This window comes from Maylandia zebra, unplaced genomic scaffold (assembly GCF_041146795.1).
Source record: "Maylandia zebra isolate NMK-2024a unplaced genomic scaffold, Mzebra_GT3a scaffold11, whole genome shotgun sequence".
Classification (NCBI taxonomy): domain Eukaryota; kingdom Metazoa; phylum Chordata; class Actinopteri; order Cichliformes; family Cichlidae; genus Maylandia; species Maylandia zebra.
In genome coordinates, this window is record NW_027490041.1 from 136,151 (window position 1) to 424,508 (window position 288,358).

Genomic DNA, 288,358 nt, shown 5'->3' on the forward strand with positions numbered 1-288,358 from the left:
TGAGGATGTTTCAGGTCATATTTATCCAGGAAGCACAAACATGTAAAGGAGTCATCACAGCTCTCTGACCTCGTTGCTCCAGGTTCACCACTGAAGGCTGGATTTCCACCTTTGGACCGGTCACTCCTCACAGACGGACAGCTGGACCCTGCAGACTGTGACCTCTGACCTCTGCAGACACAAACATGATTGAAGCAGCTGTGATCACACAGACTGCAGATAATGCAGCTGTTTCCTGTCAGTAACATCCTCTTAGATTAGAGTTCAGCTTTTTACAGGAAAACTGGACAAAACTGATTTTTGTTACAAACTCATTTTCATTTCCTCTCAGCTCACAAACACAGTCAGACAATCAACCAGAGTCAACACTGATTATAATGTCAGTGCAGAATTATTTCTGTTACTCAGTGAGTTCAGCTCTCTGACCTCGTTGCTCCAGGTTCACCACTGAAGTCTGGAGGTCGTTCTTTGGACCGGTCACTCCTCACAGACGGACAGCTGGACCCTGCAGACTCTGCTCTGTCCTCCTCTTCCTCCATCATCATCTTCAGTCAGTCTGAGAGGTAAACCACAAACACTCAGTGAGTTCACATTAACAGGAGGAACTGAGTTACAGTCGCTGACCTCTGACCTGTCATGTGACCTAGAAACCAGGTCAATATGTCTGTAGGTTCAGTCATCCAGGTCATGTGATCTAAGGAGCTTGGAGAGAAAAGAGACGTCTTTAAGTTTCTGGAAGACGTTTCATCAGAGAAGCTTCTTCAGCTCTAAAACCAAACGGTGGAGAGTCCCAGATATTTAAACCTGAGAGGGAAAGAAAGCATGTCGCTGACCCACCACTGATGTTATTTCAAGGAGGAAACTGAGAGCCTTTGCACCAGGAGCACAAACATCAGCTCCAGCAATGATCCACTGATGTGTTTTTATTCCATGTATGAATGTTGTTATTGACAGAGATGACGTTTGTGTGTCAGTGATGCAGTGACTGTTGTTGTTACCTGTACAGGCTGGTTAGACTCTATGAAACAGATCATACAGATCTCTGCATGTTAGAAGAGACTATTAAAGGTCATGAATGAGACAAAGGCAGGGAGGCGTCCTTTACAGCTAAACAGCAGAGTGAGAGAACAGCCAGCACCTCTACATTTATCACATTATACAGCACATGTATGATACTGACAGGGATGAGAAGAATTTAGTGATTCTCAGAATCAGAATCAGAATCAGAATCAGAAAGGGTTTTATTGCCAAATGTTGAGCAGGTTTACAACATTAGGAAATTGCTGCGGTGCTTCAGTGCAAACATAGTGTCATAAATTGCGCTTAAATAGACATGAAAAAATAAAAGTAAGAATAAGAATTAAAAGTGCTACGTAGAAAGATATGTGCATGAGATATACATGAGATATATACATGAGAATAAGAATTAAAGTGCTACGTAGAAAGATATATACATGAGTGCAGGTGGTGATCAGTGCCAAACATGGAATGATGCAGTGAACACAGCGTAGGGTCATGTGTTAGTGGTGGGAACAGTCATACGGTTATTGTTCATGTGTCCAACAGCAGAGGGGAAGAAACTGTTCTTATGGCGAGAGGTTCTGGTGCGAATGGACCGGAGCCTCCTGCCTGAGGGGAGCAGGTCAAACAGACTGTGTCCAGGGTGAGAAGGGTCAGCTGAGATCCGAGCTGCACGCCCCAGTGTCCTGGAGGTGTACAGGTCCTGCAGAGATGGGAGTCTGCAGCCAATCACCTTCTCAGCAGAGCGCACAACACGCTGCAGTCTCTGTTTGTCCCTGATAGTGGCTCCAGCGTACCACACGGTGATGGAGGAGGTGAGGATGGACTCGATGATTGCAGTGTAGAACTGCATCATCGTCCGTGTTGGCAGGTTGAATTTCTTCAGCTGCCTCAGGAAGTACATCCTCTGCTGGGCTTTCTTGATGACGGAGGTGATGGTGGGCTCCCACTTCAGGTCCTGGGTGATGGTGGTACCCAGTGTGGGGATGAACAAAAAGTATTTTACCAGCATAATATAATCTGCAGTATGATCATTGCTTTAACAAGGTAATAGATAGCTTTAAGATGGCCTTAAGATGTTTATGATGATGCTAACTTTGTATTTCAGGTGCAGTTATAACTATTTTATACATATTGCATATCTGTGCTTATTTGAGTTGATGTTCAGGTTCTTTAAAGGTCGTAAGCCTCACTGACGTGACTGTTCAGGTGATACATGCTGAGGGAAAACTAGAACATAGAAGGAATTGCAATACATGCTTACAAAACACTTATATCAGTTTATTTTATTATCTTTTATATGTTCATATTCTTGTATTAAGGTTTTAGTAGAGGTTCTTGGTTAAAACATTTATTTAGTAGAAGACATACACATAGTCTCAGTGAGCTTCTGGTCTGGTAAAAGGTCAGAAGTGCAACAGGTGAATTGAGAAAGAGCATTTGAGGACGAGACACAGACAGTAGGTGAAGAGGTGACACAAAGAGCATGTGAGGTCAACACACACACACACACACACACTTTAAATTAGATTTATTTAGAGGAGAGGTTAGTTATGTTTGGCTGTAACTGTAAAATTGTCTTGGTAAAAGAGGAACCGTTTCTTGGTGTCTCGGCAAGAAAGAGGAACAAGACAAGAACTGAAAGGTAGACAGGAAGGGCTAGCCATGAAAATAGAAGATGATTTTCTAGGTGAAAAGTCATGATGATGTTGATCTGATCTATGTATAAAATGTATCTGTGACGCATGAAGGGGCGTCAGTAAACAAACCCTGATGTTATAAAATAATTGTTTGTGCTTTAGTAAGTTGAAGATCAATTGCTGTGTTCAGTGATCTTCCCACATGTGAATTAAAATCTTCGTTTGACTTCACCCGGCCGGACCAGTGTGGTTATTTTTCGATCACCTCTTGTACCCTTTCTCAATTCTTGAATCTTAACATTTGGGGGCTTCGTCCGGTGGTTGAGTAAGGGAAAAAAGTGGAGGTGTGAGCGGTGGTCCGAGGTGGTCAGACGGGCAGACATGAATTCCAGTGGTTGAAGTGAGTGGGCATAAGCCGGCTTATCCAAAAGGTAAGGCACTACCTGTTGAATTATTTCCAAAGTGTGCCAAATTGGACATGATAAAATTTAAGTCTACTCACTGAAGTTACTGGTGCATGTCTGTTTTGATTTTGATAAGAATCTGAGGATTTAAAGCAGTTGGACTGCTGGTAATGATTGAATGCGGTTGGACCGTTTAGTAGGTTAGGGAATTTGGTTATTTTTTGATTATAAGGTTGGACCTGCCTCAGTCTTACACTTGGTTGGGTGTTTTACTGTTGTTCCAAAGTATTATAAATTACTCAAGAACGCCAGTTGGACTGGTAGGAAGCGCAGTGCTCAGAGGTAACGCTTGCCAATGCAAAGGACGCTTATGCATTGTCCTCGAAGAGGGATAGTCAGTTGGTCACTGTGGAGCTTGGGGCACTCCAGAATAACTAGGAGTTAGAATCTCCTTACCGTTTGGAACGGTATCTGCGCTTTTTTGGGCAGCAAAGGTTGGACCTTGGGTGTTGGACACTTTTAAATTGAGTTAGGGAGTTTAGAGATGAGGCCAGAAACTGTTGGACAGATACTGGTTAATTGATCGCAAAAAACTCAGGGAGTTTATCGGTTAAACTGTTATGTTAAATTTGTCGAAATTCGATAGGTGTTAAAAGGTTTAAAATCTGTGCAGTTGTAAATATAAGACGTCTCTGTAATAAAAAAGATCTCTGTGGGTCGAGTCAGCAATGCACTGACTGCCTGCTGCTATTCTTAGATGAAGAGTGTGTGCATGCAAATGAGGCAGCAGATGCAGAGCGCATGAGAGGACTATGCTTTCGGTTTTGTGTGTCATTCAGCTCTATAACTATTGTTTGCAAATGTGGATAAATGTCTGCGATTAAAATGCTGGCTTAGTAAATAATAACATTGTAAATATATGAATGGTGACAACGTTTCAAAATAGAATATAAGAATTGTTTGTGTTTAAAACCAACGTTTAGGTAAGAAGATTTAAGGTGGATTTGAAGGCATAAACAAAAAAAAATAAAAGGGTTACAGTCTGCAAGGGTTGTTAATGCATGAGCTGACTGGATGCAGAGTAAGTGGAGTGGTCATCCTGGGAGGATTGAATGATGCTCTAACTCTGTGGTCAAGTCAGACATAGGCTTTAAGCAACCATGAGCCACTAATAAGCGTGACAAATTAATGAGTATGTGTAAATTGAACTTGTTAAATAGTTTTGATAGGAGTAACTCAATGAGCACGCAATAAAGTGGACTTTTTAGGGGCAGTTTATCACTGACACCATAAAAAGCAACTTAATTAGTAGTTCAATAACAAATTGTAAAGATAACCTTTGTTATTTGATAAGAGAGAGAAAATTCAGGTTACATATAGTGAATAAATAAGGAAATGTTAATCTCTGCGTCATTCCACACTGAAATTTCAATTGTAGGGGATCATTTGGAGGTGAATTGTGTAGGACACGGGGAGACAGAAGAATCTCCCCATGAGTTTTCAGTGTGCATAGAAATTGAGGAGGCTGAACTGGAAGCCTGCCTGGGTCGTTGTTTTTGTTTATTTGAGGGTCTGCTGGAAGTTTGTGAAAACGACCACCTTGATATGTGGGAGCCTTCTCGGGCAGCGATTTTTTTGTTAAACCTGTGGCAGGCTGTGCAACATGGAGAAAGCTTTGACATAATGTCATAAAGGTGATTTCTTGGTTTTAGACTTATTAGTACGGGACAAGTTGAGGGACCCTTGAGGGTGTGTTGCTGTAAAGTATATAAGGGACGCGCAGCGCCGCTAATGGGTTTAAAATAAATGAAAAAACACTAATCCGAGGAACTATTGGAGAGGTAAGTATACGGAGGTGAGCGCGTCGCGCATAAGGGTTGCTGGTGTCATATATTAACACTTTGAGGGCGAATAATTTTGATTGAGTGTCAACGCTTGAGAACGCGAGGACAGCGTTTAAAGTGCTGGGTTAAACTTTGTGTGTCACCGAGCAGGGGAAGAGGAGCCAGTGGTTGCGAGAACAGCGAGACGAAGACTGAAACCGAAAGTTAAGCGTGTCTGGGTGACCGAGACCTAGAAGGTGGAGTCGACCAACGCCATTGGAAGAGGTAAGTCTGTGTTTCAGAGAATGGCTGACAGCTCGGGTGCGACACCTAGTGGGAAAAGGGGATGCAAACCTCTGAAGGATCAGCTTGAACAGCTTAAGAAAGCTATTCGTTTGGCTTCCCCTGGAGCATTAAAAGCAGCAGAGAAAGAGTGCCAAGCGATGGAGGTTGAGGTAAGTAAACTTATTACATCCCAACAGAAAGGGCTGGGTGATAAAATACCTCTGAGCTTGGTGTTAAAAACTGAAGGAGAAGTGTATGGACAAATGCATGAGGCCCTACGTGCGTCCATAGAGGCATTAACGGCATTGGAGGTTATAAAGCAGAGAGTAATGCAGGGAGGGCCAGAAGAGGAGAATGAAGACCGTGCAACGTCATCAGAAGAAGAGGATGATAAGGAGGACGAAGATGGAGGACCTGAGCCCCAACCAAGTACAAGCCTAATTTTGAGGAAAAGAAGTGTGAAGAGAGACCAAGCACAGAGACAGCCCATATTTAGGAGCTCAAAGGGAAAAGGAAAGTCGAGGAAGAGTAGAAAAGTGAGTTTTGAACAAGGAGCTCCTGACCCTGGTTTAAATCTGCCTCTAATAGCAGGTCCAAAGAACGAACCAGTTTATCGCGCCTATAAGGTGAGAGATTTGGAAGCATTGGTTAAACAACTTCCACCAATAACCAAGGGAGAACATTGGGAAGGAGAAGAATTAGCGCTGGGCGATTTTCGCGCTTTGGCCGGACGTTGTATGCTGGGTGGTGGGTTAGCAGATGTAGAGCAGATAGCTCAAACAACCAGATATGCAAATGACCTGAAATATCATGAGGTGCAGAATGACTTAGCAGATGCAGTCCGGGAGAAGGACCCAACTCCTAACTCTGGAGCCATTCCAAAAATTATTTGGGATCCCAAAAACACACCCAGAGAGTGTTTAGCTAAAGCAAAGGAACAATGGTTGTTAGGAACAGGAATACATCCGGGGAAGGAGGGTGAAAGTAGAGCGTGCTTTCGTTCGGCAGTGCTGGCAGGGCTGCCCAACCAGGTTGCAGTTGACTTGGAAAAGAACCCAGATTTTGCCGTTGCAGACTCGGTGCAGTGGGACAGACATGTGACCCACAGACTTCAGCAGGAACAGGATTTGACGAACAAACAAAAGAAAGAGTTAGATGAAGTACAGGCGCAGCTGCTTAGGCTGCAGCTGGGTGAGGCTCGCGAAAAATATAATGCGAAGAAAAAAGAACTAAATAAGACTATAATGGTGGCAAGGCCTCAGCCCGATCCTGTGCCTGACTGGCCAGATCAGGATCCGGGTCTCTACCCTGATGACCGTTGGCCCGCCAATGCACCAAGGCAGCGTCAACCCGTAGGGAATTGGGGGACCGGTGGACCGCAGAGAGGGCGTGGTGGATCCGTGAGGGGAGGACAAAGGGCTCGGAATCCGGGGAATCCTGGCAGAGTGTCTTGGACTGCGTGTCTGAGATGTGGAGCAGAAGGACACTGGTCCCGAGAATGCCCTGAATCGCAGCGAAATTATCAGAGGCGAGGCTATCAGCCCCAGGCACAAGGAGCCCCAAGACAAAGAGTTGCTTACAGGGGAGCACATCAAGCTCCAAACCCGAATGCAGCACCAGCCCCCCAGTACCCAGTAGCCGACTGGGGCTGGGAGGGGGAGCAATACTGACGGAGCCCGGAGAAACTGAACAGAGTGGGGGGCGGCAGAACCCATGCTGTCAATGACCGTGGAAGGCACTGAATTGCCCTTCCTGGTGGATACTGGAGCAACATACTCAACATTGAAAGACACACCAGACAGTGCAACACTCTCCTGTCACACAGTTAATGTGGTAGGCTTTTCCGGGATTTCAATGACACTGCCATTGACAGATCCAGCATTGACACAGCTGGGAAAACAGACTTTGAAGCACCAATATGTGGTGTCCTCACAGGTGCCTGGAAAATCTCATGGGCAGGGACCTGCTTGTGAAACTGGGATCACCTTCAAAGACTCAATATCTAGTCCAGAACTCTGAACAACCCACTGCCGAAATCTACTGGGGGAGGCTAGTGGAAGAAGGCATTTTGAGACATTATCAGCTATGGAAACCCTGGATAATGAGCCTGGCCGTCTATTCCCCTCCGCGAGATCCTTTCCACGTTACACTCTTTTATGATAGGGAAGATAACGATATCTATCGGGAACAGTTCCAGTCTGATCTTGAGGGACAGACGTGGAATGTGCAAACACATAACATTTATGTTGGACCAGAAGGTGTGGCCGCGGCTGTGAAATTTACTGATGAACAACTGCCTTGGTACAATGTGGGAGAGGATTCAGCCCCTCACATTACATTGGCGGTCCACGAGGGTCATGGGCCAAGAGATCTGGGACCAATGGTCAAGCGGGCGCTGGACAACGCATGTTGGCAAAGCACCCAAATTCCAAATGTCTGGTATGCACCAAAATGTAAAATATATCGCATAACTTGTTTGTCCAACGATGCAGTGATCTTAGAACATAAAGAAATCTCCAGAATACATGGCAGGGAAAGAATGGATCATCCTGATGCAGTAGCTGAGCTCTCAAAATTGCCTGGTACTTTGTGGTCCGCAGGGCCCACAGATGTAGGTCTAGCTAATTGTTCGCCTGTCCTGTTCCAGCTGAAGTCTGACATACCATTTAACAGACCATAATAGAAGCACAAAACTGAAGACCAAGAGTGGTTCACATGTATTGACCTAGCGAATGCATTCTTTTGTCTCCCACTGCACGAGTCACTCAGAGACATTTTCTCATTCACATACAGAGGCCGCAAATTTAGGTACACACGCCTACCACAAGGCTTTGCACTCTCACCAGGAATTTTTAATCAGGTGTTGAAAGAGGCATTGTCCCCATGTCAACTGCCAGGGGGCTGTACATTAATACAGTATGTTGATGATCTTCTTATTGCAGCCCCGTCAGCAGCGGCCTGTATGGCAGCATCGCTCGTGGTGTTGAACAGATTGGCGGAGTGTGGCTTCAAAGTGAGCAAAGAAAAACTGCAGTTGGTCCGGCCAGAGGTAACATTCCTGGGCCGGGTGATCGCACACAGATCAGTGGGGTTAATGAACACACACAGAGACCAAATTCTGACACATCCAAAACCAAGAACTGTGAAGGAGTTGCTTTCCTTTCTTGGCTTGACAGGTTACAGCAGGCAGTTCATTCCGAACTATGCGGGTAAAACGGCCCCTTTAAGGGACCTGATCAAGAAAGTTGGTGTTCGAAATCTGAAGGCTGAATTGCCTTGGACGCCGGACACAGAGACAGCGTTCATTTCGCTAAAACAGGATTTGTCAAGAGCCACAGATCTGGCCACACCTAACTATGATGAGGCATTTTATCTTGATGTTTCAGAAACAAAGGGAGTTGTGAATGGTGTGTTGTTTCAGAAAAAAGGGGGAGGTAGGGATGTACTTATGTATGTCAGCATAAGATTAAATTCAACAGAAGCAAGGCATCCCACATGCACACAACACGCAGCAGGAGTAGCAAAGATAATTCAGAAAACAGCACATATAGTGAGGGAACACCCACTGAAAGTGCTCACCACACACAGTGTAGTGGCCTATGTGAACTCACAGGTATTCACAATGACTCCACTGACGCAACAAAGGTTGAGCAAAATTTTAGAGGCGCCAAATTTGATATTCACACATGAAGGAATAAATATGGCAGACCTAATGGGGTCAGGAGAACCACATGACTGTATTAAGAAAGCCCAGGTTGAAGGAAAAATCAGGGAAGACCTGAAGGCAGAGCCCATATACGGAGCTGAGGATTGGTTCACAGATGGATGCTGCCACAGAGATGAAGAAGGATTGAAAGCGGGCTATGCAGTAGTCTGTAGAGTAGGAACTGAGTTTCAGGTCAAAGAAGCAGGAAAAATTGAGGGACAACAGTCGGCCCAGAGAGCTGAAGTGATAGCCCTAACTCGAGCCCTGAGGCTGGCTAAAAACATGAGAGTGAACATCTACACTGACTCAGCATATGCGTTTGGAGCAGCTCATGTGGAACTGGTTCAGTGGAAGAGAGCCGGGTTCAGAACGGCCACTAATGCACCCATCTGTCACAAAAAGGAAATGGAGGAACTGGAAAAGGCCCTGGAGGACCCAGACGAGGTAAGTATTATAAAATGCAAAGGCCACTCACAAGCAGACAGTATGGTGGCAAGAGGAAATCAGAAAGCTGACGAAGCCGCAAAGGAAGCAGCGGGCTACAAAGGACAGAGACAACTGGTGCAGGTAACCCCAGAAGAGGAGGTTAGCACTAACAGCATGGAAGAAGTTAGACAGGCTCAGGAGGAGACATCCCCAGAGGAAAAGGGGGTGTGGGAAAACAAAGGAGCCTGGCAAGATGGCGGTTTGTGGAGGGGGCCAGATGGGCGTCCCGCTTTAACGGCCAAAATGACGGAACAAAAGGTGAATGAGGCTCACGGGCTTGGTCACGTGGGAGTGAAACAGATGGAGAGAAATTTGTGCCGATGGTGGCATCCTGATTTGAGAAGGATGATACTGGAAAAGGCCAGAACGTGCCTAATTTGTGGGGCACACAACCCAAAGCCAGCAGTAAAACCTGAAGCTGGTAAGTTTCTCATGCCAGAAAGGCCAGGAGAAGAGGTCGTGATTGATTATACCGACATGATTGATACAGGCCCAGGTGGGGTGAGGTATTTGTTGGTGTGTGTGGATGTTCTGACTGGATGGCCCGAAGCATGGGCGACCAAATGTGAAGATGCGAAAAGTGTGATTAAGTGCTTAATCAATCATTACATTCCAAGGCATGGGTTTCCCAAGAGAATTAGATCAGACAATGGTACTCACTTCAAGAATAAAGATTTGCAAGAGGTAGAGAGGATGTTGGGAGTGCAACATAAGTTCGGGACGGTCTATCATCCTCAATCTCAAGGAAAGGTAGAGAGGATGAACCTAAATTTGAAAAACAAGTTGGCTAAAATTTGTGCGCAGACAGGGCTAAATTGGGTCGCAGCCCTGCCCATTGCTTTGATGACCATAAGATGTTCTGTTAACCAATCCACAGGTTTCACCCCTTATGAGCTGCTGACTGGGAGACAGTTTCCAGCACCCTGGACAGTGGTCCCGGTGGAGCAGCCCAGGACAAGCAACAGGTCTCATGCAGAATGTTTTAATGAGTTGAAGGCTCTTGTGTCCAGCTTTACAAAACAGGTCACTTGTGAGAGACCCACGGGGAACGGAGAGGTCCCGGACGCAAAGGCAGTGTGGCTGAAGGTCATTAAGCGAAAGAGGAAGGAGCCCCGCTGGACTGGTCCGTATGAGGTGACCGCCCGGACGGCTACAGCAGTCCAGCTGAAAGGGAAAGGCGACACCTGGTACCACTGGTCGCAGTGTGCACCCGCACACGAGAGCTTGGTGGAGGAAAATTCGTCTTCAAGGAACGCAGGTGTCAAGGAACAGAGGCAGAATAAACCTCTTCACCTGTGTAACGGGCCGACCAGTAGTCTACCTGGAAGGCCGAAGAAAGAAGAGCAGCCTAGGAGGAGATCGCCGCGCCTACAGAAAGGAGTGGTAACAAATTGAGAGTTTGAAAAGGGGTGGTTCAAATAAAAAGAGTAAAAAAGGGAAAGTGGAAGGGGCTTGTTCTGTCAATTATGTTGTCTCTATCTGTATTGGTGGGTATTTTGGTGACCTGTGGTTGTTGTCTCATTCCTTGTGCCCGAAGGTTGGTAGAGAAAGTGATTGTAAAGGCAGTGGACCCTGGGGCGGTGGCCCCTATGTCCATGATGCCGATGATGGATCTGGAGGTAGCCGAGTGGACTGAGGAGTGAACAACAACCTATGTATCGACCTCTGGTGTGCCAGAGGTCGTAAGGGGGAATTGTGGGGATGAACAAAAAGTATTTTACCAGCATAATATAATCTGCAGTATGATCATTGCTTTAACAAGGTAATAGATAGCTTTAAGATGGCCTTAAGATGTTTATGATGATGCTAACTTTGTATTTCAGGTGCAGTTATAACTATTTTATACATATTGCATATCTGTGCTTATTTGAGTTGATGTTCAGGTTCTTTAAAGGTCGTAAGCCTCACTGACGTGACTGTTCAGGTGATACATGCTGAGGGAAAACTAGAACATAGAAGGAATTGCAATACATGCTTACAAAACACTTATATCAGTTTATTTTATTATCTTTTATATGTTCATATTCTTGTATTAAGGTTTTAGTAGAGGTTCTTGGTTAAAACATTTATTTAGTAGAAGACATACACATAGTCTCAGTGAGCTTCTGGTCTGGTAAAAGGTCAGAAGTGCAACAGGTGAATTGAGAAAGAGCATTTGAGGACGAGACACAGACAGTAGGTGAAGAGGTGACACAAAGAGCATGTGAGGTCAACACACACACACACACACACACTTTAAATTAGATTTATTTAGAGGAGAGGTTAGTTATGTTTGGCTGTAACTGTAAAATTGTCTTGGTAAAAGAGGAACCGTTTCTTGGTGTCTCGGCAAGAAAGAGGAACAAGACAAGAACTGAAAGGTAGACAGGAAGGGCTAGCCATGAAAATAGAAGATGATTTTCTAGGTGAAAAGTCATGATGATGTTGATCTGATCTATGTATAAAATGTATCTGTGACGCATGAAGGGGCGTCAGTAAACAAACCCTGATGTTATAAAATAATTGTTTGTGCTTTAGTAAGTTGAAGATCAATTGCTGTGTTCAGTGATCTTCCCACATGTGAATTAAAATCTTCGTTTGACTTCACCCGGCCGGACCAGTGTGGTTATTTTTCGATCACCTCTTGTACCCTTTCTCAATTCTTGAATCTTAACACCAGGAAGCGGAATGAGTCCACAGAGGTGATGGGGGTGTCAGTCAGGATGATGGGGGGGAGTGGGGCTGTGTGCTTCCTGAAGTCCACAATAATCTCCACTGTCTTCTGGGCATTCAGCACCAGGTTGTTGTGGCTGCACCAGGACACCAGACGTTCAACCTCCCTCCTGTAGGCAGACTCGTCCCCGTCCGAGATGAGCCCAATGACGGTGGTGTCATCTGCGAACTTGATTAGCTTGACAGACTGGTGGGTGGAGGTGCAGCAGTTGGTGTACAGGGAGAAGAGCAGAGGAGAAAGAACACAGCCCTGAGGGGAGCCGGTGCTGATGGTCCGGGAGTCCGAGACATTCTTTCCCAGCCTCACGTGCTGCTTCCTGTCCGTCAGGAAGTCAGTGATCCACCGGCAGATGGGATCAGGCACATTCATCTGGGAAAGCTTGCCTCGGAGATGGTCTGGAAGGATGGTGTTGAAGGCAGAGCTGAAGTCCACAAACAGGATCCTGGCGTAGGTTCCTGGGGAGTCCAGATGCTCCAGGATGAAGTGTAGGGCCATGTTGATGGCGTCATCTACAGACCTGTTGGCTCTGTATGCAAACTGCAGGGGATCCAGGAGGGGGGCCGTGAGGGTCTTGAGATAGGAGAGAACCAGGCGCTCAAATGACTTCATGACCACAGATGTCAGAGCCACGGGTCTGTAGTCATTTAGTCCAGTGATCCTAGGTTTCTTGGGGACAGGGATTATGGTAGAGGACTTGAAGCAGGCAGGCACATGACATGCCTGCAGTGAGGAGTTAAAAATGCCAGAAAACACTGGGGCCAGCTCGTTTGCACAGTGTCTGAGGGTGGCAGGAGACACACCGTCTGGGCCGGGAGCTTTTCGAGCATTCAGACTCTTAAACTGCTTCCTCACATCTGCTTCATGAATATGAAGAGTTGTGGTCGGAGGAGGTGGTGTGAAATCCTCTTTTGTGTGGGGTGAGGAGGGGGGTGTTGTAGGTGAAGTGTTTGAAGGTGGTGATGGCTCTATGGAGGGGGGAGAGGTGGGGGAATGAGTGTCCAAAGTGTCTCTATTGTTGGGGCCGTTGGAGGTGTGAAGGCTGCCTGATGGCTCGTCAAAACGGCAGTAGAAGTTGTTGAGGGTGTTGGCCAAGTGCAAGTCATCAGTGGAGTGGGGGGTTTTAGGCTTGTAGTTGGTGATATTCCTAAAACCTTTCCACACCTGTTCTTGGCTAGCTTAGCATTAGCTTAGCATTAGCTTAGTGTTAGCATGCTGTGTGCTAGCTTAGCGTCAGAGCTCTGCAGGTGTCTCGTGTGTAAATATTAATCACAGTGACAGTAAAGGAGGTAAAGGGCTGTGACGTCATCACGTACGCTGCGTCCTCTGTGGGCTCTGAGTGAACTCAAAGTACAAACTACAAGTACACAAACACGAACGTAGCTCAGAGTGGCGGACACACTCGGCCTCGTTGGTCCAGCTGTGAGTCCGTTACCGTGAACTATGGAGCGGCAGATTTGTGCTGAACTAAGCTGCACACAGCTGATGTTAGCCAGGAAACATTACACACTGACTTTAATGGAGAGACCGGAAATACAAACACACACAGTTTGTTGTGTGAAGAAATCAAACACGAGCTGAACAAACAGTAAAGTTCCTAAAGATAAACTGTTAAAGGAGGAAACAAAGCAAACTTACAGTTTCTTCACACACCAACAACAAGCTCCACTCCACACCTGGACACTAAACACGGACACACAGGTGAGCTGCTTCCTGGAAGGAGGCGGGACTCCACCTGAAACTCAGCACAGGTGGGAGGGGCTCAGCTCTGTGTGTGCTGATGTGTTAACTTTAAAAATATGCCGTCTGACTGCTCAGACTGAGTCAGAGTAAAGTTCACATGCTGACGTGTGGAGACATGAAACCTTGTTGTAGCTGCAGGTGTGAACACACTGATCCCAGATCAGCTCTGCTGTATTTGTAACATGAACATTTCTGCTGCAAAGCTTCAAATGTTCAGCATGTTTCTCTGTTTCCAGTCTATAGATCCAGTCACACTTTCTACCTTCACCTGTGCAGTAAAGACTGAGAGCAGAGCTGAAACCAAGCGTCCAATCAGTGAGCAGCATCAACACCTGAGCTTCATTCAGACTCTGTTATTGAATGGTAAATGACCTTTATGTGTATAGCGCTTTACTAGTCCAGTCATCCACCCATTCACACACACATTCACACACTGGTGATGGCAGCTACGTTGTAACCACAGCCACCCTGGGGCGCACTGGCAGAGGCGAGGCTGCCGGACACTGGCGCCACCGGGCCCTCTGACCACCACCAGTAGGCAAACGGTGAAGTGTCTTACCCAAGGACACAACGACCGAGACTGTCCAAGCCGGGGCTCAAACCGGCAACCTTCCGAGTACAAGGCGAACGCTCAACTCTTGAGCCACGATTGCCAAAGAAGTACTTTTCTTTCTTATTCTCATTTAAAATGTCTCGCTTTTAATAAATAATTATCTGAATCTTACAACAAACGTTTTCATCTGATGTAAAATGTATAGAAATCCATTATTGTATAATTTTTTTAGGGTCCCATCATAATTTATTCAGAAGTAGCTAAGTACTGTATATGATGCCAGCATTTTCCCACATTTTCTAGATACTGCACCAGTATCCATCCATCCATCCATCTTCATCCGCTTTATCCGAGGCCGGGTCGCGGGGGCAGCAGCCTAAGCAAAGAGGCTCAGACCTCCCTCTCCCCAGCCACCTCCTCCAGCTTATCCGGGGGAACACCAAGGCGTTCCCAGGCCAGCCGAGAGATATAATCTCTCCAGCGTGTCCTGGATCTGCCCCGGGGCCTCCTCCCGGTGGGACATGCCTGGAACACCTCACCCAGGAGGCGCCCAGGGGGCATCCTTGTCAGATGCCCGAACCACCTCAGCTGGCTCCTTTCGATGTGGAGCAGCAGCTGCTCTACTCTGAGCCCCTCCCGGATGGCCGAACTTCTCACCCTATCTCTAAGGGAGAGGCCAGCCACCCTTCGGAGGAAGCTCATTTCTGCCGCTTGTATCCGCGATCTCGTTCTTTCGGTCACTACCCACAGCTCGTGGCCATAGGTGAGGGTAGGGACGTAGATCGACCGGTAAATTGAGAGCTTCGCTTTTACACTCAGCTCCCTCTTCACCACGACGGACCGGTGCAGCGTCCGCATTACTGCAGCCGCAGCCCCAATCCGTCTGTCGATCTCCGGCTCCCTTCTCCCATCACTCGCGAACAAGACCCTGAGATACTTGAACTCCTCCACTTGGGGCAGGAACTCATCCCCGACCCGCAGTGGGCACTCCACCCTTTTCCGGCTGAGAACCATGGCCTCAGATTTAGAGGTGCTGATCCTCATTCCCGCTGCTTCACACTCGGCTGCGAACCGTTCCAGTGCGAACCGTACTGCACCAGTACTGTGTGTAAAATGCCATCAAAAAGTCAGTTTTATTCTTTCTCACCTGTCTTTCTGTCTCATTTCACTTTTTAAAGGTTTCCATGGTAGAAAAAATATTTTGCCCTGCCGTGCTCTTTATTGATGTGGCAAATGAATGGTTTATGAAAATTTATCTAAATCTGTCATCAGTAATGACCATGTCTCACCTCTAGTCTCCTCTGTCTTAATTTCAAAGGTTTATCTCCACCCTTTGGCGTGATGGCATATAACTGTGGTGAGGAGTGCTCAATCTCCTCAGTCACGTTAAGACCACCACCTTTTCTTACAGGCGTGCTCATTACTGAGCGCGCAATATCCACAGTCACATTTAGGTTAGCAGCAGTCTGTGGTTTAGCAGCCTCTTGAGCAGCAGCGTCCCTCTGCTTAGCATGGTGAACAAATACAGGAAGTGAACCATATATTGGGTGTGGGGGAGATTACCATTTTATGTTGTTAGAAACAGTGGGAAGTCATGCACACAGAGAGACACACATTCTCCTCACACACTCACTCACTCAAACACACACACACACACACACACACACACACACACACACACACACACACACACACACACACACACACATTCTCACATGCCCTATATGTTATGAGAGTGTGAGTAATGTGGATGTCTAAGTTGTGGGTGTGTTGGAGCGGGAAGAGGGAGGCAGCCGGGGATGGGGAGGAAAAGAAGGGGTTCCTACCGTCGTTCAGTATCCACCAAGGCAAGGGAGCCCAGGCCCATCCAGACCGGGGCCTACAGGGCAGCCCACCTGACCCCACCGCCGAGGAAACTGTACTCACCCTAACATTCAATCATCTCCGAGACTGCACAAGACAGTAGACACCCAGGTTAAGTTTATTCTCCACCTCTCTTATGACTCTATGACTCTTGTGGCTCCATCTTGCTGCGGACTGCGGCAATTTCCTCCGGCGAGAGGGTTAATTCGGGTGATACCCGCGACAGGTAGGGACAGTCATTAATAGTCAGTGGTCAAGCACCACTTTTCTTGCACCATTTGACCGATGGGGTTGGACTCGGGTGGTCCCGTTTAAACGTGATTGACAGGTAAACCTTTGCGCTTCAGGCGCAGACGGGATTCGAAAGCGCCTAGGAGTGGGGTTTCCGGGCAAGCCGTGGGGACCACTTTTAAATTATTATAGGGCTTAGAGATTTGACCGCCATCGGTGAGGGCGTTCCCGAAGCAGGTTGATTGACCAGCAAGGTTAGACCTGGGCTTAGAGGCGTTTAAATTAGTCGAAAAGTTAGGCGTACCGGTACTAAAGTTTTGAAGATGAAATGAAGATGTGATATGGTAATGGAATCATTTATAAGGGTGACAAGTTGCCCTGGCAACAGACTTTAGAAAGGAGAAGTAAAGAAAAGAGCAAGTATAGTGCAAAGCTGCACCGGAAATTTGACACAAAGAAAAGGGGAACTGAGTAAACGGAGTGTGTGTATGTGACGTGTTGCAAAAATATATAACGAGAATGGCTGCTGCTGCCTCAGACTTGAGCTGGCGTTTCTGTGTCTGCTCAGACTCCATTTATAGCTAGTTATAGGCCAATCTCCAACCTCACTCAAAACTGAGTGAGCTGCATTGGAAGCATGGAAGTGTCAGCTTTTGATCCACAGCCATTTGCTGATGAGAGCCAGTGTTGGCTTAATTCACTTTGTCCTGTTGGAGCATTACGCATGTATCTAGACAGGACTAAGGTGTTTAGGAAAGCAACCAGCTCTTTGTGTCCTCGCTCTCATAGAGGGAAGCCTCTGTCACACTAGCAGAGAGCACTAGAACTGAGAGCAGATATAACACCCCAACACAAAACAGATTGGAATCTCTAGCAATGGATATGACATGAGTCACACATGGCATGTAATGAAGGAACCATAGTGAAGGTGGGTCACAAAGCAACTTGGAGAACCAAAGCTCTGACAAAATGTTTTAGTCTGCGGCTGAACGTTGTTCCGGGATTTATCACTGCTCATTCTTTTTGTTCCCCAAGTGTCCTCGATGTCTAAACCTTTGTTATGGTCAAACCATCAGGCCAGATGAAACCATGCCTCTCACTAGAGCAGGGCCAAAAATATTTAGCACGATATACATTTGAAAATTTGCGATAACGATATAACTGACGATATAATTGACACTAGACAAAATACTTTACCACAACTTTATTAGTGCAAAAAACCCCATCAATGTATTTTCACTTAAACAAGCAGCTTTTTTATGTGCTTAAAGTTATATATAAACGTAACAGTGCAAATTCCTCGCTGACAGTTTAACCAAAAGGCATTTCCAGTGGAAACTGGCCGACATATCCTCAGCATAACCATGTATAATATCCACTAAACTTAAAAAGAGGTTATACACATACAATACGGTAACATTATGTTGAAGCACAGTACGTATCACTCCGCGAGGCTCCGCCTACGATAGCCGTAATGCTCCGACAATCCATCAAGGCTTCGTAGCTTAGCAAAGTCGTACTGAAACATTTGACAGATTTTCGAGCGCCGTGCACATAAAATCATTTCCAGATCAGTAAACACAACCAGAGGTCATACATAAGGCACACGGGATTATAAGGGGCTCTGTCGACTTTCAGAAAAATCAAAGGATTGATTTTAAGTGCACCGTATTTTCCAAACAACACGGTAATAACGACGGCCCGCTAGCATGCGCTACCAAAAATAGTGCTTTGTTGTGTATCTGACGGACGAAAGCTAAACCAGTTCCACACCACTGAAGTTGCAGCATTTTTACAAACCAGTTCTGGTTCATCTGTTTCATTCAAAGATCCGCTTTCGCTCTTCTCATTCTGCATCGCCACCGTGCTTTTTCACCATGTGTGTATGAAAACAAAGGCAATGCGCATGGGCGTTTTACCCATATTCTATCACGATATTTCATTTTCTTATCGTTGCCCAACATTATACCGGTATTACCGTGAACTGTATGATATGGCCCAACCCTACCTCACTTATCATCAGACCAGCAAACAGGGAGAAAAGCTAAGCTGGCAGCCAGCAGCTCCTTAAACATCATCTTTAAACATGCTTGACAGCTTGCTCCGTCTATAGTTATTTAGTCAGACAGGCAGCATGAACTAGTACAAACAATTACAGCAACAAATGCCGGATCATTGTTCAGGCGTGTGCATGACTGAGGTTTCATAACAGTTTTTATTAATCCTTTATTTATCCAGGTAAAAAATCTCATTGAGATTAAAAATCTCATTTCCAAGAGAGACCTGGCATCATAGCAACAAAAGTCACATACCACATAGGTATATAACATTTAAAACAAATACAATATCCCATACAAACATGTGTAAAATATACAATAACAGACCAAATTAAGAGTACATTTAAAAACAATCACACTGAGTAAAAGAGCTGTTCTCTCGTTCCTTTAAAACAGACTTAAACTTTCCCAAGGTAACCAATTCTGATAATTTCAGTTCCTTCTGCAGATTATTCCAGGAAGCAGGGGCAGCATATTTAAAAGCCCTTTTCCCCAATTCTGTTCTAATTTTTGGGACAATCAATTGTATGATTTTGTTCGAACGAAGGTTGTATTGGTTGTGATTTTTACACATATAAACACATAAATAAGATGGAACCAGCCCAAGGAGAGATTTATAGATAAAAATCAACCAATGGGAGAGTCTACGAATATGCAAAGATGGACATTTAGCAGCAGCATACAAAGAACAATGATGTACACGACTTTCATAGCCAGTAATAAAACGTAAAGCACAATGGTACACAGTATCCAACCTCTTTAGGTAGTGGGCAGGTGCATTCATAAAAAGCAGGTCACCATAATCCAATAAAGGTAAAAAGGTTGCACGAATCAAATGTTTTCTCACTTGGAGGGAGAAACAGGATTGGTTTCTAAAAAAGTAACCTAGTTTTAGTTTTAACTTCAACACAAGCCTTTGAATGTGAGTCTTAAATGACAAATTCTGATCTATAATGATCCCTAGATACTTGTAGGATGTGACCATTTCAATTTCAGATCCTTGAATTGTTTTAATCTTAGGAGACGTAGCTAACAACTCTTTGCCATTTGAGAATAGCATGAACTTGGATTTCTCTGGATTTAACACCAACTTAAGTTGAGTTAAATGGGACTGAACGACATCAAAGGCAGACTGCAGAAATTGCAGGGTTTGTGCTACTGAAGGGGATGAACAATAAATAATTGTATCATCTGCATAAAGATGAAATGCTGCATTTGACAAATTATCACAAAGGTTGTTTATGTAAAGAGAAAATAGCAATGGTCCTAATATGGAACCCTGCGGAACTCCTTTGGATACTGGGAGAAAAGAGGAAGAAGACCCAGCAGCACGGACACACTGTTTTCTTGCTGACAAGTAATTTGAAAACCAACTTACAGCATTTACAGATATACCAATATTGTTTAGTCTATTTAATAAAATAGCATGGTCAAATGTGTCAACAATGTCATTAACCACTTTAATAGCAGCAGTTATTGTGCTGTGTTGTTTTCTGAATCCTGACTGATGTTGGGAAAGAACTGAATTTTTGTCCAAAAAGTCTTTCAGTTGTTCACTAATGAACTTTTCTAGAACTTTTGCTAGAACACACAATTTAGATATGGGCCTGTAACAACAGTTATGAAGAAACACATCAGCAGAAACTAAATGGCTGATCAGATTACTATGTGATGCATCATGATGGTGGTGGGAATATTCAAGTCTGTGGGGGTTTTAATCTTCTCAATCTAAACACTTGCACTGAACTGACTCCACCCTACACAAGAAGAAGTAGCACTCTAATCTTGAGAGACATGATCCACTCTCTGGTTTCAGTTTTCTGATGTTTGGTAGGATTTTAAATGCAGAACATGTATTTATGTAGTAGTATTTGTGCATTTGTTACATTTGTTGCACATTAAAAAAGGCACCTGTAACATTCTGTCCAACTTTAAGCAAAACACATATTTCTAAAATAACTTAAAATATAATAATGAAACAATACTGCCCCCTGTTGCTTGAAATATGGAATTTTATTTGATAGCACTTCTTATAGAAAGAGACAACAAACCAAAGATAAAACCCCTCGAAAAACAAAAGCAAGAAAAATTAGAAGACATTGTCAGAAAAATCTATTTTAAAATATCAGAAGAAAGATTCTTCTTCTTACACTTGTGACACTGGACTATATCTACACACTATATCTTGTTGATACATGTTGGTCATGTATAAGACAACAGTCATGATCATTCCATGAAAGACTTGACTTTTTGTTTTGTTCACATATTTTTTCACTTTGCTGTTTTGCCAAACAAAAAGTTTTGAGACATGTCGCAGTCGCAAGGTTTGGTTCTATGTCTGCATCATTTACAGTTACAAAGTTAATTATCAAACTGCACAGATTGAGAAATCCATTAATGATAGTTTATAGTCTAACAAAAGGGGAGAAAACCTCAACAGAAAGCGAGTTAACACCATCACCCTCTGGTATATAAGCCTGCCGTTTAGCTCGTAAAACAAAGACCCAGAACTTCAACTCTCTAAATGTGATATTTGCAGCACATTTTATGTTTCTTTTATCATTTTTAAGTATAGTGGATCCAATCCCTTGGTGTAATGCTGGTGTTTGGGCATCTGAAGAGTCTGGATGCAAAGTTGAAGGTTCTTGCTGAATTTCTGGTTAGGAAAAAAAATCAACTCCGATCAGTACTTGCTTCGAACAAAAAGATACCAAATTTCTTTTTTGTGGGTGTGTCTTAATACTCACAGCATCCATAAAGCCTGTTTACACGGGCGATGTCATTGGCACTCATTCGGAAAGCATTTCCAAAATTAAGATTAGGATTGGACCTGGCAACAATGGTTGGCTGCCCATTCTTGGAGAAGGCGAGTCTAAAAGAACAAACAACAGCACACAAACACACATACGCGGTTATATTAGGAAAACAGAGGAGAAAATGGGCCCATAAAGTATTTAACATTAAAAATCCATTCCCCACTGAGTGTGTGCATGTTTTTGTTAGTCTGGATTACATTTTCTTGCAGAAAATGCAAAACATTTTTGTTTGCTCAGTAACTTTAGGGTGGCGACGGCGTGAGCGCCGTTTACTCCTGGGAACTGTGCCGTGAGTTCCCGAGGCTGTAGACGCGGGCACCTCAGGGAAGTCAGCTGACTGAGCCGATGACGGGCCGGGCTGCGCCGAAGGGAGGGACAGGGAGCTTGTGCAGCTCCGAGCGTGGAAGTCCCAGGAAGAGCGCAAAGGACTGCAGCGGAGAAAGGCTGCTTGTCGGAGGCACGAAATCTCTCCTCGGCCGCCGAGTAACCCTCTTCTTTGCGCGGGACGTGGGCGGCGACAGGGGAGGTGAACCGGAAGTTGAAAAGGCCGGAGGAGTTGTGGCAGGCGATAGGCTGAATCCTCCAACTCTTATCACCGTGGGACGATGTGGGGAAAAGGCAGCAGCGTTTGCAGTTTGGAGGCTGCGCGGCCCACCTAGAGCCAATCGAGTCCCATAGAAGGCAGACTCGCGCTCCCGGGCATGCCGAGCCTCCTGCCTTCTCCTCTCGTTAGGGAAGGCGGGGTCTGCACGCTGCCGGTTCCGTAGGGAGTTTGCTGGGTCCATTACTGGTCGCGTTCTTCTGTCATGGATCGCTGTGTGGCAGGCAGGATGAGGACCCAATCGCAAAACTCACAGACACGGGGGATGAACTCCTGAAGTGGGAGCACGCGGGGAACACAGGTGACACTGATAATCATAACAAGACACGGCAGGCGTGAACACAACACTAACGGGAGACGGGCAAAGTAAAACAGGAAGTACAGAGGTTCAGACAGGAGGAGAGAGAGCACGGGGAGAACACAGACCTAACGGGCTGGGGAAAACATAGAATGAAACACAAGGAGGGGAGACGAGGGCTCACAGATACATAGAGGGGCACACAGGGAATAAAAGTCACAAGGGGAAAACACATAAGGAACAAAATACAAAAATACATGGAAACTAAGAATACTGGGCCAACATGGCCCAGGACCATGACACCCATTATTGCATAATGTGGTAATATACTCCAGACTGTGGTGTATAAAGATGGACAGTGTTGATATGGGTAGCACTGTGGCCCCACAGCACTTCAAACCCTTGACGTGTCAGGTCAGGCATCCATAGAATAAAACCTGCACACATGCAGCTATGGCACATTCCTAAGTTAAACTGTGCTGAAAGATCTGATGAGTTCTTTAAGTCCCTATCTCAAAGCCAGCATGACTGCGATGGTGCCCTAAAACTTCCAGTAAACACTCCTATTTAGATCACACTTCCCAAACTGAAAGTTCATGTTGATGAACCAGTAAGACTAGCAGGTACAGTAACTTGTCCCTTTCCTTCTTTCCTTTCCCAGACACTAGCAGGAATTCAAAAAAACCTCTGTTTCCACATGAAAAGAATCTTCTAAGTGGATCAATTGTGGTTACAAGCGTGGCTGTAGCTCAGGTGGTAGAGCAGATCAGCTATTGATTGGAAGGTTGGTGGTTCGATCCTTGGTTTCCCAAGGATGAACTGCAGTGCAAATATTGTTGGGCCAAACACTAACCCCAAGTTGCCCTACGATGCGTTCATCGGAGTGTAAATGTGTGTGAATATTATTTGTTTACACTTGAGTTTAGAAGTTCTTGTGTGAGTGGGTGAATGTGGCATGTTGTATACAGCGCTTTGAGTACACCAGGAGAGTAGAAAAGCGTTATATAAAAATTAGTCCATCAACCAAAGTGATACAGAGAAATAAAAAGTTTTTTAATAAATAAAATGAACATTTAAACATTCTTTCTCCATTTATTGATTTATATCTTTTATGAAATTGTTTTAAGCACAGCCTTTTTCAGGTTGCACACAAGGAAGCTGCATTTACAAGAACTAATCTTAAAAACCTGTTTCCTGGTTTCCATCCCAGCCCTTTGTCTCACGTAGCACTGAGTCTTTTGTCACTTGAAATTTCTCATCAATTCATACATAATCTTCTTTCATGTGTGTCTTGCTTACTGAGAATTGATAGAGACAGTTCTCCTTACTCAGGAGCCGAGGTATTAAAAATAGCCAAAAAGCTATTTTTAATACCTCGATCTGCACAAAATATTAAACTCTAACTATTATATAAGACATCGCAGCAAGCCACAACAAATCACTCATAGTTTGCCATTTGTCTAATGTTACAGGATTTTAAAATGATTATTAATTAATTTATGGCACATTTATCCCAGAAGGTCTGATGAATTGTTTGGTTTTCCTTCTCTAGCGCCTTACTTCATATCTTTGTTCATTCAGACCACATATTCAGTGTTTGCATTTTATGTGAGTATTTCCTTAATGTGATGCTTGACTGAATTTCAGAAGGAAGAACTTTATTTTGTAAGCTAGCAATGAAATGTTTTACAAACTGAGGCAAAGGTGCAAATTGAGTACATATGAGGAAAATGTTGTTGTTATTGACTATTTTGCCCAAAGGTAATTATGTTGTTAAAAGAATTTCATTCCAGTCTGATTGAAATTAAATTTCTATCAGCATTTTTTTGGGCTTTGCAACTTTTAATTGCAATTATTTAATGCTCTGAATGTTTACGTCAGCCTCAAAAAATGTTTGCAATGTCCTTGATTGAAGTTTCCTTCCTGGAAATTTGTTGCTGCTTTAGTGTTTTGGCATCAGCAAAAAGAAACTAATGGATTGATAACTAAAAAGACAGCCCTGAAACCTCAGCCACACCCTGTGTGAGCTATCTATAAAGATGGAGCAGCCGAACACCTGCTGCATCCAGCAAACACCTGGTACAACAGGTAAGCCTCCTCATATCATCTCCCTGCATGCTGAATCCTCTACGTAGGGAAATCCCAGATATCTGATTCTCTTCATGTGGATGTTGTCTGCTCAGCATTTTCATTGGGAGAAAAGTTAACATCCAGATGAACAGAATCAGCTGTTGGGTTGCCCGTATCCCACTTATTTGCCTTTCTATTCCAGCAGATACATTCATTGAAGTTCTTTTTAAACAGTGCTGTTCAGATTGTGACTGTAGGTTAACTGCAGAGGACCAACATCATGACTCCAGCCTTTTTCTTCTCCATCTGCCTGTCAATGACAGCCGTTTGTCTGGTAAGCTTGACTCTTCCAGCAAAGCCATTAAATGTTGTTCAACACTGCCGGCTGTTCTGTGAAAGTAATTCTAACTGTGTCTGCTTAACAGACATGGCTGCTTGTTATGAGCGTTTAAGCGTGACGCAGTTGAAGTATTTTCACATAATAGTTTTTGTTTGCCAACAATAACATTTGTCAGTGTGATTTCAAATGTGATTAATAGTAAGTTGAAAATGTCTTGTTTTTTATTGCAGAGGGCTGCTGTCATTAGAAATATAACTGGTACGTTCAGTGATGAAATACTTCCAACATATTGAGGTGTTTTTAATATAAGAGATTAAAGTTAATCTGCTGGTTTCCTCTTGTATCCACAGATGAGTCTCTGGGTGCCTCAGCGATCATTGAAAAAGTCAATGCTAACTCAAGTAAGTGAAGATTTACAAAATAAAACTCTTTTTTGTTAACATATAAATTCTGGATGAAAATGAAAGATCCCTGAGAACTCACATGTTAACATACAGTAAACTCCCAACAGACACAATGATCAATCAGCCTTTTGGTCATTTACTGGCTTGTCTTAGTCAGCTGTTTTATTTGTGTTATTATCAAACATTGTAATTGTGCGATCAATAAAGTAAATGCTGTAAGCATTTACCTCTTTGTTTTGACATAACTGAGCAAATGGCAGCCCAAGTATCGAGCATTTAACCACTCTCTGTTTGTTGTTCTGCAGCAAAAGTGTTGGTTCATGGTGACATTGTGCCCACTGCTACCAGGAATGCTGTTCCATGCACAGCCACTGGCTGCAAGTGGCCTAAAACGGGACGCTTTGTCTATGTACCTGTCTCCATTGGCACTGAATACAGTAAGCAGTACAAACTTTAACCATTAAACACAGACTTTATGAAAAGGAGAGATGGATAAAAATAGTTAAATAAAACCCATTATTATATAAATATATATATATTATATATTTCAAGTGGTTTCCAAAAATACTGCTTTGTTAACTATGCTGTTTTATTGTGGGATTAACTAAAAAGCATTTAAACTGAAAAGTCATATTTGTATAAGTATGCTGAATTGATATCATACACAGATGCACACAATTTTCAAATTATGTTTTCATTTAATGTCACTTTCTCAATTTTTCTATTTCAAGACAGACAGACAGACAGACAGACAGACAGACAGACAGACAGACAGACAGACAGACAGACAGATAGATAGATAGATAGATAGATAGATAGATAGATAGATAGATAGATAGATAGATAGATAGATAGATAGATAGATAGATAGATAGATAGATAGATTGATTTTGGCGGCCCTGTCATTCCGATGGGAACTCAGAGATCCTCGAAGCAGCACAGATTGTAAATACTGTTTATGCTGCCAAGTTGAAATGGCTGAAACATATTGAAGATCCTGAATACTGAAGAAGCTCCTCATCAGACTCATATTTGAATCTGCAGGCAGCCAAGAGCGCAACGTCATCATCAATGCCCTAGTCACCTTCCACGCTTCCACCTGCATCCGGTTTGTCTGGCGTACAAGCCACAGAGATTTCCTTCACTTCTTCTCTGGACAAGGGTGAGAATGCACTTGCTGTACTTAGACTGTACTTGTATCTATATGGCAGGACAGGACTGATACACCCACACCCTCTAAACCCTTCAAAAATGCAATTCTGAAAATGATTGCATTACAAATATTCTGTATGTGTCATCAAAACAGGTTCTTGAAGGACCATTCTGCATTGACCTTGTACTGTAAAATGTCCAGTTTTATTTTTGTTTGCTACTAGATGAAATGTATACTGTTGCATAGGAGTGTAAAGAGCATTTTATTCATCTGCTCTTAATTATTTCACATACTATTTGGTCCACTAGTTCCAAAACTAGAGACTGGCACCTTGTAAGGCGAGAAGATGAATCTGGTGGGTTATTAGATGATTAAGGGACGACAGATGTTTAAAAAGCTTCTGAGATTGATTGACCGCTATCTGTTTATTTACTTTAGTTGATAATGGATATGTGTGTTTTTTATTTTAAAATATTATTTAAGATATTAAAGTACAAAAGCTAAAGTGTGGTTCGAGCAGTGTCTATAGAGCCACAGTGTCAAAGTCGGTCACATGATTACTGTCATTGCTTTTCTTGGTACTTTAGCCTTAGCATGACTAGCTGAAGGAGGAGGATGCACAGTGCTAGGCTATAGAACAGTCCATCTATTTTTTAAGTGATGTCATTGTGTCTATCAGGTGTTATTCATACCTGGGCCGTCAGAATGGAGGACAGCTAGTCTCCCTGCAGAGAAATGGTTGCTTGTTTCAGTCGACGGTGCAACATGAGGTTCTTCATGCTCTGGGCTTCCACCACGAGCAGGTCCGCTCTGACAGAGATCGGCATGTGAGGATCCTTACCGGGAACATCATCACAGGTCAGCTGAACTACCCAAAACGTTGGTTACAGTTAACTTAGTACACAATGGGACATCCTCCTGTTTCACAGCAGTGTACATATTACAAGTAATCTGTGCTTTTCCAAACTCAGCACATAAAACACTGCAGTTCAAGCGAGCACTGCATAGAAGATTTTGTTTGTATTTCTTTAGTCCCAAGACTATCAAACAAATGACCACAGGAGAGATTAGCTAGCATTTCGATCTATACATCGTCAAAGAGCTGAGACTGAAGACGGATTTTGAAGTGGAAGCATATAAAAACATGTAATATTTTCTGGAAATCTTTGTTTAGGACAAGAGCGCAACTTTGTGAAAGTGCAGACCAACAATTTGGGGACTCCCTATGACTTCAACTCTGTCATGCACTATGGCAGGTGAGTTGCTGTGTGAGATGGACTTTGTAAGGTTTTATATTTCCTTACATGTTTTGCATTTTCTGCAAGAAAATGTAATCCAGACTAACAAAAACATGCACACACTCAGTGGGGAATGGATTTTTAATGTTAAATACTTTATGGGCCCATTTTCTCCTCTGTTTTCCTAATATAACCGCGTATGTGTGTTTGTGTGCTGTTGTTTGTTCTTTTAGACTCGCCTTCTCCAAGAATGGGCAGCCAACCATTGTTGCCAGGTCCAATCCTAATCTTAATTTTGGAAATGCTTTCCGAATGAGTCCCAATGACATCGCCCGTGTAAACAGGCTTTATGGATGCTGTGAGTAATTAAGACACACCCACAAAAAAGAAATTTGGTATCTTTTTGTTTGAAGCAAGTACTGATCGGAGTTGATTTTTTTTCCTAACCAGAAATTCAGCAAGAACCTTCAACTTTGCATCCAGACTCTTCAGATGCCCAAACACCAGCATTACACCAAGGGATTGGATCCACTATACTTAAAAATGATAAAAGAAACATAAAATGTGCTGCAAATATCACATTTAGAGAGTTGAAATTCTGGGTCTTTGTTTTACGAGCTAAACGGCAGGCTTATATACCAGAGGGTGATGGTGTTAACTCGCTTTCTGTTGAGGTTTTCTCCCCTTTTGTTAGACTATAAACTATCATTAATGGATTTCTCAATCTGTGCATTTGATAATTAACTTTGTAACTGTAAATGATGCAGACATAGAACCAAACCTTGCGACTGCGACATGTCTCAAAACTTTTTGTTTGGCAAAACAGCAAAGTGAAAAAATATGTGAACAAAACAAAAAGTCAAGTCTTTCATGGAATGATCATGACTGTTGTCCTATACATGACCAACATGTATCAACAAGATATAGTGTGTAGATATAGTCCAGTGTCACAAGTGTAAGAAGAAGAATCTTTCTTCTGATATTTTAAAAATCGATTTTTCTGACAATGTCTTCTAATTTTTCTTGCTTTTGTTTTTCGAGGGGTTTTATCTTTGGTTTGTTGTCTCTTTCTGTAAGAAGTGCTATCAAATAAAATTCCATATTTCAAGCAACAGGGGGCAGTATTGTTTCATTATTATATTTTAAGTTATTTTAGAAATATGTGTTTTGCTTAAAGTTGGACAGAATGTTACAGGTGCCTTTTTTAATGTGCAACAAATGTAACAAATGCACAAATACTACTACATAAATACATGTTCTGCATTTAAAATCCTACCAAACATCAGAAAACTGAAACCAGAGAGTGGGTCATGTCTCTCAAGATTAGAGTGCTACTTCTTCTTGTGTAGGGTGGAGTCAGTTCAGTGCAAGTGTTTAGATTGAGAAGATTAAAACCCCCACAGACTTGAATATTCCCACCACCATCATGATGCATCACATAGTAATCTGATCAGCCATTTAGTTTCTGCTGATGTGTTTCTTCATAACTGTTGTTAAAAACTGTTATGAAACCTCAGTCATGCACACGCCTGAACAATGATCCGGCATTTGTTGCTGTAATTGTTTGTACTATCATGCTGCCTGTCTGACTAAATAACTATAGACGGAGCAAGCTGTCAAGCATGTTTAAAGGTGATGTTTAAGGAGCTGCTGGCTGCCAGCTTAGCTTTTCTCCCTGTTTGCTGGTCTGATGATAAGTGAGGTAGGGTTGGGTCATATCATACAGTTCACGGTAATACCGGTATAATGTTGGGCAACGATAAGAAAATGAAATATCGTGATAGAATATGGGTCGGAGCATTTCGACTATCGTAGGCGGAGCCTCGCGGAGTGATACGTACTGTGCTTCAACATAATGTTACCGTATTGTATGTGTATAACCTCTTTTTAAGTTTAGTGGATATTATACATGGTTATGCTGAGGATATGTCGGCCAGTTTCCACTGGAAATGCCTTTTGGTTAAACTGTCAGCGAGGAATTTGCACTGTTACGTTTATATATAACTTTAAGCACATAAAAAAGCTGCTTGTTTAAGTGAAAATACATTGATGGGGTTTTTTGCACTAATAAAGTTGTGGAGTTGTAAAGTATTTTGTCTAGTGTCATTTATATCGTCGGTTATATCGTTATTGCAAATTTTCAAATGTATATCGTGCTAAATATTTTTGGCCCTGCTCTAGTGAGAGGCATGGTTTCATCTGGCCTGATGGTTTGACCATAACAAAGGTTTAGACATCGAGGACACTTGGGGAACAAAAAGAATGAGCAGTGATAAATCCCGGAACAACGTTCAGCCGCAGTCTAAAAACATATTGCCAGAGCTTTGGTTCTCCAAGTTGCTTTGTGACCCACCTTCACTATGGTTCCTTCATTACATGCCATGTGTGACTCATGTCATATCCATTGCTAGAGATGCCAATCTGTTTTGTGTTGGGGTGTTATATCTGCTCTCAGTTCTAGTGCTCTCTGCTAGTGTGACAGAGGCTTCCCTCTATGAGAGCGAGGACACAAAGAGCTGGTTGCTTTCCTAAACACCTTAGTCCTGTCTGGATACATGCGTAATGCTCCAACAGGACAAAGTGAATTAAGCCAACACTGGCTCTTATCAGCAAATGGCTGTGGATCAAAAGCTGACACTTCCATGCTTCCAATGCAGCTCACTCAGTTTTGAGTGACAGAGTCTTTAAGTCAATACACTAAGGTCTCAAAAGGCACCTCTGAGAGCCCCTTATAACCTGTGGGAAAATCCCAGGAGGAATCAGCAGGCTAAGAGAAGGCCTCAGTGTGCAAGTCCCTTTCATTAACCTACTAATAAGAGAATGCTGGCAAGTTGGTGGGATGGCAGTCATGTCTTGTTTGATGGTAAATGGTAAATGGACTGGTTCTTATATAGTGTTTTTCTACTCTTCTGAGAACTCAAGCGCTTTATACAACAAAAAAACAAACTAAAAACCAGCAAAACAATGACTTACATATAAAAAATCACAAAGAAAGAACAATACAGTTTCCACATCTGAACCAAAGAGTAAAACAGTGAAATGTGGATTATTATTTTTTTTGTGTGTCCCGTTTGGATCTTTAGCCATCAGAATTGTTGTCTTAAGGCCAAGAAAGATGCCAAGCGGATTTATTTTACCAAGTGGATCATCATGGCCTTGCCATATTGGTCCATTTCATTGACCTTTATTATAATTATGAATTTATTTTATTTTCAGTTGCTACAAACGGGACAGACATGACTGGGGGATAGGACAGGGAGAAAGAATGAAATGTGGATTATTAAATATTAGGTCTCTCTCCTCCAAGTCTCTGTTAGCTCATGACTTAATGATTGATCAACAAATTAATTTACTCTGCCTTATAGAAAAAAAGGCCCTCAGATCAGAAGTACCTGACTCCGTGGTATAATTCTCAAACACGTACCCTAAAGCAGATGACTCGTAAGCTGGAGAGGAAATGGCGTGTCACAAATTTAGAGGATCATCATTTAGCCTGGAGAAATAGTTTGCTGCTTTATAAGAAAGCCCTCCGCAAAGCCAGAACATCTTACTATTCATCACTGATTGAAGAAAATAAGAACAACCCCAGGTTTCTCTTCAGCTCTGTAGCCAGGCTGACAAACAGTCAGAGCTCTGTTGAGCCAACCATCCCTTTAACGTTAACTAGTAATGACTTCATGAGCTTCTTCACAAATAAAATTTTTATCATTAGAGAAAAAATTACAAATAATCATCCCACAGATGTAATATTATCTACAGCTACTCTTAGTACCATTGATGTTAAGTTAGACTCTTTTTCTCCAATTGATCTTTCTGAGTTAGCTTCAATAATTACTTCCTCCAAACCATCAACGTGTCTTTTAGACCCCATTCCTACAAAACTGCTCAAAGAAGTCCTGCCATTAATTAATTCTTCGATCTTAAATATGATCAACCTATCTCTAATGATCGGCTATGTACCACAGGCCTTCAAGCTGGCTGTAGTTAAACCTTTACTCAAAAAGCATCTCTAGACCCAGCAGTCTTAGCTAATTATAGGCCAATCTCCAACCTTCCTTTCATATCAAAAATCCTTGAAAGAGTAGTTGTCAAACAGCTAACAGATCATCTGCAGAGGTTTATTTGAAGAGTTTCAGTCAGGTTTCAGAGCTCATCACAGCACAGAAACAGCTTTAGTGAAGGTTACAAATGATCTTCTTATGGCCTCTGACAGTGGACTCATCTCTGTGCTTGTCCTGCTAGACCTCAGTGCAGCGTTCGATACTGTCGACCATAATATCCTATTAGAGCGATTAGAACATGCTGTAGGTATTACAGGTACTGCGCTGCAGTGGTTTGTATCATATCTACCGTATTTTCACGACCATAAGGCGCACTGTGCTAAAAGGCGCAGTCTCAGTTATGTGTGCCCTTACTGTATTTAACACACACATAAGGCGCACTGGATCATAGGGCGCATACAAGTACCGTATGCGTATTTAAAAATAAAGCGGGAGCAAACCTGAATTCGGTACCTTACTCACATTTTTATTACCAGTAATCGTCATCATCAACAACACACAAGCATACAAGTGTGCATATTTAAAAATAAAGCAGGAGCAAAACAAAGTTTGGTACTCACATTTTTATCATCAATCAAACCCATCGAAGTCCTCATCCTCTGTGTCTGAATTGAACAGCTGCGCTAAATCTCCATCAAACATGCCAGGTTCACTGTCTTCACCGTCAGAGTCACTTTTCGTGCCGTGCGGCTCCTCGGAAACGATGCCGGCTTTTGCGAAAGCTCGAACAACAGTGCCAGCAGACATGTTAGCCCAAGCATCTACAATCCATTGGCAAATTGTGGCGTAACTCGCCCGGCGCTGCCTTCCACTCTTAGTGAAACTGTGGTCTCCACCGGTCATCCATCGCTCCCAGGCCGCTCGCAGCCTTACTTTGAACGGGCGGTTCACACCGATGTCCAGCGGTTGGAGTTCCTTTGTCAGGCCTCCCGGAATGACAGCAAGCTCACAGTTCATTTGCTTCACAAGTTTTTTCACATCGGCTGTGAGATGGGCACGCATAGAGTCACAGATCAACAGCGATGGTGATGCGTGGAAAAAACCACCTGGTCTCCTTACATACACCTCCCTCAGCCAGTCTTTCATCATTTCTTCATCCATCCAGCCCTTTTCATTTGCCTTAATGATGATTCCTGCTGGAAACTTCTCTTTAGGCAAAGTCTTTCGCTTAAAAATCACCATAGGCGGCAGTTTCTGTCCATTAGCATGGCAGCCAAGCACAACAGTAAAAGAAGACTTTTCGTGCCCCGTTGTGCGTATCGCTACCGTGCTGGTCCCCTTCTTCTCCACAGTGTGACTCACCGGGATGTCAAAAGTGAGCGGGACCTCGTCCATGTTTGTGATGTGGCTGGGCTGGATGTTTTTCTCGCCGATGTGTTTGCTGCAGTAGGAGAAGATGGCCAGCTTTTCCTTATAATCTGCTGGAAGTTGCTGCGCTACCGTAGTCCTGGTCCGGATGGAAAAATGGCACCGTTTCATAAAACGAAAGCACCAAGACGGACCTCCTTGGAAATGTTCAATGTTCATCTCTTCAGCTAGTGAAACCGCTTTTAGCCGAATGGTGACCGTCGAAACGCTTCTCCCGCTCGCTCTTTGCTCGATGATCCACCGCTCGAGTCTTTCCTCCAACTCGAGCCACCTCGCCTTATGTCCGCGGAAACTCAGCTGCGTTTTCTTGACCTGCCGGAGCTTGTTTTCCAGCTTCCTCCATTTGCAAACCATCGATTCGTTAATCTTAAATTCTCTCGCCGCTGCTCGATTTCCATGTTCCTCCGCGTAGCTGATGGCCTTCAGTTTAAACTGTGCTTCGTAAGCGTGTCTCTTTGCCATTTTCAGGGTTGTTAAAACAACGATGTCCTGCATAATGCACATACCTGTTCTTTTATACAGGTATGTGCGATTGTCCCGGTATATACGATCAACGCCCACACTTCACCCTTTAACGATCTCATGGTGTTCTCTACTACGTCTTCCTTACAACACATAGGGCGCACCGCGCTATAGGGCGCGCCGCACTTTTTGAAGAAAATCTAAGACTTTTAAGTGCGCCTTATGGTCGTGAAAATACGGTATCTAATAGACTCCAATTTGTGCATGTAAATGGAGAGTCCTCTTCACACACTGAGGTTAATTATGGAGTTCCACAGGGTTCAGTGCTAGGACCAATTCTGTTTACACTATACATGCTTCCCTTAGGCAGCATCATTAGAAGACATAGCATACATTTACACTGCTATGCTGATGACAAAGACCTGGATGGCCGCTAACTTTCTGCTTCTTAATTCAGATCAAACTGAGGTTATTGTACTCGGCCCTGAAAATCTTAGAAATATGGTATCTAACCAGATTCTTACTCTGGATGGCATTACCTTGGCCTCCAGTAACACTGTGAGGAACCTTGGAGTCATTTTTGACCAGGACATGTCCTTCAAAGCACATATTAAACAAATATGTAAGACTGCTTTCTTCCATTTGTGCAACATCTCTAAAGTTAGAAATATCCTGTCTCAGAGTGACGCTGAAAAACTAGTTCATGCATTTATTACTTCCAGGCTGGACGACTGTAATTCATTATTATCAGGATGTCCAAAAAACTCACTGAAAAGCCTTCAGCTAATCCAAAATGCTGCAGCAAGAGTCCTGACAGGGACTAGAAAGAGAGAGCAGATTTCTCCTGTTTTGGCTTCCCTTCATTGGCTTCCTGTTAAATCCAGAATTCAAAATCCTGCTCCTCACATACAAGGTCTTAAATAATCAGGCCCCATCTTATCTTAATGACCTTGTAGTACCATATCACCCTATTAGAGCACTTCGCTCTCGCTCTGCAGGCCTACTTGTTGTTCCTAGAGTATTTAAAAGTAGAATGGGAGGCAGAGCCTTCAGTTTTCAGGCCCCTCTTCTGTGGAACCAGCTTCCAGTTTGGATTCAGGAGACAGACACTATCTCTACTTTCAAGATTAGGCTTAAAACTTTCCTTTTTGCTAAAGCATATAGTTAGGGCTGGACCAGGTGACCCTGAATCCTCCCGTAGTTATGCTGCAATAGACATAGGCTGCCGGGGATTCCCATGATGCATTGAGTTTTTCCTTTCCAGTCACCTTTCTCACTCACTATGTGTTAACAGACCTCTCTGCATTGAATCATATCTGTTATTAATCTCTGTCTCTCTTCCACAGCATGTCTTTATCCTGTCTTCCTTCTCTCACCCCAATCGGTCGCAGCAGATGGCCCCGCCCCTCCCTGAGCCTGGTTCTGCTAGAGGTTTCTTCCTGTTAAAAGGGAGTTTTTCCTTCCCACTGTTGCCAAAGTGCTTGCTCATAGGGGGTCATATGATTGCTGGGTTTTTCTCTGTATCTATGAAGCGCCTTGAGGGGACTTTTGTTGTGATTTGGTGCTATATAAATAAAATTGAATTGAATTTCATCTGAAAATGTTGAATTTTAGTAAAAACAATGCTCTGTAGTTTGATGCTGTCGTTACAGACAAAGTGGATGTTTAAAGCATTTGAAATGCTGTAAGTCTCCTTATCAGCTGGAAATATTAAAGCCATAAAATGACATAAAATGGATAAAAACGGATAAAAACTATTGAACAACATCAATGTTGAGCTTGTTCCAAAATTTGAATGTACATGTGTTGAAGGTGCTGCTCTTGTTGAATTGTTAAACATATTTTTCTTTCATCTGTAGAGCAACAAAACAAAAGTTTCATTTTCTTCAGCTTGAATATCGGCAGGTTCAGCAGGTCCTGAGGAAACTGTTTTCAGGATGTTGTATCCTATCCAAAAGCTTTTTGCAATTTTATATTGAGAAACATTATCCTTAACATATTTGACCGCATAAAGTATCATGGCCGTCACACTGTCATTTATATTTTTTTTAATAACTCGTGTCTTAAGTCATCCCATCATACAGGAAATAAAAAAGCCTGTGGTTCACTTTTACATCACAAAATGTTAGAAATATAAACCGTTCATAACAACCTGATAGGCTGGGAGTTTAAAATGCAAACCAATGGATGCAGAAGACGATAATGTCACAGAGCACACGGTGCCTATTATTGTGTAGACATTTAGAAATAAGAAGTCACATCTGTGGCTAAACCATTGTACACCACAACTTTAAAAATCTATAGTGTGTGAGGCTGTGTAGGTAAACGGGGACTTGCCGTTCTTGAACCTGCTGTTGTGTTGATTTTTGAGTGTTTGAACCCAGCGTGTGTCAAACCATCTGTTGGGGTTGTGGATTTGACACCTCAGCATCGTGAAAGTGGGGAAACATGTTTCTGGCTGAGCGTAAGATTTCTGCTTACAACTTGTAATCTCAGTTCTAAATTAAATTCAAAATGTTCTTTGTAAGTGTGGCTAATGTGTACTTTGACTTCTAAGGCGCACACACACACACACACACAAGAACAACAACACAGAGAAGAAGAAGAGGGGGTAGTTTTACTACGCATCATAAAAAACGCAATCACTCATCTTCCAGCTGTATCTTTGTGTTCTGACTTCAGAGTCCTTGTTACTGAGCCGTACTTTGGGGGTCAGACTGTTGTGATTCTGGGAGGAAAGGGTGAGGTGTGAGAGTTTAAACCATTACACACAAAACTTCAAAGACCTAAAGAGTGTGTGAGACTGCTAGCTGTGTCATTCAGCAATAAACCTATCTACAATGTATTAGTGTAACCCCCCTCAGTCTCTATGTCCGGTGCTGTATGAGTAAAACTCAGGACTCGAGATGGGTAGAGCTCAGGTGTGGTTTATTCCCCTTTTGTGGGTCTCTGCAATAACATGGGACATGAGTAACCATGGGTTTCCAGCAACAGGATTCCACCCAACACAGCAAAAGCTTCATTGCTACTAATGTATAAACAAATGATCGTATAGTGGAACTCTCAGTTTTCTCAAAATAAATAAAAAACAAATATTGATTGAAAAATAAAATGGCAACAAAATGTATCACGGAAAATAAAATAAAAACATTACTGCATTGTGGTTTAGGTAACGAAAGAGAAATTAATTCACTTAAATGCACATTCATGTGAATATAAATAAACTTCCAGACCAAAGCCAAAATTTCCTTTCATGTACAATAGTAAATGGAACAATGCTGCCATCTACTGGGCAAAACTTAATAAGCAGTATTACAGAATTAGCCTGCAGCTCAACCAAATACATGTTTCAAATACACATACCTGCAATAACATGGGACATGAATAACCATGGGTTTCCAGCAACAGGATCCCGCCCAACTATCAAGAGAAGTTTCAAATTATTAGACTCGACAGTCTCCTCTAGCTGTTAGCCGCTAGCTCAGCGTGTCCATTTTTCCTACCGTCTAACCCATTAATTGCAAAACAAGGTCATAGAACTGAATCTACTCTGATGCTACTGTATGGGCAGTTCATGCTGTTAATGCACTGTCATGTTAACTTCAATGAGGATTTTCAAATATGTTTTAAACTCATATTCAGTCAGGGCGGACTGAGGAAGAACTTACCACAGCAAAAGCTTCATTGCTACTAACGGATAAGCTTAGGGAAAGCCCGTTTACCAGTAGCAGACTTCCGCTGCGGATTTTCAAAATAAAGGTTTCTAAATAAACCCATGGTTGAGATCCCAAGGTTGACAGGAATTTAACAACAACAAAACCATATTCATTCTTTTACATCGTTACATTAGTAAAGAGCAACTTGGACTTCTGTCCCAATAAGCAACGGTTTAACAAATTTCACTGCAAACTATAAAAGGAATCTGGATTTAAATAGAACATAGTAGTGTTGGATTAAGTGCAGGAAACACTAGTATAAGGTGGAACAAATCTCCTTCAACATTCACAATGACCAAAGTGAGGACTACAGGCGTTTCTCTCAGTCAGCTGATTGTGTTCAGGGTAAATGCAGCTAAACACACTGAGACTGCTCTGTGATGTTCGTGAGCTGTGGCCTTTGTCGAACTCGGAGTGAACAAAAGCAGAAAAACAGTAAAACATGCAGTCATTGCAATTCTGGTTTATTTCATGAATACAACGAAACCTTTTAGTCCACAGAGCAAAGGAGCGTACATGATAAATGGATACACATAACACGGACAGTGTTATTAAAAACACGAGTCAACACTTCTTTCTCCCTGCAGCGTTACTGTAGTGACACTTTAACGATGCTTCATGGTGACTTCATGATGATAAAACATGTTCTCTCGTTAGCACATGTCTGCGCTGTCACTTGTCATGAAAATGTCCAGAGCCTGGGTTCAAGCTTCCTCTTCAATCACCACTCATCATTATTAGGGCGCACAATAGATTTGGACCACATCTTAACACTAGAGGGCAGCACGGAGCAGGAGATCGCTGCTTTGGAGTCAGTCCTAAAAATAACCCATCGTCATGGTGATGCAAATAGACAGCTTGTGTGTGTGTGTGTGCGTGTGCGTGCGTGCGTGCGTGTGTGTGTGTGTGTGTGTGTGTGTGTGTGTGTGTGTGTGTGTGTGTGTGTGTGTGTGTGTGTGTGTGCATGTCTGACAACATGTAGCCGTGCAGTTGTTCCTCAATGAAAAGGTCTATTCTTAGAAACGAGAGGAGATAATCAGCCCAGTCAGCAAGTCAGGCAGCCAACTGATGATGACGATGCTTTCTGTACAGATAGAGTTGGTTCACACCTGTAAATATCTGGGACTCTTAATTGACGACTCACCTTCAAACCACATGTAGAGAACCTTGTGAAAAACCTGAAGTTGAGTTTATTTTCAAAAGAAGTTGTGTTTCTCCTTTAATACAAAGAAGCAGCTGGTTGCTGCAGCATGTTTGCCTGTGCTGGATTATGGAGATATTCTATATATGAATGCTTCTGCTCAGTGTCTTTGAATGGTTCATACTGTGTATCCTTCTCTGAGGTTCATCACTAACCGTGAATCTCAGTATCTCGTATACTCTCAGGTAGGACGGCCTGCTTTGGTAAGTCGGAGGAACTCAGTTTATATCTAAGGCGATTCTTGGGTTGCTGCCTTCTTATCTATGTTCCCTGCTTGCAATGAAACATGCTGGTCGGTATTCTCTTCGTCCTGAATTCATTTCAATAAGTGCTTTTAAATCTAAACTACGAATCCTTGAGGCCCATAACATGCAACTGTTTCAGTTAGACTGATTTATTTTAACTGATTTTTTATTTTTATTTGAACTTTATTGAATTTTACTGAATTTTATTTAATTTTTTCATTTATGTTTGCATGTGTGTTGTTGCTGCCTGTGTTTAATTGAGTCATTTCTGAGACAGCTGCTGCTGCCTATCTTGGCCAGAGGTTTTTAGTCTCAATGGCTCTTCCTGGTTAAATAAGGGTTAATGAATCTGTCTGTCTGTCCACATATATGACAGAGAAAAACTGAGAAAGTGACATTAAATGAAAACATAGTTTGACAATTGTATGCATCTGTGTATGATATCAGTTCAGCATAGGAATGCAAATATGACTCTATCTATGGGCAAAAACATTTATCAGGATATATCTTTGATAGCCACCATCATACCTGTGCCAAAGAAACCATCCCCAGCCTGTTTCAATGACTACCGCCCCGTGGCACTGACACCCATTATTATGAAGTGCTTTGAACGACTAGTCATGTCACACATCAAATCCACCCTACCTCCCACCCTGGACCCACACCAGTTCGCATACAGAGCGAAACGATCCACAGAGGATGCAATCTGCTCTGCCCTCCACCCAGCCCTAACTCATCTGGACAAGAAAGACTCATATGTGAGAATGCTGTTCATAGACTTTAGCTCAGCATTCAACACCATAATACCACAACAACTCATCTGTAAACTGGACAGACTGGGCCTCAGCACCTCCCTCTGCAACTGGCTGCTGGATTTCCTCAGCCAGAGGCCTCAAGCGGTGCGTGTGGGCAACAAGGTCTCAAACAGCATCACCCTGAGCACGGGGGCTCCACAAGGCTGTGTGCTCAGTCCTCTGCTCTTCACCCTGTTGACACATGACTGCACACCAACCTACAGCTCCAACCACCTTGTGAAGTTTGCGGACGACACAACGCTGGTGGGGCTCATCACCAAGGGCGATGAGACCCACTACAGGAAAGAGGTTGAGCTCCTGACCACGTGGTGCAGAGACAACAACCTCCTGCTAAATGTCAGTAAGACCAAGGAGATTATTGTCAACTTCCAGAGAGGCCACACCTGTCACCCCCCATTGACCATCGACGGCGCTGCGGTGGAGAGGGTGAGCAGCACCAAGTTCCTGGGGGTGCACATCAGTGAGGACCTCTCTTGGACCACCAGCACAGCATCACTGGCCAAGAAAGCACAACAGCGCCTCTACTTCCTGCGCAAACTCAAGCGGGCAAGTGCTCCACCACCCATCCTGACTACATTCTACAGAGGAACTATTGAAAGTATCCTCTCCAGCTGCATCACTGTGTGGGGCGGTAGCTGCACTGACTATAACAGAAAAGCTCTACAACGCATTGTGAGAACAGCTGAGAGGATAGTTGGTGTACCACTCCCCTCCCTGCAAGACATTTACACCACTCGCCTCACCCGCAAAGCCATCACAATTGTCAACGATGCAACCCACCCCGCGCACTGTCTGTTCAGCCTCCTGCCCTCTGGAAAGAGATACAGAAGTCTCCACTCCCGCACTACCAGGCTCACCAACAGCTTCATCCACCAGGCTGTGAGACTGCTGAACTCTCTTCCCTCCCGACTCCCAGCCAGCAGAATCACCAGATTGGCAGAAGTATAGGAAGACAGATTGGACTCTACTCCTCCTCTCTCTCTCCCCCTCACCCACGCACACTCTCCAGCAAGGAAACACTCTCTGAACCGGGAACTGAAAACATTCCTGACTTGCATTGCAATTGCACACACCTGCAGCTATATATATATTTTTGGTATTTCTTTTGGCACTGTTTATATTATTATATTACTATTTATTACTTTATTGTTAGGGCTGTTTTTTTGTTGTGCATCTGCACCTTATTGTTGTCAATGTCTACGCATGGGACAGTGTGAAACGTAATTTCAATTCCTTTGTATGGCAAGTACATTTGAAGAAATTGACAAATAAAAGTATTCTATTCTATTCTATTCTATTCTATATCGACATGACTGATGACATGCTCCGACAATCAAGCGGCTTCATAGCTTACCGAAGTCCTACTAAAACATTTTATGGCAGATTTTCGAGCGCCTGTTCCACATAAAATCCGTTCGAGGTCAGTAAACACAACCAGAATTCATACATAAGGCGCACTGTCGATATTGGGGGAAATGAAAGGCTTGAGAGCGCCTTATAGTCTGAAAAACACGGTAATAACGACGGCCCGCTTGCATGTTCTGCAAAAAATGTTCTTTGTTGTGTATCTGACGGTCGAAAGCCAAACCAGTTCCACACCACTGAAGCTGCAGCATTTTTACAAACCAGTTCAGGTTCATCTGTTTCATTCAAAGATCCGCTTTCGCTCTTCTCGTCCTCCGTCGCCGCCGTGCTTTTTCCACCATGTGCGTATGAAACAAAGGCACTGCGCGTTTTACCCGTATTCAATCGCGACATTTCATTTTCTTATCTTATATTAGTTTATATTTCTTTTATATACATAAGATGCATGTGTATCCCCTGAACTTGAGTCATTTTGAATATATTTGGTTGCTTTTATTTGTAGCCTGAACTCAGTGACTTTTGCACACAAGAGATAAAATCAGTGTCTGAAAACAGGAAGCTGGTTCTAACAGCAGGCTGACCTTCTGGGCCCCACAGGGCTCTTCAGTCTCCTGTACGTGGCTCCATGTCCCTTCAGTTGGGCTTTCCAAGGCTCTTTGTGGTATCAAAAAGAACTTCAAAGGTGGTGACTTATTGATCCTGTTGACTGTGAGTCATGGCAGTGTTGACCTGAAACACTCTGCTGCTGCAGATAAAGCAAATAACAGAACGAGGGCTTTTCCTTTTGTGTACACGTAACAGTGCAAACCTTGACAAGTCTTAAATAAAAATGTCTCGAGAAAGCGGTGTCCACACAGCCATTCAGCTGTAACACAACAGAAACATTTACATCAGTCTTTCTAACGGCCTCCTGATTTCAGATTAGACTGGAGATGGTGCCAGTTCAGCTCTTTAAGATCTTACTGCAGCACTTGATTTAAAAGTGTCTTTTAAAGTACCTCAAGGATCAATTTGCCAAAGTACAGACCTTATCCTCAGAGTCCTTTCTGTACAGATAGGAAGCTTCTTTTCCTGTACTAGGTGGCCACTGATTTATCTCAGTTTTGCTTAAATCTTCTGTAAGCATAAAGTCTGCTAACACTTCCAAACTGACAACAGACAAATGTACCATTCTTTTCATGTGCTTACTGTAACTCTGTAGTCTTGGCTGGCCTGTGGAAGTGGAACTCTGTGACTGTTTCAAAGTAAAGACAGATTCCTTTTGGTCCTTACAAACCACAGTGAGTAGAAGTATCATTTCAAGCCCGTGGATTGAATCTTGGTATCATTTCTACTCAGCTTGGACATGTTACATGTGTTGAACTGGTTTTTAAAGGTTAAGAACATTAATGAACTCCATCCTTTCCCTCAGTGACACAAAGACTGTTAGCACCACAACAATCTCCTCATGATTAGATTGCTGTAACTCGCTGTACTTGGAAATCCTTCACTCACGTTGTCTCGTCTGCATCTGGTGCAGAAGGTTGCTGCAAGAAAGTGATGGGAGTGCAGACTGTGTGTTTTGGATCAAGCTGTGTTTTAGCACATCACTCTATATTTTGTATTTTATTTCATACCTTTGTCCAGTTTTCATGTGGAAACACAGCTCCTCCACCCTATCAAATATCTCCCATTTATCTTAAGTTAATTCCTGCCTTCAGAACCAGTTGTTGGGACCTTTTCAGTGGAAATAAGGGTGAATTAACCAACCTATAAGCGATAGATATGATTTTTGTGACTTTTATTTACCATCAGAAATAGTTGTTTTGTTCTGTTAAACGAAAGAGAACCGTGTGTTTTGCGGACCAACAGCCTGGATTTCAGCAGGGCAGACTTGCTGCCTGTAGAGGGAGCCCTTGTGCAGGATTCCCAATAAGGAAGCGCTGAGGTGAAATTGTGCTTCATCAGGCCCGCGGAAAAAAGCGGAAGTTGTGCTAGTTTCCTACAAAATAAAACAAAGCAAAAGAAGTAAAACGGTGGTGCTCAAACGTGACGTGAAATAGGTGGAATAATTGAAATATTGAAAAAACATCAAATTTATTTTATCAAATATGTATCATGAACCGCGTGAACCTTAGTTTAAGAGTCACAAAATGTAAAAAGAGGAAAAATCACGTTGAGATTAGGATTAGTTGGTGTGACATAAATATCAGATAAACCTCAAATTAAATATTTGCTGTTAATTTTGCCAAAAATATTCACGTCACACGAGGACGTGAGAGCGCGGGTCCGAAGTTGGCTTTATTGTGGTTTCACCACCGGAAGTGTGTCCGTGTGTGTGGCCTCGTCTTGACCGTGGTAACTAATCCAAGCGGCAGAGACGAGCGCAGCAGTAGGTCGCGACGTCCAGGACTGAGCCGAGGTTTGCGAGCGGGACCGGGACAGACACGCGGAGGCTGCGCTGCTTGCAGGACTTCCGCCCACAGGACCTCCCGGCTGCGCTTTCATTTCTTTCCCCGGCGCGACAAGTGGCTCTTTGGGACTCGGAGGGATTCGTGGAGACTGTTTACCGAGCGATCACCTCGGCATGGCTTCAACGACCTGCACCAGGTTTACCGACGAGTACCAGCTGTACGAGGAGCTGGGGAAGTGAGTTCGTGACTCTTTGTGTCTCTGAAGTTACTGCTGCTTTCAGTTGCTGCCGTGGAGTCACGGAGCCACCTCCGCCTGCCTGACCCCACCTTGAAGGTGCAGTCGGCGCTGTGGGCACTTCACTGTACCTGTAGTCTTACTGTCAGATACTGTAGGATCCGTGTTTGACTCCACGTCTGTAATACTTCGTGGCTGTTTCGGGACTTTATGAACCCCGCCCGTCAGTACCGAGCGCGTTAAAGGGTCCGAGGGACCGACTGAAATAGCTCCGTGTTTTAAGTGTGGCCTCTAAATGCTGCGTGCTGAGGAGAAAACACGGCTGAGGACAACTTCTGTCAAAAACCAGTCAGTGTGTCATAAATGCAGGAAGTTGGTTTCGTTGGGGTCAGTGGGGTCACTCGTAAACAACGACGTGTTTCTGTCCACAGTCCCGCCCCTCTGTGCAGACGCCAACGACGTGTTTCTGTCCACAGTCCCGCCCCTCTGTGCATTCGCTTCATCACGCATGCACCTGAACCCGAGCTGGCTTTGGGGAGCTGTGGTTGATCTCGGCCTGATCTGGGGTCAGCCTGAACGGTCATCACGTCACTATGGTTCATTCAAATGATTGCTTCACTTTGTTATTCTGACCTGAACAAAGACTTGAGTTATTGCGGGCCTTCACTGAAGAACCACTGGATGCAAAGTTGTGTGAATGATGTAAACTGGATGCTTTGCCGCTGCTACGACGAGGCGCTTCTTAGAAAGGCCTGTTTGAAGCCTTCTCCAGTTTACATGAGCAGGAAGCAGGTGTGGCTGCTGATCAGGGATCTGCTGATGCTTCCACGTGTGCTTCAGCTGATGACCTCTGACCCGACCTTTAGTCTGAGCTCCGAGAGGATGTGCATATACTTGCCTGACATCCACCTGATGCTCACCTGTGTGTGGTTTAGTTTGCAACCCGCAGCCACTGAAAGTTCTTCTGGTTAACCTGTATGTTCAGCTGTCATTAGTGTGTCTGTCTGTGCCGACAGCCGTGCAGCACTGAGCTGTGGGTGACGCACAGTAACAGCAGAAGACGTGCTGATAAGAGCCACATGGAAAACTGGGTTACTCTGCAGCATGTGTGCAGGATGCTGGTTCAAACACGGTCGGAGCAGCGTGCTCCGTCCTGCCTGATGCTGTTTTCAGCCTCCTTCATCTCCTCTTACGCAGAGAAACTGGTTCTCTGTGTCGATGAGCAGAGTGAAACATCGTGTATCTGCGCAGACACGCTCGCGTACAGGCCTCCCAAATACACTATGTGTAGCTAGAGCAGCGATTGGTTGAAAAGAGCAACAGTGAACGTCAGCACAGAGAGGAGAAGAAGAAGCGCGAGAAGGCAAACGAAACAAAGACAAATGATTCAAAAGTTTTTAAAAAGCAGACCCTTTTTCCACTTTGCTACAACAAAGTTCATGGATGAGGACTTTGCATAGTTTCATATGCAAAGTCATCAGTTTTACTACGAATGATGTTCAGCACAGTCGAGCTTTGTTTGTGGCGTTTGGCTCAGTGAAGCCCGTCACAGCGCCGGGTGCTAACCCGGGCTTTCTCCTGTAGGGTCACAGAAAAAGGAGCGCTGCCTCGCTCGATCGTGTTAAACGTGATTAAAGTGCACCAACGATGTCGTCAGGCTGCGCTCACGTAAAGAGGAGCGCTGCCTCGCTCGCTCGTGTTGAAGCGTGATTAAAGTGCACCAGCGATGTCGAGGCGGCGACTTCAGGCAGATGCCAGAGAAGTCCAGCTGTCTGTGTCTGCAGCAGAGTATGAAGCCTGCTTACACGTGGCTGTGGACACGGGCAGCTGCACAGCTGCTCATTCGTTGCATGTTTCACTCACTTTACTTCACTTGCTGCTGGTTTAGGAACAGAAACAAGAAGCTGAAAATAAGCTGCTTCACAACGATCACTCTGCACGCTGAAAAGGGACAAGTGGGGAGTTAGACAGCCTCTGACTTGTTGCAGTATCACCGTCGAATGGTGCGTGTTGTACAATGGCTCTTGAAACTTTGGACTCGTGACACCGAGACTCGACCGGGACTTTCAGATGTAACAGTGCAACAGAAAACACTTTAAATGTCATTTTCACAGCTGTCTTTGCACATTATGAGGAGTCTGGTTGTGCAGAGGCTGATCCCTGCTTCATTGTGTCCTGTAGGGGGGCCTTCTCTGTGGTGAGGCGGTGCATGAAGATCTCCACGGGGCAGGAGTATGCTGCAAAGATAATCAACACCAAGAAGTTGTCTGCTAGAGGTGAGTACATGCTGCTTCAGGCTCTCACTGCAAACATGCAGCGGTGGCTCACTCAGAGGGAATAGCTTCTTTTTAGCCCCGTCACGCCTCAAACCAGCTTCCTCTTTCTTTTTGGCTCTATGGTTTTCATGCCTCTGCCATTGCTGCCCGTGTCATCTCAGTAGCAGCCAGATGTGGTCGGGTTTCACTGCCTGCAGCTTCAAATTCACTTTTATTTTCCGTGTTTGTTATTGCATCGTCACAGTGGCACCGACAGGAAGAACGGCCTTTTCACGACTCGTTCTGCTGTGTGCGCCGGTGATTTGTGATGAGGTCTTCACATTAAAACATGATTATAGAGCGTTGCCTCGTGAACTTCATGTGATGGTGTCTGTCCAACCCAGAAGCTTCTCTTTTGTCTTTAAAGTTTTCATCTTCTTACTAACAGAACAAAAACAACTTCATCAGTGTCCGTGCAGCAGGAGCCCAGGCGTCCGCTGCTGTCCAAGTGCTGATCGGCAGAAGCACGGCGCACAAACGGAAGGAGACGGGCTTGAATAGATGGGCCGTGGTGATGGAGAGTGACTGCAGTGCAGCCTCTCAGGAGGGGAGCAGGGGGTTTCCCTGCAGCTAGCAGCTGTGTGGAAAGCAAAGGGTTTGCAAATGTGGTTTTAAAAAGGGAGACGTGCAACAATGAAACAAAAAGAAAAAGACGCATTTAGCTGCTGAGAGATTAGGAACTCATTTTAACCTTGTAGCCTTGGAGGACATCATAACCAATGAGAAGGGAGAGCAGGCACGGTAGATGGTTTGTCCCAGGGCTGAGCGACGATGATCTCACATCCCTGATATCAGACGTTTGTCGTGCTGACAACGATATTCATCACAAAACTTTTGTTTTCTGTAACTTCTGTGAGTCTCGGGCAGCTCGACCTGCATGAAGTGTTTTCAGCTGGGCGTCGTGTAGCTGCAGTCGAGTGGTAGATGAGTTGGAACGGCCGCGATTTTCTTTGTATGCATTACACGGCGTGCTGCGGGGCGGCGTGCTGCGGGGCGGCGTGCTGACGGCTCTTTTTAGCATCTCGTCCGTAAATACTATTTCACCTGATTCCGTTTATTTTGAAAAATCTCAACAGGATCTTCAGCTTTATTGTGAAAGGTTTATGTGGAAATAAACTAGCGGAGCCGCGCGATGCTCGTCGTTGCCCTCGCTGTTGCTAACGACAACGCATAACAACAGTCGCTTGTCCGTAGTGTGGTCATTTTAAATATAAGAGGAGAGAGAAGGCTAAGAAATTCTACATGAAAACGATGTAAATATCAGCGTGAACGGTTTATTTTGAGACACACAGACATGAATATGAAAGATGGACGTTTCACATTCATGTCGCTTATATTGAGCTAGTTTGTCATAAGTCCACGCCGGGCTTATTTAGGCTGAATGAGGAGAAGAAGGTCAGTTGGACAGAGGAGTGTTTATAAAAGAATTGCATATAAATCTAATGGGGCTGTTCACCAGGAGAAAAACATCCGTCCTGCTTTTCCATCACTCAGCGTCATGAGGTGAAAATAATCCTAGCTCTTGAGGCAGAGATGCAGATGAGCCCTTTGGGTTGCGCCTTCAGAATAAGTGAAATCCCAAAGAAAGCCGATATGATGCTGCTGTCTTTTGGCCACATCACCACATTGCTCAAACACAGCTCGCTTACGCGTAAACACCGCGTTCTGGTTTACAGGTTTATGGGTTGGTTACCTTCTGATAAATCACAACATTCACAGTGACATCTCTTCATTCAAATTGTGAAATCCCTTTAATCTGGCCTGCAGCACTTTAGGATGTCAGCACACAGCCGGAGGACAGACGCTCTGAAAGTCAAACACATGCAGATACGGTGGCGTGCTGATCCGAACTGACGGTCTCGTTCAGGGAGAGGCCAGAGTGCCACCAATGCCACGGCTGCTTTGTGAGGAGAAGTCCTAAACAGAAGCTCCACCTGAAAGTTCTTCTGTGTCTGCAAACATCACATCAGCAGTAGTTCTAGTGAAGGAACACGTGGTTGCAGAGTGCTGCAGCTGAGCTTGGAAGGCTTTCTGATAGATCTCACTGAGAATCTACACGTCTGTGATGGGGACTGTTCTGCATGTTAATCTGCTGTCACAGTGTGGACACTTCATTTACATCATAATGAACAGTAATTATGAAATAGTGTTAAACTAATAGACAATGCTGGGAACACACTGGCAGCAGTGTCGGCCCTGAGCTGCCAGCACCATCACGTCAGCAGGGTGAAGCAGCCAAGGCAGGAGGACAGTTTTCAATTAATGGATTTTAATTTTGATGTTCACACTGGAGATTGTGCAGCTTTGAGTTGCCACCAGACCTGGAGACCCCCCCGGCCTAAACAAGCTGGCACTTGTGAGGCTCAGAGTGCATCGGTTAATTTGAAAAGTCATTACCAGGTTTTGCTAACACGTTAGCAGGTAGCTATTACCAGTAAATGTGTTTGTAGTCTCTAATGACGATCGTGAGTAGTGCAATGATAACAATGCATGTAACCTTTGTGCGGTACTGTCAGATGTTGATGCAACATGCAGTCCCCTCTGGAAATCGTTGGTTCATGTGTCACACTGCCAGCGTAGCAGACACACATGTGGACAGAAAAACACTGACCTCAACATCACTGAAGCAGTGCATGGACTTTCCTTTCAGGCTCACTGGGGCTTCAGAAACGGTGATCTTACCTGTTACACCGCACCTAGAAAACGAGGTGGTTGGACAGTGCTGGGTCAGGTGCCACTTTTACTGTGCACACAAGCATTGTGTGAGTTATGAAGTAAACTTGCATATGGAACGTTAAAGCGAGGAGTCATTTGTGCTCTGCTGTCGAGCGCTCCTCCCAGGCTTCCTCGTGTCCGCTGTGAAGCAGGTTTGTCGAACTTGGATGAGCTGTGGGCCCTGCTGGCGCCGTCGTCTCTTTGGACACGTTAGTGTTCAAGTGGTACAAAAAACAAAACACCCACAAATGTTTCCTAAAATTTAATTTCAAGTATCGTAGAACAAGACAAGCTGCAAACGTGACCACAGATCTTTCATTGAACCACCAAATAAACACAGCGGTCCTCTGTGTGCACGCGTGGCAGCACGAACTGTGATTGTATTTAACAAAATAAAAGCGCAGTACTGCACTAACACAGCCGATCCCTCAGCATCTTTGCACTCTGCTGTTTCCTCGGTCAGGACCATGATGAAGGTTGCTCTGGCTAATCCGTCGGGCTCCGTGTTGGGCCCGTAGCCGGTAACTGTCAGAGAGGCGTGGAAAGGCTCCAGCAGAGCTTTAGAGTGTCGGAGGGAAACACGGCGCACAGTCTGGACGGCTTGCTTACAGCCGGGCTCGTCAGGCTGCAGCTGTTGTTGTTGTTATATTTACATGCTTTCATCTTCCGTTTCTTGTCGGTAGAAACTCGTACTTTCTCTCTGCCTCGCGCTCAAACACACACAGTGGGAGGGGCAGTCCCACGCTCTCTGCAGCACAGACTACACTACCCATGAGGCTACATGCCTCAATCAATGCAGTCAACAACAAACAAATCCTCCCTTCACAGGTCAATTCACAGGTTATAGTTCGTCACGTCAGTGTAAGGGGTCCCCGGGCCGCCAGTTTGACACCCCTGGTTTAAAGTGCATCTGCATTCTAACCGGCTCTTCAAAATAAAAGCATAATACTGGAAGAATCCCGAACATAACTACAACACCCAGATGTAGTGAAGTGGAAGTCTTCACTGACGGCAGTCTTGTATGAAGGACAAAGTCAGACCCAGTGATGCTTGGACTCACCGGAGTGGAAGTGATCACTTGAAGACCCACCGGCTGTGGGAAAGCTCTGGTTCAGGAGCCCTTTGTTGTTGCTTCTGGAAAATACCCGAGGCCCAGCCGCTCGATGTGAACTCTTCATCCCCATGGAAACACAACGAGATGGGAAGCTAAATATAGTCTGCGGGGTCATGTAGGTGTTGAAGTATATTAGAGTGTTTGTGCTGTTGATTGTGATCAGCGCTCAGACACAGCGTAACACAAGCACTCCTAACACACCGAAACCCACGAGCCGTGACCCCTGACCCCTCAGTCCTGGTTTTATAGGGTCGCATCAGTAAAGTGCTCCATCAAAGGTGTGTGTGTGTGCATTCAATGTCACAGGCTTAACACAGCAGTTACACAGCAGCCTTCCTAAGGCCACACATGAAAGAGGTGGATAAAGAGAGACGTTGTGCGTTACAAAAGGAAGATGCTGTAACACAAAGCAGAGCCTCGTGCAGCGTGTACAGCTCTACATGACGTGGTCTCATTGTGTCCACGGCTCATCCTTCAGGTCTCGACTGACCCACATGGTCTAGGACTTGAATGACCAGTGAGCTGTTCGTGTGACAGAAGTGATGACTCAGTATCCCTAAGTGCACGTCCTTGTGTGTCTGCCATCACTTAGACAGCTTCTCATGCCGAGGGCGCCCGCCGCCTGCAGACTGCAAGCTGCACTTCATACATCCTACAAACAGGCAACGAGAGACCAGGTTCAGGAGGTTCTGTGTTTACTTGTGAATCTGTGCAGAGCTCAGGCTGCTGGTCTCAGAATCCTGTGTGTGTGTCCATGTATTTAACAGGCGGTGTAGTTGGACTCTGCATGCCCACCAAGCTTTATGGAAGCAAGAACAATCAGATATATGAAGCTGAACATTTGTAAAGTAGGGTCATGTTCACACATTAGTTTATGATGCTTTGCACGTGGATGGAAATGGTCCTGGTATGAGTCGTCCACCAGAACTTAAGTCACATTTTGTAGAAGAACGTTAAACAGTTGAAACCTCGACAAACAATAAAAGGTGAAACGCATAGAAAGCTGTCAACATTCATGTAGGGGTGGGGATTCCATATGCAGGCACTAAAGTTCACTAATCTGATTTTATTTAATGTTTTTATTATGTTATTGATGCATCTGCACATGGACAGCTGTGTTTAACCCAGGATGGCCTCTAACTCCAGTCTGATCTATCAGTGAGGGAGCCACAGTTTGTGTATCACTGCGAGTGCTGCAGATCAGCTCAAGTGTTTGTGTATATATTAGAATATTGGTGATTTCACCCCAGACTTTCTCTTAAGTGAAGCACAGCTGTGTGCAGCAGGCTAAAAATATCTCATCAGACCTACTCAGGGGAGCATGAAAAACAGAAAGTAGGCTGCCGTGTAACAGAGCAACTGTCAGCGGGCGTGAGGACTCCCCAGTCCGAGGCAAAAGGCTGCCTCAGTTCTCATCCGATCAAACGATGGGGAAGCTAGGCTTTTGTTTGGGTTTTCTTCAGCTAAATGTCATTAATGATATTCCTGTTTTAGCTCTGACTAGCTGCACATAAAACGTGAAAGAAGGGTGTAGCAGAGCAGGCCATCTCCTGGTTGGATAGTTGGTGGTTCGATCCCTCGAATCCTTGGGCAAGATACTAACCACAAGTTCCTGGAGTATGAGTGCAGGTTAATGATGAATACAAAGGAAAAAGTGCTTCTACGAGTGGGTGAGGCGTGCACTTTACACTTGTTTTTCCCAGTAGAAAAGCGCTGTATCAGAACCAGGCCATGTACCATTTACCATTTGGAGAGAAGATAAGAAATCAGAACATCATGAGACGTGGAAGAGATCAACAAGAAAGATGCACAAGCAGTAGAACAACTTCGGTCCGACAGCAAGACGCATTAACAGAGTCCAGGAAACGAGGCCTCAGCTGTTCAGCTGTAGAATATCAGTTTGCATAAGTTACTCTGGTTTCAATTCAATTTTATTTATATAGCGCCAAATCACAACAAAGCCGCCTCAAGGCGCCTCATAGATACAGAGAAAACCCAACAATCATATGACCCCCTGTGAGCAGCACTTTGGCGACAGTGGGAAGGAAAAACTCCCTTTTAACAGGAAGAAACCTCCGGCAGAACCAGGCTCAGTTTTTAAGTGGAGTGGATAAATTCTGCAGGTCGTTCCTGTGTTCGTCTCGCCTCCCTCCGCAAGCCCCGTCATGCCCCTCCCTCCCTGGGACTGCTACAGGTTTCCTCTTGCTTAAAATGCACCTTTAACTTCCCACGGTGACCAAGTGCTTCTGCAGCTTTGTTAGTGTAACAGTCATTTTCACGTTTAAGTTCAGTTGGTTCCTCTTGGGCGTCCGGGTGCCTCAGCCACATACTGAGGGTGAATCCACGTGGAAGGAAGTCCCTCAGACGTCTCAATGTCATGGCTCATGTCTGTGACCTGGTTCATTGCCAAAGGTTGGATTTAAAGCTGTGATTCAGACTGAGGAATTGGAGGCTCAGTTGCCAGTGGTACAGTCATGCATGTGTCCATAAGTTGAGTGACTTCTTGGTGAAAGTTTGGCTGCACCAGCTTTTCCATCATTAAGATGCACATGAGCTTTGCCTCCAAACCTCGAGGCAGGATTACGAGTAATCCTTGAGCTACTCTGCCAGAAGATGATACTTTGGTCTTTTTAGCTTCAAGTTACCCTGGAAAGTGTGCAGCGTTTTCTTTCATTGGTCGTAGCTTTGTTAAGTCGCGAGAACCCTCTTGACCCACAAACACAAACTGGAGTAATTCCTTTGGGCTTCACTCTAAATCCTGATTTAGCCAAGTAGGGCAGCCAGCTGAGGGACAGGTGCCTGTTTTAATTAGGCTTCTTTGTCTGTCAGACTGGGTGCTCCTGTGGAGGGACACCGTCTTCCAGTGGTGCGCTCCTGCACCTTAATAAACTGCTGGTTGGCTCAGTGAGCGGAGGGTCGTACTCTGTCCTCTCAGTCATGTCCTTATCTTGGTTTACTTTAGATTTCCTGCAAAGGGAAAGAGGGAGGGCATTGTTGCTCATGACCTCTGATGGTTCAGTCCGTTGTCCATTGGTTGGTTGTGTTCATTGGTTAATGTGTCCGTGACCCATGAAGGACTCCCCCCGTCCACCTACCAAACACCTCCCTGCTTTGTATCGTGTACTCGTGTAATGGCCTACAAGTGCGCCGGTTGTGGGAGGTTCCTCGAGCTCCTTAAAAGGAAAACTGGTTTTCTTGAAGTCGGTGGTTTTGAGGAGTGACAGGAAACAAAACTATAAAGGAAGAGGTAGGGCTGCTCAATTAATCGAATTTTAATCACGATTACGATCTGGGCTTTCAACGATCATTAAAAATGACTGAGCCGATTATTAGCCCCTCCCTCGTTTATCCGCGACACCTTAAAGGCCGGTCAGTGAAAATATTGTCGGGCATAAACCGGTCCGTGGCGCAAAAAAGGTTGGAGACCGCTGATTAAGAGGACCCGAGGGAAGCTCGGAAAGCTAAGCAGAAGTTATTTGGAGAGTGACTGCCGCTGGTTGAAAAGAGAGTTTAAAAAAAAAAACTTCAGTGGTGTTGCACACTATGTTATATTATTTTTTAAAGTCATTGTTAACCCTTTAAAGCCGGTCAGAGCAGCACGCTCCGTGTTGTGTAACTATTTTTAAATCCCTGTAGAACCTGAACCGTGTAAGCTAGCGCAATAATTTGTTTTGCATATGAAACCGGAGGAGTTGTACTTACATCTGATGCCATCAGCTTGTCCTCGGTCACGGTTTCCTTCCACATACAGCTTTGCAAAAACTGCATAAAAAGCTCTTGCAGGAACAAAAACATAATATTCCAGAAACACGCTTTGCCGATCCGATCAGCTGTTCATAACACTTCCCACAGTGAAACAGGCGTCAGCGCGAACTGTCGCATGTCCGCCATTTCCTGGCCGAAACCGGAAGTGACGTCATTTTCGCGGAAATGTAGTTTTTTTTACTTGTAGGCCTTAAAAGCCTATACTGGTCATGTTTGACTTTTCTGAATAGTTGCTGGGATGCTTAGAACTCGAATTGCACTGCTGGAAATAGTTTATTTTGATGCACCTGCTGTTTTCTTTGCAAATTTGCATCATGGGATTGTTTTTTGTTTTTCCTGCAGTATATAAAAATTGCTGTATCTCCAAAATAAAACTATGAAGACACTCAAAATAAGTTTCCTGTTGTTGTAAACTATTTTTTGCAACTTTTTTGTATTTAAAGTTTTGAGGGATAAGCCTCTTAAATTTCTCCAAGTAGAAATATATGTAAAAAAACAAACAAAAATGATTTTCAATTTTTTTTTTGTAGTTTATTGCACTTTTTTGCAATTAATGTAGTTACTATGGACTTAATGCATACATATTATTAAAATATGGGCTATAACAGTTGTATAGCAACTTGAAATGCTCCCATAAATGGCTCTACAACATGTAAAAAAATAATATAAGCTCTGTTGGACTTGGTTCTATAGTAGGTCTTAAAGGGTTAAATAAATATCGTCAAATAATCGCGATCTCAATTTCAGTGAAAATAATCGTGATTATCATTTTTGCCATAATCGAGCAGCCCTAGGAAGAGGTGCGCCCGCTGAATACAAGGCTCAGATTTTGAAAGGTGCAAACTGCAACAAGCAATGAAAACATAAAAACTGCAAACAGCTTTGGAGTTCTAACTCTGTCACTTTATACCTTTCAGATGCAAAGAGCTGTAACCTCCTGCTTTACGTTGGGTTTGATGAGTATGTCCCTGCTAAATAGGTTTGCTCCCTGGTGGGGGTAAATCCTAGTCCGGGAATCAAAGAATAATTGTTTCAGCTCATCCTTCATCATTCGTGCAATAGAAATGATTCTCTGATAGCTTATAGATGTGCTGCTCAAACTCACCTTCATATATCAAATTGCATCCTTGGTGCCTGAAATACTGAAACACACAACACCAGCATTTAATGATGTCTGACGTGTGTTATCTTCTCCATCACTAACCATGGGGATTGATTAGAGCATCAATAATGAATATTAACAGCGGAGCACACGGTGTGCACAAACAGGCCGACGTAAGAAGCTGTGGCCACGGTAAGAGCTCTTCTTCTGACTCAGAAAGAAGCACTGAGAAGAAGCTGCTTCAGACAGATTCTGCTGCGTTTGTCCTTGCTACCTGTTACTCAGGTGGGATCCTCGTGCTGAGATCATTTTTGCTCTGTTAAGGATAATCTCAGAGACAAACCGTCTGTATGATGGGATCCAAATGATCCGCCCAGTGGGCTGAGTAAAAAACACTCAATGCAGTCGGAGCTCATGCACGGCTTGTTCAGTGAGTTCTGGATGGAGGTGGACGTAGCAGCGACCTTCTTTATTCTCCTTGCTTTACATGCACAGAAGAATCGAGCCTCAAGCGTACAGGGAGTGCAGTTCAGGGACGACCGTGTTTCATACATGAGTCATTGCTTGTAGCTTTGCTTCCATGAGTTTGAGAAATAACATGAAGTGAAGTAAAGAAGGTTCAGTATGCAAAGGCAAACTCGGCGTGCACGAGTGGGCAGAGTAACACTTTGTTTCCCACAATGCAACTGTTCATTTCAGATTGGTAGTGAGGGACCACATGTGGTTTCTAAGAGCTCTAACTTTACAGATGGCTCAGTTTTGACTGACAGCAAAAGAGACGGACCTGTTGCCATGTTTGTACAAGCTGACCAGATCGGACCTTAATCCACATCTTCTCCTCACTACTAACTATTTTGTTGCTGCATGACGTTTCCATGACAATGTGATCATGCAGACTGGGATCATCACTGAAGTGTTGTCGGCTAGAAGAGCAGCAGAGTTTCAGTTGTTTCTGGGCAGCGTTGTGAGCGTCTCTTTAAGACCTTTGAATGCTCAGCTACAGGACAACAGTCCTTTGTTGTACTTTTACAATTTATAGTTGAACAGTCACGACTAATAAATAAGTTAGTTGGATAAACATAATTAAATAAATAAATAAAAACGAGCTGTGAGTCTGTGATCCAAACAAACAGGCTTCCAAACCTGTTTGGTTACTTTTTAGTAACAATCGTTAAAACTGAGGAGTTGCTCTTCGGTTGAAACAAACGCTGTCTTGAAGGAGAATAAAGTAAAAGAATGAGAGGTGATAAAGGAAGGAAGAGCCTCGTAGGCAGGTTAGTGGTGTGATTTCCTTAAGAGCAGTGAGGCTATGACACAGGCTGAGCAGATCTAGAGTGACTGGGAGATTATGGTGTGAAGCTACAGAGCACTTGTGTGCAGAGAAGCAGGGATGTCAGCCAGGAAGCAAAGTGTGTGGGTTCACTTGATGGAAGTAGCACTGATTGAGCTGCGTAGGTGACGTCGCTGTGAGGGGTGACGTCTCTGGTCCACCAAAGATATAATGTTTACTACAGATACCCGAGCAACACACACTTCATCGTTTCTAAGCCAGGTGGGCGTGGCTCTCTGAAGATGGTAATGCCAGTCAGCCACCACTTTATTGCTAAACAGGCAGCCGGTCCCTCACCTGTAACAGTGAGTCACGGCCTCTCCATTGGTCGACCTGGGACCAAGTCATCAGGTCATCATTGATGGTGGATGCGGGGAGTGCATGATCCTGCTGCAGGTTCACCAACGCTGCTTCTTCAGACTGCTTTTGATAACTAACAAATGCAGACCAGGAACAGCCCCAAGAGCTGCGGGTGCTCCAACCCGTTCATCTATCGCCACGATGCGGCCCTCGTCATTGCTCCAGTCCTTTTGCTCTTTTCCCTGCTTGGAACACATTAAAAAGACTTTGAAGTTTCTCAAAGCCCTGAATCAAAGCTAACGGTCTGCATGAATCCCACCGTGACTGCTCTAAAACCCACTGTGCTGATGGACAGAGGCAAAAACCTGTTTGTAACCGTGACAGCATTTTTCTGCAGCACCGCATCAAATGATCGCATGTGATTGTGAGACAAACCTGTTGCCGTGGGAACTCTGTTTGAACGCGTGGCGGCGTCGGCTAGATAACAGCGGTACCTTTCCAGAGGACCTGAATGTCTTTGTACTTCACTTTAAACGCTGTGAGTGGGCTGTGCTTGAAGGCCTGTGGGAGTCTCCCCAAACAGACGACGACCCGGGCATAGAAACGCTTCCAGTGAGATCGGGAGTGTTAGGAGTTCCCGATATGATGACTTTGCTCTGGTGGATTAAGTATTTTTATTAAACTGAATGTGTTTTTATGGCAGAACTAGTCAGCTGCTGCACTTGAATGAACTGCTTCAGAGACGACTGCGTTCGATGTATTTGCTGTTTTTATTTCCCGTGATGTCCACTAGATATTAGTTTGCCTCAGTAAAAGCACTCTTCAGAGAAACGTCACAAACAGTTATGGAGCTTTTTCTCTTTCAAAGACTTGTTTGTATTTGTTAAATGAAGGACGCTCTGGAGAGAAGCAGCATCTCAGCGTCTCTACCTCACAGTTGTCCTTTCTGAGAGAACAACCCAGCCGTGATGCTGCTGAAGTGCCAGCAGTCAAAGTGTAGCAAGCTCTGATTCAGCTGAATATTTGGTTCGTTTTTAGTGCATACACAATGACTCACTTCACATTTCTGTGGTTGATTCCAGTTTATTTTCCATCTTTCAGGGAAACGTCAGATTTCTGGAGCAGAGCTAAACAGCCAGTGGTTGTAGCGCCTGGCACGTTTCAGCTGCAGCCTCTCTGAGCGTGCAGCTGCCTCTGAACAAGTCTCTCCCCATCATAGCGCCTCTCTCCAGCTCCCCTCAGGGAAACGGTCTCCGTTCGTCGATGCATTTGTACATGTGTCAGTCTGTGGCGATACTAAACGTATTGTACAGTTGCTAATTGTGAATAATCTTTGAATTCTATCAGGATCTGAAAGGATGAGTCTGAGAAAAAGCACTGAAACAAAATGCCTAATGAGTTAGTCTGTCCTGTAAATCCCTGCTCTGCTGTAAGGCTGCGATATGTAAAGCCTTTCCCCCGGCATTCGTCCGTCCGGTAACTGATGCAGACTCTTCCATGGGTGGAGCGATGTGCTCATGCACCGACTGATTTGTGCATTTAGAATTTCTACGTTTTGTCTGTTTCAGTGTTAATAGTTTTTAGATTATTCATTTGAGACGTGCCAGTCGCACAAAAGACGCTTACAGTGGAAAAAGAAGCCACTGTCTCGTTTTCCCACCGTTGACTTAAAAATAAAGTATTTAGTTTTTTCTGAACATGGGCCACGGCCTGTTGTCCTTCTGTTATGAGTAAATGGACCGACTCTTACGTAGCACTTTTCTGCTGTCCCGCTCCACACAACATTCATGCACTTCTAAAATCAAACTGAGCAACGCTGAGGCCACACTCGGGGTCAGGATCTTGCCCGAGCATATTTGGCAGACTGGGGAAGCCAGGAATCGAACCACCGACCTTCCCGTCGGTAGCTGACCTGCTCTCCCTGCGCCACAGCCAGCCCCTGTATAAGACAATGAGTTTGTGTATCCATTTGTCATGTATGCCACTTTGCTCTGTGGTGTTAAAACATTGCCTGCTTCTCTCAGCTTCAGCCAGCATGTTACAAACTCTTGGGCACATAAATCGGGCGCTCTTATAAAAACGATCGGTGAAAGGCTCGGCCTGTCGTCGGTGGTCAGTGTAATCGCCCAACCCTACTCCGCTGTAAGCACAAAGAACAGCACGACCTCTGCATGAACTTTCCAGACCAGGCTAGCCCCGTTAATCTTTCATGTTGGAGACGACTTTCAGGCAGCGCAGACTGCCAGTGTTTCAGTTCGTTCAGCTGCCCCGTTGACCCCGTGCGCTGTGACAGTAATTTAGATCGTTTGGATCCTCTCCCAGCTGTGGCTCGCTTTGGCGTGGACCGCCGTCCACAAAGAAACGTCTGATTAAATGGAGGGAAATTATGCGTTTGATTGATTTTCCTTTTAAATCAGCGCTGAACAAACCTGTAAAGCTTGTCTGCTGTAACAGCGCTTCAGTGCTGGGACTGTTGGTCATCACCTCGTGTGGGCCTGCAGGTTCAATCAAAGGCTGAACTCATTATCAGTTTCTTTACCCGTTTGGATTTAGTGTGGGAGCCGTCACGGCAGCTGCAGCCTGAGATACTCGAGGTTGTCACACCGCTGTTGAGATTAAACGCCTCCACTCGAGGGTGACTCACTTCTGCAAACTGCCTCCGTGAGCTACAGGAGACGCCCGTGTGTGTTTCAGAGGTTTGGTGTGTGAGAAGCTGCAGTCCAATGCAAATCGATGCACAGACGACTCCCTGCTAAACAAATGAGCTGTTGTGGACGATTCAAGCGTCTGTGTTATTGAGACGTTCTGAAATGAGACTGTCAGGATTAAAGAGAATATTTCTGATCCTGTACGGCACATCCAAACGCACATGTTGTTCCGGCGCTGACTTTTCTCATTGTCGTCATTTTGAGAAACGACAGTGAGACCTGCCACCGGTTTCCTCCCACTCAAGCCTGAGATCCAGCAGCCTGAACAGGCTCTGATGTCACACTTCTCCTCTCATTATGACCGTGAGAGAGTGACGGCCTCATCGCCACGCCGTGGATACGACTGCTCGACGCTGTCTGATATAAAAGCTTGGCCATCTCAGACTCGAGTGATGGTCGTCACAGCTAATCAGCGCTCTGCGCTGTAATTAAAGCAACTGTTTGACCTCAAATAGCCTGTGTGGCTCAGTATAGCCTCATTCCAGATCGTGTGTCAAAAGCAGAACCTGGGCCTGTGGTGGATTTGTGTCTTTGTGTGTAATCCAGGGTTTATAATCCCACTCTCGTGCTGTCGTCACTGCGGCCGGACACACCTCCCCGCTCGCTCCCTTACTTGGGATTATGTCCTCCTGATTGTTTCCTCAGACGGTCCCTGAATCTGCAGGACCGGTTTCAACATGACATCTGTGAGGAGGACGTGGCAGTAGCAACAGCTGTGTCCTATAACGGTCCTGTGCAGGCCGACTACTTTCTACATGACCTTTAGTCCAACCGTGACCATCAGCAGGAGTCTGGAGAACAACGCGGTGACGCTTTAGGATTATATGATGGATTTCTAGGACTTTCCTCACACACGTCTGTAACACACGTGTGCTGCGGGCTATCAGTAGGACCGGTTTCTTCTTTAATCGCAGGAGATTAGAGTCCTGATCTAATGCGAGTTTGGCGTCAGGCCATGTTTCCTGCAGGAGCCGTGTTTACGTGGACACAAGTAACCGGATTAAAAGCCTAACCAGAATAAAAGTGCTTCATGTAAACACTGACCTCACCCGATCCCTCACATCAAACTCTCCCGGGTTCTGCCGATCGTCCTTACAGCACGTGTCTCCTACGTCAGATATGTCGCTGTGCTGTCCGTGTAGACGTAGCAGGACTGAGCTACGTCTGGAAGATGACAAATATTCACAGACAGAGAGGTGAGGAGGAGAAATCTGTGACGAGCAGTGAGGTCGCAGTAAAGTCCAGATCCAGACACAGTGTTATCACAGGTCGTCACGTGGGATTAAAGTTATACGTCCCATTTTTACCGTCACAGCATTTACGTTGTTATTGCAACGAGTGTAAGTATGTCATCAAAACAATGTGAGTAAAGATGCACTCATGGGAAACACCAGGAGAGCCTGTCACAGCCAACAACCATGAAGGAGGATCATGAACACCGACTCAAACGCAGCTCTTTAAGGTTTCAGCGGCTTCAGGCAAACTGTGAGGAGGCCCATTTGCTCTGCAGGAAGTCTTTGTCACTTTACCTTGATTGTGATTAACGGCGTGGCAAAGTAAAGAGGAGTCTTTCAGTCAGTGGTTAGTGGCGCTGTAACAAAACGGAAATGACAGCAGCTCCTCAGTTATGAAAGGGGCGTGGGGTCAGTGGACCCTGAGGCGTGTGGTTCAGTTGGGTTTATGTCGGGCCAGACGCCTCAGTGCGCAGAGGTCACCGCAGAGGTCACCGCAGAGGTCACCGCAGAGGTGCAGACTTTCAAACTGCACGTGGCCTCCAGATGAGCTGATGTGGAGACTCCGCTCAAAGTAACAGGAAACAACTTTATTAAGTGACCAATGTGTTTCGGCTCGTGGCTTCATCAGGGTCGTTAAAAAATGTCATCACTTTTTTTTTATTTAAAAAAAATACTCAATAAATTGAAATGGACCAATCGCACCTTCACAAATAAACCAGCTGACCAGAGCTTTCCAAGACCTTAGCTCTAATTTTTTTACCCCTCTTATCAGGTATCGTTGGTGGTTCTTTAACCCTTTAAGACCTACCATAAAACCAAGTCCGCCAGAGCTTATATTATATGTTTACATGCTGTGGAGCCATTTTTGGGAGCATTTCAAGTTGCTATACATCAATACAACCATTATAGCCCAGATTTTAATAATATGTATTCATTAAGTGCTTAGTAATTACATAAATTGCAAAAAAGTGCAATAAACTACAAAAAAATTGAAAATCGTTTTTGCTTTTTTAACATATATTTGTAGTTAGAGAAATTTAAGAGGCTTATCCCTCAAAACTGTAAATACAAAAAAGTTGCACAAAATAGTTTCCCACCACAGGAAATTTATTTTGAGTGTCTTCATAGTTTTATTTTTGAAATACACCAATTTTTATACACTGCAGGAAAAACGAAAATAAATATTATGATGCAAATTTGCAAAAAAGCAGCATGTGCATCAAAATAAACTATTTCCAGCAGTGCAATATGAGTCCTCAGCATCCCAGAAACCACACAGAAAGTCACAAAGTCAAAGATAACTTTTAAAAAGACCAGTATAGGCCCTGAGGCCCTGATAGTAAAAAAAGACTACATTTCTGCGAAAATGACGTCACTTCCGGTTTCGGGCAGGTAATGGCGGACATGCAAAAGTTCGCGCTGACGTCTATTCCAACGTAGGAAGTGTTACGAACAGCTGATCGGATCGGCAAAGCGTGTTTCTGGAATATTATGTTTTTGTTCCTGCAAGTGCTTTTTATGCAGTTTTTGCAAAGCTTTATGTGGAAGGAAACCGTGACCTAGGACAAGATGATGGCATAAGATGTAAGTACAACTCCTCCGGTTTCATATGCAAAAAAAATTATTGCGCTAGCTTACGCGGTTGCAGTGCTACTGGGATTTAAAAATAGTTACGCAAAACAGAGCGTGTCCGCTCCGACCGGCTGTAAAGGGTTAAAGGTCCCTGATACATGTGGATCACTGTGAGGTGGCTTGGGTGGAAACTTCCAGCATGTAGTAATGTATTCAGATCAGTAGGTCTGGAGTGCAGCGAGGGGGCGGAGATTTGTCTTTTTGTTGGTACTTTGGTGTCAAGGGTTAAACTTCCTTCGTCCTTCGCTCCCTTCCAGAGTAAAAGTGCTGCTCCAAAGACACAAGTGGTAGAAAAGGGTCAGTTTGGTGGTTATATCGAATTGCTTCTTCCAGGTGACCAACAAATAGTCAGGCAAAACTGGGCGCCATTTTTGTTGCCATTGCCGTGTCAGATTCGCACAAGAACAGTGTGTAGAGAGCTTCATGGGTTTCCATGGCTGAGCAACTGCATCCAAGCCTCACGTCCCCCTGCACAATGCAAAGCGTTGCATGCACGTAGTTGTGGAAACACGCCACCACTGGACTGTCGAGCCGTGCAGGAGTGACCAGTCACACTTCTCCGTGTGGCAACCCGATGGATGAGTCTGGCTTTGGCTGCGGTTGCCAGGAATACAGTCCTTTGCACGTTTGGTGGACGGGGGATGACGGGGGATGACGGGGGGAGGTTCGTTCTCAGGAGTTGGGCTTACTGCTCGTAGTAAGCCCAACTTTTGTGCAGTCATGTTGGAACATGACTGCACAAAAAAGTGATGAGAATTAGCTCCTCCAAATTTGAGACCGTGCTGCTCAGCTGGAAAAAGTTGACGGAGTGCTGACTGGGCGAGGCACGAGTTGAAACATCTGGGGATCTTGTTCACGAGTGAGCGGAAAGGCAAGAGATTGATAAAGGTATCGGTGTGGAATCATTGATGCGAACACTGTGACGGTCCATCGTGGTAAAGGGAGAGTTGAGCACAAAAGCGAAGCAGTCGATTTACACCCTCACGATGGTCAGGAGCTGTGGGTCAAGAACAAGGTTGTGGACGCAGCAGAAGTGAGCAATAGTGGCTGGCCTCTCCTTTATTGGAGCGGAGCTCAGTGGAGAGCCTCTGTGTCAGATACAGCCAGTCGAGGTGCTTCGGCATCTGTTTAAGATGCTGGAGAGATTATATTTCTCAGCAGACCTGGGAATGCCTCAGTGTTCCCCCAGAGAAGCTGGAGGAGGTGGCTATGAAGAGGGTGGTGCTTGGGTTGCTCCCACAACCCTGGATAAGTGGAAGAAGATGGATGGATGGAGTCCACAGCCTTCAGTGAAGTTCACCTTCAAGCAGAGAGAGGACACAGAGACGGCTAGCAGCACATCTGCTGTTGGACGTCTGTTAAAAACCAGATTGATGTCACTGTGCATGCTAGTGAAGCTTTTTGTCTGTGCAGCCTCCACTGCGTGGCATCAGCATGAGGCCAGGCAGGTGGCATCATCAGTGGACGCTGCTGTGGGCACACGGTCCGCTGTTATCAACAGCATCCACCCTAACCCCAGCTCAGGGCGTAGAGTGCCGACACGCTTCAGTGGCTGAGCGGAGGAGGATGTGCTTCAAATGAAAACGCAGAATTTGGCAGTGAATAAAAATAAAAGTGGAGAAAGATGATCCCTGCAGAGTCACTGTTCATGTGGTTCATTCAGCGTCTGTAAGCTGCAAACATTTACACGCTCGTGGCTCCGCCTCTTTATGTGAGGGAGGTGCTGTAAACAGGAAGAGGACAGACCCAGCTGTTAGAGAGGGGGGCTGCACCGACCAGCTGGGTTTCACTGCTGCCCCCCACCCCCTCCCCCCCGGGGCAGCGAACTACACAGAGCTGCTCTTTTTATTTATTTCACTATTTTTAGCCCACGCGGTTCAGTAGGTTTATGTGTTTAAAACATGACGGAGTTTAGATTCTAGCAAAGTGTTTGTCTCCATCCTCAGCTACCCACAGCACTCAAGCTGGGTTTCATGCTTCCACAGCGTGTCAGTGCGTCCTCTTTGCTCATGTTTACTTGCATTTACTGTTGTTGGTGTTCAAACATGGGACAGAAGGCTAACCACATCTACACGCGACCACGGTTCCACACTTTGCAGCAGGACTGCAGGAGGGTCGCTTTGAGGCCAGTGACCGGCCCGTGACCGGCCCGTGACCTCCCGGTAACCTCTGGTTGCTAGGCAAATATGTGTATCCCCGAATGATTGGTCGGCAGTTGTGGCAGGATGCCAATAAGATAAGATAAGCTTTATTGTGGCATTAGGCACAAAGAAGTTGCTCTAAAACTCTGTCAGTGTGTGTTCTTCCCTGTAATAGATGCATGGCCCTGCAGCCTCCTGCACCCCTGACTGCCTCTAACCTCAGTGGGCTGATTGAAACCAGGTGTCACTGTTTCAGCAGCTTTTACCTCACATCCTCAGTCCTCTCTGTACCCACGGTTCGAGCCTTACACAGACAGGGTGAGGAGTACACTCTCTGAACGGTGCATCTCAAAATTGACTCCCGGCAACATTTAGCAGGACACCCATTGGACTGTTGGGGTCTTTATGTAACCAGCAACACTTCAGTTGTTGTTAGCAGCATACGGATGATTGTAGCCACATACTTTCATTCAACTACAGGTGGATGCAGAGCCTATGTTCAAAGTCAGTGAACAGTTTACCCATCAGTTCTCTGCAGCTTCACAGAGTTGCTTTGTTGTTGACATCAGCTGTGACTTGTTGTTTACTTTGTTTTTTCTAACATAAGTTTAAAGTGTTTTGCAGCACCAGGCTCCCCGTCTGTCATTGGGACAAAGAATAGTATCCGGTCTATGCAGCCGTCTCCTCAGTGAGTGAGGAACTGCGTTCTTTGGTTGAATGATCAGAATAAGTCTGCGTTTCGTCTGCGTCACACAGCTACCACCAGGTGAGAGGAGTCGATGTGTAGCTGAGCTTTGATAGAGCTTGTTAGCCCCACACTCAGCTGCGACTCTGGAAAGACTCTGAGTGAGCTGAAGGTTCAACTCCAGCGTGTCTCTGTGAGGAGCTGCATGTCACCGTGAGCAGCACCGATGCAGCCATCACTCACAGGAACAGCAACGTTTCCACTCAGAGGGCCTCAATCAGCTGCACCAGGGCAGCGGTGTGATTGAAATTCACCCCACGAGGCCCAGGCTGCATCACTTAATGACATCGATTTTCTGGACAATATACAAACGTGAGAGGATTGGAGGCTTAAGAGGTCCTTTATTTATCTAACTAAATGCTGTTTCTATTATTTTATTGATGCCATTTTAAGTGTGATCCAACTGATTTAGCCTCCATCCACCATAAATGCTTATCCAGCTTGGGTTGATCCGCAGATTACCACAACACGCTTTGAAGCACTGACAGATAACCATTTGTCCACTACTCTGGATGACTGTGGGACATGAATTGGTAATCAGCCTAGCAGGCGTGTCCTTGGGTCAAAGAAACCCACAGAGACACAGGAGGACATAGAAGCTCCTCACAGCGAGAAGCTGCAGTTTCCAAACCAAACAGCCTCCTGAGATGTTGCTTCCTCTGTTCAGAGGCTGCAGTTCTTCCACTACAAGCTTGTACTTGTGACAGTCTTTCAGCTCGTCCACACTCATTACTTTCACTTTGTGTGGAAAAAGGTGAGCAGGCTGAAAGCTGCAGGGCAAGTTGAGCTGGATGCTGCCTGGCAGCTAAACGTAACAACAGTCGACTGCATGAAAGGAACGACGACATTTTCAGCACTTGATTTCATTCAGACCGTCCTCTGGCTGCATGCCAACCTTTTAAAGTTGCATTTTCACTGAGCACGTGGCAGCAGACTACGAAGGTCCGCTCAGCAGTGCAATCCAGCAGCCTTTGAACCTCCTGAACACAAGCAGGAGGAAAGTGCTCGTCTCCTCCTGCACAAATGCAGTTTCCCTCAGTAGTAGATGATCAAAGATGTGAGAGGGCAGCAGAAAAGATTTAGATTTGTATTTCAGAGGGAGCTGGTGGATAGATCAAGCTGAGAGCAAGCAAAGCAATGCAGCACTTTTTCTTTTTTTCCCCTTGTTGCAATTAGGGCTGCCACGATTAGTCGACTAGTCACGATTACGTCGACTATCAAAACCGTCGACGACTGATTTAATAGTCGACGCGTCGTTTGAAGCTTTGTAAGATCCTGAAAGACGCAGGAATAAGTAGCAGGATTTAAGAGTGTAATAACGGACTGAAACAGAAGATGGCAGCACTGCATGTACAAGGATGCCAGCTGCCGTTAAACCCCGAAGAAGAAGAAGCAGCTCTGTCCCAGAATTCATAGCGCGGCCCAGCTCAGTTTCCAACAATGGCGACAGCTAGTTAGTTTTAATATTACTCTTATTATTCTTTCTGGGTCACAAAATAAACGTTTAACATATTTTCAGGGAGAATGTAGCTGTGTAAACCTCAAATATCTGCTCAGTTTATCAAGACATCACATGTTTGCAAAAGCGCTCCGACGTTTTCGGAGACGTCTGTTACCCACTAGCTCGATAGCTAGCCGGGGGCTAGGCTAACTAGAGCCGTGAGAACACCGGACTCCCCGCAAATCGTTTTCAAACCCACCGCTGTCTTTCATTACTCAGGTTAAACATGATATATGAGTCACTTAGATAACTTAAAATGTTATCGTTTGGCTTTTTGTAGTATTTTATTTGTTCCTGAGTAAATCGGTTTGGCTGAGATTAAAGTTATAGTTTTTACACAGCTGAATAAACGTCAGTGTGAGATGCTGGAGAATTTACTCCGGTGTCCTGTTATATTTTAGATAGCAAGGAGTTTATTAAACTTCACCGAAACAATCTGCAAATTTCATTAAAATTTAATAAACTATCATCTTGTCTTTATTGTTAGTTAGCACCTTAAACACTTAAAGCTGTAAGCTAATGATAGTTATATAAGAGCAGATGCTGCTGGTGCAATAAGCTGTACGTCTAATGGATCTGATTAGTCGACTAATCGCAGAAATAATCGGTGACTAGTCGACTATCAGAATAATCATTTGTGGCAGCCCTTGTTGCAATGAAGAGAACATCTATATGTGCAAGTCTACCCACTGCAGCCACGTCTGATTGGTTGTCCAGCGTGTCTCAGTGTAGAGTCTGCAAAGGACCCTGGCTCTTACTAGGGCTGGGAGATATATCGAGTTTTTTAAAAATATCGAGATATTTTCATATGAGATATAAGATGTGACCATATCCTTTATATCGATATAGTCTATGTTACGTTATAATTATAGTTGTGGAGCCACAGGTTTGCCTCTCTTTCGTCCACTTTTGTCTCTACGCAACGTTACTCCGCCTCTCCTTCACTGAACACAACTCCCCCTCCTCCCCCATCGCTTCACCTGCAGGCAGCGACCAGATGGACACGGCAAATCTCCGTTAGCGAGTTGTGGGGCTTGACGGCGTCAACGCGCTAACGAGCTAACCACGCTAACGCCATGCAGCCCACAGGGGCTGCACGGCCTAAAATCCTTTCATTTTCTCAAACGTTGACAGCGCGCCTTATGTATGTTCTGGTTGTGCTTGATGGCCGCGAACCGATCTTAGGTGGAACACGGCGCTCAGCAATCTGTCAAAAATGTTTTACAACTTTGCTAAGCTACGGAGCTGCACCGCTTGATGGGTTGTCGGAGCATTACGGCTGAGCCTCGCGGAGTGATACGTACTGTGCTTCGACGTAATATTACCGTACTGTGTATAAGGACCATAAATGGCAGCTGTTCAGAGACGTGGTTATGAAGCGGGAACAGAGCAGCTGTGAAATCTTTGTTATTGTGCTCAGCGTCTGTTAGTTTACATTCTGACTGCACAGTTGTGAGCTCTTTGTTATGCACAAAAACAACATTGTTTTCTTTTATTTATGGAGCATTATTTTTAATAAATGCTGATAATTTATTTTTGAGTAATTTCTTCATGTACATCTGTGCTGTATGTTAATAAAAGTGCCTGTGTGACATCTGGGACACAGTGTGACTAGAACTCTCTTTTTGTTCTTAACTTATGGCTTTAAAAAAATATCGAGATATGAATCTTGGGTCATATCGCCGAGTCCTGGCTCTTACTAGTGAAATGTTTCTGCCGCTAAATTGTTCCTGCTGAGATTCAAACTTTTTCCTGAACCGTACGATGTATTTTCATGTATTTTCATTCTTTCCATTGGTATCCATGGTGTCATCATTATTATTAGAGATGATAGTGATGTGAAAAATACATGCGAGTCATTAAACCATCATGTCCAACCAGCCTGTGAAGTCACAACAACAAACCTGACCTGCTTCAGTTGGATCGCTCCAACATAGTTATTCACACGACAAAGAGCCTCGGTTCAAATATGGAGGAGATGCAAATCCGTGGGTTGCATCACGACGGGCATCCAAATCTAATACGTGGGATTTGATTTTATAGACTTTGTGTGAAGGAACCAAACTATTCATGTCGTTAATGGTTGTTGTAGCCAACCGATGACAGGAAGAGAGGATGTCGGGCATTTTTTAAACGTATCGTATAAATAAAGAGATAACTGCAGGATTAGCTCAGAGCTGACTGGCGCCTGGTAAAAGTCTAAATGCACTTTGAGACTTAACATGAATGGCTTCAGCAGAAAGATATTAGTCTCTAAATGTAGAGCTCAACAGAGAAACCAGAGTAATAACAGCTGCTCGTTTAGGTCAAAATGTCCAACCCAGTTATGCCTGTAGCCATGGAAACATCGTGGTACCGTAACAGAGGACTGGACGAGCTACATGTTTACATGTACACAGTCTACACGGTTACATTTGGCCTCATGTGATTGTCACAGCTCATCAAAGGCACAAATGCACAGCTAGTCTTCATTATACATCAAACTTTATTTGCAGCAGTTCATTCTGGACACAAAGTTAAACAGCTTGTTTTTCCTGTACTGGCTTTTAAACAACTCGTGTAACGAACGTGTGAAAGGATACAGAGCTTTGCTTTATAGTAGCATCTATTTTTAGCCGTCTCCTCCTCTGCTGCTCATGCAAATGTGTCCAGATTATGCCCGGCTCATTCAAATAGGAGCCTGTCTATTGCAGCAGCAGCATTAGGTGGTGGTCAGGGAGACGCGTACTTCTGTTCCACTGCAGAAATAAATGTTTGTATTAATCAAAACATGTTTTTAAAAGATGAATGAGATTTCAAAGGAGGGATGTGGACGTGTCAGAGACATGTTTGTGTGGTTGGATCCCAATATCACAGTCACATGCAGGACTGTGGCAGCAGCATATTACTGGACACAGTTTCAGATGAATCGAAGGCAAACGTGTGAACTGAGCACAGAAAGATGGAAAAAATGAAATTGAACGGGAACATTCGACTTTAAAAATGACCATCAAGTGTATTTAGTGTGCTTCTGGCCTCCTGTCACATAATGCTTGAACAGTGACAGACTTCAGTAGTTTTCACTGCACGACTCACAGGTTTGATGCATAAGAAATCAACGTGGACACATCCTCTACTGTCTGCTCCCAGCCTCTAACAGCAGCTGTACCAGTAGTGCGGTTGTTGCATTATTGCTGTGTTTTCGTAGAAACGCTTTCATTGATTCTCAAAAACTCAAACACAACATTTCTTCTCAGTGTCCTGTTGCTTGGAAAGAAGAGAAGTTATTGAACGGTGACTAAGTACCATGTTGTAAGGTACTGGTTGGCCACAAGCCACCATCAGACTCTGTGTTCAGCTCAGAGCAATCAGCTGTCAGTGTGTTCGTGTTAGCACCACCAGGACTCGCCATGGCAACAGGCAGATAAGTGCAGGGCCTCCTTTTTAATGTTAAAGTTTTAATTCAGTCTGGAGGAATATCTGCGTCTGTCACTGCTGACTGTGATACTGAAAGAAGCGTCGTTTTTTAGCATGAGATCTCTGATGCTCGGCAGTGTAAGCGTTTCTCCTGGGATCTGACATCGGTCTTCACTGATTGGGTGGTTGCTCTTTCACTCAGTTACTGTTAACAGGAAGACTGGCCAATAAAAAATGTCACCTTCAAAGTCTGTGATAAAGATAAGGTTTGTATCAGGCAAACGTGCTATGAGAGATTGCAGAGATGTTGAACATTTTGGTGTCACTTTGGGAGGATGAGCGTGTTTAAAAGTAACTCTGATCAAGTCGGGACAAAGCAAACCCCTATAAATGGATCTGAAACAGACCGAACTGGACCGTGACTGGAGCGCAGCTAGATCCAGTCTGAATCCGTGACCCTTATCTGGCGTGGTGGTTTGTCCTGCTTGCCTCCGTAGCCTGGTTACGCTGTGTTTTTGGCCCAAGTGCTGAAAGGTTTTCTTGCATTTTGTGCGTAGCAGTGTGTGTATAGCATGTGTTAGAAAAGCTCAGTTTTTGTGACTAAGTTGTCGTTTGACACGGACAGACTGCATTTGCTCTCTGCTTGTGCAGTAGACATGGTGCACAGACTTGCTGTCGTTGTACACAACAGGTCGTGACAGGAACGTTTGTAATGTGACAGCAACCTCCACGAAAAGCTGGGTGGAACAGCTGCCAGCTAGTCGCTGAGCAGCACATTCCTGCACGCTCTGGGAGCCGTGCAAGCCCGTACCTGCTTGGGCACATGTGCAGTAGCTCTAATTGCTCCAGAAAATGCAAACAACTGGGTGTGATGCCAAACCCTTAGAAACTCTTGCAAAACAGAAGGAAAGAAAAGCTGTATGCACACCACACTGTCTCTGCAAATATGAACCTGCAGAGAGATGAAAGCTTGTCACCCTGCGATGAGTGCTTACATCAGCCAGGGTAGAAGACCAGCAGAAGGCTCGAACTAACCGAACCCTGGCCTTTGAAGGTTCGACCCATCATTTTCACGTCTGCATGTGTAACATTGTAAATGCACACGATTCTATTTCGTACTTAATCCTAGTGTAGACAAAAACAAATCAACGCTCCAAGGAATCTCCTGCCTTCTCTGCTGTACGCCGGTCTCTGCAGCCATCCAACACATGCATAACTCGGCACACAGCGTAATGTCAGGCAAGCTGGAACAGATCTGTCAAAACGACAAAGTGTATACCAGCGGGGGCATTGAGGGTGGTCGCAGAGCCGTCGCGGGGGGGCCAGCAAAGGAAGTGTGGGAACCACTGCTGTACACCAACATGAGCACACACTTCACTACTGTACTTGAAGCCTTCATGGCAGTAAGCAGGGCAGCATTCCCCAGAGGGGGACGATCCAAACCCTCAGTATGTGACCCTGCGACCAGAGTACCTTTGATAAGCAGGAGCCTGAAACAGAAGGATTCCTGCCGAGCGTCAAACCTGCGCTGGATCCTCAGCTGTAATTATGCAACAGAGCTGCTTTGTGACCTCCGCAGTGAGAAGCCCCTGAATGGTGTCTAAAGACATATTACCTGCATCATCTGCTGGCTTTGAGAGCGATTGTGCAGCTGCTGTGATGAAGCAGCCAAACTGCTGAATAACAAGACTAACAGGCCTCAGGACTGCAGTGGAAGCGGCACCAGGTGGGACTTTAGAGCTTTTGTCGACTGTAGTTTAGGACTGAAGGTAATTTGGGACCTTGTGACAATTATCTCTTCACTTTTACAGACACAAGTGCTGCTTTCTCTGCTGGGGACGTGTTAGCTGTGGAAACAGGTTTGAAATATCCATACAGAGCATTTAGTTCGTCCAGCCTGTACAGCACACTGAAGGCTGTCTATCAGTCCTGCATCGAGTCAGCGGATCTAAGGCAGACTCTATTATTACTGTCAGTTTATCCTCTTTTCATTGTTTTGGTGTGGCGTCACACACAGGATCAGTTTCCCTGGATAGATCTGTTAGTTGGTAGACCATGCTCAGGCACACTTCCCTCTGTCCTGGTCTTTGCTGCTGTAGCTCCCCGACAGGTGGGAAATGTAAAAATATCATTTTTATTGAAAGGTGATTGGAAAGAAATTGAATTCTCAGCTGAAACTGTGTCGAAGCTTCTGACTCTTCCCCCTCGTTAGTGAGACTGAACAGTCACTGTGAATGGCCGAGTGCAGACGAGTGCATTCTGCTGATGGAAACTGACCCTGGATCAGAACAGTGATGTGGTGTATATTGTGTTGGATGTTTCTGTCGTACTTGAAACTCTGAGCCTTTGGTCGCACGGTTCTTATTCGTCTCTGATTCCTGACTGATGTTGTTTATCAGTCATTCATGGTCACATGGTCAGAGCTGACTGATGACCAGGTTCACCTGTTTGCAGTCAGACAGACGCAGTGATTGTTCATTCTTCTTCTGTGGTGGATGACCAGCAGCAGTGATGTTTCATCAGAAGATGGGGTCACCGTTATCCGTCCCACGCGTTGTCTGAGGCCTCTGGTGGTGGTTTCCTCTTCTCTTCCCTGAGGCCGAGCTTCCTTTGACCCTCTGGCAGCACTCACCACCTGCTTTGGGCTTTTTGTTGTTGCTGTGCGACCGTAGACAGGATGCTGTTCGTAGTCTACACTTTTTAAAGAAAATTAGACTCGCAGGACGACGCGTAAATGTTTACCTCAGAAATATGTGCTCTCCAGTGGACCTGCGACCTTCTTCCACCCTCTCACACTCACCCGACAGTGACTCACTCAAATGTGCGTCACTGTTGGCACAGTAAACAGTTTTTATGAGTCAGCGTGGCGGCTCGTAGAAAGCTGCACAGCGACTCTGTTACAAGCTTCCATTAAGTTAACACGCCCGAGGTGTCCGAGGCTCAGTTGTTCCTGAAAACAGACGCCAGCGCTTTCCTTACCTGGTGCCAGGGGCGCTTCTAGGATCAGAGCTTTGGGGTGCCGAGCACCCAGAGAGCTGCCCAGCCAGGCAAGGTAACCTTTACTCGTCACGATGAGACGTCTTCCCCGTCTTCCCCGTCTCTGTCAGTCCCTGCATCCCTACATGTCTCCAGGTGTCCCGAGTTCCCTCTGACTGTGTCCTCGGTGCATTTAAACCTGTTCCTCTCTGTCCTCGTCTCCGCTATCAGGCATCATTATTTTACCATCTCTGTGCAAGTCTGCAAATTTCTTTATTAAATCATGAGATTCCTAAATTCATCAAGTCTCTCTGTGCCTGGGTCACAGAACATGACATCACTGTTTTCTACATTTGAACAATTTAATCCCACATGTGTGAAAGAAAAACACTTTTTTAAAGTCTGTAACAAAACCATCAAATCTGATCAAGGTTATTTAAACGCTGCTAAAGAAGAATGGACTGGAATAAAAATGCATATCCTGACCTTCATTACTAGTTTATTAATAATGAATGATGCTCACAGTGGGGAAGGAGTAAACTGAGTGCAGTTTATGGACAGATTCACTTTTAATGTGTGTGTTTAATATAATACAGACACATAAAAATGATCCTGATGGCTGCAAATCAAAGGTCCCCCTGATTTAAGTGTAGATGTGTGGAGTTCACAGCAGCACGTGTGGGGTGATACTGACACACTGGGGACAGACTGCAGCTGTGGTTGGATGGAAACCTGCAGGTCAGAGGTCACTGTACATGGTCTCGGATTACCTTTCTAAGAACTACAGCTGATTACATCAACTAGCAAAAATCTGCTTTTCCTCAAAATATTTTCACAATAAAAGAAAACAGTAAAGTTTCCCTGAAGTGCTGTAAGTTACAGGATCTCCTGTCAGATAACTGGAGAAGCCCTCTGTGCCAGGAGGGGCTGGATGGCCTCGACCCTCCATGCAGTAATGTGCTGGGTCACTGGGGACCAGTATGGTGACCGGTACTGGCAATGCTGTGTTAGGAACGTCTGAAAGGTTGCATTGTACGTTGAGAAAAGTCATTTTTGCAACCCATAAATATACATATAAGACTTCTAAGAGCTGACTGTGGGAAACATCAGCCTAAATCTGGCTCTTTAAGGGAAATCCAAACGCTTCATCCCCTCAGCTCGAGCAGGCTCTGTGCAGCACACGGTCTCACTTAGCTAGCTGCATTGTGACAGGTCATGTATTAAACTGCTTCCAATCACACCTGCACACGAGAGCCTGGCAGCGTCTGCAGCTCCACCACGACATGAAGCCACGGTCATCATGAGCGCTGCTAAAGGATCTGCCACTGGAGCAGACTGAGACAGCCGCACGATCGGCTCACTGACGGCGACTGTTTGTATCGCTCACGTTCTCATGGCGAGCCTGTGCGGGCTCCTCGCCGTGCACGCAGGAAATGTGCTGGAAATGCTTTGTGAAGAATGCTTTCCTTAGAGGAAGCCTTGTCTTTGTCCCCAAGCCTTCTTTCATTTGCAGCTCCCTCCCCCAGGCTGCTGGGCTCCTCGGGGGTTACTCTCTGTGATACCAGCATGGGGCCTGTTGCTGTTTTGTTCTTTGCTAAATGCATGGGGCAAAGATAAATAATCACGTCTTTTGACGAGATTTAATGAACCACAGGTGTTTCTCTGTGGAGGAAAGGTCAGAGGTCATGGACTGCAACCCGCTCTCTCACTGCAGCGATGCTGCTGTGGCCGGATCGTCTGTTTGGGGACCAGATGTGCTTCACAGAGCTGTGGAGGCGGCTCCTTCCATCCAGTGGACACGTTGAAAATAGCTGTCGGCCTCATTCTGGCGCCTGATGACGCTGTTCAGAGGCTCATCGGGGGTTTGTAAATGGGCCAGTGTCACAGCGCGGCCTCACAACTTTGTTCGTTTCATGAAAAGTGTCACTGTTACAGGACTCCAGGGCTTTATTCTTACAGCTCGTGTGGTCTCTTATAACACAGGTACAGAGACAGACAGAGCTGAGGACTGACGTACAGGACGTCCATCTTCATGCTTTGTCACATGTGATTTTGAATGGATGAGTTTGTCTTTGATGGTGGAAGCAGCCGGCAGCTCTTAGAGGAAGCGTGCACCGATGAGGCTTTGGGGTCGGCGTTGCCTCCATGAGCAGCTCCAGCATATCGCTGAGGTTGATGGTGCAACCAGGAGAAAAATGTAAACATGAAGACGCACAAACCTGTTTGTGTCGCCGTGTTTGATTACAGACCCGCAAATACAACTGTTATTTACTCAACACGCGGTGCACTGTTAGCACTGGACATGCCAAGGCATCCTTTTACACTCGTGTGTGTTACGGAGCTGAACTGAGCAGAGTCAGTCTGCTCGTCCAAGCAAACGTGGACGGTGGATGAGGACAAGACAACAACCGTCCCTGTTCTGAGTTTGTTGCTGCTGAGGCTGCTGTGACATCAGTGTCTGCTTCACACTGTGCGTTGTGTTTGTGTGTTTTTAGCTTCACATTTCTTACACGTGGTTCAGCTCGTCGTCACATTTTGATCTCAGACGAACCTGATTGGATCCAAAATGTTCAAATGCTGATTTCATGTATCCAGAGGAGGAGCTGTCCAACCCTGTGTCAACAACATCCTCGCCCCTAAACTGACACCCGGCTGGAGACGGTCACGTCTTAATTCAGTCAGTGTTTCTGAGGATGATGGGCACAAGTCTGATATCTCTGTGATTTTACAGGAAACCTGTCAAATCTCTAAAACCCTGAGAAATGAGGAAGCTGAAGATGCTGTCACAGCACCGTAAGACCTCACATTGTGCTAAATTAATGTTGAACCATTGCACGTTAAACACTTTCAGTCGACTTGGATGTTTTTCTTACTCCAACCTCTCCACGTTGGCTTTGGCGTGACTCAGTGAGGTTGTCCGTCTCTTGGTCATGTGACGGCCTGACCACGGCCGTGTGGCAGCTGGACTCGGTGGCATTGATGGATCGGTGCTAATATTAAAGAGCTGTTTCATATTGGTCCACATAAAAAGAACAGGACTGAGCCTCCAGTGTTCGGAGGTGCTGATGCTCAGCGCAGCACTCATGCTGCTAATCCTGTTACGTCACAGATTAGCGGCGTGCAGCCACACGGAGAGAGTGGGTGATGTCGGGACAAGAACATCCCCCAGTGAGCACCGGTCCCTGCAAAAGCACGGCCCATTGGTCCGATTAGGAGCTGAGGAGACGAGGTGTGATTGGAACATACAACAGCTGCTACACAACATCTGCACTAGTCTGTGGTCTCTCTAGATTAGGATCAGTGTGCAGTATAGACGACAGCATGTGGTTGCATGTGCAGTTTGCTGCTGGGATGTAGCAGTTACCTCCTCCAGCTGCTCTTTCTTCATTTTTCCATCACAAATACAGCACGATGTGTGTGCAGTGTTTACTCACAGTGACCTCCAAAGGTCACAGTGAGAGACTAAACATGCTGTATGCGAGTCAAAGCTTATGGCCTAATGGGGCCTTTCCACAGTTTAATGGTTTCATCAGAGTAACAATGGCTCATCAGCACAAAGTAAAGATGGTGTCAGACCTGCCAGCGCCCTGCAGACATGTTGCAGCTGAGCCTGATTCCCACTGCCAGTCCAACTTCTTTTTCCATATTTGCACGTGAGGATGATGAGAAGCAAACCAGGTGAGGAGCAGAGAAGGAGATGCATATTCAACAGGATGTGTCATGTCACATGGTTTCATGCTGAGTACAGAGTTTAATCTCAATCAGAATACTTTATTAATCCCAAAGGAAATTACAGCAGGCAGCACGCTGATGCTGCATGTGCACTTACAAAGGAAGCCTCTGACCAACTTTACACAAACATCGACCTGCCTTCTGCATGGAGGGCGTTGGCTGATGATGGCGCTTTGCTCAGGCCTTCATCACACTTAGGACTTAAACTGCTACTGTACCAACTAGGGCTGGGCCATATTATACCGTTCACGGTAATACCGGTATAATGTTAGGCAACGATAGGAAAATGAAATATCGCGATAGAATATGAGTAAAACGCGCATGCGCAGTGTCTTTGTTTTCATACGCACATGGCCGATTGTTGAGTGAAACAGATGAACCAGAATTAGTTTGTACAAATGGTGCAACTTCCGTGATGTGGAACTGGTTTGGTGTTTGTCCGTCAGATACATGACAAAGCACATTTTTTTGCAGAACATGCAAGCGGCCGTCGTTATTGTCGGACTAAGATGCTCTTAAATCTGGGAGTAATCTGGGTCCTAAACTCCGTATGTTCAGGTCAAACAACACTGCAGCATCACTTAGAGTTAAAAACTGTCTAAATTCTTTCATCTTTAATAAAACGATCAGCATTGCTGCTTTACCAGGTGTAACTATAAAGTTTAACTTCCAGGCATCCATGAAAACAAAAGTTATTACATTTAACGGAGTTAGAAGTTAGCAGGAAGCTAGCGGAAGTTAGCTCGCTAGTTTCGCTAGTTACCTAAGCATGATATAGCATGTTCTGACTGAGAGATTTCTGAAAAAATTCAAACGTACAGCTCTGCTATCACTTCCAACATAAATGAAGACAGGAAACTAAACAGCAGTGACGTTTGTAGGGTTACTGAAGTTGGGCTAGCTGGTATATAATGATGTGCTACGTGATCGCTAGCGACACAGCTATGTTAGCATAACATAAACAGTGAAGCTGGAGGACGAACACTAACACTTTTCCACTTATAAAAGTTAACGTGAAGGTTCCTCATGGTTAGAGACAAATGCAATCGCATGGCAGGATGCTGTAAACAGACCAAACTTCAGTCAGGAGAACAACTGAGATAATCCATCCACAATACGAGGTTAATCATTAATATACTGCAACAACATGGGAATAGAGCAGCTGCCAGAGAATTCAACATTAATGAATCAATGGTACAGAAGTGGAGGAAGCAAGAAGAATGAGTTTAATAAAGTTTGATTTATCTGACTGCTTTGTTTCGCTTAATGTGCCTTATAATCCCGTGCACCTTATGGTCCGAAAAATGCGTACTGCACACTGCAGTTTAATGTTGCAAAGCACCTCTTTTTAACTTCAGTGGATATTATACATGGTTATGCTCAGGATATGTCAGCCCATTTCTACTGGAAATGCCTTTTGGTTAAACTTTCAGCAAGGAATTTGCATTTGCACAGTTACATTTTTATAAAGCTTTAATGTACATAAAAACCAGCTTCTTGTTTAAGTGAAAATAAATGGAAGGTTGTCTTTTTGCGCTAGTAATGTTGTGGAGTTGTATTTTGTCTCGCATCAATTATATCGTCAGTTATATCGTTATCGCAAATTTTCAAATATATATCGTGATAAATATTTTTGGCCACATCGCCCTGCTCTAGTACCAACAACATCTGGACCATTAGAAATGCAATAGGGATGCGTAACATCCTGCATGTGGTGCATGTTTCTGTGTGTTATCACACTGATCAGCCTGTGAACCATAAGTGCTTCTAAATTATGACCCGAACTCTAAAACTGCACGTTCTTACAGAAAGCACGGACACGTTAATGTTTCTTTCTGGATTTTCTGCCACAGTCAGAACTGTTGTCTGAAGGTAAGACACGAATGCAATCAGGTAACGTGCTTACACGAAGCTTGTCTTATACAAAAGGCTTCTGGTGTCTAACAGGAAGCAGCTTTGTTGATGCTCCTTCCTGTTGCGCTGTCAGACTGACCCAGTGAAAACATTGAGTCGTGTGGCAGCCTGTGACAGGCTGGTGATCTTTTGGGATGGACCACGGCAACGAGAAGCTTCTGTGCCTAATATTATGGCTGTGATTGACAGCCTTCAAGAAGACGACTGGAATGAAGAACAGGGTAAAAGTGTGAGCGTGGTGGTAAGTTGTCTGGTCCTGAGAACATCTGTAATAACCTTCTTTTCCAGCTGTTTCTGTCAGATGATGCACGTCCGCCTCGTTTAGCGCTGTGAAAGGCGAAGAATAGACTCGCCGCACACGCTCTGCACCAACGGCTGCGTCACGCTTGTGTTTGACGTGCCAGAGCTCACATTTCCTCGTTTCCCAGGAGGGAGGTGCTGTTTGTGTAAACGCCGGTCTGAAAAAGGCTCACACAAATATGGTCTCTCTTTGTTTTTCAGATCACCAGAAGTTGGAGCGCGAGGCCAGGATCTGCCGCCTGCTGAAGCACTCCAACATCGGTAACTAGAGCTCCTGCTTCACTGAGGACATTACAGTTTTATTTATTTCTGTCGACAGTGAACATGAAAGGTCAGCCTTTAAAGGCTGCCCGTGACGTCACATAGCGGCTCTGCCAGGATATTCGCCCGTGCAGCAGCTCTCCTCAATAACTTCATTACTTCAGTCAAATCAGAAGAGCTGAGTCTTAATCTTAGGGTTAGGGCTGCCACAGCTCTCCTGGCTTCTTTGCTCTGTTGAGTCCTCAGAACGAGTGCAAGAGCACACCCCCACTGCCTCATTCCCCAAACTACCCACTGCAGACTCACCCGTCCCTTATTGCAGCACAAGCACAAGGATACTTTCCCTCTGAGCCACAAAGACCTGCAATTATCACCTCAGCAATGACTTTGTGGAAACTGTCATTTGTTTTTCAGTCCTTCTAGTGAAAAAAGAAAGGGACGGGGGAAGTGACAAATGAGGGGATGATGGGGGTTATTTGGTTTGCTGGTCTATTGTGAGCTTGTCTGAATCGGACTAAGCAACACGTGAAATTGGAGGGTTTAGTGTGAAAGTGATGGGGTTTGTGTCCCTGCTCACAGCACGAAACCAAGGCTGACTTCATTCTGCTTTAACGTGGTTTAGTGTCGCACAGACGTGCTGGCTGAACTTACAGGTTACAGAAGAATGCTGCTGTATCTATGTAATGTGCTCTGTTGTGTCAATAACATGAGCTCAGCTCTTAGTCATTTATACGATGTCTAAATCGTGTCTGGACACTAAATATATGTAAACACAGATGAACGGGAATAAAAAGACTAATTTATCTATGAGCAGTTATTTTAGAGATCGTGCTGTTAGATTTACAATGTGTCCATATTTGTTTGATCTTTAGCAAACAAAAGGCAGCTGATTAAGATCAAGTTTGAACAGGTAACCGTACACTTGGCACGCCTCTTACCAGTATCGTCCCAGCAGCATCCAGCTCCACTGCAAGCTCATTGCAGTGACGGATCTCTGATGTCGGCCATGAGAGGAGCTGATGGAAATGCCAAAGATCCCCACAGCGAGAGCGTTCCCTTTGGTCTCTTCATCCACTCGTATGTTGGACTGTCTGAGCTTTCGTGAGCGCTGCTGTTAGAGGAGTCTTTGATAAAGTCCATTATTGGTCACAGCAAACGTGTCTTACATGTGGAGCATGAAACCAGCATGTGACCTGTTGTTTGCCGAGTTCAAGCCCAACATCAATCATTAGACGTGAAGAGTTCTCGATGTGTTTTCAGAGTAATGAATAAATCGTCTGCAGTTACTTGTAAAGTCTGTTTCCACAGGTCCACAGGTAAAATGAACTGTGTTTAAATTGCTGCTGCAGATCTCTGCACACGTGCAGATCTGAAGTAGAAAAACGCCGTCCTCATCAGCTGCTGGTCACGTGGTGCCGGGGCAACAATGAAAACGTAATTTTCCCCTCCTTCTCCCACAGTGCGGCTGCACGACAGCATATCAGAGGAAGGATTCCACTATCTGGTCTTTGACTTGTAAGTGCTGCCTTTGATTGTTACATGTTCCACTAATGCACCACGAAACACGTGTGACTGCGCAGACCACACCCACATCTCACACAAGACGGGTAACCTCGCCGCTGTCCCATGCACCGCCGCCGAGGCATCTGGGGAGCATAAATGCAGCGTGTTGCTTTACTCTAGGGCTGGGCGATATGACCCACAATTCATATCTCGATATCTTTTAGCTGGATGGCGATATACGATATATATCTCGATATTTTTTAAAGCCATAAAGTAAGAACGAACAGAGAGTTCTTAGTCACACTGTGTCCCAGATGTCACACGGGCACTTTTATTAACATACAGCACAGATGTACATGAAGAAATTACTCAAAAATAAATTATCAGCATTTATTAAATAATAATGCTCCATAAATAAAAGAAAACAATGTTGTTTTTGTGCATAACAAAGAGCTCACAACTGTGCAGTCAAAATGTAAACTAACAGACGCTGAGCACAATAACAAAGATTTCACAGCTGCTCTGTTCCCAACTTCTACTGCGTGACTGAGCCTGGAGTTTGAAATCCACTTCAGGTGCCATTTATGGTCCTTATACACAGTACGGTAATATTACGTCGAAGCACAGTACGTATCACTCCGCGAGGCTCAGCCGTAATGCTCCGACAACCCATCAAGCGGTGCAGCTCCGTAGCTTACCAAAGTTGTAAAACATTTTTGACAGATTGCTGAGCGCCGTGTTCCACCTAAGATCGGTTCGCGGCCATCAAGCACAACCAGAATTCATACATAAGGCGCGCTGTCAACGTTTGAGAAAATGAAAGGATTTTAGGCCGTGCACCACCTCTGGGCTGCATGGCGTTAGCGTGGTTAGCTCGTTAGCGTGGTTAGCTCGTTAGCGTGGTTAGCTCGTTAACACGTTGACGCCGTCCAGCCCCACGCACGGGGCGATCCACACAGTAACTCGTTAACGGAGATTTGCCGTGTCCATCTTGTCGCTGCCTGCAGGTGAAGCGATGGGGGAGAAGGGGGAGTTGTGTTCAGTGAAGGAGAGGCGGAGTAACATTGCGTAGAGACAAAATTGGACGAAAGAGAGGCAAACCTGCGGCTCCACAACTATAATTATAACGTAACATAGACTATATCGATATAAAGGATATGGTCACATCTTATATCTCGTATGAAAATATATCGATATTTTTAAAAAACTCGATATATCGCCCAGCCCTACTTTACTCCATCTGCTCAGGCACATCCTATACTCCTGCATCCATATAAACATATAAACACGCTGAGATTACTGCTGGCTCACACAGATGGCAGGTATCTGTTCCAGAGTGTTAGGGAAAATATTCTAAAACACTTCTTCAGTAAAGACTCAGAGAAGAGAAACACACAGAGTTCTTGCTAGCAAGGGCAGCTCCCTACTGAGAGACTCCGGTGAGGAACTGCCCTGGTCTTTATTTATACTCCATTGAACGTGTGTGTGTGTGTGTGCGTGTGTGTGCGTGTGTGTGTGTGTGTGTGTGTGTGCGTGTGTGTGCGTGTGTGTGTGTGTGTGTGTGCGTGCGTGTGTGTGTGTGTGCGTGTGTGTGCGCGTGCGTGTGTGTGCGCGTGCGTGTGTGCGTGCGTGTGTGTGTGCGTGTGTGTGTGTGTGCGTGTGTGCGTGTGCGTGCGTGTGTGCGTGCGTGTGCGTGCGTGTGTGTGCGTGTGTGTGTGTGTGTGCGTGTGTGTGTGTGTGTGTGTGTGTGTGCGTGTGTGTGTGTGTGTGCGTGTGTGTGTGTGTGTGTGTGCGTGCGTGTGTGTGCGTGTGTGTGTGTGTGTGTGTGTGCGTGTGTGTGTGTGTGTGCGTGTGTGTGTGTGATCAAAGGGTCATAAAAGGCACATCCTTGGTCAGGAAGAGGGTAGACCTCCCTCACCCTAGATAACATTGGTGAGGAAGTCAAGCAGTTAAAGCACTTAGACTAAAACAGACGTAACTACGTTAATCCTACCATAAAACAATAAGAGAAGGTACGACCTCTCTCGTGCTCCCAGGATGTGGGGGTGCATTCTAGTGTGGAATACACACCAAGCCTTTGCAGCCTGTTAAAGATCACACACAATTAATTATATGCCTCTAAGTATACATGCTTGAATATTTCCTAATACAAATAACTACATGGAGTATTCTACCATATGCAAACTTATATCACTAAAAGATTATACTGACTACTAAATACAATTTTCCATTAACACAGAGCCATCTGCTGAATGTCTTTTTTACCATGTAAGAATCCCAGTTTCCCTGAGTATCCGGCCTGAGTCGCATGGGTTAAAGCTGCTTTTCTTTCTTATGCTGACAGCTCATATTCAGTGTGTGATATATGAGCGATACGGGTGCTATTGCTTCATATATCTCTTTAAAAACGTATCATTTATAAAGATGCTACGTTGCTCCTTCACTGGGAGGAGAGGTTGTACCAATCCAGTATGAGTCTACAAAATACTTATTGTAGAGCAGCTCTGGTGTGAAAATCCTGTGAGGTTCTGGAGTCATCGTGTTCACGTAGTTGGCTGTCACTCCAGAAGGAGGCAACGTGGGTCTTCAGATTGATGCCACAGACAAACTTGTTGAGGGTCAAGGTTTCTGAAAGAGCGTGAGAGCCCTGCAGAGCTGCCACCTTCATCCATAGGTGCTGCCAGCATTTTGCACCAGAGTCACGCTAACGACCGCACCTCCAGTTTTAACAGACATCGCAGAGATCTGTGGGTGTAGCTTTTAAAGCCAGATGCTTTCTGGCTGTATATATGATTTCAGCTGCTCAGTAATGCTGTTGGGCTGTTGTCTTGGTGAAGTAAGCTTCCCAGGAAATAAGCCGTCTGGCAGCAGGCTGTTCTCCGTTTCACAGTTTGGACTCAGTAAGGCACCAAGAGGTCAAATGAAGCAATCGATGTGCAGAAAGTCCGTTTTAATTCTGCAACAATCTTGAATTCTCCCAACCAATCACAGCAGATGGCCCCGCCCCTCCCTGAGGTCTCTTCCTGTTAGAAGGGAGTTTCTCCTTCCCACTGTCACCAAAGTTGTGCGTCCACATTGAAACGGCCGTAAACGCTGACGGCCTGCCTCATTTCTGTCTGCTGCTTGTTTACTCTCCGGCTCTTTGAAGCGTGGCGGCAGAATGACGAGGAAAAGCAGCGAGTTTTTCAAATGGACTCACAATGAGGAGGAGTTGCTGCTGCGAGTAACACAAAAGTACAAAAGCGAGTGAGAGTTAAAGATGTGAAGCACAGCTCTCTGCAGCTTTAACAGAACAATGCTGTGTAACGCCCTCTGCTATCTTTGGTTAATTGGTCACATGACTGCACCACATGACTGACGTGCGTCATCTTTTTCGAAAAGGCTCCGGGTTCGATGTCCACGCTGTGACGCAAAGATGACGTTTTCTAATGTTTCCGCTTTGGAGAAAACGCTGAGTTTTCCTTGACCGGAAACGGCGTCTCAGTGTGGACGGACGCCAAACGGAGAGAAAAAACCTTCGTAGGAGTCAGGATCCTTCCTCCAACGCTGCTCAGTGACTGCCTCCTCCCTGCTGGGTGTCATCAGCTGTTGTTTGCAGTCATATCTGGCAGCCAGAAAGGAAATGGCTTTCTAAACTCGACGAGCAATAATAAGATCAGAGGTGTGTCTCCTTCCTGGCCACGAGCATCTCCTCTTTTCCCTTCATTGAATCATTGCCAGTATGGATGCCGGGAGACTCTCGCAGTGGGTTAAACCACAAACCCTGGATGAGAGAGGGCATGGCTGCAGCACCATCAAGTTGTTAAAGGGCATTTAGCTGATTTACTTGGCTTAACATCGTCTTTGAACATCTCCAGACTCAGCTGCAACCTGATTCAGTTGTTAGTGCCACTTGATTTGATCTGTGTTACTTGGAAAATCTATCTGACTTGAGTCATGGAAATGTTTTCAGCTGGAAGGAATTCCCCTCCAGCTGAAACGGTAATATTGTTGCCTGGCTGCATCTGCTGGGATCAGGGTTTTCCTCCTCGTGTTCCCAGCTGGGCCCAGTCCCTACAGAGGGATGGAGTTTCTGCTCTAACGTGTGAGACACATGTAGCTGTAGCCACTTTAAAGAGCTGACGTCTCTGTGACCAGCAGTAACTTCAACAAACCAGTCTGAATGGGACCAGTGCTGTACGTGTGCTGGAGCCACACATTCCCCCTGCAAATGAAGTGAAACCAGCTTGTTTCTGCTTTTTGTTTCGCTGTGTTCGTTCCCAGAGTCACTGGTGGCGAGCTGTTCGAGGACATCGTTGCCAGGGAGTACTACAGTGAAGCTGATGCCAGGTCAGTGTGAGCTCTTTCCTTTCTGCGTTACTGTAGACGTGTCATGTGACTCGCTCTCCCTCGGCAGCAAAGGCGTATTCATGCAGCCACAGTGAACTAGAGCAGACACACAATGACAGCTGATCACAGTGGATGTTTGCAAAGCTCATCATGCCTCACGTATGCATCTATGCCTTTTGTGCCCCAAACCCTCTGTACCTTTTCTCTCTGTCCCTTTATGAGGAGGCTCCTTCCTCAGCTTCTGTTCTGCTTATTAAAAATCACCCATAAAGCAAATAATCCAGAGTAGGGATGGGTATCGTTTAGGTTAGGTTAGCAGTGCTTAAACAATGGAAAAAACACAAACTTTGTCCAAAACCTCTCATGTTTAACTGTTTTTTGTAAAAAGATAACAATGTTAGCCTTTTCTGCAGCTATGGGGCATATATGGTATCACTCTTGTCAGGAAGCAGTGCTTAAACAATGGAAAAAACACAAACTTTGTCCAAAAACCTCTCATGTTTAACTGTTTTTTGTAAAAAGATAACAATGTTAGCCTTTTCTGCAGCTATGGGGCATATATGGTATCACTCTTGGCTGGAAGCAGTGCTTAAACAATGAAAAAACACAAACTTTGTCCAAAACCTCTCATGTTTAACTGTTTTTTTGTAAAAAGATAACAGTGTTAGCCTTTTCTGCAGCTATGGGGCATATATGGTATCACTCTTGGCTGGAAGCAGTGCTTAAACAATGGAAAAAACACAAACTTTGTCCAAAAACCTCTCATGTTCAGCTGTTTTCCACTTTTTCTTTGGTCATTTTAGCCTTTTTGTCCAGGGTGAAGGGAGTATCTGCCATCAAACAAGAAGACAGCCGCATGTAGCTATGATGATGTTTGCTAGTTCACCTTACATGCATTAATGTAATAACGTGGTTAGCCTACTCAACGTAAATTACACACAAACAAGATTAAGCTACTCACGCAGAGAAGAACTGCTGCTGCTGCATCATCATCCTCATCATTTCTGCTACACTGGCAGGGCTAGGGGCCAGGACTCTCCTCTTCGGGTTTTTGGGGGATGTTGCTAACTCCGGGTCCGACAGTATCAGCTTAAAGCACTTGTTGCAGGCTGCTGAGTTTGCATCTTTTGCCATCATGGCACCGGACACCGGCACCCATCCCTGATCCAGAGTGACTTTTGTGTAACATGTTAAAGGTTTCCATTGCAGGTTTTATTCCTTCCTGCAGGAGTTATGGACAGTTTCACCTAATTGATGCTGTTTGTGGTGGAGTTTGTGTTTTATATGAAGCAAACTTTGTATTTTCTCTTAACAACTTGAAGGAACAGTTCAGCAGTTCATACGCGTGACTTTATTGAGTGGGTGATGTATTTAGCACACAGATTGGGAGCAGAGGGAAACCCCAGAGTCAAAGAGTACAGCTGCCACCTCAGGCTGAGTGCACGATGGCTGTATGTGATTTTCAGCTTCAGCACTTGTCTGTGGAAGCTTGATGCTTTGGCAGGACTTTACGGTCTGTGCTTGATGTTCTTCAGCCGAGCTCTACGAACGCTTTGGTTAAGCCTCAAACGCTGGTGCAGGTACCTGTGCAGAAATAATTACTGAGGATGCCAAACGTGCAGCAAAAGGTGAGGAACAATGCTGCACGCAGAGAGTGTTAATCGTTTATTCTCAGCAGGCAACAAGACGCAGTGAACAAAATCACATCAGTTTGGTGGCGCCTTCGCCTTCTTCTACGTCCACTTCCACACAGTTTTTGAAGGAAGTCAGCTGGCAAACATCTGGGAGAACTACGCACAGATGTTCTGTGGATGTGGGCGTCCTCAGGTCTCTGATCGCAGACACACTCGATGATGTTGAGATCAGGGGGGCGTCACTTCAGTGCTGCTTGTTCCTCTTTACAGTAACGAGTTCCTGATGAGTTCGGCTGTGTTTGGGCTCCTTAAACAGTCATTCATATTTCTGAAAGCTCTCTTTCTTTACAGCATTTTCCTCATCTGCCTAAGATGTTTGCACAGTGCTGTCCACAGTTTGTCAGACCTGCACAAACGCAGGCTGGTTGTCTAACGGGGCCGAGATAGAGATGGCTCCATGAGCTTGGACAGCAGCAGAAACCTTCGTCAAACACTGTCCCTGGTTCCTGCACCGTAGCTGCTGACAGCTCTGAGTGGCTCTCTCACTGACTTCATACAGCTGGACGCACACGTTTGAATTTATTTAGGATTTTCTCCAATCCTCACAAAGCCAAGAGTCTACATGAAGGCTTAGTTATGTATATACGCCCACAGGAAGTGCTGCAGGAGGCTCTACAGTGACATGCTAATGTGTTGTAGTCATCATGATTGACTACAGCTGGTAGCTTGTCTTTGGATTTGTTTGACAAACTTCAGTGGAGCCTCGCCGTCACCCTCAGAGGAGAGGAAGTTAGGAAGTCCAGGATCAACCTGGGAACCATTAAGACTGTGGTGAAGCGAGTTTTCCACCACCGTGGTTGGAGAGGTTGCCGACCACACAGTGTCCGTATGGATAAATCTTCAAAATGAAGTTTGACGGTGGGACAGGACAAAGAGCTGTTTGGCCCCGATGACAAGAGGCTTATGTTGAGGAGTAAAGCTGAGGTTCCTAAACCTGAGAGCACCGTGCGGACTGTAGGAGCTGTTCTGCTGACAGCGGTGCAGGTAAGAAACACAGCTGGGTTCTCCAGCAGGACAGGACAACATGCTGCTCCGAGCTCCGCCTCCGCTTCAGGGCCCGGACCACGAGCCAACATGTTCAGATCGGTGACGGTGGTCAAATATACCGACAGAATCATCCCCGAATCCTGTTGATGGCTAAAAGCATCATTTTAAGCTGTGTGACTGTAGAGAAATGCCAAATAAATCCAAGCTCGTGCACCGTTGCTTTCAAAGTCCTGCAGGAGAAGAAAACGTGCACTCACATTAGAAATGCAAAGCCCCGTAAAGATGCCCAGGACGAGTGGATGGAAACAGCTGAGCTGTTTACCGTCACCGAGCTTGTGCAGCCATCATGTCCATGCTGCAGTGTATTCATCGCTCATGGTCACCGCTGCGCCTGTGTAGTCTTTGCTCGTGTTTCTAGTCGTGTCTTTGAATGCATCCCTCGTCTCTCCGTTAAACTTCCTGTAGGTTAGTTTAGCGTCCTCGTGTCTCTCGTGCGTCTCACCTGTGTGCTTCTCCTCCTCTGTTATCTGTTCCTGTGTTTATAGTGCGGCCGTAGGATCCAGAATATTTAAAGTTTACCTTTTTAGGTCCTGACAGTGAGCAAAGTTTGTTACCAAGCAGCTGTATTCCTGACACTTTAGCTGTTTCCTGCTTCCGTCTATAGCAAAGACAGACCTGCCTCTGCAGCAGCTCGCACTGCAGAAAGTCTTCACGCCATCGAACACTGAACTGTTCCTTTTCGATGTTCACCTGTCACTGCAGTGCTGCTCCAGGTGTCTGACACTGACCCGTCCTCCCTCTCCTCTCTGCTTCTGGCCTGGTCTGCCTCCACAGTCACTGCATACAGCAGAGTGTAGAAAGTGTAAATCATTGTCACACAAATGGCTTAGTGCACAGAGACCTGAAGGTTAGTAAGGGCCAACCGTTAAGAGACTCGGCCGTGCTGCATCCACTGCCTGATCAGTGCCACGCCCCCTCCACCAGTCACCCTCGCACATCGCCACAGCGGGGCGTTGTGGGCAGGCTGGCTGGAGACGAGGCGGCGGGATGTGTCGTGCAGGCGGGGGCAGGCAGACGCCATCACAGCCTGCCTCTACTGTACGCCACCAAGTGCATGTAGCATCTTTGCTAAGTGGTGCGCTGACACAGCCGCTGTCAGGCTTCGTCAGAGAGAGGAGAAAGATGGTGTGGTTTCATTATGATCATTGTTATGATTCTAAAGGTGGAGCATCATTAGGTTCAATTCAAATTCATTCAGTGTGTTTACACATAAATATAGCAGAGAAAGTTTGAAGCAACGAATTTGCTTTTTAACACTTTTGAATCTATAAAAATGTGTTTAAGAGATGAAAGCAGGAGCAGACCTGAAGCATCCTCACAAACAGGATGTGCTGCACGAGTAACACTTTCAGCACGACACAGTCAGAATACTCTTAGTTATGCAAGCCTGCATCCAGATGTGGCACGCTTGTGTTACATTTCCACAACTGTCTGTCTCTAAGCACCTCCTAGCGTTTGCACACTCCTTCATTGTGTTGGGAGCAACTAAGGGCTGCAGTGTGTTTCTGAAGGATCGATCCACTGTGCAGGCACACACGGACCCGGGCCCTATTTCAGGAAGCCGGTTTAGAAAACTCAGTGTGAAAAACGATACTCACGGTTGAGTAACCCCGAACTGTCCAACTCGGAATATTCGGTTTCAGAAAGGCTGATAACAATTAGTTCAGTCAACGCGGAGTTGCTTTAACCCCAAGTTAAGCGCGCGCACGAGGATACATAAAGCCCTGATTAGTGGAGCACAGATTAAGCGAGTCACCATGGAGACGGAGGGAAAGAAGGCGCGGTCAATGTATTTTACAGCGCTTGAGGCCGAAATTCTGATGGCAGCATATGCCGATAACATGCAAATTCTGCAGAAAAAAAGTAACACAGCCTCAGCTGCAAAAGAAAGGGAGCATGCATGGCAAAACATAGCCGACAGAGTCAATGCGTGAGTGTTAATATAAACATTGATCTAGGGATTTCCACCCATTCAACACGTTATTTTATTATATGTTATTTTATTTGTTATTTTATACATTTTATTTTGTGATGTGATGTGAGCGCAGGTGCAACCCAACAGGCCCCAAACGTTCCTGGCAGCAAGTAAAAATGAAATATAAAAATATAGTCCAAACAGGTAAGGTGTAATTGTATTATGAGCCATAGTGCTTGGTCTGTTTGTCCCATGTAAATCAATTGCAGTTAGAGGCTACATTAATTTCCCCTCTGTAAGCACTTATTGAAATTATCTGAGCACATTACAAGTACATATTTGCTTACTCTGTATGCTCAAATGTGACCCGTTATAGCCAACAGAAAAAAAGCGGAGGCTAGAGCTGGGCGATAGAACGATAACGATATGTATCGCGATATAACTTTTACTCGATAGAGAAATTAAGCTATCGTGATAGACCTCGCCGCTCTTGTCCTCTTTAAAAAAAAAAAAAAAAAAAAAAAAAAAAAAGGTCAGCCAATCCAAATTAAGTAGCGCAGAGCCGAACCAATCACAGCCGCAGCATCACGTCGCGTGACTTGTTACGTACAGCACAAGTGCCAAGCCACACGTGTGTTTGTTTGGGAAGCAGCCAGCGCATAATGAAGGAAATGAGTGTGCCGACTAGAAAAATCAACCGAGCGTGACCGAAGAGAAAACAGATGATGGTTCCAACGCCGGAGAGATTGTCGAACGGAAGAGCCATAGATGTTCCGTAGTGTGAAGGTATTTCGGCTATTTCAAGTCTGACAAAAACAGAGTAGCGTGCACTGTAAATGTGCCGAAAGCAAGTCTGGAAATACAATAAACTGGTGCATGCGTCACACTGTGCGCCACGTTATTGTTTCGGTGCAATGAATTTCTACAATACTGTTAATTCTACTCTCTGCAGTGTTTAAATGCTTACATATACACACAGTTACTGTCCCTCCACACATACGACTCGGTTCTGCTTCTATGCCCCAGCTTTGTTTACTTTTTCCCACCGAGGCTTCTAGACTTCTGATTGGCCAACATTTCTGCACGGTTAGGAATCTAGCTCCACCTGCTGCTTTGGCATGTTCATAGCAGCGTTTTCCTTCATTTCTGCCTTTATGTGTGGACGGGATTATTTTTTAAAACGAAAACGGAAAATCTCAGTTTTCAAAAATACCCGTGTACGTGTGGACGTAGCCTCAGTCTCTGACTGGAAGCGCTAATTCGTCATTCGGCTTTTGTCAGACTAAAGTAACTGTTAAAACTGTTTGAAAAGCTCAGCTATACAACAAGGAGAGATTGAGAATTTCCTTTTAGTTCTCAGTTTATTTGATATTGACAAAAGTTAGTCAGTTTTGTCTGTTCTTCTGTAAAACAAACTAAGATTTATTTTTAGAATTAATATTTTGTTTCTAAGTGGAATTGACAATTTAGTCTGTTTCGTTTGTTCTATTTTGAAACTTAAACGCTTTAGCGGCTGCCTTTTGTGTAGTTTGCAATATTTGCCTTTATTTATCTGAAAAAGTCTCATGTTCCTTAAGTACATCTACCCTGTTGAACTTATTATGGGAAATAAATATTTAAATAAAAACAAGCTGCTGATTATTTCACATTTTACTTGTGAGCAACGGCACATTTAAATCTTACAAATATAGTTATTTGGCTTATATCGTGATAGATATCGTTATCGCCTGAAATGAAAAAAACATATCGTGATATGAAAAAATCTCATATCGCCCAGGTCTAGCGGAGGCCCGAAAAACAGGTGGGGGTCCTCCACCACCACCACCACTCACAGAGGCTGAGCAGTTGGCTTCCACATTTGTGATAATGTTGGCAGCATCACATATGATCTTCACAGTGCAGAGAACACAAATTAGCATCCATTACTATAATGAAATGATTTGTTAGTTTGAAATGCTACAGGGAACTATGTACCTGTACATTAATGCTGTGGAAAGACTTCCTGTTCACATAGTCTCCTTCATTTACTGAAGGAGCAATGATTGGAATGTGAGTGCCATCTGTACAGCCAATCACGCCTGGGAACCGTGAATATAAATGTAAGATTTAAGTAGTAGTTCAAATATCACCACATCATGAATTAAGTTTTGTTCATCCTGATACCTGCAATTTTGTGGAATCCCTCTTTGATAAATCTTGTGGGTCTATGACCGGGGAACACCACAAACGAGTACAGGAGACGTTTCAGTGCAACTGTAACAACCTGACTGCCAGACAGACGGTAGCCTTGGAAACGTGCTCAGCGTCACCAATATTATACAGAAAGCTCCCGTTTGCAAAAAACCGAAGTGCAATACAAATAATATGCAATGAACTGAGAGCATGTCCGCGATGTGTCACATGAGCAATATTAGGCCTGAGGATGTTATCCAAATAAATTATAGATTGTGCTGAGAAACGGTAATGTTCACACAGGAAATCATCAGGAAATGATAAAATGTCCAAACGCGCTCTAATCACTCTCCCGGCGGAGAGCTCTGCGGAGAATTTGGGCTTCAACATCTACTGGCTCTTCGAGGAAGGAGCACGCCATGTCTGACACTTCCTACAGTCAGGTTTCCGACAAAGAGGCGGAGACAGTCAGGGTTAGTAGAAGTAAACCTGCTAGGGGGCAGGTTAGCTTCACGGAGTGTGTCGTCATAGTAACTCACTCAGAATTAATCTAAACCCGCTTTGTGAAACTGAAAAACCAGAGTTTTCGTTAACTCAGGGTATACTTACTCAGAGTTTGCACTAAACCGGCTTCCTGAAACAGGGCCCTGAGCTGGTCACCTGATGTCAAACGCACACGGGTCAACCAGCTCTTCTTCAGCGTTGGTGCGTCTGGACCGTGTAGCTTCAGCCCGAGCGTGTCATTAGACGCTACATGTCTGTAATGCTGCATCCATGTTCCATGTTTAGGAGGAACCATGTAACCTACACAAACATGTAGTGAACCTGCAGCACTATATTTGGTTTGTCAGTCACAGGTTGCTTCAAACTTTAACTGCTTCATTCACATGTTGTCTTCAGTAAAGTTTGTAACATTATCCTGTAAAGGGACACACTGTGTCAGCTCCTGTAATAAACCACACTATTCTGTAGCTCCGCCTCTCTGCCCCGCCTCCAGATCTAACCTCTGCTCTGAGGCTCGGGCAGAGAGCTGTGTGTGAGGATGATGATGAAGTTCCAGGATGTGTTTTAACTGTGGCAGCACAGAAAAAGCCCCGTTGAGTGAACGGCCCGTTTTCAGCCAAATTACCTCAAGTTGCTGCTAATTTTAGCTTCTGGGCGGCGAGTTGCCACATTACTGAGCTCCGCCCACTAACACGCCAGCTCCCCGAGGCTCAAAGCAAGCTCACAGCTACAAATATGAGTGTTAGCTCGTCACTAACCCATGCCCCCTGGTGTTTGCATGCAGTCACTGCATTCAGCAGATCCTAGAGGCTGTGCTGCACTGCCACCAGATGGGTGTGGTCCACCGCGACCTCAAGGTGAGTCGATACAAACGGTCTCTCTCTGTCCTTTTGTCCTGATGCTTTCCAGTTATGCTCTTTCCTTTTCCCTGTCAGTATTCTGAAGTTCTCATCAAAACACTTGGTCTTCACCAGCAAAAGTTGGAACATTTCTCTAAAATACAAGGAACCAACAATGGCTGCGCGCCTGTTTCTTTAAAGAGCAGCGTCTGCTTAGTGTCAAAAGTGTTGTTGGGTAATGATTGTTGTGCTAAGTTCAACTGTTGAGGAAATTCAGTGTGAGGCTATAATTTGAATGGTCCTTCCAGGAACGACGCCCTCACGGAGCCATCAGCTCTGCATCTGTAACCAGGTCAAATGCTTTACGTGGAGCCGCTGAGCACATTGTGGTGTCTCATCGTGGGTAATTGCACTAATGCCTCCGCAGCGGTCTCTCTAATGCTGCTCTCCTCCTGTGGTTCGCTCCCGAAGCTCTAATTTGTCAATCAAATGAAGCGGGCGTGTCTGAGGTTTGCTTACCTGCAGCAGTAAGCTGACGTTTTGCATCTGTCGGCTGCCCTCGCCCCGCACTCTGATTGGCTGTTGCCAGGCAGCTGCCACAGTTGACTGCAGAAACACAAAGAAAAGCAAATGCAGCCGAAACAAACGAGCGAGCGGGAGCTGTAGAAACAGCCACGTTTTTGTGTGTGTGCACTCGTGTGATTCGATTCCTGCACATGATGGTCTGTGCAAACACACACATGCTGTGGAGGTCGATGTGTAGGAAAGAGTCCTGGGTTACACATGCCTGCACAGTGACGATGTTTTCTGTTCACATAAATCCAGCGCAGTCATCTTACACTGTGGAGGCTTTCTGTCAGTGTAAAGATTTAACATCCTGAGATGCTTGAATGTAAGAAAAAGGAGTGTGATGATGAAGCAGCGCTGCTGTGGTCAGTGAGAGGCTTAAACTGTGAGAAATAACAGGAAAAGTTCTTTGTGCAGACAGAGTCTGTCCTGTTTGTGTTTCACTGTAAACCCACAGTTAAAACCAAATGTGCACATTTATAAAGCAGGAACTATTACTGCTTTCCTTTGGTGCTGTGTGGTTGGTCACAGGGAGTCATTGCCAGTAGAAGCTGAAGTCTCACATTTCTGCCCGTCTCCACGAGGACCAGCTGGACGTTCTTTGGTGGGTTGGCTCTGGGGCGCTGGCCTTATGTTGACACCCCGCTCTAAGACTTGATCTCTGTTGTTTCCGATTATCAGCCTTTGTAATATCCACATTATCCTCCCACATATTCTTCAGAGACACAAGAATAGAAGCCACTCGAACAGCTCCGACAGAGTGTTGGTGATCAGCCAATGTCAGCGCAGCCAATGAGGAAGCGCGGTGTTCAGAGTCACAGGCGGAGAGGATTTTGATGGCTTTCTGGATCTAATCTCGTTTATTTGTCACCTTTCTGAAAGTTTTGTTCTGCGTCTCCCAGAAAATCTCAGTAATTTGTTGCATTTGTGATAAAGCTGTAAAAGATCGCAGCTTTATTTCTAAAGCACTGCAACATAAAGTGCTGCACAGAGTCCAGACTGAGCAGGCTCTGATCCATCAGCTCATTGGATCTGCTCTTTGACTCACTGTGTCAGACACAATCCAATCTATCACAAGAAGGGAGCACAAACCCTGATGTGAACTGTGCACAAATGCAGGACGTGCTGGTGCATTGGTGCATGCTAAAGGCACAAACCTGCATCCTGCACGGCTCCATCACTGTTTGTGTTCTTCGCCCTGCGTTTGACTATCTTTGCATGCGTCTCATCCAGGCCTGAGAGCTGCAGTAGGTCAGTTAGAGACTGTGGCGGCGCTTCAAGGGTTCAGTGACTGGATTCATTATTAGCAGCCCTTAAAGCACACTGGGGGCCTTCCATCCATATGGCCCCATCTGAGAGATCATAAATAGATTATCAAGCACAGTCAGGGTGTGCGACACAATATCCACTAGAAGTGAGTGTCAGAGTTGTCTGTGGACCGAGGAGAAGCTTCTTTTTCCTGTGGGAGATCCTCAGCTCTGAGCATACAGAATCAATAAGGATCCAGTGCAGTCAGATATCAAAGGAGGCACTGGTGTGCTCTAGGTGTGTTTCCTCTGGTAGTGAGATGAAGGTGGAAAGCAGCCCTCATCCTTCTCCACAGGGCGGAGGTTTACGTTTCAGCTAACCAAGAGAAGGAGCTCTCAGTGGCTGAGCGTTAGCCTCCGCGGGCAAGGATGACTGTGAGTACAGAAAAGCAGTGTGCTACAGTTAGTATATACCAGTGGGCACGAGGATGGAGAGAGCTCATGGCTCTGGCATCACAGTGACTCTTATCTCGTGGTTCCAGGATTTGTCCCTCAGAGAGATTTATTGTCATTGCACAGTCGTACAGTGAACCTGGAGACCTGTCCCACGTCGGCACTACGTACAGCAGGACAGGACAACTTAAGTACTAAAAAAGTGCATGTTTATTGCACCTTGTTATAAATATTGTTGTTGTTACCCCCAGAAAGGTCCAGGGAGGCATCCACTCAGGTCAGCTGTTAGCACTGATTAGGGCCTCAGCAGCCCCAATCTCCTGCCCGACGGCAGCAGCTTAAACACCCGGTGAAAGAGGAGGCCCGCTGACTCTGTACACGGTCCGACAGGAAGTCTCAGGTGGCAGCAGGAAGTCCAGCAGTTTCTATTAGTCTGCCTGTTAGTGGCGTTTTGAAAGCAGAGCTAAGTCAGCGAACAGCAGCCTGGCGTAACGGCCTGTTGTTCCGGTGGGAGATGGCAGCGTTGTAACAACTGACAGCTGATCCGTTACCTCTGGATGGGACCTGGAGCGAGTGTGGGCTTGAAATACTGCAGGTTAGAATATCAGTGATGCACTGATGGCAAATATGTTGACCTGATGTTGCTAAAACCATCTAGTCGACACGTGCAAAGGAAACTGTAGATGCAATCCCACCATTTACTTCCAATCAGCTGGTCCCAACTCCGGCCTGTTAAAAGGTGTCTCATTGCCAAGGTGTCACGTATATAACCAAAACCAGTGAGCTGTCAACACCTTCACCAGTTTCTTACTGGTTGGTTACAGAAGAATTTCCAAACGACTGACGGTTGCAGTCAGCATCCAGAGGTGGAAAGACCAGGGCCAGGCTGACCCGGTGTTTGGAGGTCAAAGACACATCAGCCAACATTAAAGGGGGCGGGGACATCAGGGGGCGGGGCTCAGATACCTGAGAGGAGGATGAACGGGAAAATGAACCTAGAATGTGTGAATGCAGCTGTTGAAGGATGAACCTGTGGCAGACTGATGTCGTCAGCCGGGTGGAGATGAGCATGTTCATGACACAGTGATTGTGATCAGAGTGCAGGTGTTGCTGTCATGTTTCAGCTCAGTGTGGGCGTCGTCCACAAACTCCGTCTGATGAGTGATTGGCTCTCACTGACGCTGAGGTGTGGTTGGACAACAAGCTTGTGTTGTGATCAACAGCAGCTTGTGTTGTTGTTGTGTGCGTCTGTCGTGTTGACATCGAGGAAACTGCTTTGAATATGTTGACGAGCGCTTCACGTGTCCTCCGCGGCCGCTCTCACGCCCCGCCTGGCTCACTCGTATTGAAAGAGTCGTGCAGCCGGGCTGAAGCGACCTCAGACTGGGGCTGATTATGATCGGGCTCAGCATGAGTCAGTGCTGAGTTTGTGTGCAGAGGCCTCCAGCCCAGCCATTAGTCTGTCCCGGACGCTCTCTGACATCAGTCCTTGATGATGCTGTGATAGCCCCTCCTACTAGCTGCTAGCAACCAAAGTCTTGATTCATGTTGAGCCTCATTGTAAAGTCCTGTCTTGAGCCGCTGCAGGATGCTGATGTTTCCTGTTCTTCACTCCAAGCCAGAGAATCTGCTTCTAGCCAGCAAGCTGAAGGGCGCTGCAGTCAAGCTGGCAGACTTCGGCCTGGCCATCGAGGTTCAAGGAGATCAGCAGGCGTGGTTCGGTGAGTGACCTCAGTTTGGTCCGTGTTAGCGTGACTTACCTGTGTCAGCGCTGCGACCTTCATGTATCAGCTGACTGTTTTAAAGCCCAACACTGTGTTTTAACATGAATGTCAAGAAAGATGTCAGTGTGCACTCATCCCATCAAAGTGAATCTGTGATTGTGGGATGTGTCTAAATACTGGTGATAAAACTAATGACATAACACACAGGTTAGCTGTTTTGCACAGGTGCAGTCTATCAATATGTTGTGTAACTACACACGAGCCGGTACATCTGTCAGGCGTTTGCTCTCCAACGATGTCACTGTGTCAGCACACCCTAATACCCCACAGAGACGAGGTGCTCCACTGCTGCCGGCTTGCATCAGGGTGGAGGTCTGGCCTACTTGTCTCCATCTAGTCTCTGTGGAGCTCTGAGATAATTAGTCTGTTCCCCCAGCACCAGCTTCCATCTGGAACCAGTTCATTTTATGCCCTAACTTAAGTACCAGTTGGACGTCCCCCATGAGCGTGTGTGAGCCAAAGCACACGCCTGGTGCAGAGTGCTTTGATTGCAGCTCTTAAACCTTGCTTTACGAGGCCTCTGGTCCTACCTGCTTAGGTAACGAGCTGTGGGTCGTCTGTACAAGCTTCACTTGTGTGTCTGTGTTTCAGGTTTCGCTGGGACACCAGGATACCTGTCTCCAGAGGTGCTGAGGAAAGATCCCTATGGCAAGCCAGTGGACATGTGGGCCTGCGGTAAGAGACGAGCAGCGTGTCATTCTGTCCTGTGTGCTGCTCTGTGGCAGCCTCTTGGATTAATCACTGCTCTCACTAGTGAAAGCAGCACATCTGGCTGCAGCTGTGGGAAACACATGCGTGCAGCACACCTGTCCTGACTCAGACCACAGCAACAAAGGGCGGTGTTGTTTGTGGTCGTAGCGGCAGATACGGGTCCTTTTCATCTTTTGCAGGCAGACGGCCAATTAAAAAGCCCGTCCCTGGTAACACCAGCAAACAGAAGCGCTCAGTGTGTCTGCATTTACACAAACAGCAGCTGTTTGACTTTGTCTGCTGCTCATTTAGAAACAGCTGAATGCAAACAGGTTGTCCTGGTGTGACGTTAGTGAACACAAGCCGGCCTTTTTCCTGAGGCTCGGTTTGCTTTAGTAAAGACGTGAGCTCTCGGTTAACTGTGGTTTCCGCTGCTCGTAGGAGTGATCCTCTACATCTTACTCGTGGGCTATCCTCCCTTCTGGGACGAGGACCAGCACAGGCTGTACCAGCAGATCAAAGCTGGGGCGTATGATGTGAGTTACACCGTGCAGCCACGCACACGTGCAGAGAAATGTGTTCCTTTTAACAATAACGGTTAGCTAAACTCCAAATGGTTTTCACGATGTCGTTGAACAGTTTCCCTCCCCAGAGTGGGACACGGTGACCCCCGAGGCCAAAGACCTGATCAATAAGATGCTGACCATTAACCCAGCCAAGAGAGTGACGGCCACCGACGCACTCAAACACCCCTGGATCTGCGTAGGTGTCGCGCTCCCTAACCCGGGCAGGTTGTGTAGTAGCGTTTAAGCTTGTGACACTGCCTGTGTGTTTCCACAGCAACGCTCCACTGTAGCATCCATGATGCACAGACAGGAGACTGTGGAGTGCCTCAAGAAATTCAACGCCAGGAGGAAACTCAAGGTAGGCGGCGGCAGTGAGCGGTGCACATCTAAAACCCTGAAAACCAGAGCATGCTCATCCTGCTGTGACGCTCCCCTGTCCATCTCTCTCCTCAGGGTGCCATCCTGACAACGATGCTCGCCACTCGAAACTTCTCAGGTACGACCTGGAGTAAAGGCTGACAGCCAGTCATGGCCCGTGTTGTAGCGACTCCCTATAATGCCGTTCACATGTTGAGGTGCTGCCTCGGAGTCCTGCTGTGTCCTGATGTTCTGGCCTTTAGAGCCCATTAAGCTCGGTGCTCCCCTTTAAGCTGCCGTTAACAAAAACTGGAGTGAGCGTGCAGATCGATGCCGTCCACGGGTGCCTTTAAAGGGCGAACCATTTCAACTGAACCAGTATTGATTTGTGTTTATGACTAATGACAGGAAAGCTGCTCATTCCACTTCTGTCTCAGCTGTGAGTGCGATCCCTCTGTTTACCTTTGTTTTTCTTTCTTCCTCCTCATGTGGTAACTCGTGTGTAAGGTAAGAGTCCTCGCTGTAGCTAGCACGTCTCTGCAGCGCTGAGCTACACTGCCAGGTTTGAGTCCGGGCATGTGTGTCTACCAAAACTCCACTGTGGGTCAGTTTGTGCATTAGCGGTCATTGTAGAGGAATCAAAGCTGGTTTACGAGGCCTTTGCCATCCTGCAGACTAAGTGTGAGAAACGGCCTCAGTATTGACTGCAGAGGGGAGCAGACGTCTCTCGCTTCCAGTCAGATGTTGTATCGTTAAATATACATATAAAATATATTAGACCCACTGACAGAGCGGAACTATCACATGTTGGAGTTAATCCTTTCAATGTGTGTAAATATGATGTAATTTCAATAGAAAAACATCACAGGGATATAAAAACAGTTAAGTTTGATGTGTTTTAATTGATCAGAAGGGAAAAGTTTGCTGTGTGCAGACAGAAAGCATTGATTATGTGATGGAGCTGTTCCATGTGTATCTCACAGCAGCAAAGAAAGGATCTGCTGTTGATATAAAGTTCGACACGTATCGATGCAAAGTCATTAAAAACGTATTAAAGTTCCTGCTTTTAAAGCTCAGCTGCTCCTAAATAGACTCGTAATTATATCATCTCCTTTAAATACTGGCCCAGACAGACGTTTCTCTTCAATGGCCGCCAAAAGACAGCTTTGGTCACTGCAAAGCTTCGATCAGTCACTCTACGTGCTGTGATTTAGTCTCACCCTGACAGACGATGCACCAAACTGCTTACCTCTGCCGCTACAATCACCTGCTTCATGTCTCACAGCGTCCTTGCATGTCGACTGTAAAGTTCATTAACCGGCCACAAATACGTGAGGGAAGCTCAGAGTTGCTGCTCGGTGTTCTTGCTGAAAGAGCAGAGTTTCCTCTAAATGTGCTCCGTGTCTCCTGAGGTTTTACCAGCTGAATCTAACCGCATGCTCCCGTCTCCGTTACTGCTTTCTTTGGGCTTTTTTTGTCTCCTGACTTTGCTTTTTCCTCTTCTGCTTCCGATGGTAGGGCCACTCTGAGGCTGCTAGTCATTGGCCGCCTTGAATGGACCTGCTGCATGTGCCTGTGTAGTTGTTCAGCTGGCGTCTGATTTCCTCCCATTGTTGTCTTTGTTTCCACAGCAGCCAAGAGCCTGCTGAATAAAAAACCGGATGGTGTCAAAGTAAGTACCGTCACACTCCAGGTTACAGATGTACCTTATTGTTGACAGCAGGTCGTACTGCACACCCCACTGGACCCCCGTGGGTTTGCTCTCATGTTTGAATACTGTCAACAAAATGGACATTAATGAAGCTTGTCTTCAGACATGCATCCGTCCTACCAGGTGTCACAGGTAGTTCGTCATTTTTCACTGTGTTGACTCAACATGAAGATAAACTCTTCAATTCACGTTTATGACTCTTTTAGGAACATGTGCATCTGAAACAGCACGGTGGCACAGCGGTTAGCGCTGTTGCCTCACAGCTAGAAGGTTCTGAGTTCAACTCCACCATCAGGCTGGTGGAGTTTGCATGTTCTCCGTGTTTGTGTGGGTGCTTTCCGGGTACTCCGGCTTCCTCCAACAGTCCACAGGCAGCGGGGTTAACTGGAAACTCTAACTTGGCGTGCGTGTGAATGTGTGAGTATGTGTTAGCAGTTAGCTGTCCAGGTGTGCCTTGCACCTCTTGCCCTAAGACAGCTGGGATTGGCTCCAGCTCCTGAGACTCCAGCATTGATGGAGGTCAGTAGTACTTATGTCATCGTACGTATATGGACAGTTGACCGTTTGAGAGTCATCCTCCTTGGTTGCTGCTGGTATGCTAGGCTATGCTGCTTTACCCAGTATCTCAATTAGAGTTTCTATTACATTAGCAGGTTCTGTAGGTGTTGGGGACTGTGGATACGGTTTATAGTAGGGCAAAACAGCATGTTTACAAATCCCAGACACAACGATGTTGTCGGTGTGCTCAATAGTGAGAAAGAAAGAGGAAGCAGAGCTCTGCAGAGCTCCGCAGCATTGCTGTTGTTTGATTTGACAGTTCTGTGAAATGTGCTGCATCATCTCTGAGGCTCATTAAATAGCTCTGGTTTCCCTTTAAGCACAGTCCAGCCTGTCAGAGGGACTCGTGTTCCTGCCTGTGGTAGTCCGCTTGTCTTCATGACCTGTTAAAAACGTGTTGCTGGTTTCATGAATTTGACTTGTTGCATTATGTGAAAGGAAGTGCTTTTTGCTAAGTATGCATTTTAATCACCATCGTGTGGTTTCATTTACTACTTTGGACACAAATGAATATGCAGTGGATTGATGTGAGTTACGTTTCACAATGAGACAAAGACGACGTTTCCTGTGTTCACGCAGAAAAGGAAGACGGACAGTGCAGAGCACGTGGGGGTACGTCTGCTGCTTTGGTAGCCAGACCAGCTTTTCAAGTAGTTGGCAATAGAGACCTCGTTGTGTTTCCACCACAATCACAGTGCTGCTTGAGGCTGGGGAGGCACTGCATGACTCACGACACAGAAACACTATAGTTTGGGCTGAATGTGTCAAAGCAGCTTTATCATTGTTATTATTAAAGTCAGAGATGCCTTTGAATCCGTGTTCAACATTTTATTCAGAAAATGTAGGATTTAGGTTTGAAACCTCTGAAATACTAAAAATTAGTGTTTTTATGTAAAACAAAAATAACGTTTTAAAGTTTTCTGTGTGAGGTCCACCTGTTCTGGTGTGCAGGGCTGACCTGAGCTCATAACCACTGCTTGCTGACCAAATAGCCACTTATGTACACAATCTGTAGCTTTCTTCTTCTCCTGCATACAGCAGTGTTGAATAGATTAATGCTTATAGTGATGCTAGTTTCACGCTGAACTCTTTTGTTTGCTTTGTTGCACAGATGGGAACAGATTCCCATTCCTGACCCACGTGGACGTTAAAACCAGGAGTTCCACTGTCAGCATTAAATAAAGTCATGTAGTGTGTCCCCAGCCGAGACTAAACCGCAGACACTGGCACAGTAGATGACACAGCTTAAACCATAGATTCTGAATGTGTGCATAGTTGTGGTTTAGATTCGTTGAATTTTCACGTCGACGTGGAGTTGATGTGATCTGATTGTTTCGTTGTCGGGGTTTCTTAACGTCGGCGTCTCCATGGTGTGTAAATGTGACGCATGTTCCACATTTCTGAAACAAAAGCACGCACAAGGAAAACAACTTTCCACAGTGACCGTGTGCTGTCAGGCACAACTAATGCCGTTTAAAATTAAATTACCATATTTCGCTCATTTGACTCCACTGACGGGTGAAGGCAATAATGCTAAATATCTGAATCATGCTACACTAAATCAATAACTCTGTTATCTCTTCATCACTCCTGTTAGTAGGCGGGGCGTAGTAGGCCGTGACTGAACTGCAAAAAGTGTAACGTTGGACAGAGTATCTCAGAACTGCAGCTCTGGAGTGTTCCCAGTATACAGTGGTCAGTATCTACTAAAAACCAGTGGTGAACAGGGTCAGTGATGCATGTGAGGAGCAAGGCCAGTGTGGTCCAGGGGCTCGGTCATCCATGATAGTTCCTCTTCCTGTTCCTTATCCCATCTGTCTTGGTGTTCTTGGAGCAGCACATGTGTACCCTTGTGTAGATCCTTCACAATCAGCCCCCTGTTTGTCCTGTCAGGTGATCAAGCAGTGCTGTTAGCTTCTTCAGGCTGCAGACGGGGCTCACGTCGGGTCCTGGGGCCGTCCGGCTCTTCGTTCCAGACACTTGTTGTTGGATGTCTGCCTTTGTGATGCTGACTGGCTCTTGTTCTCTGGTCTTATGTCCACCAGCCACTCTGCGTTTGTATTTTTCTCTTTTCTTTTTCTCCCAGATGTTCTTCGAGTGTTCGAGCTCTGGTCTGTCTGCCTCTGATATGATTGCCTTGTAGCCAAGAGTACAATCTGGATATATCTTCAGGCTTCATGACCAAACCTGTGAGCCTCTGGCAGTTTCTACAGCCTCAGTTATTGTTGTATTTCTTCTTCGTCTGATTGTTTTGTGAGAGCCTTCACACCAGCGGCCTGTTGCGGTTGTGCTGTAGGGCGCTGGCAGTGCTCATTCTGTTCCTGCTTGCACAAAGGAGCAGATATTGGTCCAGCTCTGCTAGAGTAACTGCCGTCTCCTGGACTCTCCTACAAGTCTGAGACTGTGATACAAGATACAGCAAACTGTCTGGCACTGGGAGTTGTGCGTTTGTGAAACACCTGTGCAACCTTTGTATGGCCCCGGTATCAGACCACACTGCTGCACTAACTTCAGCCAAACTCCAGCAGGTGAAACTAGCAGCCCACACTGTTACCCACCTGATCAGATCAGGAAGTCTGATTTAAAAAGTTCCTTTGATTCTTTTTAGCTGTGTGTGTGCGTGTAAAATAATTCACACAGTGATGTCTGGTAAAGTCCCCTAACCTGCTGTAGCTTAATCAAAGTAGTCACAGCGCCTGAGAATCTTTCTTTAGGATGAACGATGCATTTTATCAGCTTTGTGTCTGACTGTCTCTGCTGCTGTCTCTGCTTTCGTCTGTGCTGTTGTCTCTGCTGCTGTCTCTGCTTTCATCTGTGCTGCTGTCTGTGCTGCTGTCTGTGCTGCTGTCTGTGCTGCTGTCTCTGCTGTCGTCTGTACTGTTGTCTGTGCTGTTGTCTCTGCTCTTGTCTGTGCTGTCGTCTCTGCTGTCGTCTCTGCTCTTGTCTGTGCTGTTGTCTGTGCTGTTGTCTCTGCTGTCGTCTCTGCTGTTGTCTGTGCTGTTGTCTCTGCTCTTGTCTGTGCTGCTGTCTCTGCTGTCGTCTTTGCTGTTGTCTACTGTTGTCTGTGCTGTTGTCTGTGCTGTTGTCTCTGCTGTTGTCTGGGCTGTTGTCTCTACTGTTGTCTGTGCTGTTGTCTGTGCTGTTGTCTGTGCTGTCGTCTCTGCTGTTGTCTTTGCTGTTGTCTACTGTTGTCTGTGCTGTTGTCTGTGCTGTTGTCTCTGCTGTCGTCTGTGCTGTTGTCTACTGTTGTCTGTGCTGTTGTCTACTGTTGTCTGTGCTGTTGTCTACTGTTGTCTGTGCTGTTGTCTGTGCTGTTGTCTCTGCTGTTGTCTGTGCTGCTGTCTGTGCTGTCGTCTCTGCTGTCGTCTCTGCTTTCGTCTGTGCTCATGTCTGTGCTCTTGTCTGTGCTGTCGTCTCTGCTCTTGTCTGTGCTGTTTTCTGTGCTGTTTTCTGTGCTGTCGTCTCTGCTGTCGTCTCTGCTCTTGTCTGTGCTGTTGTCTGTGCTGTTGTCTGTGCTGTTGTCTGTGCTGTTGTCTGTGCTGTTTTCTGTGCTGTTTTCTGTGCTGTCGTCTCTGCTCTTGTCTGTGCTGTTGTCTGTGCTGTTGTCTGTGCTGTTTTCTGTGCTGTTTTCTGTGCTGTCGTCTCTGCTGTCATCTCTGCTCTTGTCTGTGCTGTTGTCTGTGCTGTCGTCTCTGCTCTTGTCTGTGCTGTTGTCTGTGCTGTTTTCTGTGCTGTTGTCTGTGCTGTCGTCTCTGCTGTCGTCTCTGCTGTCGTCTGTGCTGTTGTCTGTGCTGTTGTCTGTGCTGTTGTCTGTGCTGTCGTCTGTGCTCTTGTCTGTGCTGTTGTCTGTGCTGTTGTCTGTGCTGTTTTCTGTGCTGTTGTCTGTGCTGTCGTCTCTGCTGTCGTCTGTGCTCTTGTCTGTGCTGTTGTCTGTGCTGTTGTCTGTGCTGTTTTCTGTGCTGTTTTCTGTGCTGTCGTCTCTGCTGTCATCTCTGCTCTTGTCTGTGCTGTTGTCTGTGCTGTCGTCTCTGCTCTTGTCTGTGCTGTTGTCTGTGCTGTTTTCTGTGCTGTTGTCTGTGCTGTCGTCTCTGCTGTCGTCTCTGCTGTCATCTCTGCTCTTGTCTGTGCTGTTGTCTGTGCTGTCGTCTCTGCTCTTGTCTGTGCTGTTGTCTGTGCTGTTGTCTGTGCTGTTTTCTGTGCTGTTGTCTGTGCTGTTGTCTGTGCTGTCGTCTCTGCTCTTGTCTGTGCTGTTGTCTGTGCTGTTTTCTGTGCTGTTGTCTGTGCTGTCGTCTCTGCTGTCGTCTGTGCTGTTGTCTGTGCTGTTTTCTGTGCTGTTGTCTGTGCTGTCAGCCCAGCCAGTGAAGCAAACACACACATTTTAATAATCAGTATCTTGCAGTAGACAAAGAGAAGAAGTATCAACCTGTTGTTGTACCCTGGTGCATGCTGGAATCAGCACACAGACAACTAGTAGAACAAGTGTCATTTACCTTATTAAATTCATGACAGCAACTGGGTCATTTTTTCCTCTCCACTCTCTGTTCGCTGTCTAACTTTGAACTCTGGGGATCTAATACTGTTTGAATATTCCACGGTCTATTAACTCATGTCCTAATAACATTTCTTGATCGGAGGTTTGATCAGAGGAAGTTAATTTGATGAGCCTCTTCGACGGCTGAACTGATGCTGAAACGTTCCCGGTGGGGTGGCACACGTGACAGCGACTCCTGAGCACAATGTCCCACTTTTGCTTCCACAGCAGCTGCTTGAGGAGTGACTGTTTGGACACTAAGCCTTGTCACTTCTGCCCTGTTCCATCTACCTGCCTGTCTGTCCACTCTGTCTCTCCAGATCAACAACAAGGCCAATGTGGTCACCAGTCCTAAAGAGCCTGTCCCCACTCCTTCTCTGGTACACTGTCTGCCTGCCTTGCTGCCTGTGTTTGCATGACTCTGTCTCTAACTGTAGATCTTTCATTACTTCTGCTCTGTGTGATATTTTACTTTCTGTTGTCGATGGTCACTGTTGTTTTCTTGTTCTTTCCATTTGAAACGTCTTTGTTGTGACATGAGGGTTACTTTGTACATTGCTCCATTGCTACACATGGGCTACATTCTCCTTTGTTGTTGATGCCAGCTGTAATGGTACTGGGACCATTGCAAGCCAGCTGTGGCTAATACACTGTTGGTTGTTATTGCATTGAGACAATTAAGGTATGAAGATGGAGGAGTTCCTCGATGTTAGAGGCCGGCAGGTACAAAGGTCGCTGTTAGCAAAGCAGAAGGGAAACAGATCCGACTCATAAAACCAGATTTATGAAACACGCCAAAGTCAAATCACAAGCTGTAGTTTTCTTACACCCCCAGCTGGATGCCAGTATTCACACTAAAGTTCACCTCCTTCATGACCCTAATATATCCTCACCAGAGTGTCTGCTAGGTGCACCTCTGTACAACTGCTCATCAACACAAGTATCCAATCAGCAAGCTACACAGGAGAAACTCAGTGGGTGGGGTCAAGACGGGCTGCTGAAGTTCAGAGCATCAGAACATCGAAGAAAGACAGTTTTAAAAAGCGTGGGTAGAAAAGCTGGATGGGCTGCAGTGTGTATTTTGGAAACTGCTGATCCACTACGGTTTCCCACCCAACAATCTCCTGGCTTCACAGACAATAGTACCAAAAAGAGAAAATATCCGGTGGGCGGTAGTTCTTTGGGCCAACAATGTCAGAGCAGGATGGCCAAACTGCTTCGAGTTGATAAGAAAGCAACAGTGAGTCAAATAACCACTGATTATGCCCAAAGTATGCAGAAGAACATGAAATGGGGGCTGTTTTCTTTGAGCACTATTTCAACAGCACAGCCGCCCTGAGTGTCCACCCATCTTATGACAGCTGGTTCCAACTGGTTAATGTCTCGTACTGGGATCAGTCCAGACCAGAGCACCACTGGGATGTGTCTCCTCTGCATTTAACCCACCCACACAGTGAGTGGGCAGCACCCACACAGAGTGGGCAGCACCCACACACTGAGTGGGCAGCACACAGTGAGTGGGCAGCGCCCGGGGAGCAATGTGTAGGGACAGTACCTCAGGGTAGCTGTTCAGTGGATTCAAACCCCCAGCCTTCTGTCCGTATCTGATTGCAATGATCAGTTCATGAGTTGACAAACCCGTCACATGTGCTGGAATCACAGACGTGATTGGTGATTAAAGCTTGTCTTTAAATGGATATCAGAGCTTCTTGTGTTTTCAACCCCAGGTTCATAAATGAGACAGACGTCAGTCCACTCAACAAATCTGCATCCTTCTCTAAATGTCCCTCACTAAGTCTGATAATGCAAACATGCAGTTCAGATTAATACTTCCAGGTTCCTGCACCAATATAAGAGTGGGGCTCGTGTAGCACAGTGGCAGAGCTCACTCACAGCTTCACCCTGTTGACAGGAGTTGGTCTGCCTCAGGTTCGCAGCTGCTGAGTTTGGAGTTGACATGCAGGGAAACCGTCCTGATCACGTGTCTCTTTATAGAAGTACTTTGATGCTTCAGTGAGCGTTCAGCTCTTTACAAACATTACACCACCATGTGTGTTCCTGTCGTTGTCATCCTGGCACTAAGCAGAACCATCTGTGGGTGTCGTCGCAGCTTTCAGTGCCAAATCATCTCGTGTCTGCAGTCGTAGTCATTGCTGTAGTTGCAGTTTTGTTTGTAGTGATGACCTGTTTTCCCTAAATAGCAGCTGTTAAACTTCCCTTCACTGCTTTCACTTGAGTCCATTTTGCTGAACGCCTGCGTGCCAGTCTTACTAATCGACTTTCACTCAACGTCTCCTCCTCCTCTCAAATCAGGAGCCTCAAACCACTGTTATCCACAACCCAGCTGATGGAAATAAGGTACACGGCTGATCGCCTGCTGATCTGAAGCTGCTGCTGCTGTTCGTCACCATTTAGACTAGAAGTTTAATGCTGCTTCTGATGATGGTGTTTGTGTGCCGTTGCTCTAATTCAACGTCATGCAAGAAAACAGCCGAGAGATCTGTGAAATACTGCACGTTATAAACTGTTGCATGTAATCATTTGGACGTAATCTTGGTCATCTGCTTACTGTGACGAATATCATGTTTAATGTTTAAATTGTGCATCGTGCTGAGGTTGTTTCTTTGGAGAAGCATCATCATGTGCTGTGACCAAGCAGCTGTGCATGTTGTTGGACACAGCAAAGAGACAGCACATGGATACCAGAGCCATCCTCAGTGCTTCTCACAGTGTTGTGCAAACGTATGGATCTACATCAGCGCGTAAATCCATAAGACATAGACAGAAATGCATGCTTGTGTTATTGCTTTGTGGAGTGAGGATATTGTGATAGCTCATATGTTATATGTGCGTAGTCTGCTGTGTAGATGCATATGCAAGCTGGTAGGGCTGCACGATTTTGCATAAAATGAGAATCACGATTTTTTTGGCTTAGAATTGAGATCACGATTCTCTCACGCTTCTCTTTTCCAGTATAAATATTTATTGCACTTATTAACTGCACATCAACTTCGTAACAGTTGAGACTGAACATAAAAACAATAAATAAACATAAAACAACAAATGTCTCACGTTTTGTTGTTGCAGCAAAATGTTGTCCTGCTTGAAATTCCGTCTCCACCGTTGCTCGACGCTGCGTGTACAGAGCAGGTAGTGCAACAATAGAAAAATAGTTGCGGGACGGCACTGTGTAGCGTTTGTCTAGGGTGTTGATCGTTTTCCTAAATCCCTCGTTTTGCACAGTGTTGATGGAGCCATATCTTTGGTCAGGTGATAAGTGATAGCCTCCGTAATGTCTTTGTGCCTGCGGGAGTTCGACGGGTATAGGGATGCACTGTATAAGGTTCCCGTTATTGATGTTTGGGTGGTTGACCGGGACGGATTTTCTCCTGTCACTTTCTCGTCATCCCTGACGTGCTCTCCGTTGTTGTTTCCCTGCTAATTTTAGCATCACACGGCACAGCTTCTGTATCACGTGGTATAAGGCTCCGCCCTTGTCATTTGTTGAGCAGGAAGAGTGAGCGCTTGTTTTCATGCAGAGTACGTCCCGGATCAAAATGCGGTACAATCGTCGTCTTTTTTAAAAAAAAAATTTTAATCGTTGTCATTTGGAAATGAGATCGCACATAAGTATGAATCGAGATCGCGATTTTCTAACGATTAATCGTGCAGCCCTACAAGCAGTTGTTTCATGTGAACAAGGATACAACATATTAAAGGGTTGAGGATGCTGCTAAAGATAAAACTGCCTTAATGAGACAAAGTATTTCAAACATGTCCACTTTAATCACATTTTGATGCCAAGTCCACTGTTAAGCTTCAAATGATAACACAAAACAACATTTTGGTCCCTGAAAGAAGAAATTATTGAATATATGAAGCTTTGAAAGTAAGAGATTTCACCTTTCGTAAGACTTCAAAAAGGCAAAAAGGGGGAAAACCAACGTTGGTAATGAGTAACAAGTCCTGACAAGGTCATTTTTGTCTCATCTGATTTTAAACTATCGTTTTGAGCTACACAACACTGAGACATGATTTCTGAGAAAGCCAAACAAATGTCTTCAGCATTGGCTTTGGCCATCTGCTCAATCTGCTGATTTAACTCCAAGTTGTAACAGGTGTTCAAGTAGGTGATGGTGAAATGCCTGAACATGGAGCAAACTGATGTCAGTGAAACTGTTATACTCAGGCTTCCTCTGGTTTGTCCTTCTGCAGGAGTCCAGCGAGAGCGCCAACACGACCATCGAGGATGAGGACGTGAGAGGTAGGGCGGTCCAGATGTAAACTACACCTTGTTCACAGGATGACACTGCTTTGTTGTCTGTTTTTACACTAGTTAGTCAGTGAGTTCAATATATGTCTGAGTACTGACAAACACACAATGTGCCATCATCTGAAGAAACACAGGAACAGATGAAAAGCAAAATCTTTATTTATCAGGAAGCATGTATAATGTAAACAGAATTGGTCCTAGCACTGAACCCTGTGGAACTCCATAATTAACCTCAGTGTGTGAAGAGGACTCTCCATTTACATGCACAAACTGGAGTCTATTAGATAGATATGATACAAACCACTGCAGTGCAGTACCTGTAATACCTACAGCATGTTCTAATCGCTCTAATAGGATATTATGGTCAACAGTATCGAACGCTGCACTGAGGTCTAGCAGGACAAGCACAGAGATGAGTCCACTGTCAGAGGCCATAAGAAGATCATTTGTAACCTTCACTAAAGCTGTTTCTGTGCTGTGATGAGCTCTGAAACCTGACTGAAACTCTTCAAATAAACCTCTGCAGATGATCTGTTAGCTGTTTGACAACTACTCTTTCAAGGATGCTTGATATGAAGGATTGATGACAGCTGGCTCACAGATGGCTTTTTCAGTAGCTGTGGTTCAGTGAATTTAATGTCAAATCCAGTGCCGTTAATTTCTCTCCCAGTCTCTTGCATCTCGTGTTTAAAGGAGCTGATGTGTGTCTGTTGTGTGTTCGCTACAATTGTGACCTTTTGATAGAGCAGATTCTCAATCATTCACATAATTCAGATGTATTAATGTGCATGCCAGCCTATACACGAGACCTTTGCTTTACAATGGCCTCCATTGTTGCTCGTCCCTGTTTCTCTGTTGCATAACTGACATTAGTGCGTGATGCTAACCTTTTGCGCCCAGAAGAAGTTGTAACGATTGACGTCCTGTAGCCTCCACGGACCGTGATCTTCACAGATGACGTTATGATTTGTAGAGAAGAGAAAAGGGAGCCTGGAGAAGTGAAGTTATGCTCTGCAGATGAGAGGAAGTCATTAAAAACACGCGTGTAAATGAAATCAGATGAAGATGCACTTAAATGCCAACACACGGTGAACAAGAAGAACAGGCGGGCTGGAGTGGGCAAAGCTGAGTGTCAGGGATGACTGGTGATCTCAAGAGTGAAAGGGAAGGTGGTGCAGGAGCTGGAGGTGGCAGAGATCACTGGGGGTGACCAGGACGAAGAAGGTCAGAAATGAGCCAATCAGAGCGATGGCTGAGAGTGAGGGTATGCAGATAGAGAGCTGAGGGGGACAAAAGAGGGTGAATATGCAGTTGGCAGGCAAAAGGAGAAGAGGAGGAGCACAGATGAGATTCAGGGATGTGGTACAGCGTGGGCACCGGGGTCACCTTACATCACTGCATCGTTCCTCCATGAACATCGCTGTGCATGCTGTCATTTCCTGCACGCCTTTCATGTTCAGTGTTCTTCATCTTCTGTTTTCTCCATCTCACTCTCCTCTTCATTCCTCCTTCATCTCATTCTCCTCTTCGTTCCTCCTCCATCTCCATCTCATTCTCCTCTTCATTCCTCCTTCATCTCATTCTCCTCTTCGTTCCTCCTCCATCTCCATCTCACTCTCCTCTTCATTCCTCCTCCATCTCCATCTCATTCTCCTCTTTGTTCCTCCTCCATCTCCATCTCACTCTCCTCTTCATTCCTCCTCCATCTCCATCTCATTCTCCTCTTCATTCCTCCTTCATCTCATTCTCCTCTTTGTTCCTCCTCCATCTCCATCTCACTCTCCTCTTCGTTCCTCCTCCATCTCCATCTCATTCTCCTCTTCATTCCTCCTCCATCTCCATCTCATTCTCCTCTTCATTCCTCCTCCATCTCCATCTCATTCTCCTCTTTGTTCCTCCTCCATCTCATCTCACTCTCCTCTTCATTCCTCCTCCATCTCCATCTCATTCTCCTCTTTGTTCCTCCTCCATCTCCATCTCACTCTCCTCTTCATTCCTCCTTCATCTCATTCTCCTCTTCATTCCTCCTCCATCTCCATCTCATTCTCCTCTTTGTTCCTCCTCCATCTCCATCTCACTCTCCTCTTCATTCCTCCTCCATCTCCATCTCACTCTCCTCTTCATTCCTCCTTCATCTCCATCTCATTCTCCTCTTTGTTCCTCCTCCATCTCCATCTCATTCTCCTCTTCATTCCTCCTCCATCTCCATCTCATTCTCCTCTTCATTCCTCCTCCATCTCCATCTCATTCTCCTCTTCATTCCTCCTCCATCTCCATCTCATTCTCCTCTTCATTCCTCCTCCATCTCCATCTCACTCTCCTCTTCGTTCCTCCTCCATCTCCATCTCACTCTCCTCTTCATTCCTCCTCCATCTCCATCTCATTCTCCTCTTCATTCCTCCTCCATCTCCATCTCATTCTCCTCTTCATTCCTCCTCCATCTCCATCTCATTCTCCTCTTCATTCCTCCTCCATCTCCATCTCACTCTCCTCTTCATTCCTCCTTCATCTCATTCTCCTCTTCGTTCCTCCTCCATCTCCATCTCACTCTCCTCTTCATTCCTCCTCCATCTCCATCTCACTCTCCTCTTCATTCCTCCTCCATCTCCATCTCATTCTCCTCTTCATTCCTCCTCCATCTCCATCTCATTCTCCTCTTCATTCCTCCTCCATCTCCATCTCACTCTCCTCTTCATTCCTCCTTCATCTCACTCTCCTCTTCATTCCTCCTCCATCTCCATCTCACTCTCCTCTTCATTCCTCCTCCATCTCCATCTCATTCTCCTCTTCATTCCTCCTCCATCTCCATCTCATTCTCCTCTTCATTCCTCCTCCATCTCCATCTCACTCTCCTCTTCATTCCTCCTTCATCTCATTCTCCTCTTCGTTCCTCCTCCATCTCCATCTCACTCTCCTCTTCATTCCTCCTCCATCTCCATCTCATTCTCCTCTTTGTTCCTCCTCCATCTCCATCTCACTCTCCTCTTCATTCCTCCTTCATCTCATTCTCCTCTTTGTTCCTCCTCCATCTCCATCTCACTCTCCTCTTCATTCCTCCTCCATCTCCATCTCACTCTCCTCTTCATTCCTCCTCCATCTCCATCTCATTCTCCTCTTCATTCCTCCTCCATCTCCATCTCACTCTCCTCTTCATTCCTCCTTCATCTCATTCTCCTCTTCGTTCCTCCTCCATCTCCATCTCACTCTCCTCTTCATTCCTCCTCCATCTCCATCTCATTCTCCTCTTTGTTCCTCCTCCATCTCCATCTCACTCTCCTCTTCATTCCTCCTCCATCTCCATCTCACTCTCCTCTTCATTCCTCCTTCATCTCCATCTCATTCTCCTCTTCATTCCTCCTCCATCTCCATCTCATTCTCCTCTTCGTTCCATCTCCATCTCCATCTCACTCTCCTCTTCATTCCTCCTTCATCTCCATCTCATTCTCCTCTTCGTTCCTCCTCCATCTCCATCTCATTCTCCTCTTCATTCCTCCTCCATCTCCATCTCACTCTCCTCTTCATTCCTCCTCCATCTCCATCTCATTCTCCTCTTCGTTCCTCCTCCATCTCATTCTCCTCTTCGTTCCTCCTCCATCTCATTCTCCTCTTCGTTCCTACTTCATCTCAATCTCATTCTCCTCTTCATTCCTCCTCCATCTTCATCTCATTCTCCTCTTCATTCCATCTCCATCTCATTCTCCTCTTCGTTCCTACTTCATCTCAATCTCATTCTCCTCTTCATTCCATCTTAATCTCATTCTCCTCTTCATTCCATCTTCATCTCATTCTCCTCTTCGTTCCTCCTCCATCTCCACCCATCCTCTGATTTCTCCATCTCAGCACCGTCCCCCTGCCCCAGTCTGCAGATCTACCACCTTAAGCACTTGGACCCCTTCACTTCTCACCTGCCTTCATCCAGCTGCCTCTTACCCACCCCTTGCCTTTCGTGCTCTTTGTCTTCATCGTCTTCTGCTTCGTCCTCCTCTTCTTCCGTCTCCTCCTGCTGGTTCTCTCCCAGTGTTTGGCCCAGTGGTGAGGAGTGCTGCCAGTATATCCTGCGGGCACTGGCGGCCGCCTTCGTGCTCCTCTTCTTCACGTCGTCCTTTATGATCCTTTTCACTGACCATCACACCATGTGTCACTGCGGCCCCCAAACATGCTCACAAGACCCCGGCCCCCAGAGTGGCGTGCCCCTCAGTGACTCCATCGACTCCCAGTGTAAGTCGCCCTCCTTAATGCCTGAAGCTGTGCGCGTCACCTAATTGTTGATAATATCTGAAAATGTCTCTGAGCAGGGATGAAGAACATAATGACTGATGTGATCCAGATCAGGACCTTTGTCTCACGCTCTGTTAGAAAGCTTCCTCACAGCAGTGTGTGCCGTTAGCTCTGCTTCTTTAGACGCCAACTTAGAATCAGCTCCAACAGGTGAAGAGCGAGCGATGGATGTTTGCTGACCAGACTGTTTATGCATTCAACCAAACCAGTTTCCCTGCTGCTGTGGGACAGCGCCACTCACTGGTCACTGTCACCACTACACTTTGTCCTTTTTGCTTTGGCAGCTTTAGGGTTGGAGGTTTTGACTCATCCTGCTCATAAAATGAGTTGTTTCGTTTTCTTTAGAAAGCCTCTGATTAGAGTTTAGATCCTTATTGTCCCTGTGAACATAATGACTGCTGATTGTCTTTGTGCTTTATTACAGACTGTTTTTGTCCTGACTAAATCTGTCATAGGGAAAATGTGACTGATTACCTGTAAACCAACTTTGGATTTATTATTTTGCAAGATTCCAGAAAGAAAAAGCAGAAAAGGAGCATTTAGGTGATCGTGTTCATAAATGATGTTAAAGACGCTGAGGGTGTGTAGTTCTGTGTCGTTCCTGTGTAGGGCCGCATTAAACATTTGCTTCATTTGTTCATAAAGTTAATAATGATGGTGAGAAACCACAGCAGCCCCTGAGCTGTTGTTTCTTTTTGTGTTGTTGTTAATAATAAGTATTAAATTAGACTTTATCAGTCACAAGCCTTTAAAGTAAACGGGAGTGACTCAGCATTCTGACTCCTGCTTCACCTCTAGCCGTGTCCAAGTACTTGCCAAATGTTGCCTTTAATTTTCCTGTTATTCAATGAAACCATTTCCTTCATACTATTCTGACTGAGTCATCTCACCCGTCCTACCCGAGTCTCGCCAACACTCGGCGTGTTCTCCGTGACCACATCCTGAATCTCCTCCGTGGTGTGCCTCTGTTCCTCCTGCCTCCATATTCACCATCTGATGTTCACATTTCTAATCGTGTCCATGCCACAGTCACAGCATCTCCAGTTCTGCTCCAGCTTCGTCTCCTTTCTTTGGTGATGTGATCTCCAAAGCGTACATGATAGCAGGTCTCACTTGCATCTTGTAAATCTCGCCTTTTCCTGCTCTCCTTCTGTCATAAGTAGCCCCTGATATCACTGCCTCGCCCTGCCTGCACTCTACCTGCTCCTCCACCTGCTCCACCCCACCCTTTGCAGCTTCAGCCTCATGGCACCTTAAACCCATCTGCCACCCCTGACTTCCTCATGCTCATGTGCTTTCTATAGATGTGCAGAGACACATTGCAGCTCCTTTGATCATCACAATCAGTGTTTTCAAATCAAACAGCACATCTGTAGCGCACAAGAAGCCATACTGCTGCTCGCTGATCATCACCTCTCCTCCATGGTTATCTCCCGTACTGACGAACTTACGAGTGATCAGAAACATTGGAAATAATCAACACCAAATTGAACCCAACCCTGTGTGCTTCTTCTTTGCATGATGGTGAAATATAGTTTCATTGCACGTTGCATGGATGGTTTTAATATCCATGCCATTTTATTAGGGAAGTGTTAGGTACCTTAATACCTAATAGGGTACTTAATAATAGGTACCATAACCTTAATAAGGTAGCAACAAGTGAAGCAACACTGTTGCTCCACATGTGGGAATATCTCATGGTACTTGCACTAGCAACAGAGGGTACAGAAAGAGGTTCCTCAAACACAGTGAGCACCCAGACATGAGGTGTTTCTGTGGAAGACTGTGGGAACGACACAGGAGTGACCAAACAGCCGGTCCATAGCACAAAGTAAGGAAACCATCTCTTCACGGCACGACGGACGGGCGGTTTGAGGGAGGAGCGACACATGTCGAACTGGAACATCACCAGAGGTGCTTACAGCACCAACTGTCAGCCATCTATCACACAGTCCTGAAATCCCTGCTTTGATGGATGAATGGAGCAAACATGAAAACGTCCCGACACATAAACCTGCGCTGACACGATCGCCTCAGAGATGAAGTATCTGGACTCCCATCAGCATGTAGAACTTGGTGCTTCTGGACTGGAGGTGCAAATAGTTCACACAACAGTAGCGTGTTATTAGTCGTGGTCTGGTGTTTGATGGCTATTCAGCCACTCAGTGACCTACACGCTGAGCTCCAAGTAAAGTTCTGGTTGTCGTTTAGGAGCAACGTCGTTGGCAGATCTTAGTCTGACCAGAATGAACCTTGTTATAAAACTCTCATTAGTAAGAAGAAAACCGTCTGTGAACTGGTCACCCTGGAGTTCAACTGCCAGCCTTTCACAGAAGCAGCCAATGACCCGGTGCAGTTGTTGAAGATGCTGTCTTTGGGTTATGTTGTGCAGTAAGATTCTTGTTACGTCTGCACTGTTTGACTTGATCATGTTGTGTGACTCTCTTTCACTAGTGCTTGCATGCAAAGCCACATCAGTACTTATTGTGTCCATTCATTGTTTCCTAGCTAACCTTCTTAGCACGAAAGGTAATGTTATCGAACCAAGCTGACCACACTGACCTCCCAGCTTTTCCTCCATCTCCATGTAACATTGTGCTATTTAAGGTGGAGCCCACGCTCATGCTGTGACGATGAACTCATGCTGTCTTTGTGTTCCTGTTTTTAACCTTTAACTGTGTTTTCATTATGTCAAAGCTGTCCAGATATCCCAAACTAAAGCGATGTGTCTCTGTCCCTCAGCTCGAAAGCAGGAGATCATCAAGGCCACTGAGCAGCTGATTGAGGCCATTAACAATGGAGACTTTGAAGCCTACACGTTAGTCATTAAAGTACTTGTCAGTAAACTCTCACACGTTCATATGTTTCCATAAAGCTAATGAATGTGTTGCCTGTGTTCTTTCAGGAAGATATGTGATCCTGGTCTCACATCCTTTGAACCTGAAGCCTTGGGTAACCTGGTGGAGGGCACAGACTTCCACCGCTTCTACTTTGAGAACGGTACAGTGTTCCTGCGGGACATGGTCTGATGAAGCATCGTAGCTGTCCCAGTTTAGGCTCACATTTCCTGTAAGAAGTGCATCGCGTGCAGAAGCCACTGTGGAGAGTGACTGCATCCCTTTGTGTTGCACTGCCTCATTCACCACCTGTTGCAGCTCTGACTCATCTATTGTCTTTATTACGTTGGTGTTACATTGGTGTTATGTTGGTATCACGTTGGTATCACGTTGGTGTTACGTTGGTATCACTTTGGTGTTACGTTGGTATCACGTTGGTGTTACGTTGGTGTTACGTTGGTGTCACGTTGGTGTCACGTTGGTGTTACGTTGGTATCACTTTGGTATCACTTTGGTGTTACGTTGGTATCACGTTGGTGTCACGTTGGTGTCACGTTGGTGTTACGTTGGTGTTACGTTGGTATCACGTTGGTGTCACGTTGGTATCACGTTGGTGTTACGTTGGTATCACGTTGGTGTCACGTTGGTGTTACGTTGGTGTCACGTTGGTGTCACGTTGGTATCACGTTGGTGTTACGTTGGTGTCACGTTGGTGTCACGTTGGTGTTACGTTGGTATCACGTTGGTGTTACGTTGGTATCACTTTGGTGTTACGTTGGTATCACGTTGGTGTTACGTTGGTATCACGTTGGTGTTACGTTGGTGTCACGTTGGTGTCACGTTGGTGTCACGTTGGTGTCACGTTGGTGTCACGTTGGTATCACGTTGGTGTTACGTTGGTGTCACGTTGGTGTTACGTTGGTATCACGTTGGTGTTACGTTGGTATCACGTTGGTGTTACGTTGGTGTTACGTTGGTGTTACGTTGGTGTTACGTTGGTATCACGTTGGTGTTACGTTGGTGTCACGTTGGTGTTACGTTGGTATTACGTTGGTATCACGTTGGTGTTACGTTGGTATCACGTTGGTATCACGTTGGTGTTACGTTGGTATCACGTTGGTGTTACGTTGGTATCACGTTGGTATCACGTTGGTGTTACGTTGGTATCACGTTGGTGTCACGTTGGTGTTACGTTGGTATCACGTTGGTGTTACGTTGGTGTTACGTTGGTGTCACGTTGGTGTCACGTTGGTGTCACGTTGGTGTCACGTTGGTATCACGCTGGTGTCACGTTGGTGTTACGTTGGTATCACGTTGGTGTTACGTTGGTGTCACGTTGGTGTCACGTTGGTGTCACGTTGGTGTCACGTTGGTATCACGCTGGTGTCACGTTGGTGTTACGTTGGTATCACGTTGGTGTTACGTTGGTGTCACGTTGGTGTCACGTTGGTGTCACGTTGGTGTCACGTTGGTATCACGTTGGTGTTACGTTGGTATCACGTTGGTATCACGTTGGTATCACGTTGGTGTTACGTTGGTATCACGTTGGTGTTACGTTGGTGTCACGTTGGTGTCACGTTGGTGTCACGTTGGTGTTACGTTGGTATTACGTTGGTATTACATTGTCTCGTGAAACAACGTGGAGCGTTGTGGACTTCTCTGCTGTAGCGATGAATCTCCTGAGTCCAAGCCATGAAAATGGTAAAGGGCACACTGGCTTGTGCAGCATGTTTGGACATGAAATGCTGGTTGGGCAGCAAAACCAACATTTACCACAACAGAAAGCAGTTGTTAATCAAGAGCAACAAATTCAACCAGTTCACCTGGTTGCTCTCTGGAGCGGGTTTCCTCGTGCGTCCCAGTGTTTTCCAGCACTGTTGGTTGATGCAGGTCATTTTCTTAGTATCTGAGGCCTGGATATATTCAGTGTATTTCCATGTTTCCGCAAAAGTTCAGCCGTGTTTGTGGTGTTACTTTCCAACACGCTAACACCCTGTCTAAAAAACCAAACTTGTCTTGCATAAATTACTCTGTACAGTCTTGGGTTTTGTCTTCGTTTAAGTCTGAGAAGCAGCTGCATGCTGCTGCCACACCAGCAGGTCGACACCAGAGCTCAGTCAGCTGATGCATCAGCGTTTTATACGTTTTGTTAAGACTTTAAGCCAGATTTGTCGCTCACTTCAGTCATTTAGATGTGACTGATGCTGGATATTGGCTTGGTGCATAGCTAATACCTTCTATGAAATGTAAATGTAATTTAAGAAACTAACTATTAACAGAGTTAATAGTTAGTTTCTTAAAAAAAATAGAGCCACTGAAGCCTCTTTCAGTTGTTATATGCCGAGCAATTTCACATATTTGTAATTATTAATAATGCATCGGATGCTTTAAAGCTAATATGTGGTCCCTGTCGAGTGTTTGGTTGTGTCACAGTGTTGTTGTCCTCTGCAGCTCTGTCTAAGGGGAAGCAGCCCATCCACACCATCCTGCTCAACCCTCACGTCCACCTCATAGGCGATGACGCCGCCTGCATTGCCTACATTCGCCTCACCCAGTACATCGATAGCAGCGGCATGCCTCGCACCATGCAGTCAGAGGAGACTCGCATCTGGCACCGCCGTGACAGCAAGTGGCAGAATATCCACTTCCACCGCTCCGGCTCTCCCACCGTTCCCACCAAGTAAGATCGCCACCAGATTGCTTATAATGTTTAGACACGTAGGAACAGTTTTAATGAGTGTGTAGCATCAAGTCAGTTAAACCCCAGGGATATTGATCTGATCAGTGTAGTGGGAGAGAGTGGGCTGATGGATCAGGTACAGCTCCTTAACCATAGGTAGGCCAGAGAGCCAGCAGTGAGACAACCCCCCAACAGGAAAGGTTTTAATGGTGACGGCCATTGACGTGTTTCCCTCGTCATCTTTTCTCACTGTTTATTCCCCAGTTTTGCATTTGGCTCGGGTCAGTGTCGCTGCTGTTAGCATGAAACAATATCTAGACCAGGGTCGGCACCTCCGGGCCTCGAGGGCCTGCAGGTTTGAGATGTGTCCTTGATCCAACACAGCTGATTTAAGTTCTCCAGAGGCCTGGTGATGAACTAATCATCTGATCCAGGTGTGTTGACCCAGGGAATTACAGAGGTTGCACAAATAGTCCAGAACATCAACATATGCTGGGAGACACAGAAACCCTCTCAGGTGTTTTAAGCAACCGGCCGACGAGTAAACATGCTCTTCTAACACTCTCGAGACACAAAGCGTTCCAAGTTTTGGTGTCGTAACCAGTAATGTTGGTGCTTTTGTGTAGAGATCATTCTGCATGTGCTGGTGTTGGTTGATCGGACGAACATGTTTGTTTAAATCACCACCCTGCTCGATTTCCAGAATAAAACAGCAGGCTGCTCCTCCGTCACATGGACATCTGACCACAGTCTGGACAAAGTATTCGAGAACAGCGTTAAACATTCAAACGAGACAAAGTTTCCCTTTAACAGCTTGACACGTATTCCACGTCTAACGAGCCGTAATGCCCAGTAACTAGATCAGAGCAGTGGGTGAAGCTGACTGTGTGGGTTTGTGTCTGACTGTGCTCCACTTTCAGCTGAGATGACCTCCACCACCTTCCAGCCTACAGCAGTCAGCTGACTGACTTCTGCCGTCTTTCCATCGGATGCCCAAGCCACGCCTCCCCCTCGTTTGCTAGCGCTCTGCCCTCTCAGTGTGTTGTTTACATTGTCGCTGCTGAACTGAAGTTTATTCTAAATGTAAAGGAGTTCACACTTTGACAACATCACTTTGTAGAGAGAGTGCAGGGTGTTCAACATATCTCTGTTTGCAGCATTTTTATTACTGGTTTCTTGATATATTCTTTTTTAAATAGAAGTGGACTCTAATGGTGCCACTGGTTCCACTTGATTTTAATGGGCTAGTCTGTGAAGCTCCCAGTCAGGATTACACATGTTGTGCTATTGTGATATTTTTACCTTTTGGCACAATGACCGATATCAAACTTTTTAATCACGTTTCTGTTTCCAGACACAAGCCTGCTTTGTTTGGCTGATCCATAGATTTTGGTAATCATGTAATTTGCTCTTTGCTTGATCCATATGAGTTGACTTATCTTACTGATGTATGTTTACTAGGAACTGTAACTACATGTTTAAAAGGGAAACCGTTTGTTTTAGTGAGTTCGGTCATCACGGAGCATCGTGGGAGGAAGTGTAGACATAGATTCTTAAAGCCATTCTGACTCCTGCCAGTCACATTTTCATACAATAATAAGTTAATTATGTGAATCTGTTTGTTTACATTTTACAGTGTGATATTGATGCCTGTCCTTCTCCTCACTTACCTTTAAGAACATCCTCCGTATTTCATCCTCTGCTTAAAGTCGAACCCTGTTTAACCGTGTAAATCAGTTTGCTAAGTTTCATCACTGACCGGGTTACTCATGCTCAACACTCATTATGTTACGCTATAGTTATTTTAGTGCCACCATCTGACTGAAAGGGAAACGGTTGTTGTGGAGATCACAGGGAACAAACTTTAATTCCAGATTGAATTGAGTGCAGAGGAAGCCGTTAAAGACAGTCACAGGTGTGTTTTTCTGTATTAAATAATCACTGAAATATTTAGAGAACTGCTTCGTATTGATTTCTTTGATCACATTTGTCCATTTCAAAGGACACTTTGGGTTTATCTTTGTGATTGAACTGTATGATGGGCTGCTGGTATTTAATGTTGCCATGATGGGCCAAGCCTGATGTTTAAGAAATCTCAAATAAAATGTGATTTATGCCAATGAGCGATTTGTTTTTTCATTCCTTATGTGAACTCTGCATCAGTGATATTTCTGAAGTTTTGCTGCTGATGTTTAGCTTTGATATTTCTTGTTGTGCTTTGATGCTGATTGTGAAAAATCCTGCTGAACCTGCCCGCCCCCGCCCCTTCATCCTCACTCGGTTTCAGCAGATGCCGCCCCTCCCTGACTTATTCCTGTTAAAAAGGGGTTTTTCCTTCCTCCTCCTGTCACCAAGCTCTTGCTCGTTGGGGTTTTCTCTGTTATTGTGGGGTCTTTACAGTATAAAGCAGTAATTTTGTTGTGATTTGGAGCTGTAGAAATAAAACTGAACTAAAACAAAATGTTGAAATAATTTGATGTAAAAATGACCAAGCGCTCCGATTACCACTGTTACCTTCACATCTTTTAGAGTTTTTCACTCAACTCTTGGTACCCCTACAGCTTCTCGTGTTCCTTCTTCCTGATATTGCTGTCATTTGAACCGCTACATCGATCACTATGGCCGTCTTCTTCTGTTTGTCTACCACCACTATGTCCGGTTGGTTAGCCACCACCATTTTGTCCGTCTGTATCTGGAAGTCCCACAGGATCTTAGCTCGGTCATTCTCCACCACCCTTGGGGGCATCTCCCATTTTGACCTCGGGACTTCCAGGTTATACTCGGCACAGATGTTCCTGTACACTATGCCGGCCACTTGGTTATGGCGTTCCATGTATGCCTTGCCTGCTAGCATCTTGCACCCTGCTGTTATGTGCTGGATTGTCTCTGGGGCATCTTTACACAGTCTGCACCTGGGGTCTTGCCTGGTGTGATAGACCCCAGCCTCTATGGATCTTGTGCTCAGAGCTTGTTCTTGTGCTGCCATGATTAGTGCCTCTGTGCTGTCTTTCAGTCCAGCTTTGTCCAGCCACTGGTAGGATTTCTGGATATCAGCCACCTCCTCTATCTGCCGGTGGTACATACCGTGCAGGGGCCTGTCCTTCCATGATGGTTCCTCGTCTCCCTCCTCTTTCTTGGGTTTCTGCTGCCTGAGGTATTCACTGAGCACTCGGTCAGTTGGGGCCATCTTCCCAATGTATTCTTGGATGTTCGTTGTCTCATCCTGGACTGTGGTGCTGACACTCACCAGTCCTTCCTTCTGCTTAGCGTACAGCCTCAGGGTGCTGGACTTGGGGTGAATGCATGCATCAAGACCATGCATGGTCAGTGGCTTCTATCTCCTCCTTTGGCCAGGTTATTACCCCAGCAGGGTACCTGATCACGGGCAGGGCGTACGTGTTGATGGCCCGGATCTTGTTCTTACCGTTCAGCTGACTCCTCAGGACTTGCCTGACCCTCTGCAGGTACTTGGTGGTTGCAGCTTTCCTAGCGGCCTCTTCATGGTTTCCACATATAAGTAAATAAAAACATCTATATATAAACATAAACATAGTGACTACAACCCAAGACTAAAATCTATCCTGTGTATTTGTGTGCGAGTTAGCCAGATTACACAACCAAAGCTTGTGAAGAAGAGTTTACAAAGAGTTCTCAGGCTGTGTCAAAGGAAACACCTACTAACATCACGCACTAACACATACTACCACACAATCCCAATTCAAGAGAGTGGAGACGTGTAAATAAAAGCAGAACTTAATAAGAGAAAATATATCAGGTGTGCAACAGCAGCAACATGTCTCAAACAACGTTGGTCAGCAAGCAGCGTCTTAGAGGTTCACCGATGTGCAAAAGCACTGCTTAGAGTATCTATAATTTCACATTATTACACAGAATTATGTTTATGTCCCTACTTATGTTTGTTGCTCGTTGTGTTTTGCACCTACAAAACCTCGTAGACATCGAATTGACCACAAACTCCTCGAGTTCAATGTTATTACATAGCACCGAATCACAACAGTCTAAAAATGCTTTATATTGTCAGGTAATACAATACCTCATAAACCAAGCTGTTAATGTAAAACCTCTGTGCTAGCTGAGGTCCAACAGCTAAAGCAGGAAGGGGAACTCCAGGCCTCCAGTGTCCTGCAGGTTTTAGACGTGTCAGCTGATTCAGACTGCTGAAGGACCTCCTCTACATGTCTGGAGGTTCTCCAGAGGTAATGAACTGGTGTGTTGCAGGACTGCAGGACACCGGCCCTCGAGGCCCTCCCCACCCCCGAGCTTAAGCCTGGCCAAAATCCCAAACACGTGAGCAGTAATCGAGCTTTTCACATATTTATGACCTCATGTTGTAAAGAACAGAGGACCAAAATACCTCCACAAACTCTGAGACTGATAAATGTGCATTCAAAGCAGCATATCTGACCCTCCTCTGTGTATCTCTGTAACATTCGTAGTATAAAGATTCAGGTTTTATCAGATACACTAAAATTAGCATAAGATAATACGAGTAAGTCTTCCCAAAGCTACAATCATAAAACCGTGTGTACAGTTGGCACTTTCTTCAGCATTAACCGATTTACAGAAAACTCACCTGCTGCAGGCTCAGTTCAGCTTTGACCAGTGTTCTCCCAGAACTCCCAGTGGACAGAAATATCCTTCGTCTTTGCCACAAACTCTTTGAAGTTATATGTGGTGAAAAAATGACAACGGGCATCATTCGAGACATGTACAGTTTTATTGTTGTGCCACAAACACACTGCAGCTCTTTTACCTCATTAGCATTTTTATTTTGATCATCTGATAAAGTCATACATGCCCGCATAAATATTTGCACTGTTAATATGTATATATTGTCATCACCATGGAATTAAGATGCTCCGTTATGAGATTGGTTTTATCTTTTTGACCTTTATTCTTCCAGTGGATCAAAGTAAATGGCAACATTGTTACATGGAAAATATGTAGATGAACAGCAAACACACGTAATCATGTCTGAATGCGTCGCAGCCGCCTTATAGCAACACAACTGTTTGTCTGCGATGGCAAAGGAACAAACAAAGGTTTACCTGTAGCTTCAAAATACATCCAAACTCTCTCACACACACACACACACAGCAATAAATAAAGAAACACAGGTGTCACAAATGAAGCGGGTAAAAGCCTCGGCCTGGGTTTAAAGTGGCTTTAACAGTGATGACAGGAAACAAGCAAATCCACGACTACATTATTTATGTGTTGAAAAACAAAACTAAAGGACAAGTCTGCTGTTACGTGTCTACAAATCTGACGAGAAGCCCAAAACCAACAGAGTGTTACTGGGACCATAACCAGACTCTAAAAGGACCCACTGGTTTCTGTTGGAGCGATCAGTTGATCTAATTAGAGCCTGTGGGCTGTTCATTTTCTCTTTAATCGCTACCAGAGGTCTCTTCCTGTTGATAGTTCTTCCTTCCGACTGTTACCAACTCATATGGTTTTTGCTCCAATGTCTATTTTCCGTCCATAATTTGCTAAACGAGCTTGAAGAACACTGAGACCATGAAACCTGTGATGCCATTTTTCCTAATAAATCAAAGGCAAACTGTCCATTTTCTCACAGACTCAACACTTCATTTTATATTAAAGTCAGTGTTGCAGGCTGGAGGAAATGTTGCTGCATGCATGGCCAATGACAGCTGTGTGCAGCAGAGGAGCAAAAGCAGAGCTGGCGTTGGGTTTTCCTGTAGATTTGTTGACAGTAACAGTCAAAGCTGCGCTTTAAAAGGTGTGGAAACGCTACGAGTAGCTGCAGGTAAGGAAAAGCACCAACATGAAGCACGAGGACATGAGTGCTGCACCGAAACATTCATCATCACTACTTTCTTTCTCCGTAGACACGGCACACACAGGTGACAGAAACAATGCTCCACACGTGCAGGAAGGACAGACGTGGATAAAGTAAGGGCAGATGACTAAAGGTGTGAGCACACAGCCTTTGTGAACAGATGGGCGGGTTGATGTCGGCTGAGTTTCTGATGATACGCATTCACACTTTATCTGGCATTAATCTCATGTGTACTGTGGCCGTTCTGCAGCTGGTGCATGTACAGCAGGTTCAGGTGGGCTAACGTGGTAAATGCTTTGAATTATTTCAGCTTCTTTCCAGTCCCAGCTTGACTTTTTGTCATCAACTCCCCTATGTACAAATGTTTACACGAGTTCTTCAAGAAGAGGCCGGTGCGTGAGGCGAAACATCCGAGACGCGCCTTTTCTTTCTAATCCGCCTTTGGTGCATCGTACCTACATCACATCAAAGCAGCCGCAGGAAGCGAAACACGAACAAAAATCATCAGGACGGTGAGGGGTGGCTATCTTTGGTCACAATCAGAGCGAACATCTATCGTTAAAGCACAAAAATACGGTTCCAATATCTGACAAACCAAAGAAGAAGAAAGAAAAACTCCAGTGATGAGCAGGGACAGAGGGCGGTTCGATCTGAGGAAGTGTACGTCACCAAAAGCTTCAGTGGAAAATGTAGATCAGTGGAAGCAGCTGCTCAGCTAAGGTTTTCATCCTCCTCCTCATCCTCGGTGTCCTCACAGTAGCGCTGGAGCAGTCGGTGCAGGTGCTGCTGCAGCGCATCAGGCTGCAGGGCATCTGCGGTGTTGTCCAGGCGCTCTAGGTGCACATGCTTCCCCTGAGCATCCCTCACCACGGTCCTCTTCTGGCTGCGTGAATTACGCATCTGGCTTCTGCAGGAACAGGAAACAGTAGTAGTTCATCCAGGATCACAGTAAGTGGCTGCAGACTGCCAGGCTCCACGTTTGTTTCATAAAGAACAATAAATGCATCACCTTCATTTCCATGTTAATGAATCATATCGCACCACATGATGCATCATGCTTTAACTGTTGTTTAAATATTTGCATCAGGATTTGAAATGTTTTTCAGATATTTCAGATTTCTAGAACCATCTAAACAAACTCAGAATCATTGTGTTGTTTCCTAAATCCCTAATAATTTTAACTGTATTGCATCTATACTCGTGTGGTTACATGGTGTTGTCACATCTAAAAGGATGCTGGTTTGAGTCCAGCTGGAGGCTTTGTTGTTGGATCAAATCAAATGTGGCGACGCCCTTTTAAAAGAATGATGTCACACATCATGTGGACTGAAATGAAAAACAAGTTCACAGCCTGTTCTCTCTCTAGCCCGCTGGAACAAAACGTGGCTGAAACAAGCATCAGAAACCAGCAGAGCATAAGCAAACATTAGCATATGCTGCTGTCACTTTGCTTTATTACTCACTGGTTGTACCAGTAATGGCACCATTGTTTCATACCAGGAATGCCAGTAATGTGAAATATGTGTGTCTGCATCTATTATTGCTACACTGCACATCTCAGGATCTGATGAAAACAACAGAAGTTGTATAAATAATGTGCGCACGTGTCTCTTTTCTCCCTCACAGACAGTAAAGGTTAGGACAGTCACAGTGTGGTCACACAGCACACTCATGCAGTCCAACCTTTTAACCACAGAACCGTCATCCTGTACAATCTCTTTCTCTACTATATGCGGCATTAGCACTTTTCCAAATCCTCCAGCGTAACTCATTGCCTGGAGGGGAAGAATGAGGAAAGACAGATCAAATGCTAGAAAGCTCTCAGGTTTTCTCAGCGCAGTGATAAAATGCCTGCATTACACCACGAGTGTCCTTTCATCCTCGAGGCGTCTAAAAACAAATATTATTCCCGAGCTGAAATCTTACTCACCTTCTCAAAGTCCTCTCTGGCTGAAGGCAGGTCTGCAGCCAGCGACGGGTCTCCTGTGTGCTTCTCCATCCTCTCGCCTCTCACCACAGTTGTCTTGACAACCTTGCTGACCTTTCTGCCCTGCACTGGCTCCACTTCAAACTCTGACGCTGTGGCAGCGCTCAGAGCTGGGGACTCTGAAAAGGTCAGCTGGGAAGGAAATACGATGTCACGGTTACTTTGAATAACAGTGGACTGAAGTACAGCAAAGACGTGCCTGCAGTTAACTGGATTTACAGTTAACTGGCTCACCCAAACACATCGGAGAGAAAGCGAGTCCATCAGAGACGTTAACTTGGGGTGAATTTCTTCCCCGAGGACATCAGGCATGCAGACTGATCTACCTGAGCTGCAGCCAGACCCTCCACTGGAGCCAGCATCCAGTTGGATTCAGGCTTAAAACCGTCACAGCTGCATCAGGAGGCCCTGAATGATCCCTTGGTTGAGTTTGTTAGACTAAGCAGTTTGTCTTCGCTCAGTCTCACAGTGTGTATATGCAGCACTTCTGTATTTAATATTAGCAGCACTCTCTCCCTGCACTTCACCTCTCTGCTCGCTTCTCTTTCCCCTCACCTGCAACAGGTTGCAGCACTTTGAGGCAAAAAATAAATTGACTCTCGACTGCAGCAAAATAACTCTCCTCATTACCGGATATAAAACACAAAGCAACAGTAGGATTAGCAGACGTCAGAGGCTCTCACCTCCTTCTGATCGCCTCCACTATGAAGCACAGTTCTCTTCACCACCTTTGAAACAGCATCTCCCTCCTCTATCTGGACCGACTCCTGGTGAGAGCCTTCGATGGTCACTTCCTGTGTCTCCATGCCGTCTGGAGACACATATTTACGAATGACCTTCCGCGTGACCTGTTGGAGAGGAAAGTCACTGTAAAGGTTTTCTGTATGAAGGACCAGGTTTTAAGTGTAATACAGATTTCAGTGTTGAATCTTCCTCACTTTCTTGACCACCATGTTGCCATCTTCATCGATGTACTTCTCTTCTGTCAGGGTCTGCAGGGGGATGTCTGGCAGGTTATCGGCCTGCAAAAGACACAAAACGCTTGCTGTGGGTTCACACCTTCACTCACATTACGCACAATCTACAGACGTCAAAGAACATTTTGCAATCAATCCAACGGTAATTAATAATAGTCAGCTCCAACAGATCTCTGTATTTCAAGTCCGTCTGAAAACAGTGTTGACGATTGCTGAATACCAGCGTCATTATGGGTCCATTCAGGTTATACACAGTGCAGCTTTCCTGTTTCAATGCACAAGTATCACTTCCAGTAACAAAAGAAAAAAAACCCTAATGGTGACACGACAACATGTGTAGAACAAAGTGTAGAAATACAAATTTATCTTAAAAAACAAGCAAAAAAACCAAAAATGTGAATCTAAAGTCAATGAAATTGTAAAGGACCAAAGTTTCTAGCTGACTCTCTGAAATATGACGTTCTGCATTAGAGGAAAATGAATTTGAGCCGAGTGTATTATACAGGATTAATCTGAAAAGCTCAGGCTGAAAAAGGAGCAGCAAAACTATCCACTAAACCTTCAACAGGCCACAGGCGCACTGCACTGCACGCAGTCATGCTCGTTTACCTGAATGATTACTCTGCGTCGGACCACCCTGGTGGTCAGTACATCCTCCTCTGAGCTATCAGAGGACAGCATCCCTAGCTCCTCAGCTATCTCCTGCACATAACCAGCATGGGTCAACATAGCATGGGTCTAAACAGTGTCTACAGTTAACTTCTGCAGCCACAGGTCTCTGTGCAATGCTGTGAAAAACTGAGTACACTGTTACTGCTTCCACAGGAATCAAGAGGGTAAGTAGCAGTAGCAGGTTCTGCTAATCAAATGCATGTGAGCAGAAGTCTACAGCATTCAGGTGAGCATCAACACAAGCAATGAACTCAGCAATGAACTGCCCAGATTGTTGGCCAGAAGTTGTTGCTGTCCATCAATCTGACGTCCAAACAAGTCAAAGTGGAAACATTGTTAGCAGGAGTTAGAGGCGATGAGCTGCACTTGGCCTGGGTACGTGCAGTCAGTGTAGGGAAGTCCTGAATCCCAGAGTCAAATGAAAGGCCACCTGTACCGAAGACGCTACTACTACTGAAGAACAAAGGGGGGTCTGAAGTACTCCCACAAATCTGCAACAGAACGGCTAAAAAATAAAAGACTCGAGCTGGGGTAGTAGTCCAAAGACCAGAACTCAACTCTTTACCTTAAGAGAGCTGTGCATAAACAAAAGCATAACTGCACTGCCCCATATGACTGTATCCTTCATAGCTAAAGGAAATTCTTTTTGCATATATTTAAGGGGGGGATTATCTGTACATGTGAGTGGGATGAACTGCAACAGGCAGAAATCAAAGCAAACAGGTGCAAATGTCTCTGTTAAAGACTCCTTACAGCAGCTCATGCATTTCAGCAACAGTTTGAGATACTGCAAACAAACAAACCCCAAACAGCACACTGGTGTGAGGAAGAAGTGTTTGTGTTATGACATTTGCAATATTTCTAATATTTATGCACACAAAAGCATTTCAGTGTCTTTTAGTCTCCAAAGTACCGACTGCTTGTTTGTCTCTTGATTTAGGAATGCAGATCCACAGCACTGTGCTCATGCTCAACCTCTTACCCGTCCCAGGAAGTCATCATCGTCATAGTATTCTGCCTGATCTCTGGAAGGGAGCTCCTCCAGTACAGGGAGCCCACTGTCTGTCTGATACGCCTCTACATCATAAGCAAATTCAGGAAGACTTTCGCTGCTGGTAGAGAAGAGATTTCTATCTTCTGCCCGCAAGAAGAGCTGGTTTGCTTGAGTAGCACGCTGAAGGCCAGTATCAAGACTACTCCCAGGTACTGGTGAAGGGGGTTCAGAGATATGATAGGTAATCACATCTTCTGGTTCCGAAAAGTCAGAGAAGGCTTGTCTGCAGTCAAAGAACTCCATATCTGAATCAGAGTGCTGTGGAGATTCAGAGCCCTTGAAGTGCTGCTTTACTGGGACATTTGGTTTACCTAATTCAGATTCGGACGCTTGTTTCTCTCTAGTTCCTGTGAGGACCTTCTTAAAGTCTGGTGAAAAGTCTTCGGTGTCTCCAAGGGTTTCAGACTCTTTCTTAGTCAGAGCTTGGCTCTCAAGCTTAGCTGACATAGAGTCGCTGAACACTGACAACAGGAGGCTCCTGTCATTCAAGGACACTTGGCTACAGTCAGGAGCTCTCAGATGTTCTGGAAGCATTGCCTGGTAATCTCGATCAGGAGTTGGCGAGGGTGAAAAGTGCTCACTAGATTGTGCTTCCTTCAGGGACAGCTCCCACTCAGAGCACCTGTGGGATGCAAATGAAGCCTTCTCACGTGAAGGCAGAATTGGAGTAACAGCTCTGTGAGTTGTGTATGTGCTGTGTTCAGGTAGCTGTAGAGGGACTGATGCCATCAGCTTGTCTTCACCAAAGAGCACACCTATGTTACTGCTCTGCTGTGTTATTGTTGTAGCAGACTGAAGCTGTGTGTCATCGTCTGTTTGAAACCGTGTTTCCTTTGGTGTCTCAGGAGCCTGGAAGTGAAATTTCAACATTATCTCAGTAGCTAACTAAGAATACCAGAGGGTGAGCTTTAACCATGCAGACAAAGCCTTTTTTAATCCAGAAAAACAAAGCAAGTTTAGTCTGAGTTTAGGGAAATAGGTTTACTGCTTAGAAACGTGCAACAGACTGCAAAAAGTGCCCCTCAATAAACAACCGTCTGTCGTCAGACAAATGAACTGAAGGGAATAATTAGTAGCTCACGACACATCCCCAGCATTAATGCACTCCATGTTGTTGTTAGTTCAGCAATGTATTTTCCTTTTTTTGTCACACAGTTACACTTTTTTATGTCCAAGTGACATAAAAGGTTACGTTAATGAAAACTAGTTACTCTCTGCTGGATTTCATGCTTTCAGTCTTACCCTTTGAGAGGCTAGCTTGGTCTTTAGATCATCAACACTAACAGGCTGGGTCTTCTTCTGCTTTCCTTCACCATCATTAACATGTGAGTCTTCCTCACAGACGGTGGTTTGTAAAGTTGAGAAGCTTCCAACCTGGGATCCGGGCTCCATCCATTCTTTGTATGACTGAAATTCTGGTTGTAATTCTTTCATTTCTTGCCACTTAGGATGTTCTTCACCAGACTTATCCCCAATTTGAATTACTAACGGTGACATCGCTATTGGGCTTTTGATAAGTAACGATGAAGATGGACCAGAGTCTAATTCCTCCTCTGATTCTGCAGTTTCAGGGCTCAAAGGTCGCGAAATATCATTAATCCAACAATCAACAGGCAAGGCCACAAACTCAGAGTCTGATGCAAAAGAAACCGGAGAAGATGATCTATCTACTGGAGTAGCATTCATAAAATAAGATGACAATATTCTCATAAATTCAGGTACCGGTGAGTCAGGTAACAGTTGTTCAAACTCACCGAGAGACGACACAGATTCAGGTGAGGATGGTCTGTCACTACCAGCAACTTTTGATGATTTGACAATCAACTCGTACTCTGAGTCTGAACTCTGTGATTCAGTTGACGATGACTCACAAATAGTGCTGTAAGCCTCCAACGACTCTGTAAACTGAGGGATGGGAGAGTCTGGAGACAGCGGCCTGTTCTCATTGAACTCTGGCATTGATTCTGGAGATGATGCTCTTTTGTCAGCCATGTGTACGGCAGATTCAAATGACACAGGTATGTATTCAGAGGACTCGGAGGATAGTGGCCTGTCTGTCTCGTTTTGATCATCAAACAGTGGAACTTCCACAGATGATGGTCTGCATTCTACAAAGTCAAAGTCTAAATTCAGTGGCATATGATCTGAACCCAATGCTAAAGGTGACGATGATGATCTGGGAAACATTACACATTCTGACAATGCCACTGTAAATTCTGGTACTGGAGAATCTGGTGAAAGTGGTCTGAACTGACTGACTGATGTCACAGGTCCTGGTGATCGTGCTCTTGCATCTAACACCATGACTGCATTGGGGGACATGGAGGATTCTGGTGAACCTTCATCCTGTGTTTCTGCCTCAGGCAATTCAAATATAGACTTTCCCTGTCTGTATGGAAGTGCTCGTGAAGAGAAAATGTGTTCAGTCATAGGTGGAAGTGACTCTGCCTCCTCTGAATTTTTATCCTTTTCTGTCCGATTTTCGTCATCTGTTTCACTTCTCTCGTAGTCCATTGTGCTGTCAACAAACTGTGTAAACCTTTTTTTACTATGCAAAGTTTCTCTGGCACACTGAAGATGACTTGCTTGAGAACTTGGACTCCATCGCTCAGCATCATCAGCGAGATTATACTCAGTTACCATAATTAGTGATTCTTTAGGGTCAGGTGGGTCTTTTGATTCATTTAAAGATGATCTGGATGCAAGTATTTCCTCCATATCTAATACTAAAGATTCAGGTGATGTTGTTCTTTCTCCCGTACAGAATGGAGCTGAAGCCTGGGATAAACTGTCAGAATCTGAAAAGTCTAATGGTGACATGTTTCTCACACACGTGAAAGTTTCCACAAAACTCTTTGTGAAATCGGGCACTGGTGATTCAGACCCCAGGAGTTCGTCATATGATCTTTCGGACTGCGCTGACAATGCTCTCTTGGTAGTGACTCTTGCGTTAAATGGAGAATATGTCAGATCACAGTCCAGATCTGAAAACAATGATGATAATGATTCAGAGGATGAGCTGCCATAAAGTGTTCCTGCTGCTGGAGCCTCAAAAACATTTTGTGCAAACCAAGGGAGAGGTGAGTCTGGAGAAAGCTTCTTGTGTTCATCAAATGACTGAGTAGATTCTGGAGATGCTGATCTAATGTTTCCAAGTAGCACTAATGTCCCAGGAGACATGGGCCTGTATTCTGGTATAGATTCAACAGAGAGCGGCCTTTCTTCTGTTTCTGATTCTACTGATTCAGGAGAATCTGGTCTGTTCTCAACACAGAAAATTGTGGACATCAAAAAGTCCCTCACAGCGTACTCGACATCTGATTCGATGGATTCAGGAGAGGATGAGCGATACCCAACATTTACAATGACGTGTTCTGGCATTCCTGGTGTGTAATCGGGTATTGGCGAGTCTGGTGACTGCACTTGGTACTCATCTCCAGATGCTACCGAGCCAGGTGAAGAGCATCTCATGTCATGAACTAGTGAGCTTAAACTTATAAAAATATATTCATCGTCCGAACATGTTGACTCATGAGATGCCGATCTTTGTACAAAGACATTTTTGGGTACTCTAAACAGTGTTTTCACAAAGTCAGGTACAGGTGAATCAGGTGAAAGTTTATCTGATGATAGAGATTCAGGAGAAAGTGGTTTACCAAGTGTTGGGAGGTCTATTTTTAGGTCTGAAAGCACTGACTCAGGGGACATGGACCTTAAAGCACTGTGAGACTCACGAGGTAACTGAATGGGTGAGGCAGGTGAAAGGGGTTTACAATGATCTTCTGACTGAGTTGAATCAGGAGATTCTGCCCTGTCCTCAAACATCTGTAAAATCAGAGGAGCATATTCTGTTTCTGAAGCCACTGATTCAAGTGACGATGACCCGTGAGCTTTGAACTCAACATTAGTTTCTGGCAAACCCTGTCTGAAGTCAGGTACAGGGGAATCAGGAGAAAGACTTGTGTATTTGCTCACAGATGGTAAGGATTCTGGAGATGAATGCTGGCCTTCTGGGACCGTAAGAGAATATAACTCTGTTTCAAAATCAGATAACACAGATTGAGGTGAACAAGACCTGAAGTCTGTATATGATATTGATGATTCTAGATCTGGTCTAAATTCAGGAATTGGTGAGTCTAGTAAAAGTTTAAACTCTGATGCAGCTGATTCAGAAGATTCGGCTCTGTCCTTAAAAAGCCCTGTGGCACACAAATCTCTCTCTGAATCTTCATCTGAATATACTGATATGGGTGATAAGGGCCAGTGTTTGACTTCTAACATAGTGGTGTACTGGGGTAGTGGAGAGTCAGGAGACAAACATCTGAGGTCAGACACATCTGACTCTGGTCTGTCCTTAACATCAGACATCTGTGAAATCAAAGGAGCATATTCTATTTCTGAAGTTACCGATTCAGGTGATGACAACCTGTGACCACTGGCATCAACACAAGAAAGAGTGGAATTTGGTAAATGACCTGATTTGTTTAGAGAGCCACTTGATTCAGGAGAAGATGATGTGACATTTGCCATTAGTGATACAGGTGAGGAAATTCTATACTCTGATATAGAGTCAAAGGTCAAAGGTTTCTCTTCAGTTTCTGATTCTAATGATTCTACAACAACTGGCCTATCTTCAGTATCAAGTAAGCGGTTAGCTAAAGATGAATACTTAACATCAGACATAACTGTTGATCTAAACTCAACAAACGATGGGTAACGTTCAGCTACTCCTGACATCACCTGAGGTTCAGATGAATCTGGTGATTGAGTTTGACTTTCGTCTCTAGATACGCCTGAATCAGGCGATGGAAGTCGGCGTTCATCTGTCATTGATAAAAATCTACCCTCTTCAAATTCTAAATCAGAAAAACAAACAGATTCAGTTGAACTGGACCTGCATTCAGCATTCGAAACACTTGGGGGCTGAAATATAAAATGTTTGAATTCAGGTATAGGTGAATCAGGGGAAAGTGTCCTAAATTCATTTTCAGAATCTGGTGTAAGTGATCCCCCCTTCACCTCAAAAAATTGCATGTCCAAAACTTCTAAGTCATTGTCCAGCATGAAAAATGTAGGTGATGATGACCTACTTCCAAAAACTAACACACCTTCTTCTATATCTGGGTTAAATGGTGGTGGTAGAGGAGAGTCTGGAGATAGAGGCCTAAACTCATTAATGGATGCCCTTGAGTCAGGAGACCATCTTCTTATTTCGGTCACTAAGTCTTCAGGTGACATGGGCCTATATTCCATGACTGACTCTGGTGAAAGTGGCCGCAATTCAGTTTCTGAATTGAAAGACCCTGGACTGCCAAGGATGCAGGACTCAGCAGGACTAAATTCTGATGAAACTGAAGGTTCAAAAAATAAAGCAGAAAATTCCTTCTCTTCCACATCTGAATCGAGTTGAATACATTCTACATTGGTCCCAGTATCATCAACTATTTCAGCTCTGTTTACAAAACTTTCTCCTACATAATGAGGATCATACAGCTGACATATCATCTGGTGTGCCCTAAATGTTTCATCAGCTGCTGACATCTTGTCTTCAAGATTGGAAGCTGATTGAGGTGAGTCTGTTCTCTCATTTGTAAAGACCACTGAAGTTGAGAAGCCATAATCAGTATGTGAAAGCAATGACTCTGGTTTGGAGGACCTATATCCAAAGGCAGCTGTGTGCAATTCAGGTACAACAGGTCTGAGGTCTTGTAAGGGGGAATCAGGTAAAAATGGAACGCTTCCATCTGCAGATATTACAGAAACATGTGATAAAGGCCTCCTTTTGTTGTGGTCTAATCCATCAGTTGACACAGCTGATTCTGGTAAAGATGAGTGACACTCTGAAATGTTAGAAAAGTAAGGGAAAATCGGAGGAACTGGGGAATCCGAGCACATGCCTTTCAAAGAATCTGGAGAATCTGTAATTTCCTCCAGCAACAAAGACCTGTTTTCTGACTTAGAATCAGGTGACAATGGTCTGTCCTCTGAATCCTCCAGAACATACTCAGTTTTTGTTCCAGCATACTCAAAAAACCCAGTTTTACTTGTCTCTCCGACATAGTGATGATCATGTATTTGAGAACTTAGCTTCCAAAATTCAGCACCATAAACAAGTTTATCGATGGGCACTTTAACCTTCTTTAAGGACTTACCACTACCAGCAGTCTCTGTAAACTCTGTGATTCCTGATTCAGGAGATTTGGGTGTCTGTTCAGTACAAGTTATGTCTACACTTGATTGTTGAAGTAGTGACTTAGAAAGTAGTAATTTATGATCACTAATTGAAATTGATTCAGTAAGGCCTGTTTCAAATGTCGGCATTGGAAAGTAACCACTGTCTTCTCCAGAAATTTCAGAATAAAGAGATGAAGGTCGAACTGCAGAGCAAAATGATAGAGCTGAGTACTCATTCCTTGACGAAAGCAAAACGGGTGATAAGGGTTTTCCAGGAGTAGCTGTAATGGCACATAGCGGCATGTCTTCATCAACAGAATCTGGAGATGAAGCTCTGTTTTCAGAGAATAATGGTTCCAGAGAATCAGACCCATACTCTAGATCAGAGCAGAGTGAATCAGGTGATGAGGACCTTTCCATTGTAGCTGTAACATAACCTTCTGGCAAAGCTACTTTAAACTCTAGGATGGGTGACTCAGGTGAATGCGGCCTGTCATCATCAACAGAATCTGGAGATGAAGCTCTGTTTTCAGAGAATAATGATTCCAGGGACACAGACCCGTATTCTAGATCAGAGCAGAGTGAATCAGGTGATGAGGACCTTTCCATTGTAGCCGTAACATAACCTTCTGACAAAGCTAGTTTAAACTCTGGGATGGGTGATTCAGGTGAATGCGGCCTGTCACCATCAACAGAATCTGGAGATGAAGCTCTGTTTTCAGAGAATAATGATTCCAGGGACACAGACCCGTATTCTAGATCAGAGCAGAGTGAATCAGGTGATGAGGACCTTTCCATTGTAGCCGTAACATAACCTTCTGACAAAGCTACTTTAAACTCTGGGATGGGTGACTCAGATGTAAGAGCCATGTCTTCATCAACAGAATCTGGAGATGAAGCTCTGTTTTCAGAGAATAATGATTCCAGGGACACAGACCCGTATTCTAGATCAGAGCAGAGAGAATCAGGTGATGAGGACCTTTCCATTGTAGCCGTAACATAACCTTCTGACAAAGCTACTTTAAACTCTGGGATGGGTGACTCAGATGTAAGAGCCATGTCTTCATCAACAGAATCTGGAGATGAAGCTCTGTTTTCAGAGAATAATGATTCCAGGGACACAGACCCGTATTCTAGATCAGAGCAGAGAGAATCAGGTGATGAGGACCTTTCCATTGTAGCCGTAACATAACCTTCTGACAAAGCTACTTTAAACTCTGGGATGGGTGACTCAGGTGAATGCGGCCTGTCATCATCAACAGAATTTGGAGATGAAGCTCTGTTTTCAGAGAATAATGATTCCAGGGACACAGACCCGTATTCTAGATCAGAGCAGAGTGAATCAGGTGATGAGGACCTTTCCATTGTAGCTGTAACATAACCTTCTGACAAAGCTAGTTTAAACTCTGGGATAGGTGACTCAGATGTAAGAGCCATGTCTTCATCAACAGAATTTGGAGATGAAGCTCTGTTTTCAGAGAATAATGATTCCAGGGACACAGACCCGTATTCTAGATCAGAGCAGAGTGAATCAGGTGATGAGGACCTTTCCATTGTAGCCGTAACATAACCTTCTGACAAAGCTACTTTAAACTCTGGGATGGGTGACTCAGATGTAAGAGCCATGTCTTCATCAACAGAATTTGGAGATGAAGCTCTGTTTTCAGAGAATAATGATTCCAGGGACACAGACCCGTATTCTAGATCAGAGCAGAGTGAATCAGGTGATGAGGACCTTTCCATTGTAGCCGTAACATAACCTTCTGACAAAGCTACTTTAAATTCTGGGATGGGTGACTCAGATGTAAGAGCCATGTCTTCATCAACAGAATTTGGAGATGAAGCTCTGTTTTCAGAGAATAATGATTCCAGGGACACAGACCCGTATTCTAGATCAGAGCAGAGTGAATCAGGTGATGAGGACCTTTCCATTGTAGCCGTAACATAACCTTCTGACAAAGCTACTTTAAATTCTGGGATGGGTGACTCAGATGTAAGAGCCATGTCTTCATCAACAGAATTTGGAGATGAAGCTCTGTTTTCAGAGAATAATGATTCCAGGGACACAGACCCGTATTCTAGATCAGAGCAGAGTGAATCAGGTGATGAGGATCTTTCCATTGTAGCCGTAACATAACCTTCTGACAAAGCTACTTTAAACTCTGGGATGGGTGACTCAGGTGAATGCGGCCTGTCATCATCAACAGAATTTGGAGATGAAGCTCTGTTTTCAGAGAATAATGATTCCAGGGACACAGACCCGTATTCTAGATCAGAGCAGAGTGAATCAGGTGATGAGGACCTTTCCATTGTAGCTGTAACATAACCTTCTGACAAAGCTAGTTTAAACTCTGGGATAGGTGACTCAGATGTAAGAGCCATGTCTTCATCAACAGAATTTGGAGATGAAGCTCTGTTTTCAGAGAATAATGATTCCAGGGACACAGACCCGTATTCTAGATCAGAGCAGAGTGAATCAGGTGATGAGGACCTTTCCATTGTAGCTATAACATAACCTTCTGACAAAGCTAGTTTAAACTCTGGGATAGGTGACTCAGATGTAAGAGCCATGTCTTCATCAACAGAATTTGGAGATGAAGCTCTGTTTTCAGAGAATAATGATTCCAGGGACACAGACCCGTATTCTAGATCAGAGCAGAGTGAATCAGGTGATGAGGACCTTTCCATTGTAGCCGTAACATAACCTTCTGACAAAGCTACTTTAAACTCTGGGATGGGTGACTCAGATGTAAGAGCCATGTCTTCATCAACAGAATCTGGAGATGAAGCTCTGTTTTCAGAGAATAATGATTCCAGGGACACAGACCCGTATTCTAGATCAGAGCAGAGAGAATCAGGTGATGAGGACCTTTCCATTGTAGCTGTAACATAACCTTCTGGCAAAGCTACTTTAAACTCTGGGATGGGTGATTCAGGTGAATGCGGCCTGTCACCATCAACAGAATTTGGAGATGAAGCTCTGTTTTCAGAGAATAATGATTCCAGGGACACAGACCCGTATTCTAGATCAGAGCAGAGTGAATCAGGTGATGAGGATCTTTCCATTGTAGCTGTAACATAACCTTCTGACAAAGCTAGTTTAAACTCTGGGATGGGTGACTCAGATGTAAGAGCCATGTCTTCATCAACAGAATCTGGAGATGAAGCTCTGTTTTCAGAGAATAATGATTCCAGGGACACAGACCCGTATTCTAGATCAGAGCAGAGTGAATCAGGTGATGAGGACCTTTCCATTGTAGCCGTAACATAACCTTCTGGCAAAGCTACTTTAAACTCTGGGATGGGTGACTCAGATGTAAGAGCCATGTCTTCATCAACAGAATCTGGAGATGAAGCTCTGTTTTCAGAGAATAATGATTCCAGAAACACAGACCCGTATTCTAGATCAGAGCAGATTGAATCAGGTGATGAGGACCTTTCCATTGTAGCTGTAACAGAACTAGCCTGAAAGATCCTCAGTGAGTGGGAGGAATCCGATCTAAACATGTTGCAAAAATCTGATGGTAAATCAGCAGCTTTATCTTCAACAGGGTCTTCTGAATCAGCTAGAGAAGATTGCGGCCTGGTTCTATAAGAGTGGCAGTTTGCCACCCCTACATACTGTGGGTCACAGATTTGAGACATGAGCTTGCAGTGGTCTGCATCAAAAGCTAAACCACAGACTGGTATAGAATGTTGTGTTAAAGATGAAGATTTGTCCTGACGTGGTGAAAATACCAAAAACTCGTTCTCTACATCAGCACTTTCATAAGCTGCTGTTTCAGGCATTTCAACATTTCCCTCTTCTACACTAACTGCTGTTTGAATCACCAACAGCTGCTCATTATCACTTACAGAGCCAAGAGAATCAGGAGATACTGTTCTTTTCTCAAAAAGCAATGGCATAGCCTCATACTCGGTATCTGACAGCATAGATTCTGATGATGATGATGATGATGAGTGGTAATGAATGGTAACAGGATGATTCACACATGATACATATTGTGGTATGGGAGAGTCTATGGACAAGTCTTCATTTAATGTCACAGACTCAGGGGAGTACGATCTAATATCTAACATTGCTGAGTCTGGAGACATTGGCCTGTATTCGGTTAGTGACTCTGGAGAAAGCGGTCTTTCCTCAGTACCAGAAAGTGAAATGATAACCCAGTTGCCAACATATTCAGATACTAACTCCATTGGTGTTGCTGGTTTGTTCTCATTTTCAGGTACATTCTGTCCGAGTGACAGCATGTTTTCAAAATTATCCTCATCATCAAGATGACCAGTCTGATTTGTATTTTGGGTTTCATTCATGCTACTCGTGAATTTCACATCAAGACTGCCTGTATAAGGAGTGTGGTGCACATCACTCTGAACCACAAACTCTGAAATGTCTTTATCAGCCTTTGTTTGCCTGTCACCTGCATGAACCTCATTGTTCCTGACTTCTTGCTTTGTGTAATCAGGGGAGTAAGCTGTAGGTAATAAAGACACATCCTCACTATCTGAATCCACAGTCTCAACATTGCCTCCATACAGGACCTTATAAAGTCGGCATGAAACTTCATCCATGTGTTTTGGGGCCATTTGTTTTGCTTGTGTGCTTTCTGTCATCAAATTGAGGGGATAAGAAGGGAGTACAGTAGTAGGTTGAGTGGGAAGCATTTTTTCACCAGCATGTTGTTGTGTAAGGCGTAGTTCTTCATCAGTTTCTGTAAGTTCCATCAACAGTTTCTGAAAGTCTTGCTCCACTTGCTCACACTCGATCAAACTGTCTCCAAAATCAGTCATTGACAACGGTCGACTTTTGCATACACCTGTCTGAGAACTGTCGGATGTCTCTGCCCAAGGCAATGGTGACAAATGATGAGCTTTGTCTCCAGAGTGGGGTCTTTGCAGACACTCTAAGCTCCAATCCTCTCCTCCCTCTGCCCCCTCATCTTCAGCAGCCCCTTCATGGTCACATCGTTCAAAAGTGGGGAAGGTGGACGTTGGGGTAACTTGGGCACATAACTTGGGTGCCCCTTTGTACATGGGGTGTAGCACATGGGATCGGAGATTATAGGGAGAGGTGCAGTACAATGTGAAGAAAGGACTTACTTGTTTAAAACTGCCAGTTTGTACCAAGTCTGTCATTTCCTCATATGTTCTTTGTGATAAGCTGCAAAGAAAAGAAAATGTAGAAATGCAGTGCTGAGACAAATGACCAAAATAACCCAGTATCGGCCTAATCGCTCATATTACTGTAAAAGAATATATTTCACAAGTTTAAGGAAATTAAACCGACAATATTTAATGCATAGTAGTAAAAACCGTATTAAGTTTGCAAATCTGTGTCAAAACGATCACTAAAAAGAAGTAATAAAGGAAGCATCTTAGCAAACTGCTTTTAACCTTAGCAATGTGTTCCTTGTTTCTCTCTGTTGATGTGCAGAACAGTTGCAGAACATGTGCACGGCTGTCAATAAACAACTAGATAATGTGGATGGGGTGACATTAAACGAAGCATTCAGAGTAACTCACTGTGTTGTTTCCATCTCTTTTTGTGGCTTGTCTTTGTGAACAGTTCTAAGAAGGCCTGCTGCTGTGGAGTCTGTCACCGGTCGTCCTGTTGTCTCGTGAAGTGATGACAAACTGGATGAAAGGTCTTCTGCTGAAACTATGGGAACCTGTTGTCCTGAGCGTGGACTCTTTTTTGCAGCCTCTGTACGCTTGCTGATCCTGGGGCTGTCAATGTCTTCATGAAGAGCAGCGAAACCTGATCGGGCACACAGGACAGGAAGGGAAATTTTAACCTCTCAACAGCCAACAGCTCACGGTCATATCACATTGAACAGAAGTTAAATGTATTTTAGCAAGTTTACTAGATTCTAGTAAACGTCTAGTAACTAGAAGACATCACCTAATCTCGTGCATGAATCTTACAGTTTTCCTGTTTTAGTATTGTATACTCAAAGTATTTGGTTAGCTTGTGCACCTTCACTATGGTCCTGTGCTATGGTCCACTCGATTTCTGCATACGTATGTGAGGTTTCTTCTTCAGACGTCCTGCTTTCAATAAGGTGAACAATATCCATTCGATTGATCTTTGTCAGTCTTTTGATAAGTGTTGCTTCTGTTGAAACAGAATAAAAGTTTCACTTCAAAGCTGACAACAAGATTTCTTTACTTATTAAGTAAAAAGCAATAATTCTGAGAAATGTGTACCAACTACAGGAACTAAACACTGGCCTGTGGCAAGATTTCCCTCCCTCTCTGTCCAGACTTTCAGAAGAGCATGGCTTTGGTCTTGAAGTGAGTTGGGGTTTCCAGTTCTTATCTCATTGATCCTCTCCTCACTGAAGTCAAGCTCCTGTGCTAACTCTGTTGGCGAGAAGATGATACAGTAACAATCGTGAATATTTGAAGATACATTTGAATGTCTGGTGTATCTTGAGGGCCTGCCAACTATGCATTGAGCTTGAGCGCTTCATCGCCGTGATGAGGTGTCACTCACCCGTCCAGCTGAAGCCAAGGTGGTCAGCTATAATGGCCAACCGTTGCTCTTTTCTCTCTGCTTCATCCTGTGGATCTACTGCAAATACCACCAGACAGCCATGAGCGGTCAGAACCGCAATGTGTTCCAAATGATATGTTCACAAATATTAAAAAATAAAACACCTTCACTGGCTTTCTTTTTTGTGTTCTACTAACGATGTCTTTACATAGGATTAATTAAGGATCCAGACCTATACCCTAGAGCATGATGTGTCATTTCAATCAATTGTTGCCATTACACTTAATTGTTCTGGATATTATTAGTCACATTTTAATCTTTAAAGTTATTTTCACAATAAAGCCTTTAAGTCAATCTTGAGATTTTCAGCACACATACAAGGAAAGTGAGACATCATTACAAACAAAAACACAGCTCAAGCAACATGTTTTCCTTTTTACTTCAAGAAGACATAATCACAAGAGACAGAGAGGCAGCACCTTTAGCTATCGTACTAATGAGGCACAAGAGATAGAGAATAGCCCCTTAAACTGGGGGGATACCTTGACTTTGGACTTTATCGTCTGGGATTCGCTGCATCTGTGTCTCAACAGGTTCGTCCCACAGTGGTCTAATGGGAAAGATGTCTCCTGAGGGAGGGAAATGTTCTCTTTCTATGACTAAAGGATCAATGAGACTGCTCTCGTCATCTGAGATGGTGGCCGCAACCTCTTGCTCTCTGTCTGCCTCTGCCAACCTAGCCACCAGTTTTGCTGCTTCATCACTTATCTCTTCAAAGAACTCAACGGGCTCTTTATAGGGCTCCCTTTTTTCTTTAGTGGGTGTTGTTGAATGTGACGACTGACCGCTTTTGCCTCGGACTGGCAATCTGGACTGAAAACCCTTAGATTTTGCCGCCTCAGCACTCAAAGGACGACCCTGTTCTTTTTTAGATGACCTGGGAGACTCCCCCTCACAGAAACTCTTGGCTTTGGAAGATGGAGTCTTGGTTTTGACATCCACAGAGGGACCTGCATCTGTCTCAGATTTTCTCCTTGTATCCTTTTTCACAGGGACCTTAAGTTTTTTGTCTTGGTTATTTTCAGCACGTTTGACAGTAGAGTCAGGCTTCATCGTGCTAGCTTTAACTGGAATTCTAGATTTAGATTCAGAAGTAGAGATGGCCTCTTTTTTAGGAGTGCTGGAAGGGGAATGAATTGTTGATTTACCGCGGCCTTGAGAAGAAGTAGGCTTAGCTGGTGCTTTGACTGGAGTCTTTTTAACACTACTGGAAGCGCTTTGTTTGGATTTTCCTGTTGTTTTGGGGGCTTCTATTACTGACTGTGGTTCCTCTGGAGAAGAGTCAGAAGACTCTTCCCCTTGCTCAGAGTAAACTGATCTAGTGATAGTAGTATCTGCTGTCTGTACATTTGTTATCATTTGACCAAGGGAACTTGTGTCTAAATCTAAGGATCTTTCAGTTATCTCTGCTTTCATCTCTAGAAGTTCTGGGGATGTCCGATCTTTCTTTGTAGGTTTAGCTGAAGCTGAAATGCCCATTTTGGGGATTTTAGATTTGGAGGCATCAGCTTTGCAGCTTGGCTGTTCATCTTCAGGCGAGGACCGAAGCTGTGAATCAGCTGTTTCTTCGGATTGCTCACTGTTATCAGTCTTAACCTCTAGTGTTAAATTGAGACCAACTTCCGGTTCTGTAGCAGATCTTTGACTCTCTTGTCTGGGCTCTTCTAAGATAGGCTCCTCTAAAGGCTGTTCTCCTATCTGGAAAAAGGCAAAGCCAACAGCCTCTTCCTCGTAGCTTCTCTTTGTCATGTCAATAGCACCACTGCGGGTCATCTCAAAGAGCTTCCCTTCTTGGAAAAGAAAAGGATTGGGCTCACTGGTGGGAGTGCTCTCTTCTGTTGGTGTCCTACCAGGTGTGGTGTCTGGAGACTGACGGTCAACAACCAGATTCAGTATCTTCTGTTCCTCCTCTTTTACGCGAGCTTCAAAAGTGGCATCATCCTCCCGCATTGCAGACCAAGACTCGGTATCTACCCTTGCAGTGACACCTTTGGACTCGGTCCTGGGAGGTTCCAGTGTCTCGTCATCCTCCTCTGTGTCATCGTAGATACAGACCTCTGGTTTAAACGTTTCCTGTGTCTTACTTGTAATAACAGTTTCACAGAGTCCGGCCTGATCTCCTTTAACTTCATCTGTGACATTACTACATCTTTTCAGCACACCTGTCTGTGGCTCACTAATCTCTAACTCTTCACCATGCGTATCATCTCCTCTACTTTCCCTTGATTTCCTTAAGCTTTCTTCCTTTTGCTCATCAGTCCTATTTTTAGTATTTGATGTTGATGCCTTTGTGTTGCTATTGGCTTTATTGGCTTTTCCAGATAATGGGCAACTTTCTTCTTTTTTCATTTGGGATTTTGAATGATGCTGGTCTGAGACAGAGTGAGGTCCCTCTGAGGTGACACTGGTTGATGATGTGCTCTTGGCCTCTTTGCTGTGGCATCCATCATTCAAACCTGCTGAAAAAGGAGAGGGAGGTTGTACTTTAATAAGGGGATCAACAAAAAGAGCTAATTTTGAATCCTCTGTGGGTGTACTGAACCCACATTCACTTTGCGATAGCTTCTCACTTTCACAGCTGTCATCCCCTATTTTGGCATCTGCTGGAGAAAACAAATCTTTTCTAGACTTCGTTTTGCTCTTCACGTCTTGTTCCATTTCATTAAATGTTTTTATTTTGGCTGCCATCTTAAACATCTCTTCCTCAGGAGTGATCTTTCTCCTAGCTTCGTGGCTGTCTGATGCATTATCTTCTTCTGGGTCTTCAGGGATGACAGCCGGTTTTGATAGAGCAAAGAGGAATGAATGATCAGGGGGTTTGGGGTTTACCTCATAACTTACCTCTTCAGAACTAGGGGTGTCAGGGGAGAGGGGGCTCTTACCAGAACTTGTCATCTGAGACGTCTGCTCACAACTGTCATCATCAGCACTAGCCTCATGGTCTCGAAGAAGCCTACTGGGCACAGTTTCCTTGGGGAATTCTGCATCTTTGGGAGGCTCTGGATGGCTATAGGATTTGCTAGGTGGACCTAGTGGGAAGAATGGGCAGCTTTTTAGCTCTACAGGACTGCTCTCTAAGGAGTCATGAGGAGGTGATTCCTTAGTTGGGCTGGGTTCAATAGAGTCTGGGGATTTGTGGGAGGAATTTTCTTCCATGAGAGGACTACCCTCTAACGAGTCTCTGTGGCTTATTGTTAAAGAGTCATCAGCTAACGGACTGAGAGCATCTGGGTCTTGTTTTAAAAGTAAGTCTAAGCTTTCGTGATGCTGAGACGGGGATCTAGGAGCTGACGACCCAACTAAAGACAATACTAGCTGATGATCGGGGCTTTCGTCATCGCTAAGAAAAGTTTCTATAGTCTCTGAAATTCTTTTTGTAAGCTTTTGTGGTTTTGACTCACTCCTCTTAACAGATATAGACTCACTTGTAGTGTGGTCATCTGTAGCCTTGCTGGAAGAGACAAGGAGGGTCAATTCTGTAGAGAGTTGGTCACCAGTGGTCCCTATACCAGAATCCCCACACATCTCTGTGTCTTTACTCTCTTTCTTTACTGTTGTGGCAGCTGGTGCCAAAGTTGTAGAGGTTTGCTTTACAGTTTTGGGAGAAAGCCCTAGACTTTCAGGGCTTGTGCCCGGAGTGGCTAGACCCTCATGTTTGTAACTGTCCTCAGAGCTCAAATGAGAGGATCCATTTCCAGAACTTAGGGAGTCTGCCACACCCTCATGTTTAAAGCTGCCAGAGCTATCATCAAGGCCACCGTTTCCAAAGTCTACAGTGTCAGTTAGCTCTGAATCAGCAGAGGGTTTTGTGTCTTTGTCTTGCTGACTGATCAGTTTCTTTTGGGGTTTGGAATCCAATGACACTTCTCGCTCTTGAGGGACGTGTGAAGCTGCTGCTTTTGTCGTGGATTTTGTGTGGATAGTTTCAGATTTAGTGCTTTTTTCTGATTTGGATGAAGAGGATGTTTTGAGCTGAAATAACCCCGACTTTCTCTTTGAGGGGTCTTGACCCGTTTGGAATGCTTGCATCAGCTCTTTAACTGACATGGTCTCTTCAAGTTTTTCAGAATCAGCTTTAGGGGATTTATGCGGGGCCTGCTTTGACTTAGTGGTTTCTTTGGCTTTTGGGGAGGATTTGCTCATAACAGGCAAATGCGTAGGTTTGCTTCCAGTGACCTTTTTGCTCTTTTGCTCTGCCTCCACTTTCTGTTGTAAGGCTTTGACTTTGTCCTTGATTGATCCGATGGGAGTTTCTTCAATCACTGGGGATACAGGGGATGCTGGGGCCTTGGCTGTGGGCACGCTTAGACGACTCCCTGTTTCTGTCGATTCCTCTGTCTTCCCCTGGTCTTTTCCCTTCCGTCTCACTGGCTTTTTAACATCACCAGTGGTGGGTTTGTCATGTACTTTGGTTGGAGTGGTTGGTTTTGTACTTTTGCGTAGCACAACATCAGTGAATCTTTCCTGGAAACTTGTCTCTTTTTTGGCTTTAACTTTAGAGCTTATTGGTACATCCAGCAGGTATTCTTTAAGGTCACCACTGTCCTTGATGGCTTTAGGTCTGGGAGTCCCTCTGTTACCTCTACTTTCCCGTAAGACGAGCTCTTGATTTTCTAAAGCTGCCATCTTTTTGGCTTCTTCTATCTCACTGTCTGAGAGGAGAACCCATTCCTCAGCCATTCTAGCTGCTTTCGCTGCCTCCTCTGCCACCTCACCCTCATACGTTCCACCCCTCAGTATTTCACTGACTTTCTCTAGGTCCTCTTTGACTTTCTCTAAGTCTTTTTCCATTGTTTCTAACGCTTCTCCAGAAACTTCCTCGGTCCCTTTCTCTAGACCACACCCTCCTAAGGAAGGGGATTTCTCAGCGGAGTCTGCAGTCAAGATGACAGTCATTTTGATCAAATCTTGTTTCATCTCTGACACGTCGGATAGAAGATCTGGTTCTCGAATCAGCTCTGATTTCAGGACTGACGTCTCCGTCTCTTCATCTTCCATACGGAAGAAGAACAAGTAAGGAGTAAAGAAAATTAAAAATTTAAATGAAAGGAGACAGACATTGGAGAATGTGGTCAGGACAAGATTGGAGCACACCGCAGGGATCATAGGACAACAAACTCACAATGGTTTCTACTGTACACCAGGGAATCAAAGGAATTAGGCTTGTAGTTTCATATGTCTGTGCTGTGATAAAGCAAATGCTAAACACATACCAATGGGAAAGGATATGAGCAGGAAATAACTTGCTTTTCCACTTGCATCCACACTCACAAGACAAAAATACAGATCAAAACTGGAACTGATAAAAAAACTAGCATGTGACAGAGAAACCTACAAAACAATGAAAACCAAAACAAAACATATGAAACAGAAACAACATCAAAACATCTCAAGATTGCTCAGATGTATGGGAAATGTCACTAACTCTATGAAAGAAAGCCAGTGATAATGTAAATGGCGTATGAGGATTTGCCATGTTTAGCTCTATTGCAAAACTAATATATTTTATTTCAATTCAAGCAGGAATGAAGGAATTCTATTTCACTCCATTCTGCTTTTGACTAAATCAGCATTTGGAAGACAACCGTAATGAAAACTCACAAAAAAAGAAACAGAAGCAAAAAACGGTGACATACAGAGCAAACAAGATGAACTCTCACTAAGAAGACGGTACGTATAATCACACAGACACACAGCACACACATTCATTTGTAAGTATGGCAAGTTATTTCCATGCAAAGTAAAGGGAAATGATGATGGAGAGGTCATAGAGAAGAGTGATGAGAAAGTTGGTACTTAGTTGCTTGTCTTCTTTCAGTAATGTGGTGAGTTCTGGGCCCGTTCATTTAGCAATTCCAGTTTTTAAAATGTCAGTGACACTGATACTGTGTGAAAGTTGAAAATACAGACGGTCCATAGAGTTTTACTCAATAACACGTCCTTTAGAAACGTAACGCTAACAAATATGGGTTGATTTGTTAAATGTATCTAATTAACATGTTTTGTGACTTTTTCCTGAATGTTCACATTACCACGAGACAAGCCATGGTGGAGGGGAGAGGGGGAGGAGCCTGACTACACTAGTAGCCAACTTCAGGAACTTAGAGCATATGATACCAGCACAACATGGCACAAACTGCACCACAAAAACAATACTGGGAAGAAAAAGGAAGTTCAGAATTAGGAAGGTGGAGTCTGGATGTGCTTCACTCATGGCGAATCACATTTTGTCCTTTCTCCTTTTAAAGGTGATTTGTTCTGTTACTGTATAATGGCTACAGTCATTTAACTCACATCCCACAAGCAGCTGTGAATCATGTTACTGTTGAGAGTCTCTTTTTGATCTAACCAGTGCAGAACGAAGTGTGGAAATGCAGAGTAAAAGCCCAAATTATGCACAACACAACAGTAGCTGCACTTCTCCACCCACCTGGCCAATCAGGGCCAAGTGCAACCACATCAGCAACCACGATTATGACAGTGTTAGCGCTACGCTGGCTTTCAGGCTAGCACATAGATAGAAATATATGTATATATAGGCCGTCACATAAACATCACCACAGTATGAATGAAGATCATATTTATGTACATACGTAAGTTGCATTGTTTAACTCTTTCTTCGTATCTCCAATCTCGCATTGTAAAAGAATGAAATTGGATTAAATTGAAACAATGAGGTGTAAATCATTACGAAACAAGAAAAGTAGAGAGAAACATAACTTTGAAAAGATGGACTTCAGGGTGAATGTGTATGAGTCTGGTTATTCCTCTGCATTCTCATTACTAGTGTTAGACTTATTCACACCATTTACACCAATATTATTTTGATTAATAAATATATGCATTTTTATCAAAGAGCAGCAACCACGTTAGTACAAGTTGCAGAGCAAAGTATGTAAGTAAAAGTACGTCTTACATTTCTCGAGCAGTCTGTTGGTCTGAAAAAGATCACATGGAAATACAACAGTTAGGATGTTTTGACCGCTGCACGTGCTAATTATTTTAACTATCACTACACCTATTACTGAGGGAAAGAGCACAGATAAGCTAAGTCACTGCTGAATCACAGTCTAAACTACAGACAGAGGCAAAGACAGATTAGTGGAGCTAATGGGAAGACGAGGGAAATGAGAAGCGCTGGCTGCTTTTACCTCTTCCTCTTGTTCTTGGTCTGAATCAGACTCCTTTGGGGAACAAGAAGCAGCAAGAAGCAGAACGATGTACAAATAGAAACAAGAGCAGTATTAAGGTCAGACAAAGGGCAAACCAACGGTTACCATAGCAACAAAAACAAGAGGTCAGTGTGGATGTCAGTGAAAGTCAAAGTGGTCTTCAGAGACGGACTAGGTAAATATATTACACGTGTGCTACAGCTGTGCTCAGACGTTGGGCATGGATGTTATGGTCATGTTGGGCTTTTTCACTGGGGGAATAATTCTGCAACATAAATCTTTAATTACTTTATTTTGGATTCTTTCTAATCCACACAGGCTCACAGTTATAGATGCATATTTGGTACCTTTGACCAAAAGCATCTGCCATAATTCTGTCTCTCCTTGGCCAAATTGAGTTCATTTAGCGGCTGTCTGGGATCTGGGGTTTGAACCTCACCAGCTTCTGTCATTGTGGCCAAAAAACATGTGCAGCTGCAAATTTCAGTCACGATTACAGGTGTCAGTTTTGGAGCAGGGGGTTCGTTCTTGGTGAGTCCACGGTGAGCCCTCCCGTCACTGTGGACAGGGACACTGGAACGCCTGAACTTTGGTGCTAGATTGTCCCTGATCATTAGATTTCCTGTCATAGTGTCACACTTTGGGTCTTCTAGCAGATCTGGACAAAGTGGTGATAAATCGAAATAACTTGTGCTTACATACAGTTGTTTGAACTGATGATTACAGGAACTGTAGCTGTTAGAAATGTTGGCAGAGACCGCCAACGTGCTAATGCAAAACTCTCCCTGGACTTCCTCGTTGCTCTGAGGATCGGTCTGTCCAGTGAGAGCTGCCAGATAAACCCTTTTCATGCTGGAAAAAGAAACTACCAGTTGTGGAGAATTATAACTACCAGAGTTATTATTAGTCTTAGTTTGTCATTTAGCTTAGTGCGAGTTAGTTTGGAGGGCGGGTTTGTGCCTTTGTTTTGTTTGAAAATGTTTCTTTTTTGTTTATTTAGTTTCCGTGTTAGTCTTTATTACTTATTATTTTATTTATGGCAAACACTAGAGTAAGATGTATGAAAATCAGTATAGGGGTTACAATATAAACACAACCTTTTTAAACCAGTTCCCCGACGGGGTTGTAGAAACCCTGTGTTGTACAGCACCAAATCATACCATAAATGAACACAGAATATTTACAATTTCATGCTGTTTTAGTTCGTTTACCAACTACACACATTTTATTCAGTTAGATTTAATTCTGTTAAAGGGTGAGGGGATATTATAACTAAAACCTTTCTTCACATGTAGTATCTGTTTTAGGCTTAGAGCCTACATGACTCTGACTGCAGAGCCTTCAGCAGCACACTCATATATTTCAGTCTGTATGCACAGTTTAGTCTCTCTGTGGATTAAAGAAAAGCTAAAGTAACCTTCTTATTTAAAGCCATTAAACATGTATTTTGTGCCTTGGAACAAGAACATAAAATGACCGTGACATTCACGCCCATGATAAGTCCATGCACACTGCTGACCACAGCTGTTTATGCAAAAACAAACATATTTCACAGGGCTTTAACATGACACCACACACTATCCACAGTGTTAAAGACAGTTACTATTAATCTTTGAGTGCTTAGAATTATATTTAGGACACCAAATATGAAAATAATTTGGATTTCATTTAAGTTGAGGGAGTTGATCAGTGGGACATTAGCACATAATATGCAACGTTCCCTCAAAGCTGCGCGTGTGCAGTTGTGCACTGCTGGCAGGTCTCTGCACACAGAAAACAATCGAACCTTAAGTTAAAATGAAAACTTTAACGATTCTGTTCTGCAGTGTTAGTCAGTGACTGGCTGCTCCCGTATGGGATCAGAACGAGGCCACCTTATCCCGTAGTCCAGCCAATCACGCGATTCACATTCGTATATAGAATAGAATAGAATAGAATTCAACTTTATTGTCATTGCACATGCACAGGTACAGGGCAACGAAATGCAGTTTGCATCCATCCAGAAGTGCTTTAGTGATATAGATATATTACAATATATATTAGCAATAATATAGATATGTGAGTATATTACAGTATACGCAGCTGTAATATATACGCAGATATACGCAGCTAATCAACGTCGCTGACAGGCTCTGACAGCGTCCTTATGTGCGACACCGGTGTTTTAGCAAAGCGGCTGATGTGGAGTGAAGCCACGTTAATGACAACGTGTACAACCATTGGAGATGTGAGCAGGACAGACGGAACAACTGACGGACAAAGTGTGGACTTTATACCAGTTTTTAAATTGTGTTGATCGGCCACGTAAAACCAGAGTTATGATAAAATATCTGCAGTGTTTGTTTTCCTTCCTGAATACTGTCGTTGTTTATATTTACTGCAGGAAGAAACGGTAAAAACGGCGTTTTATAAGGAAAACGCTCGAAAGCCTGTGAGCAAAAACAAACCCCCTCCCTCAGCCTTTCCTATTGGTCGAAAAATGTACCATGTCGACCAATCAAAAAATGATATGGCAACATGACATTTAGTGGTTTAGGGAGGGGGAAGTTTTAGGAGTGACGGCGGTGTTTGAGATGCGATTGCCAAGTTTAGCACAAATCTTGTGTAGTTAGTGTGTAGTTAGTGTGTAGTTAGTGTGTAGTTAGTGTGTAGTCAGTGTGTAGTTAGTGTGTAGTCAGTGTGTAGTTAGTGTGTAGTTAGTGTGTAGTTAGTGTGTAGTCAGTGTGTAGTTAGTGTGTAGTTAGTGTGTAGTCAGTGTGTAGTCAGTGTGTAGTCAGTGTGTAGTTAGTGTGTAGTTAGTGTGTAGTCAGTGTGTAGTTAGTGTGTAGTTAGTGTGTAGTCGGTGTGTAGTCGGTGTGTAGTCAGTGTGTAGTCGGTGTGTAGTCAGTGTGTAGTTGGTGTGTAGTCAGTGTGTAGTTAGTGTGTAGTTAGTGTGTAGTTAGTGTGTAGTCAGTGTGTAGTCGGTGTGTAGTCAGTGTGTAGTTAGTGTGTAGTCAGTGTGTAGTTAGTGTGTAGTCAGTGTGTAGTTAGTGTGTAGTTAGTGTGTAGTCAGTGTGTAGTCAGTGTGTAGTTAGTGTGTAGTCAGTGTGTAGTTAGTGTGTAGTCAGTGTGTAGTTAGTGTGTAGTTAGTGTGTAGTCAGTGTGTAGTCAGTGTGTAGTCAGTGTGTAGTTAGTGTGTAGTTAGTGTGTAGTCAGTGTGTAGTTGGTGTGTAGTTAGTGTGTAGTCGGTGTGTAGTCAGTGTGTAGTCGGTGTGTAGTCGGTGTGTAGTCGGTGTGTAGTCAGTGTGTAGTTGGTGTGTAGTCGGTGTGTAGTTAGTGTGTAGTCGGTGTGTAGTTGGTGTGTAGTCAGTGTGTAGTTGGTGTGTAGTCAGTGTGTAGTTGGTGTGTAGTTAGTGTGTAGTCGGTGTGTAGTCAGTGTGTAGTCGGTGTGTAGTCGGTGTGTAGTCGGTGTGTAGTCGGTGTGTAGTCAGTGTGTAGTCGGTGTGTAGTCAGTGTGTAGTCAGTGTGTAGTCAGTGTGTAGTTGGTGTGTAGTTAGTGTGTAGTCGGTGTGTAGTCAGTGTGTAGTCGGTGTGTAGTCGGTGTGTAGTCGGTGTGTAGTTGGTGTGTAGTCAGTGTGTAGTCGGTGTGTAGTCGGTGTGTAGTTAGTGTGTAGTCGGTGTGTAGTTGGTGTGTAGTCAGTGTGTAGTCGGTGTGTAGTCAGTGTGTAGTTAGTGTGTAGTTAGTGTGTAGTCAGTGTGTAGTTGGTGTGTAGTCAGTGTGTAGTTGGTGTGTAGTCAGTGTGTAGTTAGTGTGTAGTCAGTGTGTAGTTAGTGTGTAGTTAGTGTGTAGTTAGTGTGTAGTCAGTGTGTAGTTGGTGTGTAGTCAGTGTGTAGTCGGTGTGTAGTCAGTGTGTAGTTGGTGTGTAGTCAGTGTGTAGTTGGTGTGTAGTCAGTGTGTAGTTGGTGTGTAGTCAGTGTGTAGTCAGTGTGTAGTCAGTGTGTAGTTAGTGTGTAGTCAGTGTGTAGTTAGTGTGTAGTTAGTGTGTAGTCAGTGTGTAGTCAGTGTGTAGTCAGTGTGTAGTCAGTGTGTAGTTGGTGTGTAGTCAGTGTGTAGTCAGTGTGTAGTCAGTGTGTAGTCAGTGTGTAGTTGGTGTGTAGTCAGTGTGTAGTTGGTGTGTAGTCAGTGTGTAGTCAGTGTGTAGTTGGTGTGTAGTCAGTGTGTAGTCAGTGTGTAGTCAGTGTGTAGTCAGTGTGTAGTCGGTGTGTAGTTGGTGTGTAGTCAGTGTGTAGTTGGTGTGTAGTCAGTGTGTAGTCAGTGTGTAGTCAGTGTGTAGTCAGTGTGTAGTTGGTGTGTAGTCAGTGTGTAGTTAGTGTGTAGTTAGTGTGTAGTTAGTGTGTAGTGTAGTCAATAGTTTTGTTGTGTGTGTCAGAACAATGGTTTACAGGTGTTACAGCAGTGACACATCTGCTGCTGTCAGGCCTGCAGGTATCAGGCTGATGTTCTCCTTCATCTCATAGTGGACAGGAATTATTTTTTGCAGCGGCACAAATAATTTGTGTGGCATCAGATTTGATGCAGAACAGCTGATTGTTCTGTAAATAGTTTGAAATGTTTATTTAAAAAAAACGCTTTGGCTGCATTTTTAGGTAAACAGCTGCAAAAAACTCTGTTTGCATAACTCAGTTACTTTTTTGAAGAAGTCACTATATAATTAACTGCCCAACATTGGTCATTATTTACTGTATGTTGCAGACAGAGTTACAGACTCTCTCCCAGACCACAGACTCATAATACAGTCAGAGCAAAAAAATAAATAAATAAAAATAACTTGAACTCCAATTTTAAAAACATTTTCTTTTTGAGTTCAAGTTATTTTTTACTTCCATTAGTGTTGACATGCTACAGGTCACGAAATAGATTTGTTTAAATTTTCATTGTAAGTGGACTAAAGCAGTTAATTAAAAGTAGTCGAACATAAATGCTGTAATTTGATTACTTTAATAAACATGTAACTTGGATGCTGGCGTGACCACAGTGCACACGTCTGCCGTTGCTCACAGTGCGACGCTCAGGGAGTTTGTGTGTTCAGACACGTGAAACATTAGAGGGAACATTGATAATATGTGTTATTGCAACACGGTCTAGAGTTAAAGCAACCAGAGGACTTTCCATGTTAAACTACTGAAACCAGCACGCAGCTTTTACTCATAAAGACACACGACCGCCAGCAGCATCGGCGCGCCATCCTTACCTTGCAGTATGATGGAAGTGTGATGTTGAGATTGCATATAGCATTTTGTGCAAGTGACCTGTAGTTCCTGGGTTCTTTCATAAATGACAAGCGGCCACACGGCTCCTGAGTGTTGTCTCTGATCTGCCAAAGCCAAGCGGGTCAACGTTAGCCAGCTGCTCATTGCTAAACCGATTCCATGTTATACGAAGAACATTGGCTGACACTTGCAGCACTTGCTCAGAAGAAATAAACGATGACTCACTTTGATGAAGAGTGCTAACCGGTTCTCCTTGAAGGCGTAAAAGCTGAAGAGGTGATGTTGGCCGCTTTTCGTGAGGGGAACAAGGTTACCAAAGCAGTCTGCATAGATAGGTTTGCCTTCCAGGACCTAGTAAAGGTAACACATGCATACATGATGGAATAATCACGCCTGACATCTTACATGTTTACACCCTTCTTTAGATATTTCTTCTTCTTAGACTGGAGTCGACCGCTCAAAGGTTTTTTATTTTATTGGGGTTTCATTTCCGAACTCTGTCTTGTATAACTTGGTGTTAGACTCCCTCCGCTCTCCTTTCTCACCTCTACATCTCGGCTGCGCGCCACCTCGGCGAAGTTCTCCTGCTGTTCCAGTGTTTTATCAATCTTGTCATCAGTCATGCAAAAGCAGCGCAATCGGGCCTCAATCGGGTCGTGGGTCTTGGCGAAGATGACGAACTTGGCCATGTAAGGGACACAGATGATTTCCCGATACACCTGAGTGGAGAAGTTGACCGATTCCTGGACTTGCCGACAGTCTATGAGCCAGAACCTAGAAATCAGAAGAGGGTTAGGAGCGAGCTGGTGTCTGTGGCTGATATTTGGTTCAGCTGGTTTACCTGGCAGACACGTTGGTGGTAAAGGACACGCAGTCATTAATAAAAGTTAACGGAGTAGTTCCTGTTATATCCTCCCACTGGGCTGGCGTTGTTCCACCTGCGTGACATGAAATGTTAGAATGTGGAGACGCGTCTCAGCTTCACCCGTTAAGATTTGAACTTTTCTACGGCTTCTCTAACCCGTGATGCTACAAAGCAATCGTAGGGTGGGTGCGTCCCCTCCAAAGCCGTTGAGGACGGGGTCGGAGTTGCTCTTGGGGACAGGGATTGTCATGGTGATGGGTTTATGAAATTTCCTCCTGCGCGGCTCCAGAGTGACAATGGGACTGAAGCTGGCCTTGTTCCCCAGGAGCTTCCTCACGACATCTATGCTCACTGGCTGGGCCTGCGAGACAAGAGGAAAGCCTGGCTGTGAGGCAACTGTACGCAGACAGCACATGTGCTTTATCCACCTCTTTTGAGTCCATTTAGTAAAGACATCGACATGAATCACAGCAACTTAAGAAGGTTGAGTCTGTTTTGTTTCCATGGTTTAAAACTAAAGCTTTGAATATTAAGAACAACATAATGACAGCAAAACAGAGAACATATAAAAGCTAACCACACTCTGTTTACCTGCAGTCCAACCCTGATCCTCTTGGTCAGCGCCCCCTCAGGAAAAACTGCCTGAACTTGTGGTACAACGGTGCTGCTGAGGATGCCTCCTTCAGGACCAATCAGATTGCTGTCTTGCTTGATGCGTGACACCACAGCAAAGTATTGTGGGAAATCTCTAGTGATGATACGGCAAATGCGTTTCCTCTCCAGCTCTTCGGGAGTTTCCAGTTCTGCAGAAGGTGAGACAGAAAAGACGTGATCAGGCCTTTATCGTTTGACGCCGCGGTGTCGTCAGCCAGTGTCGGAGACTGACCCTCGTCCATGCCGTTGAGTATCTGGTTGAGCTCCTCTTGAGTGTGTTCACAGTGATGCTCCTTCCAGCTCTCTCCTGTTTCGCTCCTCAGAATCACCAGCTCGCGCTCCTTCCCTCGGAGGGCAGCGAAGTGAGGGATCTCCACAATGACAGGACTGGAGGAACAAGATACGCTGGGTAAGTCCAAGTAAAACTAAGCGCGTGGTGTGATGGAATATAACAGGTTAGTGAGGTAAGTCTCCTGTTCTTTGACTGTTCATCTTTGTATCTGGATACGAGCCCGACTGTACCTGTGCTTCAGACACAGTATCGCTCCTCTTGCTCTGGCTTCACTGCTATGTGAATTACAGTTTATTTTTTCTGCAGCTGATGTGTTGACACGTGGTGATAAAGAGCATCTCAGATAAACATGTAGAGCTGTGCTGGATAAAAGCATCTGCACCAGCAAATCTCAGGTGGATTCACTTGAATCACAACATTCAAGTTGATTTATGATCAGTGTGTCGTCCATTTGTAATAGTTAGAAAACGTCACTCTGACACTTACCTGATGAGCACAATCACAAACTAGTTACAACGAGTATCTACAAGAAGCGTCCTGCAGGCCAACATCGGGACAAACACATATTTCTATGTGATATTTATATGGTTACCTGGCCTGTAGTATTTGTTTATGTTTCACTCTAAATACTGTTGATGTTATTTTATGACTTTGACCACTCAGGCAGGAGAAACACATCAATTTAAAATATAGTGAAAAGGCCAAATATTGCCTGGTGACACCATGTGATTTCTTATAAACTCTAAATAAAAACCATACAGAGCCGATCGCTGAAGCGTGCACTCATATTCTCCTGCTTCCCTTCGACTTACAGGCCACACAACCATTTAAATTTCACACATAAGTGAGAGACAAATCTTCCCCCGAGAATGAGAAGAAAGAAAAGGGAAACGGCAAAGCAGGAAGGAGAGAAGTGACAAGCAGTGGCTGGAAGCACGGACACTAAATGAAGTGGATTATGCAGCATTAGCACAAACACGACAGCACAGTAACAAAGAAACTGGCATCCATGGATTGTTTCATATGCAAAACCACAGACTGGTTTCCACCCTACCCAAGAAATCTGGTCCCCGGTGGACCAAGCTGGAGGATTCGGGTAACCAAACTCTCTCCCTCATTTAGAGGTGGGGGGGCACTGGGGAGGTGGAGTTTACTGTGATTGACCGAGCGTCCGTATGCAGCAGTGAGGAAGAAAGAGCACACACAATGTTTGGGTTGAGCGCCGATTTTCTCTTAGCTGCACAGTTAGGACGTCCAATAGAGCATCACGAAGAAATGACAAATAAAAACATACAACATTTACCCCAAAGCTGCGCTTATATTTATACTCAAGTCCTTCTTTTCATAATAAAGAAGACTGACTTTGTAGTTCTTTGCATTTCCATAACACACACTGTGTTGGTCACTGAAGAAGTCCTCTGATAAAGCCAGTTTGAATCTGTTAGACTATTATTCTGCATTTTTATTCAAATTAAATCTGTTTATTTGAAATGAGCTCATCATTGTGGCCGTGTGGGGCTAGTTTCACTGCAGAGCTGCAGAAACATTTCACATCACAGCAAAAACTTCTGTCGTCTGCAGCAAATCTGTAACTGTGACCATCTCAAACGTTACCAGCAGAGGGCAGAGTTTCAGTCCACATATCAAACCAATCATGGTGCGAGACACTGCAGCTGGAGTTAATAAGAAAAGCTGTTTCATCAAGTGTTAGGGAGAAAGGTTAGAAAGAGTCGCGCTGCAGCTGTTATGAAAGTAAACAGGCCATGCTGGCAGACCGCTGGCACTGGGAGGAAGCGAGAGCAAATACAGAGACAGTCTGAGTCAGGCAGAGGCTGGCAAATTAATCTGAAAGAAAAGGGCAGCACTTTGTAACCTTTGCATTTATACGGGATACAAATTAATAACAGGATAGATGTTCAAAGGAAAGAAGCACTTTTCGTCCTGCCTGGAAACTTATTGCCATAAAACATTCAAAGCTACTAGCAAATAATATTATATCATGTGTATGTGTAAGGCGCCTTGAGGCAACTGTTGTTGACATAAATAGACTTCAACTGTTAACCTCCACACATCCAGAAGCTTCTACAATCACTATTCCTGTCTTACCCAAGGAACTGGGCTCCAGAGGGTCCCACCTCGATGAGCCTGCTGGCCAGACCCTCCCCCTCAACCATCGGGGGCATGGTGGCCAGACGGTGCCTCTTCACCAGTCGGCACGTCACTCTCGTCGGGGCGCTGCACTTCCTCGGCGGGATGATGATGCGGAGGCCGTTGTGTCGACAGCCGCGCATGGCTCCGCCCCTGGCGTCTACCATGAAGCTGACCAGGAAGCTGAGAGGAAGCAGGAGATACATGCACGAATGAGACGCCAATATTGTCCGGTTCAGTCTAATTCAGCTCCATTAAGTGGTGAGAAAGCAGACGGCAAAGCTTTGTTTGGTTTGAACAGTTTGTAAGATGCACACTTACACGAAGGACCACCGCTGTTTACTTGCTCGAGTTTTTGAACACAAGCAACAGTTAAGTCGTTAACTACGTATCTCAAAATCAAGAAGGCCCCGTTAAGACTCAAGAAAGCACGAGATATGAGGACTAAGGAAGATCCTGTCGGCGTGTTGGCCTGGGACACTTTTGTTCATCAAACTTTCCTTCTCTAAAGAAGCAAACACACTTTCTTCATGAACTATATGTATTTATGGTTTTTTCTAAGTGAGCTTATCTATCTTAGACCGTGAAGCAACAACAGCACAACTATAGCATAGTCTTAACTTTAGTGAACTGATTCAGCGAGGTCAGTAATAGTAAACTTAAGCTAGCTCACATCACGTAGCATTAGCCAATCTATGCTCGTGGAAACAGCAGACCAGAACAATGCGTTTTCTTTATTATGTTTAATCTTCAAATAGAGATGTTACAAAAAAAGGATAGCTGCACTTTAACATAGACTACTCATTACCATGGACAACTCTATGATTGTAGCATGGTAGCTAACGTTCGCTCAACCTTTGGTTTCTGTTTTCTCAACACTGAATGGACGAGGGCTGCTCTGCATTCAGGTTTGACCTTCGCTCTCCATGCACAGTCACAAGTATGCGTATGGATCACACATCCCAGCGGGGTAAAGACCGACTGTGATGAAATGACGATATGACACTAAAGACGGTTCTTGGCTCAGCTTCAGCCAAACAAACAACCAGGTTAGAAAACCCAACGACAGACTTGAAACAGCTGTTAAATTAATGTTAGAAGACGAGATTAGAGTAAACTGTAAGTTTATTCTAATAGTCTCCACACCACGTGGCATGTTAGTAGAAATGCACAGTTCACGAGACACTGAATGAAGTCGACAAACATGTCCTCAACCTTCAACCTTATCTAAACTTTCCTGAACTTGCAGTGTCATGATGCCAACTTTGGAAAATCATTTAGAGAGTTTATGTTTAATTTACGTTCAGGCTGAGAATACAGGAATATACACGAGATGTTGTCTGTCGAGGACGGTGCAACACATACACCTCTCCATAGGGAGAGCACACTGAGCGGAGAAGGACGGTGATGAAGGGGAATGAGGTGCAACCAAGGTGCAGAAGGTCACCTGCTGTGGTCTCCATGATCATGGCACGGAGAGGAGTGGCTAAAACAACAACCACAACAGACAGAGAGGAATCACAAGTCAGGCAGAAGAAATCAGAGAGGGAGAAATCCCAGCAAGTGTAAAAAACGAGCAGAAGGAAAAGAACAGGGCTCAGTAGGATTTCCATCTACGAAGATCCACAGAAAACAGTTTATTCACAGAACTCTGGCAGTGTAAATGCTGTTTACGACTTTCCTTCAGTGCTGCTGTGCTTACCCTGAATGGACAGGGCTGGAGGACAAAGCCACGTTGTCCAGGTTCTCTGTGCCCCAGCTCAACCGGTACGAATCCCTCTCAGTCTCCCTGGCAAGGGATGAAACCTGGAACGAAACAAACCTCTTATCAGAGACCAGTCATCTAGGGCATTGAGAAGATCATGGGATATACTTGCTCCTGAATTTGACAGAAACATAATCCCCATAAAAACAGCAGGACCGTGGGTGGAGGAGTGGGTTGGGTGGGGTTGCAGCCCTTCTAAGGCTGAATCCTGAGAGCTCAGATGTGTTAAGTCTGACAAACAGAAATCAGGCTCGCTCAGCCCTTCTTTCATTGATCCATCCTCGTCTTTATCGTACTCACATACAAACAGTTTAGATTCACCAGTGAAGCCAACCCCACTAACTGCATGTCTTTGGAGTGTGGGAGGAAGCCAGAGTACCCAAGAGAACCCAGGAAGACACAAGAGGAGCATGCAAACTCCACACAGAAAGGGTCAGATGGTTGCTGCAAGGCAACACCGCCTCCAGGCTGGATAAATGGTGCTTACACAGAACTCCTCTGCTCTAACTCTAATTCCTCCAGGTGCTAAACATCCTCACACAACATCTTACTCACAGATTGATGTGCAGACTGAAGTAGCTGAGAATCAAAGCACTTCAGAGTGGTTAACAGTACAGTCCACAGCCACAGCCTGAGCGTCATAATTCCTAACCTTTAGGTTAACATCGTCCCACGGCAGCGTTTTAAGAATGCACAGAATAATTTACTACACTTTTTACACGTATACCACCTACTAACCACATCAAGGACGCTTGGGTTAAGGACTTGGAAGTGGACATATCGGATGCTTTGTGGGCCAATGGGTTGAAAAAGATTAAAGAACACTCTGTTAATGCCAGACTACAACTTATACAGTTCAAGGTCCTTCATCGTCTGCATTTTTCTAAAACAAATCTATGCAGCAGTTTTCCGTCTATTTGGTCTTTGTGTGACAGATGCAAAGCAATGGAGGGAACCCTTGGTCACCTTTTCTGGTCTTGCCCCACACTCGGGAGTTTCTGGGCAGAGATATTTAATATATATTTATGATTTAAAATTAGAGCCGGATGGTGTACTTGCAGTGCTAGGCTCCCTAACCTCATTGGCACTCAGACGTCCTCTTCAGAAAGCCTTAATGTTTGGCATGATTGTAGCTAGAAGACTTGTTCTTAGAGCCTAGAAATCACCATCTCCTCCATTGTTCAGGGTTTGGCTACGTGAGATGATTGAAGAGGTTTGCTATCGTTTGGCTGACACCCATTTTAAGTTTGTCGAAATCTGGGGCCCTTTTCTCGATCATATTAATGGGAATTTAACATAAACTTTAACCCATTTGACTGCACTTTGTGTTTGTGTGAAACCCTGATTCCTTCCTGGACATGTTTCCCACATCTTCTGGACTTGGTGAACTCTCTGTTGCCCTGTCTAACCTCACACAGAAGATCATCTTCTTTGGACACTGGTGTTTCTTTTGAACTTTTGATTTGTACTGGCTAACTGGTGTATTTTTTCTTTTATTTTTTTCCTTTTCTTTCCTGTTTGTGTTTTTGTTGTTGTGTGTTTGGTTTGACGTTATGTAACTTAGAACTTAAAATCTTATCAATAAACATTAAAAAATGCACAGAATTAGTGATCTGTGTGATGATGCGGCGTACCTGGTGACTGGTGAGCATCTCCTCCATCATGCCTTCATGTTTAGAAGAGTAGTAGCTGTGGTGAGTGGGCGTGAAGGACCTGTCTGAACTGAAGCACACAGGAAAAACACAAGCATGAAACCTGTGAAGCCCATGATATCAACCCAGCACGGCAGGAAATTCATAATCTTTAAAGTTCTGTTCTGGTCGGGATCAATGTCCAGCAATTACGTGGTGAACAGCATGTTCAAAAGCTAAAACTGTACCTAAAGTGTTGGTTTAACAGCAGCGCTGCTGGACACACGAACGCAGCAGCCAAAGCATCTGATCTGTTTATTACATACGGCTGGAAGGCCGAGCCAAGCTCAGGGAGCACGAACACCATGCGTGCATGTCAACACGTTCCTAACTTTCCACCGCTCCAAGATTCCTGTGGTCGTTAGGGACATGAGATTGTGGTTTACCAGTGTAGTCACCGGTGCTCTCCCAGCTTTATAAAGCACCAACGGGAATACAAAGCTCTTCATGTGCTTAAAGCAACCTGGGTTTGAGCTGTGGGTCCAAAGCTGCAGCAGAGTTACTCTCTATTATCAGTTCTGCTTTTGATAGAGTAGATCCCAGCCTTCATCTCTAGACTGGAACAACACGTTGGAATAAAAGGGATTGTTGTGGAATGGTTTAAATCCTTCTTATCTAATCGAACCTTCTCTGTTAATCTCAGAGACTCATTATCACCAAAGACCGTGCTTTCCTGTGGGGTCCCCCAGGGCTCTGTCCTTTTTTCAATCGACATGCTTCCAATGGGCTCAGTTTTAAATAAATATGGCCTCTCGTTCCATTGCTACACAGATGACTCTCAGATTTACGTTCCCCTGAGATGAAAATCTGTGAATCCTCTGAAGGGTCTGTTTGATTGTCTGGAAGACGTTAAGGCATGGATGGCGCTATATTTTCTCAACCTAAATGAGCAGAAAACTGAGGTCATTGTTTTCGGTGCTTGTGACCCTCTTCACCTCGGCCCTCTCGAGATCTATAAAAAATCCTCTGCAAGAAATTTAGGACAAACATATAAATAACATAATCAAGGCTGGCTTCTTTCATCTCCGCCTCCTTGCAAAAGCCTTTCCTCTGTTTCAGAGATTTTGAGAAAGTGATCCCTGCCTTCATCTCGTCTCGACTTCCGTAATAGCCTCTACTCTGGTATTACCTCTACATCAATTGGCCGACTGCAGCTAGTCCAAAACGCTGCAGCACGGCTCCTAACTGGGATCACACATCTGCCATACTTGCATCAGTACACTGCGTGCCAGTCAGCTTTTGAATTCATTTTAACACTTGTTTTTAAGACGTTACATATATATCTCCCTGATTTCCTAACCCGATATTCTCCCCCAAGATCCCAAGTCCCAAGGTCGAAGTTAAAACACAGAGACCGGGCATTTGCCGTGACCGCTCCTAAGTTATGGAGCTCATTGCTCCTGCATGTCAGGACCTCTCCAACACTGGAGACTGTCAAACCCGTCCAAACACCACTTTTACTCTCTGGCTTTTAAGTCAAGATGAGTCTGTTTCTATTGTTCTTTCCATGATTCTATTTTCTCTTAATCTCTATTCTGTTTTCTCTGGTATGACTGTGTTATTGTGCAGTACTTTGGTCAACAACTGTTGTTTTTGAAAGTGCTATATAAATGAATAAACTTGAAGACTTAGAAGTCCAGATACGTGGATGGAGTCAGCACATACCTTTGCATTCGATTATGTAGGTATGAAAAGGCAGACCGTGAAGTGTGAAGAGGAGAGGTTGCAAACAGACACAAAACATACAGGCTGTTAGCTGTTTGTGCATACACTGAATGGGGCGGAGCCAATGTGAGTAAAGAGGGTGGGAAGGGAAGAAATGCACAAGTAGGTTACATAAAATGTCATAAAAGGGAAAAGAGTGTGTTATTGAAACAGCTGTGTGAGCTGCAGCTTGTAAAGCGGTATAGAGAACATATGCAACAACTGTGCATGAATCATTTCATCCAGGAATATGTTTCACAGCGAGTTTGTCTCTGTCTTTAGCTTTTACAGAGTTTGATGCACCTGTCGGTTCGTCCTCCCTCCAGGCTGAAGCGCAGGTAGTTCATCCCATCCAGGTACTGTCCTGGCAGGGAGTCATCTCCCAGCTCCCGCAGATCCTCAGGCCTCAGATACTCCCCTCCGTCGCCTGTCATCGTGTCGTCACCTTGAGAAGCAGAAATGAAACTATCAATGAAAAACCACAACTATAACCAACCACTGATGAGAAAACACAGTGACGCACCTTGATGTTGGGATATTGTTAGAAATATTTTGGACACAAGTCAACAAATCTGTAATTGTGCTTGTTTTGGTTTTGATGTTCACAGGTGGAAACATCACAGCCAGTTACTCTACAAACAGGACATTTGAACATCTGGCTGAAAGTGGAAAACAGACATTGATGTGGCTCATGAACAAGAAACACAGGGCTGCTGTACAGGAAATCTCAACGCGTCGTCACTTTTGTGTCTCTAGTTAAGAAAACCTTTCACAGTTTAGTGGCTGCACTGACGTGCACTTCACAGCTTCTCGCTACAGCATCTCTATATTCTACTGTATTCTCATGCTTCGATTGAAGACTGTGCAAAGCAACTGTAAGGCTTATGCTAACTGCATAACAGTGATTTAGCACTATTACTGTTCCACTACTGCACAGCAGGGCTCAGCATCGCTGTTGGCTGCAGGACGCAGATGTTCAGCATGACTGTGTGCAGGCGATTAGTGGAGTCAACCCTCTGACTGTGTTCATGTATTATAACAGACATACAGATGGATTGGCACTTATAAGTATATTTATACTGAGCATATTTCACCCATGTGCACATTCACAAAGCGCTTTATTTTTACGTTTCGCTGTCTCTGAGCTGCCAGGCTCACTGAAATGCTGAAGCCTTGGTGATAACACGATAACAGCTGGAGGAGCCGGGAATCGAACCGCTGATGTTCCTGTTAGTAATGAGCTACAGCTGTGCAGCGTTACTGTCATGCAAACAGGTTTTAAGTCATACTTTACATTTAGAATAACTCCGGTTTGCAATTTTAAAAAGACAAATCAATAATATTATTATTTTTTAATATGCAACATCTTTCCAAATTCATGCAAGCCACTGGCTAACATTATCCAAGTGTAAAACAATCTTTTTTGCTGACATGTTGGCATGGGATGGGTGCTAACAACAGTCTCTCACTCTCTCCACGTTCCCTTTGTATAGTCACAACTGCCAGAGCAGTGTCAGCTAGGGATGCACCGATACCGATATCGATACCACATTTTCTAAAGTACTCGTTAAAAGTCCCCCGATACCGAGGCACAGACGAACAAATTTAAAATTTAATTTTGTTTTTTTATAATTACTTATTCTGTAATATGTTGCATACAACATGCTTTTCATTTTAAATAAATGTTCTTAATTCCAAACTAGTCCCTTGTTTGTTTGTTTTTTGTTAAATTGTAGGACTAAAGCTGTTACCTGTAAATTTAAATCGCGTTTATATTAAGTACTCAATATCGGGCAGACCGTGTGGAGAGTGTGTTTGGTGGACCCAGGTGCGGACACAGACGCAGGAGGCAAAACTTGTGCTAAGCTCAAAGCGAACCTTTAATCAGGGCTGATACAGAAGGCAAAACAACAAACCATAAACTATGGGAATGACAAAAGTAAAAACCTAAACTGGGAGTAACTAAGGCTATGAACGAAGACCAGGACTGAACTATGACGAAGTACTGCGGACAGACTGTGAACACGACATGAGAAACTGTGAACGAGATCTCGGTACTGGCACATGAAGGTGCAGGCAAACATGACTGGAGAAAGTGACTATGAACATGTCCAATACCGACTCTTGCAGACTAGAATCATGACGTGCAGCTAGAAATAACAGGGCGCATGAACAGACGACGCGACACTGACACGAAGACACACTGGGCTAAAATACACCGAGGAAGTCATCAAGGAATTAGAGACAGAAGGGGACACAGCGAGAAACACTGACATAAGACAGGAACATGAACCTTCAGAGTAAAACAGGAAACAAGACAGCACTAAACAAAGACGCAGACACGACACAGAGACAGAACTAAACCTGCAATAAACACGAGAACACAAAACCTACGAACGAATCCCTGAACAAGAAGAACTGAAACATAGATTCATAATCATCAGCATCATAATAAGGAAAGAATCCAAAATGCAAAAACACACCAAAACATAACTCAAAATCCTGGGTCAGGCTGAGCCAGAACGGTGACACAAGCAGGCACAGCAGCAGGAGAATGAATTAAGGGCTTAAAGGACAGTTAAAGCTTTGAACGGGACTCAGCTGTACTGATGCTGATCCCACCTACATGTGTACACTGTGTTCGTAGCTACAGCTGAATGGAAACGAGCCGAGCTGGAGTCATTGCTGTGCTCCTCATGTTTACAACTGAACATGATACAAGAGTGTTCCCTTGTTTTATATACTGGTCCATGACAATATGACATCATTTAAAACAACATCATAGGCCTGATGGTTGGAGTCGTGGAGCCCAAAGCTTAGTGGAGACCTCGGGAGTATCTAAGCTTAGCGCGATTTCCTCCATGCAAATTCCTATACTGATGTGCCATAACATTAGAACTTCCTAACATCCTCCTGTTGCATCCAGCCATGGACTCTCTGTGCTGTTAGCAGCAGATGCACACCTCAAACTCATTGCTGAAGCCTTTTTGCTTTGTTTCGGTGGTGCACTGAGGTCAGTGGGCACCCTGACTGCTCTGTGCACCCCTGTACACGACAAACTGATGCACTGTGTATTCTGACATAACCAGCAACAACCTTCTTAGCAGCCTGAGCTGCAGTATCATGCACCAGTGAGCCGTCCATGACCCTGCTGGTTCACCACTGTCACTTCCACGGACCAGTTTTGATGGATACTGATCACTACAGCCCGGGAACACCCCAAACAAACGGCAGTTTGGAGATGCTCTGTCCATTCCTGCTCGTAACACATCGCCTCTGAGGTTCACGTTCACATGCTCCCTGGTAAATCTCACCCGCTAACAGGTGCCGTGAAGAAGAAATTATTCATTCATGATGTTATAAAGTACATAATTAGTTGAAGTCTGTAGCCAACACACAGTGAACACTTGTTACTCTTGAACGACTTGATTGGACCTCTGGAAGAGTTAGTACAGTCCAGGCGTATTCACCATGCCTTCACTCCTACAGCAAACCTGCACACACACCCTCATGCTGACTACCTTCCTCATCCATGGAGTCGTCTGACATGACATCATCATCAGTGGTTTCCCATGCTGTAGGTAAACAGCACAGTCACAGGCTGATTGGTAAAAATCATTTGAAGCCACAAAGAGGGACGAACAGAAAGGTCCAACGTTCTCGTCTGATCTCAGTATCATCACTTTATCTGCTACATGTTACAACCAGTACAGTGGCTACAGATGCCAACAAAGAAGCAAATGTGTGCAGGCTATAAAGATTAAATGGAAATGGATTAACTGATGGAGGTTTTCCAACTTAAATGTATGATAAATGAACTCATGGCTGCAGGACCAGAGGTGGCTCTCTTCATTGGGGAGTGGGCTGCAGGCTCACGCTGTAGCTGCAACTTACCCTCTTCATCTGACACATCGAGTACTTCGGTCATGGTCTCTGGCACATTCAGCTTGTGTTTCTCCGTCACCGTCTGCCAGATCAGAGCAAACAGAGCCCGTTAAAAACACGACAGTAAGTTTATTAGGCAAAGCCAGATAGTACAGTTTGATGCAGAGCAGTTAGCTTTGTTGTCTTAATTCAACCGTGTGGTCATTTTGAAAAAACAGAGATTTGTACTGATGGAATGGCACGTATCATTTTTACTGTGTGCTCTCATATATCTCAGCCAGTGTTGTATTATTACGCCAAAGTGATGCGTTATAGTGGACAGATAAAGAAATGCATTGTTTTTATGAAGACTACAAAGTTATGTGAATTTCTAAATGTAAAAGATGTAGGGAGGTGTGTGTCGTGGGTAGCTTGATCTGGTTGTTAAGTCTGACGTCACTAGCCGTGTCTGGGCCTAAACTCCGCTCTAACAGGTGTAACAATTGAGTTTAACATCCAGGCATCCATGAAAACGGAATTTATGACATTTAACGGAGGTAGCAGGAAGTTAGCTCGCTAGCTTCTATCTAAATACAATATAGCATGTCCTGACTGCGGGGTTTTGGAAACAAATTCAAACGTACAGCTCTGTTATCACTTCCAGCATAAATGAAGACAGAAAACTAAACAGCAGTGACGTTTGTAGGGTTACTGAAGTTTGGCTAGCTGGTATATAATGATGTGCTACGTGACCGCTAGCAACACAGCTATGTTAGCATAATATAAACAAGCTAACTTTTTTTCCACTGGATAAAAGTTAACGTGAGTGTTCTCGGTGGTCAGGAACAAATGTAATCGCATGGCAGGATGCTGTAAAAGGACCAAACTTCAGCCAGGAGAACAACTGAGATAATCCATCCACAATACGAGGTTAGTCATTCATATACTGCTGCATGGGCTGGGCTGCAGTTACATCCTAAGGTTTTAAAAACTGAGCTTAAATAAATGATTAGCGGTAATAAAAGCCGAGGGAGGTCAACAGGGATCACTGACTGTTTTAGGAGCTTTTTGAGATCAAATAGAAGAAAATACATAACATTAAACATGTTAACAACACAAAAGCCATATTAAACGCAGACTACTTTAGACCCGGAAGTAGGATTTGTCGCGTCATCACTGAACAACCGGATAGGCTCATAAAGGACAGAAGGGTCCTGACCCTGCAGGTCTGTGGAGGTTTCAGGTTTTCTGCATGAATTTCACTCTGGCTGCTCTGTTTTCCTCCAGCAGGTCAAAGCCAAACCTGAGAGTTTTATCTCTCTGCCAGCTGTCCAAGGTGTAGCCGGCCTATCGCAGCTCGGACAGGCTCTAAGAAGTGTGCAGGTGTGTGTGACGTACCGTGGTGGTGGTGATGATCTCTTCAGTCACAACCCTCAGTGTGTCCACCACAGAAATATAACCCAGCCTCCGAGCAATTCCCAGAGCTGTGTTGCCATTCTGCACAGGAAAGCAAAGCATTATACGTGTGTGTGCATGTGTGCGCGTGCGTGTTAGTGTGTGTGTGCTTGCGTACCACAGTGGTAGCGTTGGGTTTGGCACCGTACTGCAGCAGCACATTAATGATGTGCGTGTTTCCTTGCTGCGCTGCCTGATGCAGGGGAGTGTATCCGTTCTGAAAGCACAGCAGAGGTGAGTCCTGTTTGTTCAGCTCTCATTAAAACACTACAGCTGCTTTTCAGTACCTTAGTCTTGGCATTGACACTTGCGCCATTCTGAAGGAGGAAGTTGACCATCTTTGCGTTTCCATAGTGACATGCTACAATCAGCGGTGTGTAGCCCAACTGTGAAGCAAAAACAGATCAGTTACATTTCTTTAAGCCATGAATAACAACACCAGAAGCTGTTACTGTTATTAAAGGGAAGAAAACCCTTTTTTCAGACCTTGGTCTGCTGGTCCAGGTTGGCACCGTTTCTGGCCAAAATCTCAGCAACGGCCACTTTGTCCTCCTGAGCTGCCAAATGAAGGGCAGTCAGGCCGCTCTGCAGGAGCAACACACAGACACGCATTAACGCTGTTAGCTTACAATGCATGATAGTGCCCTATACCAAACTATCTAGCTTTAGCCATTACTCTGCAGGATACAGAAGCAGAGGACAGGAACTGTGCACAGTTTATTATCATTATTCAAATTTATTTCATTCCATTTGTTGTCTGAACCTTTTCTTTTTTACTGTTGACATTTCTAATTGTGGACACATTAGTAGCTTTATTAACAACAGCATCTCTAAACAGGGCAAAGATGCATCACATGCTCTGGGTGAGTTTCCACAGTACCTTGGTGGGAACGTTGATTTGAGCTCCTTTGGTTATTAGCAGAGCGGCCATGTCCGCATGACCCTCCTGGGAGGCCAGATGGAGTGGAGTGACCCCCTGCTTGGTCAGGATGTTAGTCTCTGCTCCGTAACGCAGCAGCACTGTGGCGATCTCCATCTGGTTCTTTTTAGCCGCAATATGCAGAGGAGTGTAGCCGTTCTGATTGGTGCAGGACACACGCGAGAGTTGCTGGTCAGCAAATGTTGAATATCATTTTTACTTTTAAGACGACTGTTTATCAGAGAGTTTGGCAGTGAATGTATGCTGATGCTGTCACTCACTCCTCACATATGAGTCAGTCACACACGCTTTCATTAGTGTGAATGCACAGGCTGTGCTCTATTGTGGCTCAATAACACATAGACTATCCTGCTGCTTCAAATGTAATGGATTCATCAGCAGCTGAAGCAGCAAACACTCTTTCTCCTCCTGAGGGAATTTCAGATATCATTGAGGCTTCAGAGACGTTTTTGAAAGCAGTCTTTAAAAAACAGGACAGAGCCGTCGGCTGTGACGTCCCTCTGGCTCTAGCTTGTAACTAGCTGGCTAAGAACAATCCTATTATATACTACATCTGTGCTCTGTTGAATCACCTTTGCCATTGTGTGTGGTGACGCTCCTTTGTCCAAGAGCAGGAGCGCCACATTCTGGTTATCATAATGTGCTGCGACGTGGAGCGAGGTGAGGCCATTCTGTAAGGTATGGAAGGATTAGACAGAAGCTTTAGAAGGTGAGATGAGTTAAAGTAATATTAGACAGCATCACCAGGCTCTTATTATGAACACAAAAATGTGCATGAAGGAGCAAAAACAAGATCATTGATGTGAACAGGCACCTGTTAGCTTTTTGAGTCAGGGTTAGTCTAAATGAAGGGACAGCTGATGTTATTTTTTAAACCGTACCAGCATTCCTGCAGTGAACTTGTAGTTAACAGGAAATTCAATAAAATAATCACATCTCATTGTTTTACAATACTTGCTATGAATTTTAAGGATTGCAAGTTTCTGTTTGGATCCATACCTTCCCAGCAGAGTCAGGAGGGGCGCGACGCTGTAGCAGAAGTTTGGCTACATCCAGGCTTCCATACTTTGCGGCCACATGCAGCGGAGTAAAACCTTTCTGTATTAGGAGACAACCCAAAAAGTGACAATAAGAACTCTGTTATAAGACACCAAGTGCAGGAACTCCGTATTCAGAAATCACAGGATAGGCTTTAATTACAAACTTTGCACAGAAAGTAAGGACATTTGTGTTTGGTGGAGGATTTCTTTGTTGCTACAGTGTTAGCAACACATCTTACTTTTATTTTCCCCTAAAATCATGCCACATTCATAAACAGAGTGCATTTGTGGGTTGAGCAGCAGAGTTGAGTTTGTATGTTGAGCAGCAGAGTTGAGTTTGTATGTTGAGCAGCAGAGTTGAGTTTGTATGTTGAGCAGCAGAGTTGAGTTTGTGTGTTGAGCAGCAGAGTTGAGTTTGTGTGTTGAGCAGCAGAGTTGAGTTTGTATGTTGAGCAGCAGAGTTGAGTTTGTATGTTGAGCAGCAGAGTTGAGTTTGTGTGTTGAGCAGCAGAGTTGAGTTTGTGTGTTGAGCAGCAGAGTTGAGTTTGTATGTTGAGCAGCAGAGTTGAGTTTGTATGTTGAGCAGCAGAGTTGAGTTTGTATGTTGAGCAGCAGAGTTGAGTTTGTGTGTTGAGCAGCAGAGTTGAGTTTGTGTGTTGAGCAGCAGAGTTGAGTTTGTATGTTGAGCAGCAGAGTTGAGTTTGTATGTTGAGCAGCAGAGTTGAGTTTGTATGTTGAGCAGCAGAGTTGAGTTTGTGTGTTGAGCAGCAGAGTTGAGTTTGTGTGTTGCACGAATTAAAACCTTGCCAGATGTAAAGTATTACTGTAAATATTGTTAGAACATATTAAGTATTGTGAGTCAACAGAAATGTTCTTACTTTTTGTATTATTTCTTTTTTATTTACTTTGTCATACTAGTACTACTATTGTCGTAGTATTATTTAAGCTTTGTATTTAAGTACAGTATAAATTATAAGAGGAAAAGACCTTCAGTTACTGCCAAAATCTGTGTACTGCTATAAACAGTTCATAGTAGCAAGCTGATGCAACTGCAGGTAACCCACAGGGAACGTCCATTTTATTTAAAGGCCAGCAGAGGGGGCACTTTAGCTGTAAGGACACACTGAACCAGCTTGTTTATGATGCAGGCCTGTTCATGGAGAGAACAGCCTTTTGTCTCTTAAAAGCAGAATTCAATTTAATAGGTACACAAAAAATTTAACTTGTTTACTTACATTGCATTGTGGAAAATACTGATATTATGAGAAAATATGGACAATTATGCACAATTTGATGTTTATAAGGATGGCGCTATAATTGTGTTACACTGTAACAGCGACAGCCACACCCCTCGCTCCCCAGAGAGAAGTCTAGGAGAGAGCAAAAGCACTGAGGCCTGACAAATGCAGCCTCACACAATGCTTTGTCTCTTCTCATTATATGAATAGATTAAGAGGTTGGTCTGTCTGGGATGGGGTACAAAGTAAAGATCCTGACTGCACAGCCTGTTAAACAGTCATGGTGATAAATCACTCAGCTGTGTTCAGACTCCATGAACAATTCAGAGGGACGTAGCAGCTTTACTGCCTCATCAATCATTGATCAGAAGAATCCCACAGACAGACCAGGAGATGCAGTATTATAGTCACCTCTCTATCCCAGCCTTCAGCAGAGGACTACATGGGGTCGAGACATAAGAGTCAACGTTCAGAAATGTAGGCAGGTCGTGTTTACAGGCTACACACTGATAGCTGATGTGTGCATGTACCTGCTGATTTTTAAAGGCTAGATGCAATGGTTTGAAACATTAATGTCAGCTAACATATGTGGTGTGGAGACAGACAATTATGAACCAAATTGTCACGACTTGGTGCCAAACTACATCTCTTTTGATTCAGCTCTTTATTATAAGTGCAATAAAAAAGCTGTATTTGTTTGTCTGATTGTTTCATTGTTTTGTTCTTGGGGATTTTTCAGTGATATATTTGTTTCCATTATTTCATTTATTCTTTTTGTTGACTTCCGAGAGCCTGAGTTGATATTTTAAAGCGCTGCATTTGATTTATTACATTATATAGCTGTCACATACACAGCTCCTTCCAGTAGACTCACACAGCTCATGGTTCTCTGTATTTCTATATATGAATGAGTGATTCACAGTAAAGTGAATCTTATGCATCGACAGGCGTCACACAAACAGCTTACAGAAGGAACAAAGTGAACTTCAGGTGATTTCTGCGGGACAGGAACCCTGAATGTTTTCATGTTTTCACTTTTTGCAGCTGCCATGTTGAAAATTAGAAATTAGAGCTTTACATGAACTGAAAACTGTTCGTTCCACTGCTCTGTGCACTAAATCACACCATGGAGATCCAAAGTCTTCTCCCACACTCACCTTGGTGGCTAGTGAGTGTGAAGCCCCTGCCTCTAGCAGCACCGAGGCAGTCTCCACCTGCCCCTCCCTGGCAGAAATGTGGAGGGGGGTGTAGCCATTGGTTGTGGCAGCATCAGGATGGGCCATGTGCTGCAACAGCAGCTGCACAATCTCAGTTTTCCCCAGGCGGGATGCAATGTGAAGGGGCGTCTGCTCCTCCTAAACAGGACACGCAGTAGAAAAAGAGCTCAGTGACCATCAGAATGAAAACGTTAAAGATTCTTTATCACGTGTGCAAATGTGATTGCAGCAGTCTTACACGTGCCCGAGCATCTACCATTGCTCCATTCCTCAGGAGACATCTGACAACCTCCACCTGACCTGCCCGGGCTGCCATGTGTAAGGCCGTTTCTCCACGCTGTGCAAACGACAACATATGGCTCAGACGAGTCAGCGCACATTCTGAAAACCTCACTGTCACGCTGTGTTCATCTGACTTAACAAATTGCTGCATTTGCCCCGTTTCACATCACTCACAATATTGCTGACGTCAGCCGAGGCCCCGTTCTGCAGCAGGAGCAGGACGATGTTCAGGTGACCCATGAAGGCTGCTACGTGGATGGGCGTCAGACCCGACTGAACACGGGAGAAAGCACAACAGAGATGATTGGACAGAATGAAACGCACATCAGATGAATCAGTGAATAATATAGTGCGTTATGTCTGTGTGGTATGCAGCCATTAAATGCTACAACTGCAGGTGGTCATAATGGACAATACATTCTTATCTTTCATTAGAAAAGAAGAGGAAAACTGATACAACAAAACCTTTAATTCTGGTCTTTATGACTAATTTACCATCAATATTTTTCAATTAGAAATCAGCTTATTGCTCTATTTGTAATTATGTCCAGCAGTACTGTCTATAGCAGGCGTTTTAGATCTCACCGTGGGTCAACAGCAGTGTTGGTCAAGTTACTTGAAAAAAGTAATCAGTAACTAATTACTGATTACTTCCCCAAAAAAGTAATCCCGTTACTTTACTGATTACTTATTTTCAAAAGTAATTAATTACTTAGTTACTTTTTAAAAACACGATTTCCAACCTGAGTAGGTGATAAAGCGATAGATCTTTCAGCCCAATTCTACTTTTTCTGCATAATCCATCATACAAAATGTAATCAAATGGAAAAGTCTCTTTTTCTAACTTGTTTTATTAGATTTAATCTTTTAACTTTATGCATCAAGCAAACATTTAATTATCTGCAACATTCTCTGACTGGAAGAAGTTAGTTTAACATTTAAACCTATTTTCTGCACATTCCAGCACATAAAATAAAATATTTTGTGTGTTTACACTCAGTCTTTCAAATAGATGCAAGTAAAACACAGCAGAAAATAAATAAAGTCAAAGACTCAGCGGTCCTGTTGCTCTATTTTCACCTGTAAAGCAGGAGTGGGGTAGGCGGAGGTTTACCCTGGTGCAGGTGTGCCGCGGTCAGTGGAAGAATCCGCGAGTGTCTCTGTGAGTTTCCCATCACGTCGTAGCTACTCGGTGCTTGTTGGAAGTTTAGGGGTTTTTTCGCTGTAAAAAGAAGTTTTCTTCCCACGCACGATGGACGCTAATGTTTTTGTCACTTTTTATGGAATCAAACTCAAAGTAAGGTCAGTACTTCCACGCTTTAAACGCTGCACGCTCATACTCTCTCTGCACTCGATATGTGATCCACTGTTGATCTGCACACAGCTGTTGTCACGAACGTCGCACTCGCTTACGTCACTGTCGTGAGACATTCTCGCAAAAAAATCACGGTTTTAGTAACGCAGTAACGCAGCGTTCCTACGGGAAAGTAACGGTAATCTAATTACCGTTTTTGCAATAGTAATCCCTTACTTTACTTGTTACTTGAAAAAAGTAATCGGATTACAGTAACGCGTTACTGCCCATCTCTGGTCAACAGTCCTGAATCACATGATGAGGTCATTACCAGGCCTCTGGAGAACTTCAACACATGTTGAGGAGGTCATGTAAATCAGCTGGACACGTCTAAACCTGCAGCTCCCCCATCCTGGTCTATAGAGATGTTCATATTTGAAATTGTTCAATAACAATAAGCCTCCTTTAATTCTATTCACTACACCAAGAGGATCTACTCGGCCTGATGTTATTACATTACTATGAGTACTACTGAGTCAGTTTGTCACTTTATGACTCCAGTTATACCCGTGGGATGTTGCTGTTAGCATGCTGCTGTTAGCATGATGTAACTTTAGATTGCTACCTTTGCTACATGTAACCAAATTCAAGTATCATGTATGCAATGTCACAGATTTGTTTCAATAGTAATATTTTAAACGTATAGAGAGCAATAATAAAGGCATTTCTGCAGTCGGATTACTCCGATGTGTAAAGCACCTCTGTAATGGCCTGGATGGAAGCTCCATATTTAACCAGCAGCTCCATCACCTTCACGCGGTTCTTCTTACAGGCGATGTGCAGCGGTGTGAAGCCATTCTGTGGAGCAAACACAGTGAACCTCAGAAGAATTCCAGGTGCATGTGGACAGATTGTGATCCTTTTTCCATTCGTGGATCCATGTTTTCTTCGTGACCTACCAGTGCCCTGGCGTTAGGGTTGGCCCGTTTGTCCAGCAGCAGTTTGGTGACTCTGTAGTGACCGCAGTGAGCCGCCACATGCAGTGCTGTCAGGTAGTCCAATGTGACATCATCAACAGGAGCCTTGTGCTGTAGAAGGTGTTTGACGCATTCAATGTGGTCACCTTGTGCTGCCATGTGCAGAGGGGACAGCCCATTCTGTGGGAGGGGACAGTTGGTTCAGCAGAGGAGAGCTGCAGGTGAAATGCATTGTTGGTTTGCTGGAAGTGTAAATAAACAGCTGCAGCGTTTCTTTTTATCTCTGATTGATAACACAGCAGTTTGACTCACTGCTGTTTCTGTAACAAACACTGATCTGTAGATCTACTGTTGAGCATTCAGAGTATTTGACAGAGAATCTGTTGAACATGCTCATCGTGTTTTATACAAAATAATCCCTCAAACTCATCATTTTATATGCAGAAAGTGCCAAAACCCTACAACACGTGGGCTTGTTTATCCTTTGACCTCTCCTTCCTCCCACCTCGCAGAAAAAGCTCCTGCTGGTGACCAGCAGACATCACGAGCCCTTAGCTCCACAGTGACACGTTACACAGGACACAACCATGACTTTAGATGGTGAATGTGAGACCTTGGTCCTGGCCAGTAAAGGTGCTCCTCTCTCCAGCAGCAGCTCTACAGCCGTATCGTGTCCGCTCCGAGCAGCACAGTGAAGCGGAGTCAGGCCGTCCTACGAAACCAAGACAGTAAATGTGTATCGACTCTGGATGCTGCAGGACAACGATGGCTTAACTTTTCATAACAGAAACAGTCCTGATCAATTCATCCTGATGTTTATTTAAAAAACATACCAGATATTAGAACATTCAAACTAAGGATCTATTCATTTTACATTTTGAGTCATGTATGAACACAGGCTACAAAGGATGCAAGAAACACAGACAAAAACAAGTCAAGCAGATGTTTTTCTCTAAGGACACACGGGGTGACTGATGGGCAACAACAACAGTAACAGATTAGTTTCAGTGCTTATCATATTCATCATCAAATCATTTAGATAAAACAGAGATATCTCTGTATGTGAGGGACAATGTCAGGATCCATTATCCATGAGCTATTAATGTAATATCATTACATTAATGTACAACAAGTCAAAAACTGAAGTGGACTAACACAGTGCTAACATTTTTCTCTGAAAAATGGCATCACATTACTAAAATAAAGTCCTCAGTTCCATCATTTTATTGGTTTGAATATCTGTATTGGAGTAAATACACAATTTAAAGCATTAAGAATATCATAAAATTTAATTTGCACTTTACAGAGCAGCAGTTTATTAAATAACAGATCATGATGCCAGTGGCAGACCTACAGGTCAGAATGAACTAAAAACAACCCCCCATCATATCTGTTGTTAGCAATGCACGCGACCATTAGTTACTACGTGGATGTAACAGTTGCACCGCTGTGGGAGTGTGCGAGTGTGGTTTAAAGATAACTAGCTCCAAAGCTCAGGTTACATTAGATGTGTGCGTTTGAGGTACTCACCCTCGTTTTAGCATCAATCTGAGAGCCACGGTCTAACAACAGGCGAACCATGTTTGTGTTGCCACGCTTAGAGGCCACATGCAGTGGAGTGATCCCATTCTGCAGACAAAGACGCACAAAAACAACAACTCGTTAAACACGTCGGCTCAGAATCCAAATGTTGGTATATGTGTGTGTGAGCAACCACGCTGCTTTGGTGATTAAAACAGGAAATGTGACTGTGTTTTGTGGAAGGCGTCGTTTAAACAGGCGTTTGTTGCCTGACGGTGAGGGAGGGTTGTTGTGGTACCCAGTGCAGTCGTAGCTTTTATAGGCTCGTGTCAGGATCCAGGACGACTGACGTTGGTTTGTAAGACTACATTAGCAGGAACATTGATTAAAAAGAACCAAACTCTGTGTTTTGGTCAGTTATATATTAGGGGTGCAACGATACTTGTATCGATATTGAACCGTTCGATGCAGTGCTTTCGGTTCGGTACGAACAATACAAAATTTTTAATTTATATGATCAACTTTCCTTCTGACGATGCTGTCTGTGTTGAGCGCTCAGTGGATCTGCGCTCGACAGTGCAGCCTAGGCGGAGTAGTCGAACGCAGATCCACTGAGCGCAGGACAAGCTAGCAGACAGAAGCTAAGCTCGTTGCAACATGGCAAATTGACCCTCCCCCACCCTCATTCAGATCTGGCCTTTGGAACTATTTTGGTCTTCATGTGACGTATGACCCTGAAGGTAAGCGAGTCATGGACTAAAGTAAAACAGCATGTTGGATGTGCCACGCAATGCTCAATTACATGGGTGGGAACTAGTGTGTTAGCGCAGTTAGCTCGTTAACGTGTTGGCCGTCCAGCCCCACGCACGGGGCGATCCGCGGTCGCTCGTTAACGGAGATTTGCCGTGTTGTGGCGTTAACGTCATTTCAGATTAACGCTGACAGCACTAGTGGGAACACAACGAATATGACTGCACGTTTACTCCGACAGCATCCTAGTGCAAAGACAAGTGGAAGCAGACAAAACAACAAGCACCATGCTACAAACTTTAGCCGAGTCATTTAGACAGCTGTTAGCACAGGATTCTCCTTATGGGGACCTGATATGTTTAATATGCTGCTGATAATATAGCCCAGAAGAAGCGTATAGTAGAGCTTTTATTTTGAAAGAGACATTTCTCTGTAATAAACTCTCTTTTCCAAAGATGAGCGATTCCTCCATCAGATAGATTTATTTATTTTTTATTACTTTGTTGTTTCAGCAACATTACATTTAAAAACTGTACTTTTGAGTTAAAATATATATTTATAATTTTAATAAATGACAAATTAAAAAGGCATGAACATTTTTTTGTATCGAACCGTGACACCAAAGTATCGAACCGAACCGTGAATTTTGTGTATCGTTGCACCCCTAATATATTTGTATATATGTGGATACAGAACCAACACAACACTGAGCTGAGTCAGTCGTGGACAGTCATCACTGACTGAACTCTGTTGTGGCTGTAGAGTTACCCACTGACATGTTTTCATCCTGTCCACTAAAGCTTGTTTACAGTCTCCAGCTTACACTCATACAGTTCAGACCCAAATAAGTTATTAGGGTTGTTTCGTACCCTCGCTGTGAAGTCAACCGCTGCCCCTCGGTTCAGCAGGAGCGTGGCCACATTCACGTTCCCATAGTGGGCAGCAATGTGCAGGGGGGTGAATCCACTCTGCAGGACAGAAAGATGCAGACACACACACAGCAGGACAGAGCACACACATTAGCTTCACCGTCATGTCAACTTTGACCTTTAGTCTTCCCAGCATGCAAAAGTTGCATCAAGAGTAAAAGAAGTAAATTAAAATCAAGGACGATGAAAATCTGACTTAAAAATAATCATGTATATTCACTGGTACTAATATGAAAGTCAGAGCATCTACACACAACCCCAAACACACATCACGTCCATGCAAACTGTGTAAAGAGACCAACAAATGCTTTTAACACGAGTGAAATGAAAAAAGATCAAAGAAATCAGCACAGAGCAGACGCAGACTGTCATCCAGACGGACACAGACAACACTGTCAGTAAACCACACAGGTCCCCATCAACACCAAAGTGCACTATGTTAGCTGTTGTTAGCAAAAAGGATTTCAGAGTAGGTTGGAGGAGTTCTTGCCTTACCTTTCCATTCTGTTAGTGTTGGTCCGATTTAATGTGAAAAAGGTGTTTACAGAAGCGTGAAGAACACAGTGACTAACGAGATGGTTCAAAAGTTTACAGTCAGAAGCTTAGCTGCAAATTAAGGAAGCATGGATGCAACATGCTCGTCTGTGCTAACATATTAGCTTTATACAGTTATATTATGAGCTTCACAAGCTTCCCATGCTGTTGCTGAGCTGCACTGTTTACAGATTATTTTTGCATCGACTGGAAGGTTCTTTAAAGAAACGCATGCACTCTAAAAGAAATGTTATAGAAGCTGCAAAGTGTGGAAGACCATGGGTGGAAGAAACACAGTGCATGTTTGCCTTTGAGTGCTCATCGTGTGTCCAATAAGAGGAATTATTGTTTTTTATTTGTTTGTTTGTTCCTCCTTCTGCAAGCTGCATTTTTAAAGCTGAACGTGACATTTATCATAACATCAGTGTCTGAATCTTTCTCGGGTTTCTGATGTAACACAGTTTGTTCTTGTGATCGTGGTGATGCATCGTCCGCCCAGTTTAACATGGAAAGCTACTGATGTTGAATCGTCTGTTTCAACCATCACTCGTATGTCCCGGATGTTAAAGACATGAAAAGATGTCAGCGTTGCTCGTCTTCACTGGCCTTCCATACTTAAGCAGCGATGTATTATAGCTTGTCTTACTTCTTGTAGTGCAGTGTGTTATCTTATATGGACGGGCTTTGTAATATTATCAGTTTGTAAACAATACTTTAAGCTGCTGCTCAGAGTGCATTTCTAAAACATGCAACACAAAAAGAGGCAGAATTACAGACTAAGAGACGGTGCACATCACACACATTCATAATCGAAGCTTACAGAAAGTAAACACAGTCATTAAAAAACAACAGTTCAGTTTTTAGAGTCAGTCTGAATGTATTAGGGCCACACGGGGGAGGAAAACCGAAGGGTGATCCTGAGCTGATGATCAAAGAAATCAAACAGACTCGGGTGAAAAATCAAACTAAAACCTCAGAGATAAGCAGCAGTGGTTGGCCATTCCTCTCAGCCATGCACGGTGGCCTCTTATTATTAATATCAAATCAACTGAAACACACAGAATGGACCAAATGATATCATGTACACCAGCTGTGGAAGTGAGAGAAATAAAGGCAGTGATAACAAAGGAAATGACAAAAGGATGGGACTGTGTGAGCCTGTGGAGAGTTAAGGAGTGTGTGTATACCTCAGTAGTCCTATTGACCATCATCTGTAGCAGGATGGGGGAGGGAAAGATCAGTTCAGTTAGGCTGCGTCACAGACATTAGCTCAGCTGTGCAGACTACAGAGGACGTGGCTGGAGCTGCTCAGTCCTGTCAGAACTGACAGCGCTCCTGTTTGTGTCGTGGCTCACTGTAGCGTCAAATAGCTAAATGATCTGTTTCTTCTTTGACTACTTCTTTAATAAAGCACAAATTCTGTGAACCACCTGGAATTAATACGATGTTTTCATAGTTTAAAGACTTTAATGACTGAGGAAAGGGTTGGGAGACAGGAAAGGCACCGTGCTGCCCCCTATCGGGTCGCCCAGTCCGACCCCGGACAAAGTTTCGGGAAGCGTTCTGGGTCAGTAAGTCAATCCTCAGCCTGTTGTTGCCTCTGAACTAACAAGTTTGCTTTCAGCTCGTATTATATTACAATATTACTCTCATCGCTAGCATTGAGCTAGCTTAGCATTGGGCTAGCTTAGCATTAGCATTTTTGCTAACTTTTCTGACGTTCTTCCTGAAGTAAAGGGAAGTGACTTCCTACTGTTTCCTGTGGTGGTAGCTTAGCATTGGGCTAGCTTAGCATTAGCATTTTTGCTAACTTTTCTGACGTGCTTCCTGAAGTAAAGGGAAGTGACTTCCTACTGTTTCCTGTGGTGGTAGTTTAGCATTGGGCTAGCTTAGCATTAGCATTTTTTACACCTAACCCCATTACAATGTTATATATATAAGACATATAATATTCTATACAAGATCACATTGTTGTATTGCTGCCCAGATCATACAGTTGTGCTGAGATCACAGTAAAAGGCGTTACTGTATAAAAATAATGCACCGCTTTCTGTTATTGAGAACATTTCACTTCGTTTTCATAGCATATTTAGTAATAACTACATACATGATCATCGTGTTGTGTTTTTCAGTATCCGAGTAACTGTAACTACTCGAGCTACTCTCTTCTTTATGACTCATGTTCAACATGGCTGCATCCCAGCAGCAGAAGCACAGTTTAGTAGATGTGTGCGTGGAGCCTAAATAGACTCTATAGTGTTGTTACATAAGAAAATCACTGATGTTTCGCTGATATATGGAAAGATCATTTTCACTCCAGCCACGTCACTTCAAGCTGCCAGCCGGCATCAGAGGAACAGTCGTAACTATGAACTCGAGATCCAGCCACAACAGTGATTCCCATCAATATTAAACGGACACTTTAACCCTTCCAATCTCTCGCTGATGGTCAGACCACCGTGTGCATGCAATCTTAGATACGACCACCGTACAACCTGCAGACAGTGGCACACTCCATGCAGTGGACAGTGCTACGCTTAGACACCGGTGCAGCGAGGAGGAGGGTGACGAGAGGAAGAGTGCGAGAGGCGGTATTTAAACAGAGAGAGGGGAAAAAGGGAGAGAGCCAGTTAGTGACGTGTGAAGCACAGAGACACTGAATGAGACAGAGGACAGAGAGACACACTGATGCAAACACAAACATCTGAGACATATTTATGCAGCTTTACTGCAAATATCACGACAAAGACGCTGTCTGTCAATGGTGGAATAGATATCTGTCCTAGAGTGATCAGTGTGATAATGTGCAGATATTGTTTCTCTGGGCTTTCCTGACCTTTGAATCTAGGTGAAGACGGCTCTGTTACACGACTCAGAGTCACTGAGGACACAATCTGGTCACTAACGTCTCGGTGGTCAAAAACATTTCCCACCTTCAGCCTTGATCTGATCCACTGGTAATATTAACTTTAATAATCACTGTTTAACTTCAGCGTGGATCCTGTTTACACACCAGGCCTCGTACTGGAGGTGAGCACCATCGCACTAACAAGCAGAAACATTTCACTGTTATGGGAAGAATTATCATTGCTGTTGGGAACAAGAAGCACGCTGTGGGTCATCATCAGGACCCCAGGTAGGTAGGAGCATCACTGCCGTGGGTTCAAGCCTCTCTTCAGTTATTCTCTGCAGTAATGCCCGTCGATCCCACACATCACACATCTGCATTATTCCACTCGCCTTGATGAATCTGCCACATTCCCACCTACTCATCTATTTGGGACTATGACAGAAGAAACAGGCCCCTGTGATTATACAGAGAGGATATAATGAGGTGTCTCAGCAGGATAACTGAAGAACAGGTTCAAACCTCGTGTTGGAAAGCTAGAACCACTGTTACACTGTCACCTTCATGGAGCTACAAATAACCACAGATCTGCACAAACACAGATCACCACACTCACTGGACTTCTGCACATGCCAACACTTAGCCAAAATACTGCATGGCCATACCTTCGACTGGACATCGGCGTTGTGGTCGTTCTGGAGGAGCAGGGCTGCTGATTTGGTGTCGTCTTTACGAGCTGCAATGTGCAAGGCAGGCAGGCGCACCTTGCCTTTCGTATCATTTTCTAATAAGACAGACACAACCTGGTTGTGGCCCTGCTGGAGCGCGATGGCCAAAGGGGTGAAGCCATCCTAGAAGAAGGCAGACGGACGACCGGTTACATGTCATTTAAAATAAAAGTTTAAAATACACTGCTCAAGAAAATTAAAGGCATTTAAACTTCAGTCTGTCCAGTTAGGAAGATGAAGTGATTATGAGTCCGTTTCACCTGCTCCGGTGTAAATGACAAGTCAGTCCTACAAAAGTGAGGGTTGTGCAGGTGGCGACCATTTCGCTAATGTCCTCATCCAGGCACAGGAACACTGACATTACACCTGAATCAAATTTCAGCTGCACAGGTGGACCAGCTCCTCCTGGACGGCGTGACTCCCGGCAGTTGGAATTAAGAAATATCCTGAGATGGGACATGTTCTTCAAAAATGAACTGATGCACATGTCTCCAGCACTATGCACCAGCTGGCAAAGATACGCCTCCTCAGCCATCACTGGCAAACTGTCTTGATGGGTGATGTTGAAGCACGATAACATTTGCTGTCACCAGACTCGCTCGTGTTAGTGTGAACCTGGTCTCATCTTTGAAGACGATGGGACACCAGCAGCCCACCTGCCAGTTCTTGTGTTTTCAGGTAAAATTCACACACAGTGTTTTAAACTAGCTGGATGCAGTGATGTGCTGATTAAGAGTTATGATTCTCATAAATCCAGGAGAGGTGGCATTAACACTGGAATCTGTTACGGCCCGTGGCCATAGCAAATCTGTATTAGCTGCTGTGCTGTGTCTCTTTCCTGTGTTTTAAGAATCTCTGCAGGTCCTTCCTCTAATGAAGAGCAGTGGGCTGCTGATTGGACCATGGAGCACGTGACTGGGTTCAAAAAGCTGCTCTGACAGCTGCCAGGAGAGAGACTCAGACCTGGACCTGGCCTCCAAATTCTTTGTGTTGTGTATGTGTAGGCGTGCTGCTTGAGAGCCGCCAAACGTGTGCAGTCCAGTGCCTGTGCGTGCACAGGCTGAAGCGGTGAGCCGCCTTTTCTTTTGAACTGTTTGCTCCTGTTTCTGGGCTACGACGCGAGGGGTAGCTATTGTCATTGTTTCTTTCTTAGGGTTTAGCTAGTTTTCTGTGGCGGCACTTCGTTGGTTTTGTTTATTATTTTGGCCGGGGTTCACCCCAACCAATCACAGCAGATGGCCCCGCCCCTCCCTGAGCCTGGTTCTTCCTGTTAAAAGGGAGTTTTTCCTTCCCACTGTCACCAAAGTGCTGCTCATAGGGGGTGATATGATTGTTGGGTTTTCTCTGTATGTATTATTGTAGGGTCGACCTTACAGTATAAAGCACCTTGAGGCAACTGTTGTTGTGATTTGGTGCTGTATAAATAAAATTATTTGAAATATTATGACCTGCATTCAAATTCATCTTCCTGAAATGTATTTATCATGTATCAACGCTTGGTTCCACGAACACTTTGAAAGCCTAAGAGGAGACGTGTGATTCTCACTGAGAGACTTGAGGTTTCTTTCTTCATGTGGAACAGCAGAAAGTTAAAAAGTGATCAAATCAGTGGAAACATCACATTAATGTTGTTTAGATTACTGCATAATCTAAACACACTCGTCTTACCTCTGTAGCAATGCTCTGGTTGCCTCCATTCTCAAGCAGGTATCTCACCACATCCAGGTGATTTTCTTGGGCAGCCATGTACAAAGGAGTGAATCCATTCTGTTAACACAAAGAACCAAGCATATGACAAAACGGGTAAACACAAGGAACAGTTACACCACAGCTGACTATCTAACAGTGATGAGCGGCAGAGTAACTTTCAGGAGGATTACACGGCCTCAGCGTCGAGGCTCACCTGAGACTGTGCGTTGATATCAGCACCACGTTTGCTCAGGATCTTCACCACGTCAGCCTGGCCAGCCAGAGAGGATATGTGGAGCGCTGTGTTTCCTTTCTGGAATCAAACACAAACCATAACAAGATTATTAGACAAATATCTGCATGTCTTTGTAAAAATAAGCTCAGAGTGCTCCTGACTGAATGCTGTTGTGTCCTTTACAGTTATGTCTAGTCTGTCATGTGCACTGAGATACAAATAAGCACAGTATTTAATTCACTGCTGCTTCAGATCTGATTACTTCATGAATAAATATAAGCAGGTAAAAATCTATGAATATATCTGAGAGTAATCTGATCCTGATAACACAGCATGGACCACGGTGAATGATGACCTCACATCATGTGACCATCAGCTACACTGTAGCACTGACAGAGTTCAGAAACCATGTTTGCACTTTCTCTGCTGTCCAATCAATCACATGTTCACGAATCACATGTTCACAAATCACAACTTTACATTCATTTTTCTTTAAAACATTTCTCATTTCAAAAACACAGATTCTCCTTATTTTACCCTCAAACACACACGCTCACACACTCACTGTGGAGCAGAGACGTTACAGCTGTGTACAAAGACTGAAAGCCTGTTCAGTGGGGGGTCTGTGGGCTCAATGCCTTCCAGGCTTAAAGTTTCAGTGCAGGGTGTCAGACCCCAGAGAAAAGTTCAAAGGTCACGAAGCTGTAGGTCGAGGATGGTTGAGGCGCTGTAAATCCTGCATGTGGTGTTCACAACACTTTAACACACGTGGGTCTAGCCCAGGACCCACATGACTCACACTTTCATTGGTTATGTAAAGTTAACTTTGTGTTTACTTCTTTGTTTACTCGAGTCAACCTACTGATTATTTATTATATGACCTTCTCCAAGTAATGTGTTAAGATGTTAGCTTTGCATACACACGCTGCTAAAAACCCTCCAGCCAACAATACAAACTCCACTGAGACTCTCTGTATGTGTGAAATGAGCTTACCTTTGTGGCTGAGTCCACCGCCGCACCCCTGTCCAGCAACTCCTGGACCAGATCTATGTGCCCCTCCTTGGCTGCCAGGTGCAACGCATTAAGACCATTCTGGAAAAAAGACGTCAGACGTGAAGACCGAGGACAACAAAGAGACACGCTTCCAAAGGGAAACAGAAGGTACTACCTCCTCGTCTAGGTCCCCCACTGAGGGTGCCTGCCTTTCTGTCTCTGCGTCCATCGTTTGAAAGTGTGAAAGGCTTCAGCCTCACATGGACTGGCTGACTCATACAGTTGGATTAGATGTTGAGCCATGTTATGCTGATGTGGATCAGGTCCAGCTCTGGGTACAAAGTTAAAAATAGTTGTGTGTGCGTGTTTTTAAGTTGTAGGTGTTACTGTATTAATACTGGTTTGTGATGGAAACTGTAGATATATATTCTTAGATTATGTTTCACCTTGTAAATCACTTCTGCTAATATCTGGAGTGCACGAGTGGAGCAGCTGTGCAATGACTCAACAAAACTAGTGGGACAAACGTGGGAGACCATCGAAACTAAGGATTAGAAAGTGACACAAGGTTCATTGTGTTCATCATCATGTTCACTTACAGAAATGCTCATGATATAAACACAGCATGTTACACACTCTGACTCTTGCTGAGGAAACTTCCACAGTGTCTTAAACACCAGAGCTTTCTATAAACATAAAGCTCCGACTGCATCGCATCGATGGACCAAACAACCTGCAGCACTTCATAGTTCGAGTCCAGACCTGAGCTGAGCCATACGTGTCTAATGTGAACATGAATACATGGATACAGTTTCTGCAGTTACGTTGGCCTATGTGAGAGCCAATAACCCGAGCATCAGTGATCCTGGTGTCTGCTATTCAAAATGTTTGCCACCACTAAGTGTTAACACAGGGAGGTGCTCAGAGCTGAATCCAAATTCTCTTGAGGGACTTACAGGTAAAGGAAAGCTGGTTTGAGGAGCACCAGAGCAGACTAAACACACCTTTGGAGGGCACTGAAATGTAATGAGGTTGTGTCCCTTCAGTGTGTTGACGATGGTTACAGGGACCAAACAGCTCATACTCCCAAAGCACCCACCACACCGTGGGACATGGTCCAATGCTCTAACTCTACAAAACAAACGCACACGTCATTCCTCAGCACGCTTGAATATCCTCCACAGAGTAAAGAGCTGGTCCACGGTTCCAGGACCAAAACCTCCATGTTCCTCCTGACGCTTTGACCAATGAGCTAACTCCCCTGTCCAAAGCGCTGGGTCAGACCTTCCCAAGGAGGCTGAGGCGTGAGACCCCCCCAACCTCCGCTCCCCCTTTGTTAAAGGTGTCCACAGACACAGATGAAAAACTTATTCCTAAGTATTCCTTCCACCACCAGACGATATCCACCTGAAGTCAGCAGCACCCCGTTACACAGCATGTGACCAGTGCTTTCCCTCCTGATCAGCCTGACAGTTTCCATTGTGAGGAAGTCTGAAAGTCTTCTTCAGTGGCCTCACTGACCTCCTGCTTCAACTTCTGCTCGAGCTGCTTTCGCTTTGCCGGCTGGGACCCACCCGGGCTCTGAACAAGCAGGCCATTCCTCCCAATCACACCCTCCAGGTCACCAGCTCCTCCGGTGTTGCTGCCCATGTGAGGACTGAAGGCTCTCAGTAAGATGGATCATCCTCCCTTGAGCATCCCAACCAGAGGCTATGAAGGCCGGGTACTCTCCCTGACCCAAAGGCACAGGGTCCAACTCTCTAGTCCAGCGGTCTCCAACCTTTTTTGCGCCATGGACCGGTTTATGCCCGACAATATTTTCAGGGACCGGCCTTTAAGGTGTCACGGATAAATACAACAAAATAAAACTAGTACCGGTACTGAAAAAAAGAAGATTTATTCATAACACATGTGAAAAGACCCAGGAAAACCGAGTTAACGATAAAAACGATAACAAAATAACGCTGAAAAACCCCTGAAAACCAGACATTTCACACCTGAGCCTCAACTCTCGTTGCCCGGTACCAAACAACTCACGGACCGGTACCGGTCCGAGGCCCGGGAGTTGGGGACCGCTGCTCTAGTCCACCAGGTAAAAACCCCACTGTAAACTTTGTAAACATTTTTTCTGAAAGTCTAACAATAACCACTCCATTTTCACCCCCACTCCTATCATCAGATAGCCCCCTGAAGCTAATGGCCATCTGGGACCCCCTATACAAGGTTATATAGGTTTTCCACAGCTGGTTAAGTCACAGAGAGGAATATGCATTTCAGCTTTAGTCCTGCTGTTTTTGAATCACTTGTCTCAAACAAATACGAACGTATGCAGGTAGACAGCCAACAGCTTTTCCTTTTTTAAGACGCGTGGCCAATCAGATCGCAGAGATGAATGGTTTTCGGTTACTTTTGCCCAAAGGACAATAACAAAGGATGTCAAATAGAAAACAGTTCTCTGAGTTGATAATCTCCTGTGTACAAACATTTAACTGCATCTGCTCGCTTCTTTTTGCACTTATGTTGAGCATCAGCTGATGTTACAACAGCCCATGACCTCAGAGAGCCCTTTCTTCCTGTTGCACCCACCCACCCTTTGTCCTGCTCCATGACTGCTCCACCCACTTCTCCATCACTAACATCTCTCGCCTCGTTTTGTCCACAGCAACTGAAATATGCAAAAACTTTTATAACTTTATGTTGGGTGATACTTCATGGAGGGTTTGTTGGAAAATGAAACTGTGCCAAATCCTCTGAATGTTCACATTTGACTGCAGAATTGGCAAAAATCAGCCGTAAACTTTATCGAGGTCCAACCCTGAGCTTCTGCTCATAGTCGGCTAGTCACAGCAGCGAGCACCCAGAACCTTTCAGTTCATCAAATCCAAGGTTTGTGACGCCAAAAATCACACAATCTACAAGGTTTTACACAGTGACACATCCACAGTGTGATGAGCAGACAGTGATTCAGCAGCACGGTTCAGTGTTTGATGCTGGATCAATGACTCGTTTGTAGAAAGCAAGAGATGAGCATTTGCTGCATGTCTCTTGACATGGATACAGAGATGTTCACATTTGACTGATGTTTAGTTTTGTGTATTTACTTCAGAACATTGAAGCTGCGTTTGGCCTTTGCCACTCAGTTAAGTTCTTGACAGCAGCAGCAGCACGCGCTACGAGAGAGACACAGTGTAATGTCAAATGTCAAAGTGATCCACGCCAACGTCACGCCAAACATCTTCACACAACATGGACACCAGCCAATCTTCCATTTCGTGTGACTTCTGTTTACTGTGTTGCTCATTATGACCGTTGCCAGGGCAGGGCCGTTTACGTCCTATCAGCTTTCAGTGTCTCATCCACGGCTGGAATCCTGATACATGAGAGCAGCTAAATAAAGCACTTCCCTCGGATCAAACTTCTCCCTCGCAGGATTGAAGGGACATTATTTGATTATACAATAACAGAAGAAGGATTATCACAACCTGCTTTGGAACAACCCAAGAAGGATTCATGTGTAGTAAACAATAACAACAAGCACTGGGCTCATTATTTTTGCTTGTTTGTCCAACGCATCACCAACAGTGCTGAGACGACACAGGCAGCAGGGGGCCTCGTATGTGGGGAAGGCAGCAAACACCTTTAAAACATACGCGTCACCTTTCCAACCTAATGAGCTGCACATGGCAGGTAACACCTGGAACCAGACTATGTATAGAAAGGGGCGTGGCCAGTGGATTTTGAAATGCAAAGATAAGGGACAATATGCTAACTCGCTCCAAGCTTACATAACAACAGTTTCAGGATCACTGTTGTGGGGCGGGGCAGTGGTTGTGAGTCACCACTGACACGGTTTCCTGTGACAGTGGGCCAAATTTACAATGTTTATTTGGTAAACAGGTAAACATGTGTGACCTACGAGCCGCGGCAGAGCAGTCAAAGCGGTCTCACCTGACAGAAACAAAGAGCTCTGTCTGCCTGATTGGTACCACAGCAACTATGAAACTGTCTCCTGCTCTCTGACGTCAGCGCTGCTGAAATTCTGATTGTGTTTAGAGCCCACAGAAGCTACTTGGTGAAGTTTTGTGCTTAAGCTTACAGACTCTTGCCATTTTTAATTCTTACAGAGAAGCCAAATCGATCAGAAACACCAATTCAGAAGAAACAATCAATATATTAGGGATGCACCGATACCGATACCCGATATCGGTGCATCCCTAATATATTGGCAGTTGGACAAAAAGTAAAAACTACCCAGCATGCACCAAGGCAAAAGCCTGATGGATGTTCTTTTTTGTCCACACTGTGCAGCCATTGGTGTAGATAGACAGCAGATCTGCTTGTGTGGATGTGTCTGCGTTTTCCTACCTGATTGCAGGTACTGATGTCCACGCCCCCTTTCAGGTATTCCAAAACCTTGTCAACGTTCCCCGCTCTGGCTGCTCGCAGGAAACTTGTGTTACTGTCCGACTGGAAGAAACAGAGAAGAAGCACACTTTACAAAGCACATACTTGATTGGCTGCCTGAGAACATCGCACACAGACTCCTGTTCATGTCTAATGACGACACGAGGCCCCTGGAACGCCATCCTTCAGTAATTATGTTTGCATTTAAAGAAACACACCTAGTCTGCAAAAGGCTTTTGTGCCTTCATCAATAGCAATGATCTATTTTTACGTTTTCCATAAGAAGTCTAAATTATTAGTGCCAAAAATCACACTGCACAAAATATCATCAGTGCATTTGCACCCCTGATCTTCCTCAGTGCGCAGAAACGTCCCTGCTGTGAAGGACATTCCCTGTTCTTGGATGCTGATGCAGTTGGAAACAGACCAGCACTGTGAGGAGTGATTCAGCATTTTCCTCCACCAAAGTTAAATCAAGCTCTCTGCTCCTGCTGCAGAAAAACACTGCTGATGTGTGCTGCACTCAGATTGTGTTAGAGGAGTTCAGGGGTCAAATGCAGCACCAACACTGCTGTTTCTCTAACACTGCTTGTTTTCAGGAGGAGGATCTATTGTTAGCCATCAAAGTTTGCCGAAGAATTTGAATGACAGCCGTTCACGTGCATAGACAAGTGAAGCACAGAGAGCACTGACACTGCAGCAGTGATACCCGCTTCAGACACAGCCTTGATGTTTCCAGCTCACCTGCAGTCAACTACCACCTGGCTACTGCAGGGAACTGCACTGCATCACTTTTTCTCCCCACGCCGTGCTGGCGTCCGATCTAGAACTAGTCCCGATTTCATCAAATCAAATATTCATTAGTATATACGACCCAGAGATTCTCTCTACCACAGGGAAATTAAAGCAACTTACTATCTATCACTAATAAAATGATATATCACTGTAAAATATATTGTTAACACTTAAATCTGTGTTGCTGTAATATCTCAGATTTCTTCCCCAGTTTAATTTTCTGAATAAAAGCACAGTAAAGAGAAGCTTAGATACGCGTCTTCATGTTCGCACAGTGAAGCCTGATAGCATCCTCATGTCGGGCTGCCGACACACATCATGCCCTAATCATCTCTGCCGCTGGCTGGTTGCTATGGCGACATGAAGACCAACAGGACCTTCAGACGAGCGAGGCTTTGAATGAGAAACGCTGGAGAAAGGTGGGAACTGCAGCAGCCGTCGTCCTTTGAAAACTGAACTCGTGGTAGGAGCACAGACACAAGCTGCAGCTGCATGAAGCTGCTGTCTGTGACAACATCACCGACACCGTGTCTGTTCTCACTGACGCTCGTGTCTTCATGACATCATGAGGCTGTTCGTGCTCGTGCACCAGCACCTGCAGAGTGCCAGGAGCTCAACAATGCAAACTGTCCCCGACACGAATACTGTGAGCTGCTCGTGCTAAGGCTGGGAGCATCCATACCCCTTCCAGTTACCATGGAGACAAGCATAGTGACGTGGTAACCATAGTGACGAGGCTGTTTCAGATGAAGCCAAAAACACTTGCTTCCTTTTGAACGATTTCTAAATGTTGAACATTACACGACGCTCGCTAACTCATCCTGTTCTCTTAGAAACGTTATTTGTGGTGATTCCTTCAAACTGTGGCTGCACAGCTCGTTTTCCAAGCCCTGCTGATTCACTTTGGACCCTCAAACTAACTAAATGGCAGCTGAAAACTAGACGTTTTTACTACTCTTTAAAAATCCAATAACGAGTTTGGCCTTCATGTGTGAGAACTGATTATGTTAACACTAAAGTTAGGCACTGACAAATAAAACTGTCATGAAACGCTGTGTGGCAGGCAGGGATTGGACCCAAACGCAAACTCACGGGGACAGAACTTGAACTCAAAAGCACAGCTTTATTGCTGGAAAACAGAACACAAGCAATACAAAACTAAACTGGGAAAAGCTAATTATAACACATACCAGAAGACACGGGGAGACTCACACACAGCAAGAGGGACAACACGACACTGACTCAGAGAAACACAGGGTTTAAATACACTGGGGAGTAACGAGGGGAATGAGACACAGAAGGAGGGCACAGCTGGGAGAAATCAGGACTGACGAGACAAGCAAAGCAGGACACATTCACATAAGACACGGACCTTCAAAGTAAAACAGGAAGTATGACACAGAGACGCGAACTTGACACAGTGGAGACAGCAACTAAGAAACAAATTCTATTTCTAGCTGGATGGAACAACAGTATCTGTGTTTATTAGCAACGGCACCTCACCCTGGTGCTGCTCTGTTTGTGCCGCTGACACAACAACACCTGGTGGTGGTCGAGTTGGCACGAACGGACCGGCATTACATCCTGACACAGTCATCAGTCTGATGTTTCATCACTATCATGATTAATGGTGGCTGAACTGAACACGACTGTTTCCAGCCAATCAAATCTTTGCCTACACGTGTTAACATCCGGATCACCAATGCAGGACCTGGAGCATAAACCGCTCTTTGCTAAAGCAGCAGGAGGACGTGGTAGGACCTTTCAAGCACTGGACTGCAACATGGCAGAGTAAGAGGAGGCCAAAGTTCACAGGTCGAGACACCGAGCTGTCCACGTCTAAAAACAGGACGTGTGTCACAGACACAGGAAAACACATTTATGAGACAAACAGAAAGTAGAGAGCAGCGTCGAAGCCAAACAAACCAAAACAAGGCCCTCAAAGATGCTAAAAGCCTGCAGAGTGGAGGTGTTGACTGGATAGATTCATTATGATTTCCATGGTGGAAAGAGTGTCCGTCTCCTTCAGGTGTGGACGAACAGCTGAGTGGTGTTCAGTTGAGTTGGCGCCTGCAGCTGTTTGAGAAACTGACCAGAATTTGCCAAATAAATATAAAAATGACCAAAATGGTTCCACGCGAGCATAAAGTTGCTGCTGTAGTTCTGTCAGACAAATATTCCTTTGCTCTGCGACAAACCTGAGGAAAACCGAACCCTCGACCCACACTGAGCAGGACCAGTGGGAATGTTCCACTTGTGCTCCTGGAGGAAAGGGTCAGTGTAAGGTCATACCGGAGTGATGACCTGAATCATAACATGAAACCTGATGCTGAGAACAGCAGGAGGATCGACAGGGGTGAAAATATTAGGAACCGTGTGTTTATAGCAACTCAGCTGATCTCAGTCTGAGGGTTTAGCTTTCAAACAAAGAGCTCCGAGGACTTGTGTAGTCACCTACTCACAGCTGAGCCTTTGATGATTCGATCCAAACTTCCACTGTCAGCAAACACATTAGGAACCAGAGCGCATCCATGTTTCCACCTCTGTGTTAGAGCGCTGCAAAGCCCTTTGAGACGCACTTACTGCACGAGTCACTCAATGAAGACACAAACAAACTGTTTCACTGACACAGCAAACGTTCACGCACTAAAAGTGACCCCAGACTGAAGAAGTGATATTTTCTGGTCTTGTGTTCCCAACAGCTGCTGAAGTGATTACATTGCTTTTCAAATGAGATACATGAGCCCACATGCTGCTGTGCCGGGACACTTTATGAACACAACTGTCACACTGGCCTTTGAAGAGAGCACAAACCATGTGCACACCAACAGAGACACATATCTGTCCATATCTGTTTACATCCAACTCAAAGGCAAACACAGAGTGTGCTTTGAATGTGAGCTCTTACCAGGATCAGAGGACGCTGCACAGGAAAGTGCTCCATGCAGTAGAAGTCCAGGTCCAGGTGAGCCGGGCTCCCAGCCGTCCTCAGGCCCTTGTCTGAGCCGCACACCTTACACACGGCTGTGTTGCCCATGGTTCAACTTATATAAGTGTCTTTCATCAGAATGTAAAGGACTCTAAGTGAGTTAATCACTTTGATAATCCCCTCCCCGTCCCTCCTCCCCCTCCCCTAAAAGCTTACAGGCTACCATACAGCAGGGACGAGGTCCTGTCCTGGTTGCACCACTTGACTGGACGCCTGTAAGTACAGGCAGCAGAGAGCTACTGTTTCCTCATTAAAGCATCCAACTCAATGAGCATTGACTAACAACCCCTCGTACTCCACCCCCTCCAACCCGGCTATTTTTACACCCACCAGCCCAGCTATGCATGACGAGGGAGGAGAGGGTGGTGGTGATTGGGTGGCATGCTAAACAAGGCAGGACCACCGCAGACACAGCAAGCATTGTGAGGCAAACATGGGCCTAATTTCTGTTAATATATACATTTGTTTTCCTCTAAAAGTGATAAAAACGTCTGCAGCTTCCACTTGACTGTGTTTGGAAAGAGCCTAAAACAACAACAACATGTTAACGTGGCGTCACGAGAGCGTCCGAGCTCCGGTGTGCTCCACGAGAGCTACAGGTGTTTATCAGGTGTTCATATTAACTGCTCCTGTGAGCCAGTGTCACTCCTGCTGTCATACACAGATTCTTCTTTGGACATTGTGAGGCATCAAAGAAGCTCCGCCCACTATTCTCTATCACTACATAACAGCGCACAATCAGTTTCAAGGCCATAGTTAGACTGGTTGTGTTGCAGCACAGCCTGATGTGACCTTCTCCTACATACCACCATCATAGTGCAAATGAAACTTTTCCGGTGCATGCTGGGTGGACATGCGCTACAGTGCTGTCCTGGATCAAAAACTGTTGAGGGCAGCACACTGACCGTTTGTCACTGCTCAGATCGTCGGCCCAGAACACTGTAGTCAGATTAAACCCACACAAACAGAAGCTAAAGCTCACACGAGGGATTTTTACACTCGTCCCTCCCTCTCGGCGACTTTTCTGTGGCACCGTGGTCTCCAACCTTTACTTCAATCACTGTTTAATGGAAGCAGACGCAGTATTGTCCTAATACAGGTCTATGTCAGCCTGTAGCCCAGAGCAGGGACGTATTGATCCTGATGGACTGAATGCAAATTAAAAGCCACACAGACCTTTTCATGGCAGCACAATTAACGGTGTGCTGTCTAACAGAAGCTTCAGACGTGGCCGTGTTGTGTTCTCCGTGTGCATATGTGTGTCCTTGTGTGGGACATCAGGGAGGTAAATGTCTCATTCTCTTTGCACTCCTCTAGGTCACGACTCACACAATAATCTCACTGTTAAACAGATCAGCTAAACCATTTGGTGGAATATGTTAGCGTAGGGAGAAAGACCTCTCATTGTGGAGAGCCAGTGCAAGCCCATGAGAAGGAGCTCTGGGGTTTTCTATGAATGAACGATTAGAAAGTGACTAGAAAGAAATCATTTAAATGAATGGTGAGGAACACGGTCAGTGAAGTGGATCCTTCAAAAAGTGAAAACCACTCCAATCTGAGCAATTTGGAGCATATCCAGGAAATCCAGTACTATGAGGGACAAACATATTTTCCTGCTGCTTCACACTCGTCACCAAGTATTTCGATGAGCGGCCTTTGAAGAGTTAAGTTCATAAAAAACTGACGAAGCTATATATTATTAGCTACACCTGGGCAATGGAAGAACTGTGATATTTATCAGCACAAGGCCTTTAATTACCGGAGTAACAAAGAGTAAGTCAGAAACCATCTGTGGACCCGAGCACACTCGTGGAAGTGGAAAATGAATCCTGGCCTTATTGAAACATCTGCAGTTAGATCCAAAACACTTCTCAGTTTCACTTCTCCTACTTGTAACTTACTTAATGAGGGTATTTTTTGTTTTACTGTCATTTATTCGTTTAGGAGGACAAAAAATGACTACGTGGGTAAATATGTTACAAAGAAACAAAGCCAGAGTTACAGCTACCTGTTCAAGCACACTTAAACAGGCCAAGCAGGAAAGTCACTACTTTTCTTTATCTCTAAGGACTGCAGAATCCCCCACCCCCAGTCTCACACACACTCATACCCCATTAGTGGGCTGGTAATCCAATGGGCAGGGCAGGCACAAACATTTTTAATCTGCCATCCGCCATATGGCTCACTATCTGTGGGAGGGAGGGGGACAGGGAGTAAAGCTACTTGTACTACTTTATGTTACTGCAGTGGGGAAAGATGTAATCTAGATGCTTCTGTGTGTACGTGAAACACAGCAAGTAGCTGAAGGAACACTTGGTCTGCACAAAGTGTAGCCAGTAAAAATCCCCACACACCCCTCTTTAATCCATCCATACATCCAACCATCCATTCAACCATCCAACCATCCATCCATCCATCCATCCATACATCCATCCATCCATTCAACCATCCAACCATCCAACCATCCATTCAACCATCCATCCATCCAACCATTCAACCATCCATTCAACCATCCATTCATCCAACCATTCAACCATTCATCCATTCAACCATCGATCCATCCATCCATCCATCCATACATCCATCCAACCATCCATTCAACCATCCATCCATCCAACCATTCAACCATCCAAACATCCATTCAACCATTCATCCATCCATCCATCCATCCATCCAACCATCCATCCATCCAACCATTCATCCATCCATACATCCATCCAACCATCCATCCATCCATCCAACCATTCATCCATCCACCCAACCATACATCCAACCATCCATTCATCCATCCACCCAACTATTCATCCAACCATCCATCCATCCAACCATCCATTCATCCATCCATCCATCCATTCATCCAACCATCTATTCATCCATCCACCCAACTATTCATCCAACCATCCATCCATACATCCAACCATCCATCCATTCAACCATCCATCCATCCATCCATCCATTCATCCATCCATCCATCCAACCATCCATCCAACCATTCATCCATCCATACATCCATCCAACCATCCATTCATCCATCCATCCATCCAACCATTCATCCATCCACCCAACCATACATCCAACCATCCATTCATCCATCCACCCAACTATTCATCCAACCATCCATCCATCCATCCATCCAACCATCCATTCATTCATTCATCCATCCATCCATCCATACATCCAACCATCCATCCATTCAACCATCCATCCATCCATACATCCATCCATTCATCCATTCAACCATCCGTCCATCCATCCATCCAACCATCCAACCATTCATCCATCCACCCAACCATCCATCCATCCATCCAACCATCCATCTATCCATCCATTCACCCATCCATCCATCCATACACCCAACCATCCAACCATCCATACATCCATACATCCATCCAACCAGGGAGAGATGCAACGTCCGGGCAAGAGGTGGATTTACAACCAGGGCTGCCTCTATGATAACAGTGGAAACCACCAAACTGGTCTCAGGTAGAACCAGCATCAGGTATCATCAGTCCGTTGACAAATGAAAACCAACACAAGAGACCCAGCAGCTTAATGTTAGCTCATAAATGAACTGCCGTGCAAAAGCCCATACAGTCTAACAGACGGACGTGATGCAGTATAGGGTGCAGACAGGTACTGAAGCACAGATCTGGGATTAAATATTGAACATATTCAGCTTGTTTCCATCAGTGATAAACAGATCTCAGTTAGAGGTGTGGACGACATTGTGTGTCCATAAAAACAAGCTACACAACTGCTTTCGAAATAAACTATGAACTATAGACACAGGAGGGTTGTGTTGCTATGGAAACAAAGATGTAGATAAGGTTTATGCTTAGATTTTGCTTCAAAATGAGAAACCTGCAGAAAGTCTTCTGCAGTGTCAGACCTTAGTAACACTGACAGATATGGATGTCTCCTTTACCAAAGACGAGTCTGACAGGCTGGACCGACATCTGAATGAAACACGGGGTGTCACAGCCGATGGAAGCCAGCTTGGTTTACCTACTAATTCCCATCATCTATCAAAATAATGCTGATGGGAAATGTGTTTACCTCCAGATGGTTTGTAGTGTGTGACAAATGTGAGATTTATTTCAGTTGAAGAAGTGGGCCACTGCTGATTCAAATATAAAGTGAGTTCCTGTGAGAGGACACCGTTGAATGACTTTTGACAGTGTGGATGATACTGGTTTCCTTGGCAACTGCAAGTACAAAGCAAAGCGAGGACCAAATTTCCTCCAGCGTAAGCAGCCTTTTAGAGTTAATAGGAAAGTCAGTATAAACTGACATGCAGTGACAACATGAACAAAACAAACAAGTGTTGTTTTATGATACGCTGGAAGAAAACACCAGTGACCCTAAAGTAGATCGAGGCCTTGGTCCTGGAGGTGCTGCTGTCACTGTCTGGTCACAACGAGGTGGTTTTATGGCCAGATGTTGTAGTATTAAGCACTGGGCATATTCCTGCAACATCTGTAAAGCCCGTCTGTCCAATCAGGAGTCAGTGTTGGGGAATTCCCGCTGGGTAACAAGAGGACTCAAAAAAGCAGCTCAGACTGTTAATGTTACTGTACGTGCCATATGTCACATTTAGCCAGTAAGAAGTATACACGCTCTTGTATTATTACTATTTTCATATAACACTGTACTCTGACTTCTGTCTTATATCTTACGTTCTGCTACAACCTTTTAATATTACCTTTGCACAAGTACGTCTCCTAATATTTCAAATATAAATATTTCAAAGATGTGTAAAAAATCGACAACTACAGCACCTCAAACTAAACACAGATGTCGTCACAGCTGTCGTCTAATGGATGCCCACTTTCTCACATACAAACACACAGGATTCAAACGTCTCGCCCTGGTTCCTGTGGATCACCTCTGGCGCTCCCAGCCTGTTAAACATCCCCTCCATGTGTTTACAATGGTCTTGGTGTCTACTGGTCTGGCAGGCTGTACATCTCTGGGTGCAATACTGTATATCTGTGAGGACATAGTGGTTTCTTCTCTCTGTGCGACCTGAACCTCAACCCACCCAGTATCTGAGTGGTGCCTCTACTCTTTGCATCCACAGCAACCAGCCCCTGATTGGATGGTTGCTTTTCCAAATGTGCCACAGCGTGTGTCAGGCTGCGATCCGTCTCCTTCCCGACTCTCCTTCCTCTCAGCAGCTCAGCTGAACATGATCCACATGCACGCTGCAGTGTAAGAGTACCTCTGCTTTAAGTAAGTGGCAGTTCTGACACAATAACATTAGAGTTCACTTGTAGTCCAGTCCAGTACAATGTATGTTCACATTGCAAAAGAGAATAGAAACACATTATGTATGATGATAAAGTGCTGCACAATCAGAAAGCAGAGACACCCGCACTCACACTAATATATATCCACTTGTATTTGTCAGTGCTGCCGCCTGGCCTGGATCCAGACGGGGGGAGGATTACCTCAGTGGGTTTTGACCCTAGCTCTGTTTACTTAAATATGTGTGAGTACAATTTCATTTCAGCCAGGCATCTCAAAAAAAGCAAAACAGAGAGGAAAATGTTATCGGAGGGAAGGTGAGCTTGCCTAAAATAACAGGCCAAACGCCCACAGCGCTGTTTAAGAGATGAGAAGGAAATGTGTTTGGTGAGGGAAAGAATCTGATGGAGATGCAAAGACAACACCCAGCCTCCAGCTAGTAACACTAATATAACATCTATTGGCACCTCATTGCTTTGTCTGGGGTCCACGTCCTCTAGTTTTTACTTCTTAGTCCTGACAGTGAATTCAAATTATCGCTCAGCTCAGCCGTGACAGAAAAACTCCCACTGCACTGCAGAAAAAGGTGCTAATGTTGAACACAGAGTAATGTTCAGCTAGCATCCAAAACAAACAGACCTAATGGAGACTGAAAACTTTCAAGAAAAATTTATTAAGCTCACTCTTCAAAATCAGCAAAAATGCAGACCTGGAGATATATTTGAAAATATTAATATAAGCCAAACATGGTAAGGCATATGATGGTGATAGTAAAGTTCATGCTACTGCAGCAGTTTGTGTCTCCGTTGGTTGGCTCACTCAGTCTCGCAGCTGTCTGGTAGATTTCTCCGATGATTAACATTAATACGATAAATCTTATGAGTACAAAAGGGGACCAGTTTGCACCAAGACAAGTGGTTCAGCAGTAAAGAAAACATGGTTATTTCTTACGTCTGTAAAGTACTCTGAGTTCTACAAATCAGCTTTCTCATCATCTGGCTCGACAGAGCATCAGAGGGCTGACTTCTACGTCTCCTCCCCGATGTTAAACACAGACTCTCAAAATACAATGAAACAGCACAAACTTCATGGTAAATGTGCAAACAACCATCCCCTGATCACTGCCACACTTCACATCTATAATGATTGTATATCATACAAACACATTTGTGCTTCTAACCCACTTCCTCCTGTGGTGGTCTGTGGTCTGTGGTGGTTTGTGGTGGTCTGTGGTGGTCTGTGGACTGTGGTGGTCTGTGGTGATCTGTGGTTGTGGTCTGTGGTGGTGGGTACAGCCAAAGATGATGTAAACATCACTGAGCAGATTCTGAGAAGTGCGACTGCATCATTAAGGACTTCCTGTTGACTCCCGTGAGACGATATGGTGGCAGACAGCTTCGGTCTCAGGGCTGAGCTTCTTTGGGGGATCTTTCCTCCTTGCATAACTAAAGCAAACTAACATCTGCTGTACTCTGGCAAGCTTCCGACTTTGGACCACATCACTGTGACAACACAGCCTGATGTCAGGTTGACCCTTTCATGATTATTTGCCCAGGTCAGGACAATCAGATTTACTCATGAGTACAAACTGCTTTTAATGTGTCCTGTGTCTATTTCTACTGTGTGTCACTGCACGTCCAGAGGAGACCCTGCCACTGATTCCTACAGTGGATTCTCCTGGTTACCATGGTGACAGGATTGGCATCTTTCATGAGCACCCCATAATACCACAGCAACCAGATTATAATGCTCTAATCTAGGATATTAGTAGTCCCAGTTCAGCATCAAACAGCAGTGCTTACTCAACATCCATGTACACTGGGTCAGTACTGGAGCGTCTATACTGGAGCGAGTGGTAATAAAGCTGCATTTTCTTGTTCTGTTTACCAAAGCACCAAAACACCAAACATTTTACTATATCGATTACAGACACTTGACTGGGACAACCAATCAAATGTAACCTTTACTAAAGAGATCAGCTGGGAAAAGAATAATATCAAACCAACTGATTATTAAAAGACCGGCTGTGAAGATGATTACAGTAAAATATCAGAAATGCAGCAGCATACAGTCAGCATGAACACAGAGTGATGCATATAGATGTAGAGCTGGCTGGAGGGGGGACAGATTAACATCAAACAGCTCTCCCTAAACCCCATCAGTTGGGCAGCTGTGGATTGAGATTAAGCATAGGAATAGGAGAGTGGCTTCAAACAATGCAACTCTCTGATGGAGGTGAGAGAGTCGGAGGAACATCCAAACCAGTACAGCCAGACTGTGCTGTGGATTTACTGCAAATGAGAAGTATATGAAAAGCAATGAAGTCTCTCTAACGTTGTTTTATTTGGGATGTCATCTGGGCTGTAATCAGGAACATTATGTGTTTTATCATTATGTGTTTAACTGCATAATAATCGGTTAATTTGGTCATGTTTAACATTCAGGAAGATTAACTAAGTTTACAGACTCATGAAAGACATTTGAAGCATCTATTCAAAGCCTGCCAGCACGCTGCTGAGTGCCAAATCAATTTCCAAGAGAGCCATTGAGTATCAGCCAATATTAGCTTTTTGGCAATCTTCTGGTATTAGAATTTATAATGCCTGATAAATTCAAATTTAAAAGTAAAGAAGAGAAAAGAGAAGCGCCTGTCAGCCATGTTTTGGGTGTTAATGTTGGCGAAACGTGGTTGGAACAAGACGGAGCCGAGTAGACACCTACACATCACAAATGTTGGGAAAGTCTATTTATACTCCCCGGCTTAAAGGAAAAAACACTGATTTTTAAATCACCAACCATCAAAATGAGTACTCCTAAAAACCCTCTATTAGTCAGGATCTGATCTCTAAGAATGATTTGGTTTGTTGATCAACACAAATAGTTCTTCTGTCCGTTTGACTCCATGACATCCTTGCACCACTGTGTACTATTGTAGGGTCTCCGTTATTGTAGGTACTCCGTTATTGTAGGGTCTCAGTTATTGCAGGGTCTCAGTTATTGCAGGGTCTCCGTTACTGCAGGGTCTCAGTTATTGTAGGGTCTCCGTTATTGTAGGGTCTCAGTTATTGTAGGGTCTCCGTTATTGCAGGGTCTCCGTTATTGCAGGGCCTCAGTTATTGTAGGGTCTCAGTTATTGTAGGGTCTCCGTTATTGTAGGGTCTCAGTTATTGTAGGGTCTCCGTTATTGCAGGGCCTCCGTTATTGCAGGGTCTCCGTTTTTGTAGGGTCCCTGTTATTGCAGGGTCTCAGTTATTGTAGGGTCTCAGTTATTGTAGGGTCTCCGTTATTGCAGGGTCTCCGTTATTGCAGGGTCTCCGTTATTGCAGGGTCTCCGTTTTTGTAGGGTCTCCGTTATTGCAGGTACTCCGTTATTGTAGGGTCTCAGTTATTGCAGGGTCTCAGTTACTGCAGGGTCTCCGTTATTGTAGGGTCTCAGTTATTGTAGGGTCTCAGTTATTGTAGGGTCTCAGTTATTGTAGGGTCTCAGTTATTGTAGGGTCTCAGTTATTGCAGGGTCTCAGTTACTGCAGGGTCTCCGTTATTGTAGGGTCTCAGTTATTGTAGGGTCTCCATTATTGCAGTGTCTCCGTTTTTGTAGGGTCTCCGTTATTGCAGGGTCTCAGTTATTGTAGGGTCTCAGTTATTGCAGGGTCTCAGTTATTGTAGGGTCTCAGTTATTGCAGGTACTCCGTTATTGTAGGGTCTCAGTTATTGCAGGGTCTCAGTTATTGCAGGGTCTCCGTTACTGCAGGGTCTCAGTTATTGTAGGGTCTCAGTTATTGTAGGGTCTCCGTTATTGCAGGGTCTCCGTTTTTGTAGGGTCTCCGTTATTGCAGGTACTCCGTTATTGTAGGGTCTCAGTTATTGCAGGGTCTCAGTTATTGCAGGGTCTCCGTTACTGCAGGGTCTCCGTTATTGTAGGGTCTCAGTTATTGTAGGGTCTCCGTTATTGCAGTGTCTCCGTTTTTGTAGGGTCTCAGTTATTGCAGGTACTCCGTTATTGTAGGGTCTCAGTTATTGCAGGGTCTCAGTTATTGCAGGGTCTCCGTTACTGCAGGGTCTCCGTTATTGTAGGGTCTCAGTTATTGTAGGGTCTCCGTTATTGCAGTGTCTCCGTTTTTGTAGGGTCTCCGTTATTGCAGGTACTCCGTTATTGTAGGGTCTCAGTTATTGCAGGGTCTCAGTTATTGTAGGGTCTCCGTTATTGTAGGGTCTCCATTATTGTAGGGTCTTTGCCTTACAATATAAACTGTTGTTGTGATTTGGCACTATATAAATAACACTGAACTGAACGCTCTAGACTGACGCTGCTGTATGAGCCAAAGCTTATCTGTCCATTTGATCCATATGTGTTAACAGTACATGTCTATGGGTTAAGTGGAGTCAAGGGTGCTTGAAAAAGCATCAGTCATTTATCAAACTTAGTTGGAGATTATATTTATTTCAAGTGTTTTAAGACATATATACGTGTATATTTGAGTGCGGGCTATTAGGAATTGTTAAACCAATGAAAACAAGCACAGTTCACTGCATGAAATAGCCCTGCCAGTGAACATTTCACATGAATGCTCCTGACAGTTAGTGCTGCCCACATACTAAGGAAAAACCTAGAAAAGTGCATTGAGACAGAGCAGCTACTTGGACAATCACAGGTGTTCTTATGAGTCAGACATCTATAAAGTCCAGGTTATACATGCAGTACAAAGCTCAAGCTCACCGGCCAGTGTTTGTCTCTCTAAAACATCCCTGATAATAAATCCTCTCTGTGTATCACGCTTATATTTATGTCTGATTTATCAACCATATTTCAAACCTCATGACATGAAAGCTCTAAATGACGTTCCAGCTGAATTGCTTTTACTTAACAACTAATACCTTGAAAACGCTAAGACTGAAATGCTCAAAACCAAATGGCCATAAAAATAACCATGACGAGAAGGGCGAATGGATTACTGCTGCAAACAGGGCCCTACTGTGGATTACACCATCAATATCCTGCAATGTTTTAGAGACAGAGGCAGAAAGACCGAGGGGGAAGATTTAGGGGGGACTTATGTCATTGTTCAAATTCATTTCAGTTAGTCTCTGGCAGGAGATTCTTAATAACTCGGCTGGACAAGTCGATCAAGTCATGAAGTTATAAATGTGAGAGCCAAACAAGTTTGTTGATGAGGTTTCAATCACAGAGCTGCACTGTAGTCACCACTCTGTTGGTCGTTAAGCTAAGCTGCACAGCTTTGGATGAAAGATGGCTGCACAATCTATTCATTGCTTCTAGTCTGAATGACTAGAACACGGTTCAAAACTCAGTGAGGTATAATGATGTTGACCTCTCACTGTCATAAATATTCATTAGAAGTCATTGCAGACGTCTAACGATGCTGAAGTTCAAGATTCACGAAATTCAACAATAACCTAGGCTGGCTACAAATGAGGACGTTTAGGTCTGTAAAGAATAATGTCTCATTTAAAGGACATCAAGTGTTGGCCAAAGTGCTGAACAGAGGGACAATATAATCAAATAAAAGAATTAAAATAGATAAGATGAAAAACATTATAAAAACATTGTAAGACATCCATATATATGGAAAAGAGGAGGCATAAGTCTCGGCCTGCCGGGTGGTTTTTCAGGACTTGAAAACATTATTATTTGCAATCTAAAATTAGTGGATTACTGTGAATATATATGGAAGAAGTTGTGCTCCACCATACCTCCAATTCTTGGATGAGGACTTTTTGCTGTTTACTGCTAAATGTTTGCTGGATAATTGAAATCCACTTAACACACAAATACACATACATGTCACAGCTGGCGTGTTTGTGGTGCAAAGCTAAGCGCAGACACAGAATTTAGGTGAAACCAAAAGCGAACAGGGGTGAAAACTAAAACTAACACCTAAACTGGGAAAACTGACAAACAAGACATGGACATGAACGTGACCTGAACACAATCATGAGATATCTGAAATCTGACGTGACACAGAGGAAGAAAGAGGACTTAAATACACAGAAGGGAATGAGCAAAGTGAAAACACCTGGGAAACACAGCTGACACAAATTAACATGACGCTAGAGGGGAAATGAAACTAAACAAAGACTCAAAGACCTTACAAAATAAGGAGGAAACATGGAGAGACGTAGACATGACAATACGAGTTTGACGATGGAAAATGTAGACATGACAGACTGGGAGGCATTTATTATGCATATTAATGACAGCTCTGCAACATCTGCTATATCTCGCTGACCTCCAGTGCACCACATGAAACAATCACAAACACGCTGTGAGGCCGCCAAGTTCATCTTGACCCGCGGGACAGTCTTTACTATTGACAGAAAGATGTTTGAAGTGTGTGTAAGCAGCATGCTATGGATATAAAGTCGCTTTTACTGCACTTTGCACATAGCTTTGTTATGTAACTAGGATGCTAGCACAAATGGTAAATGCAAACAGGCTGTTTCTATGCACAAATACAACGATGTATTCAGGGGAAAAATATCTTTTTTTTTTCTTTCTTTTTTTTGAGTTGTCTTTGCTTTTTACTGTTTCAAAGTCCACTGTGAAGTGCACTTTTTTTCGGGACTTCGTGTGACCCGCTGGTAATTTTTTAAAAACTTTGCAAGAAAGAAAACTGCGACAAAGGCAAAGAGAACAGCGCTTTAACCGTCCCGTATGGACAGGGGACGGTTAAGGGGAAAAATATCTAATTTTGTGAGCTCGTTGTGCTTCTGAGAGCTACTGACCACCGTTAACTGTTAAAGCCAATTTTACAGCAGCATGCACGTGGCTGTGATGTAAATGTCCTTCGGCGTCTGCTGAACAATCCACCAAACTGAATCTACTAATCACTTTTAGGTGTGTGTCCGTGTGTGTGCTGGGAATGAAAGACAGGGCCTGTCAGTAATCCCATGTGATAATCTCCCTTGAACTTGGGTCAATAATGACAGCAGTGAAGGGTGGAGGGGATAGAAACACTAAACAACACGGCTCTAGCTTTGGAAGTTGTTATTTTGATGCCAAGTGATAACCTGCTCCAGAAGCATTAGCCGTCACTCGGAGGAATATGAGTGCAGCGTCTTTTCTTTGGTAAGTAGGGATGGGTACCGGTATAAACGGTAGTAACCAGACCGAAAAGCAGCGCACATTTCGGTGCTTTGTTTCGGTGCTTTTTTTTCCCTGAGATATCATACACTTTGGATTCTAGCCAATCATTTTACGTTTCTGAGGATAGTAGGCGGGTCCAGGTACGTACGTTCTTTTAGAGCAGAGCTACAGATTAAAAATGCCCAAGGCGAAGCAGTCAAAAGTCTGGCTGTACTCCACAGCAAAAGATGCAAACTCAGCAGCAACAAGTGCTTTAAGCTGATACTGTGATACTGTCAAAGGAGGTAACACCTCGAATCTGATGAAACACCTGGCGACGCATAGCGTTTTTTTTTAAAGCCGAAAAATGCGCCGTATTTGATAGCTTGCTGCGAGACCTCACACCGAGCACATCTACTGCGGGTGTGGTGCCTGTTGTCGGACCCGGAGTTAGCAACATCCCCAAAAACCTGAAGAGGAGAGTCCTGGCCCCTAGCCCTGCCAGTGTAGCAGAAATGATGAGGATGATGATGCAGCAGCAGCAGTTCTTCTCTGCGTGAGTCGCTTAATGTTGTTCGTGTGTAATTTACGTTGAGTAGGCTAACCACGTTATTACATTAATGCATGTAAGGTGAACTAGCAAACATCATCATAGCTACATGCGGCTGTCCTCTTGTTTGATGGCAGATGCTCCCTTCACCCTGGCCAAAAAGGCTAAAATGACCAAAGGAAAAGTGGGAAACAGCTAAACATGAGAGGTTTTTGGACAAAGTTTGTGTTTTTTCCATTGTTTAAGCACTGCTTCCTGACAAGAGTGATACCATATATGCCCCATAGCTGCAGAAAAGGCTAACATTGTTATCTTTTTACAAAAAACAGCTGAACATGAGAGGTTTTTGGACAAAGTTTGTGTTTTTTCCATTGTTTAAGCACTGCTTCCTGACAAGAGTGATACCATATATGCCCCATAGCTGCAGAAAAGGCTAACATTGTTATCTTTTTACAAAAAAACAGATGAACATGAGAGGTTTTGGACAAAGTTTGTGTTTTTTCCATTGTTTAAGCACTGCTTCCTGACAAGAGTGATACCATATATGCCCCATAGCTGCAGAAAAGGCTAACATTGTTATCTTTTTACAAAAAAACAGTTAAACATGAGAGGTTTTGGACAAAGTTTGTGTTTTTTCCATTGTTTAAGCACTGCTTCCAGCCAAGAGTGATACCATATATGCCCCATAGCTGCAGAAAAGGTTAACATTGTTATCTTTTTACAAAAAAGAGCTGAACATGAGGTTTTTGGACCAGTTTTGTGTTCTCCATTCTTTAAGCACCGGTTTGAGCACCGTTTAAGCACCGGCACCGTTTCAAAAGCACCGGTTTGGCACCGGTATCAGATAAAACCTAAACGATACCCATCCCTAGTGGTAAGTCATTGAAATTGTATCCACATAACTATGCAAACGTCCCTTATATTTACTATATGAATCAACCTAAAATCAACATGTGCAGTCAAACTGACCTGTGTCCCATCCATCTCCTGTGTACACAGGCTAGGGTTGCTGGTGGGCTGACACTGGGTATGAGGCAGGGTGCATTTGGACCCAGTAGCATTCTGCTGTGAGTGCTAGCCACTGCACTCCAGCAGTAATAATCACAATCGGTTGTTGTTAAATGTAATAAAGATGATCAACAACCAGATAATCAAATACAACGATTATCTACTTTCTTTTTTACCTGCTCGACCGTGTGAGAGGTGGAACTAAACCGTTGCTTTCTGGGCTCAGGCATCTACTTAGTGCAGTGTGTTAAATGTATCATTGCCAGATGTCAGTAACTTTGAGACTTATTAGAAGTGACGCAGCAGTAGTAACAAAAACCCACATGGTTACTTTGTGTCCGTTCAGTGTTCTTATGTCCTCCACTGCTTCCATGTTACACAACGGTAGCATCGAGCGATCCAAACTGACACCTATCTCTTAATCAATATTCAGTACAGACATGTTTGCAGCAGCCTTTCAAGCTACAACACATCAGTGGTTCATTGTGTTTCAAACATTAAATATCACAGGTTACCATTACGAAGGATTTCACTATTAAGACTCTTTGTTTGCACCAGTGCACAGCGGTCCACTGTGTGCTTGCATGTCGTGTCCTGCTTTGTTAAAAGGTACACCTATTGGAATAACACCAACGTAGGAGCATTTTGTCTCTGCCTGAGAGACTGCAGACAGCATCCCTGAGCAAACACACTGCACAGGAATGCAGCCGACACTGCGTAGGTACATCTACACACAGCAGGGCTATTTATGTGTGTGTGTAACCACACAAGGAGGGGAGGTATAAGGACGCATCAGTGCTGACTGCGTACAATCAGTGGTCACATTACTGACGGCAGATTATCAGCGGAGTCAAGGATGGATTGAGGAGGATCCCTCAGCTGGGTTTAAGCCGAGGCGAGTGACAGCAGCGAGGATCAATTTTCCTCTGAAAGCTGGCTTGTGCTTCGTGTGATTTACGTGTGAGGGTGCAGCACGGACTCCATGTGTCGTAAAGACAATGCATCTTTTTAAGAAACACGTGTCCTTGGTGGCAGCACTAAAGACAAGTTGATGATGATGATGAAGGTGAAAATGACAGTTTCAATGGGGAACTTCTGCAGTTCGTGTAAAGATACAGTCTTCTTCAGGGCAACAAGCTGAGATGACACCAGACGATGACAATGAAGCAGAGGGGATGGAGTTAACTGGTTACCGACTGGTCACGCGAGAGCGATAAATGGGTCTAGCCTGGTACCTTGCGCTTGCGTTCAGCCCGTTCCCGGGAGCGCCTTCTCTTCTCTCTGGCTTTCTCCAGAGCCTTCAGATCCGGAGGTTGGTCCATTTCAGACCTGGCCTTCTTAATGTGAGCAGCAGCGTGAGCCATGACTGTCCTCTCACTGTTTGCACACGCAGAAATCTACAGCTCTTAGATCACTCAGTGGTCCTCTCAGAACGCTAGCCTCATTAACAGAAGAGACCAGCCGTCCAACGAAACACCCCCCTCTCCAGGTGACAAAAACGGGAAGAATCCTCCACTGTCTCTCTGCAAACACTGTGAGTGGCACTAGCAAGCCTGCCTCCCTGCTGCCTGGATAACTGCATCTGAGCCCAGGATGGAGAGAGAGGAGGGGCTGCCTGGCACACGCCACCAAGAGGTAAGCTGGAAGACCAATAGAGAAGCCGGGAAGAGGCTGCCCCTCCCTCCACCACTCGGGCTGCAGAGGGAGCAGCAGATTCTCTCATTATACGACCCCCCCTCCCAGTAAACCAGAAGGGGAGGTAAACGCAGGGGGAGGAGCTGGTAACAAGAAATGGGAGGAGATACAGAACACGGAAGTCAGTGTGTGTCCTTTGGAGAAAGAGCAAGGGAGGTACCATTTCAGCAGAGGGGGGGACCTGCCCCTGTCAGCAAATGGTATAGTCTGCTTGAGCAAACACACAGAAAAACAAATGATAAAAATGCAATGCATCCTTTTATACATGTGATGCAATGCAGAGTATTAGCACCACTGACTCATGTGAGGCAGTAATAATAATAATTAATGTTGCAGTACGCACACTTTTCATGTTTAAACGTAAATAATCCTCATTAACACGAAGCATCGCCTCCGTTTCCACCGCGACCTCACCCTTTTTGCTTTTTAACACAATGGCGCCCCCTCATGTTCTGTCCTAACACTGCAGTGAAAAGTGACAGTATGATACTCCACAGACAGTCAAACGTATATTAAAGTTAGAATTAGAGACGACGTGAAACACACGATCTCCTGCCCCCTGTGAAAAGAGTGGCTCCTAACCTGCTCAGCATGTTACTCACAATAATTGTATTAGCAGTGGGCATCCAGCAGTGCGGAGATTCATAGCAGCAGGAAACCTGGAGTAAATCTGCCTGGTTACTAATCTTCTCCAAATCTCCCCCAACAGAGCGGAGGATAATCTGCTGAGGGTCTCATACTGGAGCTGCCTCTCCATGCTGAGAATCCTCATCGTCAAATACACAAAAACACACATTCCTCGATGGACTGTGGGAGCTCGTCAGACTCTGACCCCGACAGAGCTGTGACCTCTGACCTCTGTGAGTGTCAGGAGGCGGCAGGTCGGTGACTGCTTCAGAGAAGCCCAGGCTTTGAAGCTGTGCCACAGCCATGTGTGATTATGAACACCAACATGTGCATCTTACAGTGGTTCAGTTGGAGCTTGTTATCTACTGTGTGTTCACATGTGTGCATTTGTGCATTTGTTGCTGCCTTGCTCAGAGGCTCTGGGGCTTTAATTCATCACCGCTGCTAAAACAGAGGAATGCATCTCATCTTTAAACACGCCTGTATTCACTGAGAGTTGTTTGGTAACAAAGTTATAGTATTAGTTGTTTTGTAAACAGCACTTTGTGGTAATGAAATGTGTATATGAATAAAGAAATGTGCTGCTGCTGTGCTGTGTGAGCAGTAAATGTTCCAGCTGAAGCTAAAAGACTCTGATAAATCAGACTGAGCAGGTCCAGTTACAGCTCTCAGTTCAACAGCAGTCACTTCATGAAATATTCATTTTCATTGGTTTCCATGTTATTAATTTCATTCCTTTATATACTGTTGCCATTATTGACATATTTGAAGCTAATGTTCTTAGTTTGAACGTCACATTTTCGTGGCGTTGCCTTCACGTGGGCAAGAATTATTATTAACAACTACGCCGTTCTGGAACGAGATATGCTGAGCTGTTGGCATCATACAGGCAGAAAGAACGGACAAAAGAAGAACGTGAAAAACACCAAAATTGGAAGAACAGCGTCCTAATTTTCTACACATTAAAGTGCACGTTCTTGTGCTTGAATAGAAAGACATCTGATTTTCACACAGATGATTTCAGTCTGATCTGTAGATAGGGCTGCTCAATTAATCGGATTTTAATCTCGATTACGATCTGGGCTTTCAACGATCATTAAAAATGACTGAGCCGATTATTAGCCCCTCCCTCGTGCTTCACTCTCGCGCACCTCTCTGCATTTTGAACACGCGTCACAACGATTAAGAGCAGCGGTCTCCGACCTTTTTTGCTCCACGGACCAGTTTATGCCGGACAATATTTTCACGGGCCGGCCTTTAAGGTGTCGCGGATAAATACAACAAAATAAAACCAGTACCGGTACCGAAAAAAAGAAGATTTATTCATAACACACGTGAAAAGTCCCAGGAAAACCGAGTAAACGATAAAAACGATAACAAAATAACATGGAAAACTGATAAAAACCCTGAAAAACAGACATTTCACACCTGAGCCTCAACTCTCGCGGCCCGGTACCAAACGACTCACCGACCGGGACCGGTCCGAGGCCCGGGGGTTGGGGACCGCTGATTAAGAGGACCCGAGGGAAGCTAAGCAGAAGTTATTTGGAGAGGAGAGTGACTGCTGTTGGTTGAAAAGAGGTAAAAAAAACTTCAGTGGTTTGGAAACATGGGTTCAGTCAGACGTGGATCAAGTAGACTGTGTGTAAACTTTGCTACGGTGTCATAGCTGCACCACAGAGCAACACTGCAAAGTTCACTAAACATAGATGTTTACATTTGTCATTAATTTCTTATATTGCAAACATTTGCACTGTTATCAGTATTTGCACCATTTTATATTATTTTTTTAATTCAATTCAATTCAATTCAATTTTATTTATACAGCGCCAAATCACAACAAAAGTCGCCTCAAGGCGCTTCATAGATACAGAGAAAAACCCAACAATCATATGACCCCCTATGAGCAAGCACTTTGGCGACAGTGGGAAGGAAAAACTCCCTTTTAACAGGAAGAAACCTCCGGCAGAACCAGGCTCAGGGAGGGGCGGGGCCATCTGCTGTGATTGGTTGGGGTGAGAGAAGGAAGACAGGATAAAGACATGCTGTGGAAGAGAGACAGAGGTTAATAACAGATATGATTCAATGCAGAGAGGTCTATTAATACATAGTGAGTGAGAAAGGTGACTGGAAAGGAAAAACTCAATGCATCATGGGAATCCCCCGGCAGCCTACATCTATTGCAGCATAACAAAGGGAGGATTCAGGGTCACCTGGTCCAGCCCTAACTATATGCTTTAGAAAAAAGGAAAGTTTTAAGCCTAATCTTAAAAGTAGAGATAGTGTCTGTCTCCCGAATCCAAACTGGAAGCTGGTTCCACAGAAGAGGGGCCTGAAAACTGAAGGCTCTCCCTCCCATTCTACTTTTAAATACTCTAGGAACAACAAGTAGGCCTGCAGAGCGAGAGCGAAGTGCTCTAATAGGGTGATATGGTACTACAAGGTCATTAAGATAAGATGGGGCCTGATTATTTAAGACCTTGTATGTGAGGAGCAGGATTTTGAATTCAATTCTGGATTTAACAGGAAGCCAATGAAGGGAAGCCAAAACAGGAGAAATATGCTCTCTCTTTCTAGTCCCTGTCAGGACTCTTGCTGCAGCATTTTGGATTAGCTGAAGGCTTTTCAGTGAGTTTTTTGGACATCCTGATAATAATGAATTACAGTAGTCCAGCCTGGAAGTAATAAATGCATGAACTAGTTTTTCAGCGTCACTCTGAGACAGGATATTTCTAATTTTAGAGATGTTGCACAAATGGAAGAAAGCAGTCTTACATATTTGTTTAATATGTGCGTTGAAGGACATGTCTTGGTCAAAAATGACTCCAAGGTTCCTCACCGCGTTACTGGAGGCCAAGGTAATGCCATCCAGAGTAAGAATCTGATTAGATACCATATTTCTAAGATTTTCAGGGCCGAGTACAATAACCTCAGTTTTATCTGAATTAAGAAGCAGAAAGTTAGCGGCCATCCAGGTCTTTATGTCTTTAAGACATTCCTGCAGTTTAACTAATTGGTGTGTGTTATCTGGCTTCATGGACAGATAGAGCTGGGTGTCATCTGCATAGCAGTGAAAATGTATGCTATGTCTTCTAATGATACTGCCTAAGGGAAGCATGTATAATGTAAACAGAATTGGTCCTAGCACTGAACCCTGTGGAACTCCATAATTAACCTCAGTGTGTGAAGAGGACTCTCCATTTACATGCACAAACTGGAGTCTATTAGATAGATATGATACAAACCACTGCAGTGCAGTACCTGTAATACCTACAGCATGTTCTAATCGCTCTAATAGGATATTATGGTCGACAGTATCGAACGCTGCACTGAGGTCTAGCAGGACAAGCACAGAGATGAGTCCACTGTCAGAGGCCATAAGAAGATCATTTGTAACCTTCACTAAAGCTGTTTCTGTGCTGTGCTGAGCTCTGAAACCTGACTGAAACTCTTCAAATAAACCATTCCTCTGCAGATGATCTGTTAGCTGTTTGACAACTACTCTTTCAAGGATTTTTGATATGAAAGGAAGGTTGGAGATTGGCCTATAATTAGCTAAGAATGCTGGGTCTAGAGATGGCTTTTTGAGTAAAGGTTTAACTACAGCCAGCTTGAAGGCCTGTGGTACATAGCCGATTATTAGAGATAGGTTGATCATATTTAAGATCGAAGAATTAATTAATGGCAGGACTTCTTTGAGCAGTTTTGTAGGAATGGGGTCTAAAAGACACGTTGATGGTTTGGAGGAAGTAATTATTGAAGTTAACTCAGAAAGATCAATTGGAGAAAAAGAGTCTAACTTAATATCAATGGTACTAAGAGTAGCTGTAGATAATATTACATCTGTGGGATGATTACTGGTAATTTTTTCTCTAATGATAAGAATTTTATTTGTGAAGAAGTTCATGAAGTCATTACTAGTTAACGTTAAAGGGATGGTTGGCTCAAAAGAGCTCTGACTTTTTGTCAGCCTGGCTACAGTGCTGAAGAGAAACCTAGGGTTGTTCTTATTTTCTTCAATCAGTGATGAATAGTAAGATGTTCTGGCTTTGCGGAGGGCTTTCTTATAAAGCAGCAAACTATTTCTCCAGGCTAAATGATGATCCTCTAGATTTGTGACACGCCATTTCCTCTCCAGATTACGAGTCATCTGCTTTAGGGTACGTGTTTCAGAGTTATACCACGGAGTCAGGTACTTCTGATTAGAGACCTTAGTTTTCACAGGAGCTACAGTATCCAGAGTCGTACGTAGTGAGGAGGTGAAATTATTAACAAGATAATCGACCTCTGTTGGGGTAGCGTTCAGATAGCTGCTTTGCTCTGTGTTGGTACAGGGCATTGGAGATGATAACAGTGGGTGGATTATATTCTTAAACTTAGTTACAGTGCTTTCAGAAAGACATCTACTTTGATAAAGTCTACTCTCCACCGCTGTGTAATCAATTATTGTAAAAGTAAATGTTATCAGGAAATGATCAGACAGGAGAGGGTTTTCAGGAAACACTGTTAAATGTTCAGTTTCTATGCCATATGTTAAAACAAGATCTAGAGTGTGATTAAAGTGGTGGGTGGGTTCTTTTACATTTTGAGAGAAACCAATTGAGTCTAATAACAGATTAAATGCCATGTTGAGGCTGTCATTTTTAGCATCTACATGGATGTTAAAATCACCCACAATAATTATTTTATCTGAGCTCAGAACTAAATCAGATATAAAGTCTGAGAAATCAGACATAAACTCTGTGTAAGGCCCAGGTGGACGATAGATGATAACAAGTAAGACTGGTTTCTGAGTTTCACAGCTGGGGTGGACAATGTTAAGCATCAGGCTTTCAAATGAATTAAAAGTCTGTCTTGGTCTTTCATTAATTAATAGGCTGGTGTGAAAAATTGCTGCCACACCTCCCCCTCGGCCTGTGCTTCGAGATTTCTGGTAGTTAGAATGGCTCGGGGGTGTTGATTCATTTAAACTAACATAATCATCCTGCTGCAACCAGGTTTCTGTAAGGCAGAGTAAATCAATTTGTTGATCAATTATTAAGTCATGTACTAACAGAGACTTGGAGGAGAGAGACCTAATATTTAATAATCCACATTTCACTGTTTTACTCTTTGGTTCAGATGTGGATACTGTATTGTTCTTTCTTTGTGATTGTTTATGTTTAAGTTGTTTGTTGCTGGTTTTTAGTTTGTTTTTTGTCTTTTTGGAAGCTGACACAGTCTCTATGGAGATGGGTTTTTGGGGGGTAGCAGGAGGAGAGAAGCTGCAGAGAAGCGTGTAAGACTGCAACTCTGCTTCCTGGTCCCAACTCTGGATAGTCATATTTTGGGGGGTTTAATAAATTTGTCCATATTTCTAGAAATGAGAGCTGCTCCATCCAAAGTGGGATGGATGCCGTCTCTCCTAACAAGACCAGGTTTCCTCCAGAAGGTTTGCCAATTATCTATGAAGCCCACATCGTTTCTGGGACACCACTCAGACAGCCAGCAATTTAAGGAGAACATGCGGCTAAACATGTCACTCCTGGTCTGATTGGGGAGGGGACCAGAGAAAACTACCACTTTTAAAGTCATTGTTAACCCTTTAAAGCCGGTCAGAGCAGCACGCTCTGTTTTGCGTAACTATTTTTAAATCCCTGTAGAACCTGAACCGTGTAAGCTAGCGCAATAATCTGTTTTGCGTATGGAACTTACGTCTTGTGCCATCAGCTTGTCCTCGGTCACGGTTTCCTTCCACGTACAGTTTTGCAAAACCTGCATAAAAAGCTCTTGCAGGAACAAAAACATAATATTCCAGAAACACGCTTTGCCGATCTGATCAGCTGTTCGTAACACTTCCCACATTGAAACAGACGTCAGCGCGAACTATCGCATGTCCGCCATTTCCTGCCCGAAACAGGAAGTGACGTCATTTTTGCGGAAAATGTCGTTTTTTCACTTGTAGGCCTTAAAAGCCTATACTGGTGTTTTTATAAGTCATGTTTGACTTTTTTGAATAGTTTCTGTGATGCTTAGAACTCTAATTGCACTGCTGGAAATAGTTTATTTTGATGCACCTGCTGTTTTCTTTGCAAATTTGCATCATAGGATTGTTTTTTGTTTTTTCTGCAGTATATAAAAATTGGTGTATCTCCAAAATAAAACTATGAAGACACTCAAAATAAATTTCCTGTTGTTGTAAACTATTTTTTTTTGCAACTTTTTTGTATTTAAAGTTTTGAGGGATAAAACTCTTAAATTTCTCCAGGTAGAAATATATGTAAAAAATATGTAAAAAACCCAAAAACGATTTTAAATTTTTTTTGTAGTTTATTGCACTTTTTTGCAATTAATGTAATTACTATGCACTTAATGCATACATATTATTAAAATTAGGGCTATAACAGTTGTATTGATGTATAGCAACTTGAAATGCTCCTACAAATGGCTCCACAGCATGTAAACATATACTATAAGCTCTGGCGGACTTGGTTCTATGGTCGGTCTTAAAGGGTTAAATAAATATCGTCAAATAATCGAGATCTCAATTTCAGTGAAAATAATCGTGATTATCATTTGTGCCATAATCGAGCAGCCCTATCTGTAGACACAAACTCATTAACGGTCCCGCCCCTGGCCAGTCACAAGTTCAGGGTGTTGTTTGCAATTTACAAAGTAGAGCACAGAGCTGAGACGCTCCCGTGTGCATGAAAGGTGACCTATGAGTGCAGTAAATGAAGTGTAACGTGGAGGATTTTAGCTCCATCATTTTCCTCGTGTGGCTGACAACCACGTTGGAGTCACGTGAGTCAGAGGAAATACGTTAACTTATCATTTTTCACATCAGAAACACTCAGAAAACCAGATTATTCCAAACAACAGTGGAAAAGAGGAGGACACAGGAGTGAAGAGGCCGGATTAGGGTTAGGGGTCCAGTCCACACCCACCAGGCCTTCATCCAGGACAGAGCTGACTCCAGCATGCTGTCATTTCTTCATATCTAAGTTGGACTTAGATTGAGGAAAAGAGAGATTACATTTAGGTTGAAACAACCTTTTCTCAAGTCCAAGCTTCCTCAGCTAGCACACAGCACAGAGCTGTCTCACTGAAAGCTTTCAAGAAGAAATCCAGTGTTCATCATCTTTAGATATCACCTCAGTGTCGTCTGTGTCAGTGCTTAATGGAGGCTGCTTAGGAACAATCTCACCACCGAGTACCTTCAAGCCTTCGTTTACAACAAGATTTATTTCAAACTGAGCCTCGGTTTCACAATAGCAATGCAGCGGCTGCTTTCCATCAGTTATTGCCTAGCAACAAGGGTGTGGGGCATCGTCATGGTGACAGTGAAGAAGGGGAAGGTAGGCTCACCATGGGGGGGTCTGGGATAAGCACATCCCTTGAGTTTCATTAACAGACTCTCCTGAGCTCACACGAGCATAATGAGAAGCTGTGTGTGTGGTTAACACGGAGAGTTTCCTGGTTCCTTTGTCTGTGTGGAAGATAATCAGAACAATCAGGAGTCCTCGTCTCACCGCACAGCGGACACAAAAGGACAATCACGAATACAGAGAGCGAGCGGGTGCGCCGAGGGCGCTCGATTCATCGGTCCCATTGAGCCAAATGAGCCGTCCCACAATTCCCCTGAGGCGGTGATGACATTACCCTCCCTGCTTCACATATACTTCATCTTTACCGTGTCCCACTTTCTGCTCTAACGTGGCATTAGAGAGCTGTGCGAGTAAGAAAACCTAGCTGGAGAACAACCCCGTCCAACATCAGAGCCTCAACATGTTCCACTCGATCGACGGCCCTGAACACAAACGCGCCTCAAAGAACCGAAGTCCAGTTTACACATCGAGAGCTGACGACACACGAGCAGTTAAGCCTTCTGTGTACGTCGTCTCCAGTCTGCTTTCACTCTGGGAACCACCACACTCGCAGGGTTCATTAGGAAGCCACGACTGCTACAACTCTGCCAACCTCAGCTTTATAACAAAGTCTGGTAACATAATTATGTGCATGCTTACACAGGCAAAGCAAAGCATATAGTTTAGCTGGACAGGAAAACGATGAATTTAATTTTTATTCCAACAATAAGCAGCTGTAGGCCGAACCCTGGAGCTCCGTCTGTGAATGAAAACCACAAAACCTTCTGCTTTATCTTTATCAGCATTAGTTTACATTGTTTTTAAGGGTAAATACACAAAGTTTTACTAGAAATTGACTCTGATTTAAGTTGTCCTTCCTGGCCCAACTCTAAGCTAGTCCGTGCTATTTGAACCAACAGTCAGTGTCACAGGTGAAGAATCCACAGCATTAGATGAAAGACTGCAGGTCTTTGCACTGATTAAAGAAGAATTCAGTTCCAGTTTAGTACCTGTGTCACTGTCCCAGTCCACCCTCAGCGCTTACCTGGCCTGCTGCTCCTACCACCATGCCTGCACTCGTGGGTGCTCCAGAGAGGCCACAGCACGCCGGGGTCAAATATATCCACTGTGTCCCGGCCACTCGGGGTGTCCGAGCCAAGACAGAAGGGGAGACGAGGGGGGGAGGCAGAGCGGTCCTGCGACTCTGTGAGTGGATTAGTGTGTAACACGCTAGAGGTATTAACACACTGCAGCTGACATGCACGCAGACACAAACGCATGCACGCACACTGCAGGGCGTGTGCATTCTTACAGGGGATTACGGGGACAAAAATAGAGGCGACTTCTCTGCTGACCTAGAATCACAATGTTGTGATGAAGACACAATGGAGAAGAGACTAGCCACGCCCACTCCCACCACACACACACTGTGTAAACACAACTTGTTGCAGTATCCCTTGCAGACAGAGAACTGTTATTTAGTTTGTTCACAACTATTTTCTAATCATGTGCCTGAAAAGCAAACCTGCAAATCTTCTTTGGCACTGAAGGTCACTGCAGGGCGTGGCTACAGACACAGCAGAGCCACCTATGGGCCGCAAAGGTTTTAAAAAACCATCACTTACCATGATATTCATGAGAATAAAACCGCCAACATACAGACAACAGATGTAGCTGCACTGCGTGTTGAAAATCAAGAAAGACACGACACCATCCACCACCATCCATCCACGTCTGGGGCCATGGTGTGGAGGAGCAGAGACCTTGCTCTGCCAGCCACCTCCTCCAGCTCATCCAGGTGAAGACAGGCGTTCTTAGGCCAGCTGAGAGATGTCATTTCTCCAGCATGTCCTGACCCTACCACAGGACCTGCTCGTGGTGAAACATGCCAGAACACCTTACTCACTAGGTGCCCAAGATCTGGATTGTGGTGCCCCGGGTACCTGAGCTGGCTCTGGTTCTGCTGCTCCACTGCTCCGAGTTCTCCCAAGTGACTGAACTCCTCACCCTACCTCTGCGAGACCAGTCACTCTCTGCTGCTTGCTTTCTGTCACTACCCAAAGCTTGTGGCCATAGGTTAGGGTAGGGACAGAGACCCATTGGTCTGCACTCAGCTCTCGCTTCACCACCGCAGACTGGTACCGTGTTTGAGCAACCTTCCCTGCACACACAAAGATCCTGGTCCAGATATTTCACAATCACAACATAAACCACACTCTTCACTCTAATCCAGGAAGGCTGAATAATGTGGGTGGAGCATACTGTGCTGCTCTTCTTAACGATGGGAACCAACATCCCCGTCAGCCGATCCACAGGCACCGCCCAGATCTCCACGAGCCACTGCAGAGGCCTAGCAACCAAGACAAACCTACAACATGCATGTATTCCAGGGCCTAGCGGTGGGGTGGGGTCACTCGTTCCCCTCGACCCCAGACTGAGGAGATCCTCCTTCCTTCTATTTAGCAGAACAGTAATATCCTTAGCAGCACACCCTGTTCCACACCCTCGCCTGGTTACTTGGTTCAGCTACTCCCAGAGTCAAACTCTGCTAAATGTCAGCTGCTTCCCTTCACCTCCTGGTGTCCACCAACTTCAACCACTACCACCATCACAGGTACCAACCACCTTCCAGCTCCGTGCTTCAACGATGAAGGTTTATAATATTGTCCGTTCTGACCCCATGTGTCAAAGTCCTCCTGGAGGCAGGAACTGAATATGTTGTGGTCCGGGGCCTTAAAATATGTTTGGGTGTGCCACGTCTGTCCAGCATCCTCCCTCCAGGTCTCAGTGTCAATGTGAGGGCTGAAGCCTGCTTCAGTCAGCCTACATTAGCTTGTTCATACAGCAAATAAACACAAGCAAACTGAGAGCAACAGATAAGAAGAAGAAGAAACATCCTGCGTTTACATACAAAGACACTGGTGAACTTTGCTGCTTTTGCTTTACAACTAATAAGACTGATTACATGATGTGTTGTTGTTAGTGTGCTTCAGATTTTTATATTAAATATTTTGTCTGGCCAGTTATCACCTAGTAAAACGCTCACAGGAAGTTAAACTAAATTGTCTCCCATATCTCAGATATAACAGATTAGTGTTGAGGCCGCCAGTTAATCAAAACCAGAGGATTTACTGGCTTTATGAGGTTTGTTGCATCATTCTGTGCATCTGGGACGTCACTGATGCACTGCAGCCGAATGTTCAGCGATAACGTTTAAAACGACGGGTACAGTTTGAGTGTTTTACACAGATACTTTTACCAGGTTTCACACTGAATCTGTCTCTCTGATCAGAGCAGACTAAAACATCTGTAATCAAAGAGTCTATCTGGCTGTTACAGACAGGAAGTTGCTGTTCCACAGGATCCAGCAACTTCCTGCTGGACAGGTGTGATGTTCTGCTTTCTGTTCTGACACGTTTCGCCTTTCTGTTATAGTAACGATGCACAGTCAGCATTTAGGATAAACGAGATGTGCCAAAAGTGCCTCATTCGCAATGCATGACGATGAAATAGAAAAGAAACGTCCTTGATATCGAATCACTTTCTCCACAGACAAATTCCTTAAAAATGCAAATATTAATATTAATGTGCACAATTTTTTTAATATTCCAAAACATGTTTAACGATAATACCTAAAGCCATGAATGCTTGACTGCCCCGGTGTGTGCTGCTGGCAGATGAATGTAATAACACATCTTAGTCACTAGGTGTCGACAAAACTAAAGCAGCGTCACACCACAGTCCAGCGTGTCACTGTGCTGGAGGACTGCAACAACACAAAACAGGCAAAGCAACCACACAAGCCTGCAGAATCCTTCAGTGTATATCAAACAGTCAACACAGGAGCTGCACTGTGGCTCACAGCGTGCATCAGTGCTCAAATAACACATGCATATCACAACGTGCAGCAAACAGCATGTTATACACGTGGTGGTGCCGCTGGTGGAGGGGTGGCTGGGGATGGAGGGGCGTGACCTAAACTGGGGGGGTCAGCTGGTGAACTGGGAATACAGACTGAGCAATGACACATGAGGTCATTTCACTACACGATAACACAACTTATTAGGATTTTGTTGTGACAACCTTCATTTTGCCCAACATACTGTGGTGTGTCAGCACACAGGGGTCAAACTAACTGCTTCACATTAGGACAGGTACTGGTGATGTGTGTCTCAGACCGAGGTCGATGCCTTTGACATGTTTGGAGATGAACGGTGTCCTGACAGAGATTCAGAGATGAGGAAAGGAGTGGACGGGCAATAACCAATGCAGTTACTTCAGAACACACTTCCTGCTGGGTGTTACCTGCAGCGGTTTTGAATGATTGCACTGGAGAAGACAAGAAGAATGCATTGATTATTTCAGCTGGGTCAGAAATCTTCTCCTCGGTTTTAGGAACCAGTAACAACAGTGTGCAAACCAGTCTGCTGTCAAAATGCAGGATTTATATTTGGATCTGAGGAAGTGACATTTAAACATGAACGTATATACCGTCCTTTACACTGCATTATAATAACAAGTGTTTTTGCTGCATGCCGACTCACTTTGCTTTAGGGTACGTATGTACGAGTATGCTGAAATTCTTTCTTGTACAAATATTAGTACAGACTTTTAAGATGGACAAAGTTAAGAGACAAATGAACTGAACGGGCTGTTTATAGATCAGATCCGGAGCTCCTCCACTTTGCATGCTGATCCTTGATCTTTGGGCAAACACTGAACCCTGTTAGAGTAGAAAGGATCTATATAAGTAGCTGTCTAATTCTTAGATAGTTAAAAATGTTAGACAGTCTCTGCAAAAAGCAAATAAACACAATAAAGTAAAATCAAACAATGAAAATTCTATCAAACATGAATGAACTGTGAATCCAGTCAGGGTTATACAGAGTAAAAGAAAGAAGAGCGCAGCCCAGAATATAAATCAAAAGGTTAATGTGGAAAAACGTCTTCAGTCGACAGTCTCAGTCTAACCAATTACACTGTCAATACCAAACCAGAGCCGTTACCCTTCGACCTCTCGAGTGTAACTGATTAAATTATAATGTCATGCCTTCATCTGAACTCGAACAGAGACCAAAGCATCAACAAACATCTCCAAGATAGAGCATTGCCTTGTATTGTGTTCCCATCGGTCACTTCTGGGAAGCGAGTGGAGGAAGAACACGAGGTGCAGTGGAAGGACTGGCGTAACAAGGAGATCTTTCTGTGGCGATGAATGGACCGGCCTTTCTGCCGTCCTGGTTTCAGTGAGCTGGCATGTCTGCAATGCTGCTTCCTTATGTATGATGGGCCTTGTCATTCCAGTTCATCCTACCAGCCACGTCCTCAGTGTAACCCAACGACACACACAGAGTCTAGAAAGTCAACACCCAGCAACACGAGTGAACACACACACACACACACACACACACACACACACACACACACACACACACACACACACACACACACACACACACACACACACACACACACACACACCTGTTTCTAAGGGATTTTGTTTGCAGGGAAGTAAAAATGTTACCGATCAGCTCAGTGAAGCAGGCTGAAAGCTGTAGTCTAAAGGGCTTTGACTGCGCAGTGAGTCTAGAAATGCAGTCAAAGTATCACAGTGGTGACAAACTGTCATGTTTTCATGTTCATTACTGGTTGATGGTGATGCAACTCAAATTTCATTGTGTTTTTAAATGCAATGAGTGACTTGGTCAGCACAGTGGTAGCACCGTCTCCTACAGCGATCGCTGTCAGCTGATGGGGCGTCAGCCAGGTCGTACAGTGTTGGGGAGTAACAGTAGGGTGACCATATTTTGATTTCCATAAAACAGGACACTTGGCCCAGTCATGGAGTTTCAATAATACTGTTTGTTTAAAGAAAATGTTAACATATTTAAAAGATGCCTCCTCTGTGCGGTTAATGAATGGTGAAATAACAAATGTCATATAGGCTTTTACAAGTCAACAAGTGCAAAATAAAACAACAACTTAAAAACCTCTGGAATGAAATAATGTTACAGAAATAATGCCTCATCTGTATAAGAACAATGACCAGTGAGGTACCAGTGAGGTACCAGTGAGGTACCAATGAGGTACCAGTGAGGTATTGTGCAATGGTTTCTGCTTCTGCTTCTTCCAGTCACAGTATGATTGGGAATATTTTCCCTGTTCCATGGTTACTGAAGTCTGAGAAATGCCACAGTGCTGGATTTCATTAGCTTCAAGAGTGACAACAGCTTCAGTCTTGGTGCACTGCTGAAGTTTTCAGCTGTGTTAAAGTCTAGAAATGCTGCTTATGTTTTTCTGTGTCCATGTAAGCAACAAGATCTCCGGCACCTTTGTTAGACACACAAACGTTACGTTATGTGCCAGCTCTGCACACAGAGCACTGCGCCTCCCATTTATTCCGACCGGGATGGTACGAGGGAAATTTCTTTTGCAGTTTTTCTAAAAAGATGCGCTTTGGCATCTTTTTAGCGCACCGCTCCACGCTCTGTCCCGTCTGTCAGCGCGGAACAACCACTTACAACACAGCAGTTCAGGGATGACGCTGCACATATGGGTCCTCTGTAGGCCTATCCGGTCGTTCAGTGATGACGCGACGAATCCTACTTCCGGGTCTAAAGTAGTCTGCGTTTAATATGGCTTTTGTGTTGTTAACATGTTTAATGTTTTGTATTTTCTTCTATTTGATCTCAAAAAGCTCCTAAAACAGTCAGTGATCACTGTTGACCTCCCTCGGCTTTTATTAATGTTGAGAGTCATCTGGGGGGGTAAGAGTCACCTGGGAGGGTGGGAGTCACCTGGGAGGGTAAGAGTCACCTGGGAGGGTGGGAGTCACCTGGGAGGGTGGAAGTCATCTGGGAGGTGGGTTTAGGTGGTAAATTCTTCCCAAGCCTTTTTTTTTTATCTTGTTGCTTTACCCAGTCTACCAAGAAAACTGAAAAAGTGACTGACATGTATGTGGCACTTTTTCAGTGACTGCTCCCTTCGAACCCTTTGAACTATAAACTACACTTGATGTGGATTTTAGACACTTTGTCTACCTCGTGTCCATGGCCATTTTAGAATCACTAATTAACCTGCCTATTTAATATGCCATCTTCAACACTATAGATAAAAAAGTCATGTACAGCTTGCACGTACTCTACCTTTTATTTTTTGAAGTAAAATTGTGGGGGAAGCACACTTACATTCTCACCTCTGCACCTCAGTCTCAAGCCAACAAGATGAGGCCTTTGAACAGAGCACCTACGGCTTTAGTAGGAAAGAGACCCACAAGTACAAACCCGTCAACACACACAACTGAAAGGTACAGTCAGGGATGTGTGAATCAACTAAATGCAACGAAGTAACAGTAGAAAATAGAAATATATGTGACTGCAATGAAATCAAAACATGACTAAGCAGAACATCTCTTTAAAGGCTGCTGACCCTTATACCTAGACCTTAAGTTAAAGCAAAGCACCTCAAACTACACATCTTAACAAATCCCCAGAGAACCCAAAGGTCATACTTCAATCAGAAAGTCAGAGGGGAGGCAATCTGCTGCAGAGGTCAGACCCACAAAATGAAAGTCTTTTGAAGTCGGGTGTGGGTTGTGTGTGGTCTTCATGCTTGCTGAGGCTGAGGTCAAACACTCATATCCCCAGACACGGCCAGAGGCCGATTTAGCTTCAGTGGTTACATAACTTACTACAGAGCACTGAGGGATTTGTGCATTCGTAGCGTATTAAGCCCACATTATTATGGAAACTTATATCATGTATGATTAAACACAAGTAAAGTACACTCATGTAAATAAGCTTTTTGTGTTTATTCTTTGACATTATCTTTTGGCCAGAGACGCACTGTGAGAGGAGAGTAACAAGTCACATCGACCTGAGGCCACGCCTCCAACAGTACAACAAGCGGTCCCAGATCCGTTCACACAAACACATGTCTCTAGGTGCTTTATATTGTAACCCTACAAAATCATACAGCCCCCCATTGAGCAAGCACTTGGCAACAATGTGATGGTAAAACACTGTTGCAGGACAAAACTTCAGAATAACCAGGTTCAGGGACGCCAGAGCTGGGAGCAGAGAGACAGGACAAAGGCAAGCTACAGGACAGAGAGCCCGAGTTTAATTACTAAGGATTAGTGAGCACAGAGTTAAAAGAGACGAGTGAAGAAGAACATTCAATGCATCACAGGAAGCCCCCAGCAGCTTTTTATTAAAAGTACCAGATGCTAGTGACTGGGCTAAGAGCTACACTAGCTAATCCTTTGAAAATGTTTTGTGGCTGACTCAACAGGAAGTGACCAATCACACGTAGGTTACAGTATGAAATAAGCTGCTATATAAAAGTTTGTACTTCATCTGTATGGGGTTGATTAAGTAGAGAGAGAGCTAAAGAAACACCGCTATAAGTAGCAGCAGGAACAGGAAGTGATGCTATACCGCAGTGAGAGCCAACACAAGGGACCTGCAATTGCAAATTAAAATAGATTTAATATTGATGATGTTCACATTTATGCATCAAAAAGCACTCCAGTAAATACTTCTCAAGCAAGTGCTCAAAACTGCAATATCAGGAAAGTCAAATGTAGTGGCAACAGGCATCTGTAACCGAACGTGGAGGAGGTGCGTCGACAGGAGGAAACAGCCAGACATGCCAGAGCCGTAGCGCTGGCCAAGCAGGGTTGCTGGGTGAATTGGGAGAGTGTGGAAAAGAGGCAACTCTCATGGAGTGAAAACTGGGGCATGGAGTCTAACAGACTAAGTTTCATCATCCGAGCAACGTACGATGTGCTACCTTCCCCAATAAATCTGGATTGAAACCAGGATCCTTTTCTAAGTAGCTGACAGCTGGTAACTGTGCAGGGGCGGGTCTAGCAAAGTGTTGCCAGGGGGCCAGGTAGGGCATTAACAGGGAGAGGGGGGCACAAAGAAATACTTTTCTTTCTTATTCTCATTTAAAATATCTAGCTTTTATTAAATAATTATCTGAATCTTGCAAAAAAAGTTTTTATCTGACGTAAAATGTATAGAAATCATCAATATACCAACAAGACTGTACATCACTGTCACAACAGGGTTTGTTTTCATTCAAAGGCTTTATGGCTTTAATACCTGGTGGGCCGGTCTGTAGTGAAAATCCCAGTCCAGCCCTGCAGGTTATACTGGCAGTGTCACCATGCCAGCTGACTGTATTTCATCATCAGCCAGTGTCGTTCTTTATCAATATTACCAAAGTTTACCATAAGGCAGCATAGAAAGTATTTACTTGCTTTCAGGTTTTATTCAAATGTTAGTCTTTTCAGTTGTTTCCCCACTTTTTTCCTGTTTCAAAATCAAACACCAGTTTGTGAGAAGATTATCTTCTTTTTTTAACAGGCAGATAAAGTTTTGCATTGGCTAATTTGTCAATTGTTTGCTACAAATGTTCGTATTTTAATATTCAAAAATGTTTTTGCCCAAAACATATGTGCACTACATGTCAGTAAAAACACTATGCAAATATTGCTGTCCTTGACTGCTGAGTAAACACTGACTGATTGTATCTCTTGTACTTCATCAACGCAGTATGTAAAAACTTTGCACTGTAGTGGTTAAAATCTCATTCTAATAACAGTTAAAAGCACATTCGGTTATTAGGTTTACAGGATTATTGAATTATGGTGAACTGCACATTCCAGGGTGGCCTTTTGTTGTGGGCAGTCTGAGGTACACCTGTGCACTACTCATGATGTCAGATCAGCATCCTGATGTGGCACACCTGTGAGGTGGGATGGATTATCTCAATATAGCAGATGTGCCCACTACCACACATTTGGACTGATTTGTGACCACTGTTTGGGAGGGATGGTTATATTGTGTATCTGGAATGAATTTTAGGTCTCTACGTCCATCCCATGGGGAATGGGAGCAGTAACAAAGGTGTTGCGTTTATATTTTTGTTCAGTGTATGTTCCATGGACCATGAAACAACACAAACCAGGCTGTTAAACTCTGGCATTCTTCAGTATCACTGCCCCCAGTACCCAACGTCTTCTATCCTCTGACCCAGAGACGCCCATTGATCCAGGTGCTCCCTCAAAGTGCGTCATTAACGGATCAATCCTCTCATCGATAGGCTCTGTAATCCTTGGGATTGGTAGCTGGAGCTGTCACATGAGCATCCGTACTCAGCTAAGAGCTTCTGTTGCTGCACCAAGCGTTGGTCAGGTGCCATTAAAAACATGGACACCGAGACGAAGTCAACAAATGGCCTCAGAAATGTGTTGTGACGTGAGCTTCACACACACTACAGCTGATGTGCTAATGCAGCAACCAATGACGCGGCTCGCCATGAAAGACATACCTGCTTCCACGTTTCTGACCTTTGTAGGGTCGAGTTTTGTCAGAAAAAGCCATTTAAAAGCTTGTGTCTTCAAGACATGCCTGTATGTAATACAGACCTGCTGAGTTGTATCACCTGACTTCATTCATAAATAAAGATTTGTTGCTTTCATTATAATGTGTTTGTCTCAGCACAGAACTCCAGACTAACCTTAATAAGACTTCCTGTTTACATGCAGGAATGTCTGTCAATCAGATAATTATTGGACAACAAGAATGATTTTAAATCAAATGAAGGCTACAAATCAACTTCTAATCAGCTGAAACAGCTCAGGGTTTTAGTTCTGCTTTGTTACCATTACATTAACCCTGTGGTCTGTTAATTAAGACATAATCTCATTTAACACTGACTGATGGTGTTTTGTAGACATCTGGTCTAACGGGCACACTAACAGTTTAGAGGAAGACATGTTGAAGTTAAATCCGTACAAAGAGTCTCAATACACTTTGAATTCTACATGCATTGTTCAATAAAGGCTTTTAGCTCATGTCACTGCTAATGAAATGATCAGCTTGCAGACCAGCGCTGGCAGGAAGAGACGACGCTGCCCGGCCCAAGATGTCGTTTCAGATGTTTTCTTTTGGGCAGCGAGGCTCTCGGTTGCCATGGTGATGCCTGGGTGTCAACCTCAAAGACCATCTGTGTTGTTGTTGTCTGCCATCCAAAAGAAGAGGCGGCACGGACGGGTCAAACACATAGTCGCACACACTCATTGGAGCATGATTTAAGTTCTCGATATTATTTGCCTGAGAGTGAAAAGTGTGCATGAAGTCCACTGAGACCATCTGCGGCTTCTTCCTCATCCAAAGGAAACAGATGATTAAACAAAGCATCAGCCGGGAGTTAAAATAACTGCCTTAACACACGGTACGTGCAGCTCACCAACCTTTCTTTGTGACAGACGCTGACAGCATGCTTCGTTGACTGAAACAGCTGATCCTGTGGAGTCTGTCGGGCATTTTTGCACAAACACACGAGCTTAATCTCAATCCTGGCTGTAGCCTAAAACTAATCCTAATTCTCCCCTCAACCCTTGGCTCAGCAATTATGCAAGGCTCAGAATCTAAATGAAGAGTAGAAAAGTTTCTAACATCCCACTGAGACAGTGGGGGGTCCCCGGATCAGCTGGGCGCAGTGGGCTCTTCCTCTGCATCCTCCGAGTTATTTCCAGACAAATCAGAGCAGACAGGAGAGAATTAACTCAGTGTGTCGAGCTGGTCCACAGCAGCGCCTGTTAGAGTGGAACTTCCCCAGCAGTGACCGCGACCACTCAGAATTATTACTCCAATATCACCACTAACCACACCCACCACAGCCCAGCGTCCTGTTAGTCTGAAAGTGTTGGATGTAAAAGTCAATCTGAAAGAATATCATCGGTTACATGGACGTCACCTGAACACTGAACAATAGTCCAACGTGTGACTGTGTTTGTGCTGTAAAGACTAACAGGGAGGAGTCTGGGCGCCTGACCTTCATGCTGACACTCAGGTACTGACTGTGCTCATCATGGACTAAAACATCACACACAAGTCAGGAGCCCAAACGTTTAGAGATAACTTAAACTGAACAGTTAACTCGACTATGAAACAATAAGAATAATCGGTGATTAATGGGGGACAGGATGTTGGCAACATCACAACACTGTGAATGTGTGGTGATGTAATCAGACGCCACCTTTGTCCAACCAGAGAAGAGTAAAAATGTTACATAGTCCAAAGCCTTGGTTCAGCAGCTGCTTTGAACTCTGACTGTAACAAACACTTGACTGTTTTCATTAATGAATGAAACTAATTATTGGCCCTGTGTTTGCTGTTTACACTGCAAACGTTCTCAAACACAAAGAAATAAATAATACTATTAAAAAAACATAAGAAAGTTTATTCATGAGTGTGGAAACACAAAACAAGTCTTTGCTTAAATAAAGTTTAGCTCATCGAGTTCAGGAAAACAACATCCTAATGCAGACTCTTTCCTCACAGTCTGGAAACGACGTACGAAACAGATCTTTATGTGTTTAGATGCTTTAGCCTGACGAGGTCAGGGCACCAAACCACCGAACACTGTGACTTACAGTGGAAGGAGCATTTGTGCGCTCCACCCTGGTGGGTAGATCGTCTAGAAGAAGCCCAGGAAGTTGGCTTTAACTGATCAGCGATGAGTCACAGATGCCATTTATAGCCCTGCATCTGAGAGCCAGACCAATCTGAAGCGACTCCAAGAGAAAACATTAATTTAATTAATACGATTTATTGACTTGTTAATTATTAACTGTCGTTAACTCTTTAATCAGTGATTCAAACCCTGAGCTTCAGGGTCTGATCATCATCGCGCACGGTGACTCAGAGGGTTACACGTCGCCGCGTTTTGACATCATGTTATAGACACGAATGAAAAAACAACACGATGTCACCTTCTTCTCACAGCTGTTTTTTTAAAGATCTTTGTGTTTTCATTGTGTTTGAATTACACATGTCAGCATTAGTCACAGTGTTTTTGTGTCGCTGTCAAATAAATATTGGGTTTCGGTTACAAACACATTGTTTACAAGATTTCCTTCAACAGTCACGTGCACGGTTACAGCAGCTCTGTGTTTCACACTGACATGTTTAGGCTTTCATAAAAGAACAAACTGTGACAACCAGCAGCTTCTACAGTCAGCTGGAAAAATGATGGAGTGCAGCAGCAAAACACAGCGCTTCAGTTACCCTGCACAGCACAAATCTCAGCTCCCATAGGTCTCCATAAGGGTGTGTCTGTGTGTGTGTGTGTGTGTGTGTGTGTGTGTGTGTGTGTGTGTGTGTGTGTGTGTGTGTGTGTTGCAGTGGGCCCGTGCTAGCATGGGGGAGGGAGCATATCAATAATTCATCCATTGATTCTAAATGACCCCCCACTGCCAAGTGCTGGCCTCTGCTTCCAGCATCACATTTACACTGGCAGGTTCAGCACTGCTGCCTCGTTCAGACTGAATCACTGCAGCACAAAGACACAAAGACACAAAGACACAAAGACACAAGTTGGAATGAATAAAATCAGCATCTATTCCTTTATCACTGCTTTGTTACAGAGGAGAACAACGTCAGTAACGCGTAATCCGATTACTTTTTTCAAATAACGAGTAAAGTAAGGGATTACTATTGCAAAAACGGTAATTAGATTACCGTTACTTTCCCGTAGGAACGCTGCGTTACTGCGTTACTAAAACCGTGATTTTTTGCGAGAATGTCTCACGACAGTGACGTAAGCGAGTGCGACGTTGGTGACAACAGCTGTGTGCAGATCAACAATGGATCACATATCGAGTGCAGAGAGAGTATGAGCTGCAGCGTTTAAAGCGTGGAAGTACTGACCTTACTTTGACTTTGATTCCATAAAAAGTGACAAAAACATTAGTGTCCGCTGTGCGTGGGAAGAAAACTTCTTTTTACAGCAAAAAACCCCTAAACTTCCAACAAGCACCGAGTAGCTACGACGTAATGGGAAACTCACAGAGAAACTCGCGGATTCTTCCACTGACCGCGGCACACCTGCACCAGGGTAACCCTCCGCCTACCCCACTCCTGCTTTACAGGTGAAAATAGAGCAACAGGACCGCTGAGTCTTTCACTTTATTTATTTTCTGCTGTGTTTTACTTGCATCTATTTGAAAGACTGAGTGTAAACACACAAAATATTTTATTTTATGTGCTGGAATGTGCAGAAAATAGGTTTAAATGTTAAACTAATTTCTTCCAGTCAGAGAATGTTGCAGATAATTAAATGTTTGCTTGATGCATAAAGTTAAAAGATTAAATCTAATAAAACAAGTTTTAAAAAGAGACTTTTCCATTTGATTACATTTTGTATGATGGATTATGCAGAAAAAGTAGAATTGGGCTGAAAGATCTATCGCTTTATCACCTACTCAGGTTGGAAATCGTGTTTTTAAAAAGCAACTAAGTAACTAATTACTTTTGAAAATAAGTAATCAGTAAAGTAACTGGATTACTTTTTGGGGGAAGTAATCAGTAATTAGTTACTGATTACTTTTTTCAAGTAACTTGCCCAATACTGGACAGAGTGTTGGCTTCATCACCGACACACGTCACCACATCAGGAAACAGCTGGTTCAGTGAGTATTTAAGGTTCACTGCAGACAAACTGGAGAAAAACGAATCACATGAAACATTTGTTACTGGTTTCTGACCTCGTCGTAGAGACTCACATACCTGTGTTCTGCTATCAGTGTGATCACATGTGCTGGTAAAGTTTGCAGGTTGACCCATGTAACCTCCACTATCCTGTAGACGTGGAATATGTTTCACATATGGATCGCTTCATTACCCGACTATGACTGTGTGCTTCACAGGTGCTTATAGAAGTGCTGCTTTACACAAAACCAGACAGTAAAAATAAGAACTGCAGGTCCAGACCACAGGTTTATGTGTTGATAATGATGATGTGCAGTCACTCATTGTCACAGGATACTTCCTGCAATGATGCTACGGGTCACGCAGTTCTGCAGAGGTGGAGGAAACAGATGCTTTTCCTAACAGAGACACTTTAATGACTTAAAGAATCTAACTGACACACAAACCTCAGTTTGTCTGACATTCATGAGAGTAAACTGCTCCTGAATGTTCTGTTAGTTCACTGGATGATTGCTCCTGTTTACCTGACTTCAAATGTAAAGATCCCTGAGACAAACTCTCAGTTTCAGGCCACACGAGTTCAGCGGCGACACGATCGCACAACCAGCCGCGACATTAAAGGCCGACGCGCTCACTACCTTTGGTTACAGCTCTCAGCTCACACGACATACACAAAAATAATGACGCTGGATGCTTCTGTGTCCTCAGAAACACCAGATCGCTGTTCACGAGAAAAGGATGGAAACGGAGTGAGACATCACTCCCGGCGGACACACAAACACTGTGCTAAGGTTTGTTTCAAAACTGAGCTCCTGGGTTGTGTAGCTGCTGAGCGAGCAGGTGGCACACAAAGACGCGCTGTCAGGAATCATTACATCGAGACTGACAGGACGTCACTGGTACATAAACACTGATCTGTGGTTTACTGACAATGTTCTCAACAACAGACGCACAACCCTGGTTTGGTCTGGTTATTTGTGTTGTACGGCTTCGTTGGTCTGACGAGCTTTTAGGGACGTCAACAAAAGGATTTCACGTGCTGAGGTCATATTTATGAATCAACCTGAACAGCTAATACTTTACCTCTTTATTTTATAACACATATGAACACGTTATAGTAGATTTGTGCAATGTGTGTTTCACGTCTTTATGGACGTATAGATCTGTAAACAGGCTGATGGGTGTGTGTCTGTTTATTGTAGCGGTGCAGAAATGTTAAAAATGATGACAATAACAACACTTCTCACATCAGGCTACAACACAAACCTCCTGATAGCTGCAAACAGCAAAACCCCCAACGACAGGCACACAAAGAGCAAGCAGGGACCCACCCTGACAGCATGTGAGCCTCCTACTACGACTCACTGTGGAGCAACACAACACCAGGAGACGGAGGATATGAGAGAGGATACAGCTGCTGTGGGGGAGCAGCCACACACTCCACAGGAGACGACGGGGTGAGAGATGGTTCGGTGCTCCTAACATCATGTGGACGCTCGTCTGCACATAAACAAACCTCACCTAACCCCACCTCCTTTCTCTTTTTGCAGGGTGGGGTGCTCCATCCTTACACACTTTGCACCACGTGGCGCTCCATCTATTCGTTTACCTTCTTGGGTCTCTTCCTCCTCTGTCCCAGCCCATTGAGGCGATCGCTGGGGTCCAGCCTGTAGTGGGAGTGGCTGTCCTCGCTCATCCTGTCCCCGTCCACTCCGGGTTACTCCTCTCTTCTTTCTGTCCTCTGAATCGAGCTGACCTCTCTCCTCTCTGGTCCTCGCTCTCTGAGCCGGCGGAGCATGAGAGAGAGGAGTGGTTGGGGAGAGGGAGGGGAGACGAGCGAGGGAGGGAGGGAGCACAATGGTGTTGCCATGGCAGCAGCTGCCACCAGTGTTTATCTGGAAACGTCGCTGGCAAACCAGAATAGTTGCCACACGTTGCCACACTCGCACACTCGGCAGCCACACGTTTGTGTGCGACCTGCCCGTGGCTTCCTCGTTACAGACACACCGAGAGGAAACGCTCAGACACAAGGCCGAACATGAACGAACACTCGTGTGTGGGAGGAACAGGGCACAGACTCCACGCCGTCGTTAAAGATGGCGTGTGTGCTAAACGGAGCTGTGCGCTGATTGATCAGTCAAGTGAAAAAAACAAAGGAAGCTGTCTGGATGGAGTTTGCTGCTCCCACTAATCAAAGAGATGCATCACAGCTGGAGCTGATTGATGCACGAGCCACCGTTTGCACCACCGACTCCACGCTTGTGTTTCCTTTCTGCACCATGTTGTTAACACTGACCCCACACTGTGTTCATGAGCTAAAGAAATCAGGATGATTGATTGATTTCACTGACTCGTCTGCACAGAGCATTTTGTAGGTTACAGCATGAAACGACTGTAATCTCCACATTTACACTCACAGTTTCTGTTTTACTCTCAAACTGATCAATAACAGCTTTCCTGTGTAACAAACACACAAAATAAATGATATTGTGAGTTCAGCAGTGGGTCTGTGACCGGTGTGAAAGAGGACGATAGATGAGTGGGTGTTTGTAGAAACAACCTTTGTGATTTAAATGTGAGACAGCAAAGCGTCAGACAGAAGCCTGAGCTGAATATTTCCTGTGATATGAAGTCACCGTGTTTGGGTCGGTCAGTCGACTACTACTCAGTGAGTGTCCCACACACACACAGACCCACACAGACCCACACAGACCCACACAGACCCACACAGATCCACACAGACTCACACAGACCCACACAGACCCACACAGACTCACACAGACCCACACAGACTCGCACAGACACACACACAGACCCACACAGATCTTAATGATGGCCTCAGGCTTTGAGCTCCCACTAACAGCAGGTCCCAGCAGCATCCCATTAATAGTGATGAAAAATGCAGCTACAGCTGCTTTTCCACTACTGGAAGTTAATCAGGTCAAAGCTGGAGCTTCACCCTGTTCAGACTGAACCATGTGAGCCGGCCTCGCTCCACAGAGGACGCCTCCAGGACAAACGTGGGCTCCATCGAGGCCCACAGCTGCTGTCACATCGTGGACGTGTTCTTCAGCTTGTTTTTCAAACAATCTCAGCAAACGTGCCAAAATCATCTTCAGGGAGACTCTGTGGCACACAATCCAAAAACAAAGAAGGCTAAAGGACATGCTCTGTCCTCTGTGTGACCCACAGTCGTGGCTCAAATGTGGGACTGTGGCCTGGTGTGACCTGAACACTGTGGGAACCTGAGGGGCAAATCTGAGGATTTCATTTGGCTTTTTCATTAGAGATAAGATGGATTATGTGAATGAAAAGGCAACACACACACACACGTAGGGTAGCTGTAGCCCGACTGGCTCATCTGCTAATCAGAGGGTTGCTGGTTCGATACCTGGGATCCAAAGTGCAAACTCTTGGGGAACGAGTCTACTTTGTGTGCATCTGAGGTTGAAGCGGAGCTGGTTTCAATAAACTGCTAGTTTCCCTTTCATACTCCTGAAGGACGTTCCTCACAAAGAGCGAGGCAGCAAGTCTGTGCAGGTCCTCAGAGTTTCATCTCTCACCCAGTTCCAAGCCCAGTTTGTGTCCCAGATACATGCCGCTGATGGCCAGGAAGTGACATCACTGGATCAGTTATGAGAGCGAACCCTTCAAGACTCAAACCTGCCTGGCAACGAGGGAAACGGCTACACAGGAAGTCCAGTGACGGGGTGCAGATGTTCCATCACCGGGATGTCATCGCTTGTTGTGTTTGCGTCACGGGACTTCCAGGTTGTGTTGCTGTAACAGCCCCACCCACACTGAGGTGGTGCTCAACTGTAACTGAGAGACAGAGTCGAGTAGAGCTGAGGCAGTTATGTTCTACTGGAAAAGAGGCGACTGTGGCTCAGGACGTCAGTCGGTAGTTCGATCCCCGGCTGCTCCAGTCTGCGTGCCAAAGTCACCTTGGGTGGGATACTGGCCCCTGTTGCTGCCAGTGCTTTTATTAGATGCTCTGGAACTGGTTTAGTGCTTAGGGAGGGTAGAAGAGTGCTGTATAAGAACCAGTGCATTTACCATTTACCATTACTCTGGTTGCCAGTTTGCTACGGTCACCGGCGGTTTGTACAGAGGACACAGACCTGTATGTGAACAGATAGGGAGAGTGTTTAACTCCAGAGGAAAAGTTGGTTTAAGGTGCTGCATGTTCCACATGTGCACTGCACATCTGCAGCTAGTAGCTGAGGAGTGGTTTCCACGCACGCGACGTCCATAACCCCTCTGTCCTCCACAGGGGCTGAGATCCAGCTCTTTGGGCCCTCACAACCCCAACATCGCTCTCACACACAGCACCTGCTCCGGTCAGCTGATTAGACAGCTCATTGTGTGTGTGTGTGTGTGTGTGTGTGTGTGTGTGTGTGTGTGTGTGTGTGTGTGTGTGTGTGCGAGGTGAATTAAGGTTATTATAAAGGACATTCAGATATCATGTCTCATCTGGGAGAGCAGCCAGCAGCTGCAGGAGGTGAGCATCCAACGACATGATGAACCCAAAGACTCCAGCTCAGCCAAACTACAGTTACAGATTACAGTTACACTCCTAACTGTTCCTGCAGTATTTAAGAAAGACGTCAGTGATTCAGACCAAAACTGCTCTGCTAACTTCACATTTACTAAACATTAATGTTCCCAACACAGATTTACATGAGAATGACAGGACATCATAGCCCCCCCTGCCCCCCCTGATATTACATCACTTCAATCCCAAACAGAAGGAAAGGAAAGATCAAATCTGTCTTGAACCTCTGCTTCAAAGTTACAGGAACACTGGAGTCACTCTCACTGTCAGAGACCTCAGTGTGTTGGAAGCTGCTAGAAGAAGCAGATGGGGGAGAGGAAGAGGAGGGCCACGGTGCTGATCTGAGGAAGTCTTCTGATCAAACCACAGCAGACCAACAAGCCCGACGTCGTTCTGATCCAACATGAAGGCTTCCATCTGTCTATTCTGTCACATCGCACACGTCTCAAGTCATCCTGTTCAACCCATCACAACATAATAGTAACAATAAAACAAAGGCAGTGGAGCGTTCACCACGAGCTTCTACAAAAGTGCACGTTCATTTTAATAAAACTGTTTTTACAGCAGTGTGCGAACATTAATATGTTGTAACCAAACGTTTGTTACACCAGCTGCACTGAACCTGTGGAGACTGGAAGTTATTTGCTGCTGGTTTGTTCAGACCTGTTACTGCACACCTTGCATAGTTTGCATAGTTTCCTTCACTGCATGCAAAGAGACGAGGCGGGTGGAAACCTGCGACCCCCGATCACATCACCAGTCCATCACAGTCAAACACTCACGGCTGTAATCTATTTCAAATCAAAGTGTTTGCACGGTGAGAAGAAGCTGGCGTCGCTGGGGGAGCGTGCGCCCGGCTGCACTTAAACACAATCTTCATTGGTGCTGTGAAACATCCACGTCTCACTTCATCTGCAAAGAAACCTGATGCATCGCTTTGGAAATATTTGAAATCCCTCATTTGTCACTATGCACGACGAGTCGACCGGCTGACCAACCTCAGGTTATGCAGCGAGTGCTGAGAAGCAGCTAAATGGCTGCAGTGACTTTATTCCCTGAGTGGGTGTGTGTGCATGAAAGCCAAAGGGGGGCTGTGTAAGAAACAAGGGGAGTCTCTGTTGTGCTCACAAAGAGGAAACCAAGATCTGGATTTTATGGCTGAAAGAAGAAAACATCTTTTCAAAGTTTCCCAGGCCCACTGTGGAGACGCCCACAGCTCCAACATGAAGGTCATCACAGTAATGCAGCCGAGTGCTGACAAAGGCGTGGATCAAAGTGCTGCCGTGAAAGAATTGGCTTTGTTTTTGCAGCTGCCTGAGCTGAAAGAAGCTAGATTTGACCACTGCCTTGATTTGACCACTGCAGGTAGAATGAAATGCCAGCATGTTGTTCACACTTCTTACCCGAGCTGTTCTCCAGCGCATCCGTGAGTGTGGCTGTGAACAGAGGAAGCACTCGAGCAGAAAGTGCTCGTGTGAATGAGTTCAGAGTAGAGCAGCTCGATGTGGGAACAACTCGTGGCGTTCATTTAGAGAACGAATATGTTCATGGTTACTGTACATTTCAGAAATGTGCCACTTTAAATGAGAAACACGATTCTGCTTTAACAACAGGGGAGCCTGTTCACTATAAACACCATCCAGCCATAACTCTGCCTGCACCCAGAACACGGAGACAAATATGTCAGCGTTGTAGCGCAGTTCTGTAACAGCCACCACAAATATCTCCTCAGCCGAGCCGCCCTTCGTGCCCCTCCCACAGCCACATGCTCCGTCAGCTGGCCGTCTGCCTGGCAGAGAGGGAGGGGGGCGTCTGGCCTAGTGCCAGGCTCTCTCAATATTTTATGAGAGGGAGGGGAGGGAGGAGGAACACGAGACTTACAGTAACAATAAGAGCTGAACAACATGGAACAGCAGCAGAGTGACGGGCAGGAGCAAAGCCTCACACAAATAAGAAACACGAGACTTACAGTAACAATAAGAGCTGAACAACATGGAACAGCAGCAGCGATGGAAACAACCTCGTGTTTGTTGGAGCAGGGATGGTTAGAAAGAGACGGCGCTGCTTTGTGCACGGACCATATTTATGAGTACGAGTAGTGAGTTTAATGATATTTCAATTATATGACAAATATCCAGTGTTGGGGAGTAACGGAGTACACGTACGAGTAACTGTATTCTGTTACAGTTACCGTTTAAACAGGTGGTATTCAGAATACAGTTACTTTGTTGAAATAAATGGATTACACTGCATGTTGGGGAGTAACGGAGTACACGTACGAGTAACTGTATTCTGTTACAGTTACTGTTTAAACAGGTGGTATTCAGAATACAGTTACTTTGTTGAAATAAATGGATTACACGGCGGTACTTTCCTGTTTCATATTGTGGCGGGTCAGGACTGTTTGGGTTTGTTTGACATGTTCTGTTGTTCCAGGCGGCAGCGTTGTGGTTGCCATGGTTACAGGGTGACACGCTGCGTGTTTCCTGGGTGAGAGAGGCCTTGTTGTTGTTGTGCTAAGCTAACAGGCAGAATGTAGCATCATGGGCAGTGTAGTCCGTGCTGCAGGGAGAATGGACTGCTGTACCCGTGATGTGTCTGTGAGCGAGGGAGGGAGAGAAAGGAAAAGCACAGCTGTCACCGAGCAGAAACGGGAGCTGGAAGCATGTAAATATAATAATAACCACTGCAAGAAGAGAGCCTGACGAGCCCAGCTGTAAGTAAGCTGTTAAGACTCGACCGTACACCGTGTTCCTGTTTTCCTCCGAAACAATAAGTTCTGTTGTCTGTGAAGGTTCTCAGTCATCCAGGTCATCGTAGTCTGAGGAGCTTGCAAAGAAAAGCGTCTGGACTTCTTTAAGTTGCTTGAAGACGTTTCACCTCTCATCCGAGAAGCTTCTTCAGTTCTAAGAACAGAAGGTTTGACTCTGTTCTGCTCCTTTGACAATAAGTTCTGTTGGAGCAGCCTTTCAACGCCTCTCTGTCTCTGCTAGCAAAGTTGACCCAGACAACAAAGTAAAGCTCGTTTTCAGCTACGAGCCCGACACGAACCCGACGTGTTAGCCAGAGGTCCCTTTACTACGGTTCGGAGCCGCTGACCTTCAGTAATAAATCACAGCAACAGTACATTCATGTAGTTGTAAACAGCATGATAATATATTAAGTAATCCAAAGTATTCAGACTACATTACTCTCATTGAGTAACGTTACAGAATACATTTTGGGGCATGTAATCTGTAGTCTGTAGTGGAATACATTTGAAAACACTGCAAATATCCAGCACACTGACAGCTGTGACCTTATACACATGCCCAGTGAAAGGTTGATTGAACACTGTACATGGTATATAGCTGGTCTGGGGTCAGATTCTGCCAACCAGGCAGCGCTGCCTCATGACACGGGGCTGGATCAGCCATCTATTGATCCATCCCAGAGAAGATGAAGGACACGTGATGATGACACCACTGTGCAGTAGGGCTGCCACAAACGATTATTTTGATAGTCGACTAATCAGATCATCATCCATTGGACGTACAGCTTATTGCACCAGCAGCATCTGCTCTTATATAACTATCATTAGCTTACAGCTTTAAGTGTTTGTGCTAACTAAAAATAAAGACAAGATGATAGTTTATTAAATTTGCAGATTGTTTCGGTGAAGTTTAATAAACTCCTTGCTATCTAAAATATAACAGGACACCGGAGTAGATTCTCCAGCGTCTCACACTTCTGATAATCAGCTGTCTGCTTGACAGTTTTAGCTGTGCAAAAACTATAACTTTAATCTCAGCCAAACCGATTTACTCAGGAACAAATAAAATACTAAAGAAAGCCAAACAATAACATTTTAAGTTATCTAAGTGACTTATATATATGTTTAACCTGAGTAGCGAAAGACGGTGGTGGGTTTGAAAACGATTTGCCGGGAGTCCGGTGTTCTCACGGCTCTAGTTAGCCTAGCCCCCGCCTAGCTAACGAGCTAGTGGGTAACAGACGTCTCCGAAAACGTCGGAGCGCTTTTGAAAATATGTGGTGTCCTGATAAACTGAGCAGATATTTGAGGTTTACACAGCTACATTCTCCCTGAAAATATGTTAAACGTTTATTTTGTGACCCAGAAAGAATAATAAGAGTAAAGTTAAAACTAACTAGCTGCCGCCATTGTTGACAGCTGCGCTATGAATTCTGGGACACAGCTACTTCTTCTTCTTCGGGGTTTAACGGCAGCTGGCATCCTTTGTACATGCAGTGCTGCCATCTTCTGTTTCAGTCCGTTATTACACTCTTAAATCCTGCTACTCATTCCTGCGTCCTTTGTGATCTTACAAAGCTTCAAACGATGCGTCGACTATTAAATTAGTCGTCGACGATTTTAATAGTCGACATAATCGTGACTAGTCGACTAATCGTGGCAGCCCTACTGTGCAGTTCACATTGGAGGGCTTTATTCCATCCACTGAGTCATCAGAGCTGTGGGCCTTCTGTGAGCTCTGCAGTGTGGCTGACAAAGCTGACATTAAGTGTCCAACTTTCAGGATTTTTGCTAAGCTGTCACTCACTGTAGCTATCATCTCACACACTTGGCTACTTTTCTCTGTAAAGGTGTTTGATGACAGAGTCTTAACCCCTGCATATGAAGATAATGTGTTTGATATATCTGTTAATACCTGACACGACTTCTTTCCTTTCAAGTCTGTTTCACATCCAATTGTAGAGACAAGTGTGTCAGAGGATCGTGTGAAAGGATGTTCTGTCTTTCTTCAACATACATATCTGTGTCACGTATTTACATAAAGAGAAATCGTATCGATGGCGAGGCTGGCGAGGAGGGCCCGCCCTCACCGATCCACCGTTTATATGCAGCCTGTGTCTTTCATGTGTCTCCACCTGGATCCCTGCTGAGCCACTTCCTCCCCAGCCCTCAGAAACACTGTTGCTATAGTAATTGTATCTAAGTGAATAACCATAGCAACCACAGAGATGTTTTGGATGGCACAATGGTAGCTGCTGGTTTTAAGTGCTGGAGATCAAAGGGGCCTAACGTTGTTAGGGAAGAGGAGGGGTTTAATCAGTGTCGGGGAAAGCGGAGACCAGCGGGGTCGGCAGGAGCAAGCAGGAGGCAAAGGGAGGAGCGAGGAGAACGACGGTTTTCCCTCATGGCACCAACACCCGTCCCATTTCCCTGCGGTCCAATAATTAGCTGTTTGGGGTATACTGCGACAGGAAGACGGCTCCTGCTGTCGAGCTTGCAGTGATGGTTAGTAGCTGTTCCACCCATGCTGTGTGAGACTTAATACACGGCCTCATTAAAGATGAGCCTTTGGCTATAATCTGGCATGTTTACATTCATGTAATTTTTCTTTTTACATTTATGTTCACTAACATGCACGGTCCTAAATAAATAAATAAAATAAAATCACTTCCTAAGGAGGTTTGGTTTCAAGGTCAAATTTATTTCTATAGCACATTTCAAACAGACGATGCTGCACAAAGTGCTTAACAATATAAAAATGGTATTAAAAGCAACAATGTAACACAATAATAACAGTAAAAAACAATAATAGGACAGTAAAAGAATTAAAACAATAACTAAACTAATTCAAATAAGACCAGAATGCTTGGGTCATAGTGTGTTAAAAGCCAGGGCATAGAAATGTGTCTTTAGTAAAGATTTAAACTGCTCAAGTGTTTGTGCAGATCTAATATTTAGGGGAGACTATTCCAGAGTCTGGGACCTGCCACAGAGACGGATCTATCACCACGGGATGTGAGGTTAGTCCGTGGGATGGACAGCATTAGTTTTGAGCTGGACCTCGTGGTTTGTCCTGAGCATAGGCAGAGAGGAGCTCAGACAGGTGAGGAGGGGCTCGGGCATTAATGACTTAAAAACAAAAAGTAGAAGTTTAAATTGGATCCTGTAGGAGACAGGAAGCCAGTGTAGAGAAGCTAAAACTGGGGTTATATGCTCTCTCCGTTTGGTACCAGTTAGCAGGCGAGCAGCTGCATTTTGAACCATCTGAAGACGATGGATGGAGGCCTGATCTAGACCATAACACAATGAATTGCAGTAGTCTCATCTGCAAGTAAGGGAAAGGTGAATAAGACGCTCAAAGACGTTAGGAGGTATGGCTTTACCTTGGCCAGCTGTCTTAACTGAAAGAAGCAGGACTGAACACTGCACTCACCTGCTTCTTCACTTTAAAAGAACCATCAATGTAGACACCGAGCTTTTTACACGTGTTTCAAGTAGCGGTGCTTTATCAGGCCAGTACAGGTCAGCCTAATCACTGGTTTCAAACTCCCAGTAATGAAACTGGGGAACACTGGTTGTGCTCAACCTACAAAATATTTCACGTTCCTGCAATATGTGCCGAGCACGCACGACAGACATGAAGCAGACAGGATCACAGCTGATCTTCTCTCGCTCACGAGTGAGCTAGTTAATGTTGGGAGTCACAGAGGGAGCGCTACGATCAACCTTTAAATCAAAACGGTTCACCTCCGACACAAGGCGTCCAGTCGACGCAGAACCCAACGCAAGGCATCGTCTGAGGGTTCTTCCATCCATCACTGAAACCATTCTGTGTAGGTGCAGAGACACCCCAAGAATCCAGGTGTTATGTGGCAGCTTCGTGCACAAATGTTATTAATAAGTAGCTGTTATTAGAGCGACGCTGAGGGTGCTGAGTGGTTGGGATGTCCCCCAGACCATCACTGAAACACCAGAGCAGCCGTGCTGACGAGGTTCCAGCAGCACGATGCTCTGCAGCCTCTTCCACATGTGCTCAGCATGCAGCGGCTCTCATCTGTGAAAAGCACAGTTCTGCTCTTTGGTGGGAAATGTTAATCACAGCCGCACGCCTGCATCACTGACGGTCTGCATGACTTATATGTAAAACGAATAATTTGCACCTAAAAGGATGAAAAATAAGCAACATTTTCTAAGAAATGGAAAACTTTAAACTTCAATAAGGATGCCAGCAAAAGCAGCTTCTTTCCACTGCTGGAAAACTGCAGTGTTTGATGTGAAACAGCAGTAATCACATCAGCGATGGCTTCACGGGGACACTGACAGACGATTTCTGTCCCTGCTCCTCTAACCTGTAGCTCCTTAAATCCAAACCCAGACAAAGCTCGACGTGTCCTGTGAGGTTGGACCGCTCACATCCCCAGGTTTGGCTTTTAAATCACATCGTACACTCTGTGCTACAGTCACAGCGTCCAAGCAGGGAGGCAGGAAACTGCCCCGTCGCCAAGGAAACCTAGGTGTCTGTCTGTTGTCAGGGCAACAGGGCAGAGGGGATGGGGAGCAAAAATACAGATAACGACAGGAAGGCTGGGCAGAGACAACAAAGGCAGGCGGGGCCGTCAGCTGACATCTTTGGATCCACGATTGTGCCGAGCAGGAAACTGTGAAGCATAAACAGATCTGATGCTCACGATCTGTTTACATGTTTTTCTCTTCACGTGGAGTAAAAATGGCGTCATTCACGAGACCTGGTTGTTCCAAATATGTCAGATTCATGTGCTCATCCATCGTATTCCTACTGATTCTCCACACAGACAGTCAGCCTGTCGTCAGCTACTTGTTTACTTTTCAGTGGCTTGTATGCAACGCTTGGGAACATGCTGGGGAGGGTTACCCATCACCTGCCAGCATTTCAATCAGAGAACTTCCTGAATCTTAGTTTATGACAGCTGGAGCCATTTACATATGTAACACTGCTGTATTAGTCCTATTATATAAAAGGAGGAGCAAACAGTGATGTGTTCTGCTTCCTGCTCATTTCTTTTCTTCTTGTCTCAAACTGACTGAAAACAAACACGAGTCACTGAGAAACATCCGTGTTTCCTCCTTTACTATGAAGATGAATTACATTTAATAATCTGACGATTATGCTTTTCTTGCTCATGAGTCACAAATCAAAGGTAAGTTGTTGAAGGGCGCCCCCTTGTGACGGCTTGCCAACAACACATACACTACACGCCACGATCGCTCACACAGGCCACGGTTTTAGGAAAGAGCCCCATTAAACGCTGTTCTTCTGCTCAGTGAATTAGCAGTAAATCAGGAATCCCAGGCTGCTGCGAGGCGGCAGCGGCGTGTGCACTAACAGGCAGCAGCTCACATGACCGGCTAATGTGTCCAAGTTTTCTATGAGCGACACTCACAGAGAGAAGAGGGGAGCCTATCAGAAATAGCACGGCTGACTCGTAAAAGCTGCAGTGAAATCAGATAATGGAGGGGGGGGGGGGCTACTTCAGGCTTCACCTTTGAAGACAGTGACCTTGCAGGTGACGTATGGTGAAGGTGGAGACTGTGAGGGGGGTACTAGCAGAAGAAAACGCTCAAAAACACAATAATAAGGTGAGCAGGTTAGTGTGTAACTTCAAACCTCTGCAACATGGTTTGAAGTATGAGGGAGTCATGGTGGTGTTCAGTGCATCCTCTGAACAGAAGAAAAGAAGACAAGGAGGACGTTCAGGATAATGAAAGTAGACGGGAGAACTGGGCAGTGGCTGCAGGTTTACAGTGACCTGTGTGAGAGAGCGGATGCTGAGGAAGCAGAAGAAGACTTGGCTGAGGTTGGAAGGATGTGCAGTAAGAGTAAGGAGGACATGAGGGCAGCTATGAAGGAGAATGATGGTCCTGATAAACATCTGGAGGTATGAAGGGGACTTTTTAACTAGATTGTTTAACACAGTGTTGGATGATGAGGAATGGAGGAAGAGCGTCCTGGTACTGAAGAATCAGGGTGCAGAGCTGCAGCAGCCACAGGGGGATGGAGCTGATGAGCCACACCGTGAGAAAGAGCTACTGAAGTGAGGTTCTACATGTAGATGAGGAAGTGCAGAGAAGGTTAGAAGGAGTTGTATCATATCTGTGTGGATGTGGAAAAAGCACACGACGGGACACCAAGAGACGTACTGTGGTACTGCACATACTGAGCACATACTGAGCACATACTGAGCACATACTGAGGCTGTGCAGGAGACAGCAAGGCACAGGTGAGCTGTAGGAGGGACAGATGGATTTAGAGCGGGGGCGCGATGACATCAGGACTCGACTCTGAGGCCCTTCATGTGTGCGATGGTGCAGACAACACTGGGAACTATAGTGAGAACAGGGAGCAGGTGGAGAGGTGGAGCCAGTAAGACTGAATACATGTGTGTGAAGGAGAAGGAGAAAGGTGCCTGAGTGAAGCTGGTCCAGAACAACACAGTGCACAGGGCAGGTGCAGAGGAGGTGGGGTGGGTGGAGGTGAGGGTCAGGGGGGGTCTGTGAAAGAAGAAACACAAAAACCTGACAGGGAAAATTTAGGAGACGGTAGCTCGTGATGGCGAGCTGTTGTGTGTCGGAGACGGTGGCACTGACAAACCCAGGAGGCGGAGCTGGAGCGGTTAAAGATGGTCGACTCTTCATTGGGAATGACCAGAATGGAAACGTTTAGGTAGAACACAGGGGCGAGGCTGGACACGTGCAGACGACTGATCGTGGATACACAGGGTGTCGAACAGTAACTAACACAGAAATACTGCTGTAAAGGTCCCAGTTAGACATGCTGAAGCACAGGTCAACAAACAATCTCAGCTTCCCTGTGTGATTTCACTTCATGGCTAAATCATCGTTTCAGGCTTCTTTGGGTATTTGTGGGTTTTAGGTTTTCCAGCTCAGCGTGAATCAGACTTTCACCCTAATTCATAAAAAGCCAATCAACAATCAGGAGAGAGGAGTTCGTCTTTCTAATTACAACTAATACGATTAAAAGACTTATTTATAAACTCCGTTAGCGTCACAGTACAAAGTAAAACAGAGAATCAGGAATCCTCTCTTAATATAAGTGATCACATAGATCTGTCAGCAGCAATTTGTCACGTAAAAACAGCACATCAAAAGGACTCTGCAGTCACAGCGCCCCCTGCTGTTATCACGCTAGAAGGGTATTTATTATTATATTAATTATGCAGCATGCAAACATATATAATGTCTCTCTGAGGGCATCTTCCTGAAATATTAATGCAAACAGCTGTACTCAAAGGAAGCACACACACACACACACACACACACACACACACACACACTCTGTTAAGCATGTGTGCATGTTGGCTGTTCATGATTTATTTATGGATTAGATTAATTCAGATCTTATTGCGCACAGAACTCTGGGGTGTTACCAGTTCATTACCAGTCATGTAACAGTAGCCCAGTTCAGCACAAACCCAAACAGTGATGACATACTGGTCTGAGCTCAGCTGTGTCAGGACAGGTTGGAGTGATCTTGCTTCGCTCACATTCAACAGAAGCTTTGTGGAGATGAAATCAGTGTAACACTGCGCCTGCTCAGAGACCACAGACGGTAACAAATGAATCACTTTGTGAGGAAAGCCAGCTGGACTGTCTGAGCTGTCATTGATCGGTTATTAGTTGTTTCCTGGCAGCTTTCTCCGAACAATAACATCAAAAAGCCACCAAACCGAACATGATGTGATTAATCTGCTGCACACAGGACGCTGCTGAACACCTAAATGTAACCACGGTAGCTTCTGACCCCACTTCCGCCAGTCCCTTTATTGTGGCGGGAATGAACCCTGCATAAGTTCCGGGTCATTCAGCTGCATGTCCCTGCTCCTCTGGCTGCTGCTGTCCCTGTGGTTGGCGTACTTGTCAGCTATCGACACATTTTACAGTTGACAGCGTGCAATAACCCGGCCGATTCATTCATCTTTACACTACCTCACAATCGACTCAACGGTGAGTTATTTGTTTGTTTCGTCACAATTAATGAAAATGCGGAGCCGCGATCGCACATCCTAAAACGCCGGTAAGCTAATGCTAGGCTAGCGACAGTAAGTGCAATTACTAGTTTTATTTATTGAATATTGTTGTTTTTGTTTATTCCATCATGGCCGAATGTTGACTTAACGTATCTAGAGTTGGACGAGTGATTTGAATTTTGTAGATTTGTCCGTTTTGGATGTTTTTTGTTACTTTTCTGATGAAATGCCAAAACGGCCTATGAGATTTTGCATTGAGTTAAATTCCATTTAAATTATTGAATCTGTTGCGCAACACCTGTGATTGAATGAGTTTTGTAAATATATTCGATTAACTTTGGATGATATTTATTAGCTTTATGGCTGATATACTTTGATGGGACCCATGAGAATGTTTTTCTATAATAGTATGTTGAATGAAATTCATTGTAAGAGATGATGGTTTGTTGATTGTTGTATGAAACATGGCATTAATTGTCTTTGTTATTTATGTATTTATTTTGTCACAGCAGTAGGATGCGGTTTCATTTTCTTCGCTGAAGGATAATTTGTTTTTGACCTTGTTTAGGTCAGGTTTTTTTTTTCTCCCGCGATCAGCCCTGATCAGCGCGGGATGGCGAGCCACCCGACCACCGCTACGTTGCGGTAGGAATCGTGAACCTATGGACTGAATCAAACTGTTGACACATGACCTATCACAGGTCCATGGAACTGAACTAAATCACATACTGGACCACACCTCATCCCACCTCCTTTTGGAACCTAAGAAGCTGTTTTGTATTGTCAACATTATTTTTGTTTGTGATATATTTGCATATTTTTCTCTACTTTTTTGTACATCCGTCTTTACATTTCTCATAACAAACATAATATATATATTTTGAGCTCTACTTTGGTTTCCTGTGTTTGATTCACACACTCAGGCTCCATAGTGGAAACTACTTCTGATAGCTCATTGTCTATGAAGCTGCAGTCAGGCGCCCTGGTCCTGTAACCGCGTTACATAAACCACGGCCTTAGAGGACCTCTGCCCTCTGTTATAATAACCACACATCTACTAACAAATAGCTAATTATGTATCATTTATCTATAATTATTTCTTCATGAAATCACAAAACAACGAAGCTAAGATGCTCAGTAAAGACGGCGCTGGCCTTTCTATCACTGTCCACTGTCAAAGACGGATGTCCCATAACCAGAGTGGCTGCTGCTTCTGCCTCGTGTCTCCACACAGAAAGGTCAACAACTATTTGAGGCATATTTACCTCACTGTCACCAGCCCCACAGCAAACACATACAGAACGACCGTCAGCAGGAGTCAGGTTTCAGTCAGGCTTTGGACTGTACAGCTCCATGTCCACTTACCTGGAAGAGAAAAGACAAATTAAGTAGTTGCTTAAAAAAACAAAATTATTTCTTATAATAGTAACTGGTGAACTAAGTACCTGCTACCATCACAGATCATCAAAAACAAATGCACAGACAGTGGCTGCGATGTACATTTTTAATTGTTTGTAACACTTGGATTCACTTTAGTTCTGTTTGTTACGACAAAAACCAATCCCAGCACAGGCAGCAGCACCCACAGGCGTGTTGTTTGTGTCACTGGCAGCTATAAATAACAGCAACATGTGAATGGAAGTCCGCCGAGCTATTCTTGGGCTCTGCACTAAAGGAAAAGCCATAAACTGCAGTGTTCTTGATATGTTCCCCCAAACATACAAAAAATCGAATCCCATTTTTAAAAAATGATAAAAAGAAAAGAAGATATACAAACATCAAACGCCATAAAATGCTCTGAACAGACAAGCTTCCACATGACATTTTACCTTAATGCAGTCACACGCTCGCTCCCTAAACGGAGACTCACTTGATTCAATTTTAAGAACTCCCTGCAGTGTGACCGATCGTGGAAGCTTCACTACATCTGTCTAAGACAGAGAAATCACTCAAGGACATGGGCCCTGGCCCCCTTTATAAAGGCCCCTGGCCTCAGACTATTCTGTAAGTAGGGGACTGCACTGAGATACCAAACCAGCTTATGAAATGTGACAGTGTGATTGTGTTTAGTGCAACTACAAGATAGAACCGATTAGTAGTAAGAGCTCAGTAAACTTTATGCTTTATAAGTGTTTGCAGTGCTATGAGATGTAAAAAAAATAAACCGAAATACACTTAAATACAAGTACTGTATTAACTATTATGTAAAATAAACTACAGAGTGCACTCTGCAAAGTGTGTTTGCAGGGCAAGAGATGCAAGAATGCATGACAGAGGAATAGAATAGCTTTTATTGTCACTGTTACAAGAACAATGAAAGGCTGTTTGACATCTCTCCATGTGTGTGAAGTATTTACACAATCACAGACAAATTTACATTTACACAAGAAAGCTATGTACAAGTTATACATGCACCACTTCTGCACTCACTTCCGGTTGAGTGAACGCTGGCGCGACTGGCTGCCGCTACTCACCGGCCGCCACTCACCACTATCGCTAAACGTTAACGCTACTGGACTCTGGACTTCTGGACTTCTGTCCTACTCCTGTTTCTAAGGCCCACCGGTGTCCCTACCCAGCTGTTCCTGTCCATGATGTGGCCTTTCAGGATCTATGTACTCTCAGTGTGGGTCTGGATCCTTATGTCATCGATCTACCGACTCGGCACTGGACTTCATCAATATACAGCTGATGAGCTCCTCCGGCTCCGCTTCTCTTTAGCTGCTCCGCCGCTGGCTGCTCTTCATTTCCACACGGACATTGCCTTCCTCCCTCGTCGAAAGTACGTACATCGAGGCTCCCGTCGGTATTTCCATTAGGATAATTCCAAACCAATTCAGTCCTTCTGGTCCACCTCTGGTCGCTCTCAACGGAACCCCTGCAGGTCTATTGACCACAATGTTCTGACTGGTCTGCCTAGGTCGGCTAACACTCTCATCCAGTCCGACAGTATTTCTGTCAACTTCGGCCTGCTTAATATCCGTTCGCTTATGAACAAAGGACATCTCATCCAGGATCTCCTAACAGACCGTAAGTTTGACTTTTTCTGCTTGACTGAGACATGGCAACAGCCCAATGACTTTTCGCAACTCAACGACTCCACCCCCCCGGGGTTTGTTTACACCTGCCAACCTCGCGAGTCCGGCCGTGGTGGTGGCCTCGCGATAATCTATCGCGAGAACTGGAAAGTCTCGCCGCTGTCCGCCCCTACGTACAGCTCCTTTGAATCTGTTGTTTGTCAACTTTCAGGACCTACCCCAACTGTAATAGCTGTCATCTACCGCCCCCCAAAATTTAATTCTGTTTTTATCAGTGACTTTGCCGATCTGCTGACCAATCTAGCTACTGTCTCCCCTAATATAATATTGCTGGGTGACTTTAACGTTCACGTGGATAACTGCGACCATCCTCTTACCAAGGACCTTCTATCCTGCCTTGATAGTTTCAGCCTTAAACAATACATAAACTTCCCTACCCACATTAAGGGCCACACTTTGGACCTAGTCTGCTGTTCTGGACTTACCCCCTCCATCTGTACAGCTGACGAACTGCTAATTTCGGACCATCTACTTCTCTCCTTTAATGTTCACATGACCCTCTCTGTAATTAACAATCCCCGTATTATCTCTTTCCGGAATATCAAGAATATAAATCTTGATATCCTTTCCTCTGCTTTTTCTAGCTGCTTGTCTTCTAACAACTTAGCTATTCAAGAGGACCTGGTACTTTTTTATAATCATAGCCTTAGTAGTATTTTAAATTCCCTGGCTCCACAAAAAACCAGAACTGTACTTTTTTCTCGCTCTGCACCCTGGTACACCCCTGAACTCCGGCTACTGAAAGCTAAAGGCCGACAGCTTGAACGTCTCTATAAGAAAACTGGCCTTACTATTCATAAGGATATGTTTAATAACCACGTTCTGTTTTACCAGGAATGTATTAGTCAAACCAAATCTGCTTATTACTCTGCTATTGTCTGCTCAAGTGAGAACTCTACCAAGACCCTTTTCTCACTATTCAACTCTTTTAACAGGCCACCTGATTCTCTCCCTGCTCATCTCTATTCATCTAACTTCTGTGATGCTCTAATGCTATTCTTTATTGATAAAATTCATAAAATACACTTAGACCTGGACCCTAATGCTCAATGTAGCTTCTCTGTCCTAACTTCTCCCCCTTCTCACTTCCTCTCTGTTTTTCAACTTCCATCCTTAGCTGATATTGCTGATCTCATCCATAAATCAAAGCCTTCTACCTGCCAGCTCAATCCTATCCCCACTGTCCTCGTCAAAGCCTGCTTATTCCCTCTCCTTCCCCTCATATCTGCTATTATTCACTCTTCACTCACCACTGGAACTGTTCCTGCTTCCTTCAAAGTTGCTGCTATTACCCCAATTCTGAAAAAAACTGGTCTAGATCCCAACAACTTTAATAATTTTCGTCCTATCTCCAATCTACCATTTCTCTCAAAAATCCTTGAAAAAATCCTTGCTTCACAAGTCCATCTTCACCTAACTGATAATAATCTTTATGAACAGTTCCAGTCTGGCTTTCATCCTCTACATAGCACTGAAACTGCTCCTATAAAAATAACAAACGACCTTCTTATAGCAGCTGATTCTGGTCTCCTCTCCATCCTTATCCTTCTTGATCTGAGTGCAGCTTTTGACACCATCTCTCATCCCATTCTCCTTAGCAGATTAGCTTCTATTGGTCTCTCTCACACTCCACTAGCCTGGTTTAAATCATACCTATCTGACCGCACTCAGTTCATTCAATTAAAATCCTTCACTTCTCAGCTTTCTCCTTTATCCACTGGGGTGCCGCAGGGATCTGTCCTCGGGCCCCTTCTTTTCATCATCTACCTTCTTCCACTCGGACATATTTTTCGTAAATATAATATTCAGTTCCACTGCTACGCCGATGACACCCAGCTCTATCTCTCTACCAAACCTGACTCTACTCTTCCTCCACCCTCCCTCATCCTCTGTCTAGCTCAACTTAATTTTTGGTTCTCCTCCAACTTTCTTAAACTCAACAGCAATAAATCGGAACTTCTTCTGGTTGGCACTAAACGACTGCTATCCAGAATTAACAACTTCTCTCTCACCATCAATAACTCGCTGGTCCCTATCTCTCCCTCTGTGAAAAGCTTGGGTGTCATTCTCGATAGCACATTATCCTTTAACTCACATATCAATAATATTACACGTGCAGCATATTTCCAACTCCGTAACATTAATCGCCTCCGCCCCTTCCTCACACCTCACGCCACTGCCATTCTCATCCATAATCTTGTTATCTCTAGAATTGACTACTGCAACTCATTATTATTTGGCCTCACACAAAAATCTATCAACAAGCTCCAACGTGTCCAGAACTCTGCTGCCCGTATTATTACTAGGACTTCTTCTACCCACCACATCTCCCCAATCCTGAAGCAACTTCACTGGCTCCCGGTCAAATTTCGCATCCATTTTAAAATAATTCTGTATACATTCAAGGCTATTCACTCTCTCTCTCCACCGTACCTCTCTGACTTATTACAGATGAAGCTCCCATCCCGCTGCCTCAGATCTTCATCTTCTCTTTCTCTCTCTGTTCCCTCTGCTCGTCTGATCACAATGGGAGGGAGGGCCTTTAGTTGCTCTGCCCCTCGACTTTGGAATTCCCTACCCCCGGACCTCAGAAATATTAGTTCATTCTCTCTTTTTAAGTCCACCCTCAAAACTCATCTGTTTAAAATTGCCTATTCTTAAATTTCTGTATGTTTGAACTTTTATCTTCTATTTTTACCATTGTGTATATTTCCAGTTTTTATCTGTTGTACAGTGTCCTTGGGTGCTTTGAAAGGCGCTATTTAAATAAAATGTATTATTATTATTATTATTATTATTATTACCTGCAAACATACGGATACACTAGGGCTGCTCAATCGGATTTTAATCTCGATTACGATCTGAGCTTTCAACGATCATTAAAAATGACTGAGCCGATTATTAGCCCCTCCCTCGTGCTTCACTCTCGTGCTGCTCCGTGTGGCAAATCAAGCGCACCTCTTTCGAACACGTGTCACAACAATTAAGAGCAGCGGTCTCCAACCTTTTTTGCGCCACGGACCGGTTTATGCCCGACAATATTTTCACGGACCGGCCTTTAAGGTGTTGGATAAATACAACAAAATAAAACTAGTACCGGTACCGAAAAAAAGAAGAGTTATTCATAACACACGTGAAAAGACCCAGGAAAACCGAGTAAACGATAAAAACGATAACAAAATAACATGGAAAACCGATAAAAACCCTGAAAACTATACATTTCACACCTGAGCCTCAACTCTCGCGGCCCGGTACCAAACGACTCACGGACCGGTACCGGTCCGAGGCCCGGGGGTTGGGGACCGCTGATTAAGAGGACCCGAGGGAAGCTCGGAAAGCTAAGCAGTAGTTATTTGGAGAGGACAGTGACTGCCGTTGGTTGAACAGAGAGGTAAAAAAAACTTCAGTGGTGTGGAAACTTTGCTACGGTGTCGTAGCTGCACCACAGAGCAACACTGCAAAGTTCACTAAACATAGATGTTTACATTTTTCATTTATTTCTTATACTGCAAACATTTGCACTGTTATCAGTATTTGCACTATTTTATATTATTTTTTGACAATCTTTAAAGTCATTATTCAACACATTGTTATTGTTAAATAAATATCGTCAAATAATCGAGATCTCAATGTCAGTGAAAATAATCGTGATTATCATTTGTGCCATAATCGAGCAGCCCTAGGATACACCCATACAAACATACACGCACACACATACATGTATGTATAAATACATGTATGCATGCGTACATAGAGACATGTCTCCACATACACATACATGCCATGGCTCGCTGACTGGGAGTGCCGAACTGAGCTCCACAGGAATGAATCCAAAAATGTTACATTTGAATGTTTCAGATCATCAACAAAATGTTAATATTAGACAAAGACAACACAAGTAAACACAACATGCAGGTTGTAAATGTAGCTATTTATTCTTATTAGATTTATAATTCAGCCCATCGGAGGGTTTTCAAGTCTGAACCACCTTTTTAAGTCACAGCACCAGCTTGAATAGACCACTCGACAGCCCCTCAGAGGTGAACTAGCTGGTGTGTTTTTGGATCATTGAACACATGTTGATGACATTGATGGTCAGGGATGCAGAGCAGATGCAAAGCCACAGCAAACCACAAAGAGAAGCCCAACAAAGAACCTGCTGTCTGTATTTTTAGATTTTAAGGTTTTTTGATGAAGACAAAAACAAGGACAGCTTCCTCCAGGGAGAAGCTAGAAGCTGCCTCCTGCAGCTATAAATAGCAAGGCTTCAGGAAATCTCACTCTATGTCAGGAGTATGGACACTGATGGGATGGCGTGCACCCTACTTAATATTTTGGAGGACTAAATTGCAGCATCTCAGTCATCAATGAGGAAGTAAAGCACTGTGTACTTTAACACAAAATGATCTGGGTATAAAGTAAACTGCCATTAATGGTAAATATTATTAATGTATTTACAGACCATAAATATTTAAACAGGCACATAGTTTTGTTCTTTAAGGTTAACAAAACCATGATAACGGCGTCTACGTTACAGGACATTTCAATGTGAATAACTGGTAAGTGCTCTATTCTTAGGAAACCGTGGCCTTTCTGTCGGTTTGGATCTGCTGATGAGACTTTGGTCTATATAAATAGACTGACTATGGCATAATTGTGACTTTTGTCATCACAGAAGTGATGGGAACATTCAAAGACTAAAAAATAAAGCTGTGGAAGAGCAAATAGTGTGCACAATTCATCTGATCGCAGAGAAGCAGTGAAAAACCCACAGAAAGTAAAAGATAGACGTCCTAAAAACTGGTGCAATTCAGTATAATATCATTGCATGTTTTGTTGCAATGGAGCAAACAACAACAGTACACTACTTTGCTGGGACTAAAGTATCTCTAATATAACATGGATGCTGTAAAATGTGATTGTGACATCCTTGACGTATGCACAGGAGTACAGAAGTAAAACAGCAGGAGTGTTAGCTCTACAGAGGAAAAGACACGCCTGTTACGTCGCTTACTACCTGCTTCTTGTCACCACATCGCCCGGTAGGATGGTTTCGACTCTCTCTGTAAGTGTACATCTCACTCTAGACTCTGGCTAACCCATTCTCTCCTCCCTCCGCAGCATTCCTACCAGCCCACCTATGGCTGTGCCACATCATACTGTTCACGGTAATACCAGTATAATGTTGGGCAACGATAAAAAAATGAAATATCGCGATACAATATGCCTTTGTTTTCATGCACGCATGGCCGAAAAAGCATGGTGGCGACAGGGAAGGGGGAAAGTGGATCGTTGAGTGAAACGGATGAACCAGAACTGGTTTGTAAAAATGCTGCAACGTAACTGGTTTGGTGTTTGTCCGTCAGATACACAACAAAGCACTATTTTTTTGTAGAACATGCTAGCGGGCCGTCGTTATTGCCGTATTTGTTGGACTAAGGTGCTCGGAAATCTGGGAGTAATCTGGGTCCTAAACTCCGTATTCTTCAGGTCCCAAAGTCAAACGCACACTGCAGCACATTGAGAGTTAAAAACTAAATTCTTTCAACTTTAATAAAATGATCAGTGTTGCTGCTTTACCAGATGTAACAATTAAGTTTAACATCCAGGCATCCATGAAAACAGAATTTATTATATTTAATGGAGTTAGAAGTTAGCAGGAACTAGTGCAAGTTAGCTCGCTAGTTTTGCTAGTTACCTAAACATGATATAGCATGTTCTGACAGAGATTTCTGAAAAAGTTCAAACGTACAGCTCTGCTGTCACTTTAGTCAGGAGAACAACTGAGATAATCCATCCACAATACGAGGTTAATCATTAATATACTGCAACAACACAGGAATAGAGCTGCTGTGATAGAATACAGCATTAATGAATCAATGGTACAGAAGTGGAGGAAGCAAGAAGAATGAGTTGAATAGTTTGATTTATCTGACTGCTTTGTTTCTTGTGTCTTATAATCCCGTGCAGTTTATGGTCCGAGAAATACATATTTGACTTTTTTATTTGGCACACTGCAGTTTAATGTTGCAAAGCACCTCTTTTTAACTTCAGTGGATATTATACATGGTTATGCTCAGGATATGTCAGCACATTTCTACTGGAAATGCCTTTTGGTTAAACTTTCAGCAAGGAATTTGCATTTGCACTGTTAAATCTTTACATAGCTTTAATGCACATAAAAAACAGCTTCTTGTTTAAGTGAAAATAAATGGATGGGTTTTTTGCACTAGTAAAGTTGTGGAGTTGTATTTTGTCTCGCATCCATTATATTGTCAGTTATATTGTTATTGCAAATTTTCAAATATATGTCGCGATACATATTTTTGGCCATATCGCCCTGCTCTAAGCAGCCCATTTAATCCAAGCCCATATGTATTTCTCTGTAGTTTGTAAATAAACATTTTCACTGCACCATCTGCTCCTGAATCCAGAATCCTCCTATGCCATGACAGAACATCTAAATCAGCAACATTTTGGACTCTTCTGAAGCACCTTCTATCACGCTGTAAGCACCTGAGAGATGAGTTGGTATCTACGGATGAAACAAAATCATTTGAAGAACTTTACATTAGCCTTGAGAATAGTTAGCTTCATAACTTGGCCAGCTCCAGGCCTCGAGGGCCGGTGTCCTGCAGGTTTTAGATCTCACCCTGGGTCTACTCACCTAAATCAAATGATTAGTTCATTACCAGGTGTCTGGAGAACTTCAAGGCATGTTGAGCCATTTAAATCAGCTGGACACGTCTAAAACCTGCAGGACACTCGTGGCCTGGGTTTGGACACCACTGCCATAACTGAATACTGAAAGAAACTACAAGTCACGATCAGCTTCCTCATCAAGAACAATGTGAGAAGTCAGTGCAGCTGAGCAGACTTACTCAGGAGGAGTGGTAGAGAAGGACTGAAGAATGGCCACATCAATTCTCCCTGTGCGATAACACAGGTGGATCCTGCAAAAGGAGTGTGTTGTCTCTAGTACAACACATAACAATTCTGGGTTTATCTCTGGACTCCATCTCTTTTACATCACTCTGTCAGAGGAGAGATTCAATCGGGCATACTGGGCATTTGCCCGGTGGGCCGACGGTGATTCTTCGTTTTTATGGGTCGATGGGTTTTGTTTTGTTTGTTTGTTTTGTAACGGCATGAGCAATGGAAGGTGGCGGATTGGCCAGATGCTGGACGATGTGTAAAAATAACTCTGTTGTTTGGTGGTGGCTATGGCGGAGCTTCCACAGTAAGAAGTTATGACCTGCAGTCTATCTGGGTCAGATATAGACCAAGCTTAGTTGTAGCTATTTTCGTTGTGCTGACTTTTTACTGTCAGTTCCAATAACTCGTACTGCGTGCTAGCTAGCATGACTGGGTGGGTGCTATGATGTTACTGATAGTGAACTTTATTTTGTTCATAAGGTTAGTTAGTAGAGTTGCCAACCGTCCCGTAAAAAACAGAATCATCTCGTATTCAGAGAAAATATTACGGGTTTCGTATTGAGGTGAAAAGGAACAGTTTGTCCCGGACTTCAGCTACAATGAAAAAGACACAAAGCTGGATTTATTCTGTCTTTACGCTGCACAGCTGCCTCTTCTTCTCTCATTCTCCCCCCTCCCTCTCCTGTTTCTACTTCAATCATGAAACTGATCAATGATCAGCTGATCGGCTCTCTTGTTTGTTTATCGCCCACTTTGCGCCAGAAAGAGGAAACCAGCGGATGTCGCGCTAAACAACAGCAGCACGTTTGATCAGCTGTTGTTAGAATTTATTTAATATTACTTTCTAGTATCAGCTGATGTTTGCTGGAGCCACAGCTGTAAAGCTGCTGGTCATGATATGGTTTGGATATGTGGTGAGAGGGAAACATGAAGATGAAACCAGGAGATGTCCTTACTGAATCATCAGAGCTGAACAGGTGATGGAGAAACAGGTTTACCTTTTAGGTGACATGAATGAGTTGAAGGGAAGTTATGAACTGTTTCTGAGAGACAAATAACACCAGGATCCTTTTTTATGTAGCTGACAGCTGGTAACTGTGCAGGGGTGGGTCTAGCAAAGTGTTGCCAGGGGGTAAGGTAAGGTAAGGTAAGGTAACTTTATTTATACCTAAAGGCAAGGTAAATTTGCTTTACAGAAAAATGACAGCATTTGACATCCCTTTAAAAACACACATACCTAGTAAATATATAAAACTCACTGTGACACATACTTTAATATTTCGAATCAAAAACAGTTCTTATTTAATTCAGTGACAGCAACGGGGACAAAGCTATTTTTATAACGCTTTGTCCTGCATCTCGGAAATAGAAACCTCCGTCCTGAGGGAAGAAGCTGAAATTCACCCCTTAGAGGATGGGAACCATTATTAAGGATTGATAAAGCCATCCTCTGTACCTGCTTAGAGTACAGGGAGGCTAAACAAGACTGTGGCTCACCTATCAGACGACTGGACCATCTCACTATCTGATTTAGAGAGTTTTTCTCTGTGACAGAGGTCTGACCAAACCATGCCACCAAACAAAAGGATAAAACAGACTCAATAAAAGAACGATAAAACAAAGTTAAAATTTTTTGGTCAATGTGGAAATGAACAAGTTTCCTAAGGCAATAAAGGTGCTGGTGACCCTTTTTACAAACTGATTTGCAATTTTGATCAAAATTCAGTTTTTCATTGATTATGGTCCCAAGATATTTATATGATTGTACTTGCTCTATTTTCTGACCTTTAATTAAAGTGACTCCGTGCCCATTTTGTTGTTTCCTAAAATCAACAACCATGTCTTTTGTTTTAGATATGTTCAGCTGGAGATAAGACTCCTCCCACCACTGAACAAAGTCATCAATGACTGGACCGTGGTTAGTTTCACCCTCTTTCAGTAAGCTGACAATAACAGAGTCATCTGCATATTTAATAATGACCCTGTTTTCATGTCTGCCCTGACACATGTTTGTATAGAGAGTGAATAATAAGGGCGATAGGACGCAGCCTTGAGGAGAACCTGTGGAGGAGAACACTGGGTCAGACAGAACCCCATTTATTCTCACTCTTTGTGACCTGTCAGTTAGAAAATCTAAAATCCAGCCCAGCAGGTTTTTCCTGATTTCAAACTGTTCTAAAAGTCTTTTAATTAAAAGACTTTTAGAACAGTTAGGGGGGCAGGTAGGGCATTAACAGGGAGAGGGGGGCACAAAGAAACACTTTCTTATTCTCATTTAAAATGTCTCGCTTTTAATAAGTAATTATCTGAATCTTATGACCAAAGTTTTTATCTGACGTAAAATGTATAGAAATCATACATATACCAACAAGACTGTACATCACTGTCACAGCAGCGTTTGTTTTCATTCAAAGGCTTTATGGCTCTTCCTATAATACCTGGTGGGCCGGTCTCTAGTCAAAATGCCAATTTTTTGTCCCAGTCCCGCCATGCTCACAGCATTCCTGACTCTTTTTCGCCTGCACAAAACAGTCCCCTTTAGATTATGCCTTTGGCTACTGGGTATGATGGCCTCGGCCATCCTGGTGGTCTGGCTTGGCTGTTTAAGAGGGTTTCAGCGCTGGGTGGTTTCTTCAGGCGCTTCCTACTGTTCTTGTGAGGATTGACAATACCACCATGGGGGCTTATATTAGCCATCAGGGAGGGATGCATTCATGCTAACAGCAGCAAACATTTGTCCCTGGTAACACTATCCCAGGCAGGGTGAACTGTTTCCTTGATCTTGCACTCATAGGGGTCTTCTGAATTAAATTGAATTGAGGAGCAGACACAGACTGTTTTATATAAAATCCTTCTCATGCACTTCAACAGTCTTATTCATCATCCAGTCTTAAATGATCCTGTTATGACCAATGACTGCTCGACTGTGTCAAAGAGCTACTTCCACAGTGTGGAGAAGCCATAATTCTGACTCCACGCCAAATAAAAGGGGGAAACCCTCCCAGGGATTGACACCTAACAGTTAAATAGTTAAAGGATTAAACTTCTCTTTCCTTTCTTTAAACAAAAAAATATTTTCAAAAAACTATTCAAAGGTCCCAAATGTCTTATTTCACTCAGGGGAGGAAGGCAGACGAGAGGCAGCTGTGTCATTATGGCGTTTGTATCCTGCTGCTACTGGGACCAGTTACAGTTCCTTTCACTAACACACACACACACATTCTAGTTTTGATATCTTAGTGAGGACACCTAGTTGACATGATCCTTTTCCTAGCCGCTCACTGTAACCATCAATAATGGATGGTTAACGCTCAACCTAAACCTAACCATAACCTAACTGTAACCCTGACACTAGAACCACATTGTGAGTCTCAAACTCGTGAGGCACTTTTGTCCTCATAAATGACTGTTGGTCCCCACAAGTATAGTAACATTCCAATTCTTGGTCCCCACAGAGACATCTAAACAGGTACACACACACACTTTCATGTATTTTTGTCCACAGTATAAAAGCTGTTTGGGGCTGGGAGGAATCAAGTCCGTCCATGGCAACTTTCCCCGACTGCCTTCCACATTCTTTGAGTGCTTGCCTTGTCTGCTCGCTCTGGTGCTTTAATGACTTCCTTCAAATGGTACCAACACTTCTGCAACGACTGCAACATCATTTTTTCCATCTTCACAGTCCTGGAAGCATTGGACAGTATCATCTAATACATGGAAAATATTAAAACAGCTCAGCTCACAAAAGCAGGGAAACCTTGGGTGCAAACATGTGGAGACCACTAATTCATTTACTGCATGTTGCCTCTGCTCAGTGTCTGCTCAGTAGAACATGGATCTACATGTTAACTCCTGCACTGGCCAAAGCTGGTAGTGGTACTGCTTAGACTCTTTGAGTGCTAACATTGGTGCTCCAATCATTTGGTCTGGCTCTAACGGTGTGATTCAGACTGAGCAGACCTGGTGCATTTTGAATCAAAACTGCAGAGTCATTTTACTATTATTTAATAAGGAAGAACAGAGAAGAGTCCATGACCACGTTATATCAGTAAAGATGTTGTGTCTGCATGAGAGTAGACTGTCTCTGCAGGCAGCATCACACCCAAACAGAGCAGACAGCCTGTTCATCCTGAGCTCGCCAAGGTCACCAAAGGTCAGGCGGACAAAAACCTGCAGTCTTAACAAAGCCACAGGCAAAGACACTCTTTATTATCAACTATCTAATAAAACGCAAAACAGCCAAGAAGTGAATCTGCCATGAATTTCACAACTTTACAAGCTAAGAAATAGACACTGAGCTTTATATTGATTAAATATGTTAAATAGATATTAAATTAAATATAGATCCTGATAAATGCCTCGTTAATTTTTCATCATAGAATTACTGTTGAAACAACCCCTTATCCATGTTTGATGCCCTGCAATGGACTCACAGCCAACTGTAGAAAGCAGCCCAATCAGAGGCACTTTTTCTTTGACCCAGTTTATTCTAAGTGGAGATATTATCTGAATTTCAGGAGTGGGACCACACCTCATTCTCGCCGCCTCAGTTTATATATGCCCCCTTCACCAATACCTTCTGTTCTCATTTTCATGCCCACCTGGAGCCCAGGAGCCGCTGCCGGTCCTCTTTGAGGCCTTCCCCACACTGCAGCACCAGTACACGCTCCCTCATCCATCATCGTTCATCGTAACTGAGGATGTGGTCCCAGCTAGTAAAAATGTTAATGTGATAAACTCACCAGCTACTGGCTCACTGACATCCAGTACAAGAAGGCCAGGCTTACCAAAACATACAGTTTGATTTGTGCGCTCTGCTGCTGCACACAAATACTGTCCAACACAAGGAATTCAGCCTGGATTTACACTCGTCCCAGTGTCCTATGGCAGGTCAGCTCTATCACAGGCAAGGACAGCTCTGACGCTTCAGAAGTGTTATCAAAATAAATAAATAAATAAAATAGAAATAACATAGTAGTTTGGATCAAAAGCCAGACTAAAATAATAAGTTTTAAGACACAATTTAAAAGACTGCATGGACTCGGAGAGACGAATATAAAGAGGGAGGTTACTCCAGAGTCTGGGAGGTACGACAGCAAAGGCCCGATCCCCTCTGGACTTCAGACGAGACCTCGGTTGCGTCAGGAGCGTTTGATTGGAAGATCTAAGTGCCTTATTAGGGATGCACAAATGGAGGCGCTCGCATAGATAGCTGGGAGATAAATTGTTTAAAATTTTAAAGGTAAGCAAAAGAATTTTGAATATTGGTACGATAATCAACAGGGAGCCAACGTAGGTTGGCTAAAACTGGTGTGATGTGGGCATAATTTCTAGTTCCAGTTAAGAGACGCGCAGCTGCATTTCAAACTAACTGGAGCCGGTGAATAGAGGAAGGTGGGAGGCCCGAGTAGAGGGAATTACAGTAGTCTAATCTGGAAGTGATAAGACCATGAATGAGTTTTTTAAGGTCCTTCAAAGGGAGGTATGGCTTTGCTTTAGATATCTGACGCAGCTGGTAGAAACAGTTTTTTACCACAGAGGAGGTCGATTTCTTGAGCTGTCCAGGAAAACACCAAGGTTTCTAACAGTGAGTGAGAGATGGCTACCAAGGGGCCCTAAGGCATCAGTAAGTTGTTCCAGCGGGGTGTGACTATCAAAAACTATAACTTCTGTCTTATCCTCGTTCAGTGTGAGAGACGTGACCACGTTTGTACCTCATTTAGACAGTCAAATAGGGGTTCCAGAGACGTAGAGACATCTGATGTCAAAGGGAAATAAATTTTTATGTCGTCGGCGTAGCAGTGAAAGGAAATGTTATATTTTTTAAGTATTACTCCCAAAGGCAGCATGTACAAGGAAAAAGAACTGGGCCGAGCACAGATCCTTGAGGCACACCACAGTGAATTTGTTTTTAAAAACTGAAGCTGGCCCTCCACCTCTGTCAGTGGACTGGGGTGAGCTCAGAAAGGTGAATCGGGTTGGTTCTGAGAAAGAAAAGAACTCACCAGGGCAAAGCCAAGTTTCAGTCAAGAATAAGAAGTCCAGCCCGGATGAAAGATTCAGCATACAGAGTCCTGAAGCTGGCAGCATGGTGTTCAGAAAACAGCCTGGGACTGAACACTAAGAAAACCAAAGAGGTCATTGTCAATGTCAGGAGGCACTGACTTGGCCCCCCTCTACATCAACGGGGAGTGTGTGGAGAGGGTCCACACCTCCCGGTTCCTTGGTGTCCTCATCTCTGCTGACACCATCTGGACAGACAACATCTCAGCGGTCGTCAAGAAGGCCCAACAGCGGCTGCACTTCCTGCGAGTCTTCAGGAAGTACAAGCTGAACTCCAACCTGCTGCTGACATCACGGTATGGTACGGCAGCTGCACTAAGGCGGATAGAGGCTTCAGAGTGTGGTCAAGACAGCACAGAAGATCATCGGCTGCCCTCTCCCCTCCCTGATGGACATTTATTCCTCCCGCTGCCTCAGCAGAGCAGCAAGCATTATCCATGACAGCTCCCAGTCCGGTTCTAACCTGTTCAACCTGCTTCCCTCAGGGAGGCGCTACAGGTGCATCAGCAAGGAGACCCACAGACTCACAACAGTTTTTTCCACCCGTAACCTGAACTCACACATGATAAACACAGTTCCACCCCCCAATGTAGGACCTCTATACACAGACTACACAACTATCATCACCACAGTGCAACACTTAATTTAGGTGCAGTAACCCACACTGTAATATATAGCACTATGTTTTGTTTCTATATTTGTAGATAGTGCTGCAGAACTGTGCAACTCACCCCCCTTTCTTTCCCACGTCTGCACTGAATAGGAGATGCTCTGAAGCTTATTGTGCATGTGTGTAGTGACAATAAAACGCATTCTATTCTGTTTTTGTTCACATGCTAAGTTCAGCATTCAAAATCTTGGTGTAATGTTTGAGTCTTCTCTGAGTTTCAACTGTGTAAAATCTTTATCTCACTCCTAACATTTCTAAACATGGTCTCCTCTGCTGAACTGGAAGAAATTATCAATGCGTTTCCATCATTGCATTTAGATTAATGTACTGGCCTCTGTGCTGGATTAGAGAAACCACCAAGGCTCTGCACCAGTCTACAGCTGACTCTGTCCATTCTTTTAAAAAGCACTTCAAAACCTTTTTGTTTAAACAGATTTTCTGTTGAGAAGTTTTTTAAAAATTTTAAAACTACAGGTTTATGTCATTTTGGCACTTAATGGGTTTTTTTGTGACGGTTTGTCTGTGAAAACGTCCTCACAATCACTAAAAACCAAAGAACACCACCCCCACAGTAAAGCGGTGGAAACATGGGTCACTTTTCTGCTAAGAGCACAACATGACCTCCCTGCATGGAGGGCCAATAGACAGGACCGCGTATCGTACTGTGACGAGGAACCTTCGTCCCATGAAGATGGATGTTCAAGCATGACGATGATCCAAAACATCGTGTCGAGGTAACGAAGCAGTGGATGAAAATAAGAGTGGCCTATCGAGTCTTCCACTCATCACCTCCAGCTGGTGACGGCAGATGGCTGCCCCTCACCGAGCCTGGGGTTACTTCTTCTTCTCTGTAATGTTGTAGGGTATTTACCTTATAAATATGAAATATATAAATATGAAACATGTCAAAACAAAGCAGAGACAGCGATCAGTGATAACTGATTCTCAGTGCTGGAGATAAGGATGTACGGTAACCTTCAACATTACACATCCTGTGGACACATACTGTTTGATCTATTGTTAGCATAAAGACGCTGACAGGTGCAGATGAATGAGCCCCTGATTTCTTCAGCCTACAGCAGACAGACTGTCAGCAGTTAGCTGCAGGACTGCAGAGCGTATGCTTGGTTTCATGTTGTGTTGTTGTTTTTAGCCTGACAGATGCCAAATGATCTGTCTGATCAAACGGGCGATTGTGGAAGAACACAAGCGCTTTGTCCTCTGGAGGCTGCTGACCTTCTCTGGCCACACAAACTGCTACACACACTCACACTGACATTAACCTGTCACTGTGGTACACCACTCTATACTTCACATATCTTGGTTGTCCTCATTTACACGACAAACTCTTAAATAGACACACACAGTGACACTGTACGCCACCCCGAGAGGCCCAGCGTGGCACGCTACTGGTGTGTCACATGCTCAGAGTCCAAACAGCCTCTGTGAACCCACACTGCTGCAAATATGTCGCCAGCACCTCCAGATTCAAATCAGTGTGTCATTGAGCAACAGAGGTTAGCAAAGGTGTCCCAGTCCAAATATGGTGTAACAGCAGGAACATGTGGGACATTCCTTTCTTATGACTTCATAAACTCAGCTACTGGGAGATTAATCCAGCGTGGTGTGGCAGCTTTGATCGTAGACCAAAAATGTGCAGTCCAAAAAGATCCCAGCGTAATCAAAACAGGCCGTCCTTTGGCGTCCACCGGGCAGTGTTTTGTAAATAATATGTGTTTATCATTTATATGGGAATATAAAGAACTAGTTTTAGCTGTTCTACATAAACAGCATATCCCAAATATCATCAAAACAGAAAATTAGAATAAGAGCTTTCAAATCTAATTTATTGGCACAATTATTTCAATTTACTTAAATGTGCTCCGAGGGCTAACAGGCTGTTTAGATCACAGGGACATGTTACATAATGAAGTAATGAATGTCATTTCTAACTGTTTGATTTTAAAAAGTATGTTTGATAAATGTGGGACAAGGACAAGCATGTAATGGGATTAGTGGGGATACATTCATGGAGGAGAGGAGAAGTCCTAAAGCTAGCTAATGAAAGGACAGCAAACTAACACAGAGGAAGAGGTCAAGGCAGAACAACAAAGATTTCTTTGCAGGGTGAGATGAGGAAGGGAGGAGAGTAACCACTGTGATCACCCAGAAGAGAATGACTCAGGTCTGTGTCCAGTCTCCCCAAATCAGCATGACACAGCAAACTAAGCTACATAAATCTCTGAATTACCAGCTGAGCCACTAATCCAGGCGGTATGACACTCGCCAAACTGCTAGTTCTGTGATATTTTACCACCGAGCATAAAAGTGCTTACAGGAAAGGCCAGGAAAGAATAAGCCATGAATACAGAGTTTAAATCATAAGAATATTTTATAACGTTTAACATTACGCAGAAGCATTTCATATTCATGAAACGCTTTCAATTAAAAGAAAACATCGAAACAGGTAATAAGGACACACCCAACATGCTCAACACCCACTTTAGTACTTCCTACTCAGCAGTTTCAATTACTGGTTAAAGCAAATGTGTTAGAAACTTAAAGCACGTAAAGAATCTGCTCAAGTCAAACAAGACATCAGACAACACATCACCAAGAAGGCAAGTTTAAAGCAGTCCTACAGAAAGGTTTCAAAACTCACTCCCACAGCTTGATTCCAAGGATGTTAGATTCCTATCGGGCCTTTTCTACTGTTAATGTTTAAGCTAAATGACAACTTTGTTTGTCCACTGTCAGCATTCAAAACAACTTCTACAGGGTTTAATGGAGCACACAGATTTGACTTTTTACAAAAGCACTCAAAGAGCTGTAGTAATGAAGAATTGTATCACAGTACGTTTTGTCATATCCTGTCTAAGATGTTTTTTCTTGCATGAGCCTAAGCACTCATTTATACTCGTATCCAATACAACTGATTTCGGTTTTATGCTTCCTAAAACCCTTAAAATTCCTTGTCAACGTCTTTTAGTTTAACCAATCCTAAAGAAAATCAAGCTTTGCTGCTCTACTCTATTTCCCGTTCCCTGCAACATGTGTGTGGATGCTGAATGAGACGGGTGGAGGGATGAGCGCTACATGGTTGTGTTTGAGCAGGAGGGCCGGATGATGAATGGGCTTTTATAGACATGCTGTTCGTTTACGGAGGCTTGTAGGCGATGATCTCTTTAGTGTAATATGAAAAGGAAACAGATACATCGTGATATCACAAACACAATCCTACATTTGTGCCAACCTAATAAAATAATATGCAGTACTGTGTGAAACTCATCAAGTGGCCTGAACTAAAAGTTCTCCAGCAAGTTTAGTAGCATTGCTACTTGAGATTGTTCATGTTGCAGCCAAGAACTTCACTGATAACTGCTGCCATGGTGTAAATCAGCTGGTTGGTTCCAGCGATGGTCACACTAGGGACTGTCCACTGCAGTAAAAACTCTGCATTATCACTCCGTTACCTGCTGCAAGCACTGCCACAGTCTGATTTTCTTTCATCACTACCTGAATTGTTTGACTAAAAGGAAAAAGAAATGGCAGATGTCCTTCTCTACAGGGCAGAACTGTTGGCAAACTGTTCACCACCCCCCAACCGCCCTGTCTGTCATCACTCCACTAGCATTGCTGTTTGTAATTATATTCACTCCACTTTTACACACCTATACATAATATCCTAAAAGCCACAAATCAACTAGAACCCTGCTCTGTTTGGTAATGAACTGTGATAAAACAAATATCCCCTGCCTATGAAAAACCATAGGCTTCCCAAGGGAGTCATGAGTTCATAATGTTCATGTTCATAAACACTGAAAGCTGACATGGAGTAGGTCCCAGGCCCTGAACTCCATAAGCAAGAAAATGGATTGATGTATAAATACACACACACACACATATATTAGGGGTGCAACGATACACAAAATTCACGGTTCGGTTCGATACTTTGGTGTCACGGTTCAATATTTTTTCGATACAAAAAAAATGTTCATGCCTTTTTAATTTGTCAGTTATTAAAATTATAAATATATATTTTAACTCAAAAGTATAGTTTTTAAATTTAATGTTGCTGAAACAACAAAATAATAATAAATAAATCTATCTGATGGAGGAATCGCTCATCTTTGGAAAAGAGAGTTTATTACAGAGAAATGTCTCTTTCAAAATAAAAGCTCTACTATACGCTTCTTCTGGGCTATATTCTCAGCAGCATATTAAACATATCAGGTCCCCATAAGGAGAATCCTGTGCTAACGGCTGTCTAAATGACTCGGGTAAAGTTTGTAGCATGGTGCTTGTTGTTTTGTCTGCTTCCACTTGTCTTTGCACCAGGATGATGTCGGAGTAAATGTGCAGTCATATTCGTTGTGTTCCCACTAGTGCTGTCAGCGTTAATCTGAAATGACCTTAACGCCACAACACGGCAAATCTCCGTTAACGAGCGACCGCGGATCGCCCCGTGCGTGGGGCTGGACGGCGTCAGCACGTTAACGAGCTAACTGCGCTAACACACTAGTTCCCACCCATGTAATTGAGCATTGCATGGCACATCCAACATACTGTTTTACTTTAGTCCATGACTCGCTTACCTTCAGGGTCATACGTCACATGAAAACCAAAATAGTTCCAAACACCAGATCTGAATGAGGGTGGGGGAGGTTCGTTTGCCATGTTGCAACGAGCTTAGCTTCTGTCTCGCTAGCTTGCCCTGCGCTCAGTGGATCTGCACTCGACAGTGCAGCCTAGGCGGAGTAGTCGAACACAGATCCACTGAGCTCTCAACACAGACAGCATCTGCAGAAGGAAAGTTGATGAAATAAATTAAAAATGTTGTATTGTTTGATACATATGCGTACCGAACCGAAAGCACTGTATCGAACGGTTCAATATCGATACGAATATCGTTGCACCCCTAATATATGTGTATATATATATATGTGTGTGTGTGTGTGTTTCTGTGGTTCAGCATTATGATGCTGAACCACATCATAATGAATAAATGGATAAATTTCCAAAATCCCGGAGCAATGCAGATTAGCCGGTGCGAGGTAAGGAGCTCTGTCATTGGTTAGACAGTCTTAGCTTTGCACCTATACCAAAGGCCATTCAGCCTCTGTGTTTACACTCTGCCTACACAGATGTTGGACATGAGACGACACAGGAAAAGGATTTTTGATGTGAGGTTTTTATTGAGATTTTATTTCTTTTTTTTCTGATTTGAAGTATTTATTAATGGAATAATTATTTATTTTCAAATACTGATTTATAAATTTTTTTATTTTCAATTAAATTACTAGATAATAAATTACTTTTGTATTGAATAAATAAAATAACTTAAAAATGAATTTGTAAATTAATATTTTATCGCACAATTCATTGTTTAAGCAAAGAACTTTTTATTTCGATGCGCTGGATCTTCTGGTCCTCTGCACATAAGTGGATTTCCATTTAGACTTTATATAGACAACAACTCAAAGTGCTTTACAACAAGTCACATTCACCCATACGATCATCTAGTGCTGTACTTTAAACACTTTAAACACAAACACGGATACTGTGGGGAGAGGCCACAGAGGCACAGGGAGAAAACTCACACAGAAATCCAACAATTAAAGAGGAACCTTCTCGATGTAACACTACCATCCTGCAAGATGACCTGGTCCTGGGCCATCTTAATAAGCATGCTGTGCACAGTAGTTTCATATTCCTGCCAGAACAAACACCAGACAGTTTGTACACAAGGCTCAGATTCTCGCTTTGCCAGATACAGACAATAGTTTAAGATCCTAATGTCTCTGCACAGCTCTGTATGTACTGAAATATCCAACCTCAGATATTTCCTGCTCACTCTCTGCACCGCCTTAGACAACAAGTAGTTCATGCTATACATAGCATTGACTTTTCATTCCAGCCATGTGCACTCATCAGGGCATCAGTGCTGCCGTAGTAACCACACTAACACTTCCTTGCACCTGTTGAAATGGCCTCAGTCTGATCGTGCCCTGAACAAACTCACCTTTAACATCCCACACACGGACTAAATATGTGCGTGTCAATAACACGTGACAGGAGAACATGCTGGTTGTCTGTCATGGGGCTGAATTAGAAACAGAGCATGAACTACAGTTTGTCAGATTAAGACTGATCAGGTCCAACATCCGCTCCCAGCACTGATTTACACGTTTGGTGTCACATTGAAGGAAACGCCTACTGGCACAACCTGCATGTGTTAAACTGCTCCTGCGTGTAAACAGCGTGTCACTTACGGCTTTTTGCATCACAAGGACGCGCACTGGCGTCTCAGGGTGACTCAGATGTTTGCTGAATGAGGTGTAGACCGGACTAGGCGGGACTCATTTCACCAAAACACGAGCTTTTCCACCCACCAGTGTTTATCTGTGTGCTTATTTTAAAGAATTATTCCATCGTTATCAAATACGAAGCATTACACGCACGTCGCGCCGTTTCTGCTGAGTCAGACACCAGTGCTCCCGTGTGCTGATTCTCGGGTCCATCTTAAACTGGTGTGTTTGCGAATGAACTTCGGTAAAACGTTACAACGTTACCGGGCGCGCAGAGGGTCTCGGAGGCGTGTCGTACCTGTCGGGTGGTCGCGGGCTCCTCGTTCCCGGTGGGTGAAGGTGTTTCTCCTTCAAGCGATGCTGGGGTGACCGGAGAAGAAGCCATGTCCCCCCGACATCACCTCTCACTAAGCGCCGCTCCTACTGTGACTTTCCTCGGTGTCCTCCAGCGTGCAATACGCTGCCTGGCGCAGTTTGCACGGACGGTGGACCGGTTGCGTCGCTCGTTTCCTGTGCGATCAAAGTGACTCTTCGGCTGCACAGTGCAGCCACTGTCCCTCCTCCGGCCGGCGGACTAGTCCAGGCGAGGCGGATGACGTTGTCCCGGGTCTCGCTCGCTCTCGCACATGCAGGACTTGGCCCAGTCTGTCTTCTTCTGCCTCACTCTGCGCTCTGCTTTTCACTTCATGTCTTTTTGTTTTGTAAGGTGGCTAACACGATCACTCCTCTTCTGCCTGCAGGACTCTGTGACTGCTCTGTGCTGTGGCAGCACACTCCAGCCTGATAGTTCATTTTACAGCTTTTGGCACTGCGACGCTCTCCTCGGCTCGACAGACACAATCTCACCATGTCGGCACAATATACTGAGTGCAATCCATAACATGATTTTATCTCACTGTAACTTTGAAATCGACCAAATGTTGCGTAAATGACGTGTCACGTGACTTGAGCACATGCACACCCCCTGTCCTCACAGCAGACATTCATCTTAGCCCCCCCGTGTTTTGAGATCATTGCTGCAACAAAAGGTTGCCACAGATATTTCTACATGAAACGTACTGAATCAGTTGGCACATATTTAACTATGGTTGGATGAGACCTGCACTCTGTTTTAATATAATGTTGTTTTGTTTGAGTGGCTGAAATAAAGCTAATAAAATAAATGAATACTAAAATAAAGCTGAATCACATCACAGGAATGACAGCCCTGTTCCTCCAGGCTGTTAACCTGTGAATCAGCAAACATGTATGATTTATTGTCATTCATTTGCTAAACAAACTTACCTCTGAACTTTGACCCTGACAATTCAATTTTATTTATATAGCGCCAAATCACAACAAAAGTCGCCTCAAGGCGCTTCATAGATACAGAGAAGAACCCAACAATCATATGACCCCCTATGAGCAGCACTTTGGCGACAGTGGGAAGGAAAAACTCCCTTTTAACAGGAAGAAACCTCCGACAGAACCAGGCTCAGGGAGGGGCGGGGCCATCTGCTGTGATTGGTTGGGGTGAGAGAAGAAAAACAGGATAAAGACATGCTGTGGAAGAGAGACAGAGGTTAATAACAGGTATGATTCAATGCAGAGAGGTCTGTTAACACAACAAGGGAGATCCAGGTTTCCCAGCTGACGAGCAGAGGGCAGCGGCTTCCAGTCGTTTGAGCAGTTTGTTGCGTGACCTCCTGTCTCTCACTGAACTAAAATGCCTCCAAACAACAGCAAAATAGATGGCACTCACTCCAACGTCTTGCAGCAAAAACATTAAGTGATGGGAAGAACAGGTGATGGATGAGCTGCAGATGTAACCGGTGTGATTCTGCGTTGTGTCTGATAAAAAAGGTAAAAGAAAGAAAGACCTCCCAGTAAATAATTTGCCCACTCCAGCTCCTACGACCAAATACAAACAGTGGGGAAGAGGGTTAGTTCAACCCACCACAGCTCCCAAGCTAGCAAGGAGTATATATTCATGCTAGCATTTATGGCGCCTAAAACACATTTATGATACACACATACGACACACTTATAACATCTAACAAAAACAGGCTTAATAATGACAATAATCGAACTAAAATTGCAACCAGAAACATCCAGGTGGCTAAATATGCATTATATGTGTGTTTTAAAGTGTTGGAAAGAAATGACACCCACCTCTCCCACAGGGGGATTGTAGAAAAGGGGAGAGGCAAAAGGGGTACACTGTATTTATAGGATTGCACCGAAGAAGAAGAAAAGAACGAGGAGGGGCTCTAACTGATAATGAACACAACTACAGGCTTGGAGGTCCTAAAAGTCAGGTATAAAAGGAGCAGTTTGGGGGTTTAGAACACATTATAACAATGTGATTTATGACCCTGTTACACAGAGCCAGCAGAATGAGCTGCTGCCACCACCACAATCAATGGTGACGCCAATTTAGAAAGAGCCCCAGTTGATTCCACTCTTGCCAGATGCTGAATACACATCGTCTAAAAGTGTGTGCCATTGACCAAAGGAGGAGTGGGCTGTTCACACATGCCTGTGTTCTTATGGAGCAGTCTTTGAGGATGGCGAGTCCAGAGCTGGAGGTTTAGATCTAAGAGAGTGATCCAAAGTCAGGAGAGGATTACACCCAACCTTCAGAGATCTTCCTATAAGCCAGAACTGGAAGCAGAGCCACCTTTGGCTATGATATCTTTACTGGACCCAGTAAGTCCAGTCAAGGTCAAAAACGTGGTCAGTCCCCCATTTAGTGCCATAGATCTGAAACATAGTAAACAAAATGCTAGTAAAAAGTTACAAACATGTTCAAGTTACATGTCTACAACTCCACAACAGACATACTTTGCTACTGGTGCCAAACAGTACTGCAGTCTGTAGCTTTCCAGCCATCCTTTGAACGTCTTTGAGTTTAATGTAGCCAAAACTGGATTCAGTAATCAGTGTTTATTTACAGAAGCCGTAGAGTATGGCTGCCACATGTGAACATCAGTGACGGCTCATTTAAACTGTAGGAACGATTAGCCCAACATCAGAAAAATACTTCATTTTACATTAATGTGACAAATTAACACTGCTGGGACTTTTCTGGTCCTACACTGTTCATGTCCAAGTCAACACATTGTAAGATTTACACGTGGAAGGTCATCTAAGCTGCTTATGTGGAGATTACCTTTCCTTTAACAACGACCAGTTTCTTCTTTTCAGTTTTCAGTTTTATTTGTCATATGCAAGTTAGCACAGGGTCAACATTGCAATGAAATGTGTTTGACGAGCAGCAGTCACTCGGCAGCTTGATACAGTAGGAGAAAATATAATAAAATAAAATAATAAAGAAAATAGAAAAATAGTAGAGAGACATGGTAAAAGAGAAAAGATGACTAAATATATTTGTATCTATAAATATATGTACACTAGTGATTAAATAAGAAAATCTTGAAGAGAAATATGACGGGAGGGCAGATGGGACATTGCACAGGAATGAGCAGCAGAAAATTTCAGTATTGCACTTTTAAATATAAATATCAATGACAATAAAGTGGAGTGACCAGTGCAGATTAAACAGAGTACTTGTGAAGCTGCAGGTAGCTTCTGAGTGCTGTGTTGTGTGTGTTTAAGTGTTGTGGTTGAGGTGTCGTACGGCTTGGTGGTAGAAACAGTTTTTGAGTCTTGTAGTCCGAGCAGACAGACTCCTGTAACGATGGTAACAAGGAGAACAGCTGATGTGCTGGGTGGCTGTGGTCCTTGATGATGCTGTGTGCTTTATGGAGGCACAGCTGGAGATAAATGTCCTGAATGGCAGGAAGCCTCGTGCCAGTGATGTGCTCTGCTGCCTTCACCCTCTGTAGTGATTTACGGCTGCTGGCAGAGCAGCTTCGTACCAAACTGTGATGCAGCTCGTCAGCAAGCTCTCGACTGCACACCTGTAGAAATTTGAGGTGATGTTGGCGTTCATGCCAAACTTCCTCAGCCTCCTCAGGAAGTAAAGCCGCTGGCGAGCTTTCCTGATTGTTCTCACCTCAAACACATTATTTACCCATCCAGGTGGAACATGTAGCTGTGCTCGGTTTGACAGCTTTCATCCTGGCAGCAGCGTCAGCTGAAGCATACAAGGCACACATAGATGTCACTGAGCTGGAGCTCTGGGAGAGACGTCGCCACTTTCAGGCCTTTAAACAAAGCTGTTGGAGCACAAGTCCCAAAGATTTATAGTTTCTCTTCATGTCTTCATTGTTCCTCCATGGAGAGATGTTCCAAGTAGCCTTGGCTCGAGACAGGCGTCCTGCAGGACTACCTACCAACTGTCCACTGTTTGCAGTCGTGGTAGAGTAATGTTGCCCACCAGTGACTGAAAACCATGGATTGGAGAAGAATGACAGAATTCAGTGACCTTGTGGGGCCATAACAGACAAATGACAGCAGTCTGTAGTGCATGAAATAAAGAGTGATGATGTTATATTTGTGACTGTAGCAGGACCAAGGCTCAAAAGGTTGCAGGCGTTGTTAATTGAGCAGAAGATGGACGGCATCAAGCCCTCTCCTCGACAGCTACAGGATCACAGTCTGCAGGTTCAGTTATGCAACGTTTTAGCATCGATGCGTGAAGTTAAGAGCAGACAGGGAGGTTATTTTTGCACTGGGCTGGAATGACTCAGTTTACCTGTCAAAGGCTATCACGGCTGGGAGAAAACCCTCAGCATTAGTAAAGAAGGACCACGGTGGCCTCTGGGTAGAAACACTGCAGAGTTCATGTGGATACGCTGCTGCATTAGGTCAGATAGAAATATCATAAAGCATCATTAAGTAAAAACGTTTATTAAGAACAAATGTTTAAATATTGTTAACGTGTTTCCCAGAAACATCTGTAGAGACAAAGAGCTTTCTGTTGTTGCTTCGAGGAAACAAGCTCTTCTTTTTAGTTTTGTCATCCACTGAGCAGTGTTTGGGTTTCTTCCTTTTCCTCGTTCTGGATGCAAACTATTACAACTCGGGCTTTATTTCAGTGACAATGGCCTTAAGCTGCAATACAACAGGAAGTTACTCATATATAGTAATTTCCCAGACCATATTAAAAATCCATTAACAGGAAATACAAATGATGGGACAATGCCACAGCATGGACATTAGAACAGTTGGGAAAATTTACCTGGAAAAAGGTGAAAATGAGGCTTCATTGAACTGGAATTACAAAGACCAGGAATGTGAGATCCACCAGCCACAACTGAGGGTTTTTACACATCATATCCTCAAAGTAGAACTACAGTGATCAAAAGAATCGACTTTAATGTTATTGTTTCTTTATTTATGTCAGATTTAACCCCCCAAAAAGCTTTAATCTTTAACTAGTCTTTGGACGTAGCTACAGTACGGTCAGGTTGACAGTTTATGGGTAACATGTGGCCACCAGGCACTGCGACACACTTCCATGTTATATTACCTTGGCGTCCCGTAGGAATACAGGAGAATCATGTGAGGAATCTAAGAGTTGTTTCTTAATTCAATTCAGTTTTATTTACACAGCACCAAATCACAACAGCAGTCGTCTCAAGGTGCTTTATACTGTAAGGTAGCTCGTACAATAATACATACAGAGAAAAACCCAACAATATGACCCCCTGTGAGCAGCACTTTGGCGACAGTGGGAAGAAAAAACTCCCTTTTAACAGGAAGAAACCTCCAGCAGAACCAGGCTCAGGGAGGGGCGGGGCCATCTGCTGTGGTTGGTTGGGGTGAGAGAAGGAAGACAGGATAAAGACATGCTGTGGAAGAGAGACAGATGAACCGCTGAGTGTTGTCCCGTCGAGGTGGCTCTTCTATGTTGTGCATTTATGGCACCAAACCACAAATGCAAAGGAAGAAAGGGTCGAGGCACAGCACCCAGCTGCCTGACAATATTCAGGCAACGTCCAAAGCCCCACAAAGGACCTACCCACACCCCACTGGCCCCGCCCAGATCAAGGAGCTGTCACAGCAGACAAAAATGTGAAGTCCGCACATAGTCGCCATGGCACCCACCAACCCACCACACCATCCCCCATGGAGCTACCAGGAGAGGCATACTGGCCCACTGAGGATCACAGAGGAGCAGACCCAGGGGGGCTGACAGCACAGCCCCCACCCACCAGTCGTGCAGCTTATTTTATCTTGTCAGCGTGAGCCCCACCTAAAGGGGACAGAGGGATTAGTGAGTTGCATTAGTGGGCCAGGAGAGAGTGAAGCAGGGGAGTCAATGTCACTGCGATACGACTCCTCAACACCATCCAGCCTGCCCCACCACTCATAATGAGTCCTGCTGTGCTCTGTAGCAATGATGCATTTTATGTGTGTGTGCCAGGTTAGTGCTGTGGATTCAAAGGAGCACAGTTCCACTAAACAGGAGATCAGGATAAACCCCAGTAACCAACCCTGCCCCCGCCATCACATATTCTCAATCCCAGCAGAGGCCAGCCCCACAATGACATGCCACACGTGATACACAGCCAACATTACTGTTATAATTACATGTTTCCTTTATTACTTTCCTTTCAACCTCTTTATTTTGCACCTTAAACTTTCTTTGGTTGCTACAAGCCACAAAGTCCTTTATGGTTTGTCTCTGTTGTGTGGAGGGCTGTTTTTAAGAGCTCAAAAATGGGTGTATCAGAGTCAAACAGGCAGCACAGTGGAAAAGTGGTTGGCACTGTTTCCTGACAGCAAGAAGGTTCTGGGTTCAAATCCAACATCTAAGCTGTTTGCATGCTCTCCCCATGTCTGGGTCCTCTCTGGGTTCTCTGGCTCCCACAGTCCAAAGACGAGCAGTTAGTGGGGTTAGATTGATTGGTGTATGTGCCCATGAGTATGAGTGTACACGGGTGTTTCTCTGTGTTAGTGACAGTCTGACAGAAGGCTGCATCCCTCAGCCTCATGTGGGCTGTGTAGCCCCTTTACCACTGCAGTGAGAGCTCAGACCTGTTTCTGGTGGGTGGTGGACTCCTCCAGGGCTTCCCCTGATTCCCCTTCTGCCACAGAAGACTGTGGCCTCAGAAACTCATATCTGCTTTTTGCAAATGAAGCGAACCTGTTGGCTTCATCAGCAGGGGCGGATCTAGAAGGGTGGCATGGGGTGGCAAGTGCCACCCTAAAATGATCCCTTGCCACCCCAAGTGCCACCCCAGTTTTGCATATGACAGTGTTGTTTATTAAAATAAGTTTAAGAGTTTGAGCATAGTTACAGTCAGCAGTGAATATAAATGCTAAAACTGGATATATTCCATAGTGTCCCCCCCTCCACATTAACAAATGGTTCAGCCCATAGCAGGACGGCTTTCTTCTTGTTTTCAGTAGCAAGTGATGCTTATGATTGTGCCAGAGCACATTTTGAACAACACCATGGGAATTTCTGATTTTACACAGGTGGGTGGATGTTACACTGTGGAAATGAAGGAAGGTGAGTGCTATTTTAAATGGTTGTAGAAAATGAAAAAACAGCAGGTGTATTGGCTGCATTTTTAGATAAATAGTTGTATCTGTTTACAAAATGTGCAATTTATATTTGCATTTCAAGTTATAAACATTTACCCAACACGTCTGTGGTTTTTTTACAGTAAAAAATACTGCTAGGATTTTAGGTTCTTTGTGTGATTTCAGATCAGTAATAGTTACATTAATAGTAATAGTAATACTAATGCAGTATGTCAGTGAAAAAACAACTAAATTCAGTTGAGCTGAAAAGATACCAAACAAAGCAAGAGGAGGAAAAAATAAAATGAAACAATCTGAGGGTGAAATACAAACGTAAACTCAAAGGAGTCACAAATGTCCGGTTGTGTTTCAGACCTCAGAGGGTGAATCCAACAAATCATGAAAAATGAGGTTTACATGTTTGTTCATGACAGTGCAGATTTCTGACATTTTGTGTCATTTAAGCTGCAACAATGTGACAGTTTTCTAACAAAAACAGTGAAACTTAAGTTAGACTTGTGTTTGTAAATGAAGCGCCCCATGTTGTGTAGCTTTCTGGAGTTTATACTTATTGGGCTACATATGTATTTAATATACAGGCTGTACAGTACATAACATCAAAACTCACATGTTTCATGTAACTAAAGTGTGTAATCATGTGGGTACAGACAATAATTAAGTTATAGACTATATTTATATGAAAAACGTGCATACTTACTGCATTTGAATCATTTTAACCACATGTAACCACCTGCATATGTGTTTGGGGGGAAAAGGCTTTGATTTTGCCACCCTAAGAAAATTTCTCTAGAGCCGCCCCTGACCATTTCACAGGATTTGCATTTAAAGATGCAACAAGACTAAAATGGTTAGGGTCAGGAGGTCAAAGGTCAGAGCTCCTGTGGGTCTGAGGGCGGCCTCACGCTGGAGAAGGATGAAGGAGTCTGACCTGAGCCAGTGTTTGACATGAACACATCAGCACTGCTGTCAGTGAGCCTAACGACAGCCGTTAGCATCATTTCAGTGTTTCAGTCATAAAAACACTTCCTGTCTCTGTGGTGGTTACAGTGACATCATGCAGTTTGTGCTTTGACCTCCAGAGGGCGACAAATCAGCACAGACAGAGAGCTCCATTCAAACTTTGCTGCCATCAGGAATAATTCTTCAAATATAATCATCAGTGTTTGAGCAGCTATGATATCAGGGACAATCTAGACATGTGTGACAATACTGAACATGTCACATGACACACCTCAAACATCATGTGATCCACTCTCAGTCTGCACTTTCATTCATGACTTCAACAGGTTGAAATGAGCTTTGAAGAAACATTCAGTGAAATAAATCTTTCATGGATTCATGTGAGCAGCAGATGAACTTTGTACCAACAACATCTTCAATAACAGAGTCTGAATGAAGCTCAGGTGTTGATGCTGCTCACTGATTGGACGCTTGCTTTCAGCTCTGCTCTCAGTCTTTACTGCACAGGTGAAGGTAGAAAGTGTGACTGGATCTATAGACTGGAAACAGAGAAACATGCTGAACATTTGAAGCTTTGCAGCAGAAATGTTCATGTTACAAATACAGCAGAGCTGATCTGGGATCAGTGTGTTCACACCTGCAGCTACAACAAGGTTTCATGTCTCCACACGTCAGCATGTGAACTTTACTCTGACTCAGTCTGAGCAGTCAGACGGCATATTTTTAAAGTTAACACATCAGCACACACAGAGCTGAGCCCCTCCCACCTGTGCTGAGTTTCAGGTGGAGTCCCGCCTCCTTCCAGGAAGCAGCTCACCTGTGTGTCCGTGTTTAGTGTCCAGGTGTGGAGTGGAGCTTGTTGTTGGTGTGAAGAAACTGTAAGTTTGCTTTGTTTCCTCCTTTAACAGTTTGTCTTTAGGAACTTTACTGTTTGTTCAGCTCGTGTTTGATTTCTTCACACAACAAACTGTGTGTGTTTGTATTTCCGGTCTCTCCATTAAAGTCAGTGTGTAATGTTTCCTGGCTAACATCAGCTGTGTGCAGCTTAGTTCAGCACAAATCTGCTGCTCCATAGTTCACGGTAACGGACTCACAGCTGGACCAACGAGGCCGAGTGTGTCCGCCACTCTGAGCTACGTTCGTGTTTGTGTACTTGTAGTTTGTACTTTGAGTTCACTCAGAGCCCACAGAGGACGCAGCGTACGTGATGACGTCACAGCCCTTTACCTCCTTTACTGTCACTGTGATTAATATTTACACACGAGACACCTGCAGAGCTCTGACGCTGAGCTAGCACACAGCATGCTAACGCTAAGCTAACGCTAAGCTAACACTAAGCTAACACTAAGCTAACACTAAGCTAAAGCTAAGCTAACACTAAGAGTTCTTACAGACACGAGTTAAAAAGCTGCTTTTAGTGTGTGATCAGAGTCCAGGACTGAGAGCAGCAGCAGAGCTGATGGATGATGAATTACTGGATGGAAGAAGCTTCTCATTAGCAGTGAATCAGTGTGTGTGCAGTTCTCTGCAAACTCAGCAGGAAGAATTAGTGTGAAGCTTTAACTCTGCTGATCCTCTTTGAATCCTGGATCAGCTGAAATGTTTAAAATGTTGTTCACACGTGTTGGACTGACTGAAGCTTCCAGTCACAGTGAATCAGTGTGTGTCAGTGAATGCATCGTGTGTGCTTCAGGCTCCATCTAGTGGACTGATAGCAGAGCAGCTGATGGCAGCTTCCTCTGCCTCACACTGCTGTCTGACTGCATCCAGCTGACACTGAGATGAAGCAGGAAAGAAGCAGCTGATATTTGGACAGCACACATGATGAAAGGAGGATTTCAGCTGATGTGCACATGAATGATTTGTGTTTCCTCTGCAGGTAGAAAGTGTGTGTGAGCTGAATTGAGCAGCATGGATCAGTGTGAGGACAGAGAGGAGGGAGTCCCTCCCTCTAAAAGCACTCTGTGTGGGGAACATGAGAGCCAGACCAAAGCTCAGAGGTGAGATGACCATCTCTAACTGTCCATGACTCTTCTCCATGTCACAGCTCAGCACTCACATCACTGCTGCATCATTATTCACAGGAACCAGCCTGGACCTCCACCCAGCTCTGTGTCTTATGAAAGTAACTCAGTCAAAGATGCCATTAAGATATTTGAGCAAAGACAGTCAGCTGAGAAAAGGTAAGCTAATACCAATAATATCAGCTGATATGTGATGAGAATTTTACTGAAGATTTATAACTTTTTCAGGATCCATCAGAGACTCAAACCTGGACCTCCACCCAGCTCTGTGTCCTTACAGAGTGACTGGTCTGCTGGTCGTCTCACTGATTTTAAAGTCCAGCCTGTGTCTGCTGCAGAGAGGTGAGCTGTTAGCAACATGAACTCTTTGATTAAACTGCTCGATGTTGTTGGATATAAACTACAAACACGTCGTTCCCTCAGTCCCATTTAAACTGTCTTTTAAAACAAGCCTTTGGTTTCTAAACAACTGAAAACCCACTTCAGCAAACAGGAAGTGATCAGAGCGTCCGTCCACTTCCTGTCAGGCCCTGCAAACATTTCATATTGAAGAAAAGTAGCTGACATCTCACATTTTTACTCCACCACATTCAACCATTTTGACATTTTACAGCATGAAACTCTTGTCACATGACTCCTGTTATGTTATAGAGTCATGTGACCACCAGGGAGGGATTTGTATGGATGAAACACATTCAAATCAATCTGATTCATCAATGGAAACATTTTTGGTGTAAATGCAGCAACACTGAAAACGCTGAAGATAAAAACACAACAGATGAAATATGAACAAATCGAGGCTTTGAATACACGTGTGTGTGTTTGAGACACAGAGATAAATGGATTGTGTGTCTGTCCTATTGCTGCATGAGGGTTTTATTGTAGATTTTGTGCGTGTACACTTTTGACCACGAAGGTGTTGAAAGGGCGTAAAACAGTTGGAGGCACCAGAGTGAACACTAGTGCTGTCAGTAGATTAAAACATGACTAATTAATGACACAATCTTCTGTCATTAATCCTGATTAATCACAATTACTTGATCAATAGCTGCAGTTACATTTTTCCAACTTTATATTTAAGCCTGTAACAGACGTTTACACCATATAATGAAGTCAATGCAGAATAAACACAAAGAATGTTAAACGCTTCAATTCAAAGAGACTTTGAATAGTTTTCAGTCTTTAACTCAGCTTCTCTGCTGTAAATACAACTTTGTAACAAACATATATACTAAAAGCTAAGTGTGCACTAATATATAATAATATATAATCTATATTACTGCTGTTAATGAAAATGTTTAATCAGACTCATCACAGGGTTACTGTGGATTAATTTGGATTAATCACCATTAAACATCATTTTTAATGTAAACGAATCAAAGTTCATTTCATGAGCAAACAGACTCGAGAGAAAAGGGCAAATTTACACACTTAACATGTTTATTGAACATGTAAACATTGATTAACCTCCTGAATGAGCCGACCCCCCCAGGGACAGTCCTGCATGCTAATGATGGGCTCTGCTCTGTACCTGCAGGATTCTGTCAGCCACAAACTCCTCAGCTGATCCTGAATCTGAGCCCATCTGTCAAACCATCATTTTCTTCACAGGTCTGTGGAGGTGGCACTGATCCTGCAGCAGTCTAACACTCTCTGTCACTCTTCTTCAAGTCTTTGACACGAGGAACCAAAACTATGTTATTAACAACACTAACAGGTCTGCAGTTTGTCCACTTGGCAGTTGTGTCATCAGTGCTTTGCATTGTTGTGATATTTTAAGCTGGAAGTGCTTCGGTGAAAAGAAAATTCCTTCTGTCACGATGTGCAGAATCCTTCATGTTGGTCGGCTGGTCCGTCTTGTTATTTTTTTAATGCTCAAACTTTCCATCGGGAGGTCAGTGTGTGTTTGTCATCTTCCATATTGAGCTGATTGGTTCAGCTGCCGTCACTAACAGATGTGCTGCACATCTGCACGTGTGCAAAGGTAACTCTACTCGGACAAACTGCTCGAAGTGCGTTGATAGAAACATTTCAGGGATTTTGAGTCGTTCTGCTCTCCAGATGTGTCGTGTTAAAGGTTTTTATCATGTTAATCATGATAACAGATGAACCCCTAACCCTAACCCTACATGTTAATTTTGACAGCACTGCTAAATCCTTTTTAATGTTCTTCTGTCAGATCATTGATTAGACTCGACTCCAAATACGAGACTCAGAAAACTCAAATCAAAGCAATGAGAAAAGGACTACTTGTGTTAGAATGAAAACATATGGAAGTGGTCAGGTTTCAAACACTCGTTGAATCTACTGCACAGTTACATTCAGGGACCTTTGGCCTCCTGAGAGCATTAGTTGATGGTTCATCACAGTTTTCTCAAAGTTTCCTCTGAGCTTCTGCAGCATCATCACTTCCATCACTGATGAAAGAAAGTTCATAGAAAACAGAAAATATATCTTCAGAATCTGAGAGTTTAAAGCTTGACAGACTTGATTCAGATGAAGTTATTTGAGCAGAAACTCCTGGATCGTTATCCTGTGTTGATCTAATCCTTCATGGTTTCTCCACAGAGTGGAGCAGCAGAGCTCAGAGGTTCCCAGTGGTCAGTCTGCCCAGCAGCATCAAACACAGCTGGACTCCATATTTATGGTCTGTACATGTACAACAACTACTTTATTATTAATATTAATACATTTATTTATAGGTCCCTTTCAGAACACCAAGGACTCTGTGGACTAAATGACCAAAAGAAAACAAACTTTGAAATCAGACGGTGCAAATGTGATCACAGGGAAACGTTTTAAACATCGAGGCTTTAAACAGAAACCAAAGTGAAACAGTTTGTAGTCGAGATCAGTGGGAATGAAGCTGAATAACTGTTTCTTCAATAACTTTGAGCTCTTAAAAAAGAAAAACCAGCTGAAAGTCTGGCTGCTCTTATGAAAAGTACAGAGAAATTATGGGTCGCTCAACACTTGTGCACAATATAGGAGTTTAAATAAATCTGAAGAATAACTCAAAGTCCTACAATTATACTGATAAAGTCATCTACAGCTAACTATCCAAGTGGATTTGTTTAAGACAGCTCCATCTGCTGGTGGCCCTCTGCAGGTGCATGAAAGGGGCGTGTTTATAGTGAAAGTAGTAGAGAAAGTAAACCCCACGGGAAGGAGGAGGACTCTCAGCAGCTTCCAGCTCATATTCAGACATTTGACTTCTCACTGAAAGCAGCAAGTTTGAGTGTCTGTACCTTAGTTAGAAGAGATAACATGGTCATAGTAATTAGAGTTGATTGAGCAATGCTGTCCTTGTAATGTAGTTTATGATTTTTATACATCTTTTTATGGACAAGTCCAGTTTTTCTGTAGAGCCTCTCAAGTTGGTGACAGCAGCAGTGGAAGTTCACGTGTAAACCAGAGCAGCAAATCAGGTCCAAATGTGTTGTTCACAGTGAGTGGGATCATCATTGGCTGCTATGTTAACCTCCTGCAGCAGGATGTCTTTGGTCAGAGAATGGATAGATCACTAAGTCATTGTTGAGTTTAGGGAGACAGTAGACAGTTGGAGGAGGTTCAGCCAGTTGACACACAGTAGATAAAATAACTGAAGGCAGGAGCAGACACCTGTATGACTTTCCACCTCTCACATAGATTATTTCCCTGGGCAGCGCCACAGGGCTGGTAGATGTAAACAAAGCTGGAGGAGAGGATTTATTCATCTGAGAAAAGTCACAGAGTTGTGTCTTGATGCTCAATCATCCAGGTACGTAAATCCCAAAAAGCTTGATTCTGTTCATCTGGATGTTTTCAGAGGGAGAAACGTTTCATCATCATCAGGTGACTTCTTCAGTCTCAGCTGACTGCAGGTTTCAATCTCATAAACAGGACATTTGTATGACTGAAACCAGCCCACTGAAGGAACAATGGGCTGGGAGGTCAGTTCATTGATCATTGGTACGCATATTGTCAGGACCATTGATCAATGGTTGTTGATCAATGGTCATGAGTCCAGTTCACAGAGAGCTGGGGAATGGCTGCAATCACAGCATGTAAGATGGTGACAGTTGTACCCTTAGGCCCCTCCTCCATTCAGAGATGGTCTTTCCTTTTCACATAAATGGCCTCCTTGACTCCGCCCTCAAACCAGCGTTCACATTTACTCAGGACCTTCTTGATGTGAAGTTCTTCTGCTTCGCTGGCTGCTGTGTCTGTGGGGATGGTGTTTGTTCTGTGTTGTAGTGTCCTGATGACGCCCAGTTTGTGCTCCAGTGGATGATGAGAGTCAAACCTTAAATACTGATCTGTATGCGTAAACAGAGTGAACCTTTAAGACCAGTTGTCTGTACGATCAACTCAGTCACCTGAAACATCTCCAAGTTTCTGGCTTTGATCATCAACCTGTTGGTAGTTCAGCTCTGAACACCAGTGAAATGTTTCTCCCACTGAAATCACTGCATTCATATGAACAGCATCAACGTTTTGGGATCATGGAGTTGTGGACAAAGTCTCAGTTAATCAGATAAAGTCAAACCTATAATTGGTAAAGAGTTCGCGGATGATATGCCCCTTGATCGTAAAGAAGTGGATGTTGTGTGGACTAAAGTTCAGAGTGGTGGGTCATTCATAAAGTATTCTGTTCCAGCTGCTGGAGGACAACATCATCACTTTTGTGAAGAACGAGCTGAAGAAGATCCAGAAGGCTCTGAATCCAAATAAGCCCCAGTGCTTGGAGTTTCAGAGGGAGGATGATGAGCAGAGGAGAAACAGCAGAGAGGCATTTGTGAAGATCACAGTGGACTTCCTGAGGAGAATGAAGCAGGAGGAGCTGGCTGACCGTCTGCAGAGACGTAAGAGGATTTATCTAAAGATTTAAGCTGCTGGATAAATGAGAGACTTGTGGCACCAGTGTGTTCAGTCATTTCTCAGTGGGTCAGAAATTGTCATCAGCATTTTGTAAAATATGATTGTTAAAGTTGTATTTTTATTATTATTATTCAGAACTTCCAGCTGCTGTTTGTCATCGTAAACTTAAGTCTAAGCTGAAGAAGAAGTTCCAGTGTGTGTTTGAGGGCATCGCTAAAGCAGGAAACCCAACCCTCCTGAATCAGATCTACACAGAGCTCTACATCACAGAGGGAGGGACTGCAGAGGTCAATGATGAACATGAGGTCAGACAGATTGAAACAGCATCCAGGAAACCAGACAGACCTGAAACAACCATCAGACAAGAAGACATCTTTAAAGCCTCACCTGGAAGAGATGAACCAATCAGAACAGTGCTGACAAAGGGAGTGGCTGGCATTGGGAAAACAGTCTTAACACAGAAATACAGCCTGGACTGGGCTGAAGACAAAGCCAACCAGGACATCCAGTTCATATTTCCATTCACTTTCAGAGAGCTGAATGTGCTGAAAGAGGAAAAGTTCAGCTTGGTGGGACTTGTTCATCACTTCTTTACTGAAACCAAAGAAGCAGGAATCTGCAGCTTTGAAGACTTCCAGGTTGTGTTCATCTTTGATGGTCTGGATGAGTGTCGACTTCCTCTGGACTTCCACAAAACTACAATCCTAACTGACCCTAGAAAGTCCACCTCAGTGGATGTGCTGCTGATAAACCTCATCAGGGGGAAACTGCTTCCCTCTGCTCGCCTCTGGATAACCACACGACCTGCAGCAGCCAATCAGATCCCTCCTGACTGTGTTGGCATGGTGACAGAGGTCAGAGGGTTCACTGACCCACAGAAGGAGGAGTACTTCAGGAAGAGATTCAGAGATGAGGAGCAGGCCAGCAGGATCATCTCCCACATCAAGACATCACGAAGCCTCCACATCATGTGTCACATCCCAGTCTTCTGCTGGATCACTGCTACAGTTCTGGAGGATGTGCTGGAAACCAGAGAGGGAGGACAGCTGCCCAAGACCCTGACTGAGATGTACATCCACTTCCTGGTGGTTCAGGCCAAAGTGAAGAAGGTCAAGTATGATGGAGGAGCTGAGACAGATCCACACTGGAGTCCAGAGAGCAGGAAGATGATGGAGTCTCTGGGAAAACTGGCTTTTGATCAGCTGCAGAAAGGAAACCTGATCTTCTATGAATCAGACCTGACAGAGTGTGGCATCGATATCAGAGCAGCCTCAGTGTACTCAGGAGTGTTCACACAGATCTTTAAAGAGGAGAGAGGACTGTACCAGGACAAGGTGTTCTGCTTCATCCATCTGAGTGTTCAGGAGTTTCTGGCTGCTCTTCATGTCCATCTGACCTTCATCAACTCTGGACTCAATCTGCTGGAACAACAACAAACAACCTCCCAGAAGTCTGAAACAGGAGAATCTGCAGAGAAACACTTCTACCAGAGTGCTGTGGACAAGGCCTTACAGAGTCCAAATGGACACCTGGACTTGTTCCTCCGCTTCCTCCTGGGTCTTTCACTGCAGACCAATCAGACTCTCCTACGAGCCCTGATGACACAGACAGGAAGTAGCTCACAGACCAATCAGGAAACAGTCCAGTACATCAAGATGGAGCTCAGTGAGAATCTGTCTGCAGAGAAAAGCATCAATCTGATCCACTGTCTGAATGAACTGAATGATCGTTCTCTAGTGGAGGAGATCCAACAATACAGGACTTCAGGAAGTCTCTCCACAGGTAAACTGTCTCCTGCTCAGTGCTCAGCTCTGACCTTCATCTTACTGTCATCAGAAGAAGATCTGGATGAGTTTGACTTCAAGAAATACTCTGCTTCAGAGGAGGCTCTTCTGAGAATGCTGCCAGTGGTCAAAGCCTCCAACAAAGCTCTGTAAGTAAACATGTTGTCATCGCTTCATTGTTAAAATCATGGGAAATAAATCAGAAATGCTGAGTTCAAAGAGCACTGTAACATTTTTTTAAAATAGTAAATTAAATGATCATCAGTCACTCGGTAAATATATGGTAG

General features: G+C 44.4%; 5 protein-coding genes and 2 long non-coding RNA genes across 21 annotated transcripts in view; 4 read left to right on the forward strand and 3 right to left on the reverse strand.

Annotated features, from left to right (window-relative positions):
• Window positions 1–13,893, reverse strand: part of LOC112434531 (protein NLRC3-like) — a 20,957-nt gene extending 7,064 nt beyond the window's left edge. The window contains exons 1-4 of the mRNA XM_076881346.1: window positions 13,713–13,893; window positions 632–702; window positions 427–556; window positions 70–171 (exon numbers count right to left, since the gene is read on the reverse strand). Coding sequence (XP_076737461.1) covers window positions 70–171; window positions 427–545 — 221 coding nt within the window. The 5' untranslated portion in view covers window positions 546–556; window positions 632–702; window positions 13,713–13,893. The remainder of the gene's footprint in view (window positions 1–69; window positions 172–426; window positions 557–631; window positions 703–13,712) is intronic.
• A 6,622-nt stretch (window positions 13,894–20,515) lies between these two features.
• Window positions 20,516–21,536, reverse strand: LOC143415960 (uncharacterized). The gene is made up of 2 exons (XR_013096390.1): window positions 21,269–21,536; window positions 20,516–21,177 (listed from the first exon to the last, which is right to left on the reverse strand). It is a non-coding gene; the product is annotated as an uncharacterized LOC143415960 (long non-coding RNA).
• Window positions 21,537–24,540: 3,004 nt separating this feature from the next.
• Window positions 24,541–28,339, forward strand: LOC101474861 (hatching enzyme 1.2-like). 2 transcript variants are annotated; one of them, XM_076881369.1, is made up of 9 exons: window positions 24,541–24,640; window positions 24,877–24,904; window positions 24,997–25,047; window positions 25,356–25,487; window positions 26,095–26,212; window positions 26,883–27,061; window positions 27,378–27,459; window positions 27,675–27,799; window positions 27,892–28,339. In XM_076881369.1, coding segments are annotated over exons 1-9 (771 nt in total). In that variant the 5' UTR covers window positions 24,541–24,586; the 3' UTR covers window positions 27,894–28,339. The 2 variants fall into 2 exon arrangements, with proteins under 2 accessions (XP_076737484.1, XP_076737483.1); XM_076881368.1 differs by lacking the exon at window positions 27,892–28,339 and having other exon boundaries at window positions 27,675–27,807.
• Window positions 28,340–43,031: 14,692 nt separating this feature from the next.
• LOC112433205 (calcium/calmodulin-dependent protein kinase type II delta 1 chain) lies at window positions 43,032–121,142 on the forward strand. 6 transcript variants are annotated; one of them, XM_076881388.1, is made up of 20 exons: window positions 43,032–43,302; window positions 45,484–45,578; window positions 78,425–78,484; window positions 79,945–79,999; window positions 84,251–84,316; window positions 92,433–92,505; window positions 96,373–96,475; window positions 97,130–97,213; window positions 97,670–97,764; window positions 97,868–97,990; window positions 98,069–98,152; window positions 98,248–98,290; window positions 99,783–99,823; window positions 105,272–105,331; window positions 107,265–107,309; window positions 109,167–109,215; window positions 116,245–116,320; window positions 116,408–116,502; window positions 118,791–119,019; window positions 119,940–121,142. In XM_076881388.1, the coding sequence occupies exons 1-20, from the start codon at window positions 43,241–43,243 to the stop codon at window positions 119,941–119,943; spliced, it is 1,542 nt and encodes a 513-aa protein (XP_076737503.1). In that variant the 5' UTR covers window positions 43,032–43,240; the 3' UTR covers window positions 119,944–121,142. The 6 variants fall into 6 exon arrangements, with proteins under 6 accessions (XP_076737503.1, XP_076737504.1, XP_076737505.1 ...); XM_076881389.1 differs by having other exon boundaries at window positions 99,786–99,823; XM_076881390.1 differs by lacking the exon at window positions 105,272–105,331 and having other exon boundaries at window positions 43,033–43,302.
• Window positions 121,143–123,738: 2,596 nt separating this feature from the next.
• Window positions 123,739–219,300, reverse strand: LOC101467899 (ankyrin-2). Of its 9 annotated transcripts, XM_076881399.1 has the most exons (51): window positions 219,136–219,299; window positions 190,711–190,812; window positions 186,346–186,444; window positions 185,331–185,429; window positions 185,096–185,194; window positions 183,365–183,550; window positions 181,039–181,062; window positions 179,258–179,356; window positions 177,648–177,746; window positions 176,731–176,829; window positions 176,100–176,297; window positions 175,900–175,998; window positions 174,021–174,119; window positions 173,803–173,901; window positions 173,505–173,702; window positions 171,069–171,167; window positions 170,642–170,740; window positions 170,010–170,207; window positions 169,616–169,714; window positions 169,417–169,515; window positions 169,248–169,346; window positions 169,073–169,171; window positions 167,705–167,777; window positions 167,332–167,385; window positions 164,114–164,255; window positions 162,050–162,137; window positions 160,353–160,456; window positions 160,098–160,136; window positions 158,609–158,833; window positions 157,557–157,655; window positions 156,443–156,597; window positions 156,148–156,359; window positions 155,713–155,917; window positions 155,533–155,629; window positions 155,237–155,465; window positions 154,917–155,042; window positions 154,673–154,795; window positions 149,421–149,453; window positions 149,186–149,207; window positions 145,695–147,260; window positions 142,752–145,298; window positions 142,210–142,287; window positions 141,945–142,076; window positions 141,691–141,828; window positions 141,237–141,471; window positions 140,814–140,874; window positions 127,772–127,855; window positions 127,517–127,681; window positions 126,777–126,965; window positions 126,530–126,621; window positions 123,739–125,753 (listed from the first exon to the last, which is right to left on the reverse strand). In XM_076881399.1, exons 1-51 carry the CDS (start codon window positions 219,157–219,159, stop codon window positions 125,558–125,560), a joined length of 9,924 nt encoding a protein of 3,307 aa, XP_076737514.1. In that variant the 5' UTR covers window positions 219,160–219,299; the 3' UTR covers window positions 123,739–125,557. The 9 variants fall into 9 exon arrangements, with proteins under 9 accessions (XP_076737514.1, XP_076737511.1, XP_076737516.1 ...); XM_076881396.1 differs by lacking the exon at window positions 167,332–167,385 and having other exon boundaries at window positions 142,752–147,260; XM_076881401.1 differs by lacking the exons at window positions 160,098–160,136; window positions 167,332–167,385 and having other exon boundaries at window positions 142,752–147,260; window positions 219,136–219,300.
• Window positions 219,301–280,102: 60,802 nt separating this feature from the next.
• Window positions 280,103–281,716, forward strand: LOC143415916 (uncharacterized). The gene is made up of 4 exons (XR_013096344.1): window positions 280,103–280,281; window positions 281,283–281,403; window positions 281,488–281,586; window positions 281,656–281,716. It is a non-coding gene; the product is annotated as an uncharacterized LOC143415916 (long non-coding RNA).
• Window positions 281,717–285,932: 4,216 nt separating this feature from the next.
• LOC143416070 (protein NLRC3-like) overlaps window positions 285,933–288,358 on the forward strand; it is a 21,084-nt gene continuing 18,658 nt past the window's right edge. The window contains exons 1-2 of the mRNA XM_076881443.1: window positions 285,933–286,271; window positions 286,423–288,220. Of these exons, the coding sequence (XP_076737558.1) occupies window positions 286,235–286,271; window positions 286,423–288,220 (1,835 nt within the window). The 5' untranslated portion in view covers window positions 285,933–286,234. The remainder of the gene's footprint in view (window positions 286,272–286,422; window positions 288,221–288,358) is intronic.

Bases quoted from the DNA above. Each gene is read 5' to 3' on its own strand.
- LOC101474861 (XM_076881368.1), top strand. From the start codon at position 24,587: ATGACTCCAGCCTTTTTCTTCTCCATCTGCCTGTCAATGACAGCCGTT. The intron at 24,905-24,996 runs GTACGTTCAGTG...TTGTATCCACAG, and splicing joins TGTCATTAGAAATATAACTG to ATGAGTCTCTGGGTGCCTCA. The intron at 25,488-26,094 runs GTAAGCAGTACA...TTGAATCTGCAG, and splicing joins CTCCATTGGCACTGAATACA to GCAGCCAAGAGCGCAACGTC.
- LOC112433205 (XM_076881388.1), top strand. From the start codon at position 43,241: ATGGCTTCAACGACCTGCACCAGGTTTACCGACGAGTACCAGCTGTAC. The intron at 84,317-92,432 runs GTCAGTGTGAGC...GTTTGCATGCAG, and splicing joins TACAGTGAAGCTGATGCCAG to TCACTGCATTCAGCAGATCC. The intron at 116,503-118,790 runs GTACAGTGTTCC...TGTCCTCTGCAG, and splicing joins CCGCTTCTACTTTGAGAACG to CTCTGTCTAAGGGGAAGCAG.
- LOC101467899 (XM_076881394.1), bottom strand. From the start codon at position 140,747: ATGTACAAAGGGGCACCCAAGTTATGTGCCCAAGTTACCCCAACGTCC. The intron at 127,856-128,419 runs GTAAACGAGCAT...TGTCTTTTGCAG, and splicing joins GACGCAGAGTAATCATTCAG to GCCGATAACCTGCCAGACAT. The intron at 127,682-127,771 runs GTGAGGAAGATT...CCTCTCCAACAG, and splicing joins GCAACATGGTGGTCAAGAAA to GTCACGCGGAAGGTCATTCG.